Raw genomic sequence first — 283527 nt, forward strand, 5'->3', positions numbered from 1 at the left:
GGATCTTGATGGAGAGACCTGAGTAGTAGCGCTCACCAGTAGCCCTCCTCTTACTGATGAGCTCTGGCTTTTACTGGACATGAATTGACAAAATGTCCAGCAGAACCGCAATAGAGGCAAAGGCGGTTGGTAATCCTCCGTTCCCTCTCCTTAGTCGAGATGCGAATACCTCCCAGCTGCATGGGCTCAGTCTCAGAGCCGGAGGGAGGAGATGGTTGCGATTTCGGAGAGGGGGATCACCGTTAACGCAAGCTCTCTTCCACGAGCTCGGTGACGAAGATCTACCCGTCGTTCTATGCGGATGGCGAGTGCAATCAAAGAGTCCACACTGGAAGGAACCTCCCGGGAGAGAATCTCATCCTTAACCTCAGCGTGGAGTCCCTCCAGAAAACGAGCGAGCAGCGCCGGCTCGTTCCAGTCACTAGAGGCAGCAAGAGTGCGAAACTCTATAGAGTAATCTGTTATGGATCGATCACCTTGACATAGGGAAGCCAGGGCCCTAGAAGCCTCCCTACCAAAAACTGAACGATCAAAAACCCGTATCATCTCCTCTTTAAAGTTCAGGTAATTGTTAGAACACTCAGCCCTTGCCTCCCAGATAGCTGTGCCCCACTCTCGAGCCCGACCAGTAAGGAGTGAAATGACGTAAGCAATCCGAGCTCTCTCTTGAGTATGTGTTGGGTTGGAGAGAGAACACAATATCACACTGGGTGAGAAAGGAGCGGCACTCAGTGGGCTGCCCAGCGTAACATGGTGGGTTATTAACCCTAGGTTCCGGAGACTCGGAAGACCAGGAAGTAGCTGGTGGCACGAGACGAAGACTCTGAAACTGTCCTGAGAGGTCGGAAACCTGAGCGGCCAGGGTCTCAACGGCATGACGAGCAGCAGACAATTCCTGCTCGTGTCTGCCGAGCATTGCTCCCTGGATCTCGACGGCAGTGTTACAAGAATCCGTAGTCGCTGGATCCATTCTTGGTCGGATCCTTCTGTTATGCTGGTGAATGAGGACCCAAAAGCGACTTAACGAAAACAGAGTCTTTATTCCAGTATATGACAAAAGTAATAATCCTGGAAAAATCAAGAAGAAAACAAAACAGGAAAAAACTTAAATCCACTCGTAGTAACGAGGACAGACTGGAGACTCGACCATTGACTGCAGGTTGCTTCGGGAAAGCACCGACCGTAGCAGACTAAGACACCTGCTCACACGCAGCATCTGAAGGAGACAAAACACGACAGGGCGAGACAAGGACACAGAACAGCGAACATCATACAAGGATCCGACAAGGACAGAAGCGGAAAACAAGGGGAGAAATAGGGCTCTAATCAGAGGGCAAAATAGGGGACAGGTGTGAAAAGAGTAAATGAGTGAGTTAGGAGAATGAGGAACAGCTGGGAGCAGGAACGGAACGATGGAGAGAAGAGAGAGAGGGAGGGGGAGAGAGAGGGATAGAAAAAGGGAACGAACCTAATAAGACCAGCAGGGGGAAACGAACAGAAGGGAAAGCACAAGGACAAGACAATATATGACAAAACATGACAAATATAGATAGAGCAGGATAGATAGCAAGGGAGAGGAAGAAATCAAAGAGCTTGTAGACAAGGGGCCCGTCAGCGATATGGGCATGGGACCCGTCAAAGATGTGGACATAAGAGAGAGGGAACTGTTGTGTCTAATGAATTCCGGGCCATCGTTGTTGACCATGTGGTAAAAAGAGGCCTTACCATGGCAGAGGCTGACAGATTAGTTCACCTCAGTCTGACAAGATCAACTGTCAATTCGATCGTGGAAACATTTCACCAAGAAAACAAAACGTCTGCAGAAGATATACTATGCTTCACCATTACATTTACACTAAATGACATTAGAAAGCGTGTAAATTCACGGAACATGTTACAGTATTCTTACAGTATGATTTATTGACTGTATACTCGTTCCTACCCTCAGAAGTAATAGAGGCCCCTATGGTGGTGGCCGTGTGCTGACCGTCCAGCAGTGGTTGAAACGGTGAGGGCCAGGAATGACATACGGCTGTCCAAAATAAAGCAGGCCATTGAGGAGAACGATGACATCTTTGCCAATGTGGCATCCATCAGCCTACCAACAATCATCCCGCCTTTTGAGGCGGCACCAGGTATCTTTGAAACACATTTACCTGGTACCTTTTGAGAGAAACAACGACCTGGTGAAACAATTGCTGGCCAAGTATGTTCAGGTACAGCACTATATACTGTATTACAGTTACTATGATGCACATGTTACTTCACAATAACATATTGGATCTATATTGTAAAAATTAACTAATCATAATATATTTTTAGAGGGTGATGGTGCTTGATGCTGCTGTGAACCATCACAAGTTGTTGATGAAGCAGGCTTCAAAATGACCAAAACTTTACCTCATTTAACGGGCGACAGTCCTTCTCCATGTGCACAGCCATCACTGACGATGGTATCGTAGCACGTAGGCCATTACGTGGATCCTGTAATGCTGTGCACCCCATTCTGTTTCTCAATTAAATTGAGCAGGCCTGTCAAGGTGAAGGGGTCACCTATGTCATTGTGTGGGACAATGTCAGGTTCCACCATGCAGAGGTTTTTCAGGAATGGTTTTGGGCCCTTCCCCAATTCTTGACCCTATACCTGCCCCCATACATTCCTTTCCTCAACCCTATTTTTTTCAGCACAGAGATGGAATGTGTTTACGATCACCATGAGCGTGCCACCCTACCTCTGGCCATGGATGAAGCACACAACCTCAAACTTGGATTCGCCATGCCAAAAGGTTTTTCCCGCGGTGCATAAACAATGACATTCACTGTGACATTCATTTAATTAGTTGTGACATTCGTTTCATTTAATTTCTTACATTTGATTACAGGCAGTACACCTATATGTTGCAAAAGTTTTTTTTTGCATGAGTGATTGTAGAGGATGTCTTCATTGAAATCACCTTCGATTACACATTGCATAGATATTATGGAAATTATAGATTTTCTGTACATTTTGTTTGGTAATGTAAGTGTATTGCCTAAAGTGAAAACTGTCATTTATAGTACTGTAGCATATTACTTTCAGCACTTCTAAGAGCGATTTCAAACGTGTATCTTGCATTGTTTGCTATTGGATTAACTGGAAGTTAAAACTACTTCAAAAAAATATATAATTATTTTGTGTTTCGGTGATTAAACCAATGTTCTCATTACATTTCACAACTTATATTTTCAATCCATGGTCGTTTGGTGAGAGATGTTTACAATCCATATGAATGCACAATGACAGGTTTTTAATGAAAGCTTGGCTGCCTTACGTGTGACCAGTTTGGAGTATTGTACTAAGAGTTATGAAAATGTACCACATACAGTGAGTTCGGAAAGTAAATCATACTCCTAGACATTTTCCACATTTTGTTACGTTACAGCCTTATTCTAAAATCAATTAAATTATTTCCCCCCTCAAATATACACACAAAACCCCATAATGTCAAAGAAAAAATAGGTTTTTAGACATCTTTGCAAATGTATTTAAAAACATTTAAAAAACTGAAATACCTTATTTGCATAAGTATTCAGACCCTTTGCTATGAAACTCGAAATTTAAGCTCAGCTGCACTCTGTTAACATTGATCATCCTTGAGATGTTTCTACAACTTGATTGGAGTCCAACTGTGGTAAATTAAATTGATTGTACATGATTTGGGAAGGCACACATCTGTCTAAATCCAAATCAAATCAAATTTGATTTGTCACATACACATGGTTAGCAGATGTTAATGCGAGTGTAGCGAAATGCTTGTGCTTCTAGTTCCGACAATGCAGTGATAACCAACAAGTAATCTAACTAACAATTCCAAAAAAAACTACTGTCTTATACACAGTGTAAGGGGATAAGGAACATGTACATAAGGATATATGAATGAGTGATGGTACAGAGCAGCATACAGTAGATGGTATCGAGTACAGTATATACATATGAGATGAGTGTGTAGACAAAGTAAACAAAGTGGCATAGTTAAAGTGGCTAGTGATACATGTGTTACATAAGGATGCAGTCGATGTTGTAGAGTACAGTATATACATATGCATATGAGATGAATAATGTAGGGTAAGTAACATTATATAAGGTAGCATTGTTTAAAGTGGCTAGTGATATATTTACATCATTTCCATCAATTCCCATTATTAAAATGGCTGGAGTTGGGTCAGTGTCAATGACAGTGTGTTGGCAGCAGCCACTCAATGTTAGTGGTGGCTATTTAACAGTCTGATGGCCTTGAGATAGAAGCTGTTTTTCAGTCTCTCGGTCCCAGCTTTGATGCACCTGTACTGACCTCGCCTTCTGGATGATAGCGGGGTGAACAGGCAGTGGTTCGGGTGGTTGATGTCCTTGATGATCTTTATGGCCTTCCTGTAACAACGGGTGGTGTAGGTGTCCTGGAGGGCAGGTAGTTTGCCCCCGGTGATGCGTTGTGCAGTCCTCACTACCCTCTGGAGTGCCTTACGGTTGAGGGCGGAGCAGTTGCCGTACCAGGCGGTGATACAGCCCGCCAGGATGCTCTCGATTGTGCATCTGTAGAAGTTTGTGAGTGCTTTTGGTGACAAGCCGAATTTTTCAGCCTCCTGAGGTTGAATAGGCGCTGCTGCGCCTTCTTCACGACGCTGTCAGTGTGAGTGGACCAATTCAGTTTGTCTGTGATGTGTATGCCGAGGAACTTAAAACTAGCTACCCTCTCCACTACTGTTCCATCGATGTGGATAGGGGGGTGTTCCCTCTGCTGTTTCCTGAAGTCCACAATCATCTCCTTAGTTTTGTTGACGTTGAGTGTGAGGTTATTTTCCTGACACCACACTCCAAGGGCCCTCACCTCCTCCCTGTAGGCCGTCTCGTCGTTGTTGGTAATCAAGCCTACCACTGTTGTGTCGTCCGCAAACTTGATGATTGAGTTGGAGCGTGCGTGGCCACGCAGTCGTGGGTGAACAGGGAGTACAGGAGAGGGCTCAGAACGCACCCTTGTGGGGCCCCCGTGTTGAGGATCAGCGGGGAGGAGATGTTGTTGCCTACCCTCACCACCTGGGGGCGGCCCGTCAGGAAGTCCAGTACCCAGTTGCACAGGGCGGGGTCGAGACCCAGGGTCTCGAGCTTGATGACGAGCTTGGAGGGTACTATGGTGTTGAATGCCGAGCTGTAGTCGATGAACAGCATTCTCACATAGGTATTCCTCTTGTCCAGGTGGGTTAGGGCAGTGTGCAGTGTGGTTGAGATTGCATCGTCTGTGGACCTATTTGGGCGGTAAGAAAATTATAGGTCCCACAGTTAACAGTGCATGTCAGAGCAAAAACCAAGCCATTAGTTCAAAGGAATTGTCCGTAGAGCACCGAGACAGGGTTGTGTCGAGGCACAGATCTGTGGAAGGGTACCAAAATAATTATGCAGCATTGATGGTCCCCAAGAACACAGTGGCCTTAAATGGAAGACATTTGGAACCACCAAGACTCTTCCTGGTGCAGGCCGGCCGGCCAAACTGAGCAATCAGGGGGGAAGGGCCTTGGTCACGGCACACTGCCAAGACAACGCAGAAGTGGCTTCGGGACAAATCTCTGAATGTCCTTGAGTGGCCCAGCCAGAGCCCAGACATGAATCCAATCAAACATCTCTGGAGAGACCTGAAAATAGCTGTGGAGCGACACTCCCATTCAATCTGACAGAGCTTGAGAGGATCTGCAGAGAAGAATGGGAGAAACTCCCAAAATACAGGAGTGCCAAGATTGTAGCGTCATATCCAAGAAGACTCGAGGCTGTAATCGTTGCAAAAGGTTCTTCAACAAAGTACTGAATAAATGGTCTGAGTACTTATGTAAGGGAACACCCCCCTGAAATGGACAAAAATGAATAGGAACATATTGGCACCATACGAAACATATACACGATGTCCAATACCACTCAATTGGACGTCTTTCATTCAAAGTTGATTGCAAATGCCATATGGCAAATACCAAGTGTAACACTGCAAAATGCCAATAGATGCGCTCCACCGTAATTTTTCATATTGCAAATGTAACACAAGTCAAGACCCAAGAGTAAAATGTTGAAAATTTGAAAAAAAAAATCAAAAAGGTATCACCCCCTTAGAAAAGTGCTTTCTGGACCATTTTTCGAAATTCTTTAGATTTTTTTGTCAATTACACATGTATAAGAACTGTATGAACATACTTTTGTCACATTTTATTATCATAATTTGTAAAAAATACAAATACAAAAAAATACTTGTCCATAAGGCATATGTTTTGTCCATTTGCAATATAATTTCATAGAAAGTCAAAAGTCGAAAATAGCAAAAAATTTGACAAGACTTATCACCCCGGATTTTCAAAATTCTTTCGATTTGTTTTTGTTGTCAATTACACATGTATAAGAACTGTATCAACAAACTTCAGTCATATTGTATTATCATCATCATTTTATATATTTTTTAACTTGTCCATAAGGCATATGCTTTGTCCATTTGCAATATGATTTCATAGAAAGTCAAAAGTCAAAAGTCGAAAATAGCAAAACATTTGACAAAACTTATCACCCCCGTTTTTTGAAATTCTTTCGATGTTGTATAAAAACTGTATCAACATACCTCAGTCATTTTTCTTTAATACACAGCTCAAATAAATAAAGGGAACACTAAAATAACACATCCTAGATCTGAAAGAATGAAATATTTTTATTAAATACTTTTTTCGTTACATAGTTGAATGTGCTGACAACAAAATCACAAAAAAATGATCAATGGAAATCAATTTATCAACCCATGGAGGTCTGGATTTGGATTCACACTCAAAATTAAAGTGGAAAATCACACTACAAGCTGATCCAACTTTGATGTAATGTCCTTATCACCACCTGGTATGGTAACTGCACCGCACACAACCGCAGGGCTCTCCAGAGGGTGGTGCGGTCTGCACAACGCATCACCGGGGGCAAACTACCTGCCCCCCAGGACATCTACAACACCCGATGTCACAGGAAGGGAAAAAAAAGATCATCAAGGACAATAACCACCCAAGCCACTATCTGTTCACCCCGTTTCCATCGGGAAGGCGAGGTCAGTACAAGTGCATAAAAGCTGGGACAGAGAGAATGAAAAACAGCTTCTATCTCAAGGCCATCAGATTGTAAAACAGCCAACACTAGCACAGAGAGGGGGCTGCGTACCTACAGACGTGATATCATTGGCCTCTTTAATAAATGGAACACTAGTCACTTTAATAATGCCACTTTAAGAATTTTTACATATCTTGCATTACTCATCTCACAAACTCAGCCAAAAAAGAAACATCCCTTTTTCAGGACCCTGTCTTTCAAAGAGATTTCGTTAAAATCCTAATAACTTCACAGATCTTCATTGTAAAAGGTTTAAACATTGTTTCCCATGCTTGTTCAATAAACCATAAACAATTAATGAACATGCACCTGTGGAACGGACACTAACAGCTTACAGACGGTAGGCAATTAAGGTCACAGTTATGAAAACTTAGGACACTAAAGAGGCCTTACTACTGACTATGAAAAACACCAAAAGAAAGATGCCCAGCATCCCTGCTCATCTGTGTGAACATGCCTTAGGCATGCTGCAAGGAGGCATGAGGACTGCAGATGTGGTAATAGGCTGAGAGAGGCTGGACTGAGGCCTTGTAAGCCTGTCGTAAGGCAGGTCCTCACCAGACATCAACGACAACAATGTCGCCTATGGGCACAAACCCACCATCGCTGGACCAGACAGGACTGGCAAAAGTGACTGACGAGTCACGGTTTTGTCTCACCAGGGTGATAGTCAGATTCACATTTATCGTTGAAGGAATTAGCGTTACACCGAGGCCTGTACTCTAGAGCGGGATCGATTTGGGGGTGGAGGGTCCCTCATGGTCTGGGGCAGTGTGTCATAGCATCATCGGACTGAGCTTGTTGTCATTGCAGGCAATCTCCACACTGTGCATTACAGGGAAGACATCCTCCTCCCTAATGTGGTACCCTTCCTGCAGGCTCATCCTGATATGACCCTCCAGCATCACAATGCCACCAGCCATACTGCTCATTCTGTGCGTGATTTCCTACAAAACAGGGATGTCAGTGTTCTGCCATGGCCGGCGAAGAGCCCAGATCTCAATCCCATTGAGCACATCTGGGACCTGTTGGATCGGAGGGTGAGGGCTAAGGCAATTCACCCCAGAACTGTCCGGGAACTTGCAGGTGTCTTGGTGGAAGAGTGGGGCAAAATCTCACATCAAGAATTGGCAAATCTGGTGCAGTCCATGAGGAGGAGATGCACTGCAGTACCTAATGCAGTACATTGCAGTACCTAATGCAGTCAGATACTGACTGTTTACTTTTAATTTTGCTCCCCCCTTTGTTCAGGGGCACATTATTCCATTTCTGTTAGTCACATGTCTGTGGAACATGTTCAGTTTAAGTCTCAGTTGTTGAATCGTGTTATGTTCATACAAATATTTACACATTTAAAGTTTGCTGAAAATAAACGTAGTTGACAGTGAGAGAACGCTTCTTTTGTTGCTGAGTCTATCTATTCTTTACTATCTATTGCATCTTAGCCGCTGTGTCACTGCTCATCCATATATTTTATACTTATATATTCTTATCCCATTCCTTTACTAGATTGTGTGTATTGGGTTTTGTTGTGGAATTTGTTAGATATTAGGTTTTGTTGTGGAATTATTAGATATGACCTTTATTAGATATGACCTTTTAGATACTGCTGCACGGGCGGATCTAGAAGCATTAGCATTTCTCTACATCTGCTACTTCTGCTAACCATGTGTATGTGAACAATAACATTAGATTTCATTTGATTTATCGGTCCGCTAATACAGGACTGGTTTAACTAAATGTATTTAGTGTTTACCAGCATTTTTTACTTGAGTATGATAATTATCTGTGCAAAAAGGTTAATCTGATAATGCTTGTAGAATATAAGAATACTTGCCTGATATACACTACCGTTCAAAAGTTTGGGGTCACTTAGAAATGTCCTTGTTTTTGAAAGAAAAGCTGATTTTATGTCCATTAAAATAACATCAAATCAATCAGAAATACATTGTAGACATTGTTAAAGTTGAAAATGACTATTGTCTCTGTAAACGGCAGATGTTTAATGATTTCTAATAAAAAAATCTGTTGTTTCCAGCTACAATAGTCATTTACAACATAAACAATGTCTACACTGTATTTCTGATCAATTTGATGTTATTTTAATGGAAAATCTTTTTATTTTCTTTCAAAAACAAGGACATTTCTAAGTGACCCCAAACTTTTGAACGGAAGTTTATGTTTTTTCTGGAAATACTTTGCAAATGTAACTTATTTCTATGTGAAAACTGAAATGGTCGATTCACTCCTTATCCATTTTAGTAGACACTGTTATCCTGTCATGTATTGTCATATTATGTCTTGTTCCTGTTCTCTCTCTTCACTCCGTCTTCCTCTGCTGGTCGTATTAGGTTACCTTCTCTTTCTCTCCTCCCCCAGCTGTTCCTCATATTCTCTAACTACCTCGTTGACCCTTTTCCCACCTGTTCCCATTTTCCCTCTGATTAGGTCTCTATTTCTCTCTCTGTTCCTGCTTCTTTCTTTGTCAGATTCTCGTTTGAGTTTCTCATGCCAGAACCAAACAATCGTCTCGTTTGCTTCACCCTTGTCCCGTCCTGTCGGAATCTGCCTGTTCATCTGATGCTACGTGTGATCAGGTACCTCTGTTCCCTACGACCTGCGCCTACCCAGAGAGACCAGCAGTCTGTCGCCGCTAACCCAGCAATTCTCCTCTGCTGCTAAGAAGGGGACTCTAACCCAGCTATTCTCCTCTGCTGCTAAGAAGGGGAACTCTTCTGTAATTATCAGAAGGACTTTTTGTTTCATTTGTCGCCCTCTCTGTGGGTTGTCTATTTTGCCATTATATACATCTGAAGAGGATCAATGTCTTCCCTGTGTTTTTACATTAAAGGACTCTGTTTTTGTTAAACCGCTTTTGGGTCCTCACTCAAGTGCATAACATATCCAGAGCAACTTACAGAGTGAGTGCATACATTTTCATACTGGTCCCCCGTGGGAATCAAACCCACAACCCTAGCATTGCAAGTGCCATGCGCTACCAACAGAGCCACATCATCACAAACCACTTGATGTCTCAATGTACTCAATTACTGTACATTGTTTTCTTCACGGTGATGAAAAGTGGACAGGTACAAACCTAGTCACCAGCCTATGTACAATACAATAATGTACATCAATACTGCACAAAAAGTGGTTGTTTTCCATGTTATTTGATCAAGAAAAATATTTAATTTGGATGTTTTGTGTCTTTGCCTAAAACTTTGCACCTTTTGATGTATATATTTGTCACAGTTATGCTAGACGGACCAAGGCGCAGCGTGATTCAAGTTCCACATCTTTATTTAAAGTGAAACTTCAGCAAAACAATAAACAAACGACGAAACGTGACCTACGTGGTGCAACATGCACATACACAAAACAATATCCCACAAATACAGGTGGAAACAGGGACACCTTAAGTATGATCCCCAATTAGAGACAACAATAATCAGCTGCCTCTAATTGGGAACCATACTCAAACCCAAACATGTTTGAGGACAGGATTTTGTTCTTTCTTGATTCCATTAAAAGTACAATCATGGAGAAAGGGACAGGACAACAACTCTTACAAATCCAACTACTGAATCCTGCAAGATGTTCTTAATTATACAACAACCTTTTTGCCAAAGTGGAGATGCTGGCAACATTTGTTACCCTCTCTACAGACATCTAGCTCTACAGACATCTATATAGGTCCACAATACTAGTAAAGGCCCAGTGCACTACTTTTGAAAAAATCATATATATATATATATATATATATATATATATATATATATATATATATATATTTATTGTTTATATGTATATATTTATTTTTCATGGGTTGCTGCAGCACCCTCCGCACCCCTACCTCCCGCGGCTACGTACTACCCTATCCTATCCAATCTTATGATTTAGGGACTGTCTTGATGTACTGGATGTTCAACAATAATTATGTTGACTCACAATACTGGGTTTTACAACTAAACCACAACTCTATATATAGTCTACATTTTGACAATAACATCTGATAGGGAGTCCAGGGTCATATTCATTAGGCACCAAACAGAAGACAACAAACTGAAGAAGGGGGCTATTGTTGAACCTGTCCAATAAGAAACAGTCATTTTCGTTTTCTGTTGCAATTTTTTTTGCTACGGTGTGCCCTAATAAATACAACCCAGTGGTAGTACCACATTGGCTGACTTTAGAGAGAGCACCAAGGAGGTCCAAAAGTCAGCACGTGTCTCACCAGGAGGGGGAATTGGCAAGCCGAGTGCATGGTGCTCTAAGATCTGTGATAAGGATTACACTGGGGTTCTAATGCTGTGAGTTTACCCTGGATTCTACCACAGGTTTGTGCTTCCTGCAACGCCTCTTCCTGATCGGGTAAGAGAGAGCAGGGAACACAGCCTTGCTTACGTAAATAAGGCAGGGGGAGAAAAGCACACAGAGCCAAAGGTGAGGCCCTGTTGCCATATTTCACGAGAGGCACCATTGTTTGTGCTCCAGACTTCTTTCTTACCATGCAAAGTAGTTTCCTTTCCTGGGATCAGGTCGCGCCTATACATTTGTTGTTCTGCAGAAACATATTTTTTTGGTAGCAGCTGAATGAAAAAACTAAACCCAGTGGGGGAGGCCTCTAAGTTGTCTGTCTTTATCGTTCGCTTTGTCTATAGCTATTAGCTCCATTTGCTCAGAACTCTGACACTCTGCCAAAAGCAGCTTTAAAATAAAGGTCACATTAAGGAGAGGTAAGAAGAGGGTAATACAGACATTTCGCAATACAGACATATTTGCTGTGTTAGGAGTGTCATATTTATAAATGATAAATTAAATCACAATTTAAATCAACATTTTTCTACAGCGTAATTATCGAGCTCACATCAGCAAACACGAATCTACGAGCAACTTTTGTCGTTGAGTTCATGAGATTAATGAAGAGGGTCTCAATTTATTGTGACTAGACTGCTATTATTACGACTTGACAGAGAATATCACAATATCAATCTACAGCCACCTAGCATGGCCCATGGACTTCCCCTTATAATCCATAATGAATACACAGCCATTGAGGATGTCCGTTTGTCCACCCTGTTTTCCATTAAAGATCTGACAGCACAATCACTCACTGTCTCGCTCTATTAATAGACCCTTTTTTCCCTGAAGTTGTTTTGGAGGGCTTCCTCTCTCTCTCTCTCTTTCTCCCTCCCTCGCTCCCCTTAGAGCTTAGTGAGAACACGGTTTTCTTATGGTTATTTAGCATACAACCTTCCCACAATGTTCTGGTAATGGTGCAGGATGGTTCATTCTCAGCACATAAGAATATTTTCTTGGTATTTCATTACTTTAACAGAATGTTTCCTAAAAGTTCAAACATGGTTACATTTAATGTTGTCCAACTGGTTTGCCATTGGGAATGATCTCAAATAGTTCAGAGAATGTTAAGAAACAACGTCCTTCTGTGGGAATTTCAGCACTTTAGCATAACGTTTTCAGCAGGTTTCCTCATCAAATAAATTGTATTTGTCACATGCGCAAAATACAGGCAAAAATACAGGTAATACAGGTAAAAACAGGTATTACCTTACAGTGAAATACTTACTTACAAGCCCTTAACTAACAATGCAGTTTTAAGAAAACTAAATGTTGAGTAAAAAATAGATAAAGTAAAAAATAAAAATAAAAAGTAACAAATAATTAGAGCAGCAGGAAAATAAGAGTAGTGGGGCTATATACAGGGGATACGTGCCTGGCCATGCAGTCATAAGTGAACAGGGAGTACAGGAGGGGACTGAGCACACACCCCTGAGGGTGTGGCGGATGTGGCAAATGTGTTGTTACCTTACCACCTGGGGGCGGCCCATCAGGAAGTCCAGGATCTAGTTGCAGAGGAAGGTGTTCAGTCCCAGTGTCTTTAGCTTAGGGATGAGCTTTGAGGGCACTATGGTGTTAAATGCTGACCTGTAGTCAATGAATAGCATTCTCACGTATGTGTTCCTTTTGTCCAGGTGGGTAAGGGCAGTGTGGAGTGTAATAGATATTGCATCATCTGTGGATCTGTTGGGGCGGTATGCAAATTGGAGTGGGTGTCAGGATTTGGCCAGGGTTGTTCCGGTTTTTGGTCACTAGATGCCCCCATTGTGCTTTTTGACCTTTTGTTTTCCCTTGATCCCCATTATTATTTGCACCTGTGCCTCGTTTCCCCTGATTGTATTTAAACCCTTAGTTTTCCTCAGTTCTTTGCTCTGTGTTTGTATGTTAGCACCCAGCCCTAATATTCTGTTAACTCTTGTTGATCCCGGTGGACTCTCTTGTGGAATTCTGTTTTTTGTTCTTGTTTATTTATTTTTGAGTATCTTTTGAGGCTTTTTATGCTATACCTACTACCATGTGGATTTACCTTTTTGTCTTGGAGGATTACCTTTGTTCTTGTGGAATTCCTTTTGAGGTTGTGGAGTTACATGTTTTCCTGAAGGACTTCACTTTTTACTTCATTAAATACACCGTCTCAAGTACTGCTGTGTCTGCCTCATCTTCTGGGTTCTGCCGACTATTCGTGGCTCAGTTGGTTAAGTGACTGTTTCTCACTCCGGAGACCCGGATTCGTAACCGGGTCCTGACAGTGGGTCTAAGGTTTCAGAAATAATGTTGTTGATGTGATTCATGACCAGCCTTTCAAAGCACTTCATGGCTACAGATGTTAGTGCTACGGGTCGGTAATCATTTAACCTGTTGACGGGGTAGGGTTCCCACGTTCAGCTGGAACGGTGGCGCATGGAATGCAAAAATATTCTTAGAAATATTTAACCTCCACACATTAACAAGTCCAATAGCTCAAATGAAAGATAAACACCTTGTTCAACCAGCCAGCAAGTCAGATTTCTAAAATGTTTTACGGCGAAAACATAGCACATATTTATGTCAAACCACCACCAAAGACACAGCTAATTTGAATAGCCAAGTTGAACAAAATTTGCAATCAACAAACGCAGGATTCAAAGAAAAATAATTCACTAACCTTTTGAAAATCTTCATCAGATGACAGTAATAGGACATGTTACACAGTACATTTATGTTTTTTTTTCAATAATATGCTATTTATATCCATAAATCTCTGTTTACAATGACGCAATGTTCAAAAAATGCTACTCAAATGTCCGGAGAAATGATGATAGCTCCGGCAGATAACGTCAGATAACAAGCAATACACATCATAAACTTTGACTAAATATACATGTTCTACATATTGATAGAAAGATACACTTCTTCTTAATGCAACCGCTGTGTTACATTTATTTTTAACGTTACAGAATTCGATCACTAGGCTATAATATGAGACGGCGCTCACACATTAGCATTATGTCTTCTCTATGTTGGAATCCACAGAAACACAAAAATAACCACATAAATATTCCCTTACCTTTGATGTTCTTCGATCATTATCATTAGAAGTAGTCATACTTACCAAAAACTGCGTTTGGTTTTCAAGTCTGTGTCTTTGGGCTATCAAACACGACAAATTCCGTCTGAAATGCAGCCAAAATTCTAGTGGATGCGCATCAAAACTTCAAAATTACATATTATATGTCGACGAAACTGGTCAAACTAAGTGCCGAATCAAGCTTTAGCATGTTCTGAACATGCAAACCAATCCTTAGCTCGAACAGACAAACAGACATCGTTTGGTCAACCCTGGAAGAAAGAGAGCTCTGGACACGACGCGCGCATCAAAGTGCATGTATTTTCACGTGACCTGAAGGTTTCAGCCCGCCAAAAGTGAAGGGAGCGTGCGATTCTCACAATGACAGGCCCCACTGAAAGCAGACATCGCGCTGAATAGATAGAAACTGTTCCCAGATATGTAGCTCGTTGGGAAGGGTGGGGGCGATGACATCAAAGTTGGCCCAACTTTCATGATGACAAGAGAGAGTTTGGGAGAATGGCTGCCCTGAGAGTTATGCTTTACATACAGACATAATTTGAACGGTTTTAGAAGCTTTGGAGTGTTTTCTATTCAATTATAATTATTACATGCATATATTAGCAATTTTGGACAGATTTTTTTTCTGTTTACTACGGGCTCGCAATTCCTCCAAAGGGGGCAGTAGTCAGCCCTATCTTTAGCAGGTTTTAAGCAGGTTACCTTAGTGTTCTTGGGCACAGGCACTATAGTGGTCTGCTTGAAACATGTTGGTATTACAGACTCAGTCAGGGACAGGTTGAAAATGTCAGTGAAGACACTTGCCAGTTGCTCAGCGCAAGCTTGCAGTACACGTCCTGATAATCCATCTTGTGAATGTCGACCTGTTTAAAGGTCTTACTCACATCGACTACGGAGAGCGTGATTACACAGTTGACTGGAACAACTGATGCTCTCATGCATGTTTCATCAAATGTAATTGTATGCTGTAGCGTTAAGATTTGCCAACACTGGAACTAAGGGGCCTAGACCGAATCATGAAAACCAGCCCCAGACCATTGCTTGCCTCGAAGCGAGCATATAAGTAATTTAGCTCGTCTGGTAGGCTTGTGTCACTGGGCATCTCGTGGCAGTGCTTCCCTTTGTAGTCTGTAATAGTTTGCAAGACCTGCCACATCTGACGAGCATCGGAGTATGATTCAATCTTAGTCCTGTATTTGATGCTGTGCCTCTCTGAACATTGGAGGGCATTGCGGGATTTCTTATAAGCTTCCGGGTTAGAGTCGCGCTCCTTAAAAGCGGAAACTCTACCCTTTAGCTCAGTGCGGATGTTGCCGCTAATCCATGGCTTTTGGTTGGGGTATGTACGTACAGTCACTGTGGAGAGGATGTCATCAATGCACTTATTGATGAAGCCAGTGACTGATGTGGTGTACTCCTCAATGCCATCGGAAGAATCCTGGAACATATTCCAGTATGTGCTAGCAAAACAGTCCTGAGTTTAGCATCTGCTTCATCTGACCACTTTCTTACTGACCGAGTCACTGGTGCTTCCTGCTTTAGTTTTTGCTCGTATGCAAGAATTGTCTGATTTGCCAAATGGAGGGCGAGGGAGAGCTTTGTACGCGTCTCTGTGCGTCTTTGTGGAGTAAATGTGGTCTAGAGTTTTTTTCAATCTGGTTGCACATTTAACATGCTGGTAGAAATGAGGTAAAACAGATTTAAGTTTTCCCTGCATTAAGGTCCCCGGCCACTAAGAGCGCCGCCTCTGGATGAGAGTTTTCCTGTTTGCTTATGGCCGTATACAGCTCATTGAGTGCGGTGTTAGTGCCAGCATCGGTTTGTAGTGGTAAATAGACAGCTACGAAGAATATAGATGAAATCTCTCTTGGTAAATAGTGTTGTCTACAGCTTGTCATGAGACACTCTACCTCAGGCAAGCGAAACCTTGAGACTTCATTAGATTTTGTGCACCAGCTGTTGTTAACAAATATGCATAGACCGTCACCCCTTGTCTTACCAGAGGCAGCTGTTCTATCCTGCCGATACGGTGACTCGGTGAAACATAAGATACCATGTTTTTTAATGTCCCGTTGGTAGGATATACATGATCGTCGTTCGTCTATTTTATTATCCAATGATTGTACATTGGCTAATTGGACCGATGGTAAAGGTAGATTACCCTCTCACCGTCAGATCCTTACAAGGCACCCCGACCTACGTCCCCGATATCTCCATCTCTTTCTCCCACGAATGACAGGGATGAGGGCCTTGTCGGGTGTCTGAAGTAAATCCTTCTCGTCCGACTCATTAAAGAAAAAGTCTTCTTCCAGTACGAGATGAGTAATCGCTGTCCTGATACCTTGAAGCTCTTTTTGGTCATAAAATACAGTGGCAGAAACATTATGTTCAAAATATGGTTCTATTTAAAGTTATGTTCTCTGAACATTAAGAAAACTTTCCATAAAAACACGAAGAAAACATTAGTAACATTCAAATAACATTCTAAGGATGTTATTTAAAACATATACATACCGTTCTCAGCGCCAACAAAACTCTCTCTAGCCTCTATCTTGTTAAGTGTTTTTCAGGTGTGTTAGCCACACCCTATAATTGGCCAAACCTGATCTTAACAAGTGCTTGTTTACTTTGAAATGGGGTCTGTTTGAATAGACTAAAAAGAACAGCTTAGTAGACTCATTGATAGAAAAGAGAAGATCATAGGTTTTAATCTCAATGATGCTGTGCCACATTAAAAATAGAAATGTGTTTGCATGATTTATGCCTAAGCAAATTAATTTCCAAGCATCCTATCTGTGCTCGGAGTTCAAAACAGTTAGCAACTAAGCTAGCAGTGTTAGTAAAAACGCTCTACATTTCGTTCAAAACATTCACAACATTTAGAGAATGTACTCAGAACATTATTTAATTACCTCCAAATAACCTATCATTTCCATTCTCAGAACCTTAATTAAAACATCCCTGGAAAATGTTCAGGAAACCATAGTAAAACGTTCTCAGAACCTCTCTGAAACCCAAAAATAACATTCCCAGAACAGGCAAAATGTTCACTTCCATTCTCAGAATGTTAAAAAAAACGTTTTCCCTTTTTACCGGTCAGGAAATGTTTGGCTTCATTCACAGAACCGAGGGGAAACCAAAAAACATATGTTCCCACAACTCCCAAGGAACCAAATATGCTAACTGCGTTTCTAGTTTCTCACTCACACACACACACACACACACACACACACACACACACACACACACACACACACACACACACACACACACACACACACACACACACACACACACACACACACACACACACACACACACACACACACACACACACACACACACACACACACACACACACACACACACACACACACACACACATACAGAGAGAGAGAGAAGGATGAAACAGTGCTAAGGCATGGGCTCTTTCTAACTGTCTAAACATCTGTCCGGGCAGTGATCATCCCTGTCCTACAGAGAGATCGGAAGTTAACTGTATTCCAATTGTGGTTAATTTTTACTGAATTTAATGTGACATTTTAACAACCTTATTGAGGTTGAAATCATGAAAACCAGCCCCAGACCATTATTCCTCCTTCACCAAACTTTACAGTTGGCACTCTGCATTGGGGCAGTTAGCGTTCTCCTGGCATTAGCCAAACCCAGATTAATCCGTTGGACGGCTAGATGGTGAAGCATGATTCATGATTCCAAAGAACGCGTTTCCACTGCTCCAGAGTTCAATAGCGGCAAGCTTTACACCACTCCAGCCGATGCTTGGCATTGCGCATGGTGATCTCAGGCTTGTGTGCGGCTGCTCGGCCATGGAAACCAATTTCATGAAGCTCCCGACTAACAGTTATTGTGCTGACCTCATTAGTGAGTGTTGCAACCCGAAGACAGATGATTTTACGCACTACACGCTTCAGCACTCGGCAGTCATATTCTGTGATTTTGTGTGGCCTACCACTTCGCAGCTGAGTAGTTGTTGCTCCTAGACGTTTCATTTCACAATAACAGCACTTACAGTTGACCTGGGCAGGTCTAGCAGGGCGGAAATTTGACGAACTGACTTGTTGGAAAGGTGGCATCATATGACGGTGCCACGTTGAAAGTCACTGAGCTCTTCAGTAAGGCCATTCTACTGCCAATGTGTGTCTATGGAGATTGCATGGCTGTGTGCTTTATACACCAGGTGTGGCTGAAATAGCCAAATCCACTAACTTGAAGGGGTGTCCTATACTTTTGTATGTATAGTGAACATAAAATGTGTCTATGTGTGATCTATCCTGGTCCCACCATTTCTTTGGTATACTGTATTTCTCCGACGTCTCCTGTCACTGCCCTGTCTGTTCAAATAAAATATAGAAAATATTAAGAGTTGAACACACATAAAGCAATAGACAGTGTTGGCAACTATTGAGTACTTTTTTATTTTTTTAACCTATATTTAACTTAATATAATAATAATATAATAATATAATAATATAATAATAATAATAATAATAATATATAATAATATAATAATATATGCCATTTACGCTTTTACGACTTACAGTCATTTACATTCTACGTATGGGTGGTCCCGGGGATCGAACCCACTACCCTGGCGTTACAAGCGCCATGCTCTACCAACTGAGCTAAGAACAAATTCTTATTTTCAATGACAGCCTAGGAACAGTGGGTTAACTGCAACCTTCCGGTTACTAGTCCAACACTCTAACCATTAGGCTAGCCTGCCGTCCCACTTTGGGCATGGAAATGTATAATTATAGAATAGATTGTACTTTATTTCTATGCATTTGTACCCCTGTTTCCATTATGAAAGTGGGGTAAGGTGTCCTGTCCTGTGTGTGATGAGTGTAGATAGTGCTCCTGTATGGAAGCCAGGTCTCGAAGGGCAGGGGATGTGATCACGTAAATAAAGACAGCTGCATACGCACATATGACGAATAAAGCATCCCCGTTTTTTCTCACTATTATTCAAATGTCAAAACAATTTACACAAAGGAAAAAAAATATCCCAGCCGCTTTGGATGTTTACAGTGTCCGTGACATCATGCGAGTTCAGACCCAACCAAATAGTTACAGTACATTCAGAAAGTATTCACACATTTTTACTTTTTTAATAGCCTTATTCTAAAATATATGACATAGTTTTCCCCCGATCAATCTACACACAATACCCCGTAATGACAAAGCAAAACAGGTTTCTACACATTTTTGCAAATTTAATGTAGAGGTCACCCCCCCCCCCCGGGGGGGGGGATTGTATTATAATTTTTCATACTGTCAATCTCTATCACTTTGTCCGGATTATGAATTGCCCTCAAGACAAAATATTTCTTGTGTGGGCAAAAATGTTAACTCTTTGAGTAAAGCAATTATTTAATTATTACACCCTGAGTTTATTTTCATTTTCCTTCTTCTTCTGTATGTTCTCATATTGGTTTTGATCCGATTTCACGATTAATATTTATTTTTGTGCATTTCATGACACAAACACAGGCATGTTTTTACCTGATTTAGTCTAACAGCGAGCATCTGCATAAGACTTCTATGTCAGAATAGATTTTATCAAGGTTATTTTAGGATGCCCCGTGAACAAAGATGTACATCCACTTCTCTGCTTCTAGTCAAGGGTGATCATTTACAGTGGACACTTACACTAACAGGGTGAGTGGTCCACCAAAGCCATATGGCCCCTGGTCAAACATAGTTCACTATATAGGGTATACCCAGCTAGCACATAACGTTCAGAGAACCATGTGTTTCTTGGAGCTTGGTGAGAGTGTGGTTATTTTTGCATAAAACCTTCCCACAACATTTAGGATATTGATTGAAGACCTGGCATCTGAGAGATGTAGATGTTATCTATGATTGTATTTTTGATGTTTGTGTATTAGCTGTTGTTTGTATTCTATAATATGTGTAAATTGTCAAATGCAGGGCAACCTTGTAAAAGAGACCTTGTTCTCAATTGGACTCCCTGTTGAAATAAAGGTACATTTAAATAAATATGCCAGTTGGCCACCCTTTAAGGTGCATTACATCACCAACTGGACTGGAGTGTGGACATCGTTCATCTTTCAATCACCCATGTGGGTTAGTATGCTCCTAAAAACGAATGAGTAAATGGTAGAGGCGGGACTTGCAGCGCATCAAGAGTCTAAAATAAACTCTGGAAAAAATAAATGTCATCTCACTGGCAACTGCGTTATTTTCAGCAAACTTAACATCTGTAAATATTTGTATGAACATAACAAGATTCAACAACTGAGACATAAACTGAACAAGTTCCACAGACATGTGACTAACAGAATAATGTGTCCCTGAACAAAGGGGGGGTCAAAATCAAAAGTAACAGTCAGTATCTGGTGTGGCCACAATTGAGGTAGTATGTACATGAATGTATAGTTAAAGTGACTATGCATATAAGATAAACAGAGAGTAGCAGCAGCGTAAAAGAGGGGTTGGGGGGGCACACAATGAAAATAGTCCGGGTAACCATTTGGTTACCTGTTCAGGAGTCTTATGGCTTGGGGGTAAAAACTGTTGAGAAGCCTCTTTGTCCTAGACTTGGCACTCCGGTACTGCTTGCCATGCGGTAGTAGAGAGAACAGTCTATGACTGGGGTGGCTGGGTACTTTGACAATTTTTAGGGCCTTCCTCTGACACCGCCTGGTGTCAGGTCCTGGATGGCAGGCCATCCAGAGGTCCTGGATGGCAGGCAGCTTTGCCCCAGTGATGTACTGGGCCGTACGCACTACCCTCTGAAGTGCCTTGCGGTCGGAAGCCGAGCAATTGCCGTACCAGGCAGTGATGCAACTGGTCAGGATTCTCTCAATGTTGCAGCTGTAGAACTTTTGAGGATCTCAGGACCCATGCCAAATCTTTTTAGTTTCCTGAGGGGGAATAGGCTTTGTCGTGCCCTCTTCACGACTGTCTTGGTGTGTTTGGACCATTCTAGTTTGTTGTTGATGTGGACACCAAGGAACATGAAGTTCTCAACCTGCTCCGCTACAGCCCCGTCGATGAGAATGGGGGCGTGCTCGGAGCTCCTTTTCCTGTAGTCCACTTGGTGCTCCTTTTCCTGTAGTCCACTTAGTCTTGGTTACGTTGAGGGATAGGCTGTTATTCTGGCACCACCAGGCCAGGTCTTAGGCGTCTCACAGTACGGACATTGCAATGTATTGCCCTGGCCACATCTGCAGTCGTCATGCCTCCTTGCAGCATGCCTAAGGCACATTCACGCAGATGAGCAGGGACCCGGGCATCTTTCCTTTGGTGTTTTTCAGTCAGTAGAAAGGCCTCTTTGGTGTCCTAAGTTTTCAGAACTGTGATCTTAATTTCCTACTGTCTGTAAGATGTTAGTGTCTTAATGACCGTTCCACAGGTGCATGTTCATGAATTGTTTAGGGTTCATTGAACAAGCATGGGAAACCATGTTTAAACCCTTTGCAATGAAGATCTGTAAAGTTATTTGGATTTTTTCAAAATGATCTTTGACAGACAGGGTCCTGAAAAAAAGGATGTTTCTTTTTTTGCTGAGTTTAGCACCTGGCTAAGCAGTCACACAAGCAGTTTGGATGAAATGATTGAATAACATGTATGTGTACATACAGTACATTTATTTTTGCAACACTCAAACACGTAACGCAGGCGGTTTGTTCTCTGTTCGCTGCTCTGGCTCCCCAATGGTGGAACAAACTCCCTCACGACGCCAGGACAGCGGAGTCAATCACCACCTTCCGGAGACACCTGAAACCCCACCTCTTTAAGGAATACCTAGGATAGGATAAAGTAATCCTTCTCACCCCCCCCCCTTAAAATATTTAGATGCACTATTGTAAAGTGGCTGTTCCACTGGATGTCATAAGGTGAATGCACCAATTTGTAAGTCGCTCTGGATAAGAGCATCTGCTAAATGACTTAAATGTAAATGTAATGTATATGTTAAATGGTTTGGTCAGCATGTAAGATTGTTATTGAAAACCATTTCAATATTATCGCTTGCACAGTGCTCCTTGGGATGTTTAAAGCTTGGGAAATCTTTTTGTATCCAAATCCGGCTTTAAACTTCTTCACAACAGTATCTCGGACCTGCCTGGTGTGTTCCTTGTTCTTCATGATGCTCTCTGCGCTTTTAACGGACCTCTGAGACTATCACAGTGCAGGTGCATTTATATATGGAGACTTGATTACACACAGGTGGATTGTATTTATCATCATTAGTCATTTAGGTCAACATTGGATCATTCAGAGATCCTCACTGAACTTCTGGAGAGAGTTTGCTGCACTGAAAGTAAAGGGGCTGAATCATTTTGCACGCCCAATTTTTCAGTTTTTGATTTGTTAAAAAAGTTTGAAATATCCAATAAATGTCGTTCCACTTCATGATTGTGTCCCACTTGTTGTTGATTCTTCACAAAAAATACAGTTTTATATTTTTATGTTTGAAGCCTGAAATGTGGCTAAAGGTCGCAAAGTTCAAGGGGGCCGAATACTTTCGCAAGGCACTGTACATTCCGTTCTCAGCGTCAACAAAATGCTCTCTATCATCTATCTTGTTAAGTGTGTTCAGGTGCCTTGGCCACACCTGATCTTAATGAGTGCTTGTTTCCTTTGAAATTGGGTCTGTTTTAATAGACGAAAATGAACAGCTTTGTATGTTTAAAAAACACAGCATGCTACTTCCATCCTGCTGGCGCAGTGGACTAATTCCAATGATTTAAAAAAAACTGAAAATTATAGGTTCAAATCTCACTGCTACCTTCGCACAATTAAAACGAAAAATGTTTGCATGATTAATGCCTAAGCAAATTAAATGCCATTTGTTCTATCTGTGCTTAGATTTCAAAACAGCTAACCTAAGCAAGCAGTGTTACTAAGTCTTATTGAAACATTCAGTTATTCAAAAACCTAAAAAATAACCTAGAATCTCTGTTCTCGGAACGTTAATAAAACCTCCCAGGAAAACTTTCAGGGTACCATAGTATAATTTTCTCAGAACCGCCCTGCAAGCAAAAAAATCTATCTTCCCATAACACATGAAATTTTCACTTCCGTTCTTACAACGTTTAAAAAGCTTTCCATTTTACAGATCTGAAAACTTATGGCTTCATTCCCAGAACCAATGGGAAACCAAAAACGTACGTTCCCATAACTACCAAGTAACCAAATGTGCTAGCTGGATAGGGTGCCATTTCAGAAGCACCTTGAGTCTTATTCTTAGTTCACAGGGTGCTGAACCATTACCTCTCTTACGAGGCTTAATAAAGAGTCACCTGATGGATTCACTGTGATAACACATCAGGATATCCCATCAGGTTTGACGAAGTGCCGCATTGTTTTGATTGAAGTGGGTAGACATCCTGACAGACATGGATGAGGCATATACAGTATATGTGGGAGAGGACATGAGGTTATATTGAGTCTTCCTCTCTGTCTGCATGTGCCATGGCGTGTTATTGCGGCCTGCATTGTGATGGGAATTTATAGGGATGTTGTTGTGCAATCTGTAAGCAGTCAATGCCAAGCCCCTGCCCTGCTGGGACGTCACCCACTAGGAGAGAAAAAGAGAGGGGACACAACCCTTAGGCGCATCCAGACCAGAAGCTTGTATTTATAATCAATGTGAATAGAGGGCTGCTGTGCTCCAGACTGGGCCAATCTGGAATGAACCAGACCTGGGAACAACACCTTCTCTCCTCAAAACAGCAAAGGCACTCCAGTGTAAACAAACAAAAACAAAAAACATAGAGGAACCAAACCATTAAAAATATAATCGATTGAGCGGAAAAAGAGAGGGGGAGGCGGTTGAGGATGCCTTGTTCCAAAAACAAACAGTGGATTGTTGGTGATTAACGTCCAATGTGTTTTCCAGTGCTGGCCTGTATTAATTAGGAGGAAGCTGGGTAGTGCTTCCCAGGGACTTCATTGTGATGTTCTGCTGCTGTTCCACCATTAAAGGGCCTGATCAGGGGCAACCTCCATGTACATGAGCTCATTTAGCTTCTGCCCCCACCTGACTGCCTCTGCCAGAACAGTTGGTCCTTGCCTGAAATACACACTGGTGGCATCCGTGTCAGTAGTCTTCTAAGTATATTAAAGGATGTCTGATGATGCCCTTAGATATCCATATGAGTTAGTCAGCCAGCCAAGCTCAACATTTAAAGCAGTGCCAAACTTCAATTGATTTACTTCCTGTCCTTCAATGTGTTCACAAGACTTGCCTAAATGGACAAAACAATGTGCTTTCCTAGGCCAAATAGCCTGGCCTCACAGTGTTCTGTACACTTTAAATGTTTCAACAGGGTTAGCATAGAAGTTCATATGGCTACAGCTAAAATGTTAGCCCCAATCAACATGGACTGGCTAAGTTGAAGCTTTGATGAAAGCTTAAAATCTTTTAATTGTGAGCAAAAGTCTTGTCTATTATTTATCTTAGGTCAATATAGGAGGACATTTCCTGTTTTAAATGTATTCTTGCACTGACGCTGCAATCGCAAGCTCAGTATTAGTAACTTATTTTATGTTATCTTCCGCATCCTGACTATTTAAAATATTTAGGTTACTTTTTGCAATTTTTTGTGTTTACAAGAGGAAAATCCGGTAACCTTCCCAAAATTCCAACATTTTCCAGAATTACTGGTTGGAGGATTCCCTCTTATTCCCTCCTGAGTCCAGGAATCTTCCAGCCAGGATTTTGGTAAAGTTGCCAGAATTGGGTACCCTACCCTAGGAGCTCAGTGGCCTTGTGGTTAGAGTATCCGTGCTGAGCTTGGAAGGTTGGGAGTTCAATCCCTGGCCGAGTAATACCAAAGACTATAAAAATGTAACTTTGCTTGGCACTGTAAGGAGTGAAATATGGGGTAGGGACCTACCCAGAGGGTGTGCCTGTTTATCAAGCTGCTACATAAACAGGCTTGTTTGGACTTATGCTGGTGACCATGCAGGTGAAGTGGCACACTGCACTGTTGGCAAGCATTGAAAAACCCAAATGTTTATGTGAATCATCTTATCTGCATATTATATTGGATGCCATGTGTTGTAATTTCCCCATGGAAAGTTACATGTAGTGAGAAGTAACATGCTTTTTGAGATACAGTCCAATATAGGGAGTGTGTGAAGGGAACACACAGTACAGAACCCATACTGAGGTCTCATTACTTTGTTTTGAACAGCCCATGAGCGTTTATCAAACATAAAGATCCACTGTGGCTGAACCTGTTCTCTGACCAGTGAAAAGGAAGTTCCCTCCTAGTGCGTGGTGTAAACTTGGCTCCAATAAAAGCATCCGTTTGCCACCTTGGTGGTGGACAACAGGAAGCCTTTGTTTACTGCAAAACATCCCTTCAGTCAACTCTGGAGGTACAACCCTTCAGTTTCTCTCTGAAGCTATGTCCCTACAGGAGCTATGTCCATACAGGAGCTATGTCCATACATCAGCTATGTCCATACAGGAGCTATGTCCATACAGGAGCTATGTCCATACAGCAGCTATGTCCATACAGGAGCTATGTCCATACAGCAGCTATGTCCATACAGCAGCTACAATGGAGCCCAATTGGACATGGCTGCCATAACACGCATACAGAGAGACAAACAACAGAGGGGTATATATACTGTAGCTGCTCACATATATATCCTGCGTCAGACACTATATCAGTTTGTCAGACGGCCCTTTGGTTTGTATTGTTCAACGCTGCTGTTTTGAAGATGTTCAGCACTCCTCCGTTGGGCAGGGCACCACCTTTCCGTCATCAAACAGATGCTTCTAAAGCACAGGACATTTTGTATTTTAAAGGGGCAATCTGCAGTTGCTACATACATGTTTGGACTTATATATTACTGATATGTACCCATTGATTCTTGAAGAATATAACTTATGTCTCATTAGCTTAGTTAAACTGTCCTAAGGCATCAGAACCTAAAATATAAGCTTGTTTTACTCCAATGTTTGTATCATGGATGTATCATGGATATATCATGGATATATCATGGATATAATGTTGGTATCATGGATGATCCATCCTTGCATGTTAAGCTCTGTCTATGAATTTGAGAGTGGTTACATTTCTCCAGCCCCACCCCTCAGCATTTCACCGGGGAAATGGCTTTGTTATTGTTTCAACTGCGGATTACACCTTTAAAGTTTGTTTGCTCCCATATGTGGCTAAAAATACAGTAGATACTTCCACTAAATGAGATGTTAGTTCAATCCACAAAATCAATTGGGGATTATTTACTCTGACACCCAATCGATTTACTCTGTGGCAACAGAATATATCATATATCACATGTCCATTCACAGTGAGTGTTCAAAACATTTACAATCCATGTAACCCACACACATTTAAGTACCAGACAAAAATTAGGACACAGCTACACATTCCAGGGTTTTTCTTTATTTTTACTATTTTCTACATTGTAGAATAATAGTGAAGAGATCAATACTTTGAAATAACACATATGGAATCATGTAGTAACCAAAAAAGTGTTAAACAAATGAAAATATATTTTAGATTTTAGGTTCTTCAAAGTTGCCACCCTTTGCCTTGATGACAACTTCGCACACGCTTGGCATTCTCTCAACCAGCTTCATGAGGAATGCTTTTCCAACAGTCTTGAAGGAGTTCCCACATATGCTGAGCATTTTTCCTTCACTCAGCAGTCCAACTCATCCCAAACCATGTCAATTGGTTTGTGGTCGGGTGATTGTGGAGGCCAGGTCATCTGATGCAGCACTCCATCACTCTCCTTCTTGGTCAAATAGCCCTTACACAGCCTGAAAGTGCGTTGGGTCATTGTCCTGTTAAAAAAAAATAGATGGGATGGCGTATCGCTGCAGAATGCTGTGGTAGCCATGTTGGTTAAGTGTGCCTTGAATTCTAAATAAATCACTGACAGTGTCACCAGCAAAGCACCCCCACAGCATCACATCTTCTCCTCCATGCTTCACAGTGGGAAACACACATGCGGAGATCATCTCCGTTCACCTACTCTGGGTCTCACAAAGACATGGCAGTTGGAACCAAAAATCTCAAATTTGACTCATCAGACCAAAGGACAGATTTCCACCAGTCTAATGTCCGTTGCTTATGTTTCTTGGCCCAAGCAAGTCTCTTCTTTTTATTGATGTCCTTTAGTAGTGTTTTCTTTGCAGCAATTCGACCATGAAGGCCTGATTCACAGTCTCTTCTGAACAGTTAATGTTGTCTGTTACTGGAACTCTGTGAAGCATTTATTTGGGCTGCAATTTCTTAGGCTGGTAACTTTAATGTAGGCTATCGTTGTATATAAGAATTTGTTAACTGACTTGCCTAGTTAAATAAACAAATGTAAATTAAATATCCTCTGCAGCAGAGGTAATTCTGGGTCTTCCTTTCCTGTGGCGGTCCTCATGAGAGCTATTTTCATCATAGTGCTTGATGGTTTTTCCGACTGCACTTGAAGAAACTTTCAAAGTATTCCGAATTGACTGACCTTAAAGTAATGATGGACTGTCATTTCTCTTTGCTTATTTGAGCTGTTCTTTCCATAATATGGTCTTGGTCTTTTACCAAATAGGTCTATATTCTGTATACCAACCCTAACTTGACACAACACAACTGATTGGCTCAAATGCATTAAGGAAAGAAATTCCACAAATTCACTTTTAACGAGGCACATTGTTAATTGAAATGCATTCCAGGTGACTATCTCATGAAGCTGGTTGAGAAAATGTCATCAAGGCAAAGAGTGGCTACTTTAGACACTACATGATTCAATATGTGTTATTTCATATTTTGGATATCTTCATTATTATTCTACAATGAAGAAAATAGTACAAATTAAGAAAACCCCTGAGTAGGTGTGTCCAAATAATTTTTATATGGGGGTCTGAATACTTTCCGAAGGCACTGTATATATAGGGGTCGGAAAGTATTCAGACCCCTAAATAAAAAGTATTCAGACCCATATATATATATTTAGAATAAGGCTTAGAATAAGGCTGTAACTTAACAAAATGTGGAAAAAGTCAAAAAGTCAAGGGGTCTGAATACTTTGCATTCGGAAAGTGATCCACACAATAAGCCATCATGAGGAAGCGAAAACAGGTTTTTAGAAATGTTTGCTAATATATTACCAAAAAAAAACATAAATCACTTAGTTACATAAGTATTCAGACCCTTTGCTATGAGACTGCTCAATTCGCTCAGATGCAACCTGTATCTATTGATCATCCTTGAGAAGTTTCTACAACTTGATTGGAGAATGTGGTCATGTGTGGTCAATGTGGTAAATTCAATTGATTGGACATGATTTGGAAAGGCACAGACCTGTCTATATAAGGTCCCACAGTTGACAGTGCATGTCAGAGCAAAAACCAAGCCTTGAGATCAAAGGAATTATCCATAGAACTCCGAGACAGGATTGTGTGAAGGGAACCAAAACATTTATGCAGAATTGAAGGTCCCAAAGAACACAGTGGAATTAAATGGAAGAAGTTTGGAACCACCAAGACTCTTCCTAGAGCTGGCCGCCAGGCCAAGGGCCTTGGTCAGGGAGGTGACCAAGAGCCCGATGGTCACTCTGACAGAGCGTCTGAATACTTATGTAAATGTTATATTTCCTTTTTGTATTTTTAATATATTTGCAAACATGTCTAAAAAACAGTGTTTGCTCTGTCATTATGGGGAATTGTGTGTAGATTGATGAGGGAAAAAACATTTGAATCAATTTTAGAATAAGGCTGTAAAGTAATCAAATGTGGTAAAGACCAGATAAAATTTGTGCAGTATCCAAGACACCTACTAGAACTTCTTTAGGATCGGTGTCCCTTCCACGGGACGGTTGAGCTAACATAGGCTAATGCGATTAACATTTCCCAGGACATAGACATATAAACAAATTAGGCACATTTGGGCGCCTTGATGCAAAATTTTGAACATAAATGCAATGGTTCATTGGGTCAGTCTAAAACATTGCACATACACTGATGCCATCTAGTGGCCATATTGTCTAAATTGCACCTGGGCTGGAATAACACATTATGGCCTTTCTTTTGCATTTCAAATGATGGTACAAAAAAATACACACGAACGGTTGTTTTTTTCTTTGAATTATCTTTCACCAGATCTATTGTGTTATATTCTACTACATTCCTTTTACATTTCCATAAACCTCAAAGTGTTTCCTTTCAAATGGTACCAATAATATGCATATCCTTCCTTCAGGGCCTGAGCTACAGGCAGTTAGATTTGGGTATGTCATTTTAGGCAAAAATTGAAAAAGGGGGCTAATCCTATACCTCCCTGACCAAGGCCCTTCTCCCCCGATTGCTCAGTTGAGGAAGAGTCTTGGTGGGTCCAGACTTCATTTAAGAAGGATGGAGGCCACTGTGTTCTTGGGGACCTTCAATGCTGCAGAAATGTTTTGGTACCCTTCCCCAGATCTGTGCCTCGGAGCTCTACGGACAATTCCTTCGACCTCATGGCTTGATTTTTACTGTGACATCCACTTTCAACTGTGGGACCTTATATAGACAGGCGTGTTACTTTCCAAATCATGTGCAATAATTTAATGTGTCACAGGTGGACGCCAATCAAGTTGTAGAAACATGTCGAGGATGATCAATGGAAACAGGATGTACCTGAGCTCAATTTCGATTTCATAGCAATAGGGTCTGAATACTTATGTAAATTCTAAAAACCTGTTTTTTTAACTTTGTCATTATGGGGGTATTGTGTTATTGCTCAGGAAATTGTTTTATTATATCAGTTTTAGAATAAGGCTGTAACGTAACAAAATGTGGGAAAAGGCAAGGCGTCTGAATACTTTCCGAAGGAACTGTATATGTTTTATAATGCTTTTGAATTACACATACTGTTTTGGCAGGAAATACCAGGTTACCCGGGAGAATAATGATTTATTCTTGAGATGGCACGTTTGTAAAATACCGGGAAAATATTAAACCCTAGTGCTGCAGCACCCTCAGCACCCCTACTTCCCGCGGCTATGATGACATCGCTACTTTGAAAGGGACTGCTGTGCCATTTTCCCTACATGAGCTAGCCCCTAACAATTTGAGTTCTAGACAAATGAGCTTGAGTGACATCTTGAGAGCGAGAGAGAGAGCGAGAGAGAGAGAGTGAGAGAGAGAGAGAGAGACAGAGAGACAGAGAGAGACAGAGAGAGAGAGAGAGAGAGAGAGAGAGAGAGAGAGAGAGAGAGAGAGAGAGAGAGAGAGAGAGAGAGAGAGAGAGAGAGAGAGAGAGAGAGAGAGAGAGCGAGAGAGAGAGCGAGAGAGAGAGCGAGAGAGCGAGAGAAATGACGTAGTGCACATATCTGCACATACTGTATGTGACAGTGTGTAATTTCTGGGGACCACTTTTGGCTCATGAGTTGTCCTTTCAGAACTACTGGCTAAAAGGTATTCTAAAGTACCAGAGAATTTATTTAAATCGGTAACACTTTACATTAAGGTGTACTTAAAATTATTTACTAAAGGTTTATAAGTATTTTATAAACAATTAGTGGTTAGTTAAACAGTTATAACACATTGGCTAAAATTGTGCAGTCATGTAAGCTATCTTTAAGCAGTTTATTAACTACTTATAAATGTATACACTTACACCTTAATGTAAAGTGTTACCCAATGAGGTTTACAAAATGATTCTAAACATGAGCTTGAAGTACAGTAGATGGGCTTGTATCTGTGGTACCTGATGTCAAGTTCTTCTTATCGCTATCCATTCAAATGTCTGTAAATGAGTGGGAAGATCATTTACAGATGAATTAAAAACATTTAATTTCATGTTTCTATGGGGACTTTGCATTTCTTATCAGTAGTAGTAAGTTTCACAGTAGTTTGTGATTCTGCCCCATTGTAGTAGTCGCAGCACATACAGTAATATGACAGAATTTAAGATTGAGTACTCTTTGAAGTGTCGTCATCAACAAACCTCTACCTCTATTTTTTAAAGCAGAAATCCAAACAATTCAATCTTAAAGCTCCATGAGTATTAAGTAGTCATAGAGATGCACACATGGATACAGAATTACAGGTGAGCGAGCCTCTGTTCTACCAAACACTTGATGTGCATCAACTCCATACAATTTCCTTGAAGTCAATCATAATCCATATCCTTGTCCTCTTTCAGTTGTTCCGGTGGCAGCGTGGTTCTGTTCCTGGGGCTTCTCTTACGGTGTCGTCGAAGCCGGGCCTCTGAGAACCAGTTGGCGACGGTCATGGCAACACGGATGAGGCCCAGGTTGATGCAGTGTACCTCAGAGGTGACAGGGATGTCCGAGAAGAGGGCGTGATCCCTGCATGGCAGGGTAGAGCTATTGCTGCTCTCAAAGTCTCGGACCACGTTCAAGATCTCTTGGCGCTCTGCCTGACGTATCATCCCCCGCACATTTAGCAGGGTGGAGATGTGCTTCTTCCTGCGGTAGGATGAAGGGAGGAAGAGAAAAGAAAGATAGGGAAGATGGAGACCGATGTTAGTGTGTTTCGGTGGTTTCAGGTAGCTTCATGATTCAATCATGTTGTAGAGCAAAGGGCCATGACTTATTATGTTCAGTTGATCTATTGATCATTTTTTTCAATTATATTTCACTCCAAATAGACATTTGGGGGAGTCCCAGTGGTAGACGGCAGACTTTGATCTATGAAAATACAGGCGGCTAGTAACAAAACAAAAGAGTGATGCTTGCAGAGACTCCTTGTGCCTGAGTGAGTTAACATGTGTCCAGGTTGCCTTGACCTGCTCCAGCTCCCTCCTTTGATTCCAGAGCGTGGCACCAGACTGTCTCTCACAGGGTGGCAGGAACAGGAAGTACTCTGCAGCAGCTTCCTGTCTGCCTGGCCACAGGTCATGCGTCACACATTGGGTACGATGCCAGCTAGCCAGCCCTTAGCTGACCCCACAAAACACACGAACAACGAGGGGCCTGGGACCTTGTGGGGCCCTCCAGCCTCTGCCACTCAAAACAGCCCCTTGGTCCTCTCCAAGAATAAAGTACACTCAACCTATATGGACTAAATTGAAATGTTTCTTACAGACTACATATGAAACCATGGTAGAAAACCGTTTGGAAATGATGGGGAAATTATTAGGACAAACGTGAGGACGCAACAGTTCACCTGACACAATACTGAATCCAATGATGTTATGTGCATTTTACATTTACTGTACTTTCGTCGCATTTGTTGATAACGAAATCTGACAATACTCTGGATACATTCAGTAATATGATAGGAGTATTCCTGGAAAATGTGGGGTAGGTGCAACATAAGCCAAAACGAATTACAAGGGTTTGAGTGAGAGTGGCCACACACCTCTCCAAAGTTTTCACAGTTCCTAGGTCATTTTAATGCACTTTCATGACTCAAAGTAGAGTCTTCAACTATAAGGTGTTTTTTCAGCTCTCCTAGCTATGCAGTTGAGGAACTACAGAAAGCACACTTAGAGGTTTTTTGTTTGGAACACAACCCTGCATCCCAGCACTCACACAATTACAGTTGTTGTTTATGCAATCCAAGAACAATCCATTATAAATTGCTATCTGGGCCAGGTGGGCATCATTTTTAAGCTTGTTCTATTGCCAACATGACTAGCTAGGTTATAAAATACAATATTACAGCGTTAGGCTTTCACAATGCAATTCAGGGAATCAGATCATGTTAGTGCTTATTCTGTGATAATTTTCTTCACAATAGACAAACATATGTATTCATTCTGTTCAGAACAAACCAGGGTATGAAGCCATGTCATCTTGTAACTGTACATCAAACATAATGATCATAAACATTGACGCTGTATATGACATGAGTTTTATGATATATAAATGTGAAGTGCACATTTGGACTCATGGGTGTTTGGCTTGCTTGTATGAAATCAAAGCGGTATTTATTATAGTCCTCTTAATTTACAGCATTTCCCTCACTCAGACAACAAAACATTTGCAAAAGTTGCCCAATTAGTGGGAGGGATGGGGGCAACTTCTTGTCGCGCAAGGTGATCATGTTCAGAACGGCTATCAGTCAAAACCCATACAGCGTTGTTAAAACTTTGCATGGCTGCAGTGGCACTATTGAGTAGCTTGGATGAAAAGTGCCCAGAGGTGCCCAGAGTAAACGGCCTGCTCCTCAGTCTCAGTTGCTCATATATGCATGGTATTATTAGTATTGGATAGAAAACACTCTGAGTTTTCTAAAACTGTTTGAATGATGTCTGTGAGTAAAACAGAACTCTAATGGCAGGCAAAAACCTGAGAAGAAATCCAAACAGTAAGTGAGGTTGGTGGATTTTCAATCCGGGCCCAATTGAATTCACATTGGGATATGAATGAAGTTGCACTTCCTATGGCTTCCACTAGATGTCAACCGTCTTTAGAAACTTGAATGAGGATTCTACTGTGTTGTGGGACTGAATAAGAGCTGAATGAGTCAGCTTACTGGCAGAGAGTCATTTCCTGGTCACACGCATTCCACATGAAATCGACTTGCATTCCATTCCTCCTCAAGACACAAAGGAATTCTCCGGTTGGAACTTTATTGAATATTTATGATAAAAACATCCTAATGATTGATTCTGTACTTCGTTTGAAATGTTTCTTCGACCTGTAATATAACTTTTTGAAGTTTTTGTCCGAAGAAATGCACGAGTGTTTGGATAGATGTACCAAACGCGCTAACAAAAGTAGCTAATTGGACATAAATAATGGACATTATCGAACAAATCAAGCATTTATTGTGGACCTGGGATTCCTGGGAGTGCATTCTGATGAAGATCATCAAAGGTAAGGGAATATTTAGCATGTCATTTCTGGTTTCTGTTGACCAAAATGGCGGCTAATTGTATTATATTTCTGAGCGCAGTCTCAGATTATTGCATGGTATGCTTTTTCCGTCAAGTTTTTAAAAATCTGACACAGCAGTTGCATTAAGGTGAGGTATATCTATAATTCCATGTGTAACTTGTATTATCATCTACATTTATGATGAGTATTGCTGTTGAATCGATGTGGCTATGCAAAATCATTGGATGTTTTTGAAACTAGTGAACGTAATGCGCCAATGTAAACTCAATATTTTTTTTATATAAATATTAACTTTATCAAACAAAACATACATGCATTGTGTAACATGAAGTCCTGTGAGTGTCATCTGATGAAGATCATCAAAGGTTAGTGATACATTTTATCTCTATTTGTGCTTTTTGTGACTCCTACCTTTGGCTGGAAAAATGGCTGTGTTTATTCTGTGGCTTGGTGGTGAACTAACATATTTGTTCGCGGTGCTTTTGCTGTAAAGCATATTTGAAATCGGACACTGTGGTGGGATTAACAAAAAGCTTACTTTTAAAACGGTATAAAATACATGTATGTTTGAGGAATTTTAATTATGAGATTTCTGTTGTTTTGAATTTGGCGCCCTGCACATTCACTGGCTGTTGTCATATCATCCCGTTAACGGGATTGCAGCCATAAGAACTCAGAGCCAGACCTCTGACGTCATGTATAGCTTGTTATTTTACAGACACTGCGTTCCAATTTAGTCGTTTATCAGTGCCCAAATTTGCCATTTTCAACTTGTATACAGGCAGGAGTGAAAAGGGTTAATAATGGTATGTTCCCATGCTTTTTCCCTTGTTTTGACCTATCGTGTCAACAGAAAGTCTATACGTGGACTTAAATTTCGCTACCTTTGTCCAGATGTCAAAAATAGCACTTTGTGAAACTGCACCGTGGCATGTAGGTTCTGGGTACTGTGGCGTAGCGTATATAGGAAAAGGTGACCAATGAACGACATTTGCCAAATTTGTTCATTGTTTTCCAACTCTGGACTTTCAAAACATTGCGCAATACTGTATTCCCCAAAATGATGAAAACCCTTACCGTATGTCTGGAAACTCTTTCACCAGAACAGCAACCTCCATCTGAATGGACGGAGTGTCCTCCAGGAGAATGATGTCAGCCAGGTGAGTGAGGACACTGTCCAGCCAAGAGGATCCTGACTCCTGAAAGAGGAAATATTATGTAAGATAAGTCATTATAAACATTTGTAAAACAATTGATATGGACGAGTTGCATAAGTACAAAGGTCAATCATCTCATTGTCCATCAGCCATCAACAGATAGGTGCAATCCATCATTTTCTGAAACAAAAGCTCTGTGTGGACGTACCATAGACATTAATACCAACATCATCTATCAGGATTTGTAGTCCCACATTCTTAGAATAAAAGGTGCTATCTTGGACCATAAGCAGTTAATTGGGGTTACAAAACAGTTGTTGGGAGTGTTAAACTAAATCATCTTATCGAGTTCAGATACAGTTGAAGTCGGAAGTTTACATACACGTTAGCTAAATACATTTAAACTCAGTTTTTCACAATTCCTGACATTTAATCCTAGTAAAAATTCCCTGTCTTAGGTCAGTTGGGATCACCACTTTATTTTAAGAATGTGAAATGTCAATATAATAGAAGAGAGAATGATTTATTTCAGCTTTTGTTTATTTAATCACATTCCCAGAGGGTCAGAAGTTTACATACACTCAATTAGTATTTGGTAGCATTACCATTAAATTGTTTAACTTGGGTCAAACGTTTTGGGCAGCCTTCCACAAGCTTCCCACAATAAGTTGGGTGAATTTGGCCAATTCCTCCTGACAGAGCGGGTGTAACTGGATGAGTATGTAGGCCTTCTTGCACGCACATGCTTTTTCAGTGCTGCCCACAAATTTGCTATGGGATTGAGGTCAGGGCTTTGTGATGGCCACTCCAATACCTTGACTTTGTTGTCCTTAAGCAATTTTGCCACAACTTTGGAAGTATGCTTGGGGTCATTGTCCATTTGGAAGACCCATTTACGACCAAGCTTTAACTTCCTGACTGATGTCTTGAGATGTCATTGTCCATTTGGAAGACCCATTTACGACCAAGCTTTAACTTCCTGACTGATGTCTTGAGATCAATATATCCATATCATTTTACTTCCTCATGATGCCATTTATTTTGTGAAGTGCACCACTCCCTCCATCTTGCAGCAAGCACCACCACAACATGATGCTGCCACCCCCGTGCTTCACGGTTGGGATGGTATTCTTCGACTTGCAAGCCTCCCCCTTTTTCCTCCAAATATAACAATGGTCATTATAGTCAAACAGTTCTATTTTTGTTTCATCAGACCAGAGGACATGCTGCTGAGCAGCCTTTCAGGTTATGTCGATATAGGACTCGTTTTACTGTGGATATAGATACTTTTGTACCTGTTTAGTCCCGCATCTTCACAAGGTCCTTTGCTGTTGTTCTGGGATTGATTTGCACTTTTCGCACCAAAGTACATTCATCTCTAGGAGACAGAACGTGTCTCCTTCCTCAGCGGTACGACGGTCACATGTGGTTTATACTTCCGTACTATCGTTTGTACAGATGAACGTGCTCCCTTCAGGCGTTTGGAAATTGCTCCCAAGGATGAACCAAACGTGTGGAGGTCTACAATTTTTTTTATTGAGGTCTTGGCTGATTTCTTTTGATTTTCCCATGATGTCAAGCAAAGAGGCACTGAGTTTGAAGGAAGGACATGAAATACATCTACAGGTACACCTCCAATTGACTCAAATTATGTCAATTAGCCTATCAGAAGCTTCTAAAACCATGACATAATTTTCTGGAATTTTCCAAGCTGTTTAAAGGCACAGTCAACTTAATGTTTGTAAACATCTGACCCACTGTATTTGTGATACAGTGAATTATAAGTGAAATAATATGTCTGTAAACAATTGTTGGGAAAATTACTTGTGTCATGCAAAAAGTAGATGTCCTAACCAACTTGACAAAACTATAGTTTTTTTAACAAGACATTTGTGGAATGGTTGAAAAACAAGTTTTAATGACTGATGGATGACTGACCAGGTCTTTAAAGAGCCCTTTGAGCTGCTTGGCCTCGTCCTGCAGTCGGAATGCCATCCTCTTCCTCATCTTCGATGATGTGCAGATGACCCTTCCTCGCATGATCGCACGCAAATACTCCACCAAAACCCGCCTGTGTATCTCCCCCACCAGTATCTGTCAATCAAACAGTCAACCACTCAACCATTCAGTCCCTCAATCATAACATACAGTGCCTTCAGAAAGTATTCAGACCCTTTGACTTTTTCTACATTTCGTTACGTTACAGCCTTATTCTACAATGGATGAAAAAATGAATAAAGAATCCTCAGCAATCTACACACAATGCCCCATAATGGCAAAGAGAAAACCGGTTTTTTAGACATTTTGGAACCGAAAAAACATATTTACATAAGTACTCAGACCCTTTGCTATGAGTCTAGAAATTGAGCTCAGATGCATCCTGTTCCCATTGATCATCCTTGAGATGTTTCTACAACTTGATTGGAGTTCACCTGTGGTAAATTCAATTGATTGGACATGATTAGGAAAGTCACACGCCTGTCTATATAAGGTTACACAGTTGACATTGCATGTCAGAGCAAAAACCAATCCATGAGATCGAAGGAATTACCCGTAGAGCACCGAGTCAGGATTGTGTCGAGGCACAGATCTGGGGAAGGGTACCAAAACATTTCTGCAGCATTGAAGGTCCCCAAGCCTCAATCATTCTAAAATGGAAGAAGTAGAACCACCAAGACTCTTCCTAGAGCTGGCCGCGCTGCCAAACTGAGCAATAGGGGGAGAATGGCCATGGTCAGAGAGGTGACCAAGAACCGGATGGTCACTCTGACAGAGCTCTAGAGTTCCTCTGTGGAGATGGGAGAACCTTCCAGAAGGACAACCATCTCTGCAGCACTCCACCAATCAGGCCTTTATGGTAGAGTGGCCAAATGGATGCCACTCCTCAGTAAAAGGCACATGACAGCCCGCTTGGAGTTTGACAAAAGGCACCAAAAGACCCGCAGACCATGAGAAACCATATTCTCTGGTCTGATGAAGCCAAGATTGAACTCTTGGCCTGAATGCCAAGCATCATATCTGGAGGAAACCTGGCACCATCCCTACTGTGAATAATGGTGGTGGCATAATTATGCTGTGGGGATGTTTTTCAGCGCTACCCTGCCTCCCTAAATACTGGTGTGCCAAGCTTGATGCGTCATACCCAAGAACACTCGGGGCTGTTATCGCCGCCAGAGTTGCTTCAACATAGTACTGAGTAAAGGTTCTGAATATTTATGTAAATGTGTTATACGTTTTTCATTTGCAATAAATTAGCAAAAATGTCTAAAAACCTGTTTTTGCTTTGTCATTATGGGGTATTGTGTGTAGGTTGACGAGGGGGGAAAAAACTATTGAATCAATTTTAGAATAAGGCTGTAACCTAACAAAATGTGGAAAAAGTCAAAGGGTCTGATTACTTTCCAAAGGCACTGTAACTGTTGATAAACTAAATATATTGGGATAGAAATGGCAAATATTTATTGCATGTATTATGTGCAACATGTTATCATGTGTTAGGTATGTGGTCATTGGTGGAGACCTGATAAGGTGGGCAGTCCATTCTTCTGAACTTCTTGAAGTGTTGTTTGACGCTTGCTTCGATGGCTTCAAAGGCCTCAGTGTTGTTTAGCCACTTCCTTTTCACCAGCTTGTCAAAGAACGGCTGGAACAGAAATACACAGCTTTGACCCACATGAAGTGATGAACATTATGCTCCTATTGCAAAATGCACATCTGTGTAAACGTTAGAGCATGTGTGTTTGTGTTTGATCAGTCATATATGAGTGTGGAATTGGCAAGCTGTGTATTGGGGAAGGGATTTTAAGATAAATGTATGTTTTGTGTCAATAAATTGTAAGGAAAACATTTTCTGCGCCCTACCAATGGAGGACACATTTAAAAAGCACATTGCCTCACCCTGATGTGCTCAAATAGTCTTTCCGTCAGAACCCTCACTGATTGGTTAACAATCCTGTCCAGGGAGGAGTTAGCTCTCTGTGTGGACTCCTCGTTGCTCTGTGGGTCACACTGCCTGCAACGCTGTACAAAGGATCTACACAAAAAGTGGAATGCAAACACTGTTGGTGAGTTCAGGTAGTGTAAGAATGATCTGAAACTCGTATTTCTGACTTGGAAAACCCGTTTGAACCATTTACAACCTTAATAATGTGGATAACATCATTTGACCATGTGATCTATTTGTCCCTTTGTCAACATTTTACATTTACATTTAAGTCATTTAGCAGACGCTCTTATCCAGAGCGACTTAACAACATAGTGCCCTCCAAACTCATCACTAAATTAAGGATCCTGGGATTAATCACCTCACTCTGCAATTGGATACTGGACTTTCTGACGAGGGTAGGCAAAAACACATCTGACCCTCAACACTGGGTCCCCCCGTCCTTACCTCCCACCTGTACTCCCTGTTCACCCACGACTGTGTGGCCGCACACGACTCCTACCCCATCATTAAGTTTGCCGACGACATGACGGTGGAGCGCCAAGTTCCTCTGTGTCCACATCACTACGGACATACCATGGTGCAAACACAACACAGTCGTGAAGAGGACACAACAATGCCTCTTCCCCCTCAGGAGGCTAAAGAGATTTGGCATGGGCCCTCAGATCCTTGAAAAGTTCTGCAGCTGCACCATTGAGAGCATCTTGACTGGCTGCATCACCGCTTGGCATGACAACTGCTCGGCATCCGACCGCAAGGCGCATCAAAGGGTAGTGCGTATGGCGCAGGACATCACTGGGGCTGAGTTCCCTGTCATCCAGGACCTCTATACCAGGCGGTGTCAGAGGAAGGCCCTAAAAATCTTCCGGTACCGGAAAGTCAAGTCTGGGACCAAAAGACTGCTTAACAGCTTCTACCCCAAATCCATAAGACTGCTATACAGTTAATCAACTAACTACCCAGACCTTTTGTATTTCAATCAATCAATCACCTAACAAAACCTACATGTATATATTACCTCAATCAATCACCCCAACTACCTCGTAACCCAGTATACTGACACTGGTACCACTACTCCTTGTATATAGCCTGTATATAGCCTCGTTATTGTTATTTTATTGTGTTAATATTTTCCTTTTTATCTATTTGCTAATTGTCTTACTTTTTAACTACATTGTTGGGAAAGGGCTCATAAGTAAGCTTTTCACGGTAAAGTCTGCACTTGTTGTATTTGGAGCATGTGACAAATACAATTTTACTTGTCAACTTTAACAAGATTGCCAACTAATTGTAAGCAATGTTAGCTAGCTAACTGGAGACGCTCTCGTCCCATTTACCACTTCACCAACTGAAAAATACATGTTTTTGATAAGCATTTGATTGGAGCATCAGTTAACACAGATGCCACAGGAGATGACTTCTCCGTCTGGGTATCTACCTGAGAGGCGGGCAGCAGTTGACCAGAGAGATGGTCCTGGAGACATATCCATCGCCCCGGTCCCCAAACTCAGCCTGGGTCTCATGGAACATCTCCACCTTTCTCTGGAAACTGGACATAGTAACATGATGAAATTAAATCCATATATTGATTGAACTCAATGTCCATGTCTTTATAAACACATCTTCTCCTCACCTATATAGGAAGTCAGACAGTCCATTGAGATTGCAGCGGGCCACCCTGGCCCCCAGAAACGGGCTTACAGCTGTGGATCTGTCCAGGTCTACCTTTAGTCTCTGTAACAACCACACATAGATACTGATCAGAGCAGGAACTTCAAAATCCAACCACCCAAAATAGGTCACTCCAATATTAATGGAAGACTTACAAATGTCTTTGAGTTGTTTACCACAATGTCCAATGGTGACCTACAGATCTACTGTGCAGTAGTGTCTCTGAGTGATAGTGTGACAGACCTGAATGACAGAGCGGGCCAGACTGGACTGGTACTCCTCTATGTGCAGCGTTTGGGCCCACCGCCTCTCCTCCTCATCCAGAACCTGATTGAGCTCTGTGGACACCTTCTCCTGCGATAAACAGAACACACACGACCATAAAGTCCATTGCCTACCCCCCCCCCCCCCCGACAGTGTTCAGTATTAATGGACAATTCCCCCACTTTTCAACCTAATTTTCATTATCGCCATCACAAAAGCAGTCTCTACAGATGTGAAAATGCCACATTTCTATGTTTTGTAGAAAGATATATAAAGTTAAAAGGTTCTACCTGATGATATCATCGAAAGTTAAAACAATGCTTTTCAAACACTACTGTATGTGATTTGCGGTGTCTTGGGGAGCAAGAAAATACCCTCCAAATAAAATGAAATAAAATGTTATTTGTCACACGGGCCAAGTACAACGGGTGTAGACTTGAAATGCTTGCTTACGAGCCCTTCCCAACAAGGCAGAGTTAAAATGTATAATAAAAAGAAAAATAGTAGCACAAGAGGAATAAAATGCACAAGAATGGAGCTATATACAGGGAGTACCAGTACCAGATCAATGTGGAGCTATATACAGGGAGTACCAGTACCAGATCAATGTGGAGCTATATACAGGGAGTACCAGTACCAGATCAATGTGGAGCTATATACAGGGAGTACCAGTACCAGATCAATGTGGAGCTATATACAGGGAGTACCAGTACCAGATCAATGTGGAGCTATATACAGGGAGTACCAGTACCAGATCAATGTGGAGCTATATACAGGGAGTACCAGTACCAGATCAATGTGGAGCTATATACAGGGAGTACCAGTACCAGATCAATATGGAGCTATATACAGGGAGTACCAGTACCAGATCAATGTGGAGCTATATACAGGGAGTACCAGTACCAGATCAATGTGGAGCTATATACAGGGAGTACCAGTACCAGATCAATGTGGAGCTATATACAGGGAGTACCAGTACCAGATCAATATGGAGCTATATACAGGGAGTACCAGTACCAGATCAATGTGGAGCTATATACAGGGAGTACCAGTACCAGATCAATGTGGAGCTATATACAGGGAGTACCAGTACCAGATCAATGTGCAGGGGTATGAGGTATTTGAGGTAGATATGTACATGAATGCAAGGTAAAGTGACGAGAAACAGGTTTTGAAAAGCTAACAGTTTTTCTTACTTTTAATCCTATCCCTGTGATGTAAAAGAGAAGCATTTTTTATGACCTTGTCTTTTTAACCACAGATCATATAAATGCGCCATTTTCACACATGTAGACACTAGTATGGTGCTGGAGATAATGAATATGAGGTTGAATTGCACTTTAAAAGCAATGTGATTTTACCCTGACAGTGTTCAGGCAGTCCTGTTCCAGTTGGTCCACTGTGTCTTGGTGCAGTAGGGGTTCCAGTCGGGAGTAGTTAATTGGGGTTTTCATGCCAACGGTGCCCAGGACATCCCTTAAAAAAGACGAGAGGGAGAGTGAGGAAGAGATACTATGTGTCACTATCCAGTCAAGTCTCACATTTCAGATCTGAACTAATACCTGTAAAGATCTATGTTAATATTCATACATACATACAATGGACTTCCTTGATGTTCTTATCTTACACTCTTATTTAAAAATTATATATTTTTGTCCCCATAGGTGAACCCTTTGGTGGTGAAACAGGTTCTACTAAGAACGTATAACATTGTATTAATGAAAGGGTTCCACTGGAACCAAAAATGGATAATGGGCGCGTTTGAGTTGTAAGGCTAACGTAGCCGACTGTAGACGAATGTCGACAAGAGCAGTCAGGGGAGGTGCATCTGAAACAGCCGAAAATGTCAGACACTGTTGTGGTTTTCCTACAGAAAGGCTTAGATGAACATGGCAGTGTCAACGTAGTTGCCATTGTTTGTGAAAATGTTTCTTTATAACATCAAAATAAGCATGTTTCTAACCCCCAGATCACACAATCACAAACTGAAATCATATCTGTGTACATTGTACAATCAATTGATGAGAGAGAGGTCTCAAATACCACATTCATTTCTGAACTATTGTCCAAAGTACCTGTACATCCATGAATGAGTTTCTATGATTTGTAACTATTTTTGATGTATGTAATGTGATGTATTATTGAGTATTATTCATTCATTATTCTACTATTTCATGTATTTGTATTCATTTATTTTTGTTTATCTCATGATTGATTTTACATATGCTATCAGATTGCCGGATGGGGGGGTGGGAGTTTTTAAATACATGAATAGAAATAATAAAAACTTGATGCGAAAAAATATATATCACTAATTTGTATATATCCAATGTATACCAATGGACTTTCACGCGGGTCAAACAAAAACACCCTAATGATTGGTTGACAATAGCGGCAGGATGAAGTTGATGAAGAGAAACGGCCGGAACTTTCAGTTGACTATAGTCAAAACATCATAACCTTTGATCACGTGGATCATGCAGTTCATGCAGTTCATGCAGTTCATGCAGTTCATGCAGTTCATGCAGTTCATGCAGTCGACATGTAGGCACAAGTCTGAAAATGTTTATCCACATAATGTAACACACTTTGAAAGGCGACTTGACAAAATTGATATGCTCAAACACAACCATTTTCATAGGGTTTTCCTAAGGGGACAATTAAGTAACCCTTTATGGTTCTAGGTAGTACCTTATTTTCGAAGAGTGAATACATTTAATGTTGTTATGTTATGACTTGTGACACTGACCTGTTGTAGATGTTGTAGAACCAGTCCAGCATAGAGTAGACGTCAGTGATCTGAAGCTGGGAGCTGGTAATGATTTTCAGGCGTCTGGCCACCGCCCGGTGGTAGCTCTGTACATACACCTGGAAGGCCTGGAACTCCTCCGGGTAGACCGACACCACGTTCCGCCGTGCCGCGTCCAGGTCGTCCACCATGCGTCCCCTTAACCTCTCCAGGTATGAGGCCAGTTGCCCCGCCTGAGTGTCCACCTGCTGCGGCAGACTCCAGTCTGCCGCCTCCGCCACCGCCTGCCGCCATTTCAGCTTGAGCTGACGGGGCCTCTGGCTATGATGGGGCTGGAGGCACTCCCTTAAGGGCTGGGTCTGGGTCTCTTCTCTCTGGGCCTGGGAAATGTCAGCCTGCTCCTCCTGCTGAATGACCAGCACCACCAGTCCCAGGTTAGGCCCGGCCGTTGGCTGGCGGAGGGACTCCCTCACCACGTCCCACATCTCCTTCTGCAGGGCCTCATACAGCAGCTCCACATCCTTGGCCTTGCGCCTGCTGGCGTCCCGTGAAGCGTTGGGACTGGAGGGGTTGTCGAAGGACCCAGGAGGGGTCACTCCAGGGGGTGTGGATGGAGGCGTGGAGGGATGTGGCAGGAAAGCCAGTAGCTCGCACTCGTGCTCCAGCTCCTGGATGTGTGTGTCGGCCAGGAGGAGATCCCTCTGGTTGACCAGCTGTAGGATCTCCAGCACTGAGGGAAGAGAGGAAAGGACAGATAGAGGAATCCCTTTCAAACTGTTTAGTCTTTTGGTTTGTACAGAGTATTGCCATATGTGTAGGAACGGGTGGGGTAAGTGAGGAGAAAAAGTACATGTTTTCAACATTGACATACTGAAGGGTGCTGATACAGTTAAAGTTGGAAGTTTACATACACATTAGCCAAATACCTTTAACCTTTTTCACAATTGCTGATATTTAATCCTAGTAAATATTTGCTGTCTTAGGTCAGTTAGGATCACCACTTTACTTTAAGAATGTGAAATGTCAGAATAATAGTGGAGAGATGTCACGCCTTGGTCATTGTATTTTGTGTTTTGTTATATGTTTGGGTAGGCCAGGGTGTTATATGTTGTTATTCGTATTGGGGTTTGTAGTATTTGGGATTGCGGCTAATTAGGAGTGTTGTATAGGCTTGGATGCCTGAGGCGATTCTCAATTGGAGTCAGGTGCTTTTCGTTGTCTCTGATTGGGAACCGTATTTAGGTAGCCTGAGTTCGCTTTGGATTTTGTGGGTGTTTGTACCTGTCTCTGTGTAGTAGTCACCAGATAGGCTGTAATTAGTTTTACGTTTCGTTTGTTGTTTTCGTATTTCAGTTATTTCATGTACCGTTTTCATTCATGAGTAACCTACACGCTGCATTTCGGTCTGACTATCTTCTTATAACAGACGAACGTCGTTACAAGATAATTATTTATTTCAGCTTTCATTTCTTTCATCACATTCCCAGTGGGTCAGAAGTTTACATACACTCAATTAGTATTTGATAGCATTGCCTTTAAATTGTTTAACTTGGGTCTAACGTTTCAGGTTGCCTTCCACAAGTTTCCCACAATAAGTTGGGTGAATTTTGGCCCATTCCACCTGACAGAGCTGGTGTAACTGAGTCAGGTTTGTATGCACACACTTTTTCAGTTCTGCCCACAAATGTTCTATAGGATTGAGGTCAGGGCTTTGTGATGGCCAGTCCAATACCTTGACTTTGTTGTCATTAAGCAATTTTGCCACAACATTGGAAGTATGCTTGGGGTCATTGTCCATTTGGAAGACCCATTTGCGACCAAGATTTCACTTCCTGACTGATGTCTTGAGATGTTGCTTCAATATATCCACATCATTTTACTTCCTCAAAATGTAATCTATTTTGTGAAGTGCACCACTCCCTCCCTCCTGCAGCAAAGCACCCTCACAACATGTTGCTGCCACCCCCGTGCTTCACGGTTGGGATGGTGTTCTTCAGGTTGCTAGCCTCCCCCTTTTTACTCCAAACAAATCGATGGTCATTTTTGCCAAACAGTTCTATTTTTGTTTCATCAGACCAGAGGACATTTCTCGGAAGGTATGATCTTTGTCCCCATGTGCAGTTGCAAACCGTAGTCTGCCTTTTTTATGGTGGTTTTGGAGCAGTGGCTTCTTCCTTGCTGATCAGCCTTTCAGGTTATGTCAATATAGGACTCGTTTTTACTGTGGATATAGATACTTTTGTACCCGTTTCCACCAGCATCTTCACAGGGTCCTTTGCTGATGTTCTGGGATTGGTTTGCACTTTTCGCACCAAAGTACGTTCATTTATAGGAGACAGAATGCTTCTCCTTCCTGAGCGGTATGGCGGTTGCGTGGTCCCATGGTGTTTTTACTTGCGCACTATTGATTGTACAGATGAATGTGCATTTGGAAATTGCTCCCAAGGATGACCCAGACTTGTGGAGGTCTGCAATTTGTTTTCTGGGCATGCTATATACCACACTGTCCTTTGACTGTCCCTTGTCTGCTTTGCTCTCTACGGAGCTCTGTGAACAGTAGCTCTGGATTAAGCTTTATCTGAAGGGATCAGCAGTAGGAGGAAGTGCAGTCATTTCCTGCATAGTTTGGTGCTGATTGAACCCGATGACTGAGGGGATCTGGGGACCGCTCACAGCTCATCAGAGACCAGCGTGGAATTGGTGGAGGAAGTACTGCAGGACCTGACCAAGAAGTTCCTGAATTTCCGACTTAATAGACTCAAGTGAGTTTGGACTCGTAATGTGAACACTGAAACGTACAACGCTGACTGACATGCCACAGACAGAGGTAACCTGCATTGATCCTTACATGATTCAGAGGTTTCAGATTATGTGCCCTGTGATTGGCTGGACCAGCAGAACACATACCATATCTCCCCACTTGATTGGTTTGTTTTGGAGCGCCTTGTATACCTGAGAGTGGTTCCCTAGGTTTGACCACTGGCTCTTCCTCCTCCAGCTCCTTCTCGGCCTCCTGGGAGTTGTGGTCCGACAGGGAGTCCCTCTTCAGTTTGCTAAGATTGACCATCCTGAGGAAGGAAGGCCGGCGGCGAGACTCATCCTCGCTGTCAATGCCCAGGTCTCCGCAGGGCAGGCTCTCTCTACGCTGTGTCTGCTTCCGCCGCCCTGCAAATCTAGAAGCAGAAGAGAACCATCAGGAGAGAATAGGAACTATATTATGGCTTGTTACGCTGTCAACCTCACAGTATGGCATTGAAGAGAGAGAAGAGCTATGTGTGGATTCCCAGAGTCAGAGATATTGTGTGGGAATTAAGGTTCCATCTCAAATATAAATGGAACGGGATACATACGTGTTATCAAATACTGTAAGGGTCAATGCTAACAGGTGACTACCATATCCAGACTACCATATGCTATAAATAAGCAGTTATTTAAATGCTTGAGAGGTGCTTGTAGCTCAAAGCCAGGGATGGGCAACTGGGGGCCACAGCCCCCCTTTTGAAGGTCCTCAGTTAAATTTCCAAATTTCCCAGGAACTCAATCAGGGTCTCAACTAAGAATAGTAGAATAGTTAGAATAGTAGAACACACAAGGTGCCATTTCAAAATGTGGTTGTGCATCAGCAGTTTCTCTATGTCAGTCACTGATAGTCAATTGTGGGTTTGATGTGGGTATGGATGTGGGTATGGATGTGGGTATGGATGTGGGTATGGATGTGGGTTGGATGTGGGTATGGATGTGGGTATGGATGTGGGTACACAGACCTGTTAGAAACTGCGGCCCATCATGATGAGTTCTGATTTTTTGTGGCCCCAACCCACATCAAAGTTGCCCATCCCTGCTCTAAGCAATCCAGATTGGAATTTTTGATGGCTGCCTTTCCCTGGCTGCAACAGTCAAAGTGAAAACAATGTCCCGGTTATACGTAGTGCCATTCACTCAATGCTTAGGTACACAAGATAGCATTAGCAAACAAAGGGAGCTCCACACATAAACATGGTGAATTTTTACATTCCATAACCAATTAGGAAATGATTATGCTATATGCTGTGAGCATTTCCGTCATTTTGTTACAGCTATCACAGTGCTACAAAATAGTGTCTAACTTAATCATATTACAGTGCCTACAGAAAGTCTACACCCCCTTCGACTTTTTTTCACATTTTGTGGCCTTAAAATTGTATCTAAAATGTATCTATTGTCATCGGCAGAGACTGGGGAGTTTGTCTGGATCAAAATAAATATGAAAGGAGCAAAGCCCAAGTTAGAAAAAAACCCGCCTCAGTCTTCTGAAAACCTAACCCTAGGATAGGGTTTTATTTTTCAGAGAGACAAATGCACAAATATTTATGCCGAAACACACCAGAATAGCTTTCCAAGAGGTGTTGAGTGTTCCTGAGTGGTTTAATCACAATCTGGACTTAAAATTGCCTGAAAATCAGAGACAACATTTCAATATTGCTGTTCATCAATCATTTCCAACCAAACTAAATGAGCTTGAGCAATTTTGGGAGAAAAAAAACAATTGATATATGCTGACATAAGAGAGTGCAAAATTGGTAGAATCTTATTCCAAATGATTCACAGCTGTAATGGCTACCAAAAGGTGCTTCCACCAAGTATTAACTCTGGGGTGTCAAGACATCTATGTAAAAATAATAATAATAATAATCATTTAGAAAAATGTACTTTCTTTCACTGTGAAAATGTCGACTAGGTTGTGTAGATCTGTAGAAACAAATTAATTGAATCCCTTTTAAGATTACATTTTAAGGCAGCAGAATGTGAAAAAAAGTTAAAGGGGGTGTAGACTTTCTATTGGCACTGTATATATAGAGAGACATTACATTTATGTTCATCTGTGGCTCTGGACCTGTATTTATAAAGCGTCTTAGAGTGGAAATGGTTCTCCCTGTCCATGCAATCTTATTCATTATGATCTAAAAGGCATCTGATCCTAGATCAATACCCTCCATCCCACTTACCGTAGCAGGGTCATGATCTCCTCTGAGCTCCTGCGGATGCCCTTCCTCTTCTCTTTCTCTGGCGGGGGCGAGTGGGGGTCCGTGGGGCTTCGCAGGGACGGGCTGGTCCCCCACACGCTGCACCCCGACATACGCAGCCCCTTACTCAACTTCCCCAGGGTCTTCAGGGGGGAAGAGCCGCACAGTCGCTCCAGAGTCCCCCTCAGGGGTCTTCCTCCTTTAAGGGCCCCAGTGCTGTGCTTCTCCATGTTCACCTCATTCTCCTCCTCTTCCTCATCTCGCGACAACCTGCACTGGTGGGATTTTGCTCCACGGCCCACCAAAATGGGGGGGTCACCCTCATTCCTCTCCTCCTCCAGGTTTACCTCCTCGAAGGGACTCAGGTCCAAGTTTAACCTGGGCAGGATGAGTTCACTGTTCCCATGATTACTCCTGGTCCTCCCTGGAAGGTTTTTAAGGATGGGCATGATGCTTGTGCTCAGGGATCAAATACTGCAAGGACACAAGGCCACTTAGTTAGAACAGATCATAGTTAGGCTAGCAATACCAAGAGCTCAATATGAGTGTGGGCTGGAAAAGGTTGAACAGAACATGCCAGCTAAAGCCAGAATGAATGAGAGAGTAACGTTGTAATTGAGGACCTACAGAATATTCTAATAGCATAAGAACTGTTGCAATGAGACTATTCTGTATAAGCTCTACTCAGCGATTAAATACAAACACAGACGATTACCCAGCAGCGTTCTCAAGTTACCGACAGTAGAACATGTGTATGGGTAACTGGCCCACCCCGGGGGTGCCAGTTACCCCGGGGGAAGATTATGGCATGGGGTTTCACACAAGTGTGTTCAAATCCATTTGATCAGTTTTACTTTGAAATTCTTTAGTAGGTAATACTTAAAAGCTAAGTCTAGTTGTCTTATTTTAATTATTTAAATAAAATATTGGTGAGGAAATTATGTTGCACATAAATTAATATCCACTCTATGAGGAGATTTGATGTAAAGTCCCTCTGTTTAACTCAGGAAATAAAAAGCGGTGTCTATCTGCGGCTGGCTACATTATTTTGTTTCACTAAAGCACTTAAGTATTTAAACAACTTGATATAACATCGGTCTCGATGAAATCACTTAAAATTCCTCCCTAAATTCACAGTGAAAGAATTGATTGGGTCAAGTGGTTTTAGTGCTTGGCTGCCTGGGACACTAGTTTGCTGTATGTAATTACACTAACTACTGTAAACTACTATGTAACAATGTGTCCTCATACACTACTGTATAATGCACAGGTATAGGTATTATAGCCACACTTATTATAAAGTGGAACACAGTAGTTAATCTCTAGAAATAAACATAGTAACTAGTTGTTCTTAAAGTCCTGGTAAATGGAAACATTAAAGGTGTATGAAAATAATTGAATTGCTAGCCCTGTCTAGAAATATATCATATTGATTATAAAACTTGTTTTTCCCTTTTTGTTCCTTGGAAACCTTGTCAGTGTCTGAAAAGGCCTACATTGAAATAGTTAATTATGACCCTGTATGTACCAAATCCTAGTACAAAGTATTACCTTGTTATTTTCAAGTACTTATAGCATAGACCATAGATGATTGTAAACAAACATCTACCAGTTTCTGAAGACCAGCAAAACAATCCACAGTGGCAAACACTTCATTTTTTATTTCCTTGTAACAAGGTAGACTTTATGAGCTATAAATCTAAAGGACTTCCTGAAGATACAATATAATAGTTATGACAGACAGACTACAGCAGGGTATCCTTCTCAATCAAACGTTTTGATATCTCATGAACTCTCAGAGACAATATTTTAGAGCAAACCAGAACACACCATCACAACGGTAATGCAAAGCTATATGCATTATTGTATTGGCTTTAAAGATTTAGAGAAAGGATGGCAAGAGGCACAGCAATCAGAGGTGCACCTTATTAAGATAAATTCTTAATTCCTCTTACCGTGTGCAGTGTCTCAGTGGAATGTCATCCACTGTGTGTGTATCTCCACTGTTGCTCAGGAGAGCACTGTGCTCACCCGGTTTCCTGACTGGTTGTATTGTAGCTGACAATTATGCTTTTTCCTGAGGAAACTGTGTGTGTGTGTGTGTGTGTGTGTGTGTGTGTGTGTGTGTGTGTGTGTGTGTGTGTGTGTGTGTGTGTGTGTGTGTGTGTGTGTGTGTGTGTGTGTGTGTGTGTGTGTGTGTGTGTGCGTGCGTGCGTGCGTGCGTGCGTGCGTGCGTGCGTGCGTGCGTGCGTGCGTGCGTGCGTGCGTGTGTGTGTGGTATTAATGTCTGCGCTTCAGTTGATAAGCGTGTGGTGCTTTTACATTCTGAATTGACCCGAGTAACAGAGAGTATCTTCAATGGCTTCCAAATGTACTCTATGAAGCACTTAAACAATCGCCTGCACTGCTTCGACATGCGGTCAGTCTAACATATACAATATTCTGGAAAATGTCAAAAAAAATTGTAATATAGATGTCGAAGAGATCATGTGAACAGATAATGGGCTGGTGTGTTTGATATCTTCAATAACAAATCCAAAGTATTTTGAGGCCCACAGTGCGTCAGGAGTCAGACATCTAGAACTGATATTTAGCTCATATTCAAAGATATTAGTTACATTTCTTAAGATGGTTGCTTTGCTTAGAAACCTTTACTTACGATTTAAGCATGTCAATACTAATAGATTCCATGCAAACTTCAAAAGCAGTGACTTCAAACTCTTGGACCACCAGGGATCCATTCTGTCCTCCTGTGCCCTCTAGTGGCGGAATTGTGGACCATTTCCTATATAACCAACAGAAAGGGGGATGTAATTGCGACAGGTGATGTCTGTTGTTTGTATTAGTTGAGGATGTTGATATAATCTGGCTATGGTTTTCTTAATTGTCCCTGATTGGGTAAATATAGTTGTATTTAATTGAAGAACACAGCTGTCTCAGACCAGTGTCTAACAATCTTATAAAGACAATATTTGAACTGCCTGTTAAATCAAGGTCCTGGATTTTTAGCGTTAATATCCAAATATATTAAATTGAGGTGTCCGACTTCCATAGAATTCTCATCTGTAGAGTCTCAGTATGCCCTAACCTAAAACACATGTATGTAAAGTGTCCATTGAATGTACTTTGAATTAAGTTGGATTTGATTTGACTCTACAAAAGCCAGCCAGAACACTGATAGGGAACAGTGTTGGTTTCTATTTCACCAGGTAGGCCAGTTGAGAACAAGTTCTCATTTATAACTGCGACCTGGCCAAGATAAAGCAAAGCAGTGCGACAAAAACAACAACACAGAGTTACACATGAACAATAACACAATAGAAAAATCTATGTACAGTGTGTGCAAATGTAGAAGAGTAGGGATTACAATTTAGCATTAACACTGGAGTGATAGTTGTGCAGATGATGTGCAAGTAGAGATACTGGGTTGCAAAAGAGCAAGAGGGTAAATAGTAATATGGGGATGAGGTAGTTGGGTGTGCTATTTACAGATTGTCTGTGCACAGGTACAGTGATCGGTAACCTCTAACCCTATTACAGGGGCTGAGTCACTGGCTTACTGGGGCTCTTTCATACCGTCCCTGGGAGGGGTGCGTCACTTGAGTGGGTTGAGTCACTGATGTGATCTTCCTGTCTGGGTTGGCGCCCCGCCCCCTTGGGTTGTGCCGTGGCGGAGATCTTTGTGGGCTATACTCGGCCTTGTCTCAGGATGGTAAATTGGTGGTTGAAGATATCCCTCTAGTGGTGTGGGGGCTGTGCTTTGGCAAAGTGGGTGGGGTTATATCCTTCCTGTTTGGCCCTGTCCGGGGGTGTCCTCGGATGGGGCCACAGTGTCTCCTGACCCCTCCTGTCTCAGCCTCCAGTATTTATGCTGCAGTAGTTTATGTGTTGGGGGGCTAGGGTCAGTTTGTTATATCTGGAGTACTTCTCCTGTCCTATTCGGTTTCCTGTGTTAATTTAAGTGTGCTCTCTCTAATTCTCTCTTTCTCTCTCTCTCTCGGAGGACCTGAGCCCTAGGACCATGCCTCAGGACTACCTGACATGATGACTCCTTGCTGTCCCCAGTCCACCTGGCCGTGCTGCTGCTTTATTATTATTTGACAATGCTGGTCATTTATGAACATTTGAACATCTTGGTCATGTTCTGTTATAATCTACACCCGGCACAGCCAGAAGAGGACTGGCCACCCCACATAGCCTGGTTCCTCTCTAGGTTTCTTCCTAGGTTTTGGCCTTTCTAGGGAGTTTTTCCTAGCCACCGTGCTTCTACACCTGCATTGCTTGCTCTTTGGGGTTTTAGGCTGGGTTTCTGTACAGCACTTTGAAATATCAGCTGATGTACGAAGGGCTATATAAATCCATTTGATTTGATTTGATTTTAAGCTGCTCTGACAGCTGATGCTTAAAGTTAGAGAGGGAGATATGAGTCTCCAGCTTCAGTGATTTTTGCAATTCGTTCCAGTCACTGGCAGCAGAAAACTGGAAGGAAAGGCGGCAAAAGGAAGAGTTGGCTTTGTGGATGACCAGTGGAATATACCTGCTGGAGTGCATGCTACAGGTGGGTGTTACTATGGTGACCAGTGAGTTGAGATAAGGCGGGGCTTTACCGAGCAAAGATAGATGACCTGGAGCCAGTGGGTTTGGTGACGAATATGAAGCGAGGGCCAGCCAATGAGAGCATACAGGTCACAGTGGTGGGTAGTATATGAGGCTTTGGTGACAAAACGGATGGCATTGTGATAGACTACATCGAGTTTGCTGAGTAAAGTGTTGGAGGATATTTTGTAAATACAGAATGGTGTCGTCTGCGTAGAGGTGGATCAGAGATTCACCAGCAGCAAGAGTGACATCATTGATATATATAGAGAAAAGTGTCGGCCTGAGAATTGAACCCTGTGTCACCCCCATAGAGACTGCCAGAGGTCCGGACAACAGGCCCTCCGATTTGACACACTGAACTCTATTTGAGAAGTAGTTGGTGAACCAGGCGAGGCAGTCATTTGAGAAACCAAGGCTATTGAGTCTGCCAATAAGAATGCGGTGATTGACAGAGTCGAAAGCCTTGGCTTTTATCGATGGCGGTTATGATATCATTTAGGACCTTGAGCATGGCTGAGGTGCAGCCATGACCAGCTCGGAAACCAGATTGCAGAGTGGAGAAGGTACGGTGGTATTCAAAATGGTCGGTGATCTGTTTGTTAACTTGGCTTTTGAAGAATTTAGAAAGGCAAGGCAGGATGGATATAAGTCTAAAGCAGTTTGGGTCTAGCTTTCCAATCTTTGGGGCTCTCAGACGATACGAAAGCGAGGTTGAACAGGCTAGTAATAGGGATTGCAACAATTTTGGCAGATAATTTTAGAAAGAGAGGGTCCAGATTGTCTAGCCCAGCTGATTTGTAGGGATTCAGATTTTGCAGCTCTTTCAGAACATTAGCTGTCTGGATTTGGGTGAAGGAGAAGCGGGGCAAGTTGGGCAAGTTTCTGCAGAGGTTGCTGAGCTGTTGACCGGGGTAGAGGTAGCCAGGTGAAAAGCAAGGCCAGCCATAGAAAAATGCTTATTGAAATTCTAGATTATTGTAGATTTATCGGTGGTGACAGTGATTCCTAGCCTCAGTGCAGTGGCCAGCTGGGAGGAGGTGCTCTTATTCTCCATGGACTTTACAGTGTCCCAGAACGTTGTGGAATTAGTGCTACAGGATGCACATTTCTTTTTGAAAAAGCTAGCCTTAGCTTTCCTAACTGACTGAGTATATTGGTGCTTGACTTGCCTGGAATATCATGGGGGATATTCGATGCTAAAGCAGAATGCCACAGGATGATTTTGTGTTGGTCAATGGCAGTCAAGTCTGGAGTGAACCAAGGGCTATATCTGTTCTTAGTTCTACATTTTTTGAATGTGGCATGCTTATTTAAGATGTCAAGGAAAGCACTTTTAAAGAGCAACCAGGCATTCTCTACTGATGGGATGAGGTCAATATCCTTACAGGATACCCGGGTCAGGTTGATTAGAAAGGCCTGCTCGCTGAAGTGTTTTAGGGAGCGTTTAACAGTGATGAGTGGTGGTCGTTTGACCGCGGACCCATTACACACGCAGGCAATGAGGCAGTGATCGCTGATATCCTGCTTGAAGACAGCAGAGGTGTATTTAGAGGGCAAGTTGGTCAGGATGATATCTAAGAGGGTGCCCATGGTTACAAATTTAGGGTTGTACCTGGTAGGTTTCTCAATCATTTGTGTGAGATTGAGGGAATCTAGCTTAGATTGTAGTACGGCTGGGGTGTTAAGCATATCCCAGTTTAGGTCACCTAACAGTACAAACTCTGAAGATAGATGGGGGGCAATCAATTCACATATGGTGTCCAGGGCACAGCTGGGGGTCTATAACAAGCGGCAACAGTGTGCAACTTGTTTATGTATTTTTAAAAGTAGAAGTTCGAATTGTTTGGGCACAGACCTGGATAGTACAGTTGTGGCTAAAGGTTTTGAGAATGACACAAATATACATTTTCACAAAGTCAGCTGCCTCAGTTTGTATGATGGCAATTTGCATATACTCCAGAATGTTATGAAGAGTGATCAGATGAATTGCAATTATTTGCAAAGTCCTTCTTTGCCATGCAAATTAACCTAATCCCCAAAAAATATTTCCACTGCATTTCAGCCTTGCCTCAAAAGGACCAGCTGACATGTCAGTGATTCTCTCGTTAACACAGGTGTGAGTGCTGACGAGGACAAGGCTGGAGATCACTCTGTCATTCTGATTTAGTTCGAATAACAGACTGGAAGCTTCAAAAGGAGGGTGGTGCTTGGAATCATTGTTCTTCCTCTGTCAACCATGGTTACCTGCAAGGAAACACATGCGTCATCATTGCTTTGCACAAAAATGGCTTGACAGGCAAGGATATTGCTGCCAGTAAATCAACCATTTATCGGATCATCAAGAACTTCAAGGAGAGCGGATCAATTGTTGCGAAGAAGGCTTCAGGGTGCCCAAGAAAGTCCAGCAAGTGCCAGGACCGTTTCCTAAAGTTGATTCAACTGCGGGATCAGGGCACCACCAGTACAGAACTTGCTCAGGAATGGCAGCAGGCAGGTGTGAGTGCATCTGCATGCACAGTGAGGCGACGTCTTTTGGAGGATGGCCTGGTATCAAGAAGGGCAGCAAAGAAGCCACTTCTCTCCAGGAAAAAGATTAGGGACAGACTGATATTCTGCAAAAGTTACAGGGATTGGACTGCTGAGGACTGGGGTAAAGTAATTTTCTCTGATGAATCCCCTTTCCGATTGTTTGGGGCATCCAGAAAAAAGCTTGTCCGGAGAAGACAAGGTGAGCGCTACCATCAGTCCTGTGTCATGCCAACAGTAAAGCATCCTGAGACCATTCATGTGTGGGGTTGCTTCTCAGCCAAGGGAGTGGGCTCACTCACAACTTTGACGAAGAACACAGCCATTAATAAAGAATGGTACCAACGCATCCTCCGAGAGCAACTTCTCTCAACCATCCAGGAACAGTTTGGTGACGAACAATGCCTTTTTCAGCATGATGGAGCACCTTGCCATAAGGCAAAAGTGATAACTAAGTGGCTTGGGGAACAAAACATTGATATTTTGGGTTCATGGCCAGGAAACTCCCATTGAGGTCAATCATCAAGAGGCGGGTGGACAAACAAACAAACACCCACAAATTCTGACAAACTCCAAGCATTGATTATGCAAGAATGGGCTGCCATCAGTCAGGATGTGACCCAGACGTTAATTGACAGCATGCCAGGGTGGATTGCAGAGGTCTTAAAAAAGAAGGGTCAACACTGCAAATATTGACTCTTTGCATCAACTTCATGTAATTGGCAATAAAAGCCTTGAAATGCTTGTAATTATACTTCAGTATTCCATAGTAACATCTGACAAAAATATCTAAAGACACTGAAGCAGGAAACTTTGTGGAAATTCATTTGTGTCATTCTCAAAACTTTTGTGAACCTTTGTGAATAACAACATCAACAACACAGGTCCTATAGCGATTTACATATTTTATTTATTTCTATTTTTTATATATTTTAAAATCACTCAAAAATAAAGTTGGCAGTGCAAACCAAGGACAAACAGTTAAACACTAAATACATTAATGAAGGTATTTGATGACAATTCATCTCACTGTAGTTGACTTGTGTATATTCACTGCATAATATTTAGGCAAAAAACAAGGAACAGGTAAACAAACTCAAAACTGTTATAATTATAGTAGCTAGGTTACAGGAATAATCAGTGTTACTCTGAGAGGGATACCTCAGAGACAGGGCTGGATTAAGAAATCATTGGCCCCGGAGGAGGTAGCTAGTATGTACATATCTGTAGGGGTAAAGTGACTAGGCAACAAGATAGATAATAGACAGTAGCAGCAGCATATGTGGTTTGTGTGCGTCTTATCAGTATGAATGTGTGCTCATGTTATGTGTGTGGGCATATGTAGTGTGTGTTGGGGTGTTAGTGTAAGTATGTATGAGTACAGGAGGGGACAAAGCACACATCCCTGAGGGGCCCCTTTGTTTATGGTCAGCATGGCAGATGTGTTGTTGCCAACCCTCACCGGCTGGGTGTGGCACATCAGGATGTCCAGAATCCAGTTGCAGAGACATTACATTAGTAGAATATTGTTTAATACCACACAAATAACCAAAATGAGTGGCTACTCTGACACTGACAAACTGAGATTAATTAAAATGATCTGGTCTTGAATTCAAACAATAGTCTAGGCCAATGAAGCGACACACAGATTGTAAAATATTAGGAGGATATATAGTGCCTTCGAAAAGTATTCAGACCTTTTCACATTTTGTTACATTACAGCCTTATTCTAAAATTTATTAAATGTTTTTTGTCTCCCTCAGCAATCTACACACAATACCCCATAATGACAGAGAAAACATATTTTTAGAAATGTTGCAATGTATAAAAAACAGAAATACCATGTTTACACAAGTATTCAGATAGTTTGCTATGAGACTAGAAATTGAGCTCAGGTGCATCCTGTTTCCATTGATCATCCTTGAGATGTTTCTACAACTTGATTGGAGTCCACCTGTGGTAAATTCAATTGATTGGACATGATTTGGAAAAGGCAAACACCTGTCAATATAAGGTCCCATTGTTGAAAGTGCATGTCAGAGCAAAAACCAAGCCATGAGGTCAAAGGAATTGTCCGTAGAGCTCAGAGACTGGATTGTGTTGAGGCACAGATCTGGGGAGGGTACCAAAAAAGGTCTGCAGCATTGAAGATCCCCAATAACACAGTGGCCTCCATCATTCTTAAATGGAATAATTTTAGAACCACAAAGAATCTTCCTAGAGCTCGCTGCCTGGCCAAACTGAGCAATAAGGGGAGAAGGGCCTTGGTCAAGGAGGTGACCAAGAACCCGATGGTCAATCTTGACAGAGCTCTAGAGTTACTCTGTGGAAATGGGAGAACCTTCCAGAAGGACAACCATCTCTGCAGCACTCCACCAATCGGGCCTTTATGGTAGAGTGGCCAGAGTCAGACGGAAGCCACTCCTCAGTAAAAGGCACATGACAGCCAGCTTGGAGTTTGACAAAAGGCACCTAAAGACTCTCAGACCATGAGAAACAAGATTCTCTGGTCTGATGAAACCCAGATTGAACTCTTTGGCCTGAATGCCAAGCGTCATGTCTAGAGAAAACCTGGCACCACCCCTTAGGTGAAGCATGGTGGTGGCAGCATCATGCTGTGGGTATGTTTTTCAGTGGCAGGGACTGGGATACTAGTCAGGATCAAGGCAAAGACGAACGGAGCAAAGTACATAGAGATCCTTGATGAAAACCTGCTCCAGAGTGAAGGTTCACTTTCCAACAGGACAATGACCCTAAGCACACAGCCAAGGCAACACAGGAGTGGCTTCGGGACAAGTCTCTGAATGTCCTTGAGTGGGCCAACCATAGCCAGGACTTGAACCCGATCGAACATCTCTGGAAAAACCTGAAAATAGCTGTGCAGCAACGCTCCCCATCCAACCTCACAGAGCATGAGAGGAATGGGATAAACTCCCCAATTACAGGTGTACCAACTTTGTAGCGTCATACCCAAGAATACTCAAGGCTGTTATTGCTGCCAAATGTGCTTCAACAAAGTACTGAGTAAAGGGTCTGAATACTTATGTAAATGTAATTTCTATTTTTTTATTAATACATTTTCAAACATTTCTACACCTGTTTTTGCTTTGTCATTATGAGGTATTGTGTGTAGATTGAGGGGAAAAAACGATGTAATCAATTTTAGAATAGGGCTGCAACATAACACAATTTGTAAAGAGTCAAGGGGTCTGAATACTTTCCAAATGTACTGTATATATACAGTGGGGCAAAAAAATATTTAGTCAGCCACCAATTGTGCAAGTTCTCCCACTTAAAAAGATGAGAGAAGCCTGTCATTTTCATCATAGGTACACTTCAACTATGACAGACCAAATGAGGGAAAGAAATCCAGAAAATCACATTGTAGGATATTTAATGAATTTATTTGCAAATTATGGTGGAAAATAAGTATTTGGTCACCTACAAACAAGCAAGATTTCTGGCTCTCACAGACCTGTAACTTCTTCTTTAAGAGGCTCCTCTGTCCTCCACGTGTTACCTGTATTAATGGCACCTGTTTGAACTTGTTATCAGTATAAAAGACACCTGTCCACAACCTCAAAAAGTCACACTCCAAACTCCACTATGGCCAAGACCAAAGAGTTGTCAAAGGACACCAGAAACAAAATTGTAGACCTGCTCCAGGCTGGGAAGACTGAATCTGCAATAGGTAAGCAGCTTGGTTTGAAGAAATCAACTGTGGGAGTAATTATTAGGAAATGGAAGACATACAAGACCACTGATAATCTCCCTCGATCTGGGGCTCCATGCAAGATCTCACCCCGTGGGGTCAAAATGATCACAAGTGGATTACTCAATGATTTTTTTTCCAGTTTGCCCTCTTTGTCTGACTTTCCTGTGGCTCAGTGTTTTTGTAAATTACTCCTTTACTGAGAGAAACCTGTTCATGTTTTTCCTGTATTTTTTTTATATATATATATATATATATACACACACACACACATACACACACACACAGTACAAGTCAAAAGTTTGGACACACTTGCTCATTCAATTATTTTTCTTTCAAAACAATGAAATAACACATACAGAGTAATTTAGTAACCAAAAAAGTGTTAGACAAATCAAAATATATTCTTAAAAGTAGCCACCCTTTGCCTTGACAGCTTTGCACACTCTTGGCATTCTCTCAACCAGCTTCATGAGGTAGTCACCTGGAATGCATTTCAATTAAGGTGTGCCTCGTTAAAAGTTAATTTGTGGAATTACTTTCCTTCTTAATGCATTTGAGCCAATCAGTTATGTTGTGACAAGGTAGGGGTGGTACACAGAAGATAGCCCTATTTGGTAAAAGACCAAGTCCATATTATGTCAAGAACAGCTCAAATAAGCAAAGAGAAACGACAGTACATCATTACTTTAAAACACCTCTACAGGATCGCTCCCCCCCCCCCCCCCACCCCGCGGTTGAGATCATGTAGGCTAATGTGATTAGCATGAGGTTGTAAGTAACAAGAACATTTCCCAGGACATAGACATATCTGATATGGGCAGAATGCTTCAATTATTGTTAATCGAACTCCACTGTCTAATTTACAGTAGCTATTTCAGTGACGGAATACCATGCTATTGTTTGAGGAGAGTGCACAGTTATTTTTTAAATTATTTTTTAAATATATTTTTTTATTTTACCTTTATTTAACCAGGCAAGTCAGTTAAGAACAAATTCTTATTTTCAATGATGGCCTAGGAACAGTGGGTTAACTGCCTGTTCAGGGGCAGAACGACAGATTTGTACCTTGTCAGCTCGGGGGTTTGAACTAGGCAACCTTCCGGTTACTAGTCCAACGCTCTAACCACTAGGCTACCCTGTCTTCACTATTATTCTACAAATTAGAAAATAGTCAAAATAAATATTAAACCCCTTGAATGAGTAGGTGTGTCCAAACCTTTGACTGGTACTGTGTATGTATATATAAAAACAAATATATTAATATTCGTTTTTAATAGGCTGCAGTAGGTCAGTGTCGGAAAATGTACCCAATTTTAATACTTGAGTAAAAGATACCTTAATAGAAAATGGCTCAAGTAAAAGTGAAAGTCAGTAATACTACTTGAGTAAAAGTTTTAAAGTATTTGGTTATACATATATTTAAGTATCAAAAGTCAATGTAATTGCTAAAATATACTTCAGTATCAAAAGTATATAAAGCAAACCAAATGGCATACTTCCCTTGTTTTTATACATTTGTGGATAGCCTGGGGTACACTCAGACATCATTTATAAACAAAGCATGTTTGTTTAGTGAGTCTTCCGGATCAGAGGAAGACCAGGGATAAGTGCGTGAATAGGACCATTTTCCTGTCTAGCTATAAGCATTCGAAATGTAACGAGTACTTTTAGGTGTCAGGGGAAATTTATGGAGTAAAAAGTACATAATTTTCTTTGGGAATGTAGTAAAGTAAAAGCAGTAAAAAAATATATAAATAGTAAAGTACAGATACCTCCAAAAACGACTTAAGTACTTTACACCACTGCAGTCGGCGACTAAATAAACTTTCCAGTGGTAAAGTGACTCACCCAATGATGAAGATGACTCCACAGGTTACTCACAGGTGATGGCCGATGCACTCATAGGAAGCAATATCTCAAGATGAGCTACTTCAAAAAACAGTGCTGCTGTTCTCTCAAAAAGGGAGTTTAGGGGAAAAAAGTATATTGGTTCCAAAGAATGTGTTCTTTTCAGCAGTCGTTATTTGCTTTCCAAACTATTGCATTTTGAAAAGGTGCATTGAAGCTGTTCTGGCAGCTCGTGGTGGCCCAACAACCTATTAATAAGACACTTCATGTTGATATTTCCTTGTATTCTGGCAGTTACCTATATGTGCTTGTGATATAACTGTTGTTGTTGATTTTTTTAGAGAAACTATTGATCCTTTGTGGCAAAATTATGCTCTCTGGTGTATTTTGAACATTGAGAGCAGCCTCCTGTGGTAAAAAAATTAAGCTGATGAATGTTTTTCTCTGCCTCTCTGGCCCCCTACGGGCTTGGTGGGCCATTAAGCCAGGGCTTCTCAGAGATACAGTTGAAGTCTGAAGTTTACGTACACCTTAGCCAAATACATTTAAACTCAGTTTTCCACAATTCCTGACAGTTAATCCTAGTACAAAAAAAGATGCCATCTATTTTGTGAAGTGCACCAGTCACTCCTGCAGCAAAGCACCCCCACAACATGATATTGCCACCCCCATGCTTCACGGTTGGGATGGTGTCTTCGGCTTGCAAACCTCCCCCTTTTTCCTCCAAACATAACAAAGGTCATTATCGTCAAACAGTTCTATTTTTGTTTCATTAGACCATCAGGACATTTCTCCAAAAAGTACGATCTTAGTCTCCATGTGTAGTTGCAAACTGTAGTCTGCCTTTTTTAAGGCGGTTTTGGAGCAGTGGCTTCTTCCTTGCTGAGCAGCCTTTCAGGTTATGTTAATATAGGACTCGTTTTACTGTGGATATAGATACTTTTGTACCAAGTTTCTTACAGCATCTTCACAAGGTCCTTTGTTGTTGTTCTGGGATTGATTTGCACTTTTCACAACAAAGTACGTTCATCTCTAGGAGACAGAACGCATCTCCTTCCTGAGTGGTATGACGGCTGCGTGGTCAGTGTTTATACTTGCGTACTATTGTTTGCACATCAAAGAGGCAGAGTTTGAAGGTAGACCTTGAAATACATCCACAGGTACACCTCCAATTGACTCAAATTATGTCAATTAGCCTACCAGAAGCTTCTAAAGCCATGACATCATTTTCTGGAATGTTCTAAGCTGTTTAAAGGCACAGTCAACTTAGTGTATGTAAACTTCTGACCCAGTGGAATTGTGATACGGTGAATTTTAAGTGAAATAACACGTCTGTAAACAGTTGTTGGAAAAAATACTTGTGTCTTGCACAACGTAGATGTCCTAACCGACTTGCAAAAACGTTTCTTATAGTTTCTTAACAAGAAATTTGTGGAGTGGTTGAAAAACATGTTTTAATGACTCCAACCTAAATGTATGTAAACTTCTGACTTCAACTGTACATCTCATCCCATCCTCATTTCTTGTGCTGACAACAATAAATAATTAAGTACTCAAGAATGACTTTACTTGGTGGATGCAACTCAGACATACATTACTCAGAAGTGACCTGATCGATATCCCACTGGGCACAAACTGCTTAAATCAACATCGTTTCAATGTAATTTGTTAACGTATTATGAAGTGGAATCTATGTGGAAAAAACATAGCATTTCTTTCGAGGGTAACATTTCAACCACAGGATTTCAACATAGAGAAACCTTGAATAAAATATGTTGAATTTGTACCTTTGAAACAACAACAGATCTTCAATGTAATATCCACTATAAGAAAAAAACAATAGGCTGGACAGCACCTCCTACAGTACTAGAGTTGATCAGTCTACAGCTTTTATGGTTTTTATTCTAGATAACATTTTCTTTGGAAAAATGGACCGAAATTGTCTTTAGTATTTTACAAATAGAAAGATGAAAAAGTTATTTATCTACTCTGGACAAGTCCAGTCCTGGAATGTCTTAAAGTGATACTTTGGGATTTTATCTACAGTACTTACCCAGAGTCAGATGAACTCGTGGCTATCATGAAGGAAGTTGCTAACTACCTTCAAACTGCCTGCAGAGACATAAAAATGGTATCCGCAAGTTCATCTGACTCTGAGGAAGTACTGTAGATAAAAAGGCCTCATTGGCAAAATAAAGTATCTCTTTAACAAAATGAAAATAAATATTTAGGCCTACTTCATCCGGTGTCCAGAAAAATGGATTTGCGCAACATGCAAATATGTAACCATACTTATCAATCATATAACATCAATGAGGCTATTTAGGCCTGTATAGCATTTGGGAAGTGATCAAGAGCTATTGTTTAAATTCAGCCCAGGATTCAACTAAAAATAGACAATCTCGACAATTACTATAATAATCTGCACAGAATCTCAAACGGCATTGATCACTTGCACCATGTACTTTAATGTAATCAACTGGAATTCAGGTAATTTGGTTGTGCTATTAAATGAAGCACAATAACACATTAAGTTGTTTTATAAATAAACTATTTTAGCTTTGTTGTGCTTTTAAATTGTTAAAAGGGAAGGTGACAAATAAACTTAACTAAATACATTTGGTTGTGCTTTTAGATGGGAATTCAAACTTTTGGCTGTCTTTTTCAAAATGGTTTGAAAGCACATTGATACACATATCTAGCAAATACCCAATTCTCCATGTTGAAATGACAAAGTGGGCCCAGTGGGATGTGATCCCAAGTGCCTGGACAACATGGCAACAGATGTTGTTCATGTGACATGTTAAGATAAGTGTGTGAATAGAGTCCGAGGGTGGTCCGAGGGTGTGTTTTGGGGGAGGGGGGAATGGATGAAATGGGGTTGCTGGGAAACAAAATTCCAGAAACGTTCCCCAAATTCCCAGCTTTTTCAGCAATCCCAATTGGAAGATTACCAGGAACAGTTGGAGGATTTCCTCCCTGCTTATTCCCTCCTGATTCCAGAAATATTCCAACAGGAATTTATGGAAAACCAGGTAATTTTGGGAAAGAATTTTACACCCCTAGTCAGAGGTCAGCTGTGTGGTGAGGTCAGAGGGTCTGGTGGGTGTGGGTGTGGGTGCGGGGGCAGTGGGGGTCGTTGAAGTGGTACGGCTCATGGCGGTGCTGGGGGTGGTTGCAAAGGGAGGGGTGTTCGATGCCCTCTGTAGCCAGCTCCTCCTGCTTGTGAAGGCCTTCCAGCTTGACCAACAGCTTACCGATGAAGGTCTGGCAGGGAGGGACACACAGTAGCATCATATAGCTAATGTTTTTGTATTTTTCCCCTTCACATTAGATACTACATAGACAGAAATAAGAGGGGGGAGACTGAAAATGGAGGACTCTGAAGCCTCAACCCCAGTCGCTCTAGGTTTGGTCTCTAGAACACCTGGATTTAAGCCCAGTCCTAGACTAAAATACATGTTCATTGGGACATTTTGGCTTAATCCGTGACTAGGAAACCGGCACTTATGGTTCTTCAATCTTTTGTGATATTGATTTGAAACCAACATGTGTCCAACATGTGTGTGTGTGTCTCAGTGGAGGCTGATGGAAGGAGTTATAGGAGGATATGCTCATTGTAAATGGCATAAAGGAACAGAGTCAATCATGTCGTTTCCATATGTTTGATGTGTTTAATACCATTCCCTCTATTCCATTCCAGGCATTACAATGAGCCCGTCCTCCTATAGCTCCTCCCACCAGCCTCCTCGAGTGTGTGTGTGTCTAAGCAAGCCACTGTGGGCCCTGTTCTTTGTCAAAAGAGGTCCTGTAGCAGGGAACAGAGGGAAAGAGAAGAGAAAGGAGAGGGAGGAGAGAAGAGCGAGAGAAGGCCAGGACAGACGGCCATTGTAGGGCATGTGGTGTGACAATGGAAGGTGTCAGACACCGCTGCCTCCTATTGGAGGCCAATACAGTGTGTGTGTGTGTGTGTGTGTGTGTGTGTGTGTGTGTGTGTGTGTGTGTGTGTGTGTGTGTGTGTGTGTGTGTGTGTGTGTGTGTGTGTGTGTGTGTGTGTGTGTGTGTGTGTGTGTGTGTGTGTGTGTGTGTGTGAACAGAGACTAAATAAAAATGTATGACTTAATATGCATCATTCTTCCATATCATTATAAATGATGGTAAAACATACCTCAGTGTTGTTGCTGCATGTCTGAAGGATCTCCTGATGATGAACAGAGTTTAGAGAAGAGAAATCATTGTTTGAAAATTTTAAATTCTGTGGCAAAGTCGGGTTGGTCTGAGTACATGCTCAGAACAACTTTGGGTGGGCGGGGCCTACCTGTAACTTTTTCACTCGCTCCTCATTGCTAGGTAGATCTATCAGGTCATCAATGTTTACCTCGTCTGGCATGTCTTCCTCCTGCAAAACACAAACACATTAAAAACACACACGTATACTGTATATTATCGGAGTGGAAAACTTGTGCAAATCTCAATACATGACATATGCAAAAGTTTGAGTTATGTCTGTATATATTAAGTTGAGCTTTGAGTCCTACTACATGTCATTTCCAAATGGAACAGTTGACAGGATTCATTCAGAGGGCTTATGGTTGGATAATAACAACACTGGCCATGTATCCAACTGGATCAGTTGCCTGGCAAGTCAGAACCGAGCTACAGACCAATAGAAGATCAGTCTCCTCTCTCTGTCCCCTGAAGAATCACACTGCCTGCCTGGCACACATTCAACTTCTGGGGGGTTGGATTTTGAAGACAGTTCCTAAAATGATCGGACTGGTTCCCCTGTTATTGGTGACGGTTATTGATCTACTGATCAAATGCTCAGCTGAGATCTGGCACAGGCCACCATGGTGCATTTGTCGCCCTATAGGGGTGAGTCTCCTGCTGTACACTGGCACACACACAGTATTGTTACAAAGGGTGTATCCAAAATTCCCTACATAGTGCACTACTTTTGACCATAGGGCTCTGCTCAAAAGTAGTGCACTACATACAGACTAGGGTGTCATTTCAGATGCCGACAAGAACTGGAAGCAGTATGTGTTCCCAAACTTCCCAGTAGAGCAGAACATCTAGCTAGTGACGTCACATAGCCAGCTGCAGTATGTTTATCCCCCTCAGGGAATATTAACCCCATCACCCATTAGCCCCACCCTGGGCCCTGGAGTACTCTCCCATCTATGCACACGTCACCCATTAGCCCCACCCTGGGCCCTGGAGTACTCTCCCATCTGTGCACACGTCACCCATTAGCCCCACCCTGGGCCCTGGAGTACTCTCCCATCTATGCACACGTCACCCATTAGCCCCACCCTGGGCCCTGGAGTACTCTCCCATCTATGCACACGTCACCCATTAGCCCCACCCTGGGCCCTGGAGTACTCTCTCATCTATGCACACGTCACCCATTAGCCCCACCATGGGCCCTGGAGTACTCTCCCATCTATGCACATCTTCCTTCCTGTTTCTCATCCTTCATTTTTGTTCCATTCCCTTTTTCCAAGTGGCCATGTAAGGCAGTGAGTTAGCATTCCCCAGCCACCATGTCTCTGCAGTGGCTGAAGATTTAGGCTACATCCGGAATAGCACGTTATTCCCTAGTGCACTTACCCATAGAGCCCTGGTCAAAAGTAGTGCACTATATAGGGAATAGGGTGTCATTTTCAGATGGAGCCTAAGTCCACAGTGCACCTCTAACCTTCTCCAGTCCTTTAATGGGCACTGTGCACTCTCATATACACTTTTATATAAATCTCATAGCACACGGAAGTCTGTTTAGCCCTGTTAAGGAGGAATACGCAAAAGAGTTGGTTTAGAAATGCCTCTGTAATTTCGACAGAGTGCAAGTTATTGTGTTGATATACACTACAGTATATATTCTACATTGTGTCTCACAGGAGTGTTCATCTGTAATGTTAAGATCCATGTATCATGTACAGTGTCTTAACAGGCCTTTTCTACATGAATATCCAACTCAAAGCTTAAGCCTCTTTTTTTTCTTAAAGTTAAGCCTTTTCCCCAATTCTATTGATTCAGGCAAAGGTGAAAGAGCAAAGTTCTCATTCTTAAAGGAAAGGAAAATTTCAGATAGTATTGCCTGATTAAAAAGTTAAGAACTTGCCATATACCTAAAATCTCTTTACTATCTGAAACCTACTGCCTGAGCACATGCACAACACTTTAGCCTTGTTTACACTTTGCGCTAACATGAGAGTTTTATGATCTGATCGATATGATCCAATTAGTATCTGATCAAGGTATGTCACGTCTACCCATTGTATTAAAAAGTCTCTCTTACCCATCCACATTGTGAACGGATTAGCTAGTGTCTCCCTGTATGCAATTTATTTAACAGATATTCTTTCACAATAATATGAATGTATTTATTTTAGGACAATTACTGATGCCATAATTTAATGGTGCTACCTGAGGCCGTTATGAGTATGAGTAAATGGTTTGACCATCCAGATCTGTTTGATATCCAGATGTGTGCCAAGTACCTCCGGATGTTTTCAGGAAGTTCTAAAAATACTAATAATAATAATTCATTATTAAAAACGTTTATACCGCATTTCATTAGACATAATCTCAAAGCACTTGTTGAGCAAAACTAAAAGTAATTTAAATATAAATTGACCCTACAACAATAGATAGATCAGCTAGATCAAGTATGTTTGAGTGCTTCTTGAAGCATAATCCGATCAGTGTATTTTAATTGTCTAGACCGTTTAATAAAAGTCTGGGCACTATCGGAATACGGAAAAGTACAGGACACAGGTATTTACGGGGCTTTTGTGTGGCCCTTGTAATGGTCCAAGAGGGTACGACGGCATTTACCTTGCCCAAGTACAGCTCGTTCAAACAGTCGTCTATCCATTTCTCCACGTCTAGTCGCCTCTGTAGCTCTTTTCTGTTGTATTTCACAGTAACTCGAGCTTGTCTCTTCTGAAGGTTGCCTCCGTGTTCCGGAGACGTTCCCAAATCTGACGAGTGGACTTCATCTGCGTGCGTCCTTCCGACCCTGTTGGCAGCCATATCTGGTCTGACTGGTTCCCAAGCTAAATGGAGTCCGACTCCCTATTTCAATCCCAGCTCGCTCAGAGCGCCCTCCGTTGTCACGTGTTGCTGACTAAACTCTGAGGGTGACTTCCAGAGATTGTGACTTCCCACCCAACACATGACAATCTGTGTGTCTGTAAACAATCCAATGACCTAAAGTATTGTAACGACCCTGGCGCGATAATCGACTCGTGCCGCACAAGCATGCTTTTTCTGCACAGTCGATAGCGCGCCGGACCTCGGGCTCGAAGGTTCGAGACCTGCTCCCTGCTGTTTCATTACATTGGTTTCAGAAATGATCGGACCTTGCATCCACGACAGTGCGTGTGCTTGGCCGGTGAGCGCGTTCCTGTAAAACGTAGAGTATCAAACTAGCGCGAGGACGCTCTTTGGAGGTAGTAGTGTAACGACCCTGGGTTTTTTGCAGCACAGTTGTTAGCGCTCCGGGGCTCGAAGGTCGAGGGTTCGAGACATTTACATTACATTTACATTTAAGTCATTTAGCAGACGCTCTTATCCAGAGCGACTTCCTGCTCCCTGCTGTTTCATTACAGTATGTTGGACATCATTGAACATCTCATTCCAAAATCATGGGCATTAATATGGAGTTGGTCTAACATTAGATGGTGCGGGTTGTAAACAGCTGCAAAAAAAGTAACGACATAATGTAACACTAACGGTACCTAGCTAGCTAACGTTAGATCTGTCTGCCATTGATATTTAACTGAACTCAAGATAGCTAGCTAAAGTTAATTGTTCATAATCTAACGTTAATTATGGAATCTATAAAACGTTAACTAGTTACTGCTGTAGATACATTTTTTAAAGCTAGTTTGTAGCTAAAGTACGTTAGTTAAAACTGCATCGGCTGTCTATGCATGGTTGTCTTCATAGGTCGGAGGCTCAGAGTTGGCACAGTTTAGACAAGAGAACACGTTAGGGGTTGTTAACTACATACAGATAAATTGTCACTGGACCCATCGGGTCTGCGGTCTATTTTTCAGGCTCGAGACCATGTTGCGGAGCCTTCGGTGGGCAAGCGGATGAAGAGAAGTTCCTACAACAGGCAAATGACATCCAACAACGGGAACCTTAGGAAGATGGCAAGTCGTTACATTTGTATCAATGTTTTTGTACAGCATGTGTGGCAAAGGCTGAGATTGTATCATTTTACTCTTCCTGTGTCAAGTCAATCAATGAAAAAAAAACATTTGGTTGGCCTATACTGCTGTTCCTAAACTCTATATGGTGATTTTAGTCTTAACCTAAAGTTTTTAGGAGTGTATTTTGTAATTATCTATTGTAATTTTTATTTCAGTATCCTAACAAATGCCTTTGGAGGGAAGGCTGTATCACATCACCAAGGAGCAGCTTGAGTTCCTCATAGATTGTCATATGACCATCAGACAAATGGCAGATGTTCTCAATGTGTCGCACTCTGTGGTCAAGCGGCGCATGAGGTAAGTTATCGTAATTGAATAAAGCAATTGCAACACCAGAGGCAGATCTCTAGATTTGATCACATTCCTGATTGATGTATCTTTTTTGTGTTATTTTTGTTTTTAGTCATTTTCAGCTTTTCAGGTCCTACTCACTGTTGTCAGACACTCAGCTGAATGAGAGGATCAGAGAGCTGATAGCAATGAAAACAGAATGGCGTCAATATAAGAAACAAATGTATCTTGTTTTTTAGGTTAAGGATTGTTATCCATGGTGCTGTGGATGATTACAGCAGAATTGTTGTGTTTCTGAAGGCCTCTGACAACAACAGGATTGCCACAGTCATGGAGTCATTTGAAGCAGCAATCACCAGCTACGGAGTACCATCCCGAGTGAGATGTGATCGGGTGGTGAAAACAACCTTATCTGTGCCTTTATGGAGCAGTTCAGGGGTGGTGAGATGGGAAGTGCCCTCAGAGGAAGTAGCACTCACAACCAGAGGGTAGAGTGGCTGTGTGTGGGGGGGGGGCTGGCATGGAGTCTCCAACATTTACCATGACCTGTTCACCTTCTTGGAGACAGAGCAGGTCTTCGACATCAACAATGAGGTGCACCTGTGGGCACTGCACTTTGTGTTCCTGCCACAGGTGAACAGAGATCTTGCTGTGTTTGCCAGTCAGTGGAACCACCATGGGCTGAGGACTGAACAACGGTAGTCACCTCTGCAGATGTTCATCTTGGGTTCCCTGGCAATGCAGATGGCCAATCTGACAGCAGTAAGGGATTTGTTCGCCCCAAATTCAACCACCACCTCAGCTCCCCCAATCACTGGCGCCACAGCTCTTTATTGGTCGGAATGGGTGATTGTGCCACAAATCCAATTCACCATCAGCAACACACAGATGGAACTGTTGTGGACAATAATTCCATTGGAAGGCCCCAGAGGCAGCCTGGGAGTTGACAATCTACAGAGGGTTATGGCAGTTATATCTTCAGCGCCACTCGTTCCTACTCCAACCTGACTTTCTACATACACCCCAGATACTCCCTTACTGGGATGAGGGATTGGACGCTATATCTTCAGCGCCACTCGTTCCTTTGAATCAGTTCATTTTTATAAAAGTATTATAAAATGTATAATAGTAACATTCCCCCTCTTTCACACACTGTATGATTTAGTCTCTAGAAAGGTACGATAGACATCTTCAACTCTAAACGGATGGGGACCAGAGTTTAGACACAGGTGACCTTAACAAAAGTTAAGTACCTCCCCATTCCAGTATGATTCTGTTTGGCCATATTTGGAGAGAGTCAGGTACTGTTAAGATATACGGCCTATGGTTATTGTATTTTGCTCTATGGCGCTTTAGCACAGCATTCCATCTGCTGACACAATATTTGTCTTCCACTCAGTACAACACTACCCAGGAGAAGCCTACTGCAAGCACTGGATTGGAGCCTTCAGAGCGTGCCTGCTGTGGGAGGTCAACAAAACATTCCGAATGGACATTAAAACAACTTACATTTTTGTAATGCCCAAATGGAACTTTTATAAATTGTTAAAATAAATAATTGTGTGGAGAACGCCCTTTAGTTAAAAAAACAAATGATGAAGATAGTGGTTCGCCCCGTTACATTTTATATAATTGTGATTAACAGCAACCTATTACAGTTAGTAACATAACATTGTTGACACATTGTGACAGCTCAAATTATGTGGTTGAAGATGGACTAGTGCAGGGCTCCTAACCTTGTTCCTGGAGAGCTACTGTCTTGTAGGTTCACTCCGACACTAATCTAGTGCACCTGATTTTAATAATTACCTGCTTAATAAGTTAATGAGGTTAGTTTGAAAACCTACAGGAGGGTATCTCTCCAGGTACAGGGTTGGATTGAAAACCTACAGGAGGGTATCTCTCCAGGTACAGGGTTGGATTGAAAACCTACAGGAGGGTATCTCTCCAGGTACAGGGTTGGATTGAAAACCTACAGGAGGGTATCTCTCCAGGTACAGGGTTGGATTGAAAACCTACAGGAGGGTATCTCTCCAGGTACAGGGTTGGTTTGAAAACCTACAGGAGGGTATCTCTCCAGGTACAGGGTTGGATTGAAAACCTACAGGAGGGTATCTCTCCAGGTACAGGGTTGGATTGAAAACCTACAGGAGGGTATCTCTCCAGGTACAGGGTTGGAGAGCCTAGGACTAATGGATCAAGTTCTTGGATCAATGCATTTGAAATTCGATAAGTCACTACGAAGGTGCAGAAGTGGGGCTGTCACTTAATGCACTTAATGCAGTGGATGGGAAGCCTTATTTCATTTAGTTCTAATTAGATGATAATGGCTGAAGTTAATTTGTTCTTAATGTAGGACATCAAATGATCAGATTTGGATGAGTTGGCTGCAATATGACAGCAGTACTTCAGTCAACATCAGCAAAGGATATTGGTTATTATTGAAGTGTCAGTAAAGTGTTTCTAAAAAAACGAAACCTTTTTGAAGAAGGCTGTAATGTAATAAAATGTGGAAAAAGTCAAGGGGTCTGAATACATTCCGAATGCACTGTACAAACAAAACAGATGTAAGTAGATAAATGCTTAAAATGTTGATGTGCAGTTACATTTTCCAACACTCAATTGCTACTGTAATTTAGTGCTACTAAATACAATTATGTATTGTAAAAATGTTTTTATGCAACACCGAAATGTGGGTAATTCACAATACCAGAGGTCATGAATTCCCTAAAGGCATTGAAGGTGCTATGAAGAGGGAGCCTTAGTGTCACAGCACACGTGTTTGCCTCTGGGAGGCTTCTGCTGCCCAGCGAGATGCCCTCGCGCTGTGTGGAGGAATTCGATGGTCAGGGTGTCCTCAAACCCCAGGGGTGGCACCACCATTGCCCCAGTAGAAAACTCCAACACCATCGCCACTGTTAGAGGAGGACATTCTCTGAGGAGAACACAGTAAAACATTTAAAATACATATTTAAATCTCAATTGACTATTTTACCTTGCATCTCAGCCAGCCAGTTGAACCAGTGGCAGATGGTGTCGTTCTCCAAACACCACCGGTTGCCGCCAGGTATGGAATAGGTTACTTTAAACAGGTCCTGCAGGTCCCTGGCAGTGGGAGGCTTTATGGAGTCCACAAAAAGTGCTCAGAAGCTGTCCGGGTGGTTCCCCAATGCTTCGAGTAGCCCAAGAGAGTTGAGACAATATTTAAACATGTTATGGTTTAGAGACAGTATGTATATTTAAAATATGTGTTAAGGACAATATAGTGATGTGTATTGACTTAGAGGGGGGGGGGGGGACTGATTAAAAATACTTATGTTAGAGGAGGTAATGACAAGTACTTCAGAGTTGACTTACTGCTCCAAGGCCACCTGCATGCTCAACATTCCCCCAGATTGTTGCCAAGACAATGGATGACAGAGTTGGTGTGGTTGAATTAGTATACTGATACTTTGATTTACCTCAATGGATACTCTAAAGATACTGAGATATGGAAACATGATTTAAATGTAATAAAAACGTATCCAAATATAAAACAGGGAAATAATCCATGATCTTTAAATCAGTAAAATAACCTACAATAAGTCTATGTTTAATCACAAGATAGATTCACACCTAGCTTACTTACAAAGCTCGCACTGTGCATCGCACTCACACTGTGTCCTCATGTACTACATGGATATAGGGAAAATGTACATATCCTGTTCAGCTGCCGGATGGTAGGGTCAGCGATCAGGCATACCCTCAGTTATCAGCTTGCTTCTCCCGGTTTGCACGCCTTTGGACACCAGCATTATTCAGTCTCCTGAACGATTGAAATTTGACATGTGAAAACGTTATACAAGTTACAATAATGACACTCAGCATAATCGATGCCGCCCATACTCACGCACCCCACGGTAGCTGTTGCAATCATTAGCACGCTAACGTTACTAGGTAGTTGTACCGGTTAAATGTTGACTTTTGCCAGGTATTACCTAACCTACCAGAATTAATCCTACCTTTACAACCACCCGAGGAAGATCGGGTGGTTCAAAGGTGGTTGCACTTGGCTGGCTAAATTTAAAAAGCAGTCTCATGTTTTCAAGGTTCGACATGACGTAGTCGTTTGTTGGTGATGATGAATGTTTTTCATATAGTGATTGGCAAATATTTGCCTATAGTTTACATAGTGTTATTTGACATGTCAAATAGTGTTATTTAACGTGTATCTTTTTGACACGCAAAGACCCAAACGGCATTCCATATCCACTAGATGTTGGAACATTGCTCTGGGGACTTGCTTCCATTCAGCCATGAGCATTAGTGAGCAATGATTTTTGACGATTAGGCCTGGTTTGCAATCAGCGTTCCAATTCATCCCAAAGGTGTTCGATGGGGTTGTTCGATTGTGCAAGCCAGTTATGTTCTTCCACACCAATCTCAACAAACAAGTGCTGTATGGAGCTCGCTTTGTGCACAGGGGCATTGTCATGCTGAAACAGAAAAGGGCCTTCCCCAAACTGTTGCCACAAAGTTGGAAGTACAGAATTGTCCAAAATGTCATTGTAGGCTGTAGCGTTAAGATTTCCTCGGGCCAAGCCCGAGCCATGAAAAACAGCCCCACCAAACTTTTTAGTTAACACTATGCATTGGGACAGGTAGCAATTTCCTGGCATCTACCAAACCCAGATTTGTCCACCGCACTGCCAGATGGTGAAGCTTGATTTGTATTTATTATGGATCCCCATTAGCTGCTGACAAAGCAGCAGCTACTCTTCTTGTGGTCCAGCAAAATTAAGGCAGTTTCTATCATTTTTAAAACATTACCATACATTCACAACACACTGTGTGTCCTCAGGCCCCGACTCCACCACTACCACATATATACAGTACTAAATCCATGTGTATGTTATCGTGTGTTTTCGAATGTTTGTGTTGCTTCACAGTCCCCGCTGTTCTATAAGGTTTTTTTATCTGTTTTTTTAAATAAAATTTTACTGCTTGCGTCAGTTACTTGATGTGGAATAGAATCCCATGTAGTCATGGCTCTATGTAGTACTGTGTGCCTCCCATAGTCGGTTCTGGACTTGGGGACTGTGAAGGGGCCTCTTGTGGCATGTCTTGTGGGGTATGTATGTGTGTCCGAGCTGTGTGCCAGTAATTTAGACAGACAGCTCGGTGCATTCAACATGTCAATACCTCTCATAAATAAAATAAGTGATGAAGTAAATCTCTCCTCCACTTTCAGCCATGCACATTATTAATATTAGCTCTCTGTGTACATCCAAGGACCAGCTGTGCTACCCTGTTCTGAGTCAATTGCAATTTTCCTAAGTCCTTTATTGTGGCACCTGACCACACGACTGAACAGTAGTCAAGGTGCGACAAAACTAGGGCCTGTAGGACCTGCCTTGTTGATAGTGTTGTTAAGAAGGCAGAGCATCGCTTTATTATAGACAGACTTCTCCCCATCTTAGCTACTATTTTATCAATATGTTTTGACCATGACAGTTTACAATCTAGGGTTTCTCCAAGCAGTTTGAGTCATCTCAACTTGCTCAATTTCCACATGATTTATTACAGGATTTAGTTGAGGTTTAGGGTTTAGTGAGTGTTTTGTTCCAAATACAATTATTTTAGTTAAAACAAATATTTAGGGATAACTTATTCCTTGCCACCCATTCTGCTGGCACTCCCACTCCAGTACTCTGCTGCCTGTGACTGGAACGAATTGCAAAAATCGCTGAAGTTGGAGACTTTTATCTCCCTCACAAACTTCAAACATCAGCTATCTAAGCAGCTAACCGATCGCTGCAGCTGTACATAATCTATTGGTAAATAGCCCACCCATTTTCACCTACCTCATCCCCACAGTTTTTATTTATTTACTTTTCTGCTCTTTTGCACACCAATGTCTCTACCTGTACATGATCATCTGATCATTTATCACTCCAGTGTTAATCTGCAATATTGTAATTATTCGCCTACCTCCTCATGCCTTTTGCACACATTGTATATAGACTCCCCTTTTTTTCTCTACTGTGTTATTGACTTGTTAATTGTTTACTCCATGTGTAACTCTGTGTTGTCTGTTCACACTGCTATGTTTTATTTTGGCCAGGTCGCAGTTGCAAATGAGAACTTGTTCTCAACTAGCCTACCTGGTTAAATAAAGGTGAAATAAAAAAATAAAACTCAAACTGCAGCTCTTTGTTGAGTTTTGCAGTCATTTCTGTCGCTGTAGTAGCTGACGTGTATAGTGTTGAGTCATCCGCATACATTGACACTCTGGCTTTACTCAAAGTCAGTGGCATATTTAGTAAAAATTGAAAAATACAAGGGACCTAAACAGCTACCCTGGGGAAATCCTGATTCTAACTGGATTATATTTGATAGGCTTCAATTAAAGAACACCCCCTTTGTTATGTTAGACAAGTAACTCTTTATCCACATTATAGCAGGGGGTGTAAAGTCATGACACACAAGTTTTTCCAGCAGCAGACTATGATCAATAATGTCAAAAGCTGCACTGAAGTCTAACAAAACAGACCCCACAATCTTTTTATCATAAATTTCTCTCAGCCAATCATCAGTCATTTGTGCAAGTACTGTGCTTGTTGAGTGTCCATGCTGAAATTCTGTTGTCAATTTGTTTACTGTGGAATAGCATTGTATCTGGTCAAACACCATTTCTTCCAGAAGTTTACTAAGGGTTGGTAACAGGCTGGTTGGTCGGCTATTTTAGCCAGTAAAGGGGGCTTTATTATTCTTGGGTAGCGGAATGACTTCCCTCCTGACCTGAGGTCACACGCTCTCAAGTAGGCTTAAATTGAAGATGTGGCAAATAGGAGTGGCAACATCATCTGATAATATCCTCAGTAATTTTCCATTCAGATTGTCCGACCCCGATGGCTTGTCATTGTTGATAGACAACAATAATTCTCACCTCCTCCACACTGACTTTACGGAATTCAAAAGTACAATTCATGTCTTCCATAATTTAGTCCGATATACTTGGATGTGTAGTGTCAGCGTTTGTTGCTGGCATGTCATCCCTAAGATTGCTTATCTTGCCAATGAAAAGTCATCAAAGTGGTTTGCAATATCAGTGGGCTTTGTGATTAATGACCCATCTGATTCAATGAATGAAGGAGCCGAGTTGGCTTTTTTTCACTAAATTTCATTTAAGGTGTCGCAAAGCTTTTTACTAACATTCTTTATATAATTGATCTTTGTTTCATATTGTAGTTTCTTTTTCTTTTCATTTCGTTTAGTCACATGACTTCTTAATTTGCAGTATGTTTGCCAGACTTAATTGCCATACCTTTTTCCTCACTCCTCTCAACCATAAAATTTTCAATTCCTCATCAATCCAAGGGGATTTAACAGTTTTTACAGTCATTCTTAATGGGTGCATGCTTATTAGTAACTGAAATAAGTAGTTTCATAAAGGGATCAAGTGCAGCGTCTGGTTGCTCCTGATTACACACCACAGACCAGCAAATATTCTTTACATCATCAACATATGAATCACAACAAAACTTCTTGTATGACCTCTTATACACTATATTAGGCCCAGCCTTTGGAACTTTGGTTTTCCTAGATATGGCTATTATATTGTGATCACTACATCCTATGGATTTGGACACTGCTTTAAAGCAAATATCTGCAGCGTTCGTAAAGATGTGATCAATGCATGTTGATGATTTAATTCCTGTGCTGTTTGAACTACCCTGGTAGGTTAACTGAGTGTTTTCCTGAGTGGGCAGCTTGATGATAGCAAGTCAATATTTAAATCACCCAGAAAATATACTTCTCTGTTGATATCACAAGCATTATCATGCATTTCACACATATATTACCCAGATACTGACTGTTAGCACTTGGTCTATAGCAGCTTCCCACAAGAATGGGCTTTAGGTGAGGCAGATGAACCTGTAGCCATATTACTTCAACAGTATTTAACATTAGATCGAATCTAAGCTTTACAGGAATATGGTTCTGAATATAGACCGCAACACCGCCTCCGTTGGCATTTCGGTCTTTTCTTTAAATAACCATGTATTGCTACCACTGTATCATCAAATGTATTATCCAAGTGAGTTTCAGAGATAGAATATGAATGTCATCAGTTACAAGCAAGTTATTGACTTCATGGACCTTGTTTCTTTGGCTACATATGTTAATATGGGCTATTTTTAGCACTTTTCTGGGTCGCTTGATTGTTTTAAAGCTTCTGGGAAGCTTATCAGAGGTAGACTTTCTCATGTTATTTACATTGGAGCTGATTATGCAGCTCACCCTGCACTAAGTGGTCTTCCAACTATTGCACATTGCCTCAGTGCTAACAGTGCAACTCCGGTTTATAGGCTCATGATAACTGCTTACAATAGCTGTGGGATAAACAGATCTATTCGGTGCAATTAGGGGTACATTACTTACATTGTGTTTACCAATGATCATGTACATTTGATGGAGCATTATGAAGACTCATTGTCACAATGGTACTGGACCTGAAATTATTGGCTGTTTTTTGGAGTCTTTTAATGCTAAAATCAGTTCTTTAAAATCCCATTTCAAATGTTCCGAGCTAGCCCTCCTGATGTTGTTTGACCCCAAATGGACTACGACAGTGTCAGCTCCCGGCATCTGTGGTAGAACACTTGGAAGCAGCCTTGTTAAGTCCTGAACTCGTGCTCCTGGGTAGCACAGGGTTTTTGCCTTGGTGACCAAGATGTTTCTCACCATAGAGCTGCCTATAATGACAGCTGGTGATGTTGAATAGGCTGGTCTCTCAGGCAGCCTCACGGTCTGGTGAGGCTGGGAGCTTCGAGGATCTGAACCCGAGGTAGAAGCCACCGGAGAGGGAGACCGAGCCGAGGACGAAGACGCAGGTACCTCCGGATCCAATCTTGATTGGGAAGCCACAAAGGACAAAGGCGCCGGAACCTCTGGATCCAGGGCGGCAAAGCTGTTTCTGGTCTGTGTCAGTTCCGGGCTCAACATCTCCATGGAGACCCCGTTGCCAGAGGGCGACTTCCTTGACTTCCACGGCAGGTGACATTCCTCCATGGCTGGTTGGTTGGGTCAAGATCAGCTCTGTTCTCCAGGGAAGTGGGAGACCCCGTCGGGGTAGGAACCCTGCCTAGCACCGGCCAGTCGGCTGTGGGGAGCCGACATAGCGGTTCAACTTCCACCAGACCAGAGCGGCGTCCGGCTACTGGGGTGGAAGAAAAATGAAAAGTAGGTGGGCATGGGTTCCCCAGTAGCTTATGTAGGTTTGCTACTTGCTTGCTAAGAGTAGCTACTTCGCTCCTGTAGTCCTCTGCAAGCAAGCAGTTGCTACATTGAAAGTCAATGTGGTCCACATTGTCCCAGAACAAAGCAAAGTAAACACAGCTCCTGCAACGCTGGAAACGTTCAATAGCGGCCTCCATTTGAGACAGCCGAGCCAGCTAGGCTAGCTGGGCTTTCGCATCTCTTCCCCTGTACGGAATCTGGCAGGATCCCAGGACAGATAGCAGCGCTCACAGCAATTTAGCCCAACAGAGCCGTAGGATTCATAATGAAATAAAAGTATATAAAAACTCAGCTTTTAAACTGAGGTCTTTAGTTCAGGTTTCAGCTTTCGACAGGTTTCAGTGTTCAACAGCTTTCAACAACAACAAACATACGTCACGCTCTGATTCATCACTCCAGACGGAGCCTTTCCACTGCTCCAGAGTCCAATTGCGGCGAGCATTACACCACTGTGTGCGGCTGCTTGGCCATGGAAACCATTTCATGAAGCTCCCGAACAGTTCTTGTGCTGAGGTTGCTTCCAGAGTCAGTTTGGAACACGGTTTTTACGCACTTCTGCACTGGGTGGTCCCGTTCTGTGAGCTTGTGTGGCCTACCCCTTCGCGACTGAGCTGTTGTTGCTCCTAGATGTTTCCACTTCACAATAGCAGCACTTACAGTTGACCGGGGCAGCTCTAGCAGGGCAGAAATTTAACCAACTGACTTGTTGGAAAGGTGGCATCCTATGACGGTGCCACATTGAAAGTCACTGAGCTCTTCAGTAAGGCAATTATACTGCCAATGTTTGTCTGTGGAGATTGCATGGCTGTGTGTTCGATTTTATACACTTGTCAGCAACGGGTGTGACTGGAATAGCCAAATCCACTAATTTGAAGGAGTGTCCACATACTTTTGTATATATAGTGCATACAAAAATATATATATATTTGTTGCCTCAGGGCAACGTTGTGCAATTAGGTTACTTTACAGGGCAATATCCTGCTAAATGGAAGACATGATGGCCTTGGTCAATGTTTTTGCCAACATATCCACTAACATTCACAGGCAAATGGACACAGGGACATTCTATGGGTGAAAGTAGCCTAATAAAGCAGTTAGGATCATACCCTCTGATAGTGAGGACAGCAAGGAAGAATGGGGCCACAGATTCAGGTTTGAGAGTCGGTGAAATACTAGTTAATGCCCAAATTGTATTTTCTTATGAAAATATTGCTTGTTTCTACTACATTGTCTTACGTAAACCCCTATGAAAACAACCATTTTAACTGAATAACATTTAATCCTATATCTTATGGCCAATGTACTGTATGTTGATAATCCATAGGCTAGAAAAGCTGATGATTTTATAATCTTTATTCAACACATTACAAACACAACAACAAAACATTTTTTTGAGAGCAAATGCCAGACTAAACACAAACTTTGGCATGAACATAAAATTACACTGGCTGTTCTTCAGAAACATAAATACTTATGTCAAGATCTGTGTATCAAAGTTACATGTTCATTGATTTCAGGTCATAAATCAATTTTGTGTTTCTTCCTGGAGTATTCATGGGCTATTTAGAATACACAGCAACACACAAAGATGCAGAACATCCATTACAGGTTGTTCATTTAGGATCACATAAATATATCTCTGGATTTGTGGCAAAAAATGTGAAGATTTGACAAACATTTTACAAAATAAATAAATAACAAATAAAATGATGGTATACCGACTGATGTATGTATGTTAGAAGAAATGACAAAAATATGTTTTATCTTTTGGAATTGCTCAAATAAGAGTTCTGGTGAAATGTGCAAACAAACAAAAACACAGTGAAGTCAATCCAGAAAATATATCCTCGCCTTGAAGGTCATTGATAAGTTATTATTGTGCGCTGGTGTTCCAAAAACATACAGGTCAGAGAATTAGGTCTTCCTGTATTTGGTTTAAATGGTTCCTCAAGTCATTTGGTGAATATGACTGTGTTGCAGCAAGGGCAATGATAGAGAGGTCAGTGTCCAACGTAAGTGGTCATGTGGTATTGGCAGTCATCTCTTTGGGTTATTTGACGTGGAAGACCTTTCTCTGAGGAGATTTCCTAAAGTTCTCGAACTTCAAGAGGTCACTTACTGTTGTTCTTCATGACGAGAGGTTGTTTCCAACATGTTTTTTTCTTTGTTTGTTTAAATTTGCAACGTAAAAATGATGACAGGAATCCAACCATTCGTAGCATTTGTCCTTTTCTTCATTCACTTATCATTTCATAAAAAGAGAAAAAAGAAGTGCTGACGATCCCCTGTTCTTCCTCCCCATTTCTGTCCCGCCCTCCCTTCCCAGGTGCGTGGCTGTCCTGTATCCTCTTTCTGTCCTTCTTGAGTCCAGACCAGTGGCTCATCTTAGCCCAGCCCCACTCTCCCCCCTCCAGAGGTAGTCCTGTCCAGGGGAGAGAGAACGGTGCTCACCCCCAAGTCCCCGGCCTGTCCTGTCGTCTGGGGGGCTCAGCGATACAAGCGATGCCAAGCTGAGGCGCGGGTCGCTATTGCTGATCTTGAACAGACCACTGGGCCCCAGGAAAGCCTCTCTCTCACTAGGGAAATGGTTGATCACGGTCTCCAGGTCGTTAAACACTGCTGTGTCACTCAGTTGCTTCCTAGTACGCAGCCGGTGCCGCCGCAGCACCACGATGCCCGCCGCTAGGCCCAGGGCAAGCAACGCCAGGATGCAAGAGGCAGTGAGGGTGGCGGAAGAAGGCTTATTTGTCATTTGGGAAGCGGGCTGGAAGCTGAGCTGCAGCGTGAACTCACAGCTAGGTCCCATGAAACCTGTCGGACACTGACACACAGGACCCGTGAAGTGGGTGAAGCAGGTGCCGCCATTCTGGCAGGGCTGGGCGCTGGCACCGCGGCCACAGGCGTCCGAACGCACACTGCAGTTCTTGCCGGCGTAGCCCAACGTGCACGAGCATGTGTAGTCGTCCACGTTGTCCTGGCAGGTGCCAGCATTCTGGCAGGGTACTGAGGCACAGTCATCGATGTTGATCTGGCAGTTGGCACCGGTAAACCCGGAGCGGCAGCGGCATAGCACACTCTGACCCAGGTCTATACACTCACCACCTAAAAGACAACATATGACACGGCTCCACTTAGTACACTGCAGCCTGCCACATTCTGAAGTAGTACAAGATGGGGTACATGGGATATCACACTGTTGCCACTTCTTAAGTCTTGTTTGGGATGCAATGACTAACAAGGAACTTTTGTTGCCATGTCACTAATCATTTGGACAAATCACAATTTCGCAGGTGCTCGCATCTTTCGAATTTCAGTATTACCAGCAGGTGCATACTTTAACCAATAGAGGTCATCAGAACCAAGACAAGCTCATCTCCATCCACTTTCACCTGCTTCCACATTTTTTGGGAGCAGGTGAACTGTTTTAAGTTCCTGGGCCTAACCATCTCGTCCGATCTGACATGGTCAGCCAACACAAATGGCTCTAATTCCTGAGGCGACTGAGGAAGTTTGGCATGAGCACAGGCACTCTAGTCAACTTCTACAGAGTCAGGGTAGAGAGCCTCCTGGCTGGATCCATCACTGTGTGGTATGGTAAAACCAACACACAAGACCACAAAAGGCATCAGAGGGTAGTGTTCAATGCAGAGAAAATCATTGGCACTGCTCTCCCCTCCATCGAGGCCATCTATGCTGACAGATTCCACACTAGAGGCCAAAAGACAGTACGGTACCCCAGCCACGCAGCCAGTGCACTGTTCTCCCAGCTACCATCTATTCTAGGCAGAGATAGAGGAGCATCAAGACATCCACTACCAGGTTCAAAAATAGATTTTATCCCGGTGCAATCCGCCTGTTAAAACAAGGAACCTGCCTGCTGTTTTTATCCTACTTTTGGCACTTGAGCACATATGACTGAACTGTTTATGATCTTACCACGTTTAAAAAAAAATGTGTGACGTTTTGTTTTATGTAAACAAAGTCAGATCCGCTGCGTTGATAGGCAGGTCAGTCTCACCTTCTGTGTTCTGCTGTAGAATTGAATAGAGCGCACTCAACGCTGCTTTGAATCCTTTGTTTGTGGTCAAGAGAACATTGTCGTAATCAAAACCCAACCTTCAAGTGAGTCATGACGAACTCACTTACAAAACTCTGTTTTAGACAAGACTGACTTCATGAACAAAATTATACTATTTACACTTTGTAGTCAATTTTGACACTGGAATAAATGTTTCTGAATAACATCGATGCCACTGGCTTTTTTTTTCAAATAATCTGTTTATTGCCTTCAGTTGCACTTTAATACTTGCAAATGTAAAAAAAAAAGTTTAACTACTTGAACTTGATATACTACAGTCAGACTCACCATTCAGACATGGGCTGTTGCTGCAGCGGTCTAGTTTCTTCTCGCAGTTGGAGCCGGTGTATGTGGGAGGGCAACGGCAGGTATAGCCCCCCGTTGGCGTCTCCATGCAGGTGCCCCCGTTGAAGCAAGGCCCGTCGGCACACGTCATGGCAATGATCTCACAGTTCTTCCCATAGAAGCCCTGGGGGCAGGTGCACGAGTAGTCGTTCTCCAGGTCCTAAAGAGAGAGAGTATTGTCATTAGAGTATTTTTGAGTACTGTCGAGAGTATGGTTGTTAGAGACACCTAGACTGGGCTTTGGCTGATCATGTTTCTGACATTGTCTTATTTGAACATATTTATTACTAGAATGTATTTGTTACACTGTATTAGTGTCAAGGATACATTTCCATTTTACCCTCAAATGGACAATTAAGTTAAAAAATTAAACATGGCTTTCCAAGTTAATTAAAATAAAACAACCCCTATTTCCTGCAAGCAGAAATATTACTCACATTGCAGCTGCCGCCATTCTTGCAGGGGTTGCTGTCACACTCGTTGGTCTCCAGCTCACAGTTGGTGCCGCTGTAGCCCGGGCGGCAGGTACAGGTGTAGCTGCCCTGGCCTGTGTTGGTGCAGGTGGCATCGTTGGCACATGGCCGGTGGTTGGTGCAGTAGTTGAGGTCTTGGTCACAGAAGAGGCCGCCCCAACCCTCCTTGCAGTCACACTGCCATGGCTGACCGCAGGTGCCATGGAGGCAGCCTGGGTAACGCACACACTCATTGCATGAGGGCCCCTGCCAGCCCATCCTGCACTTGCAGTCCCCAGGGGCCTCGCAGTAGCCGTGCCTCTCGCTGCAATCCGCCGAGCAGATGGCTGGAGGGAGGAGGGGAGAGATGGGAGGGTGATTACAATGAATGGGCAGATTGGGCACCCCTCCCTGCGCTTTATATCACAGAACATGCACATACTCAGACACCCAACACCGTCTCACCCCCCTCCCCAGCCCCGTCTCAGACTTCAACTGTTTAAGTATTAAACCAAGCAGCTGGTGAGCACACAACCGCAGGAACAGAAGCCAGTTCTTTCTTTTCTCCCTCTGCCTCACGCACACCCGCAACACACAGACACACAGCATCTCCAACATGTGTCCCTGGCAGTCACGGTTCTTTCTCCCTTTGTTACAGGGGAACAAAAGGCAGATTGAACTCCACATGCATTCAAACTCCACAAGCAATCAGCAGTTAAAACAATAACAAAGCTACTCCCTGCCACTGTTTCACCAAAATGGAGCACTCTCAAATCCATAGACTAAGCTATAAAAGCAAGGACTGACCATCCATTTTTTTTAGGCTATACAGTGTTTGTTTACATTTACTTTGTTTGCAAACATTGGAGTAAAACAAAGGGGATATTTTGGTTTCTGATGGGATACGACAGTTGATCTAAGCTCATGGGGCATTTATAAGTTATATTCTTCAAGAATCAATAGGTACAAAATGGATGTAGTTACTGCAGTTTGCCCCTTTAAGACTCCTGCAATTATGCCTGTCTAAAATAGTAGAACGGCTGGTTAAAGGATTCAAGTGAAATCCTTTAGGGAGACCTAATCTTCATTTAGAAATAACTTCCAACAAACATTTTCATAAAACAAGGTTGAGTTAAAGTGTTGCACATGCTTCATTGTTGGTGTGATTGTGTAGACCTATGTGTAATAATTATTGTGATTAGGCCTGTCGGTAATAATTATTGTCACCAATCATTCAGGCCTAAATGCTGCCTATATGCTGTCCCTGTGAAACCTTTAAAAAGTATTAATTGTGTTTCACCAATGAGAATGCCAACTATAACATTAGCCTCATTGATCAATTCATAATTGCGTGCACTGTGCAGTCCATCCGCAATAGGCCTATACAATGCAGTCCGTCCAAACTGGTTGACAGCATCTGAGTCTGGACAGCAACGTAGTCATTGACGTTAACTCGATTGTACTTACGATCAGAACAGTAGTTGCCCTTCCAGCCCTCCAGACAGTGTTTGTTCCCCTCCTCGTCACAGGTGTAGTGGCCCAAAGTGTCGTCGCGGGGTCTGCAGTACTCCGCGCAGCTATCGCCAAAGTAGTACTCGTCACAGAATACGTGGTAGGAGTAGCGCAGCTCGCTCTGCTCTCCGAAGTGGACGTCTTGAGACCAGTCCTCGCCGATGGCCAGTCTTCTTCTGGTTGCCAAGCGGCTGACAAGGTTGTTTTGGTTGTCTGAAATATACAATAACGTGTGTATTTTAGTAGCCTATTGACATACCGAATGTTTGAATTTAGGTAGGCTGTTAAAGAAAGGCTATATGTCTACTGCAACAACACCGTACCTGTGTATTCTGTAGGGGTTTCTGCGTTCCATGCTTCAATTATTAGTGAAAATGTTCCCTGGAATATAGGTAAATCCTGGGTTAAAGTTTACGCAATAATGATATACAGTAACATCATTTATATTTGCATGTCTAACATTTCATATTTATGTATAAACGGTTATTTACCGGCCACTTGAAATGGAACGGTATTCTAATTGGAGCGCTGCTGGAAATCGAGGTCTGATCTGCGCGGATGACGTTGGTATGTCCGGTTCCAAACGTGCATGGTGGCTCCGCATGGATAACGTCCTCCGAGTGTTTTAGACAAATTCGGAAAAATATGTGGCAGTCTCTATGCCTTCTGCATATGCGGTGGGCAGTGTTGAACGAATGGACTTTCAGCTCGAACACTCCAGAGGACGATACCTGCCAAGAGAAGAACGAATTGGACATTAGAAATCAATCATATTTAAGCTGTGTGTAAAAAAAGGCAATATTGAGTGGTTCCTTATTGTTACGTGTCGTACTTACCACTTGCATTACAACCAAAGCCAAGACACATCTAAAGGGTAGTGAGGCCATTTATGTCAGTTGTTTGGTTGGTAGCTATACAACAATCCGCAGGTGTATGCATTCGTTGTGTCCAATAGAAGTGACACGCGCTTATTCCCAAAAAATCAAATAGCTAAAGCTGTAGAAAAATATCCTTGCAGTCACACCATAAAATAAGTGTGAAAAGGCATCAAAAGTTATCGCTTTTCCCTGGTCGTGGTCTTCACTTGTTTTGGTTCTGGTGCTGAATTAGATTGATTTGGGTTTTATACCCCTGATGCGCCCCCTTCGCGCGTTAGGAGGCGGGACAGGGAAAGACCCAAGGGACAACCAGTAGATGTGGGATGCGTGTGTATTTGGTGCTGATTAAATTTGAAGGCACAAGACCTATACTTCGACCATAATCATATTTTAAATTGTGATTGGATCAAGATTAATTTTATACAGTAATACGAATAGCCAAATGTCAACTAATTTGGAGTTGTGGGCTAGCTAGCCTATGGAAATAGAATGACACCTGCATCTAAAACGGCATGTTTAGACCTGCATATTTAATTATTCAACTTCTATCAGACATAAAAAAATACAAAATTGGAAACATGTAAAGAGAAAGTTGTTAATGTAAGAACTTTAGCCTACCGGTATTAAATAAATGGTTTATTAATTGATAGACAGTATCATCTGACGGACTAGGCTACATTTGTGGTTATAGGTGGTTATAACCTATTATTTGATATATATACTTAGGCTTATAATTTATATTCCAAATAACTTTTTCACAAAACGTTGGCATAATAATTCATTGCCCTTATTGTTTTTTTGGTAGGCTAAATATCGATCTGAAGGCTGTATGGAAGGGCTGTATGGAAGAATTGCATGGTCTGCCCTTTCTTCAGTCCCAAAATAATTGCTCAGACGCGTGCTAGCCGACAAAAGCAGACAGGTTACGGATAAGACCTTTCATTGTGCGCCTCGGGGATATTCGGGGGTCTATTGTTAACTGGTTGAATTGGGGAGGGCACTCGCACTAGAGTTTTGGATATCATGGCAGTTGCCTTTGTGTGAACTTCATGCGAACAGCTGTATGGTAATCAATGGCACATGGTCTACGGTGCGGTGTCCCCACACACTATTGTTTTCTCGAACCATCCTTCCCAACTGCGCACTACTTTCTTAATGCATATTGATTTAGGGGGTACCAACGGTGGTATTTCCAGCATCTGTCGTGCATGGGCCTTTTGCCAGTATAGCCTATAGGCCTACATCATTATTTCATAAACTGTATTAGGGGGATTAATGATTAAAATGCATACCACAGGCTATCAATACTGATCATCTGCCCAATAGCGTCTATTAACATTGGACATTTGCAAAATATTGAGTGGCAGTAGCAGGTTGAATCAATGTAATTTCAACAAAACAATTAAATGTGATGCCGTTCAATCAACGTGGAAAACTGAGTTATTAAAAAGTCATTTCGTATTTTTGTCATGCAACTTTTAACCTAAATCCAATGACAGGGTGACATTTTTGGTTGATTTCACGTTGTTTGACAACTCAACCAAATAAAACAAAAACTGACGTCTGTGCCCAGTGGGCTAGTTTAGCTATACGTTACTTTAGACCATGCACCTCAATAACCTTAATATTGAAACAGTTACTATGGGATGTTGGACTATATAGTCAATTTAACTATTAGCCTACTATATAATCTCCTACCAATAATATGTGTAGCCGAGTGCGTTTTATACAGAGAATAGACTCATTTGTTCTTAGAAATTGCGCAGAGATGTTGAAGTAACCAGTTTATTGAGAACAAACCCTTTCAAGCAGAGTCATAAAAATGGCTTCACTCTAAAGTGTGTGATTTAGAGGGGGAAGGGCCACTGCTGTTCGCTCGTACCTTCATATTCTAACGAGCGAGGGGCGCGTGGCGTCAATGAACCGCACATTATCCCTGGCACACTTCTATGCTACAACACTAATTCACGTCAACCCGTGAAGTTGGGCACAGATCAGTCAACAGATGTAGCATACTGAAAGGAGTCCTCAACGGCATAGAAATATAAAGAAATGTTCATCAGAAATAAATATTAAAAGCTTAAAAATGTCCTTAGTCGCTCAGTTGTTGCAAGTGCCATGCTCTACCGCCAGGATAATGGGTTCGATTCCCGGGCAGTAAATTGTATGCATGCATGACTAAGTCACTTTGCATAAAAGTGTCTCCTAATGGTATACACTGAGTGTACAAAACATTAGGATGACCCTGGGTTAAATGCGGAAGACATTTCAGTTACATTTACATTTACATTTAAGTCATTTAGCAGACGCTCTTATCCAGAGCGACTTACAAATTGGTGCATTCACCTTATGACATCCAGTGGAACAGCCACTTTACAATAGTGAATCTAAATATTTTAAGGGGGGGAAGGGGGGTGAGAAGGATTACTTTATCCTATCCTAAGTATTCCTTAATGAGGTGGGGTTTCAGGTGTCTCCGGAAGGTGGTGATTGACTCCGCTGTCCTGGCGTCGTGAGGGAGTTTGTTCCACCATTGGGGAGCCAGAGCAGCGAACAGTTTTGACTGGGCTGAGCGGGAACTGTACGTCCTCAGTGGTAGGGAGACGAGCAGGCCAGAGGTGGATGAACGCAGTGCCCTTATTTGGGTGTAGGGCCTGATCAGAGCCTGGAGGTACTGAGGTGCCGTTCCCCTCACAGCTCCGTAGGCAAGCACTATGGTCTTGTAGCGGATGCGAGCTTCAACTGGAAGCCAGTGGAGAGAGCGGAGGAGCGGGGTGACGTGAGAGAACTTGGGAAGGTTGAACACTAGACGGGCTGTTTTGGCGTTCTGGATGAGTTGTAGGGGTTTAATGGCACAGGCAGGGAGCCCAGCCAACAGCGAGTTGCAATAATCCAGACGGGAGATGAAAAGTGCCTGGATTAGGACCTGCGCCGCTTCCTGTGTGAGGCAGGGTCGTAATCTGCGGATGTTGTAGAGCATGAACCTACAGGAACGGGCCACCGCCTTGATGTTAGTTGAGAACGACAGGGTGTTGTCCAGGATCACGCCAAGGTTCTTAGCGCTCTGGGAGGAGGACACAATGGAGTTGTCAACCGTGATGGCGAGATCATGGAACGGGCAGTCCTTCCCCGGGAGGAAGAGCAGCTCCGTCTTGCCGAAGTTCAGCTTGAGGTGGTGATCAGTCATCCACACTGATATGTCTGCCAGACATGCAGAGATGCGATTCGCCACCTGGTCATCAGAAGGGGGAAAGGAGAAGATTAATTGTGTGTCGTCTGCATAGCAATGATAGGAGAGACCATGTGAGGTTATGACAGAGCCAAGTGACTTGGTGTATAGCGAGAATAGGAGAGGGCCTAGAACAGAGCCCTGGGGGACACCAGTGGTGAGAGCGCGTGGTGAGGAGACAGATTCTCGCCACGCCACCTGGTAGGAGCGACCTGTCAGGTAGGACGCAATCCAAGCGTGGGCCGCGCCAGAGATGCCCAACTCGGAGAGAGTGGAGAGGAGGATCTGATGGTTCACAGTATCGAAGGCAGCAGATAGGTCTAGAAGGATGAGCGCAGAGGAGAGAGAGTTAGCTTTAGCGGTGCGGAGCGCCTCCGTGATACAGAGAAGAGCAGTCTCAGTTGAATGACTAGTCTTGAAACCTGACTGATTTGGATCAAGAAGGTCATTCTGAGAGATAGCGGGAGAGCTGACCAAGGACGGCACGTTCAAGAGTTTTGGAGAGAAAAGAAAGAAGGGATACTGGTCTGTAGTTGTTAACATCGGAGGGATCGAGTGTAGGTTTTTTCAGAAGGGGTGCAACTCTCGCTCTTGAAGACGGAAGGGACGTAGCCAGCGGTCAGGGATAAGTTGATGAGCGAGGTGAGGTAAGGGAGAAGGTCTCCGGAAATGGTCTGGAGAAGAGAGGAGGGGATAGGGTCGAGCGGGCAGGTTGTTGGGCGGCCGGCCGTCACAAGACGCGAGATTTCATCTGGAGAGAGAGGGGAGAAAGAGGTCAGAGCACAGGGTAGGGCAGTGTGAGCAGAACCAGCAGTGTCGTTTGACTTAGCAAACGAGGATCGGATGTCGTCGACCTTCTTTTCAAAATGGTTGACGAAGTCATCTGCAGAGAGGGAGGAGGGGGGAGGGGGAGGAGGATTCAGGAGGGAGGAGAAGGTGGCAAAGAGCTTCCTAGGGTTAGAGGCAGATGCTTGAAATTTAGAGTGGTAGAAAGTGGTTTTAGCAGCAGAGACAGAGGAGGAAAATGTAGAGAGGAGGGAGCAAAGGATGCCAGGTCCGCAGGGAGGTGAGTTTTCCTCCATTTCCGCTCAGCTGCCCGGAGCCCTGTTCTGTGAGCTCGCAATGAGTCCTTCGAGCCACGGAGCGGGAGGGGAGGACCGAGCCGGCCTGGAAGATAGGGGACATAGAGAGTCAAAGGATGCAGAAAGGGAGGAGAGGAGGGTTGAGGAGGCAGAATCAGGAGATAGGTTGGAGAAGGTTTGAGCAGAGGGAAGAGATGATAGGATGGAAGAGGAGAGAGTAGCGGGGGGAGAGAGAGCGAAGGTTGGGACGGCGCGATACCATCCGAGTAGGGGCAGTGTGGGAAGTGTTGGATGAGAGCGAGAGGGAAAAGGATACAAGGTAGTGGTCGGAGACTTGGAGGGGAGTTGCAATGAGGTTAGTGGAAGAACAGCATCTAGTAAAGATGAGGTCGAGCGTATTGCCTGCCTTGTGAGTAGGGGGAAGGTGAGAGGGTGAGGTCAAAAGAGGAGAGGAGTGGAAAGAAGGAGGCAGAGAGGAATGAGTCAAAGGTAGACGTGGGGAGGTTAAAGTCACCCAGAACTGTGAGAGGTGAGCCGTCCTCAGGAAAGGAGCTTATCAATGCATCAAGCTCATTGAAACTCTCCGAGGGGACCTGGAGGGCGATAAATGATAAGGATGTTAAGCTTGAAAGGGCTGGTAACTGTGACAGCATGAAATTCAAAGGAGGCGATAGACAGATGGGTAAGGGGAGAAAGAGAGAATGACCACTTGGGAGAGATAAGGATCCCGATGCCACCACCCCGCTGACCAGAAGCTCTCGGGTGTGCGAGAACACGTGGGCGGACGAAGAGAGAGCAGTAGGAGTAGCAGTGTTATCTGTGGTGATCCATGTTTCTGTCAGTGCCAAGAAGTCGAGGGACTGGAGGGAGGCATAGGCTGAGATGAACTCTGCCTTGTTGGACGCAGATCGGCAGTTCCAGAGGCTACCGGAGACCTGAACTCCACGTGGGTCGTGCGCGCTGGGACCACCAGATTATACGTTACTTTAGCCGCCACGCGGTGTGGAGCGTTTGTATGGCCTGTGCAGAGAGGAGAGAACGGGGATAGACAGACACATAGTTGACAGGCTACAGAAGAGGCTACGCTAATGCAAGGAGATTGGAATGACAAGTGGACTACACGTCTCGAATGTTCAGAAAGTTAAGCTTACGTAGCAAGAATCTTATTGACTAAAATGATACAGTACTGCTGAAGTAGGCTAGCTGGCAGTGGCTGCGTTGTTGACTTTGTAGGCTAGCTGGCAGTGGCTGCGTTGTTGACACTACACTAATCAAGTCGTTCGTTGAGTGTAATAGTTTCTACAGTGCTGCTATTCGGGGCTAGCTGGCTAGCTAGCAGTGTTGATTACGTTACGTTGCGTTAAAAGAACGACAATAGCTGGCTAGCTAACCTAGAAAATCGCTCTAGACTACACAATTATCTTTGATACACAGACGGCTATGTAGCTAGCTATGTAGCTAGCTACGATCAAACAAATCAAACCGTTGTGCTGTAAAGAAATGAAATGAAAAATGTGATACTACCTGTGGAGCGAAGCGGAATGCGACCGGGTTGTTGAGTGCGGAAGTTCTATTCAGTAGACGTTGGCTAGCTGTTGGCTAGCTAGCAGAGTCTCCTACGTTAAGGACGACAAATAGCTGGCTAGCTAACCTCGGTAAATTAAGATAATCACTCTAAGACTACACGCTCTAAACTACACAATTATCTTGGATACGAAGACAGCAAAGACAACTATGTAGCTAGCTAACACTACACTAATCAAGTCGTTCAGTTGAGTGTAATAGTTTCTACAGTGCTGCTATTCGGTAGACGGTGGACGTTTGCTAGCTGGCTAGCTGCTGGGCAGATAGCAGTGTAGACTACGTTAGGACGACGAAATACGAAGTTGCAATAGAAGTGCTGACTGTTTCACTTTGTTGTCCTCTTTCTTTTCCTTTTTCTTCTGTCCTTCTTTTATCCTTATTTTGTCTTCCTTTCTTCTGTTAACTAGATATTTTTTGTTGTTATTCTTTGTAAGCTAGCTAGCTTCTTACAGGAGAGTCCCTAGCAACTGCTTAGCAACAAGTAAACAATTCTGCTAGCAATTCAACTAGCTAAGATAACTGTACAATTTTATGAAAAATAGTTCATTTTTCAAAAGCCCGTCTTTTTTGGTTTGTTCCTGGTTTGTTGAAGTTGAAGGTGTTCAGTTGTACAACTGACTAGGTACCCTCCTTTCAAATCAATCAAATCAAAATGTATTAATCACATAGACATGGTTAGCAGATGTTATTGTGAGTGTAGTGAAAAGCTTATGCTTCTAGATCTGACGGTGCAGCAGTATCTAATAGGTAATATCTAACAACTCCACAACAAAACTTAATACACACAATCTAGTAAAGGAATGGGATAAGAATATATAAAATATATGGATGAGCAGTGACAGAGCGGCTCAGATGCAATAGATAGTGTAGGATAAAGTATATACATGAGATACGTAATGTGAGATATGTGCACATTCTTGAAGTGGCATTATTAAAGTGACTAGTGTTCCATTTATTAAAGTGGCCAATGATATCAAGTCTGTAGATAGGCAGCCGCCTCTCTGTGCTAGTGATGGCTGTTCATGCAATCTGATGACCTTGAGATAGAAGCTGTTTTTCAATCTCTCTGTCCCAGCTTTGATGCACCTGTACTGACCTCGCCTTTTGGATGGAAGCGGGGTGAACAGATAGAGGCTTGGGTGGTTATTGTCCTTGATGATCTTTTTTTGCCTTCCTGTGACATCGAGTGTTGTAGATGTCCTGGATGGCAGAGGTAGTTCGCCCCCGGTGATGCGTTGTGCAGACCACCCTCTGGGTTGTGCAGACCACACCTGACACCAGCCCCTCCTGCAGCAAAGCACCCCCACAACATGATTCTGCCACCCCGGTGCTTCATGGTTGGGATGGTAATTCTTCGGCTTGCAAGCCTCCCCCTTTTCCCTCCAAACATAACGATGGCAATTATGGCCAAACAGTTTTACTTTTGTTTCATCAGACCAGAGAATATTTCTCAGAAAATTACGATCTTTGTCCCCATGTGCAGTTGCAAACCGTAGTCTGGCTTTTTTATGGCAGTTTTGGAGCAGTGGCTTCATCCTTGCTGAGCAGCCTATCAGGTTATGTCGATATAGGACTTGTTTTACTGTGGATATAGATACTTTTGTACCTGTTTCCTCCAGTGTCTTCACAGGGTCCTTTGCTGTTGTTCTGGGATTGATTTGCACTTTTCACACCAAAATACGTTAATCTCTAGGAGACAGAATGCGTCTCCTTCCTGAGTAGTATGACGGCTGCGTGGTCCCATGGTGTTTATACTTACGTACTATTGTTTGTACAGATGAACGTGGTACCTTCAGGTGTTTGGAAATTGCTCCCAATGATGAACCAGACTTGTGGAGGTCTACAATTGTTTTTCTGAAGTCTTGGCTGATTTCTTTTGACTTTCCCAGTGATGTCAAGCAAAGAGGCACTGAGTTTGAAGGTAGGCCTTGAAATACAGGTACACCTCCAATTGACTCAAATGATGTCAATTAGCCTGTCAAGAAGCTTCTCAAGCAATGACATAATTTTCTGGAATTTTCCAAGCTGTTTAAAGGCACAGTCAACTTAGTGTATGTAAACTTCTGACACACTGGAATTGTGATACAGTGAATTATAAGTGAAAAAATCTGTCTGTAAACAATTGTTGGAAAAAATACTTGTGTCATGCACAAAGTAGATGTCCTAACCAACTTGCCAAAACTATAGTTTGTGAACAAGAAATTTGTGGAGTGGTTGAAAAACTAGTTTTAATGACTCCAACCTAAGTGTATGTAAACTTCCAACTTCAACTGTACATACCCCAACCAGAAGCCATGGATTACAGGCAACATCCGCTAAAGGGTAGAGCTGCCACTTTCAAGGAGCAGGACTCTAACCCGGAAGCTTATAAGAAACCCCGCTATGCCCTCCGATGAACCATCAAAGAGGCAAAGCATCAATACAGGGCTAAGATCTAATTGTAATACACCAGCACCAACGCTCGTCGGATGTGGCAGGGCTTGCAAACTATTACTGACTACTAAGGGCAGCTCTTGGCTGTGCTTCCCTTAGTAGTCAGTAATAGTTAAGAACAAAATCTTATTTTCAATGATGGCCTAGGAACAGTGAGTTAACTGCCTTGTTAAGGGGCAGAAGATTATTACCTTCAGCATTAACCAGGTCAACATTCACAAGGTCGCATGGTCAGACGGATTACCAGGACGTATACTCAGAGCATGCGCTGATCAACTGGCAAGTGTCTTCACTAACAATTTTCAACCTTTCCTTATCGGAGTGTAATACCAACATGTTTCAAGCAGACCACCATAGTCCCTGTGCCCAAGAAGACTAAGGTATCCTGCCTAAATGACTACCGACCCATAACACTCACATCTGTAGCCATGAAAGTCTTTGAAAGGCTGCTCATGGCTCACATCAACACAATTATCCCAGAAACCGTAGACCCAGTCCAATTTGCATACTGCCCCAACAGATCCACAGATGATGCAATCTCTATTGCACCCCACACTGCCCTTTCACACCTGAAAAAAAGGACTACCTATGTGAGAATGCTATTCATTGAGTACAGCTCAAGCTCAACACCATAGTGTCCTCAAAGCTCATCACTAAGTGAAGGACCCTGGGACTAAACGCCTCTCTCTGCAACTGGATCCTGGACTTTCTGACGGGCTACCCCCCAGGTGGTAAGGGTAGGTAACAACACATCCTCCACGCTGATCCTCAACACGAGGGCCCCTCAGGGGTGCGTGCTCAATTCTCTCCTGTACTCCCGGTTCACTCCTGACTGCACGACCAGGCACGACTCCAACACCATCATTAAGTTTGCCGATGACACAACAGTGGTAGGCCTGGTCCCCGACAACAACGAGACAGCCTATTTGAAGGAGGTCACAGACCTGACCGTGTGGTGCAAGAACAACAACCTCTCCCTCAAAGTGATTAAGACAAAAGGAGATAATTGTGAACTACAGGAAAAGGAGGACCGAGCACACCCCCATTCTTGGCATCCACATAACCAACAAACTATCATGGTCCAAGCACACCAAGATAGTCGTGAAGAGGGCACGACAAAACCTATTCCTAACCTAGACTGAAAAGATTTGGCATGGGTCCTCAAATCCTCAAAAGGTTGTACAGCTGCACCATCGAGAGCATCCTGATGGGTTGCATCACTGCCTGGTATGGCACCGACTCAGCCTCCGACCGCAAGGCACTACAGAGGGTAGTTGCATACGGCCCAGTAAATCACTGGGGCCAAGTTTCCTGCCATCCAGGATCTCTATACCAGGCGGTGTCAGAGGAAGGCCCTAAATTGTCAAAAAGACTCCAGCCACCCTAGTCATAGACTGTTCTCTCTGCTACCGCACAGCAAACAGTACCCGGAGCGCCAAGTCTTGGTCCAAGTGGCTTCTACCCCCAAGCCATAAGACTCCTGAACATCTAATGAAATGGCTACCCAGACTATTTGTATTGCCCCCCCCTCTTTTACACTGCTGATACTCTCTTATCTATGTATAGTCACTTTAATACCTTTACCTTAATGTACATATTACCTCGACTAACCGGTGCCCTCGCACATTGACTCTATACCGGTATCCCCTGTATATAGCCTCGCAATTTTTATTTTGCTGCTGCTCTTGAATTATTTCTTACTTTTATTTATTTATTTGATTTTTTAGGCATTTTCTCAAAACTGCATTGTTGGTTAAGGGCTTGTAAGTAAGCATTTCACTCTAAGGTCTACCTGTTGTATTCGACGCATGTGACAAATAAAATTTGATTTGATTTACACAAACTGTAGTGTATTTAACAATGACATCAATAAGGGATCATAGCTTTCACCTGGTTTAACCTGGTCAGTCTATGACATGGAAGGAGCAGGTGTTGCTAATGTTTTGTACAGTAAGTGTATGTAAAATCTTATGGTTATTTAATAAAGATTAGCTGCCAATGCCTTCAAACATAGCAACTACCTCCTAAAAAAGCCCCAAAACTAGTGCTGGATATTAACCAGATAAGATTAGCCTACTTTGATCTATGCTATAGATATCTGAACATCATTGATACTGAACATTGCCAATCAGGTGCATCCCTTCATGGCAGTAGTATATCCATCTGCAAATTGATTTCTTCAGCAGGATAATGCCCAATGCCACAAGGATAGGATTGTCCAGGAATGGATACACTTACATGACAGTAAATTCAACTTACTGCAGTGGCCTGCCCAGTCACCAGAGCTCAAGCCAACTGAACATCTGTGGGATGAGATGGAACAAGCTATTCGTAGAGATAGTAGTAGAGATCCACTACCAGCCAACTTGACATAACTGGGGGAAGCATTATAGTCAACATGGGCCAGCATCTCTGTGGAACGCTTTTAACACCTTGCAGGGTCCATTCCCCAATGAATTGAAGCTGTTCTGAGGGCAAACAAAGGAAGGTGTTCCTGGTGTTTTGTAGTTCAAGGAATACAAGTTAGGCTTCCAGTTGTGTCTTTAACTCCAGCTTTTAATACATTACCATAACCATTTCTATATTGTTTTCCTGGTTATCATTTCTCTGGTTATTACATAGTCCTATTGTCTTCACATACAGTAATGATGGTTCTATTTCACTCTCTCATACCCTGTTTTATAGCTACATTTTCATCATATACAGTAGTAGTAGGTCAAAGATTCTTATTTCAATATCACACTGTTCCCCAGTAAGTTAGCATACCTGTTGTCTTTATATGCGGACCAATGCTGTGCATATCTATAGGTATATCTGAGAGGTCTTTGTGTCAAGGAGCAGATGGACTGTGTGCCTGGTCTCGCTCCCTCTCTGGTGCTGTTTCATTTGTATCCCCTCGAGGGGTGTGACACAAGCCTGCCATGGGGCATGGGAACCTGGGAAGAGGATTCACAGAGTTACTCCTGCCCTCCCATCAAAAGGACAAGCATCTGCCTGGTTCACAATACAGCTGCCCAGAGACCCTTTCCCTAAAGGGAGAGCGGGAGAGTTGGGGGAGAATCAGGCCAAGTTCCCCAGACCCTCAGGGGAAAAGCCAGGCTGTTCTGGCCACTACTCCTACCTCCCTACCCCCAGACTGCAGTCTGACTGTGGGACGGGACAAAAGGAGGGGTGGGGGTTGTGCTGGAGCATGTGGCTGGGTGTGGTAAGTTGTGCTCATTGATATGCTGCTCATGTGCAAGCATGTGGGTTAAGTGTATGTAGGGTAAGTATGTGTGTGTCTATGTGATGTTATAGCTATTTTTCATGTGTGTGTAAGGACATGTCTTATGATACTGTAATACAAGGTCCGTTGCGGGCCACAAACTCTTATTGCTTGGCCCAAAGACGAACACCCCAACCACAATCCCAATAAGAATATCTCAATTGTCAGATATTGTAAGGCATGTATCAATAAGGGTAATTTGTGTGTTTGAGGCATGGATGTGCAAGTCTCTAGTCTTTTCATTTTGCATCTGCCATGTCCAAGAAAACAATGGCTAAATACATTGATATCCCTCCCTGTCTTTAAACTATTTTTATCCTAAACTATCCGTTTCCAAAAAGTCTAAACTTCCACAGACAAATCACTTCCTGTATATAATTGTTATCATAAACAAATGCGGTGAAATACATAACATTAAATGGTTTATCAGCTTGAGGAACAGAAATCAATTTTACAATGTGACTCACAATCCTCTTTGTTTCATGTGGTAGAATGATGATAATTTAATACAGGATAAGACTATAGCGAGATCTGCCAGTCTTCACTTCTACCTCTCCTCCTATCCCTCGCTCCCCATATCCCTCCCTCTATCCTGCTTTCCCTCGCTCCTCATATCCCTCTCTCCCCATTTCCCTCCCTCACTCTCCATATTCCTCTCTCTCCCCCCATATCCCTCCCTTGCTCCCCATATCCCTGCCTCGATCCTCCAGTCCCTCGCTCCCCCTATCCCTACCTCTATCCTCCTATCTCTCGCTCCCCATATCCCTGCCTCTGTCCTCCTGTCCCTCGCTCCTCATATTTCTCCCTCTCTCCTCATATCCATCCCTCTCCTCCTGCCCCTCATATCCCTCTCTCTCTCCTGTTCCTCACTCCCCATATCCCTCACTCTCCTCCTGGAGCTACTCTGGCAGATGGGAGATGAAAGGCGGGGCAGGAGGGACGAGGGAACAGGAACAGGTGGGGGTGAAATGAGAAGAAAGAAAAGGGCAGAGGTCAACAGGGGCTAAAAGAAACGGGGGAGGGTACATGCGGAGGAGGAGAAATCAATCGGTCAATTTTAGTTTGCTTTTGGCCTCTCTAAATCCACAACTCTTCACCAGATGTCAGTTAACTCTATAGCCCAGTGGCGACCTTCTTTTGAGAGGTCAACTGGAAATCTACGAGCACACACACACACACAACGTTGTCTTGGAATGGTAAAGTTAATGAAACATATCTTAGGTTCAGTTTGCAATGGTCCTCACCAATGTTTTTTGATTCTTCCTGTGACTATAAAGGTTGTACATTTGTTATGCCAGTGCAGACATTACCTCCTGCTGCATGTTTGACTTGGCTGAATAGGGACATCATTTAATCCCTTCATTGAATGAGGCCGGGCCCCATAATGCTATCAGCAAAACCAGAGTAGTGCATTTTTTTCAGGGAAATTGGAAGGAATTTAACATTTAGTATCATTTCTTGGCAGGAAGAAAGCCTCCATTTGGAACCCATAACATGTTCAAAGTAAATAAGTATTGAAAATATTTTCTCAATCCAGATTAGGAGAACAAGTCATGAATCTCTGTCTCACTACTCTGATCGGAGATGTAAAAAGGCTAGAATATCGATGCCAGTGTTGACAAGCCGTATTTCATCCGTGTATTGCTTTATAAACATGCCATCCAGGGACAGACATGTTTACACTCTGGCTAGAGTTATCTTACTAAAATTAAAGGAGAAGGGATCCAACAACAGTGATGAATACAGCTGCACATTGAGGCCCCTGTCAGCCCCCCATTAGACTCTCCCTCCCCTCAGCTATTAGGAATAGAAACCCCCACCACCACATCCTCCAGACCGCACCATCCATGCTATACTACTCCTCCCTCCCCCCCATAAGCCAGCCCCGGCTGCTGTTTACTAGCCCACTGAGACAGACAAGAGCTGTAAAACAAGGCAAGGCTGTGTTAACTGCCGCTGTGTAATAGTTAAGACTAATTGACTGACTTGAAGTTGATAATTAACTTAAGGAACAAATTACAAAAAACGATTTCCAGGAATTTAGCATGAGGCCTGGTTGTTCGCCACAAAGGCAAACTGTGAGCTAGAGTTAGATATAACAGTGAACCTGTTTTTGTAGGTTGCTTTTAATTGGGGCCAATGTGTGTTAAAATGCTTGTGTAGAGGCTGCAACATTCAGCCGCTAATTTACGTAGCTACTTTGCTGCCCTCTAGTGTGCAGACGATGTTATGTCATCTTCACCTCTGCCTTGACAGGCAGTATATGGCATGGGCCACAAAATCACATGCAACCTATAAACAAACAATGTATCTACTGCTTAAATACAAATCTTATAACACATTCTAGAGGTCAACCGATTAAATCGGAATGGCAGATTAATTAGGGCAGATTTCAAGTTTTAATAACAAATCGTAAATCGGTATTCTTTTTTTACACCTTTATTTAATCTTTATTTAACTAGGCAAGTCAGTTAAGAACACATTCTTATTTTCAATGCCTGCCTAGGAACGGTGGGTTAACTGCCTCGTTCAGGGGCAGAACGACAGATTGTTACCTTGTCAGCTCGGGGGATTCAATCTTGCAACCTTACAGTTAACTAGTCCAATGCTCTAACCACCTGCCTCCATTGCACTCCACGGGGAGACTGCTCCAATGTGTACCTAACCATGAACATCAATGCCTTTCTTAAAATCAATACACAGAAGTATATATTTTTAAACTTGCATATTTTGCTAAAAGAAATCCAGGTTAGCAGGCAATATTAACCAGGTGAAATTGTGTCATTTCTCTTGCATTCATTGCACGCAGAATCAGTGTATATGGAACAGTTTGGACCGCGTAATTTGCCAGAATTTTACGTAATTATGACATAACATTGAAGGTTGTGCAATGTAACACAAATATTTAGACTAATGGATGCCACCCCTTAGATAAAATACTGAACGGTTCCTATTTCACTGAAAGAATAAACGTCTTGTTTTTGAGATGATAGTTTCCGGATTCGACCATATTAATGACCCAAGGCTCGTATTTCTGTGTGTTATTATGTTATAACTAAGTCTATTATTTGATAGAGCAGTCTGACTGAGTGGTGGTAGGCACCAGCAGGCTCGTAAACATTCATTCAAACAGCACTTTTGCGTTTTGCCAGCAGCTCTTTGTTGTGCGTCAAGCATTGCACTGTTTATGAGTTCAAGCCTATCAACTCCCGATATTAGGCTTGTGTAACCGATGTGAAATGGCTAACTAGTCAGCGGGGTGCACGCTAATAGCGTTTCAATCGTCACTCACTCTGAGACTTGGCGTGGTTGTTCCCCTTGCTCTGCATGGGTTACGCTGCTTCGAGGGTGGCTGTTGTCGATGTGTCCCTGGTTCGAGCCCAGGGAGGAGTGAGGAGAGGGATGGAAACTATACTGTTACACTGGCAATACTAAAGTGTCTATAACAACATCCAATTGTCAAAGGTTAATGAAATACAAATGGTATAGAGAGAAATAGTCCTATAATTCCTATAATAACTACAACCTAAAACTTCTTACCTGGGAACATTGAAGACTCATGTTAAAAGGAACCATCAGCTTTCATATGTTCCCATGTTCTGAGCGAGGAACTTAAACGTTAGCTTTCTTACATGGCACATATTGCACTTTTACTTTCTTCGCCAACACTGTATTTTTTAATTATTTAAACCAAATTGAACATGTTTCATTATTTATTTTAGGCTAAATAGATTTTATTGAAGTATTATATTAAGTTAAAATAAGTGTTGATTCAGTATTGTTGTAATTGTCATTATTACAAATACATTTGATTTTTTAATCGTCCGATTAAATCGGTATCGGCTTTTTTGGTCTTCCAATAATCGGTATCGGCGTTGAAAAATCATATTCGGTCGACCTCTAACACATTCACAACGTAGAATAAGAGGTTAACTTTCTGGGTGATTTAAATAATCGACCGGCATTCATCAGACTGCCCACTCAAGATAAAGCTTCAAACTGTAACTAGTGCCTGCAACCTGGTTCCGGTTATCAATCAACCTACCAGGGTAGTTACAAACAGTACAGGAATGAAATCATCAACATGTATTGATCATATCTTTACTAATGCTGCAGAGATTTGTTTGAAAGCAGTATCCAAATCCATCGGATGTTGTTGATATAAAGAATATTTGTTGGTCCGTAGTGTGTAAAGAGGAGCAAACAGACGCTGCACTTGACACATTTATGAAATTGCTTATTCCAGTTACTAATAAGCATGCACACATTAAGAAAATTACTTAAAAAACTTAAATCCCCATGGATTTATGAAGAATTTAAAAAATGTATGGTTGAGAGGGATGAGGCAAAAGGAATGGCAAATAAGTCTTGCTGCACAACCGATTGGCAAACATACTGCAAATTGAGAAATCATGTGACTAAACTGAATAAAAACAAGAAAATACACTATGAAACAAAGACAAATGACAAAGAATGATAGTAAAATGCTTGAGCACCTTAAATGAAATTTTGGGAAAAAAGGCAAACTCATTGAATCATCACAGAACCAACTGATATTGCAAACTACTTTAATGATTTTTTCATTGGCAAGATTAGCAAACTGAGCCATGCCATTCCAGCAACAAATGCTGAATTTTTTTCCAAACCAGCTGCAACACTGGGGAGGGGGAGGATTGTGGGGGTAGACCCAGGGTGCAGGGCACCCCGGAGCCAAACACTATTCCTGCATCCTGGGAGGATGTGATGGAGGAAGAGGGGGGGATGTTGGAATTACGGATGGTGTTCTCACCGGTAGATATGGAGCAGGGGAGCATCGGGTGAGTCTCCTGTTTATGTTTTTTTTCTGTCTGGGTTTAGAATGAGTGTATTACATGTTTTTATTTTTTTCATGGAGTCTAATTGTACTTTTGTTAGTTTAAATGTAAGGGGTTTAAGGGATTTTGTTAAGAGGAGGGCGGTTTTTAGTTATTTGGAGGGTGTGGGGTTTGATTTTTGTTTTTTACAGGAGGTTCACCTGAGGGATGGAGGGGATGTTATTAGATTTAAGAGGGAGTGGGACAAGGGGGAGTCGGTTTGGGGTGTTGGGGGGGTGCACTCATCGGGGGTAGGGATTTTGTGTGGGCACAGGGAGGTAAAAGTGGAGGATTCTTTTGTGGTAATGCAGGGGAGGGTTATAGGGGTGGATGTCACGATAAGGGATTGTAAATTTAGATTAGTGGTGGTGTATGGGCCACAGGTGGTGGCAGACAGGAGGGAGATGGTGGACTGTCTGACGCCCCTGTGTGTCACAAATAGGAAATTAGTGATAGGAGGAGATTTTAATACAGACTTAGGAAGAGGGGGGATAGCAGTGCGGGCGCCATTGCCAGGCTAATGGCTTGCCATGGTCTGGTAGATGGTGGTCTGCACACTACTCCGAAAATGGACGGTCCTACATGGCGCAACTCCAGGGGGGTTGAGCGGAGGCTCGACTATATTTTTGTACCCAGGTCTTTGGGTAAGTTGTCTGGGAGGCTGTTGCCTGTTTTCTTTTCGGATCACGACGGGGTGCTCCTGCAGGTGGGGTCGCCAGTCTGCCTCTTTGGTAGGGGGTACTGGATGCTAGATCGGGATGTGCTGGAGGAGCAGGCTTTTGTTGACGGGTTTTATGGTTTCTTTTGGAGGCTTGAGGGCCTCCGGTCCATGTGCGAGGGGGTGTTAGAGTGGTGGGAATTAGTTAAGGTGAGGATTAGGGCTTTTATAATAGGGTATTGCAAGAGGGAAAAAAGGGAGGAGAGGAGGGAGGTGGATCGTATCCAGAGGTTAATTGAACTCGAATACGAGGCAGGCAACCTCGGCGGGTCGTTTGACTGGGAGAGATCCGCAACCCTAAAGGCGCAGCTCAGGGAGTTGCAGGAGCGGAAGGCTCGAGCTTTCCTTGAGCGTGCGCATAGTGGCTTTCTAGAACATAATGAGACTTGTTCTACCATGTTCTTTAAGTTGGTTAGGGCAAGACAGAGTAGGAAGGTAATGCATGGTGTTAGGGAAGAAAATGGTAGTATAGTTAGAGAACCAGAGGATATGGTCAGGGTGACAACTGATCATTTCCAAGGTTTATTTAAGGAAAGGGAAATAGATGTAGAGCAGGTAAATGTGTTTTTAGAACACTTGTCCAGGCGGTTGCCAGAGGACATTAGAGAAGTGATGGAGGCCCAGATCTCACTAGAAGAGGTTGAGAGCGCTCTTAGGAGGATGGGAAAAGGGAAAGTGCCTGGGATAGATGGGCTGCCGGCTGAGTTTTATCTCAAGTTTTGGGGTATACTTGGACCAGTGATCCTCGAAGTCTTGAAGGCCATCCTTGAGACGGGGGTCCCGGGGGGGATCAATGGCTGTTGGTGTGCTGTCACTTTTATATAAGAAGGGGGAAGTAACAGACCTTGGCAACTGGCGGCCGTTGACCATGCTGTGTGTAGATTACAAGCTACTTGCAAAGGTTTTAGCAGACCGGTTGTAATCCCTCTCACCCCACCCCCTAAGTTTTTAGATGCACAGCCCTTCCCTACATCGTTCATGAGGATCAGATGTGCGGGGTAGAGGGCCGCTCTATTAGATGGAACCTACAGTTAATCAGGGACTCCATCGCTTGGGTTGAAGATAGAGGTCTGCCTTTAATGGTAGCAGCGCTAGATCAGGCGAAAGCCTTCGATCGCGTGAATAGATCCTTTTTATTCAGAGTGTTAAGTCGATTAGGATTTGGGGAGAAGTTTATAGGATGGATTCGTACTTTATATGTCGGAGCGGGGTGCCGAGTTAGTGTAAAGGGTTGAAGTTGAAGTTGCCCGAGTAGGTTTAGATCACAGGCACCTGTACGAGGAGGTCAGAAAGGCATGGAGTCCGGCGCCTGTAGTGGGCATCTCGGGAAGTGGTCTGGGAGGGAGTGCAGGCGCGGGGTCTGGATAACAGGCTCAAGGACCTGAATTGGTTGAGCCTTCATAAGTGTTTGCCGGTACGTTGCATCTTGTACCGGTATAATTTGGTGCAATCCCCCACCTGTCTAAGATCCTCTTGTGGCAGGGAGGAGACTGTGCGCCATGTCTTTTGGGACTGTGCCTTTGCCGGAGTAGTATGGGCTAGGGCACGGGTGTTGTTAGGTTTGGTAAAGGGGGATTTTGTATTGACGTGGGCCAGGTTAGAGAGGGGTGTAGGGAGAGCGAGAGGGACGGATAGGGACAGGTTTCTGCTCTGGCTTCTCATGAGTCTCTTTAAACGGGGGCTGTGGGAAGCAAGGCAGAACATGGTGAACACAGGGAGAGATTGGGGGTGGAAGGGATAGTGAGGAGGGTGGAAGGAGATTTGAGGGGAGGATGAAGAGGGAGGAGAGGAAGTGGGGGCAGCATGCTGCTCGGGAGAGGTGGAAGGGGGGTTTAGGGCTGGGTGTCATTTAGATTTGTAAGAGGATAGATTAGGGACGGGGAGATAGGGAGAGGTATTTTGTAGGGTGACGGTGAGGGAAGATGCTCCCCTGAGGTTTTGTTTGGGGTTTATGTTTAGTTTAATTAGTTTATTTAAAATACCATAATTTGTGTATGTATGTAAATTATGAGTTGTAGAGAATGAATGGTATTGAAGATAAAAAAAAAATCATTAAAAATAAAAAAAACAGACAGGCTGTATTAGGTTCACATTCCGTTTGTTGTTTTGTATTATTTATAGTTATTTTCATGTATCGCTATTCTTTATTAAAGACATGAGTAACCACCACGCTGCATTTCGGTCCGACTCTCTTTCGACAAACGAACGACGTTACAGTCCCCAAGTCCAGAGAAGACTATGGGAGGCGCACAGTACTACATAGAGCCATGACGACATGGAACTCTATTCCACATCAAGTAACTGATGCAAGCAGTAAAATTAGATTTTAAAAAAACATAAAAATACACCTTATGAAACAGCAGGGACTATGAAGCAACACAAACATAGGCACAGACACATGCATACACACACGATAACATGCACGCTATACACACATACATACACATGGATTTAAGTACTGTAGATATGTGCTCGTGATGGAGTAGGGGCCTGAAGGCACAAGTGTGTTGTGAAATCTGTGAATGTATTGTGACGTGCCTTAATTTTGCTGGACCCCAGGAAGAGTAGCTGCTGAATGGGGATCCATAATAAATACAAATATAACCATAATCAATAAATTAACCAATCAATGTATTTGCACCAGCATGCATTTAGATTTTGTACACCACTTGCCTGCAAATTCAAACATGCCAGAGATGCCATTCCATACAGGCCAGCCTAAATGATTGGCATGGGATACATCTTATGTCAGAATTCACAACAAGTAGCAGGTTAGGAGGATTAACGTAATAGGTGAGGAGAATTGGGTTAATGTTAGGAAAATAGTTAAGGTTTGTTAAATTGCAAAACAATTCTACTTGACAAGATGAATGCCATCTAGCAATTACCCAGTTCCACCGCATGCAGGAGCCTACATTTCTAGACAAACAAACACAAAACGAGAAGGAAAAAAAGTAATTGTATTGAACATAGAAACACGTAATTTTCATATGTTGATGGGGTGGAGATGAATATGAAGTAGAATATGACATTTCCCTTTCAACGACGACTCACCATCAAGATTGTAGATGTGGTGTAACGTTAGCTAATCAGGAACACTATTGTTTTATCCCAAACACGTCAGAAGCTTCTGCTCGTGTCCAAATCCATCGAGGGAACGTCAACCTTCAATTGACATTTCGGGGTGACGGTAACAATTAAAGTTTTATGTTCACAACTAGAACCTTTTAATATGAAAGTAACGCTATGTCACTAATTAATTGAAAGATTCACGGTTGCTATGCATTAGGAAGCAAAACAAGGCTTGTTACAACTTGTCATTACAGAACTCTTGTGCATATCACGAAAGTGAGTTTATCCTGCTGGATAAGGTCAGGTGAATCGTTTGGCTTGCAAATTCAGTAGAGAGAACATTTCGACCTATCTTGCTTCACTAACTTAACTCCGTTAACGTTGCTAGTTCGTTTTTTTGATGTGGTTCCTGTAATGTCCAAGGACGATTAATAACAGTTCCGACCTAGCTCACTTTCGTTATATGGGCATTCATCGTGCATTGATCATATATAGGGCTGTAGTCAGAGAAATCCTGTCCTAACTTGGCTGATGTGTTAAGTATTTTTGGCGTTACCTTTCAGTCTACAGCAGGTCTCATACAATGGTGGACCATAACGTTGTGAACAAGCGGCTGCCGAGAATGGCGGCCTCTCTGCTGAAGCGTTTTCCCTCAGAGGGCGAGCCCGGTATGGGGATGCACCACCGGATCAGCAGCAGTGGTGGGGCCATGGGGCGAGATTTCGACTGTGATGTCGATGACCCTCTGGGCTTCGACAAAACCCTATGTATCGATGGTGGTGGTTCCAGGACTCCAAACCTGCTGGGGCCGTTGCTGACAGAAGACTGCATGCCTGTCGAGAGGTCATCTTCCCCCAGGCTCCCTCTGCAGGGCCACAGGTTGATGCCAGCTGACCTGGAGGATTTTAGCGACGACTGTGACGGGTACTCTCTCCCGGGCACACCGCCCCGGTCCGAGGGGGACATCAGCTTCCTCAAACAAGGGGTCCTGGACCAGTTGGACAACCTGGAGAGCAGCCCCAAGAGAGGCAAGCGGGTTGGAGGTGGGTGAGGGGCCAAGTGTCCCTTGTAAAAGAGGTCTTCTGACCTCAATGGGACTTCCTGGATAAATAAAATTGAGGGAACAGGCTACTTTCTCTGTAAAGGCACACATAGTTAAAGAGATACTTCAGGATTTTGGCAATGGGGCCCTTTATCTACTTCCCCATAATCAGATGATAATGATAATTGTGGATACCATTTTTATGTATCAGTGTCCAGTATGAAGGATGTTAGAGGTAGTTGCGCTAACACTGGAAGTCTATGGGTATCTGTATGCTATCAGATACTCTTAGACTTCCAGCGATTGCGCTAACGCCAGTTAGCATTGGCTCGCGAAATCTCTAACTTCCTTCATACTGGACACAGAGACATAAAAATTTTATCCACGAGTTCATCTGACTGTAGTTAAGTAGCTAGATAAAGGAGCCTCGTTGCTAAAAAATCTTTAGAAAGAATTTAATGAACATCTCCTCTAGCTGTGTTTCCAGTGGGTTACACAGACTGGCATAAACATCGAATGGCAGCAGTGTGCAGCGAAAGGTTTGAGCGCCTCCTGAGGGAGTGTCCAGAGTTCCATAGCTGCAAAAGCCACCTGGCTGCCTTTGTCCTAGAGAGAGGTGAGTTCTCCCATACTGCTCACTATAGGTTTAATTCCAGACCCAAAATAAGAATACGCCCCAAAATATGACCCGCTGCATTTTTCACATTGGGTAAAAGTATACTCAGTGTGAAACACTGTTCAGCCTAATCTTACATCAACAGTGTGTGTTTATGGGGTGTATTGTTGGTGTATCCTCAGAGATGATTGACACCGGGGGCCAGTCCTGTGAGCGCTATGAGGTGGTGGCATTGGGCACAGGCCAGTCGAGCTACAGCGGCTGGCTTTGCTTCAGTGGCACCGTGGTGCATGACTGTCATGCCATCGTCATCGCCAGACGGGCTCTCCAAAGGTAGACTACATCCTGGTCATGTTCATTAGGCACCAAATGGAATAAACAAACTAAAACAGGGAGGGATTACCTGGACTTGTCCAATTTGAAACGCTCATTTTTATTTTCCGTTTCCCATTGTGCCCTAATGAACACAACCCTAATAGGATCCCTCTGATAATCCATTGTCTTCTCTTTTTGAGTTCAGCGTTGCCATTATTACTGGATATCAGGAAATAATGTTAATATTCCTTTTTTTATGTACAGGTATTTGTTCAAGCAGCTGCTGCTATTCTTCAGCCACGACCCCAAGCACAAGGAACGCTCCATCTACCAGAGCACTACCGACAGCCACCTGCTCCAGCTCAAGCCCCAGATTTACCTGCACCTCTACGCCAACCAGACCCCGAAAGGCGCCGCTCAGTGCATCCTCATGTAAGTGTGTTGTTCAAGTCAAAGTGTGTGTGTGTATACATTTTTGGGTACTGTATATGTGGGTCTTTCTATAAGCTAGTGTACCAGTGACCATTTCCTACACAGTACAACTTGATACAGCTGCTGATAAAGTCATTTATAATAATCTGCCTTTTTTCAGGTCATTACATTAAGATATGAAGGGGATCATAACTATATTCAATCAAATTCACGAGTTTAACCTGTTATCATGGTTGGTGTCTTGAAAGATTTGTTAAACATTGTGACATAAAACATAACTTTTCTGTCCTTGTGTTTATGGCAGTGTAAGTTGTCCTTATCATATTAGGCATTAATCAGCTAAATTAGACATTGAACTTGAACCTTGTAAGAATCCTGGATCTAGCTGTCAGTTTCTTTTGTATGGAGATCTCAGAAATGCAGTGTAACTACCTAACATGGGGGTAGGCAACCCTGGTCCTGATGTTTTTGGTTTAACAGACCTGGAAGACCAGGTGTATTGAACTTAGGCAATCACTGAACTGATCAATTATCTCAGTCGGTCTGGTGTGGTACCTAGTTGGAACAAAATCCTGTGGCTGTTCAGGAACAGGGTTTCCTTCCCACTGACCTAACATTTTGCGTCTACTTATGTTACGGGGTGAAAACAGTTTTCATGGGCACACAAATACAAAATCGAATGCTTCTAACTGAAAAAGTTACCTTACCTTGATACTTAAATTGATACTGTCATTAACGTGGTTCTTAAATAATTATGCATAATACTTGTTGGATGTGCAGGCACTTGATTCCAGCTGGTTAGTTACGCCTTGATATTTTCACACATCATCTGCTCCAGGAAGGAATTTTCTTAATGACAGTCAAGTGACAAACAGCTGTTGTGATAGCGCATGCGATGCAACAACAGCCTAAGTGCTGGAAAAAAGGTATTCACGAGTAAATGTCCAGAATGTGTATCATGCGTTACTCCGGTGAAGACAGTAGTGATTGGATCCACGTTGATCTATATCCCTAGTGAATTGATGTTGATCATCTGTAGTCTGCTTGATTTACAGCAGGATCTCATTAGATTTAACAGGAAAGCATTAAGGTAACAAATTCATATTTTCATATGTATTTGTGCCTCGGATTGGACAGTCTGCAGTGCTTAATTTTGTAGGATAGGCTATTGCGCAACACCCAATGCGATTCCTATACATTCTTCAGGATATAATGACAACAAATTACATGGCCTAGTGGGCTTATTCACAATATGATCTGGTAATGAAATAACATGACTAATACATGTCTTCCACGTTAGACCTGCAATTTTAAACAATACAAGGGCCTTAAAGTAGCCTACTTGAAAATCAAGTACTGGAATAGGCTGACCCTGAAAATCAGACATTTCCTCAACTTGGTGCGTGAAAAGTCCTTGTTGTTATTGTAGCCAATTTATAAGTTCTCCTGCTCCCTTAATTTTCTATCAGATTTTGTGAGAGATGTGGCTCCTTCACTTCAATTGAAGGGTGGTGCGGTTATTTTGAGGATGACAACTTCTAATGTTGGCGTCAACTTGGCTTTCCAATACAAATCCTTCTATTAAAAAATTAACCTGGGTTTTGGTCACCTTCCCAATATAAAAACAACGATGGTGAGATTAATGCTACTGCTATTCTTGGCTTTATTACTTGTGCCTGCGTTGGCCACATAGGCTAGAGAAAAATCTATTTAGTCAGGCAATGTCCACATTATTCTCATATTTTAGAATGTAATAATAAATTGAATATCAATGTCCTGGCAAAAAAAGTGGTAATGGCCTACTTTTTTTTTTACACTTTGGGGGCGGGGGGGTTCTATATTAGGCCCTATATGTAGAATTTTATATAAATGACACAATTGTATATATTGAGGTCCTTGATAATTAAAATGAAGTTCTTGAAAAAGTCCCTGGAAGTCCTTGCTTCAGAAAGTATTCATATCCATTGACATATTCCCCATGTTGTTACAGCCTGAACTCGATGTATTAAATAAGTTTTTTTTCTCACCCATCTACACACAATACTCCATAATGACAAAGTGAAAACATGTTTTTAGACATTTTTTCAAATGTATTGAAGTGAAATACAGAAATGTATAATTTACATAAATATTCCCACCCATGATTCAATACATGTTACAATCGCCTTTGGCAGCGATTACAGCTGTGAGTCTTTCTGGGTAAGTCTCTTAGAGCTCTGTACACCTGGATTGTACAATATTCATACATTATTCTTTTAAAAGATTGTTCAAGCTCTGTCAATTTGGTTGTTAATCATTGCTAGACAGCCATTTTCAAGACTTGCCATTGATTTTTCAATCTGATTTAATTCAAAACTTTAACTAGGCCACTCAAAAACATTCTATGTTGGTAAGCAACTCCAGTGTATATTTGGCCTGGTGTCAATGTCTGCTTTTTATTTTTACCCATCTACCAATAGGTGATCTTTGCGTGAGATTGGGAAGCATTTGTTTGAATCTGTGTTTGAAATTCACTGCTTGATGGAGGAACTGCACAAATAATTGTATGTGTGGGGTACAGAGATGAGGTAGTCATTCAAAAATCATGTTAAACACTATTATTGCACACAGAGTGAGTCCATGCAACTTATGTTACTTGTTAAGCAAAGTTTTACTCCTGAACTTATTTAGGCTTGCCATAACAGGGGTTGAATACTTATTGACTCAAGATATTTCAGCTTTTCATTTTTAATTACTTTGTAGACATTTCTAAAAACATATTTCCTCTATGACATTAGGGATATTGTTTGTAGGCCAGTGACACACAATGTAAATTTTAATCCATTTTAAATTCAAGCGGTAACACAACAAAATGTGGAAAAAGTCAAGGGGTGTGAATACTTTCTGAAGGCTCTGTTATAGTCCTTGGCCTATATTGTTGGATAGGTGGAGTCATGGGTCAATTTGCATATATTCACTTTTACTTCTCTAAGTATACATGTGGAACTGCATGAAAATAATTTTTTGTTTCAAACCATTTAGAATTTTAAATCCAAATGTCACACGTCGGCCCCATTTATTTATAGGAAGACCTAAGTTGATCGGTACTTGGAGTAATATTATTTGACAATATATCAATTCTCTCTTGATACTCTAATGTATCGATTCCCCCCACCCCCATCTCTTTTAACTATGTCCTGTACATACTCTTATCTGTCTCCCCACAGGAAGTCTCTAAGCAGCAGCTACTCCTCTCTGAAGCTGCAGTGTCACGCCAAGGGCTCCCTGATTCCTGTGGCCTTCCTCCACCCCAGTGTGTGGGGCGCCCGCGTCTGCTGCATGTCTGACAGCGACAAGCTGTGCCGCTGGACTGTCACTGGGATTCAGGGCGCGCTGCTGAGCCACTTCGTCCAACCACTGTACATCACCAGTGTGGTGCTGGGTAAACATTTTGCAACTGAAAAAAGACAATGGCTTTAAAATGTAAAAAAAGACACACAGAAATGAAAAACGTAGATATACTGGTCTCTATTATTCAGGTGACTCCAGCCAGTACTCAGAGAAGGTGTCGGAGACGATCAACAAGCGCCTGGGCGAGGGGGGCTGGGAGGAGCTGCTGGCCCCGCCATTCAGCAGGAAGCGGATTTTCTTCATCAGCAGTGAGGGGGTGGGGCCTCCAATCAGCCCTGCCCACTGCACAGACCTCAGCATCAACTGGTGCCTCGGGGACGCCAGCATCGAGGTCCTAGACAGCACCAATGGCTTCACTGTGGACGGGTATGTCAGAGCAGAGCAGGTCCTGGGATGTTGGTTATATCAGGGCAAAGGACACAGAACTGAGGCCTGTTCAGTAGGGTGCAATCTTACAGAATACATCCCCTTGGCTTGTATATTTACATTCTACTACTTACTAGATATAGATTAGTACTTTAGACATCTGCATTGTGGTGAGTTTTATTTGGTACCTCAGGGATGGTAATGTTTTTAGTCTTCTCTCTGTCCCTCAGTTCCCCGTTTGTGAGTGGCTCTGGCTTCTCCAGCAGGCTGTGCAAGAGGGCCCTCTACAGTAACTTCCGTAAAATTGCAACTCTGGGAGGATACCGCTGCCTACAGGATCTCCCCACGTACCACAGTGCCAAAGTATGTGTGTGTGTGTTAATTGCTAATCATTGAAAATGTAACCTGAATTGTATAAGCTACTCTCAGTTTGAATGAACATATTTATAATTGGCAGGGATGTGTCATTTATCATGTAATGCTGGATTATTTGACTTTTTTTGAAGGTATGAATGTGAGCCATTGATATATGTAGTCTGTGGTGAATGATTTGTGTAACCTTGTTGTTGCAGGTGGAGGCTCACTCCTACCAGAATGCCAAGACCATGGTCAACCAGCAGTTCCTGTCCAACAACGCAGGTCCATGGAACTCTAAACACCTGGTGGACAGCTTCAGTCCCTGAACCCCTCAGAGTGGAGGGTGGCACGGGAGACCATTAGTAAGGGTTTCTTTTAAAGGACAGAAGGGGTTGGAGTCTGTTACTTTCTGCATTAAAGGTATTCCCCCTGAGTTTTCCTATGTTCAAATAAGCAGTATTGCACACTCTGTGTGCCAAGTTTGACAGGTATGTCTCCCCATTCTGTTTTCATCAAGTATTCAATAATGTGCAAAATAAAGAGAACTCTGAAGTTAATCAGATTTAAATCTTGAATTAAAGGTGTTGGCAAAAAGTTGCATTTTTAGGGCTATAACCTAGATGGCTCATATTGTCAGGCTGGTGTGCTATTTTAGCAATGAGCATAATCCTGTAGCCTAATGGATGTAGTAGCATAGTGGCTAGGCTATAGATGGCTGAAGCATGGGGTTGCCCATCTTTATTTGTTTAGGCTACCCCAATGGGCTGATCATTAGCTAGATCAAAATCAAGTGTTCAGAATTTTGGCTTCGATACCAATACCAGCTTAGTGTAATGATACTCCATACCATATCAGTACCACTGTCGGAAAAATGCCTTAGTAAAATATACAGCAGTGTTCCTGTATAAAACATGTGGTCAACTCTATTTGGAGAGCTAGGCCACTGGGTAATGCAGCCTTTTGATCCAGCACTACTCAAACACATCGGAGTACGCTTAACAAGGTTCTGTTGAGTTGTAGAATCTGGTGTGTTGGCGTAGGGCTGGAACAAAAGTCTGCACACCCAGTAACTCTCCTTGGAGGTATTATGCTGTAACATTAGCATACGACAAAAAAGTCTAATAAAATTAATCCCTCTTTCAATGAATAAGGTATAAAATGGCTATACTTCAAAGCAAGGTAGCTAAACAGGAGGACTTGACTGACTTTATCCAGTCCAAAGTAAGACATTAAAATACACAAAACAAAAATAAAAACGCAATATGTAAAGTGTTAGTTTCATGAGCTGAAATAAAATGTCCCATAAATGTTCCATATGCACAAAAAGCTTATTTGTCAAATTCTGTGCACAAATATGTTTACATCCCTGTTGGTGAGAATTTCTCATTTGCCAAGATAATCCATCCACCTAACAGGTGTGCCATATCAAGAAGCTGATTAAATAGCATGATCATTACACTGGTGCACATTGTGCTGGGTAAATTAAAATGTCACGCAATGCCACAAAATTACTTCGGTAAGAGGATGGCAAAGTCACTGTCCGTAATTTTCTGTTTATCGACTCAGCTCTAGTTAGTGTTGTCGTCGATCAAAATGTATAGGCAGGGTTGGGTATGTTTCTTTCTAAATGTAATCCGTTAGTTACCTGTCCGAAATTGTAATCAGTAATGTAACTTTTGGATGACCCAAACTCATTAACGTAATCGGATTACATTCCATTACTTTTAGATTACTTTCCCCTTAAGGGTTATTAGAAGAAGACAAAACTGTATGCTATCAATTGAATGACATCTATTACAGGATAAATCAATGGTGAAATTTACATAGCTGGCCATACACTACCATTCAGAAGTTTGTGGTCACTTAGAAATGTCCTTGTTTTTTAAATGAAAGCACTTTTTTGTCCATTTAAAATAACATCAAATTGATCAGAAATATAGTGTAGACATTGTTAATGTTGTAAATGACTATTGTAGCTGGAAACGGCAGATTATTTTTGTGATTAAAAAAAGAAAATGGAATATCTACCTAGGCGTACAGAGGCCCATTAACAGCAACCATCACTCCTGTGTTCCAATGGCACGTTGTGTTAGCTAATCCAAGTTTATCATTTTAAAAAGCTAATTGATCATTAGAAAACCCTTTTGCAATTATGTTAGAGCTGAAAACTGAAAACTGTTTTCCTGATTTAACGAAGCAATAAAACTGGCCTTTAGACTAGTTGAGTATCTGGAGCATCAGCATTTGTGGGTTTGATTACAGGCTCAAAATGGCCAGAAACTAAGAACTTCGTTTCTGGCAAAATAGCTAGAAACTAAGTGACCCCAAACTTTTGAACAGTAGTGTTTATGGATGTAAAATATTACTTCATGGGTTGGTTTTTATTTATTTAAACTTTTATTTAACTGGGCAAGTCAGTTAATAACAAATTCCTATTTTCAATGACAGCCTACCAAAAGGCAAAAGACCTGCGGGGATGGGATACATTTTAAAATATTTTTTATAAAACACATCACAACAAGAGAGACCAAGCATGGCAACAACACATGACAACACAGCATTGTAGCAACACAACATGACAGCAGCACAAAACATGGTACAAACATTATTGTGCACAGACAACAGCAAAAAGGTAGAGACAACAATGCATCATGCAAAGCAGCCACAACTGTCAGTAAGAGTGTCAATGATTGAGTCTTTGAATTAAGAGATTGAGATAAAACTGTCCAGTGTTTGTTGCAGCTCATTCCAGTCGCTAGCTGCAGCGAACTGAAAAGACGAGCCACCCAGGGATGTGTGTGCTTTGGGGACCTTTAACAGAATGTGACTTGCTGAACGGGTGTTGTATGTGGAGGATGAGGGCTGCAGTTGATATCTCAGATCGGGGGGAGTGGGTCTTGCGACGGGTATACAGAGATGGCCAGTTTACAGAGGAGTATAGCGTGCAGTGATGTCCTATAAGGAGTATTGGTGGCAAATCTGATGGCCAAAAATGGTAGAGAACATCTAGCTGCTCGAGAGCATACCTGCCAATCTATTAATTATGTCTCTGTAATTTAGCATGGGTAGGATGGTCATCTGAATCAGCTTTGATATGTGCTGAGAGAAGGACACTGTACCGTCTAGCAATACTCCTATGTACTTGTATGAGGTGACTACCTCAAGCTCTAAACCCTCAGAGGTAGTAATCACACCTGTGGGGAGAGTGAGTAATGTTTGGTCTGATGCTATGGTCTGATGCTCAGAATTCTAATCATTCCAATAAATGTTATACCCCTTGATCTTCAAGAATAGGACTTGGAAAGATGGAAGTATAGATTAGCCAAATTGTTTTACCTGAGCATGACCCCAAAACTAAGGATTTATTAGCCAGCCCTACACTGTTGTTTATGATTTTGGAGGACTGATTGGGCTCATTGATTCGAGTTGAAAAATAAATAATGCGCTCATGGAATGGCATGCTTTGAGCACTACTGAAAAGTGCTATTTACATGTGAAAAATGAATGCCATATGCTGCATTTGCTATAGGCCTATTATTGACCTTTTTTGTTGGTGACACTTTGATAACTTGACAATATGCAGCTGTTTTAAAGAGCACATTTACAGATGAAACAAAACGGTTGCCCCGCCTCTGTTTTGGTAAAAAGCTGTGGGATGTAACCACTCTCAGATGAATAGACAGAGCCAAGGATGCAAGGACTGACCATCCATGATATTAACATTATTGTTTGAACCATGTTATGAGGCTATACAGTGTTTGTTTACATGTACAATGTTTATAAACATTGAAGAAAAACACACTTATATTTTGGGTTCTCATGGTATGTGACTGACAGTTGAACTAAGCTCATGAGGCATTTAAGTTATATTCTTCAAGAATCAATGGAGATATGTCCAATGGATGTAGCAACTACAGATTGCCCCTTTTTAATTCTATAAAAAGTGTGCAAGTTTGAGCATGTATCCATTAGGCCTATGGATAAATAAATAAATTATCAGCATGAATTAGATTGAGCAATTAAAGCCCCACTTTTATTCCATAGGCTTGGATCCGCACTATGCAGCTGTTGCAAGAGCGCCTTTTTCACTGGCTGTCAGTGAAAAAAACAATGATTGATAGGCAGCTTAAACTTCTTGAATTCAACGATTATTGTTTTGAAATACACATTTAGTTTTGTGAACAGCCATCCACAATCCGTAAAGAGCAAATAGCAAAATGAGAGTAGCAGTGTGATTCACATCAATGCGCATTGTAGAAATAAATCAATTATAAGTGATATCCGTATCGCCGTAGACTACAGGACTACTGTCATTTTTACCAAGCGTTTATTCAAATTGGATCATCTTTGGATGCTGACAGCAATAGCACAATTGGAAGACATAGCTTGGACTAGTCTAAAAAAGTATATTCCTGCTCTCCATCAAACACGTGGTGTATCATCATAGTGGTCCCTGATTTGTGGTCAGACTCGCTCAGGTGGAACAAACTTAAATTTGCTCCTTTTTTCAATGCTGATTTGAATGTCATTCAGAACAGTGTCAAATCGTTGTTTTTTCGCAAACATCCTTTCTGAATTTAAAAGTAATCATCCAGTTTTTCAAAAGTATCTGTAATCTGATTACAAGATTTTTGCTGGTAATGGATTACAGTTACCGTTGTTTTTGTAATCCCTTAAAAGTTTCAGAATGCATGTAATCCTTCCCTCCCCAGCCCTGTATATACAGTGGGGCAAAAAAAGTATTTAGTCAGCCACCAATTGTGCAAGTTCTCCCACTTAAAAAGATGAGAGGCCTGTAATTTTCATCATAGGTACACTTCAACTATGACAGACAAAATGAGGGGAAAAAATCCAGAAAATCACATTGTAGGATTTTTAATTAATTTATTTTCAAATTATGGTGGAAAATAAGTATTTGGTCAATAACAAAAGTTTATCTCAATACTTTGTTATATACCCTTTGTTGGCAATGGGGTTGAGATCTGGAGACTGGCTAGGCCACTCCAGGACCTTGAAATGCTTCTAACGAAGCCACTACTTCATTGCCCGGGCGGTGTGTTTGGGATCATTGTCATGCTGAAAGACCCAGCCACGTTTCATCTTTAATGCCCTTGCTGATGGAAGGCGGTTTTCACTCAAAATCTCACGATACACGGCCCCATTCATTCTTTCCTTTACACGGATTGGTTGTCCTGGTCCCTTTGCAGAAAAACAGCCCCAAAGCATGATGTTTCCACCCCCATGCTTCACAGTAGGTATGGTGTTCTTTGGATGCAACTCAGCATTCTTTGTCCTCCAAACACGACGAGTTGAGTTTTTACCAAAAAGTTATATTTTGGTTTCATCTGACCATATGACATTCTCCCAATATTCTTCTGGATCATCCAAATGCTCTCTAGCAAACTTCAGACGGGCCTGGACATGTACTGGCTTAAGCAGGGGGGCACGTCTGGCACTGCAGGATTTGAGTCCCTGGCGGCGTAGTGTGTTACTGATGGTAGGCTTTGTTACTTTGGTCCCAGCTCTCTGCAGGTCATTCACTAGGTCCCCCCCCCGTGTGGTTCTGGGATTTTTGTGATCATTTTGACCCCACGGGGTGAGATCTTGCGTGGAGCCCCAGATTGAGGGAGATTATCAGTGGTCTTGTATGTCTTCCATTTCCTAATAATTGCTCCCACAGTTGATTTCTTCAAACCAAGCTGCTTACCTATTGCAGATTCAGTCTTCCCAGCCTGGTGCAGGTCTACAATTTTGTTTCTGGTGTCCTTTGACAGCCCTTTGGTCTTGGCCATAGTGGAGTTTGGAGTGTGACTGTTTGAGGTTGTGGACAGGTGTCTTTTATACTGATAACAAGTCCAAACAGGTGCCATTAATACAGGTAATGAGTGGAGGACAGAGGAGCCTCTTAAAGAAGAAGTTACAGGTCTGTGAGAGCCAGAAATCTTGCTTGTTTGTAGGTGACCAAATACTTATTTTCCACCATAATTTGCAAATTAATTCATAAAAAATTCTACAATGTGATTTTCTATATATTTTTTCACATTTTTTCTGTCATAGTTGAAGTGTACCTATGATGAAGATTACAGGCCTCTCATCTTTTTAAGTGGGAGAACTTGCACAATTGGTGGCTGACTAAATACTTTTTTGCCCCACTGTAGGCTACTTTGCCCTCTCCTCTCTCCCAGTGTTGCCAACTCCTCAGTAAGGAAAGTAGCTATTGCCTGTCCTAAAAGTCACTAGAAGTTGTTAAATGACGCCATCACCTAATTTGCATAAATGTCCACGTACATGTAATTGTGATGGACACTGTAGGAGAGAGGAATGGCGTCGTGGGAGAGACAAAAAGTGGGGGAAAACACCCTAAATATGTTTAGAACTACAAATGAGCTTTCTTTTGTCGATTCTTCTTGTTTTTTTTAATGTCACAATTCCAACCCTCCTCATTTATCCAAACTTTGGGACTAGCAAAAGTGACCCAAAAGAGAGACTCTGGCGGACTTACTTTGTTTTTTATTTAATTTATTTGTTTCATTTGGTTTTTAACCTTATGACCACTTAGGAGCCTACAACAAGTCAGAGTAAACAGTAAAACATTTTTAACCATAACTTTAAAACATTTTTTTGTATACAATCTAAATGGACCAAAAAGAAACAATAGAAAAAACTGTCAATGGCAATGTGAGAAAATTATGGTAACTAGTCTGCCCCCCCCCTACACACACACAGGCTGTGCTGGCTCACAGAAAGAGTGGGTCATCGTAATTTTGGTCAAGGCTCTCTATGGCAGGTTCAGCAACTGAGGGAGCTGACTTAAATGAGTAAGCAGCTGATGTGCCAAAAAGCTGCAAAACATTATCAGGCAGCTGGTGCTCATAGCAAGCCTCACCAGACATCTTCAGTCCATATTGAATGTACAGGATGGAGTTAAGAGTCTGCAAGGACATCCGATTTCTAAGTTTGCTTTTTACCACACTCATCTGGCTGAGGACTCTCGACTTCAGCATTTGAGTGTGGCAAGGACAACACAAACACAGCAGCCATGGCAAGTTCTTGAAATGGGTTGATATCAGCATTTACTAAGATGGATGGCAAGCCATTGCTGGACAATCTTGTCTATCTCTGCAGGGGAGTAGCCAAGGAGCTTGGCTATTTTTTATATTTCTCCAGGGCTCTTATTGTGCTTTAGAGTTTCCTCCACATTGAAAACTGACATATACTGCAATGCTTTGATGTTGTCCGGCAGTCTCACTCTCAACTCATTTGTGAAGGAGATGGTGAAGGCTACACACCGCTTTCGTACATTGTTTTCATCCTCAGGCGCAAGGAGCTCAGCTGCCTTTGACTCAAAAAGGTAACCACGGTACAGTTTGGGACTGATGTGTCCATCTATTGGCCCTTTGAGTACATCAACATTTGCCAGTGGATTCAGCACCCTGCTGCTCACAGACTTGATCAGGCTAACCAAGCTGTCAAGTATCTTAAGAGGATCTACTTGCTCTCCCTCAAAAGCCTTGATGGCCAACTGTACCTCACCCAGCACTGACTTCAAAAAAGTCAGATACAATATGTTTTGAGGATTACTGTACATGGAGTATAAATCCTCAGCCATGTAGCAGTGTTCACTGGACTTGGTGACTGTGAAATGCAGCCTCCCACTGGTCCAAAATGCATGAATCACCGGTTCGATGGAGAGCCAACGTGTGGCACACACCTTGGTTCCCTGTAAAGGCTTCTCCCCAAAGTTGATGGTCTCATATATGGCCTTGTAGGCTCCCCTGCGCTTTGGAGACACTGAACCAGTTATAAGTGAATGAATGTAAGCCAGGGCGGGATCGGCCAGCTGCGGCTTCCCACATGTGCGATTCATTTGCAGTCTAGATGCGGAGGGGTTAACATCTCCTGCTCTGACTGCAGCGCGAGGACTGGGCTGCCTGTGAGTGCTTTGGGACGGGGGTGGGGCCCACGGCAGCACTCGCTGCTTGTTGAGAAGAGTAAGAACGATATGTTCTTTCACGTCAGTCTCCAATAACACCAGAAAAAGTCGCTAGAATTGTCGCCAGTCAATTTTTTTGATAATGTGTAGCAAGGGGGGTCTGAATACTTGCTAAATATTGCAACAAAGTCAAAGTTGGCAACACTGCTCTCTCCCTTGGTAACAGTCGCACCCGCACATGACTTGTACACACAGAGGAGCACGTGGTTGGATTTTATGTACAGTAGAATGTCAAAGATACAAACCTAAGAGTTAGACTGACCGGAGTTACGGACTGACCGTTGGAACAGGCAATAACAAAGTAAAGGACTTTTGCCTTTTAAACATGTGCTTAAGACCAGTGTCTGGCTTAAGGATAAAAAAACAAATATGCAATCGAAATTGTCCATATGGATTTTATGTGAATGGCAAATGTGCATAAAGATACTTTTGTATATATAGTTTGTGGACACCCCTTCTTGGTTCGGGCAAGACCAGACCCCTTAGTTCCAGTGAAGGGAAATGTTAACACTACAGCATACGATGACATTCTAGACAATTCTGTGCTTCCAACTTAGTGGCACCAGTTTGGGGAAGGCTCTTTCCTGTTTTAGCATGTTAATGCCCTGTGCACAAAGCAAGGTCCATACAGAAATGGTTTGTCGGGATCGGTGTGAAAACTTGACTGGCCTGCACAGAGCCCTGACCTCAACCCCATCGAACACCTTTGGGATTAATTGGAACGCCGACTGTGAGCCAGGCCTAATCTCCCAACAGTATTCCCTGACCTCACTAATGCTCGTGGCTGAATGAAAGCAAGTCCCCACAGCAATGTTCCAACATCTATTGGAAAGCTTTCCCAGAAGAGTGGAGACTTATAGCAACAAAGGGGGACCAACTCCATATTAATGCCCATGATTTTGGAATGATATGTTCAGGTGTCCACATCATTTTGGTCATGTAGTGTATGTCTCAATATGTCATGGTTTTACTACTATCCATCGAGTTTACAGCGTGCAACATGGTTCAATGTGCCAATAGATGGACACCATTTACTTTTTCCAATTGCCTAAAATTGGCATCATGTATACTGTGCTAATGACTTCACAAAATGTGTAACAGAGTAATGTACAATACAGAAATTTGGGTAAACGAGGCATTTGCCGGCACCTTTATGAACCTACGCTATTGGAAAGTTAGACATTTAAGGGTTCTGAATGACTTGCATTCCCAATGTGTTTGTATCTCCAAGGTCCTACTGTATAATAAGAGCAATTTAAAGTCAGTTTACAGCAGTTATTAATCATATTTATTTACATGTTCTACAATATCTCCGTACAATAGTACATAAGGAGACTACATCAACATAGTAGACAAAAGGAGAATTTGTTTGAAACTGTCTCACATAAAAAAGGAACATACAGAAATCAGTCCATAATCTCAATAAGTATGCACACCTTTACAAATGACGGGGCCTTATCGCTCTAACATGTTTAACAGATAGGACCTGTTTTCAACATGATACAACAGGACACTTTAGGAAACATTACACATTATTACCGCACTCTAAAATTAGGCAAGTTTTAGAATCTCTCTGAGCCTTAAACTAGACTCCATTTTAATGATCTGAAAAATGGGGGAAGAAACAAATAGGCTCTTAATTTGTGCAAGAAACCCCTAATTCTGCTTTGAGTTTCTGTATTTCCCTTGGCGGGATAACACACAGTTCATAATTTAAACATTTACGCAGACAGTAGGGTTACTCCTATAAAATACAGTAACTCGGAACACAACCCACTAAAAATGTCTGGAGTAAATGACTCAATGAAAGAAATGGAACAACCTTGTACCCAGTGTAAAGGAACACACCCGTCCAGCTCCACAGGAGGGGGAAGATAGTGCAGCAACGTCTGGGCTATAGGGCCGGGCGTCCATTGAGCTTGTCATGCATGAGGGCCAGGGCGCCACTGGTGAAGTCTCGGAGTATGTGCATCGTCTCCCTCTGCAGCTGCAGTGACTCGCGCACAAACTCCTGCTGCGTCTCGGCCAGCTGCTGCACCGACTCGGACAGCAGTTCCAAGGAGCGCGACACCGTCTCTAGCGCGGTGTTGGTGGCATGCTGCTCCTGAATGCTCAGCGAGGCACTCTGCAACATGCTCTCCCTGGCGTTCCGAGGTGGCTGGCCTGCTGTAGGTGGTGCGGCAGAGAACGATGAGGGCGAGGGCTGGGTGCCTGTGGAGGGGTGTGGCCCGCCGCCGCTCCCCTGGTTGTCCTCTGTGAGGCTGGACGTCTGTGAGGTAGAAGGGGGCAGCTCGTCCTGACGCTCGTCGTCTGTCTGCCCAAACTGGTTCTCAGTGTCTAGGGAAAGGCAAGAGGTGACACTGAACTTGTGTGCGTGTTTGAGGTTACACATACCACACAGTGATGGGGGGGGGGGGGGGAATCGATAGTTACACATCAGGATATACATTTTTACAATATCGTATTGACACTATCGCAATATTTTTGCTTTATTCATAGCTTGTTCTCCATCTTTTAAAATAGGTTTTCAGAGCTTATTTCCATGACTGATAAACTTAGTTTTCTCATGGCTCTTGTCCCTCTGCAGCAGACATATAATACAGTGCCTTCAGAAAATATTCATGTCCCTCTACTTATTCCACCTGATTATAGCCTGAATTCAAAATGGATAAAATTGTTGTTTTTGTCCTCATCCATCTATACACAATACCCCATGACAAAGCGAGAAAAAAAATATTTTTTTTGCAAATGTATTAAATTAAATACAGAAATAACTCTTAAAAGTATTCACACCCAGACTCAATACGTTAAAGCTGAGTCTTTCTGAGTAAGTAACGGAGCTTTACACACCTGAATTGTACAATATTTGCAAATTATTTTTTTTAATTATTCAAGCTCTGTCAAGGTGGATGTTGATCCTTGCTACAAAGCCATTTAAGTATTGCCATAGATTTAAGCCGATTTAAGTAAACTGTAACTAGGCCTCTCAGGAAGATTCAATGTCATCTTGGTAAGCAACTCCAGTGTATATTTGGCCTTGTGTTTTAGGTTGTCCTGTTGAAAGGTGAATTTGTCTCCCAGTGTCTGTTGGGAAGCAGACAAACAGGTTTTCCTCTAGGATTTTGCCTGTGCTTAGCTCTTCCCTTTTTTTTGTGTTATCCAAAATGATATATATTTTTTTTAAATCCTTAGTCCTTGCCAATGTCAAGCATACCCATAATATGATGCAGCCACCACCATGCTTTAAAATATGAAGTGGTACTCAGTGATGTGTTGTGCCTCAATTGAATCCAATTAAAAATGCAGGCTGTAAATACAATGTGGAAAAAGTCAAGGGGGCCTGAATACTTTCTGAAAGCACTGTATGGTGAGCAGTATGTTTGGAACATCGAATCGTAATACATATCGTATCAGCACCTAAGTATCGTGATATCGTACCGTGAGGTCCCTGGCAATTCCCAGCCCGTATACCACACATCCGGCAGTATTTCACAAGCGTATTTCTAGTACTGCAATACCAGACAAATCGGACCCTATAGACAAATAAACAGAGTTGAATGTTGGGTCAACGCAGTTACCTTCTCCAGTGGGTATCTCGTACTGCATTTCATAAGAGGGATGTGAAGAATCTCCTGCAACAGAAAATCTAATATGTGAATATGCACCCTCGATAAACCCTCACCTTGAAAGTTGTGTGTGTGGTGTATAAATTGAACAACTCAGACCCTTCCAGTTTCAAATTAGATAACTCACTGGACGAGCCACTGTAGGTTGGCATAGAATGGTCATCTTTGGGTTGAACCGGGGGTATGGGTGTGTGGCCAGGGCCTGGCATGGGCATCCCCATGGAAAAGGACATGGGCATTGCCGAGGAAAGTGTGGAGGGTGGTGGCATCGAGACGTCTATTCCTTCATTGGGGTAACTGTGTATCCCCGCCATGTCCTCTTCCTCGTCCTCCTCCTCTGGTCCTTCATCATCATCTCCCTCCTTGAAAGCCCCATAATGGAGACCTGGCACCCGGCTTCGCTTTCCATCCAGCTCCAAAATCTGATGCACAATGTTCTCTGTGGGGCTGAGGTCACGGGACAGCCGCGAGTTGATCCCCTTGAAGTTGGCCCCCGACCGCATGGCGGCCACCTTACGCTTGGTGTCGCACTTGAGGTCGGACCACTTCTTGATGATCTCGATGACCTCACGCTGGCTCTCCCCGATCTCATTCACACTGGCTGTGATCTCTGCCCACACGCGCTTCTTCACATCCGTTGGTACACCGCGGTTAAACTTCCCTGTAAGAGTCAGAGGGACAATTAATAAGAAAAGAGGAGCCGGTACTTGAGCATAAGACAAGAGTTACTGTGCATCTGCAAAATTAAAGCATGACCACGTGTCTATATTCTGAATATAAACACAGGCATGTGCCTGGGTTGACACCCAAATTGGGATAAAGTTTTAAACAAAAAAATGTTTTTTTTATCATCACATCAACATGAAGTGCTGCAGGGTACAGAGGTACATACCGACAACGATGTGCCGATTCTTCTTCACTTCATCTAGGAGGATGTGGACCTCACTGAAGGTAAAGCGAGCTTTTCTCTTTTTGAACCGCGTGACACTGTCCTCATTGAAGAAGTGCGAGGCAGACATCTTCCACAATACCTCTTATCTCTCTGGTCTGCTTCTTTCTCGCTGGTCTCTGCCTTCAGTCCTCCTAGTAGGGATACTACTAGCTCTTCTGGAGCCAAAAATGTAACTCATAATAATACATCACTGGACCTCTATCAAATACCCAACAGTGTACAACTAAAAGTAAACATTTGATACTGAAATCAAATATCAGATTACAAAATAACAATTTGAGTAATTGTTGATTGATAATATAATAAGGTGGATAAGATAAAGAAAATCAGCAAGTGCATCTAAATTCAGCTACAGTAAAGAGTGCCTGCAAATGAGCGTCTGTACTCATTAGCCAGTTAATTGAATTCAATTTGGTTCCCCCAATCACAACATTGCATGACAGAATCATGAATACAAACCTTGCACCCTATAAATTACTTGCACAGCTGTCAAAGTCTAGCGCAATCCCTTTGTTGACCAGTCATCAGCCTGTCTTGCCAAGAAGACAGACGTAACCCGAGTATCATCATCATCATCGTCGTCAGACAGCAGTCAGTGCTCTCTTGATTTAGCTCGGTTTACGGGCTAGACTGCTAGCTAGCTACATTAGTTCACGTTAACTTACCCATACCCCAAAAATGTACTTGTTAGTTAACTAGGATGTTATCTATGCGATAGCGGCGAAACCGGTTAGTAACTGCGATATGGTAACATATTTGCACTTTTTAAAAACACAATGCCTTCATCATCGAAATTGCCGTTACTGCTCATTGTTCACATTTTGGGCGTTTTTTTTCGTGAACAAGTAAGCTAGCTAGCTAATGTTAGCTAGTCACGTCTTAACAAGATTGTAGCTAGCAAACGTTTGCGCACGCAATGTCGCCTCTTCATTCATTTTACGAGACTGAAAAATAACACCAAAATAGGCTAGATATTTGTAATATTGTTTTGCATTACAGTTTTACCTTTGAGGGAAAGAAAGGTTGTGATTTCTGCGATTAGTCCGAAAACTTCGTAGTTAGCTAGCCACAGTCCGATGTCTCGCGCTAGTTTGTACGCAAGCTCAGTACGTGTTTTTTTCTGGAATGAGAAGTCCTGCGACTGACCACAATGCGTGAGCTATGGCGCTGTTGAAATCATACGTTGAAAGGACAAAAGCACGGAATCACTTAATTAACTTTCCCAAGCACCTAAAAAAACGTAATATAGAAGTAGCTAATAAGCTTTATCATAATGAAGAAACAGTGGTCAAGTTAACCACGACGGGTGATACATGTATTAATTCAGCCATCAGCTAAACACATCAACCTTTATTCCCAGAACATGAGTGAAACAAATTGATGAAATGTTAGCCATCCAGGACATCTAACATTACTCAAACGAAAGCCCGCAGCATCATCAAGGACCCCACACACCACAGCCATGAACTGTTCACTCCCTTACTGCCGGGCATATGGTATCGGAGCATGAAGTCCGATATAGACTGCCGAACACTTGAACTGGGCTGACCACCTGCACTTCAGAACGCACATACATTCACGCTATCAGATATGTTATTGCTAAATACCGCACAATTTTTAAACACTTGTAAATATTGGACTCTAAATTGTGCCTTCCTGTATTATGCTAAAATTATTATTCTATTGAGCCATTTACTTTATGTTGTTGTTTTTTTTTTATCGTTGAAGGAACCTGTAAGTAAGCATTTATTTGGACAGGGTATACCATGTTTATCCTGTACATATGACTGATACAACTTTGTAGATGAGTACGCTTGAGGTGTTGAAATAACACAAGCACGGCATTGTTAGGATTACTTTAATTCCATACAAAATTACACAGGTCATTTCAAAGACAGTAACAGTTCAGTGACTTATGACAACAGTTACCAAATCCTTAAATGGCATCTGTTGGTTTCATGAAGCAATGGCAAAAACTAACATTGTGCTGGCATTATGTGTAGCGACACCATGTATGTGTCACAGTTATAGACTATTTCAGAACTGGCTTAAAAATGATTGGTAAATGATTACCTTTTGAGAGCTATTGGAAAGAACCTCTACAAAGGCGAATGCTGTCTTTTCTTCAATTCAAAAGGAAAACAAGCAGACACTCTTGGTTGAATGCAAGACCAGCATCGAGTGGCCCAGAGGTTCTCAGTGTCAGCCCATAGAACCACTGCGTGTGCAGGTTTTAATTCCCACGTTAGTCTACAACTCCCCTTTTGTTGTATGAAAAAGCTGTATTCACATTGTGTAGGTTGCAAATAATGTATGGAAACCTGCATACACTGGGGGAATGGCACAGGGGGTCCATGGAGTGGTCTAAAGCACAGCATCAGGTAGATATAAATGGAGTGGTTTTGTAAACACCTGTAGGCATGTCCTAAGCTCAGGAATACATGGTCAACTGGAGCCACTGCAAAGAAACAAATTAAAACAATTGTTTGACATCAACCCTGTACAATGGTGGGTTTTGACCTCTTGTGTGATAGGAACACATTGTACAGTGATGCCAAAAACCAAAGTAGCTTTGCTAGGCTAATTACATTCAGAATACCATCTCATTGGTACAGCTTGTAAGTGTGACATGCTTACCTCTTGAACGTTGACCTTGATGGTTCCATTGTTATCCTTGTCTAAGGTGTTGAAGGCACCTGAAATCAGGAAAATACAACAGATGGTACTCCTTTGAAAATAATGGGGTACATAATCATTGGAATATTTTATTGGTAAAGTTGTTCTCTGTTCAAAAGGCAGCTCTAATGAAGGCCTTGAGGTCAACAAGGCTCTATCAAGAGCAGTGTGCAGGTTTCTTTTCTTATCAACTGTTACCATGCACCTGCAAAAAAAGATAGCTCAGATGTGCAACTGACTTTTGAATAGAGAAAACTGCCAATAAAATATTCCAATGATTATGTACCCCATTATTTTCAAACGGAGTACCATTAGTTGTGCTGACACATGTACCAAAAGGTTAATGCATATGGTTTCTATATTTAAACCCTATACAGAGCTAAAAGAACCCCTACCATGACGACGATATGGAAAAGAGCAGAGAATCAGACTTACGACACATAGCATCCAGTCTCACAAGACAGCCAATGTAGTTGTCAAAGTCCAGGTCCCCATTCTCTTCGCTGTATCTGCGGATGATCATCTGGAACAACTGGTCGTTGAGGGGGAAGCCTGGGTCCAAACCATAGACATACATATTTAGGTTTTATGAATATCCTTGGTCAAAACTGAAAAGCTGATATCTAAACATTTAACTATGAAGCTGGAAACAGAGGATTACAATATCAAACACCACTTTAAAAGTTTTAACATTCAAAATGTATTCATATCACAGTGCAATGTTATAAGAACATGAGCTGTAACAATTGTCTGCCAAACAGTGATATAAATCTTTCTGTGCTGTATGATATCTCTAACCTGCAACCCTGAAAGCGCTGGGAAGCTCATCTGCACCAATAACCCCAGAGCCATCAGTGTCATAAGTCTTATACACACCCTGAAAACAAAACAAAAACCTTTATTTTGAAATACATTTATGTAGTATAATACTTCTTTGATTCAATTTCCATGGTTACACATTATCATACTTTCTAATAGTGGTAATACTCTCAAACTACTTCATTATTCAAATCAAGAAATAATGAGACAAATCGTTTTTACCAAGCTGGTGGAAATTAAATACTCACCTGCCATTTCTTGATATTGTTCCAAAGGTGTTTGAACTCATGAAATCCAAGCTTTCCAGTGCTGTCACTCTGCAACAGAGTTAAGGTTAACAAAAACCTGACGCTTACAGTGCTTTCGGAAAGTATTCATACACCTTCACTTTTTCCACATTTTGTTAAGTCACAGCCTGGACCCTGACCCCCACCACAAACAGGTCATGACAGGAAGGATACATCCATGACTGCCACCATGCTCCTGCAGGACTCTATGCTAAACCCGTCTGTCTTCAAGTCACCATCTGAAATTAAAAAGCAGCCAGATCACTCAGCGTATCATCCCCTTACTCATTCGCAAATACATATCAGCCTCACTGAGAAATTCATCAAGAATATTACATCTCAAACATGGCTTTCTAGGATAGAAAAGGATCGTCAATAAACAGGCATATGGAGAGACTTGCTTAAAGCACGCAAGCGTGTACATACAGGCAGCGCCACACAAATAGACAGAATAGAACCCTGACTTACGTTTGGAAATAATTCTATTCAGGATGTTCATCAGTTCGATGGGACTCACCTCCATGTCCTGAAGGAAAAGTTATTCATTTGAATTATTCCCAACATTGAAGCATAGCATGCATCGTGCATCTATTCACAGTATTCAGTAGTGAATTTGAGCCATTAAATGAAGATCATCCTGCACCAAAGGCATTTCAGCAAGTCACAGTCCCTTTTTAATGGCAAGATGTATGGTTGCCACAAGGTGTTTACTTTTACAGAGGTACTATGAAGTTAAACCAAAATAGGAATATGGTGAGGGAGTAGTAGCAAGGAAATATCGTACTCACATCTCCAGCCAACTGCTGGAAGACTTTGCGAAACTGTCTTTCCTCGTCACTCTCACTCTGCTCTGCATACGCAAGTGGCCTTCGTGGTGCAGGCTGCAGGATAACAACGTTAGTAAATTAGGAATTTATTGTTCAGGTTACTATTATCCATAACAACTGTGTATTCTGGTGATAAATTATGAAATAGCAATGCCACTCACTGGGTCAGAGGGCACAAAAGCAGCTGGATCAATATTGCTGAAGGGGACACAGGGGAGATGAATAGGTTAGTCACTGGGTAGCCTTCCTAAGAGTGATAGCTATGCAGAGATATAGAGGCATTGATTGACTTGGTCAGTGGTAATAGCTGCAGTGACTACTAGCTGAAGAATCATGCTCCTGTCCAACTTAGCTTAAACAATTAACACCTTGTATTCTCTCTTGATTCCAAACTGATTAAAACAGCACTGTGAGAATATATTATCCATACCTGAAAGTCTATGCAATGACAGAACCAATTTAAGCAGTGCCAAAGTTCTAAGATTAGACAACTTTCATTCCACTTGTACCCACACAACCAAAAAAGCCCAGAAAACACTACTAACTACATTATGTATAAACATTGTTTATACATAATAAGTGCAAATGATTTAGAAGAGGTCCTTAGTACTATAGCCAGATCCATACCTTACAACATCAAGAATGCCACCAATGAGTCTTTTGGCCAGAAACATCTTTAATCAATTTAATTGAATTTGTCAACCTGTAGAAGGGGGAAAAAATAGATTAAAAACGTATTCGTTTCTAAAGTAGTTTGAAATAGCCCTAATTATTCATTAATAGAGTCATATATACCCATAATGGAAAGCATATGGCAATCTCAAGAATAACGGAAACCTAACAGTGTAGGCTAATGACTCAGTGTTGACACATGAGGACACACCCACTGCAAATATTTCACCCAATGACGCCTTGCCAATAAAATGCCCTCCAGACAATTTTTACGTTTCCAAATTGGCTGGTCTGCTTTAAAAAAGTACAATTATCCTAAATTAGATACCCCAGCGAATGATACTTTTTTTAAATGTTAAACCCACGACAGCTGGTTAGATGGCTAATTGGCCGACCATTATAATGTAGCCAGCTAAATTAACGTTAGCTTACAAAGTATGACAGCTAATGTAGGTCGGACAAATGCCTGGTAGCCACACAACATCAATGCTATGAATATATTTTGTAGGATGGATGTCGGTTTAAAGAAATGTATGTCCTTTTTTGCAAGTCTACAAACCAGCTAGCTTGCCTGAACAGGAAGCAGCTAAGGTTAACTAGCAGTGCGCTAATCTACTGTTAGTAGGCAAATCTTATATTAGCAAACGAGGCTACACTAACACTATAATAACACCGAAGTAATTAACATGTTAGGGGTATTTACTTACCAAGACTTGGTGCCAGTGAGTGAACTTGTAAATAGAAAGAAGGATGTTACCCAAATTAACCAAGTTAGTAAACGCCCACTGACGCTGTCAATCAATCTCGCTACACGTGTCCCCCCCGACCCTGAGTGGATAATGAAAAGAAAAGGGATGTCTTTACCGCCAAGCATAACTTGACCACATGAAGAAAATCTTTGCCACAAGCCTGATAAAACCACAAATTAAATACTATAATCTCTAACATATGTGTATGGTTATCTGTACAAAAACATTTCTCTTGAAACATGTCAAATACTTATCTGCACAACATGTGAGCAAGTTTCTAGCAAAACCTGAAATGATGATTTGACGTGGGAAATTGTCAGCAACATTTCACACAATGTTGACAATGTGAGAGCTGGTGATTGATTATAACTGTGCAGTGTGGACCAAAACGTCACTATATTGACAGGTTGGCTAGATTAGTACATTCAACAGCATCCCTTGCTCAATAAGACGTATTCCTCATGTGAAGGTGAGGAATTATATATTTTTTAAGACAAAGAGAGCTAAAAGTGCAGAAAATGTGGGCTTGCCGGATGAAGCCTTGGATAACACCTCACCTGATCAAACATACTGTACTGTACATACAGTAGGTTACCATGAATCAAGGTATCCACGGTTAATCAGATCTTAGGGATTTGTATTTTGTAGTGCCTTTTGGCATTATAATTCATACATTTTATAAAGGATCCAGGCAATGAATGATGTAATCAAATCAGTGAAATCAGTCTGTATCATGGTGTACATGTTTTCCCAAGTCCTCAAATGTTACTTCCTTAGGTTGGCCCTCATGACTTTGGTGAAGGTCAACCTGGTGCTTAGGGTTAGTGTGGCCACTGTCAGGGCCCCAGCAGCGAGCAGTTTGGCCATCCTGCCAGTGAGGGAGTCGTGGTGCGTCCCCTGGATGCAGTGGAGGAAGAGCTTGTACATGTTTTCTGGAGGATGAGAAGGCTCTACACCAGCAGAGACAGGAGGCAGCGGCTCTCCTCAGTCTGTGGAACCTCCGGCGTGGGACACAGTGAGTGACAAGACTTTAGTAATACTAACCTCTTGTAAGTCTGCATGTCATCTACAGTGTCTGTATACAGTACAGTGCCTTCAGAAAGTATTCACATCCCTTGACTTTTTCCACATTTTGTTGTGTTACAGGCTGAATTTAAAATGTATTAAATTGAGATTTGTCACTGACCTACACACAGTACCCCATAATATCAAAGTGGGGTTATGTTTTTAGAAATGTTTACAAATTAATACGAAATGAAAGTTGAAATGTCTTGAGTCAATAACTATTCAACCCCTTTGTTATGGCAAGCCTAATTAAGTTAAGGCAAAAATAAATAAAAAAGTAACATAATAAGTTGCATGGACTCACTCTGTGTGCAATAATAGTGCTTAACATGAATTCCTCATCTCTGTACCCCACACATACAATTATCTGTAAGGTCCCTCAGTCGAGCAGTGACTTTCAAACACAGTTTCAACCACAAAGACCAGGGGGTGTTTCACAAAGAAGGGCACCTATTGGTAAATGGGTAAAAATGTAAAAAGCAGACATTGAATATCCCTTCAATACACCCAGTCGCTACAAAGATAATTGCGTCCTTCCTCACTCAGTTGCCGGAGAGGAAGGAAACCACTCAGAGATTTCACCATGAGACCAATGGTGACTTTAATACAGTTACAGAGTTTAATGTCTGTGATAGGAGAAAACTGAGGATGGATCAACAACATCCTGTTTGCAACAAGGCATGAAAGTAATACTGCAAATAAATTGGCAAAGCAATACACTTTTTGTCCAGAATACAAAGTGTTATTGGATTTGCTCCAAACATACAACACATTATTGAGTACACTCTCCATATTTTCAAGCATAGTGGTGGCTGCATCATGTCAAATCAAATTGAATTGGTCACATACACGTGTTTAGCAGATGCAATTGTGGGTGTAGCGAAATGCTTATAGAGTTAGAAGCACGGCAGCCCTCTGTCGGCGCCATTTTTCACACATGTTATGGGTATGCTTGTAATTGTTAAGGAATGGGGAGTTTTTCAGGATAAAAAAGAGACAATTGAGCTAAGCACAGGCAAAATCCTAGAGGAAAACCTGGTTCAGTCTGCTTTCCACCAGACACTGGGAGATGAAATCCCCTTTCAGAAGGACAATAACCTGTTGTGGAGCTCACCTCCTGGGAGCTGATGGGCCTGTAGAAGTCCAGAAATGTGTGGGAGCAAGCCCAGGTTGATCGTCGTAACTGTGGGGTGGTACAGAGGCCAGTCCTCATGGGGCTGTGACACAGTAACCTGTAACCAGTAACCAAATCACTACCTCCTACCAGGTGTTGGTCACATACAACATTAGCACAATGACACAAAAGCAGAGCAGTACCGCACCCGATGGAATGTCTTGAACACTTATTTTCACACACAAAGTAGCACAATAATAGCAGAGTGATTACCACACAGTGCTAATGGCTTAACATGATGTTGAGGACCGTACTATTATCCACTCCCCTGGCTTGTATTCGTTCCCCAGCATATGAATGGCAGTCTTCCCAGCAAATGCACCAAGAGCAGTGATTCTCTCATAGTACTTCAACAGCAAATGAGGAAGCTTCTCTCCAGGCATCCCTTTCAGACAAGGCAGCCTACCTGTAAACAAGTAAAGGCGTAGATCCAGCTGTCATATAATTTCAAATCAAGTTAAATTGTATTTGTCACATGCACCGAATACAACAGGTGAAATGAAGCAGGTGAAAAACAGTGAAATGCTTGGGATTTGATCTAGCAACCTTTCGGTTACTGGCCCAACACTCTAACCACTAGGCTACCTGCCGCCCTGTCTATGACTAGGGTGGCTGCAGTCTTTTTGACAATTTTTAGGGCCTTTCTCAGGACCTGGTATAGAGTTCCTGGATGGCAGGAAGCTTGGCCCCGGTAATGTACTGGGCCGTATTCACAAATTTACAAATGCACATTCAATTTTAATTACTGACATACCCCAGTCCTAGAGACTTCTGTTGGATAACTGTATCCATTTAGTTTTTGGTGTCTTATACACCTGGAACAGCATTAGAATAAATGCATTTCATGATGTCATACCTGGTGTTATACCTATACATCAGAGGTCGTTTTGGCCCCCCAAAGTTGATTTATTTATTATTTTTTGAACAAAAGAATGTGATTCTAGTTTTTAGAAGAAAAAAATAGACTAAAATCACCAGGAATTTAGCAACAAAAAAATTGTATTTGGGTAAATCTGTTCCCAAGTATACCCACAAATAAAAATAGACATCCCACCGGGCATACACTGGATGAATCAATGTTGTTTTCACGTAATTTCAATGTAATTACGTTGAAATAACGTAGAATAGACGTTGAATTCAAGTCTGTGCCCAGTGGGATATGTGATCATGTCTCAATGTAATCAAGGCATGAAATTATAATTACAATCTTTTATTGGGCTAAATTGGGGTAAATTTGTTATGGACCGGCCCAGTAACGATCCGCTTTAACAAAAATCGTCCCACAGCTGAATCTTTTTGCCTATCCCTGCTATACAGTGCATTTGAAAAGTATTCAGACACCTTGACTTTTTCCACATTTTGTTACATTACAGCCTTATTCTAAAATGGATTAAATCGTTTTTTTCCCCTCATCAATCTACACACAATGCCCCATAATGACAAAGTGAAAACAGTTTTGATTTTTTTGCAAAAAATAAACAAATTAACAAATGAAATATCACATTAACATAAGTATTCAGACCGTTTACTCAGTACTTTGTTGAAGCACCTTTGGTAGCGATTACAGTCTCGAGTCTTCATGTGTATGATGCTACAAGCTTGGCACACCTGTATTTAGGGAGTTTCTCCCATTCTTCTCTGCAGATCCTCTCAAGTTCTGTTGGTTTGGATGGGGAGCATCGCTGCACAGCTATTTTCAGGTCTCCCCAGAGATGTTAGATCGGGTTCAAGTACGGGCTCTGGCTGGGCCACTCAAGGACATTCAGAGACTTGTCCCGAAGCCACTCCTGCATTGTCTTGGCAGTGTACTTAGGGTCATTGTCCTGTTGGAAGGTGAACTTTCACCCCAGTCTGAGGTCCTGAGCTCTCTGGAACAAGTTTTCATCAAGTATCTGGCTTAACTTTGCTCCGTTCATCTTTCCCTCAATCCTGACTAGTCTCACAGTCCCTGCCCCTGAAAAACATCCCACAGCATGATGCTGCCACCACCATGCTTCACCATAGGGATGGTGCCAGGTTTCCTCCAGACGAAACACTTGGCATTCAGGCTAAAGAGTTCAATCTTGGTTTCATCAGACCAGAGAATATTGTTTCTCATGGTCTGAGAGTCCTTAAGGTGCCTTTTGGCGAACTCCAAGCGCGCTATCATGTGCCTTTTATTTCTGTCTGGCCACTCTACCATAAAGGCCTTATTGGTGGAGTGCTGCAGAGATGGTTGTTCTTATGGAAGGTTCTCCCATCTCCACAGAGGAAATCTGGAGCTCTGTTAGAGTAACCAACAAGTTTTTGATCACCTCCCTGACCAAGGCCTTTCTCCCCTGATTGCTCAATTTGGCCGGGCGGCCAGCTCTAGGAAGAGTCTTGGTGGTTGCAAACTTCTTCCAATTAAGAAGGATGGAGGACACTGTGTTCTTGGGAACCTTCAATGTTGCAGAAATGTTTTGGTTCCCTTCCCCAGATCTGTGCCTCGACACAATCTTGTCTCGGAGCTCTACGGACAATTCTTTCGACCTCATGGCTAGGTTTTTACTCTGGTGTGCACTGTCAACTGTGGGACTTTATGTAGACAGGTGTGTGCCTTTCCAAATCATGTCCAATCAATAGAATTTACCACAGGTGGACTCCAATCAAGTTGTAGAAACATCTCAAGGATGATCAATGGAAACAGGATACACCGGAACTCAATTTCGAGTCTCATAGCAAAGGGTCTGAATACTTATGTAAATAAGGTATTTCTGTTCGATTTTACAAAAATGTATAAAAGCCTGTTTTCACTTTGTTATTATGGGATATTGTGTGTAGATTGATGAGAAACACATTTAATTTAATCAATTTTAGAATAAGGCTGCATATGATACTGTACGTCATGACTGAGCCTATATATCTGAGTGTCTCTAGCCTCTCTTTGCACCTGGCATCCACCAAATCCTGCACTGTGTTCTCCCCCACAATTACAGCACATAACCTTCACATTGCTTCCACATTCACCGTTATCATGTTCCCCTCCACACATTGCACATCTTTCCTTTCCTTCAGACTGAGCAGCCACATGTGCCATCCTGAAAATCAACATGGAATGTTGCGATTGTCTAAAGGAAGTAGCTAATGTTAGCTAGTAACCAAACTGGAACCTGTACTAGTCATAATCTCAGAATAAATAAGAATGAACTGTAGCGACTATGAACATAAAGCAGTCATGTTATATAAAGACTATTTGTTAGCGTTTAAGCATTTTTTCTGATATCAGAATCTTCTTCTGAAGATTGAACATCTGACTTGAATCCATATGTAGTGAAATAGTGCTCCCAATGGCACTGGAGTATATTGCAAAGGAGACAGGCTCATGCGCTTGACAGTCAGTTGTTCAATCAGAGATGGGGTCATTCCTATTTTTTGCTATGAAGTCTACATTTTTATTTGCTCAAGCTCAGTGGTTCAGTGCAGTATGTCTAGCGTGTGTTAGGCTATCTGTTACCTCCTAGAACTAGGCTGTTGTTTTTTAAAATCTCATATTGATTTGCCTGAAAGTTACCATACTATTATTATGCGCAACACACATGTATCATATATTTAGCATCATACATTGCTCATATTATACAATCAAAATGATATAAATTCAGGACAAGTTTGGATGTATAAAGACAATTAGGGATGATGATATAATACTGTATCTTGGACAGAAGCTCAAGTTTGAATAATTTTAATAAGTATTGTGAAGAACCATGTAAAATATAATGTATTACAATGGCTCTGCAGAGATATCTACCCTTTCAATCGCACTCCAGCAAAGAATCACTCTAACCATGAAATAAAGGTTTCCATGGTTACATCAGGAGCCATGTTAAGGGGTGCCTCTTGATTCTGCAGTAGTTTCTCCACCTTTATTTTCCTTTCACCAAGACAGTACCATCTTAAGAATCTGGCTGTGTGCTGCAGTGATAGGATTTGAAATGACACAAATGGGGGCACCAATAATTCTTTGCAATAGCTTTGACCCGAGTCACCTTGCCGTGGGTTTTGAACATTTTGATTGATTTAAATAGAAAATATCACCACAGCTTGCACTTACCTGGTCGCCCTGATGGTGGTGCATTGCAGATCTTGAGTTGTTTAGGAGTTGCCAGGTCTACAAGTTAAATCCTTGCAAGGGCATCCCCAGTGTGACATTCTAAAGTACTCTGTACCACCCGTTACCTTGACAACATGATTTTATCATTCTAGCCCACCACTACCTTCTCCCACAGAGGGAATCAAATGCTTCTACAGAGCCAGATAAGACTGTAATTAAATATATGGTACCACACTTGCTTCCTTTAACTTTATGGGGTGTAGGTGGGGAGTTGGGGAGACCTTCTCCTTGATATTATGCCCTAAACACATGAGATCGGTTTGCACATATACAGTGGACTAATGGTGAAATCCCTAAGTGAAATCCTTCCTCTCCGGCAACTGAGTTAGGAAGGACGCCTGTATCTTTGTAGTGACTAGGTGTATTGACACCAACTAAAATGTAATTAATAACTGCACCATGCTCAAAGGGATATTCAATGTTTGCTTTTTTAGTTTTTACCCATCTACCAATAGGTGCACTTCCCTGGTCTTTGTGGTTGAATCTGTGTTTGTAATTCCTGCTAGACTGAGGGATCTTACAGATAATGTATGTGTGGGGTACAGAGATGAAGTAGTCATTCAAAAATCATGTTTAACACTATTATTGCAAACAGAGTGAGTCCATGCAACTCATTTTGTGAGTTGTTAAGCACATTTTTACTCCTGAACTTGCCACAAGAAGAGGGGTTGAATACGTATAGACTCAAATAGATTATATTTTCATTTTTAATTCATATGTAAACAAAAAAATAATAATCTAAGAACATAATTCCACTTTACCATTATGGGGTAGGCAAGTGAAACAAAATCTCAATTTAATCATCCATTTTAAATTGTGGCTGTGGAAAAAGCCAAGGGGTGTGAATACTTTCTGAAGGCCTAGATTAAATGATTGTTGAATGTATCCCCTCAGCCAGATATTGCTGTACTGCTTTTGACAGCTATTTTCTCGTCTTCATACATGTTGAAAACATCTGTCGGTGTGTCTGTTTCAGTGTTTTCTGTTATTACGACCAGGCCATGTTACTGAATGACTTTCCAATAACACCTTCATCAAATGCTTAATTTACTAAAGGAAGTTCATTTCAGCTTTTCGTATAACTTTAGAGATTGGATAAGACATAAAAGTTACAAAGTAACCAGAACAGCCAATATCTTTCATTCATGGAAGTTGCTCAGCCACCTGACCAGACACACTCAGTGGGGCCATACTCTCAAACTTTTGCTTAGACCGAGGTTTAGACCTGCGGTCTAAAATGGCTAGCTGCAAGCTTTTCTCATAGCATATTGGCTAATTGAGCCAGGTTGGCCTAAGTATGACTAGCCCAGCACATATTTCTAACCGGTAAAAATCATCAACTTTGCAGACGACAACAGTAGTAGGCCTGATTACCAACAATAACGAGACAGCCTAAAGGGAGGAGGTGAGGGCCCTGGCAGAGTGGTGCCAGGAAAATATCCTCTACCTCAACGTCAACAAAACTGATGTAGAATCCTCCATGTTTTCTTCTCTGTAAAAGCACATGGATGCATGTGAAATGGTAAGCAACAACTTTGAATTTGGTCATATATGCAAAACGTGCTTTTTGAAATTTTAGTAAGTAGCCCATAAAGAAGCATCATGCCATTTTTATTATCACACTCCACTTTTTAGACTAAGGCAAGGGTTTCAAACACTTACCTTGAAGTTGGAGGTTTTATTATAACCCTCTGGTGGACAAGTTCACCTGTTTAACAAATGTGATTGGATGGTGGCTCTACCATGTAAGGTCACTGCTCCGTTGTTTCGTTATTTTGTTACCGGATATAATTATGTTCTCAGCTGGTCATCCTCAGCATAGTGGCCTATTGTGCCAGGTTGACCTATGAGAAAAGCTAGCAACTAGCCATTTTAGACCACATATCCTCGCATCTGGAATGTGCTTCCCCCCGCCCACCTCAAGGGAACTTGGCTCTTTCAAATCTGACCTCAAAATGCACCTATACAGGATTTGCCTTCCGAGTAGACCAAGGAGACCCAACCTTGTTCTGTGTTGTCTTATAAAATCTTCAAGCGCCAGTAACAATTAGCACTTTCAGATGTAATGAAAACCGCTTTATAAATCAATTACTGTTATACTCTGGTTTTAGAAGTTATTGTTAATGGAGGATGTCCCATGGTGCAGGAGGAATGATGTTGGAGGGACAATTGTCTTTCCGCGAATCCTCTTTGTATCCTATCTCCTTACCTCCTTTATTTTTTATTTAACCTATTATTTAACAACTCAAGTTAGTTCAAAACAAATTCTTATTTACAATGACGGCCTACCCCAGCCAAACCCTAACCCGGACGACCCTGGGCCAATTGTGCACCGCTCTACGGGACTCCCAATCACAGCCGGATGTGATACAGCCTGGAATCAAACCAGGGTCTGTAGTGATGCCTCTAGCACTGAGATGCAGTGCCTTTGACCGCTGCCCCACTCAGGAGCTTCTCAACTATTTTGGAGAAGGTCCCGGTCCCGGTCCCCCTTCTGACCTTCTCCAATGGGTTTTGAGAAGGAGGCAAGAAGAGAGGATGCAAAAAAAATCAAGGAAAGATTCATTGAACTTCCCAAACTGGTTCTGGCCTGTGAAGAACTTCACAGCTTCACAAAACCGATAACACTACAACATTCTGCCCACACGCCACTGTACTAGAACTACAAATTAGCTTAGATGCTCGCTTTGGCTTTTACTCAAGACTTTGAACAACAACTAGAACAGCAGTCAGACAGAACATCCACAATAAAACCGGTCATGATTTGGAGAGTATTGTCATATTAATTGTTAATGGACTACCTCATAAGCTAAGATTCAGCACCCCATTTAGAAAATGAACTTTTCCGTGAGCATATTGCATGCACTTTAATCAACTCAAGACCTTTCACTCCAATGAAACAGAGAGTAGAGGTGGAGGAGAATAAAGGAACAGAAGACAAGTGATGCTAAAATGAACATTTATAATGACTCTTTGTTGCTGTTGCTGTCGCAAAAATAATCTTTAAAAAACAATTCAATATATTAACACTGAAATGCTGACTTCACTGGTAGTCCACGAGTCATCAAACACAACTCACCGATTTCTTTTTTTTTTTACAAACACAATACTACAGTTACATTAAATAGTCATTACCCTTAAATCTATTAATGAATGATGCTCAGATAAACTGATAATAAAAATACACTTTCATTCCCTTTTGATATTTGTTGTTGTCATTGATCAACAGTGTAATGTTGTAAAATGAACTGCTTCTGAGATGTTTCACTGAGGAAAGCAGGAAATTGACTGGCAGCATAGAATATAGTGACATGTCAAGTCAAATGTCAAACAATTAAGTGTTTTGGGGGGGATATGGGATTGGGAAGTGAACTATCCCATTGCTACCACAGCTTCAGTGTGTAGGCTGACTGGCTTTTGGCTCAGTGCCGATTTCATTTGGCACCCGTGTTGGCAAATATCTCAATAAAAGGCTCTCACCCGTACTTCACTGACATGGCACAAGGAAATACAATATTGCCCTTGTATCTTTAAGATTGAGACTGTATCTTTAAGATTGAGACTGTGTCTGTGTAAAGGCATCGAAGCAAATGCTTCAGTCAAAGGACAAGTGAGGCCTGGACTTTGAAATGGTATCTTCTCTGTCTCAATATAGACACCGGAGTCATTCCAATTGACCCAACTCTTAAGTTTAGGACAACATATTACATATGCTGACAGTCCATTTCTTAAGATGGAAAAACATTTTTTTTACAAAATGAAAAACTAACCCAAAATAATATTTACAATGGAGCCGAAGAGGTGTGCAGGGCATTGTCATGCTTTTTTTCAGACAAGATTTGTTAGCTTCAACCCTGCAGAATTGTCCGGATGATAAGAAAACAATTAAAACCAAATGAAAATTCATACAGTTGTAGTCTCAGCAAATTTTGGCAATAAATCTGGGGTCAAAATAATCCAAACACGCAGATGAGCACGCAAAGGGTGGATAAGGTCAACTTAGTTCATGGGAGGGTCAAAGATAAGAGATGGCGTCGTGGCTGGTTGGTAAAAATCCTGTCTTTCTCCCACTATTCAGAGGAATGGGCTCAGAATAATTTTCCATTTAATGGGTGAATACAATGACAGGTGCCAGACACAACGGCACACATAATCATAATGTCATGTAGGCTGAAAAGATGATGGAGAGAGTTGAGGAGAAGAGGGGGCAAGCAGCCTTAACCGGCTTAGTCCTGTCTGATTCGATAGAATCCCCCTTAGGAAGATCCTGGAGGGTCAGATGCATGTCCAGACTACATCATATTTAAAACAACTGAAGGTTTGGAATGGTGTTGACTTAGTTTGGCACTCAGTAGTGGAGGGGTTAGAAGGGTGGTGGGGGTTAGTAGCAGTGCATGGCAGAAGGAGACAGAAAGTCATAGCATGCAGTGGTAAAGTAGTTTTAGGTTACACAGGGTTCTTACGGGTTGAGTTGTCCAATCCACCAACACTGACAGCGGTATGACCGAGGCAATCGAATTTTGCTGGTGCTGTATTTGTCTCCCATCTAAAATTATATCAGCAAGACCTTGGGATTGCATTCTGTAACGTAACAAACATGTACTCTCTGATAACACCACATAGAGACATTGTATGAGGTTTACCGTGCTTTCAATGCCAATTTGTTCATAAAAATACTTCCGCCCTCTAGACTTCAAGGCAGCAGAATGCAACATGACAAGATGGAACAGCTCCACTCTAAACTCCCTCTCCCTCTTTTAAAGAAGATTCGCTCATTGTGATTTACACAAATATTTTCAAAAGGAAATGGATAAACCATATTATGACTCGGGTGCCACCTTTTCAGAGAAGTCTGATACACAGAGACCCAAAAATATATTTTTTTAAACCTCCACAAACAATATCAGAGCAACAGCAAAGAATGACAAAAACGGCTGAACGTTACCATGGTTTGCTTTGTTTCACATCCAATAACAGGAGATGGAATTCTGTAAAAAGGTATGACCCATTGATCAGTAAAGTGCATTTATGCAACACCAAACAAACAGGACAATGTTGACAGTGAATCGGAAGTGTTGTTAAAACATATCTGGGTTATGACTATGGCCTACCTGACTATAGCTGAAATTGGTTCTTGACATAATATCTTAACTCTACATGTAGTTGAAATTCCAGCCCTGAATTCACATTGAAAGACTGATAAACATTCAACTGAAAAAAATGAGCAAATGGGATTACATTCATAGATTAGATTTGGGCATTCAAACTGTGGTACAAAAAATCTTTAAAAAATATTACACAGGTTTTGTGAGGTTTAACCCGATTTAAAAAATGCCTGGTATTCTAGAAAGCAAAACTCAAGAATAACACTGAATAACATTTTCGCGTTTGCTTGTTTCACATTTGTAATACTCCTTATGGTACCTTAAGAAAATAAAACCTGGTCTGTTACAATAAAAAGAGATGGACTGTATGAGAATTTGATCTGAAATGTGTTGTATTTGGGCCAACATGACAATAATGGGCTCCCTCCCAACTTACGACATGAAACATTTTAAATATGAGGTGATTTTAACTTAAGTGTTCTACAACTGACTGCATGCAACTTTATGTCTTTGAATGTGGTGAGAAAACCTCCATTTTTTTCCATTTAGTTTTCTCCCTCAATTTTTCACTTTGATACCATGCAATAGAAGACGTGCAAAAAGATAACACCTAACTCCACGAAACACATTTTGTCTGATTGTTAATGACTATGTTATGAATGCTTATAACATGTTATGCTTAGTCCATGCTGGCCTATAGAGACATTTGTGAAAAACAGCAGTGCTTAAGCCACAGGTCAAACGAACACACAGGGGATGCATGGAGTGTAAAACAACATGGATCCATAAAAATCACAATCTTTATCTCTTACTCTATGTAGCTATGGGGTAAAACAATGCACAAAACAGTTATTTGTCCATCGTTTTCTGAAGTAATGTATACGATTATCTTTTCTTAACTGAAAAACATTGTTTGATTGGCACTTGATCAGCACTTCTAAACAAGTTATTGATATCTAACATTTGATCGCACATCTACAATTTCAAAAGCTGCAGAGGTCTAGTTTGGCACAGGTACAATTATTACTGTTACTATCTTACCAATACTGTATAGTATTCTATACACCTCGTTTTACGCCCCTGTCTTTTAGAGCATGTTTCTTATCAACAGACCAGACATATTTTCAACTAAAATATTTTTTATATTTTACTTATCAAATAGCAGCATTTTCATAACTTACAAAAAGTACATGTAAACCTATTCATTCAAAATCTTAGTAATTTCAAAGGTTCATACAATAGACATAATAAAAACACAAAACAGGACAACATGCTACTATATTGCTTCCAATATTCTTTAAATTTTTCTTACGGTCAAACTAAATCATCAATAACAGAAATATGAACGCCACCTGTCGATGATGAGTCATCGTAATGCACAAACAAATCGCAAAGCTAATCTTAATCAGGGTTAGTTGGCACTCTTCATCATCCACACAAAGATAACATAGAGTTTCACATTGTATTGACGACGCTGGACTGCATTTGGACTACAAACTAGAATAGCTACAATTAAGTACATATAGATCATGTTGACATGACATATTCCACAGAAATGAATTTCTAGTCATTTTTCAGATAAGAGGATATGCATAAAGGATGTCACTGTTTCAGCATGAGGTCACGAACGAGTTCCCACCTCTCTCTCATTTACTTTTTTTAAATAAACTCCTGCTTTCTTTTGTTATGAGGCTGAAATAGAAGCTCTGTTTGGTCAACCAACAGACATTTTCTCATTCAACCAAGATTCGCCTTCCTATTTTGCTTTCCCTTCCCCTAGAAGGTCATAGATCACGGTGTAAGCCTGTCTAAATCCTACTTGTTCTTCTTTTAGTGGGGAATTTGATACCGAAGTTTGAACCAATGTTGCTGGTTGGTCTTGTGGGTTGTCACAGTTTGGAGGCAGGTGATATCTGTGCATTTTTGACTGGTGAACTCTATGGGCTGTGAAAATATTTGCATACCCTTATGACCTATAGTGCATAACTCCTATCAATCACTTCGGCACTCCCTGCAACTCCCAGACGTCAGTGCCTATGAGTAGACAAGACAGAAAGAAGGAGAGAGAGGGGAGCAGTGCAGAGGAGAGAGAAAAGGTCATCTCTATATAGGAGGACCAAAAAGAGCATATGTAGGGTAGGGAAATGTCTAAAGAAAGAGGAGGAAAAGTAATGAATGGAGAGAGAGAGAGGAGTTGGTACAGTGTACAGATCAGACAGCTCTGGAGTAGTCTCTCTCTAAACCAAGCGTAGTTGCATTGCTTCTATTATTAAATCCACCTTGATTTGTGCTTGTATTTTAAATCAGCATTCAAATGTGAGGTTAGGGCTAAAATATGAAGGTTTTGAACCCCACAGGTGAAAGAAGTTACAGATATTTTAACTGGAGTGCCATTTCATTTCATGTAACTAGTGTGCCGTTGACTAGTATTAAAAGTCACAGCACATCCCGTCAGAAATACAATGAAACGTGTATTCAGTGAGTCAAGGTAATGGGGCGCTCAAACATAGAGTTGTTAGTAAGGTGGGGTAAAGGTCTATTCTTTCTCAAGAAGGAGCCTCGTCATTTCACTAAAAAGGGAGTGCTGCTGTTTCTTTCTCTGACACTATCGTTCCCGGTCCTGTATTATTGGAAGCCGATCCCAGAGCTCTGGTTACATAAGTCTATGGATACATTTGTGAAATGGAAAAGAGGGTCAGAATAGGATACAGGGACTGCAATGCAGAAAAATAAATGTCATAGGAGTCATTTGGGTTAATAAAAGGGTCAATGCTATCCAGGATCCTTGGAATGTCCCTACCCTAACCCCTACACTTACCTTAACCCTTACCTTAACCCATACCTTAACCATTTTTCATTTCAACTTCAATGGGTTAGGGACATGCCAAGGATCCCGGATAGCACAGACCTTAATAAAAGACACTATGGTTGACTGATGACTCTGGACTGATCAGTAGAAAAAAACATCCAGTAGCAGCTCTCTGTTGTGCAATATTATTGGTAAACCAAAATATCTCCAAGACCTCACATTATGGATGTCCTTGTGGAACTGTTCCTTATCTCGCTGCTCAGCTGGTTTTGCTCTAGAACAGGGATGGGCAACTCCAGTCCTCTGGGGCCTGACTGGTGTCACACTTCTGTCCCAGCTAACACACCTGACTCCAATAATCAACTAATCATGATCTTCAGTTTACAACGTAATTAGATTTATCAGCTGTGTTTGCTAGGGATGGGGAAGAAGCCCCCGAGGACTGGAGTGGCCCATCCCTGCTCTAGAACATGCGATGTAAGTGCACCAGCTGTAGGCCTATATCCTGGATATGTACTTCAAGAAGGGCTCAAGAAGGGACAGACACACTTTGCGTTGTGTCTTTGTTGTGTCTCACAGTGCAGTCATAAGAGACCCAGTGTACTCGGATGAAAACCAATGGATAGCAGCGCAGATGCAAGCAAGGTTAATCTTTGTGTTTGAGAATATTCTAGAAGACAATTACCCTCCCTGTGTTTTTGCCAAACAATTATCCTTACAGAATGTCAGATAAATGTTTGGGCAACGCATTATGCACTACTGCCAATGTAAGCTAGCGTCAATGTCTGCTTCAGGCAAGATAACAGGTTGGACTAACCACCTGCATAAACTGCTTGACTCCATATTGGTATTGACTCTGGTTGAGAAAAATGGTTCACAGAAAACACCAAATGTTTCATGGTGAGTCAATTTCTTTCTCATTAGTGTCTCTCTTGACTACCAGCCATTCTGATATAAAGCAATCATCTCCTCGCTCACAGATAACGTTCAATACTGCTTTGTAGTGCTTTGTTCCCTTCGGGACTCTTCCGGGTTAGATTCTTCAATTGAAAAGGTAAGATACCAAGCTGTAAGATACCAAGCTGTGTATAGTGCTGTCTTCCCTCTCGGGTATGATGCTCCGTCCCATGGGGGGTATTCAAATTTCTACATAGGAGCATGTCCCAAGGCGCAATATCGGCTGGCGAACTCAAAGTACCGGGCTAATTCATGACAATAGGATAAAAATAATTTTTAATCAGTAACTACGTTATCTAAACTGTCCACGGTGGTACAAGATACAGTTTGCCATGGCAGCTGAAGGAGAACTAGCGAGGTCAAATATTAAGACTGACCTTCAACATAGCATGAAATCCAGTCTTCGCTTACATAAAGGCAGAACTAGATCCCGTAAACTACAGATAAGTGAACAATGCTTGGCATCTTACAATCAAGGAGAGGGAGAGCAATCTCCAAAGGGATTTTCAATTTAGGTGATACAGGTAATATAGGCCTAGAGATCTGTAGTTATGTTTTCGTAGCACCAAAAGTGGTGTGTATGTGGGTGGCGGTAAACATGTATGAATGTGTGTCTGTTCCTGTGTATGTGTACATTCCTGCGTGTCTCTATCCTCTCACATTGAACATTTGACCCCTGATCTACACTAGTCCTGTGCAGTTCTGGGTGAAAACTATACATATCTGTCACTGCAACTCAAAATTTGATCCTCATTAATAACAAAATAACAATAATAATGTCTTTACATTCATATCAACCTGAATTCACAGGTTTAAATAATCTATATGTGTTTGAATGAGACCATATTTCAATAAATAATTGAGGAAAATAAAAAGGATAACAACCGAATTGTAAAAACCTCAATTTTGATATGAACCATACAGTGGCCTGTCATTAATATTCTGATATCCATTAAGAATTTAGATTAAAATGGTTGCCAAATGGTATTGGATGACCTCTGGTGCTCGTCATTTTACCTCTCTCATGTAAACAAGGCCTTTTGCTTTGTTCACATGGAGCGATGTTAACATCAAAGCAAAAAGGCCTGAGCAAAACGCTATCTCTGCTCTTTAAGCCTGTCCGGAACCTCAACTCACCGGGAGCGGAGATCTACAACTGAAGCTGAAAAATCAACACAGCCAAAGAAAAGAAAATCGGAAGAGAACGAAATCCAAAACAAACCCAGCTGTGAGGTTTTTGAAGGGGGTGAAATCGTGTGGACTCACCCCTGACTCTGCTGCTTGGCAGTGGACCAGTTCAGCTTTACTCGTCATCAAAAGGACTTGACACCACTTTTAAAAAACATCACAACCTCAGTCCTAAAAACACAATCACATATCACACACACGTATCCCGGTTTTCTCTCTGCCTCACCTCCTTCTTTGTCACCTTCTCTTTTTAATACTGAAATATTGAATGGATATTTGGACGTTTTTCCCCTCTCCGTGACCCTTGATTCCCTTTCTTTTTTCTGTCTCCATCTTTCCTTTATTACATCCTTTTCCCCCCATTTAGCCCACCTTCTGTGGGTTGGTGGCACGCACACCCTGCTCATACGTGATCCTCTGGCTGATCAGATACTGGGCGGCTTGCGTTGCCGCAGGTGACCCTGTTATGGTAACTTTACGGTTCCGCGTGCCAGGTATGAACTCTCCCTTTTTGGAGATCTGGATGCGAGCTCCCGTCAGCTCCTGGTACTCAACCAGCGTTTTCCCGCCTTTCCCCAGGATGGCGCCCACCAGATTCTCGGGCACAGCAATCTCCACCACGTCCTTGGCCCCTTCTCCCAGCTTCTCTGCGGCCAGCAGGGAGGAAGCCATCAGTGGGGACGAGGCATTCAGGTAGCCGTTGGAGGCCCCCGTGGCGGCGGCCAGCGAGCCCAGGGAGAAGCCCCCCAGGCCAACAGCAGGATGGCCGGAGCCAGAGGCATCGCTGGCATAGGAGGCCAGGAGGTTAGCGGCAGCAGCAGCAGCTGGGTTAGCACTAGCAGCCACGGCGGCCAGGACCCCGGAGGCAGCGGCGGGGTTGAGGCCCAGGCCCAGGGTGTTGGTGTTGTAGCCATAGCTGGCCAGTGTGTTGAGGGCCGAGGTGATGGCCAGCAGGTCATTGCCAGAGAAGCTGGACATGGTTCCCGGAAAGCCGCCCATTCCTGCCAGGCCGGCCTGGCCTAGAAGGCTGGAGGCAGTGGCAGCAGCCGCAGCGGCGTTGGGAAGGACCTCAGCCGAGTTGGCGTAGGGGGAACCGGTAGGGTTGGAGTTGGCCACAGGGCCTGAGATGTTGGAGTAGCTGATGTTGAGGCAGCTGCTGCTCTGAGGGTCCTCCTGGATCTTCTGCACAATGATCTCCACGGCTTTACGGTTCTGCTCGGGCTCCCCGCTGATCGTGACCACGCGCTCCTGCAGGTTGATGCCTTCAGGCTTCTGGGACAGCTGGACCCAGGCACCCGACTGCTCCATCACCGCCTTGACTGTGGCCCCGCCCTTACCGATGATCAGCCCAGCCGTGCTGTTGGGCACTATTAACTTAGCCTGCAAAGGAATAGTGGGAGCCAGAGAGAAGGAGGGAGGGAGGGAGGGAGAGAGGCAGAAAGAGAGATTGAAAAGTAGGAAAGAGAGAGAGAGAACGAGAGAAAGATATCGCTCACTGAGTCATTCTACTATCCCAGCCCTCTGCTTTACTCAGCGATGTGTTAATCCCAGGGGTTAAGGCTGCAGCTGCCATCCAGCTCTATGGCACTGTTGAGGACCTAGCGGGCAGGCGGCCGGTAAAAATAACCCCATGCTCTCACATTTTCCTGACCCTGCCAGGGCTCAGGTTGTGGGGCAGATGCCCCTATGAGACAAAGTGTGACTGTGTTCTTGCCATGTGCTCACCACGTGCCCTTATGACTCTGCATGTCTACACTATTGACATGTCAGACAGATCATCGTAGGTAGGGAGGTAACATGCTTTGATCGGTCGTGTTCTATATCTGATAGGTCATTGTCCATGCTATGGTTATGTTAAGTATGGTGGTCGGTCATACCCTGACTACACCCCTCGTGTCGCGTGCCCGAGCATTGCAAAATACATTTTGAAATCTAGATTATTGCGCGCGCACACACTGCTCGCACGAGTCAACGAGCGTCTGCGTTGCCAAGGGCTAAAATAGAAGTCAGTTCAGCAAGCTAGCTAAATAGGACAAATTAGCTAGCAAGTGCAAGCTAGATAGCTAAATTGCCATAAATGTTTAATGCTTTTTGACCTGTCCACAAACGAATGTAATTGGTTCAGAGTTTGTTTTGATATTTTAACCTTCGTGTCGTGATCGCGTTTGGTGTGGGGGGAGAAAATAAATGTATGCACGATGTCTCGCGTGCGCAGCCGGTTTGGGTTCCATGTCAGGGTTGGCTGACTGTAATGGTCCTGTCTCTCACCTGTTTGACGCGATCGGGGTTGACAGTGGTCTGTGGTTGCAGTATGCTGACTGGCTCTGTTTTCTGGGCGCTCTGGGGCATCTCGCGGACTTTCTCCGCGATGAAGCTGTGGACACCATTTAGCGCTTCGACCGTACCCTGTATCAGACACACCCGCTCTGTGGTTCCTGTGGGGATAGAACAAAAAAGAAACATCACAGTGTATCAGTACTACCCACATGACTAAATACTACAGTTTAGTATAGTATACTACAGTACTAAATCATTCTATAGTAAACTCTAGTATACTGTAGAAATCATATACTACACACTGTAGTATACCTCAATAATGTGTATTCTTTTATTTTTTCCTAGTTTTATTAGTCGTATGTATGGGATACGCATGGTATAAATCATCCAAGGAAATGCTTACTAACACTTTCTATAGAATGTTATAGTATACTGTAGAATGCTACTGTAAATACTACAGTATACAACAGACCACAAAAACATTACAGTAAATACCTCATTTGCATTTACCCTGCCCATTCTCCTCCCATATATCCCAATTTGTGCCACCCATAAGTGAGAAACTGACATGCCAAGTATAGACCATATATTGTGTTCCCTACAAGTTATAGAAAAGAGTAAAAGCTCTAAACTGTCCGATCTGACTCCAGTCTTACCAACCTACAGTTTATGGAAAATGTGGTTTCCTCAAAGACAAAGCCCTCATTGCTATGTCAAATATAATACATTTTTAAAAAGCACTATAGTAACGTCACAAAAACCCTAGAGTAAATACTACAGTATATGACAGTATGCAAAAACACTACAATAAATATGACATTATTACTCTGCGTTGCGTCGTGCCAAAGAACAGCCCTTAGCCATTGTATATTGGCCATATACCACATCCCCTCAGGCCATACTGCTTAAATATACCACAGTTATGATGACAAACTACTTGTTTACTGTTGTAATTATGTTGGTAACCAGTTTATAATAGCACCTCGGGGGTTTGTGGTATATGGCCAATATACCACGGCTAAGGTCTGTATCCAGGCATTCCGCATAGCATATAAGAACAGCCTTTAGCCGTGGTATATTGGCCATATACCACACCTCCTAGGGCCTTATTGCTTAAGTATACTATAGTCTGCAAAAACACTAGAGTAATTACTAGTATATAGTACATTTTTTTTCTTACAACAGTATTTATACTTTAGTAAGCTGTAAATACTACAGGGTACTACAGTCATGTCCACAAAACTACAGTAAATACAGTAAAGTCTGTAAAAACACTACAGTGAAAACTATAGTATATAACTATAGTATACTATCGTCTTTTTTTTAAGGGTTGGTAGTTTCTAGCCTAGCGGTTAAGAGCGTTGGGCCTGTTACGTTCCCCAGTTTCAGTGTTGTAGTTTGTATTTGAGTGTGTTTTCAGGAGATGGCTTCCTGAATTCTCCCCAAGCAGCTGATTGGTCGACTCCGTGGCTAATTGGAGAGCTGACCCCGCCCACTCGGCAGGACGCAGCTGTCACCAATTACCCATTTCTTCTGAAGCTATATAAAATCCAGGGTTCTGTTCAGGAGAGAGATCATTGCTGGAAGGTCATTGCAGAGAGATTGATTGTATATCCTGAGATGATTGCTGAGAGAGGAGGCTGATAGCTGAGGGTTATATAGTGTTGGTTGTTTCTCAGAAAGCGATTGGGTATATACTATGTTAGTTGTTGCTGAGGGAGCTGATTGGTTATGTCTGTTATGTGTTATAGGATGCACTGTTTTGATTGTTGAAATTGTTTGTTATTCTGTTTAATTTGTTCCCATGGGGGAAGTGGAAGGCAGCTAGGGAGTGCTCAGGCAAGAGGCCCGTGGGCATACATATATATACCCGTAGTATATTCACTGTCTAGGCAGGTAAGACCTGGGCGGACCAGCCCCTGTATTTTGGTTAGGGCACCAGGTGATGCTAAATCAGGTAAGTAGTGGGTAGGCAGATAGGAGAAGGGGCTTTAATAATTACTTTGTTTTGGTTCCGTCCAGCCCCTTTTCCCCATATTACCGTGTGAAGGAATAAATTCCTAGTAAATTGTAAATTCTCTGCCTTTTGTCATCCTTACTCGCACCTACAGTCCATACCTCTTTCACTTCACGGAGAGTTGAGTTGTAGCAGGGTGTTGCGTTCCCTCTTCATAGAGGCGTAATATAATGGGGTCTCATCCGGGATTCCATTAAACCCACCGGACCCTTCTGCTCTCTGTGATTGATGATTGAGGTGTGATGGTAGGTTGTGAATTTGGATGACTTGTTTAGTTAGTGTGTTCAGTAGACTGCATTGTACAAGATGGCTGCCTCAGCAAAAAGAAAGTAGACCTTTTCGCTGTAGCTGACCATTATGGCCTCTTCGTCCCTGAGAAAGCCCAAAAGGCTGAGCTTTTGGTGCTAGTCAGGGAGTGATTAGTGAGAAAACAAATTCTCTCATTGAAAGATGATGAGAGGGAGGCTTCAGGAGAGGAGATGGGTAGACCTTCCGATGCCAAGTCGGAGGATAGGGCGGCGGAAGGGCTTGCTCGTACCCCCTTTACATTGCCCCGATTTTACCCTTTATCTTATGCTTCGGGTCGTTCAGACGGGACCGCTAGGCTGAAGGTGAGGCTGGCCCGTTTAGAAATGCAGCAAAAAGATAGAGACAGATGAATTTTGAATTTGAAATTAGGAAAATAGAAGCCGACAAAGGAGGTGAGGATCCGACGGCTGGAGCTAGACGCTGGCTCCAGTGCGACTCCACAAACTGCTTATCATCAAGTCCACTTCGATGCGAGTACAAATATTGCTTTAGTCCCTCCATTTCGAGAGTCGGAAGTTGATTCTTATTTCTCTGCGTTTGAGCGTGTGGCCGCTGCGCTGCATTGGCCACTCGAGGTTTGGCCGCTCCTGTTACAATGTAAATTGTCTGGGAAAGCCCAGGAAGTAGTAGCTGCTCTCTCCCTGGAAGACTGTTTACAATACGATACGGTTAAAACCACCGCGTTGCGGGCTTATGAGTTGGTGCCTGGAGCTTATAGGCAGCGCTTCAGGGACCACAAGAAAACATCTCACCATAAGTTTGTTGAGTTTGCTAGGGATAAAGAGTCTCTGTTTAATCGCTGGTGTTCAGCCAGCAAAGCTAACACCTTTGCTGATATTCAGGAGTTGATGCTGGTGGAGGACTTTAAAAGCAACCTCCCAGATAGAATTGTAGTTGATTTAAATGTATCTTCTGCTTCGGGTCGTTCAAATGTGCGAGTAAGGATGACAAGAGGCAGAGAATTGACCATTTACTAGGAATTTATTCCTTCACACGGTAATATGGGGAAAAGTGGCTGGATGGAACCAAAGCAAAGAAAGTAAATGTCAAAGCCCCCCTCTCCTATCTAACCTGCCTAGCCACTACCTATCTAACCTGCCTAGCCACTACCTATCTAACCTGCCTAGCCACTACCTATCTAACCTGCCTAGCCACTACCTATCTAACCTGCCTAGCCACTACCTATCTAACCTGCCTAGCCACTACCTATCTAACCTGCCTAGCCACTACCTATCTAACCTGCCTAGCCACTACCTATCTAACCTGCCTAGCCACTACCTATCTAACCTGCCTAGCCACTACCTATCTAACCTGCCTAGCCACTACCTATCTAACCTGCCTAGCCACTACCTATCTAACCTGCCTAGCCACTACCTATCTAACCTGCCTAGCCACTACCTATCTAACCTGCCTAGCCACTACCTATCTAACCTGCCTAGCCACTACCTATCTAACCTGCCTAGCCACTACCTATCTAACCTGCCTAGCCACTACCTATCTAACCTGCCTAGCCACTACCTATCTAACCTGCCTAGCCACTACCTATCTAACCTGCCTAGCCACTACCTATCTAACCTGCCTATCCACTACCTATCTAACCTGCCTATCCACTACCTATCTAACCTGCCTAGCCACTACCTATCTAACCTGCCTAGCCACTACCTATCTAACCTGCCTAGCCACTACCTATCTAACCTGCCTAGCCACTACCTATCTAACCTGCCTAGCCACTACCTATCTAACCTGCCTAGCCACTACCTATCTAACTTAGCACCACCTGGTGCGCTAACCAAAATACAAGGGGGTGGTCCACCCAGGTCTAGTGTGCATAGACAGTGAATATACTACGGGTAGCCTAGTGGTTAGAGCGTTGGACTAGTAACCGGAAGGTTGCAAGTTCAAACCCCCGAGCTGACAAGGTACAAATCTGTCGTTCTGCCCCAGGCAGTTAACCCACTGTTCCTAGGCCGTCATTGAAAATAAGAATTTGTTCTTAACTGACTTGCCTAGTTAAATAAAATAAAAATAAATAAATAAATAAAATATGTATGCCCACCGGCCTCTTGCTTAAGCACTCCCTAGGTGCCTTCGCCTTCCCCCCTGGGAACCGAAGGGTCGCTGGTTCGAATCTCTGAGCCGGCAAGGTGGAAAAATCAGCCGTTCTGCCCTTGAGCAAGGCAGTTAATCCCCAACAGCAACTGCTCCCTGGGTGCCGTGGACGTCGATTAAGGCAGCCACCACACCTCTCAGATTCAGAGGGGTTGGGCTAAATGTGGAAGACACATTTGGGTTGAATGCATTCAGTTGTGCAACTGACTAAGTTTTCCCTTATTACGGCATCACAGTCTTGTGGGAACGTAGATGATTGTGCCTTGGGGTCAGTGTCTGCTGTGGTTGTAGCATATCACTTACAAGAGGCTTCCTTGTTCAATTTAACAAACAGGATTTATTGAATGAAACATGTTTTTGCCAAGGATCTATTTGAGAAAAAAGTATTGTTGCAAAGCAACCCCATTTATAACTGAATAGCTACTTATGCAGTGACTATTTGCAGAAAAAAAATAATGCTTGAGTTTTGATAAGCTTCTTTACACAGTGGTGCTAACAGCCAACCTATCCAATAATACCCCCCCCCCCATATAGGAGCTCAAAAACAGAGCAGCTGAATGAGAAGCTCGGGTAACAAACCACTGGGGGGACAAAGGATTCCTCTTAGATGATGTAACTCTCCCAGGGCCCTGAAATTCTGGGCTTGTCCTCGCCCCCCTACCTCCTCCATAGACTCCACACATCTCTCCCTCGTTGAGGCATCTTTCTACACCCCCCTTTGTCGGCCCTACCGGAATTCTGTTGCCATGGTTAAGGAGCTGCGCCGTAGGAACAGGTGATGCAATCGCATGTCCTTTCTACAGCCTGCATCTTCTCTTCCTTTGACTGTTTATCTTTCTCTCTCTTACTCCCCTTGCACTCTTTCGTTCATTCCTTTGCACATTTAAATACATCTATACCCACATTATTCATTCAATCTCACACCACCAGCCTTACAATATTGTGTTATGTCTATCAAAACACAAATACAAATGAATTAATCAAATCGTGAAATGACAGTAATCTGATCAAATCCAACAATCCAATAAGTGAAACATTTCTTCAATGCTAGTGACAACTAAGAGTCATCCAAACTCAGGGGAGTACCCTCCTATAAGGAAGACCTGCTGATTGAGACTGGCCTGTTAATTTTGTGGGTAACACTACTCCACTCAAGCCAGCCAGGGCTTTTGTGTTCCCTTCCTTTTAATGTGATTCCATCTCCCCTTACAGGATTGGGTGATACACATCTGCCCCTAGAAGCACCTGTTGACATTCAGGAAATATCCATCAGGAGTTATCAAAACACACAGCCCACAAAGTCTGGGGACGGTCCAGGATCTCACTCGAACTCAATCCAACTCCGAACCCTGACTGGTCGCCACTGTTCCCATTTTAGAGTCCAGAGCAAAGACATTCAACGTTATTGGCTTTCACTAGTTATGTTATGTAGTATGGACAGAGTATAGTCCGTATGGAGCTATTGTGCGTTTATGTATACCTGTGCCTCAAAGTGCTGTCATGCATTCAAGACTGAGACTGATTAAGAACTACAATTGTTTCTTTCCAGGCAATTTGGGTGGGATTGAGGTTCTCTGTAAGCATGGTTTACTTGACAGCGTTATTAGGAGCAGCTATAATGCAGGTTCCGATGTATGTAATACAAATTTTAATAACAGTGTGTTTAATCTTAGAGGGATTTCTGGCACACAGGGCAGCAGTTCCTGAGGCAAAATTAAGGAGCTTGAATCTGTAGTCCAGTTGCATGAGTCCAAAGCCTTACCCTGCAGATCTTTAACTACAGAGGGCTATAAAGTGGTAACAACCATCTTTATTTCACTCTGAATACTAAAAGGCTGTCTTCAAAGCATTTCAATGAGGTTACTTAATTTTGTAACCTGCTTTTTATTATGGACAAAATGGACTGACTTGGTGTAGTTTTTCAAGGTGAGGTCAGTCTGTTTTTCAGCTAATTGAAAACATCAGCACCATATTCCTATGGTATATTACATCATATCAATTTATCTGTTCATGCAGCACAGTGTGTAACTTTATATGCTAGCTTGGCTGATGGCCAGCTGCACAAAGCAGGGAGTCTGGATTTTTGGTTGTAAGATCTTTGCACCCTTACCAGGGACTCTCAGCGTCCTTTGCAGCTGCTGTGTACAGTATGAGTGAACAGTATGTTGTTTACATATGGGTGAAGGGTAATTTTGTCATGTAAGGTATCAGTAAGGATGTGATCGGATCACAAAAAGGGGTCTGGGGCTATTCTTTACTATGCAAACAAAACTCTGTAGAGACAGCACAATGCCATCTAATCTGGATCAAACTTTTAAGAACAAATGCTATGAGAAAAACCGGCTCGGGAGAGAGGGGAGGAGGAAACTTGGCGTAGTGTGAGAGCATCTTGAGGGGCAGGGTCACTTTCAGTGCGAGCGAGAGATTGTAAAAGGTTATTTCTGGGCCTCCCCTCTTGTCCCCTCCCCTCACACACAATCATGCATCATCCACACCCTTCACTATCTCCAGTCATCTATCTCAGGCCACCACAGCAGGGCCTAGTCGTACAGATCCCATTCCCATCGAGGCCTTCTCCCATTCATGATTTCATGTCTTACACTGGCAGATGGGAGACGGGAGCTGCTGGGATTGTTCTAACCGTGGCTATCACTATTGAGCGGATTGCTAGGGGAAATAGCTCTGTCTGTCTGTCTCCTTGTTGTGCTGTAGGAAGGGCAAGCCAGGGCAGCTGCAGTGTTACAGGTTAAGAGGTGATCTGTGCGTATTGGTATTAACATGACATGTCAGCACAGTCCTCTCATAGCTGAACACAGAATGGAGATTGAAGGGAAACTCATTGCAATGGTATAGCCTACCCTTTTCATTAAAAACACATGTTAGATCAAATATTGTGGCCTAATTTACGATGTGTTTACACTTAGTTCAGTAGGGAATAAATCAAAAGGTAGAACAAAAATGAAGGTTATAGACTTGTGGTAACAAAAAATGTTGTAAAAATTACATTCAATTGATTAGCTTTGTTTGTTGTCTTTTAATTCCTTAGGCAAATAACAGGTGTAAACTTTGTACAGGTGCAAATGCCTCGTATATTGAAGTTTCTGGAAGAAAAATTCTGGCCCATTGTGTGAGATGGTGTAGTAGTTTAATTTACTTTGGGGGGCCCTAGCAGCACCCAATCAAATCAATGCCAGTACCATCTCCCTGAACTCCTCACTCATCGCAATAATGAGGAGGGGGAGGGGCAGAGCAGGTGGTGCCCCAACAACCCATCCACCAGCCAGAGCGAGGAGGAGGATACAAAAGCACAACTGCTTCAATGTGTGTTTTCTAGGTAGACAAAGAAAGTAGTGCTGATACATTATATGCAACAGTAAGCCATAACTAGAGTTCATTTTCAGCGTGTCATGGTTCCCATCGATGAATCCAGTTTTTCAGATATTGCAGAAGTGGGGAGGGCAAGGGACAGGAGATTGTCTAAGAAATGGACACCCAAAAAATGTATTTTTTTGTACTTCTATTCTTTGACAAGGTTCATTCATCTTTGCCAATGTTTAGTCAAGGTGCAGTATATCACACCTTCCGTTTAGCAGAAAATAGGCCATATTTGAGACATATTGCCCTTTTGTTTTCTGCAGGAAGTTTAATCCTTATTTTCTACATGTAGCTCATCTATAATTGGTTGCTTGAGGCAATCACAGAATTGACTAAAAGCCATATATTGTAAAAAGGAACAAAAGCCAGTACATTAATTCCTTTCCATTTATGCATTTGTATGGTACAGAAATGCATTCAGTTTAACAATACCACAGTCCATTGCCTATGTGTTGAAAATAGGCGATCAGTACAAAATAAATAACATCATTTGGTTCAATTAGTTATAACAAAAGAGATCTGGACTTAATCAAAAGTGAGCCGCTGAACACCTGTTATTTTTCAGCAGGTTGAAGCTTCCTTAGCCATGAAGGACAAACGCAGATACTTTTCTGTGGCTCGGGCATTTCTCTTCCGAGGACAAGATGCTTCAGCACCAAGCAGAGAGTGCAGTGACCTCCATCAGTGTGGGGTCATTGGGGAAAACATTAGCATTTTTTCCCATGTTGACATGGTTTTTAACAAGGCCCTATTGGGTGACTAGTGCTTTCAGTGTACCTTACATGTCCTTGACATTAGACAATGTGCTCCCTCCATCTTGGAGTAAAATGGCAGCCAGGCAGCTAAGAGGGAAATTGATTAAATGTGGTCTTTACATTGTAGCAGAATGAAGAATGATAGTACTTCTGGGGAATACAGACTTTACACAGAAATGGGATCAGCTCCCTGCTAAGAGCGCAGCCAAACTGAAAGAGAAATGGCTTGCATCTTTAAACGACACTCCTGTGTCAATAGCAGCTGTATCATCTGCATGGGTCTTTTGTCTGGGCACAAATACTGTGCATTTGGAAGGTTACATCAAACTGGTTTGATTCCCCAGTTCGAATTCAAACTGCAGCATAACCAATGAAAAACAGTCTTCTACTGAACTTGGATTCAGAGAGTGCCATGGGTTTGGTGCTCTTACTTGTGTGTAAGCCTTTTAGGGCTGTCCCCAACAACAACAAAAATTGTGGCTAAACCGAGAGTTGTGTTTCGACCAATATATTGTTCAAAATGTTAAAACATGTATTTTTCCCATATAAAAGACCCTGTGTATTTTAATAAAATAAACTATACGCACTGAGCTTGTCTGATGCTTTAAGCTCACTGTTTGATGAAATAATTTAGACACACTTATGACTCTAAAGGGATCCGACCGCAATTGAATTTATTGCGCTGGGCCAGGTTCAGACAGCGAGTGACTGTGTGACTAGCACCAGTTGTCTCGCTCTCCTCCTGCTGCAGCGACCACCACAGAACATCAACAGTGTGTACAGTGTTGTCTCTCTCTCCTCCCTGCTGCAGCGACCACCACAGAACATCAACAGTGTGTATAGTGTTGTCTCTCTCTGCTCCCTGCTGCAGCGACCACCACAGAACATCAACAGTGTGTATAGTGTTGTCTCTCTCTGCTCCCTGCTGCAGCGACCACCACAGAACATCAACAGTGTGTATAGTGTTGTCTCTCTCTGCTCCCTGCTGCAGCGACCACCACAGAACATCAACAGTGTGTATAGTGTTGTCTCTATCTGCTCCCAGCTGCAGCGACCACCACAGAACATCAACAGTGTGTATAGTGTTGTCTCTCTCTCCTCCCAGCTGCAGCGACCACCACAGAACATCAACCGTGTGTATAGTGTTGTCTCTCTCTGCTCCCAGCTGCAGCGACCACCACAGAACATCAACAGTGTGTATAGTGTTGTCTCTCTCTCCTCCCAGCTGCAGCGACCACCACAGAACATCAACAGTGTGTATAGTGTTGTCTCTCTCTCCTCCCAGCTGCAGCGACCACCACAGAACATCAACAGTGTGTATAGTGTTGTCTCTCTCTCCTCCCAGCTGCAGCGACCACCACAGAACATGAAGTGTTTATCTCGCTGTCCGTGATGCTGAAGCTGCAACATAATTACAGCCATTTCTGACTGAAAAGTTCTGCTACCGAAATCCTTACTTTGTTTAGGAAAAACATTCCCTAATCCCTCAACCCTTGCTCTCTTTACTTGACACATGTATGCATCACATGCACGTGACCAATGGGGCCTGACCTATAGCATATCATAATCACATCAATAAAGATCAAATAAAATTACGTAGCACATGACAGCAAAATGGATGCAGAGGACGTGAAAATGAAACTCAAAACAGAGGAATGTTTTACTGTTTGCTCAGGAAGTTGTGTGGGGGACATTTGACTTAGTTGTGGAAACTACTAGAGATCAAGAAAAATAAGGAAGGTAGGGAGCAAGTTCTGCGTGCATATTATGTGTGCCAAACAGGTGCTGTTATATTACAATATTATTTTTTTCAGACTATTTGGAAAAGTTTAAACAACACTAAATACATTATAAGCTTACCTTTTTTGTAAAGACCTTATTACAGCAAGACTAAAAACAGTCCCATGCATTTGTGAATGCAATTGCCAACGTGGAACGGTTTATTTAAAGTTTAGGCTAATTATTCAATGCTCCCTTTGTTATTTCATTTTAAAACTAAAATGCTTGATTGCATTTCAAATCATGAATGACTCATATGCTGTGTGATGACATGAACTAATTAATGATTGGTTGATACAGTAGCCTATATATATGTGTATAGATGTATGTGTGTACTGGTATATAGTTTATATATATATATATATATATATATATATATATATATATATATGGAAGTTACGGTATTTAGACAGCTAAACAGGATGTGCTCTCAGGCCTACAGCTCCATGGTTGTTATACTAAGCCTACTAATGATAATGACATTACTAATTATTATAATGATGATAACAATTGTAATAATAACAATAAGGAGGGTATAGGAGCGAGAGGCTGTTCTAACAAAAAAATAGTGTAAACCCTTTATTACAGCATAGCAAAGATTAAAAACAGACAAATTTGTGAAATTGCTTTATCCGACATGTTGTGGTTGAATGAGGCTTGTAAGCTCACAGAATCAGTACGCTATTAAACAAACACTCAAATAGGCAACAGAAGCAGAATCTGTCTTATTTCTGTAGAAAAATATGGATGATTTATAGTCAGGCACATTCAACAGTGAGGCTATTGATTATAGACCTAATTAAGATGGGGTTTCCTCTCCTTAATTTTCTTAGACAATTAAGTCAAGGGCTGTTTCCTCATCTCCTGACTCCACTGGTGCTTCCGCCACATTGTTCTCAACACCAATATACTGGATAACTTTGCTATTATGCACATAGCAACATGGTCGAAGAAAAGGTGCCAATTCAACAGCAGACTGATGTTTAAGAACCACAGACCGCAACGCGGGAGAAAGCGCATGTTATACAATTTTAATATTTTTCTTAGTGTTGCACCATTGTTCTTACATAATATAGCCATATACAATTTCAGTAGCATGTCTTACAGTGATGGACTGTTCCATCCCCACAGCCTCCGCAATGGATTAGTCCACTCAGACAGGTGTCTTGTGCACCATGAAAAGAACAAAGATTTGCGACTGACTGTTCGACTTAAGAAATCTCAGTCGACCAAACAATCGGCCAGTCAACTAAATGGGGTCAGCCCCAAAGCCTTTACATTTGGACAAAGTGAGGTCCACTTACCTGGGTAGAAGTCTTTGGATTTGGACAGCTTGATGGTGGCGCCCGTCTCTTTCTGCAGCTGTACGATGGTCTGGCCACCCTTGCCAATTATAGAGCCGGCTGCATAGCTGGGGATCAGCACCTTCAGGAAGTACTCACCCTCCTCTGTAGGGACAGAGACAAACAGACAGGAGGTCAGAGCTAGTAAAGAGGCTCTAGTCTACACACATTATATACACCATACTGAAAGTAACCCATTCACCTCAGCCGATACACGCCTGCAGCACGGAGTAGACTACAATTCACATTCACAATGTATCGCTTCTGGGTTCATTCAATCATTCACAATAGGAACATGTACATGTCAGATGCATACACTTGAATAGGTAGCTAGCCACATATCTTCTTTTCAGACTGGCTTTGGTAGGTAGGAATCTAGAGAGGGTTTTCATTTCGGAGTGTGATTCTTTTGTATCCTCTAGTCTCACATTTCATCAGAGTTTGGTGACACGTTCTGTATTCTGTCCCAGATTTCCTGTTGAGTAAATGCTGACCTCCTTTCCAGTTTGCAGAGGTCTAATTTTAACTGTTTTCAAGGAGTTTTAGTATCCTTTATCAGAATCTTCGGACAAGATATCCAATTTGCGGTCCAATTCAAGCCAAATCCTACATAATGTTATCAATCCAAGAGACAAAGGAGAACATAAAGAACATCAGAATAATGTGAAAATTATAGAATGTAATAACATTACTATGAATTTTACTCACACAGGACTATGTCAAACACTTAGATCATATGCTTGCAGTGCATGAAATCCAACCCAGTGATCCTGAGTAACGAATGTTAGGGATGCAAGCTTAAGGGACTGAAATCCCTCAGAGTTGATCAAACTGGATACTTCCAAGAAGACAAACTCAATATCCTCCCATTTAAAAGTGGGTTCAGTGGCTTACAACACTGTCTTGTGTCAGTCAGAGACTGATATCGTGTCAGCCCAAAGAATTGACCGACCAAACCTTTTGTTCTTCAACCTTTTAATTCAGAATGTTCCCCTCCATAGACGTAATGGCAAATCAAAAAGACTTACTGTAACCATCACTCAGGTGAGCACTAGCAGTGTGTGTCAATCCAAACACATCCAGATTGGGTAGGCTAAATTCAGACAAGAGCAATCAACCTAATGTTGGGATTGGACACAGTGCCAATTACTGTGAATACCAACCCAAAGATGGTGTATAAATGAAGATGTCCCACTCAGGCAGTTTACAATTGAAAAAAATGGTCACAGTACCGGTCTGCTTAAGGGGTAAATCTCCCATAGACACCAATGTGATAGCAGCTGGGTCTGGTCTGTTTTGTTCATTGACTGTAGGTCTATATTAACCAGAATAAATGAGCAACTGGGATGACTCACATCCTCTTCCATCTCTGTACCAACCAACACCTGGTTGTGCTGTTCCAGACATAAGTAATCAACAGGGGAGACCTACATGTGACCTATGTATGAACCTGTATGCACAATAAGTACCCAATATCACCCCTGAAATCAATTAGATATTTGTAGCCTACATCATTCTTCACATATCTGTGCTTGTATGACCCAAAAATGATCTAATGTTTTTTCAGACATCATCTATTATTTTTAACATACGTTTTTCAATGAATGACGTCACTTTGGGACCTCTTCAATGCCTCAACCAGCAACAAGGGTGACGTCACTCTGTCAAGAAGGCACGTTCAAAGAACTGTTCATATATGCATACAGACGTGTTTCCAATACAGACCAGCACAACAATATATTGACGATATCACGACATTGTTGTTAGTTTTAGGGGTGATTTTGGGTGCCAACACCAAGATGCGTGTTTGCCTCTGTCGTCATTGTGTAGCTTCATGCAGGGGGATGGATCTGCAGGCTTGTCCAGCGAAGATGGATGGATAGAGCTCTGCACACATCGATGTCACTGTTCTAAGACTGACCTTCTGTTTGCCTCCAAAATGGGATCATTAGATCCTGATCACAATGAACGTGTCACTGTGACATCTAGGGATTTTACAGTCCCTCTACGTGTCAGCTCTCTACTGATTCTTTTCAAATGCCCCTCGTGTTCCATTTGGGTCTCTCAATACAGTCATGACATGTTGATTTCTCAAATCCAAAGTCAATTAGATTTCATTCTGTTACCTCGGACACACTACTAAAACTACTAGAACCAACATTTACATTCAACATGTCTAGTCCGTCAACACATCTATATTGTAAATCACACTGATTTATGATTTAGCCTTTCTGAGAACATCTGTCATTCCTTTATCAATCAGAGAGAAACCATTATGACGGCATTACACTTTTGACACAAACCATATCATTAGCCAAGGCCCTTTTCTGCTTGGATTTCTGCGTTCTACTCTGCTCATCTTCCCCTTTCAGAGAAACATAATGATAGATGACCTTGATGAAAAAGTAAAGACCATTGCTCAGACATTGACATTGTCTTCATGGAGCTACAGGCTCTTTTCTACTGTCAGTCAGGGGACAAATGTTACTACATCTCTCCACACAGGGCAAACTGAACAATAGGAATGGAACAGTGGAAATGCCCTCTATTAGACCTGTGTTGGCAGGAGTGTACAAGTTCCCGTTTCTATGTGTCTTAAAACCAGGGTGAAACCAGCATGGGAGAGCATACCATTGAGAATCGCTCCATTGCCCTCACAGCAGCGTTTTGTCATTAGTCAATAATTAATTCCATCCTAGTGTCTGAAAAATCACAGTAACAGGTTTCAATGGTGTCATGTGGTAGAGTAAACATGGCAATCTGTTGCTGCAATCCGCCAGGGGAATGGGAGCAGTATGGGGCATGTTGGGGAGCTAACGTTAAGCCAGTCGAGGGTGTTGAGTTCAAACCCATGCATCTAATACTGGGGGGACAGCTTGGAGACAGACAACGAGCCAAACGTGTTTAGTGAAGTCACTCAACGGGGGTGGGCCCCCACCCCCCCACTACCCCTCCAAATACCCACTCTGCATGTCAATGGACCAACCTGCCGCTGACAGGCAGCAAGGACGATGGAACAAAACGGGCAATAATGAGCAGATGAGATTTCAGGTAATCAAATATAAAAGAGTTGAGTGTGATAAATTAATTCAACAAGTCATAACAAAAACAGTTTGGCTCTTACCCATTCTGAGATCTGCTGGTAAAATCCTCTGTCAGATCGCCATCAAATGCCGGGGTACAATCTCTTAAGGGTACCTTAACGTTAGGCTAGTCATAGGTGAAATGGTGGCGTTGAGGAATGCGGCCAGTCAACCTTTTTCACCGAGGTCTAATACATCAGTGGGTTAAAAAAAAGAAGATTTCACCGCAACATCCAAGTCATGCCTGCAGCTGGTCAGAGCTTCAATTGTCTAAGAAAATGCTAATGCAGGCTCTCAGTGTTTTCAGTGAAAGACGCCACGCATTGTTCAAGCCTGCACCGGTTTGAAGGGGGGGGTCTTCCCTGCCGCATCACCCTTTTCACTGCTCTCATCCATATTCATCGAGTGGCCCGTCCGTCTGCAGCAGCGTGGACGACTGACAACTCGTCTGGCCAATGGGCAGCCTCCTCCACCAGCACGTCATGCGCCCACCCCCCAATGCCTGTCCCCCAAAAATTAGATTTTCTCCCCCAGTCCGCCTCTTTTGACGCAGCACTATAAAGCGTAGCGGCCCATTCAATTTCTTTTTCCGTTGAAAATTACAAAAGTGAAACAGGTAGTGGGGTTGGTTTGTGCGTTTCATGGGAGAGAGCGTGGGGTTACCTTGAGTGATGATTGAAAAGGTGTGTGGATGTAGTGAGTGGATGATGGTGGAGGAGGAGAGGAGTGATCTGAGTGTGTGCTCCGTACCACCCCTCTCCAAATCTCTCCCACCCCTCTTCCCTCAGACGGCCATGTTTGAGCGGGAGGGGGGGCTCATCAACCACTGCAAATGGCAGTGCCGCAGAATGGTGTAGGTGGGGGGAGGAGGGTGACGAAGCCAATCACTACGTCTATAAATCGTATAGACTATAGAGAGCAGTATCCTGTGTGGGTGGGGGGGTTGGCTCTGCTCAGTAGTCATTTCCAGGGAACCTCTAGAAATACTAGTACCATTTGTCTTGCCGCTTTGTTCCTTTTCTAGATACATTTCCAATGTCTTTAAATCATAGAGCAAACTGGGGTAATAACTGAGGAAAATAAACATCTTTGCGACCGTCTTCCAGTAAATTATACCAATAAACCATTAATTGTGTCACCAGGACTCACTGGTGTGGCTACATAAGCATTGTCTCTCTGTAGGCTCCCCCATCTCTCCCTCTGCCACCTGGCAAATTCATAGTCCGCTCACGTCACATTGCTCTGCAAGGGCACCTGTGTCCTCCCCCCCCCCAAGAACCCAGCTCACATTCCTCTGCCAACCTTTCCATTAGCAACATTACCATATCATACCTAATCCAGGACATGGGTAATTACAGGCTAAATTAGCATGAGCAATGAATGAAAAATGTTAGTTTTGAGGAGAGGGGTGTTGATGATTTTTTTTAAGGAAAAAGAAATAGGCTACCTCCTCCTCCTCCTCGAGTTGGGCAGTAATTCTCCAGCAATCCTAAATGCACAATAAGCACACAGCAGTGAAACCTCCAGCAGCTTACTCCTTTTTTATGGTAACTGGCAGTCATGTTAATGATCAACAGGAATGATGTGATACATATCAGACACAATGTGTAATGTAATGACCAAGATGGCTGAGAATCATCAAGAAAAAAAACCTATTACGTATATGTATCATCATTTATCTATTAAATAGCCTCAATGACATGAAATCTGATGATAATACAATTATAATACAACCAAGATCACATCAACCTTAAAACTCGATATACATTCTGACTGTTCTATGGATAATGGAAAAATGCAATGTGGACATTTTGTGTTTGAAATTATTGCAGTGAAGAAAATCACAGATCGTCTAATTATCTCGTGGAGGAAAATATATTTTATCAATTCTAATTCAACTTAATCCCTCAAATACATTTTATTTTTACAGATTGACATTATTTGTTGTTAGATATTACATTCTTGGTGCCTTACACGGTAACATCCAAAGATAGACACAGCCAATTGGTAGGCTACACCACCTGGTAAAAAGTAAATAGCCTATTCTCTGCAGACATACTGTACTATTACCATATTATACCAACTAATGGAATAAGTGGTCCCTGTGTGCTGGTCTAGAATAACCCTTTCTATGGGCTACCTCATACATTTATTATTAAAAAATTGGTGGTGGGGGGGGGGGGGGGGGGACTTGCCTAAACAAGGAGTAATGCTTTTGCCATCACCAACAGCACCATCCTCAATGATATTACTGAAATGTCACTAGCGTTTTAGAGAGTCATATTGCAAACGTGTGAGCAACACATTGCAGGTTATCTATTTCGGGTTTGCTATTTGTTTTACCCCTGAACAAAGTTTCAAATTAATGCTTTAAATGCTGTATCAACATGCTGCAATCACATAATTTTGTGATTTCACAAGAAAACACAAAAGTGCGTTTGAATTGTTGTCAATCAGTTCTGTTTGTTTTTCCATCCTCTATGTGGTTGTCTACCAGTTTACGACTACGTAGGTAACCTATTTTAGCGTGTAGCCGATAAGTGAATTACATTGGGTGCTCTGGGGTGTAAAGATTTCATTGTGTGCTATGGAGTGGTTGGTAAATTGTGTTAGTTTTATTGAGACTATTTCTGCAGAAGCAAACCGTGGCTTTCTAAGTAAATGGCTATGACAGGTACATAATGTATTAGAAGTTGTTGTTCTCTGATAGTCAATTGGTGACAGTTTTAAATTATGGATGTTCACAGATCACATTTCTAAAGAAAAACATTTCAATGATTTTCCTTAGTGGTATTTTCTGAAGTGAACTATCAGTGACCATCTCATTTACTATGTTTCTGAGGTCCCATGAGTCTGCAACATAAATGTTCCACTCATCTGATTGACATACTAGAAAATAGTTGCCATAGATAAGTTCTCTGTCAAATGTAATGGGCTGATGACATGTTACATTTACTGAGGGCCTTAGAAACTGCTGATCTATGGCAACTATTTTCTACTATGTCAATCAGATGTCATACCATGTATTTATAGGATCCCAATGTTTGCGACTGGTAGCCTAGCGGTTAAGAGCGCTGGGCCAATAACTGAAATGTCGCTGGTTCAAATCCCCAAGCCAACTAGGTGAAAAATATGTCGATGTGCCCTTGAGCAAGGCACTTAACCCTAATTGATCTTGCACGTTACTTTGGATAAGAGCGTCTGTGATCAAGCAGTAACTAAAACATTAGTTACTGCTTGATCACGCGGAATACAATGTAGCCTCCGGTGGGTGTGCAATGTCTTACCTCCCGTGTTTGTGCGCTTGGTACAACAGTCCTCCTCCGTCGGAGTTAGTGGTCGTTTACGAGAGTCGGGGGGATCTGACTCCATGTAGGACTGTTGATTGTGATGAAGAGGATTCAAGAATATCCCGTTTTGTTCAACTGCTCCACCGGCCATCATTTTCCGACCAGTTTGTATAGGCCTATTTGCGTTATTCCACAACGCCCTCACCACATTACATGTATGCGAGTTCTCACAAAATGATCCAAGTTTTTCCTTCTAGACTTAAAATGTCTCCGATTTCCTCTTTGAGAACACCAAAATGACAGGCAACACAGCGCATTCGGTCCTGCTTGTTCTTCTCGACTCTGCTTGCAGTTGGCTGATAGAGCGTCACAGAAAGCTAAATATAAAAATCCATTGAGTGAAATACATTCATTAGCCTGTCACTTCATAAGCTTTGTGTTCAGTAGTGGTGTTCTCTTGCCTGTGATTCATACGCAGTAGTCCACCAAGGTGCATTAAAATAATGCCGTAAGTCAGTAGTGACACTGATGAACTAACCTATCAAAAAGATAAACATTTTAAAGATTTGCGAATAATAGCCCGGGAAAAATATATATATATATATTTAAGTCATCTTCACGCCATCTTCTGGGATAAACATGTACAGTAAAGTCCATGGCAGTTCAGCTGTTGTTATTGTCTTTGAAGTACATGAGGGAAATATTCTTTGAAAGCTGTGAAGTAGACCACACTGCCGCTGACCGGTGAGAGATGAAGCAAACGAGACACCAGGTCATCTTCTTCGACCGAAAGGTTGTCACAAGAACAAGCTGACGTCACGTGGTTCAGCATCCACTTTTTTAGTCCTATGGCCTTTCTGGTCCGAAAAGGCAAGAAGCTTGCAAAATTTGCACATTCAAACAAAATGAAAATATCAGCCAAATTATGCTGCTTTTAATTGATTACGTTTTTTTTAAATGAGACATTGTAAATAGGCCCTAAAGCTACTTATGAATTAGGTTAACTGATAGTGTGATCCTTCTGATAGCCAACTCGTGCATAGGATAAATAAAGCTCATTATGACCTGAAACATGAAAAGTTCACATGAACACGTTTGACTACTTTCTAATCGGAGTGGAGCAAACACACACTTTTACCAGCAAAATAGCAAATAAAATGGAAGTATGCTTTTGTTCAGCCCAGAAATGGACCAAACAACTTTAAATGAGTTATAAAAATAATACCAAAATGACAGGTGTGAACATTAGTTTGGTATAAGTCAATACAGGATTTAATTAATTTAGGACTAATAGTGATTTTCCTTAAACATTTTTTTACAAGTTGACCCATATCAGGTGGGTGCATGAAATTCTAGGCCAAGTCATTAAAATGATCTGCTTCAATGTGCTGTATGACACCATAAAATTACTAAATACTTCATGAACAAAATAAGACCTTGTCAGTGAATTTGTTGTTTTAGCTATTTTCAGTCCTGTCAGGTCTTGACAACATTACAGATACCTAAATGCAAGATTCTTGACAATATTGCAAAAAACATATATAGTTAATTTATTGTGTACATATGGACAATATTACATGTTAGGCAACATCAAAAACATTTTTTTATCATGATGTTGTAAGTGTAGATAATTCATGGTAAAACTGTCATTATTGGCACAGGTAACCCAGGTGGCACAGCACCTCAGTGCAAGAGGCGTCACCCCAGTCCCTGGTTCGAATCCAGGCTGTATCACATCCGACCGTGATTGAGAGTCCCATAGGGCGGCGCACAATTAGCCCAGTGTCCTCCGAGTTTGGCCGTCATTGTAAATAAGAATTTGTTCTTAAGAACTTGCCTTGTTAAATAGAGGTTAAAATTGAAAAAAATAGAAAAAAAGAAAAACAGCTGGCTCTCACTTTGATGGGGCACTCTGCTCCTCATTGGTCACAGCATCCCTCTCTTCGGTGTTCCATTCTGGGATTGGCTGAACTTCCGAGCCAGGGGCCAGCTTTGACCCCCTGTCGGCCAGTCGCTGAAGGACCAAGTCAGCAGTGCTGGTCAGACTGTGCTGGAGAGAGGACGAGAGGGGAAAAGATGGAAAGAAGAGAAAGTGGGAGAGAGAAAGAGATTATACAGTCAGTGGCGACTCGTCATTCAGGGCAGGTGGTGCAAAACCCCACCTGTTCTGAGCCCCACCTGTTTATATATTTTTTTAGCATGTTACTTTGGCATTAATACGTGTCACATATCAGTTTGCAAACAATGTAAAACCATTTCTTTTAAATAATAATTGACTTAATAAAGTCACATTAAACTGATTTCTTGAGTAAGGCAGCTCCAAAATGCACGCGTTTCAAACTTGCTCAGTGCCTTCTGTGGTAGTGGGGCAACCAGCGGAAAATACGGAGCGTAGGGGTTGGTAATGTTCTCTAATTGCGCCGTGGTTGGCTCAGTGTTCTGTCACTCATGGCGACACCACAAAGTCTACGGGTAGAGCTGAAAAATTCAAGCCACTTAGGTACTGCCATAGAGTTGCATTAGAAGGCTCAAGGTCATTGGCCACAGATAAAATGACATCAAATCATGTTATAGCTACAGTAGCTTTGATAGGACCGATAATGTCAACAACATACTTTCAAAATCTTAGCTAGCAAGCTAGCAGTCATCATCATTAATCAAGTTGACAATCTACTGGCAAATCCTTTTCAATCCTTGTCATTTGAAGAGAAATAATGCAGAGAAATTATAGATAAAACGTATCGGTGCTTACGCCATAAACATTACACAAGTTGGAAATCGCAATTTCAACAATGAGTGGTTTGGAAGGAATCAGTGGCTAACTGCAAGCATTGCAAAGCAGTCACTAGCCTGATATTCCGTGGAGTGGGTGTGTGGTCCAAGTCTGGGTTTAAGGGCCTCTTTTCCGAACTTAAAAGGATACACATTCAACACTGGCCATGATTTCAATCCAGCATGACTTCTGCCGCGCTCAAAACAACTGGAAACTCAGAAATCTCAGACTTCAGTGAGTTCAAGACAACTGGGAACTCGGGGAGGGGGGCGAGCACTGACTGAGAAAATATGTCATCCGAATTGCAAGTTTGGGCAATTTTCCACTCCTAATTTAGCCGACTGTTCTGACTTGGTGGTGCACATGTAGCCTATAGCCTTTTTTAGAGAAATGTAATTATCAAATATTGTAAGAGCTTTCATTGTCTGCTTATATGCCCCCTTTATTTATCATACAGTTCTGACTTGGTGTACAGGGAGAATACTGTAAGAACGGATGTCCTGAATTCTGTCGCAAGATATTTTTTTTTAAGTGCTGAACAAATAGTTATCCATTCTAGGGCAGGCGTTCTGCTAGCGGAACCCCTCGACACATTCCGCTGTAAAGGCAGTGCGCAAAATTCAAAAATATTTTTTGGAAAAGTGTAACATTAACAAGTCCAATACAGCAAATGAAAGATAAACTTCTTGTTAATCTACCCATCGTGTCCGAATTCAAAAAGGTTTTACAGCGAAAGCACAACATATGATTATGTTAGGTCAGAGCCAAGTAAAAAAAAACACATTTTACCAGCCAAAGATAGGAGTTACAAAAAGCAGAAATATAGATACAATTATTCACTAACCTTTGATGATCTTCATCAGATGACACTCATAGGACATCATGTTACACAATACATGTATGTTTTGTTCGATAATGTGCATATTTATATCCAAAAATCTCAGTTTACATTGGTGCGTTATGTGCAGTAATGTTTTGATTCCATTGGCTATCTGCAAAAAAACAGGTGTTTTGCAGGTACTATTTAATGAAGCTGCCAGTTGAGGACTTTGTTGCGGCATCTGTTTCTCAAACTAGACACTAATGTACTTGTCCTCTTGCTGAGTTGTGCACTCCCACTCTTTCTATTCTGGTTAGAACCAGTTTAAGCTGTTCTTTGAAGGTCTTTCGTACACAGCGATGTACGAGATCTTCAATTTCTTGGCAATTTCTCACATAGAATAGCCTTCATTTCTCAGAACAAGAAAATACTGACGAGATTCAGAAGAAAGTTATTTGTTTCTGGCCATTTTGAGCCTGTAATCAAACCCACAAATGCTGATGCTCCAGATACTCAACTAGTCTAAAGAAGGCCAGTTTTATTGCTTCTTTAATCAGAACAATAGTTTTCAGCTGTGCTAACATAATTGCAAAAGGGTTTTCTAATGATCAATTAGCCTTTTTAAAACAATAAACTTGGATTAGCTAACACAACGTGCCATTGGAACACAGGAGTGATGGTTGTTGATAATGGGCCTCTGTACACTATATGTTGTTGATAATGGGCCACCTATGTTGATATTCCATTAAGAATCGGCCGTTTCCAGCTACAATAGTAATTTACAATATTAACAATGTCTACACTGTAGTTCTGATCAATTTGAGGTTATTTTTAATGGACAAAAAAAAGAGCTTTTCTTTTAAAAACAAGGACATTTCTAGGTAACCCCAAACTTTTGAACGGTAGTGTAAAATGTAAACGTAAAATGTATTATAGGGACTACACTCCATGCTATGGCACTCCATGATAATGCACCTGTAGTATGTGTAGCCCCTTGAGTGTTAGAATCGCCAGCTCTCTCAGCCCATCTCCAGTCAAATCCAAGTAAATGATGGACAGCAAAGGGCTCTTGAAGCTCCGCCTCCACAGCAGTTGGAACTGTTCCTCTGTTCCTCTCATTGGTTGCTGGAACTTGTAGCAAAGCAGCTCCTGAGGTATAGGAGCAGAAGCATAAGAAACCCTCAGCACATCGGCTAATCGGTGCCCCCACACATTGACTGTAATTGTACTGTTGGTTTTTAACTACTTGTTATTTTTATTTCTTATTTCGCATTTTTTAAACTGCATTGTTGGTTAGGGGCTTGTAAGTAAGCATTTCACTGTAAGTTCTACACCTGTTGTATTTGGCGCATGTGACTAATAGAATTTGATTTGAATCATGATTTGGATGAGAAGTTTTAAAAACACACTGACTAACATCCAAGAGTGGAGCAAAAACAAAAATATAAAAATTGACAAATGGAGTAAATCAATGGAGTAATCAGTCATTTGTTATCGGTTACGATCAGGTTAGATTTTTGTAGTAATCTCATCAAGGGGTATGTACATTGCAATCGGAAAGTATTCAGACCTAGACTTCTTCCACATTTTGTTACGTTACATCTTTATTCTAAAAAAAAACATTTTTTTAATTGTCCTCATTGATCTACACAATACCCCATAATTGTATTTTCTTTTATTGAACTAGGCAAGTCAGTTAACAACAAATTCTTATTTACAATAATGATGGCCTACCCCTACCAAACCCTAATGACGCTGGGCCAATTGTGCACCGCCCTATGGGACTTCGAATCACAGCCGGTTGTGATACAGCCTGGAATCGAACCAGGATCTGTAGTGACGCCTCTAGCACGGAGATGCAGTGCCTTAGATCTCTGTGCCACACGGGAGCCAAATGACAAAGCAAAAACAGGTTTAGAATTTTTGCACATTTCTAAAAATAGAAAAAAGTGAAATATCCCATTTACATAAGTATTCAGACCCTTTACTTAGTAATTTGTTGAAGCACCTTTGGCCGCCATTACAGCCTCGAGTCTTCCTGGGTATGATGCTATAAGCTTGGCACACCTGTATTTGGAGAGTTTCTACCATTCTTCTCTGTAGATCCTCTCAAGCTCTGTCAAGTTGGATGGAGAGCGCCGCTGCATAGCTATTTTCAGGTCTCTCCAGAGATGTTAGATCGGGTTCAAGTCCGGGCTCTGGCTGGGCCACTCAAGAACATTGAGACTTGTCCCGAAGCCACTACTGCATTGTCTTGGCTGTGTGCTTAGAGTCTTTGTCCTGTTGGAAGATAAACCTTCGCCCCAGTCTGAGGCCCTGAGTGCTCTGGAACAGATTTTCATCAAGGATCCCTCTGTAGTTTGCTCCGTTCATCTTTGCCTCTAACATAAAGGCCTGATTTGTGGAGTGCTGCAGAGATGGTTGTCCTTCTGGAAGGTTCTCCCATCTCCACAGAGGAACTCTGAGAGTGACCATCCGGTTCTTGGTCACCTCTCTGACCAAGGCCCTTTTCCCCCGATTGCACAGTTTGGCAGCACGGCCAGCTCAAGGGAGAGTCTTGGTGGTTCCAAACATCTTCTATTTAAGAATGATGGAGGCCACTGTGTTGTTGGGGACCTTCGATGCTGGAGAAATGTTCTGATACCCTTCCCCAGATCTGTGCCATGACATAATCTTGTCTCGGAGATTTACAGACAATTTCTTCGACATCATGGCTTGGTTTTTGCTCTGATGTGCATTGTCAACTGTGGGACCTTATATAGACAGGTGTGTGCCTTTCCAAATCATGTCCAATCAATTGAATTTACCACAGATGGACTCCAAGTTGTAGAAACATCAAGGATGATCACAGAAACAAGATGCACCTGAGCTAAATTTTGAGTCTCATAGCAAAGGGTCTGAATACTTATGTAAATAAATTATTTTTGTTTTTAATTTTTCTAAAAACCTTTGGGTTAGTCATTACAGGGTATTGTGTGTAGATTTAAAAAAAATACATTTTAGAATAAGGTTGTAACATTACAAAATGTGGAAAAAGGGAAGGGGTCTGAATACTTTCCAAATGCACTGTATTTTATTAGTTTAAATACGTTTTTTTTTGTTGCTCATAGCCCTTCTTCCCCTTATGAGAAGCCCACAAACTCACCTGTCCATAAGTTCCCAGTAACAGCTCCTTCTGTCCATCAAAGTCCAGGTCTGTGACCAGCGCACAGAGCACTGCGTCACACTGGTCACTCTCCGAGAGGCACGCATGGCAACTCACACCATACTCCTGGACATCCCTGAGAGCACAATGTACTGACCATTCTGACCATAGAAACCTAACTGACCACACATTGACCGAAGACTAGAAAGAGCACGGACCACACAGTGAACACAAAACACTGACCAGGACAAAATAAAATATCCTTACTGACCACGACAGAGTATGAACAAGCTTTTTTAAACAAATGACTGGCATTCTACCACTGCAATAAGATTTTTAAGGTAATGTTCCTTTAGTAAGCACCTCTCGCGAATGGCTTGCATTCTTTATTCATGTATTCTTAGTCTCTAATAGGCCTGTGATACTGACCTGTACACGACGGCCATCTCTATACTGCTGGTCACCAGGAGGTTGTAACCAACGATCTCAATGTCTGAGAAAAGGTGTGGAGACAAATTTTTTATGGCTGTGGCGGTCATGAAATGTTGTCAGAGGGTAATTCTATTACAAATGGAGCAAATGTTTTGCATCTACGGAACAGCTACATTTAAAAAGTTGAACAAAATCTAATAATATAGCCTACACCATCACAATAAAATCCATTGTTGATTTACTTGTGTTAGGCCTATATAAAACTGGGAATGTTTTAGAAATCAAAAACATAAGGGCTGCATGATGTGACTCTATATTGATGATTTGGAAAAAGTTGCAAAAAAGGTAAGTGCTCTGATCCTTGCACTTGATGCGGAGAGAGAAAGACAATTGCACAGCTGCTCTGCTTGTGTGGCAAGCAAGTTAGGGGATATCTAATCAATGGAAGCTGGAATTAAAATGACAGAATGAAAAGTGAAATGATAAAGAAAGGCTACAATGACCAAAAGCCAACAGGTAGGCTGCTAGTTAGGGTATAATCTTAATGGATTTGTTGTTATGTGTAGGGTAACTGTAGGACGGTGCAACATCTGCATAGAATTTGCAAGATACCAATAGCTCCACCTAGTCCACTGGTAGGCTAGGGAATGGTTCTGACCAAATGCTCTCTCCTTCTATCTAATAATTTTGTCACACAGAGCATAAACACAGATCTACAAATCTAATTGCATACAAAATAACTGTTTGTTATTATATGTAGATCAGTCAGTCTGCTCAGTCAGTCGGTGATCAGCGACTGAGCAGAATGATGCTCTTGAACACATCCAGACTTTTGGAAGGAAAGTACAGCCGCAAATCATAGGTTATGTCGCAAATGGCACCCTATTCCCTATATAGTGTACTACTTTTGACCAAAGCCCTATGGGCACTGGAGCAAATTATAACACTACATAGGGAATGTACTGCCATTTGGGCACAACAATATCCAGAGGTCAAATCGGTGCTGCTCATCCATACCGTCCCCTCCCGTCTCTCCTGTCCTTTCAGGGTCCGCCGGCTCTGCCCGGGAATACAGGGGGAAGAGCAGCACGGTGGAGATGGGACTGTCCTGCTGCACCCGCCAACTCTGCACAATCTCTAATCCACACAGGCGCATGTGAAAACACAGAAAGGAAAGTACATTAGCAAATCATAGGTTGTGTCGCAAATTGCACCCTATTTCCCATATAAACCCTATTCCCTATGTACCCTATTTCCTATATATAGTGCACTACTATTAACCAAAGCCCTACGGGCTGTGGTCGAATGTAGGGCACTAAAATATGGAATTCAGTGCCATTTGGGGCGCAATCCTATAGTGATTTAGTGTATAGGCCGTCCTCACCAGGTCCAGTCTGGTCCACCAGAGCCAGCCCAACACAGCCATTCTGACAGCCAAAGGCTGAGAGACGACGACCGCCGGGGATACTCAGCACATCAAGCCACAACACACTGCAAAGAGAGGGAACAGTGGTTACACACACACACACGCACAACTGAGAGAACAGCAGACAGAGGATACACAAACTAACTTGCTGGGCAGCTCTTGTAGCTCAGGGAAGAGTCTCTCGACTGGCTGCTCTTCAAATTGGTGAAGGGAGGCGTTCTATTGCAGAGAAGATACATTTACTAGACTCCCACACACAAATCTCACTGCACACACACACAGGTACATAGGCTTACCTCCTTGTAAAGATGAATCCTCTGATCATGACCACTGAGCAGAAACACTGTCTCACTGCATCCATTTTCACACTGCACTCTGGAACAGTTACATACTGTTGTTATTTATGTCATTAACAATGTAAGGAAGTGATAAACACCATCGTCATGCCAGGCTTTTTTATACATTCAATTGTAAAATCTTGACTCATACATTGGGTCATTCATGCACACACATTTATACTGACTCCACACACACGCACCACACACAATCATCATATCCGCTGCTGCTAGTCTGTTTATCATATATCCTGATGCCTAATCACCTTACTCATGTACATGTCTACCTCTATCACTCCAGTATCCCTGCACATTGTATGGTACTGGAACTGACCCTGTATATAGCTTATTTACTGCTCGTATTCTTCTTATTTCTGTCTTAGTTTTGTTCTACTTTGTTGTTTTTAGTACTGCATTGATATTGATTACTACATTGTTGGGGTTAGAGCTGGCAAGAAAGGCATTTCACTGTACTTGTGTGCATGACATTAAAACTTGAAACTTAAAAGTGCATTGTGCACCTAAAATGTGTGGTAGGCCTTGAAAGGAGTCAAAGAAGTATAAACTATGTCAAAAGTTAGATAGGGGTTAGATAGGGGCCCACTATAGTGTGTACAGTACTTACTCGGTGTGGTAAAGCTGGAAGGGGGTGAACTGCAGCTCCAGGTTCAGACAGCTCTCTAAGAAGAGGATAAATAAACAAGCTCTAATCAGGGTCATGTTCACTAGGCATGAAACAGAAGAAACTGATTCATAACAGGGTGAAATTGGGAGGTATTATCTGAACTATTTTGTTTTCCATCGTACAACATTTTGAAACACTTTACTATGTGGTCCTAATGAACACTACCCTGTAAAACCATGTGAATGTGTGTTCTATGTGACTCTACTGCAGCAGGTGATGCGATGTCTCACGTGCAATGGACTCCAGGTTGAATTCTGACCCTGGCTCGTAGTCACAGTAGATGTTGAGGAATGGAGTGGCTTTGTCACCAGAGTCCTGGAGGGAGGAGTGAAGACAAGTGTTATGGAAACAGTGATGTGTGAACACACGTTCATCTACCAAAGAGAGAGAGAGAGAGAAAATAGTCTTATCATTCAGCAGACACGAAACATAAGAAAACATCCCAAAATAGAGAGGTACTATATGAACTTGCCCATGAGAAAAACGAATTTTCAATTATTTTACTGTGTGGCCTAATGCACACATCCGGAGTCTGGCTGGACCACTCAAGGACATTCAGAGACTTGTCCCAAAGCCACTACTGCATTGTCTTGGCTGTGTGCTTAGGGTCCTTGTCCTGTTGGAAGGTGAACTTTCTGCCCAGTCTGAGGTCCTGAGCTCTCTGGAACAGGTTTTCATCAAGGATCTCTCTGTACTTTGTTCTGTTCATCTTTGCCTCAATCCTGACTCGTCTCCCAGTCCCTGCCACTGAAAAACATCCCCATGGCATGATGCTGCCACCACCATGCTTCACCCCCATGGTAGGGATGCTGTCAGGTTTCCGCTAGACATGACATTTGGCATTCGGGCCAAATAGTTCAATCTTGGTTTCATTAGAACAGAGAGTCTTGTTTCTAATGGTCAGAGTCCTTTAGGTACCTTTTGGCAAACTCCAAGCGGGCTGTCATGTGCCTTTTACTGAGGAGTGGCTGGCCACTCTACCATAAAGTCCTGATTGGTGGAGTGCTGCAGAGATGGTTGTCCTTCTGGAAGGTTCTCCCATCTCCACAGAGGAACTCTGTCAGAGTGATCATCGGGTTCTTGGTCACCTCCCTTCTTCCACGATTGCTCAGCTTGGCCGGGCGGCCAGCTCTAGGAAGAGTCTTGGTGGTTCCAAACTTCTTCCATTTAAGAATGATGGGGGCCACTATATTCTTGGGGACCTTCAATGCTGCAGAATTTTTTTTTGTACCCTTCTCTAGACCTGTGGCTCAAAACAATCCTGTCTCGGAGCTCTACGGACAATTGCTTCAACCTCATGGCTTGGTTTTTGCTCTGACATGCACGGTCAACTGTGGTACCTTATATAGACAGTTGTGTCTTTCCAAATCATGTCCAATCAATATCATTTATTAGAGCTGGATTCCAATTAAGTTGTAGAAACAGCTCAAAGATGATCAATGGAAACAGGAAGCACCTGAGCTAAATTTCAAGTCTCATAGCAAAAGGTCTGAATACTTATGTAAATAAGGTATTTATGTTTTTATTTGTAATATATTTGCAGAAATGTCTAAAAACCTGTTTTCACTTTGTCATTATGGGGTATTGCGTGTAGATTTGATTAAATATGTGGGTTTTTCCAGCAATGTAACAACATTTGGAAAAAGTCAAGGGGTCTGAATACTTTCCGGAGGCACTGTATGTGTACAGATGTGTTCACTAGGAGAAAGGTAGAGGATATAAGCAAACCTTGATGAACGTTATTCCCACGACCAGCCCCCTGTTCGGTGAAGATTTGTTGAAAGCGTCAATTGATACAATCTCTGCATCAACTAAGGAGACAGAAAACGACAGACACACATTAGCAAATTCACTAGCAACACATTTTGTATACACATACACAACACATGAATCGATGCAATGCATGCAGCCATAGCAAGAATGCAACAATAGCAGGATACATTCTGTAGCTAGCTATCTTAATCCTCACCTGGTATGTAGGTGAACTGTACCTCTTTAGCAACAGGTCTGATTTTCTGTTGGAGGTCTTGGTACCTGAAACAGACCACTTTTCCTTTCAGAGTAGCGGCGAGTAACTCTTGCTCTCCAGCCTGACAGAGTCCGTACATGTTACTCTGGGACAGAAAGCGGCTGAAACTGTCCTCCACGAATGGACACGCTTCTTTCCCCTCTCGCAGCATCCTCGTGACGTAGGGAAATACAGTTAATTTAATCCGAATGTGCCTAAATTTGTGCAAAACACCAGCCTATGCCAAACATACAAAATTTCCCATCACCATTCGAGCAGCCCAAAAAACACAACATCCGGGTGTGGGAGGAACTACGAGTAAAAGTATCCAATAGGAAAAAAATGTCACGATTTCTAGCAAATCAGCGTGGATGTCTTCAACCAATCACTTCACTTCGCAGTTCAGTCGCTGCAGTGCAGTACGTAAACGTCAACCACTAAGTGTCAGCAACAACTCTATAAACAAATCCATGATGTTCCTGTCTGCGCCTATAAATATGAACATCCATAAGCAAAACAATGGCATGCATGTCTCTTGGCTTGGAATATAAAAGTAATCTGTTTGTGTGTTCAGTTTATATATTGACTTATTGGATTTAGTGTCCTCAAATACTTTTCACTTGTGTGGAGACTTACTGGTGTTGTCTGTGCCCAATAATGTTTTTTGTGCTGCTACCATGTTGTGCTGCTGCCATGCTATGTTGTTGTCTTAGCTGTCTTTATGTAGTGTTGTTGTGTCTATCTTGTCTTGATGTGTGTTTTGTTTTATATATATATATTTTTTAATCCCCATCCCCTCAGGAGGACTTTTGCCTTTTGCTAGGTCATCATTGTAAATAAGAATTTGTACTCAACTGACTTGCCTAGCTAAATAAAGTTTAAATAAAATAATAATAATAATATTGTCCGCTGTGGGTCATCTTCTGAGCAGGCATTTAAAAAAAAATGTTTTTATCTCACTGGCTTTGTTAAAAAGAGCATAACTCACAGGTCACATCTAATCTACACATTGTTTGGTTATTCAGTAGTATCTCATGCATTCACCTTGGATGCAGTTGTTAAAACCTGAGACAAATTTGAAACAATATTTCATGATCAATAGTATTGAAAGCTCTTGTATCTTTTATCTACTACAAAATATACATTTTATCTACTACACAACCCTCTGTGTGTATATGTCTCTTTAGGAGAGATTGGGAAAAAGCAGGAAAAAGATGTTGGACATTGGACAATTCCTGCTGAGAAAATGTGTCATGTGTGTCATTGGGTCTTGTAGGTATATTGTACGTACAGACAGTGATATCACATGTGGTAGTATATTCTCCCAGTTCAGGAATAGCTTGTGCCAAACTCCCAGTTCTTCTGGCAGGATTACAGTCCACAGTAATCAGTCAACCACATTGTCACCTCAGACAGCAACCTCTGACTCATCACACACACACACACACACACACACACACACACACACACACACACACACACACACACACACACACACACACACACACACACACACACACACACACACACACACACACACACACACACACACACACACACACACACACACAATGTCACTTTTTATTTAAGGGTATTTTCATACATATCTGTTTCACTGTTGAAAAATTAAAACACTATGTATCTATTCCCGCCATTTGAAGGTATCATCAGTATTTGGACAAATTCACTTATAGCGTGTTAAATTTAGTCAAAAAGATGAGTATGTGGTCCCATATTCCTAGTACGCAACTTCTACATCAAGCTTGTGACTCTACAAACTTGTTGGATGCATTTGCAGTTTGTTTTGGTTACGTTTCGGATTATGTTGTGCCCAATATAAAATAATGGTCAATCATTTATTGTGTCATTTTGGAGTAACTTTTATTGTAAATAAGAGTCAAATATGTTCCGTAGCACATCTACATTAATGTGGATACTACCATGATTACATATCATGAATAAATCGTGAATAGTTGTTATTGTTATTGTGCATCTGTAACTTTCTCACTCATCATTATTCGCGATTCATTCATGAGTATCCCTAATCATGGTAGCATCCACATTAACGTAGAATTGTTCAGAAACACATTCTATTATTATTTACAATAAAAAATTACTCCAACATGATTGACACACATTAACATGCGTGGGGTAACTGGGGTTCAAATGTAGGGGGGTGTAGGGGCAATTCCACAATAATAGAGTGACGCTGAGACTCACTTTTTCACTTTAAAATGTTTATGCCAAGCAAATAACATTGATTTCAAACCACACATCTACACTACATGAACAAAAGTACGCAGACACCTGCTCATCGAACATCTCATTCCAAAATGATGGACATTAATATGGAATTGGTCCCCCCTTTGCTGCTATAACAGCCTCCACTCTTCTGGGAAGGATTTCCACTTAATGTTGGAGCATTGCAGCTGGGACTTGTTTCCAATCAGCCACAAGAGCATTAGGGGGGTTGGGCACTGATGTTGGGAAATTAGGCCTGACTCACAGTAGACGTTCCAATTCATCCGAATGGTGTTCAATGGGGTTGAGTTCAGGCCAATCAAGTTCTTCCATACTGATCTCGAGACAAACCATTTCTGTATGCACCTCGCTGTGTGCACAGGGGCATTGTCATGCTGAAACAGGAAAGGGCCTTCCCCAAACTGTTGCCACAAAGTTAGAAGCACAGAATTGTCTAGATTACCATTTTATGTTGTAGTGTCAAGATTTCCCTATACTGGAACTAAGGGGTGTCGTGTAACCGGTGTGAAATGGCTAGCTAGTTAGCGGGGTGTGCGCTAATAGCATTTCAATCGCTGACGTAACTCGCTCTGAGACCTTGAAGTAGTTTTTTCCCTTGCTCTGCAAGGGCCGTGGCTTTTGTGGAGTGATAGGTAATGATATTTAAGGGTGTCAGTTTTTGATGTGTGCAGAGGGTCCCTGGTTCGAGCCCAGGTAGGGACGAGGAGAGGGATGGAAGCAAAACTGTTACATTGGCCCAAACCATGAAAAACAGCCGCAGACTATTATTCCTCCTCCACCAAAGTTTACAGTTGTCACTATGCATTCAGGCAGGTAGTGTTCTCCGTTGGACTGCCAGAGGGTGAAGTGTGATTCATCACTCCAGAGAAGGTGTTTCCACTGCTCCAGAGTCCAATGGCGGCAAGCTTTACACCACTCCGGCCGACACTTAGCATTGCGCATGATGATCTTAGGCTTGTGTGTGGCTGCTTAGCCATGGAAACCCATTTCATGAAGCTCCTGACAAACAGGTATTGTGCTGACGTTGCTTCCAGATGCAGTTCAGAACTCAGTAGTGAGTATTGCAACTGAGGACAGATCATTTATTTAACTTTTTTCAGCACCCTGTGGTCCCATTCTGTGAACTTATCCTCTCTCTCTCCCTCTATCACTTCACAGCTGAGCCATTGTTGCTCCTAGAAGTTTCCACTTCACAATAACTGCATTTACAGTTTGTTATATTTAACTAGGCAAGTCAGTTTAGAAGCTATTTTTATTTTCACTGACAGCAGGTTAACTGCCTTGTTCAGGGGCATAACAACAGATTTTTAGTTTGTCAGCTCGGGGATTTGATCTTGCAACCTTTTGGTTACTAGTCCAACACTCTAACCACTAGGATACCTGCCACCCCAGGGGCAGCTCTAGCAGGGCAGAAATTTGAGGAACTGAGTTGTTGCAAAGGTGGCATCCTATGACGGTGCCACGTTGAAAGTCACTGAGCTCTTCAATAAGGCCCTTCTACTGCCAATGTTTGTCTATGGAAATTACATTACTATTTTATACACCTGTCAGCAACGGGTGTGGCTAAAATTGCTGAATCCACTAATTTGAAGGGATGTCCACATACTTGTGTATATATTGTCTATATGAAGAAGTCTACTTCGAACAATTGACACTGGACATTTGACTTCAACACATTCACTTGAGGAATAGTGCAGATGGAAAGTTTGGTAAGAGAAACTGTAAAATCTCCCTCAGTTTTTTTATTTAATGACGTTTCCCAAAAACGGTTAAATATTAACTCAGAATTAAGATTCAAAGATGTCTGCAGAAATAATGGGGTGCCAGGCCAGCTAAGATATGACACCTTGAGTTGTTTAAAAATCTATCAATCAAAAAGAATGACTGTAACAGAATGATATCATGGGTCCTTGATCTGTACTATACAGAGACGCATAATTATCAATGTCACTCTCTTCATGGTGATGTATCCTAAATAAAGGTAGAAACATTTAATATCTTCCTTTGCATGTTTGGGTATTATTCAACATACTGGCTATTATTCAAATGAGCCCCACCCCCAAACAAGAGCAGATTTCGTTGGTCCAGACCGGACCAAATCTGTACCAATGATAGATGTCCATGTTTCACAAGTTTGGACATCACAGTACAACACAGTACAGTAAAAAAAGTAGAGTGTAGTATAATATGCTATAGTTCAGTACAGTACATTAGTGTACTCTACTCGTGTGCTCCACTGTCCTCTACTGTAGGGAACTATATTCTACTCTATTTTTCTTTACTGTACTGTACTCTACTATGCTCTACTGTACTGTGCTGTACTGTGCTCTACTGCAACTGTGGTTTGTGACTACTATAATTTCCCATTGAGGTCAATTCAATTGAAGTCTTTTTTCGCTCTGTTAACATTTATAAAACTAAATATAAATGTTGATATTAATTCATATTGGCAGGGGCCTTTACTTCAACACATTTTTATGTTTCATGTATTTCTAATACCTTTTAAGACATTTTCTATACATGTTTTTTCACACCCCTTTTTCCATCTGTGTGACGAGATATCAAAGCATTTGCCTATTCCTAAATAATGAAGGCATAGAAAAACGTAACTATGCCTTCATTTCTTTAAAAAATAGACACTAAGCTTTCATTTGACACCAAATTTGATATGCTCCTGTAAAATTCACATGTTGGTGCTCATGGGTCCTTTTACATGGAAATGACCAGGGACAGAGGCTCTGACATGTTGCCATGTTCCAGTGTTTCTAGAAGAGTCTGTAGGGCTCCTGGGTTGGTGCCAGCTGGTACAGTATATCTCCTGGGTGCAAGGGTAATAGGGGGTTGTTGTGCTGGGCTGCTGGTATCTGAGCACCAGGTCTTCACATAGGAGATGTGTGTGTGTGTGTGTGTGTGTGTGTGTGTGTGTGTGTGTGTGTGTGTGTGTGTGTGTGTGTGTGTGTGTGTGTGTGTGTGTGTGTGTGTGTGTGTGTGTGTGTGTGTGTGTGTGTGTGTGTGTGTGTGTGTGTGTGTGTGTGTGTGAGATTGGGGCTGACAGCAGTCTCTGTATTACTGGTTTAGCCAACCCGTTTTAGACAGTGTAATCTGGATTAACCACTGTAGTGTGTCAGTGGGGACATGGCCCGCACCCTCCTCCACCATCTCTACCCCTTCACCTTCTTCCCTCTCTCCATCCCTACCTCCATCCCCCCTCCTCACCCCATCTCTTTCCTAGCCCTCTTCCCTCTGTCGCCTTGTTCTTCCTCCCTCCAACTCTCCATCTCTCAGTGTTCGCCTGTTTTTTTCCTCCCCTCCTCTCTCTTGTTCTCTTTCTCGATCGCTTTACCTGATTCTCTTTTGTCTACCTGTCCCCCTCCCTCTCTCTATATCACCTCATTCCCTCTGTCCTCAATCTGTTTCCATCTCCCTCTCTCTCTAACTGCACCATCTTTTCTATTTAATGCAATTCTTCAACAATTCCATCCCAAAGCTCTCCCGTAGTGTAGTTTGGCATGTGTGTGTGTGTTCATGTGTGTGTGTGTGTGTGGGGGGGGGGGTGGCACATGACAGCATGTGGCCGAGGATTACAGGGGCTCAGTCCTCAATTCCCTAATTGCTCTTGAAGCTGCAGAACTATCTGTTCCACAATCTAACATGGCTGACTGTCTGCATCATCTGTATGGCTACAATATAGACACTGAATACTGTAAATGCTGATTGTCAATAAGAAAATAAATGTCAAAGTTTAAAACAGAAGTGGTTTACTATTGGATTTGATCAAATCTTAATGTAGCAAAAACAAAATATCCTGCCTTAAAATGATTGTTTTGTCCAAATATTTGTTCACCATGATCTCCAAAAAGACAAAACCCACAACCACGTAGTTAATTTTGTCTTGGACTCAACTGTTGACAAACCCCATGACACACACACACACACACACACACACACACACACACACACACACACACACACACACACACACACACACACACACACACACACACACACACACACACACACACACACACACACACACACACACACACACACAAGGCTCCCAAGTGGCGCAGTGGTCTACGTCACTGCATCTCAGTGCTAGAGGTGTCATTACAGACTCTGGTTCAATCCTGGGCTGTATCACAACCGTGAGTCCAATAGGGCGGCGCACAATTGGCCCAGTGTCGTCCAAGTTAGGGGAGGGTTTGGCTGGTGTAGGCTGTCATTGTAAAATAAGAATTTGTTCTTAATTGGCTTGCCTAGTTAAATAAAGGTTACAAAATAGCAAACTAAATCTCTCCACCGACACTTAACTAAGTTCTCCCAGTTCCAAAAGTCAAAGATGTTAGTCCACAAAAACATAGTGGTTGTTCCGTTTTACTCGTTCCATGAGATAGGTGATTGGTCTTGTCTGTCTCTGTTAAATATTTTCTTGATGTAACTTTTCTTGTTCTGAGTTGCAGGTGCAAAATATATATATTTCCTTAATTTCAGTCTGTCTGTCTGGATGGCTGTCTGTCTGTACATCTTAACACCTGTCTGTCTGTTTGTCTTTATACTTACATACCATTATGTCTCTTTGTCTCCCTGTCCAAGTTGTCTGTAGAATACTTCTCTTTTTGCTGATAGCTCATTCTCTCTATCCTCTCTCTCTCTGCCACTGAATGGATTGCTCTCTCTTTCCTGCCTTTATCTGGAGATAAGATACTTTCCAGATAAAGCATATTATGATAGCTAAATCAAATGAGCTTCATGGGTGTTTGGGAATCTGTGTGTGTGTGTGTGTGTATGTGTGTGTGTGTGTGTAGGTGTGTGTAGGTGTGTGTAGGTGTGTGTGTAGGTGTGTGTGTAGGTGTGTGTATAGGTGTGGGTGTAGGTGTAGGTGTAGGTGTAGGTGTTAGTTTTTAAGCTGGTTTATTACATTTACATTTACATTTAAGTCATTTAGCAGACGCTCTTATCCAGAGCGACTTACAAATTGGTGCATTCACCTTATGACATCCAGTGGGACAGTCACTTAACAATAGTGCATCTAAAACTTAGGGGGGGTGGGGTGAGAGGGATTACTTAACCTATCCTAGGTATTCCTTAAAGAGGTGGGGTTTCAGGTGTCTCCGGAAGGTGGTGATTGACTCCGCTGTCCTGGCGTCGTGAGGGAGTTTGTTCCACCATTGGGGGCCAGGGCAGCGAACAGTTTTGACTGGGCTGAGCGGGAGCTGTACTTCCTCAGTGGTAGGGAGGCGAGCAGGCCAGAGGTGGATGAACGCAGTGCCCTTGTTTGGGTGTAGGGCCTGATCAGAGCCTGGAGGTACTGAGGTGCCGTTCCCCTCACAGCTCCGTAGGCAAGCACCATGGTCTTGTAGCGGATGCGAGCTTCAACTGGAAGCCAGTGGAGAGAACGGAGGAGCGGGGTGACGTGAGAGAACTTGGGAAGGTTGAACACCAGACGGGCTGCGGCGTTCTGGATGAGTTGAAGGGGTTTAATGGCACAGGCGGGGAGCCCAGCCAACAGCGAGTTGCAGTAATCCAGACGGGAGATGACAAGTGCCTGGATTAGGACCTGCGCCGCTTCCTGTGTGAGGCAGGGTCGTACTCTGCGGATGTTGTAGAGCATGAACCTACAGGAACGGGCCACCGCCTTGATGTTAGTTGAGAACGACAGGGTGTTGTCAGGATCACGCCAAGGTTCTTGGCGCTCTGGGAGGAGGACACAATGGAGTTGTCAACCGTGATGGCGAGATCATGTAACGGGCAGTCCTTCCCCGGGAGGAAGAGCAGCTCCGTCTTGCCGAGGTTCAGCTTGAGGTGGTGATCCGTCATCCACACTGATATGTCTGCCAGACATGCAGAGATGCGATTCGCCACCTGGTCATCAGAAGGGGGAAAGGAGAAGATTAATTGTGTGTCGTCTGCATAGCAATGATAAGAGAGACCATGTGAGGTTATGACAGAGCCAAGTGACTTGGTGTATAGCGAGAATAGGAGAGGGCCAAGAACAGAGCCCTGGGGGACACCAGTGGTGAGAGCGCGTGGTGAGGAGACAGATTCTCGCCACGCCACCTGGTAGGAGCGACCTGTCAGGTAGGACGCAATCCAAGCGTGGGCCGCGCCGGAGATGCCCAACTCGGAGAGGGTGGAGAGGAGGATCTGATGGTTCACAGTATCGAAGGCAGCCGATAGATCTAGAAGGATGAGAGCAGAGGAGAGAGAATTAGCTTTAGCAGTGCGGAGCGCCTCCGTGATACAGAGGAGAGCAGTCTCAGTTGAATGACTAGTCTTGAAACCTGACTGATTTGGATCAAGAAGGTCATTCAGAGAGAGATAGCGGGAGAGCTGGCCAAGGACGGCACGTTCAAGAGTTTTGGAGAGAAAAGAAAGAAGGGATACTGGTCTGTAATTGTTGACATCGGAGGGATCGAGTGTAGGTTTTTCAGAAGGGGTGCAACTCTCGCTCTCTTGAAGACGGAAGGGACGTAGCCAACGGTCAGGGATGAGTTGATGAGCGAGGTGAGGTAAGGGAGAAGGTCTCCGGAAATGGTCTGGAGAAGAGAGGAGGGGATAGGGTCAAGCGGGCAGGTTGTTGGGCGGCCGGCCGTCACAAGACGCGAGATTTCATCTGAGAGAGAGGGGAGAAAGAGGTCAGAGCACAGGGTAGGGCAGTGTGAGCAGAACCAGCGGTGTCGTTTGACTTAGCAAACGAGGATCGGATGTCGTCGACCTTCTTTTCAAAATGGTTGACGAAGTCATCTGCAGAGAGGGAGGAGGGGGGGGAGGGGGCGGAGGATTCAGGAGGGAGGAGAAGGTGGCAAAGAGCTTCCTAGGGTTAGAGGCAGATGCTTGGAATTTAGCGTGGTAGAAAGTGGCTTTAGCAGCAGAGACAGAGGAGGAAAATGTAGAGAGGAGGGAGTGAAAGGATGCCAGGTCCGCAGGGAGGCGAGTTTTCCTCCATTTCCGCTCGGCTGCCCGGAGCCCTGTTCTGTGAGCTCGCAATGAGTCATCGAGCCACGGAGCGGGAGGGGAGGACCGAGCCGGCCTGGAGGATAGGGGACATAGAGAGTCAAGGGATGCAGAGAGGGAGGAGAGGAGGGTTGAGGAGGCAGAATCAGGAGATAGGTGGGAGAAGGTTTGAGCGGAGGGAAGAGATGATAGGATGGAAGAGGAGAGAGTAGCGGGGGAGAGAGAGCGAAGGTTGGGACGGCGCGATACCATCCGAGTAGGGGCAGTGTGGGAGGTGTTGGATGAGAGCGAGAGGGAAAAGGATACAAGGCAGTGGTCGGAGACTTGGAGGGGAGTTGCAATGAGGTTATTGGAAGAACAGCATCTAGTAAAGATGAGGTCGAGCGTATTGCCTGCCTTGTGAGTAGGGGGAAGGTGAGAGGGTGAGGTCAAAAGAGGAGAGGAGTGGAAAGAAGGAGGCAGAGAGGAAAGAGTCAAAGGTAGACGTGGGGAGGTTAAAGTCGCCCAGAACTGTGAGAGGTGAGCCGTCCTCAGGAAAGGAGCTTATCAAGGCATCAAGCTCATTGATGAACTCTCCGAGGGAACCTGGAGGGCGATAAATGATAAGGATGTTAAGCTTGAAAGGGCTAGTAACTGTGACAGCATGGAATTCAAAGGAGGCGATAGACAGATGGGTAGGGGGAGAAAGAGAGAATGACCACTTGGGAGAGATGAGGATCCCGGTGCCACCACCCCGCTGACCAGACGCTCTCGGGGTGTGCGAGAACACGTGGGCGGACGAAGAGAGAGCAGTAGGAGTAGCAGTGTTGTCTGTGGTGATCCATGTTTCCGTCAGTGCCAAGAAGTCGAGGGACTGGAGGGAGGCATAGGCTGAGATGAACTCTGCCTTGTTGACCGCAGATTGGCAGTTCCAGAGGCTACCGGAGACCTGGAACTCCACGTGGGTCGTGCGCGCTGGGACCACCAGAGTAGGGTGGCCGCGGCCACGCGGTGAGGAGCGTTTGTATGGTCTGTGCAGAGAGGAGAGAACAGGGATAAACAGACACATAGTTGACAGGCTACAGAAGAGGCTACGCTAATGCAAAGGAGATTGGAATGACAAGTGGACTACACGTCTCGAATGTTCAGAAAGTTAAGCTACGTAGCAAGAATCTTATTGACTAAAATGATTAAAATGATACAGTACTGCTGAAGTAGGCCAGCTGGCAGTGGGTGCGTTGTTGACACTACACTAATCAAGTCGTTCCGTTGAGTGTAATAGTTTCTGCAGTGTTGCTATTCGGGGGCTAGCAGGCTAGCTAGCAGTGTTGTTTACGTTACGTTGCGTTAAAAGAACGACAATAGATGGCTAGCGAACCTAGAAAATCGCTCTAGACTACACAATTATCTTTGATACAAAGACGGCTATGTAGCTAGCTAAGTAGCTAGCTACGATCAAACAAATCAAACCGTTGTACTGTAATGAAATGAAGTGAAAATGTGATACTACCTGTGAATGCGACCGGGTAGTTGAGTTCTATACAGAAGACGTTGGCTAGCGTTGGCTAGCTGTTGGCTAGCTAGCAGAGTCACCTACGTTAAGGACGACAAATAGCTGGCTAGCTAACCTCGGTAAATTAAGATAATCACTCTAAGACTACACACTCTAAACCTAAACAACACAATTATCTTGGATACGATGATACGATGATACGAAGACAGCAAAGACAGCTATGTAGCTAGCTAACACTAAACTAATCAAGTCGTTCAGTTGAGTGTAATAGTTTCTCCAGTGCAGCTAATCAGTGGACGTTAGCTAGCTGGCTAGTGAAGACTACGTTAGGACGGCGAAATACGATAATTTCGCAATTATCGTTGATACAAAGACGGCTATGTAGCTAGCTGAGAAGAAATTGCTAAGATAAGACAAATCAAACCGTTGTGATATAATGAAATATAATGAAAAAGTTATACTACCCGTTGGAGCGACGTGCAGATGCGACCACTCGCTCCAACCGGAACCGGAAGCACCATGGTAATGTTTTGATGATGGGTCAATGAATATGTAAAATGATTGATTTTATAAATAGCAATTCATTGTTTGATGCACCTGTTCAATAACTGATTGAAAACCTTGAGATTCAATTTAGAATCAAAGTTGAAGCCACAATCCTGAGTTTCAGCCAGGCTATAAACCAAAAAATATACTTTGAATGTACTTTGGGTGACAAGTTGTAATATGCTCATGAAGCATAAGTTATATTCTTTGAGAATGGGTATATAATTGAAATGACAATTTAACAGAATAAAATATTGCATATTGTGCCACAATCACCTTCTTTTTAAATCAGGGACTCAGAACATTTTTATATGAATTACATTTACATTGAACCTTGTGTCACATGAAGGTATATGTTTGGTTGTGGCTTAATTTGTTTAATTGGTCAAATTATTGTATAAATGTTAATTGTCAACAATATTGTAAATAAAAATGCAGTTTAGGGAGGCCCACATAACTCTACTAAAATATATATCTTCCTTGAAAACCTCGCAAAAATAGGTGTTTGTGACAGAACAAACTAAATGAATATGAAATAATTTAGCAAAATATATATATTTATTAACTAAACAATTCCAATGGTGTGTGTAATCAGTAATCAGTAGTGTAAAATGCATGAATGTGATAATGCAGGGTGTTGAAAGTCAAAAGAACTCCATGAATATTTAAATATTGGTTCTAACAACTCCGCCCACCGGCATCCTAATAAGTCAAAAGAAACAAGAACAAAGACAGAATACGGCAGACAGAGTGGGAGGGTCGTCACAAATAATTTAACAATTTTGGCACATAACAAAAAACGAAAGTCAAAAGAACTGATCAATAAAATATTGGTTCTGAGTATAATTATTACATCAACGTTGTAATTGGAGGCTAAAGTAATAGAAATATGTGTATAAACTTGAACTCATTTCTCATTGATTTTCAAATTTTAATTAGAAATTGAAAGGTTCAATTTTAAGATGAATTTCTGTCTTCTGAAACCGCTTTCGACATTTATCCAACATATTAGCCCAGCAGATACATTTCTGAAATCTTCAAGATGTTTCCTAATCACACAAAAAATGAATGATAATATCATATTTGCAGGAGTCATGACACATCCATTTGTGTACACTGATTTAAAACCATATTTTCCGTTCGCATTTGGTAGACTGGGACAACAGGTTAGATAACTGAGCCATTATTAAAGCCCTAAATGTACACCAATGAATGACAATGCAAGTCAATTTATGTGATTAGGAAACATCTGAGGATTTCAGGAATGTATCATGTGTTGGGCTAACATGTTGGATAGATGTCTGACAAGGTTACAGAAGACAGAAATGCAAAAAGTGGCCCACTTTTTCTGAATTCACTATAACATGTCACAGGCCAGCTCATAGCCTGTGGCAAAAATGAGGGGATGCTAACAACAGGTATAGGCCAATTAAAAAATGACCTTTATTGTAAACAAAACAATTAACTTTAAACTAAGAAAAAGGAATGAGGTGTGGAAGTATCATAATGTAAGGTGTATGTAAAGTGCATGGATGCGTGAATCTGTGTGTGTGAATAACTGAGTGAAAACTATGCAAAACTACAAAAGAACAAACAAAACAGGTTCATACCTGGAGGAGCGGAGAGAGAGAGAGAGAGAGAGAGAGAGAGAGAGAGAGAGAGAGAGAGAGAGAGAGAGAGAGAGAGAGAGAGAGAGAGAGAGAGAGAGAGGTGATTAGTGACAGTTTAAATACTCTGATCCCAGGTAACTCCAATCACTGACGACCCTCCTCTGCCTGCAGGAGGAACCGTCCCTGCAATGCAGAGGAGAAGCCGTGACAAATAACAGTACAAATAACAGTAGTCAATGCTTGACTTGGACTGAAATAGAATCTGGTACTCATTTTGGGTGCAGGTACTGTTTATATTTAAGTGCAGGAGCTCCATAATACTTTTGACCTATGAAGAGGAACTGGAGTTCAAGCAGTAGAACATTTGAGGTGCCGGTACTCAGCACTGGTGAGTTCCTGCCAAAATCAAGCACTGACAGTACTACAAGAAAAAATGAACAGGTTATAGTACTACAAGAACCAGAGCTGGGGGTCCCAAATGTAAACTGGATCTCTTTCCTCCATTGGAAAAGCATATAAGTCTGTTCCAATTTAGCTACTCCATGCTGTCCTACTTTAGCTACTCCATGCTGTCCTACTTTAGCTACTCCATGCCTTCCTACTTTAGCTACTCCATGCTGTCCTACATTAGCTACTCCATGCTGTCCTACTTTAGCTGCTCCATGCTTTCCTACTTTAGCTACTCCATGCTGTCCTACTTTAGCTACTCCATGCTGTACTACATTAGCTACTCCATGCTGTCCTACTTTAGCTAGCTATGGTTAGTAAAGCGGGGCAACTAAAAAATGACAGAATTTACAAAATGTAAACATAATATTGGTCATTTTTGTATTTTGATGCACCAGTATAAGTATACACATTTACATCACAATTTGGCACAGTGCATTATTTATGCTTATTATGCTTCAGGGGCGAGCTTCCTGTTTTAAGCTTACTCTGTCCCTCTCTATGGTGTCACGCCAATAAAGTGAGGCGATTTTGATCATGTGGTTTCTCTGCAAGGGCTTAGTAATAATGTTTTTGATTTTCTCTTGTCAGACCAAGAAATAAACATGCCAGGATTAAGCTGTCACAGTTCATATGATGTCCCCCTCTTCCTGAATTGACCCTATCTTAGAATTTAATGGGAATATTATTTTTGATTCATGCAATATATTAAACATGGACTCAATTCAGTCATTTTTATTTCAATATTATAGGCCTATAGGCCAAATATACTACATGACCAAAAGTATGTGGACACTTGCTTGTCGAACATCTCATTCCAAAATAATGGACATTAATATGGAGTTGGTCTCCCCTTTGCTGCTATAACAGCCTGCACTCTTCTGGGAAGGCTTTCCACTAGATTATGGAAAATTCCTACGGGACTTGTTTCCATTCAGCCACAAAAGCATTAGTTAGGTCGGACACTGATGTTGGCCAATTAGGCCTGGCTCGCAGTCTGTGTTCCAATTCACCCCAAAAGTGTTCGTCGGGGTTGAGGTCAGGGTTCTGTGCCGGCCAGTCAAGTTCTTCCACACCAGTCTCGACAAAACCATTTCTGTATGGAACTCGCTTTGAGCACGGGGGAATTGTCATGCTGAAACAGGAATGGGCCTTCCCCAAACTGTTGCCACAAAGTTGGAAGCACAGAAACGTCTAGAATGTCATTGTATGATGGAGTGTTAAGACTTCCCTTCACTGGAACTAAGGGGCCTAGCCCGAACCAAGAAAAACAGCCCCAGACCATTATTCCTCCTCCACCAAATGTTACAGTTGGCACTATGCATTGGAGCAGGTAACATTCTCCTGGGATCTGCCAAACCTAGATTCGTCATTCGGACTGCCAGACAGTATGGCGTGATTCATCACTCCAGAGAATGCGTTTCCACTGCTTCAGAGTCCAATGGCGGTGAGCTTTACACCTCTCCAGCCGATGCTTGGCATTGCGCATGGTGAGCTAAGGCTCATGTGTGGCTGCTCGGCCACGGAAACCCATTTCAAGAAGCTCATGATGAACAGTTATTGAGCTGACATTGAACAGTTATTGTGCTGACATTGCTTCCAGAGGCAGTTTGAACTCGGTAGGGAGTGTTGCAACCGAGGTCATACGATTTTTCCGTTCCATTCTGTGAGCTTGTGTGGCCTACCACTTTGTTGCTGCACCATTGTTGCTCATAGACTTTTCCACTTCACAACAACAACACTTACAGTTGATCGGCAGCTCTAGCAGGGCAGAAATTTGAAGAACTGACTTGTTAGAAAGGTGGCATCATGTGATGGTGCCACGTTAAAAGTCACTGAGCTATTTAGTAAGTCGCTCTGGATAAGAGCGTCTGCTAAATGACTTAAATGTAATGTAAATGTGGTAAGGCCATTCTACTGCCAATGTTTTTCTATTGAGATTGCATGGCTGTGCGCAACTGGTGTGTCTGAAATAGCCGAATGCACTAATTTGAAGGTGTTTCCACATACTATTATATATACTGTATAATGTATGTCTGAGACTATAATGTATAATCTTATGCCTTGATTTCAAACGTTAAAGAAGGAATGTGTATCGATTGTTGATAAATCGACAGCATTTAAAAAATACACGGCTAAATATCATTTTTCGCTACAGCACTGAAAATGAATAGTTTGAAAAAAATTGACGGGTTGGGTAAGAAAAATATTTTTCTTTAACCAACCCTTCAACGATTACATTAACTGTAGCCTATACATATAATGTTTATATTGTTTGATGAAAATGTGATAAACGCTGTTAACATGTGATGCCTCTACATGGTCAATTGAAAAAGTAGACGTAACTGCAAAATTGTTTCTAAATGTCTCTCGGAATAAAAGGAACATGTGTGATGGGGTGGGCAGAGACGAGCGAGATAGCGGGAGGAGGGAAATAGATATGGAGCGAAAGAGAGAGGGGGAGAGAGAGAGGAAGGAGGGGTTCTGTGAGTCCACGTCGTCCCTCTAATTAGCTCACAGTGTCTGTAAAATAAATCAGTGTAGTGGCTTCACCCCCGCTCAACTGCAGCACGCGCCCCTTAACCTGCTCCTAGCGTGCCAAAACAGAAGGGTCCGCGCGATCTACCTTGACATAAACTGAGGCGCGCAATTGTCACGAGGAGCGCACTAGAAATGTTTGGTGTTTTCGACAAGTCAGTAAAGTGAGAAAGAGTAAGAGTAAAAAGAAAGAAAGACAAAGAACTTTCCGATATCAATATATCCTTGTCACTTTTACGCACTTGGCGAGGTTGACCTGAAGCGAGACCTACACTTACCGACCAAGAGGGACTGGTGGGAAATAGCAAAGTCTCCCAAGAACGTCCGGTCGTGTGTGTCAATTCAGAGAGACGACCAAGTGAGCGAGAAGGCATAAAATCTCGGCGCGAGGATGATGTCCTACATTAATAAGCAACCCCATTACGCCATGAACGGGTTAAACATGCCTGGGATGGACCTGCTACACACCACGGCTGGATACCCATGTGAGTATAGCAATACTACCACTTTTTTTCTCATTACCAATGTTTTTTTTATATATATTTTTTTTTATAACCTACATTGGCCAAAGATGAACGCGGCTCATGCGTAAAACAGTGGGCAATGTATGCTTAAAGTCCATGCACCAATAATTTTTCAACCCCGTTAATAATGTATTACAACATAACATAGTTTACTAATAACAATAACTACAACAACAACAACAACAACAACAAGAATAATATCAACAATATCAATAATAATAGATTATTCTGTGACTGGTTCCATGACAATAACCTATTCAACAAAGGGTAGGCTAGTGTCAGATAACAGCGATTCCTAATCAAAAAGAAAATATGAAATAATTGTGAGCATTGAAAAGAATAGAGAATTAAACGAAAACCATATCTATAGACAATGATGACAGTTTGGCGTAAACCTAGTCCAAATTGGCTAAATGTGAGAGTAGCCTGGTCCTTTACAATCGGCTATGCATTTCTCGGTCAAAATGTTTATTTTTGCATCTGCCATTACCATCATCACCAGTTGTATCACCTGTTCAACTTGCAGACAGACAATCACCATTTAGCCTAACACACATCTTCCCATATATGGGCACAGTTTTTAAGTCAGGAAATGATGAATTTTCACATAGACCTGAATTTTCCTATAGTTTTCTTTCTTTTTTTCTTTGGCCTTTTTTCTATTACTAGGCTAATACCTGCTATGACTATTTTATGACTATGAATATCTCAAAATACCATAATGATCATAGAAACTATATGACTGCACAATTACTTATTGTCTTATAGAGAGGTGTCATGGCGGGGTATGAAATTAATACCACTGTTATCAACACATATACAAACCCTTTCCAATGAACTGTAGGCCTAATGATATGCAATGTGAATGTCAATCACTTTGAGCACTGAGGAGTGCTGCTGTCCATTAATGCCATTCCATCATTACCATTATTATCACACAGTCTCTGTGTCTCTGGATTTCTCAGCCACCCCACGAAAGCAGCGTCGCGAGCGCACCACCTTCACACGCACTCAGCTGGATATCCTGGAGGCCTTGTTCTCCAAGACCCGCTACCCCGACATCTTCATGAGGGAGGAGGTGGCCCTCAAGATCAACCTCCCCGAGTCACGAGTACAGGTACGGTGTAATGTGAATATATATAAAATATTTAGTCAGACATGGCTCTATCTATAAGTGGTTCTAGTCTCATCTTCTCGTCTCAACAACAGGTGTCTATATGACAATGTAATGGATTTAGAAGTACATTGAAAGTAGGCCTATGCAGGTTATGCAGTTAGTGCAATTTACATCTATGCATGTTTTCAATCGGGGCTCCTTTCAAGTTATAACAACATGGACAGTTGAAGAAATACCTACACAATCGAAACAGTGTTACAATATTGTTGTTGTGGTTTAAAAAAAATGGCGTCCACCTTCATAGGTAAGAGAGTGCTCTCAGATGGAAGAATACAATTCACCAGTATTGTGGTAAGGACTGTAGAAGGACATGTATTGAATGCCCTGTACAGATACATCCCCCACCTGTGACAATTTGGCTCACAGTTCTATCTGGTACAAAAACTGGTTTTGACAGTTGCATTATATCACAGAGTATAGGTGCACATTGGCATAGTGACAGATATATCAACAATGATGTAGTAACATAGTGCCATCTTCCCACCAAACAACTTACTATCACCATCACAGTTTTTCCACATATTGTCTGTTTCTATGCTAAGTAGCTGTGTTGTGTGTCTCTGTTTCTGCAGGTGTGGTTCAAAAACCGCCGCGCCAAGTGCCGCCAACAGCAGCAGCAGAGCAGCGGCCAGTCCAAGCCCCGCCCACCCAAAAAGAAGACGTCGCCCGCCCAGGACCAGCCCAGCGCCGGCCCAGACCCCTCAGCCAACAACCCCTCTGGTTCCTACAGCCCCTCCTCAGCCCCATCGGGCCCCTCCCTGCCGCCAAGCGGCAACAACCCTGGCAACGCAGCCGTCTCCATCTGGAGCCCGGCCATCTCACCACTCCCTGACCCTCTGGCCTCTTCGGCGCCCTGCATGCAGCGGCCCTCTGCCTACCCGATGAGCTATGGCCAGCCGCAGGCCTACGCCCAGGGCTATGCCCAGGGCTATGCTGGCACCTCCTCCTACTTCACGGGCCTGGACTGCGGCGCCTACCTGTCACCCATGCATTCGCAGCTGTCGGCTAGCGGTGCCCTCAGCCCCATCACCGTGCCCTCAATGGGGGGTTCGCTGAGCCAGTCACCCGCCTCGCTCTCCTCCCAGGGCTACGGCACGGCCGCCTCGCTGGGCTTCACCTCCGTCGATTGCCTGGACTACAAAGACCAGCAGGCCTGGAAGCTGGGCTTTAGCACCATGGACTGCCTGGACCACAAAGACCAGAATTCCTGGAAGTTCCAGGTGCTGTAGAGAGAGTGAGAAGAAGAGGAAGAAGAAGAAGAGGGAGAAGTTGTGAATGAATAAGGCTCTCGCCAGATATACAGTACAATCAAATACAATCAAATGATTCTGACTGAACACTTATTTTTTTCTCTCTGTTTCTCGTTTGTATGCTTGGTTTTTACAACCCCTGTAGAATGTGTTTTCTATTCAGGGGAGAGAGGAGAAGAGAGACCAGTGGACATTATTGATCCCTCCTGACTGCAGGATATCAGGTCAATTTACTTTCTCATACAGTAGAAGGGAAGGATGCCCCTGAGGATCATACTACTGTATGGGAAAGACTCGCAGCTACAAACTGATTTAAACACACGCCATGGTTCAGATGCATTGATTGGTCTATGATGGAAAGACATCCTCAAGAGAATTCTACGGATACATCCACGCTAAACTCAATCGTTCCTCTGATATTTTTTCTGCTGTTGATGGCTTGAGTTTTGTTTTCAAGAAACATATTTAAGTCACAACAATAGACCAAATTTACAGAGCTTTGATACTCTCTTAGTCTCTCTCTTTTTTTTTGTTCTGATAGACTGTCAGTGTTAATTTGAGTTTAGTCATTGTTATTCTATGTTACAATTTAGATTTTCATTTGGTTACTTTTAGGCTTTTGGAGCTAACGTGTTACTATGGTGTTAGGCTAGCATCATTGCTATTATATTTTGATGGAGAAAAAAAATGGTATGTTTTGTTGTGTGAAATATTAGAGCTAACTTTTAATCTACATGTATGCCCAGCAAACATTATTGTGATTACAAGTTTGAGTGACATTTTGGTTTCACAATTTAAAGGAAGTAATCAGGTTTTTTCAAACGGACTGTACATCATGTATTGGTATTCGGAATCTAAATTAGTTCAGTTCAAGGACATGACTCACCCGAACTTAACAAGTGACCAGTTAACTTCTGACGATACCAGTCACCATGTTGTTAGTTCGTTAGCTATGGTTTCTATTGTGTTTCTTAACAGTTTCCACCTTGGCCCACATGGCTCTCCAGTGCATCTTGCTATCGGTTATTTTGGCTCATCTGATTCTAGAGTGGCTCAATCCTCTTACCCTCCCTTCAGCAATGTCCTAAGTGAATTAGTCAGGATTACCCCTCTGTCTCTCTTTCCTTCTCTCTATCTCCCCATCCTTCTTTCTGTCACCATCTTTCTGTCTTTTTCACATTTCTGTAACTCTTTATTCTCTCTCCCTCTGTCTCTTTCCCCACCTCTGCCTCTCACTTCTCACTTTCCTTCAGTCAGTGAGTGACATATTTACAAGAGGAAAACTGCTGATGCACAACCAAGTTTCAAAATTGCACCTTGAGTATTCTACTATTCTAACTTTCAACAGTAAATTGAGACCCTGATTGAGTTCCAAAAAGGTTTGTTTTTGGGTTTTTTTAAGTACAGAGGTCCGGACCTCAGTGTCCTCATATGTAGCTACGGCCTTGGTCTCTCTCCCTGTTTGTTTGTCTCTTCGTCTACATGTCTCTCAATCTTCTGCACCAATGGTCTCAATCACTTCTCTTCTCTCTGAACAGGCAAAGTATACTATATATTCTATAAAAAGGTTGATGCCCTTGATGATAATGTTATATGGAAAAGACTTAACTAGAAACTAATTTGAAACACTCAGGCCATGGTTAAAACATATTAATTCAAACTCTGCTATCATGGAGGACAATGTAATTACTTCCCCTTTCTTTCCTTCCACTAATGTCTCAATGTCAAAAAAACAATCAAGGCTTGGGGTACAGTACCTTCTTCCTATGTGCAACCCTTCCCCTCCAGCACATCTCTTCTCCCCCATCCCTACCAGTCTCTTACCCCCCTTTTGCCTCTCCACACATCCACTACTCCACCTCACCCTCCTCTTCTGACAACCCAGTAATCCCTTGTTGACCTGGTTACATGCCATGTAATTTGACTTCAAGTGGAAATTTGTGTGAGTGTGTATACTTGTATGTGAGTGTTTGTGAGTACAACATGTGTGTGTGTGTGTATGTCATAACAGAGATGGGCACTGAGTTTACTGAGTTACTCTGCAGCAATGCTCCTATCAATGCTCCTATCGTTGCACATAAAACGTGTGTTGGAATCTAGACTCAGCAAAAGAGATTCCATAACATATTTGACAGTGTCTGGAGATAACTAGATTTATCATGTGGTGACAGGTTAACAATTTGGTACTTTAAATTTGGACAAATCGGGACTCTAAAAATTAATACATAACCTATTCATTTATAGAATAACTTTATTTTTCAGAGAGCAGCAAACTTCAATGTATCTAACAATGTTGGGAATGAATAACATAGGAGTGCATTTGCCATTTACCTTCAACTGATGAATTGTTCATTTGAACACAAGCATTATACAGTATAGTATTTAGACGTAAAAGGGAAACTAGAGAGATTTCCATAGCGCACTGAATACCCACACGACATACCCACTCAACTCGCTGGGTTAATCCCTCTCCGCGCCACGTTAATCCCTCTGCCCTCCCTCTCTGTGGTCTGATTGGTTAATCCCTGCCCTCTCTGTCTCTGTCTGCGTCCTGATTGGTTAATCTCTTTCGGAGGGTGCAGTGCGGTTGTAATCTGCTGGTCGTCAGCACGGATAGTTTCAGATAGACAGACATGTTGCCGGTAATCTCTAAAAGGAGCAGATGTGGTGGGGGAGGGATGGAGCAAGGGAGGGAGGGATGGAGAGCAGCACCCAGCAGACCTTGGGGAAGGTGAACATAGAGACACACAGTGTTCCTTATTATATCCCAATGTCGGTCATTTTAGCTGCCAAAGTGAAGCAAACAGACACAAGGTGAAGAATACCTGAAGAAAAACCAAATCTGTTGCAAAGTGTTTTAAAATGTTTCCCATTTTGTGCCCTGATGAACATGACCCTGGCCAACCAAGACTGTTCCCAACTCTTCTCTCTGAAGTATACTTACAAACTCAAAACCCTAAACCACATAAAACCAAAATGACCAATTCATGACCCCTTAAAGTAATGCATTTCTTTCTCTTTATGGCATAAGGGAACACAAACACTTAGTCACATCAGTTTCATATTTTGAGTCCAAGTTTACATACACCGTTTTTCACAATTCCTGACATTTAATCCAAATAAAAATTCCCTGTCTTAGGTCAGTTAGGATCACCACTTTATTTTAAGAATGTGAAATGTCAGAATAATAGTAGAGAGAATTATTTATTTCAGATTTTATTTCTTTGTAACGCTCGTCGAAATGGGTAGACCAAGGCGCAGCGTGATTTGGGTTCATCATAATTTATTAGAATGAGAACCAGCAACAAAAACAAAAAGAGAAACAAATGAACGTACAGCCTAGTAGGGCTCAAAAGCAACAATACAAAAACAAGATCCCACAAACAACAGGTGGGAAAAGGTGGGGCTACCTAAATATGATCCCCAATCAGAGACAACGATAGACAGCTGCCTCTGATTGGGAACCATACCAGGCCAACATAGAAATACAAAAACTAGACTACACATATAAATAATAAACTAGAACACCCCTCAGTCACGCCCTGACCTACTCCACCATAGAAAATCAAGGCTTTCTCTGGTCAGGACGTGACATTCTTTCATCACATTCCCAGTGGGTCAGAAGTTTACATACACTCAATTAGTATTTGGTAGCATTGCCTTTAAATTGTTTAACTTGGGTCAAATGTTTCGGGAGCTTTCATCAAGCTTCCCACAATAACTTGGGTGAATTTTGGCCCATTCCTCCTGACAGAGCTGGTGTAACTGAGTCAGGTTTGTAGACCTCCTCGCTCGCACACGCTTTTTCAGTTCTGCCCACAAATTTTCTATGGGATTGAGGTCAGGGCTTTGTGATGGCCACTCCAATACCTTGACTTTGTTGTCCTTAAGCCATTTTGCCACAAATTTGGAAGTATGCTTGGGGTCATTATTCATTTGGAAGACCCATTTGCTACCACGCTTTAACTTCCTGACTGATGTCTTGAGATGTTGCTTCAATATATCCACATAATTTTCCTACCTCATGATGTAATCTATTTTGTGAAGTGCACCAGTCTCTCCTGCAACAAAGCACCCTCACAACATGATTCTGCCACCCCCGTGCTTCACGGTTGGGATGGTGTTCTTCGGCTTGCAAGCCTCCCCCTTTTTCCTCCAAACAAAACGATGGTCATTATGGCCAAACAGTTCTATTTTTGTTTCATCAGACCAGAGGACATTTCTCCAAAAAGTATGATCTTTGTCCCCATGTGCAGTTGCAAACCCTAGTCTGGCTTTTTTTATGGCGGTTTTGGAGCAGTGTCTTCTTCCTTGCCGAGCAGCCTTTCAGGTTATGTATATATAGGACTCATTTTACTGTGGATATAGATACGTTTGTACCTGTTTCCTCCAGCATCTTCACAAGGTCCTTTGCTGTTGTTCTGGAATTGATTTGCACTTTTCACACCAAAGTGTGTTCATCTCTAGGAGACAGAACACGTCTTCTTCCTGAGCGGTATGACGGCTGCATGGTCCCATGGTGTTTATACTTGCGTACTATTGTTTGTACAGATGAACTTGGTACCTTCAGGCGTTTGGAAATTGCTCCCAAGAATGAACCAGACTTGTGGAGGTCTACAAATATGTTTCTATGATCTTGGCTGATTTCTTTTGATTTCCCCATGATGTCAAGCAAAGAGGCACTAAGTTTGAAGGTAGGCCTTGAAATACATCCACAGGTACACCTCCAATTGACTAAAATAATTTTCATGAGCCTATCAGAAGGTTCTAAAGCTATGACATCATTTTCTGTAATTTTCCAAGCTGTTTAAAAGCAGAGTCAACTTAGTGTATGTAAACTTCTGACCCACTGGAATTGTGATACAGTGAATTATTAGTGAAATAATCTGTAAACAATTGTTTGAAAAATGACTTGTGTCATGCACAACGTAGATGTCCTAACCTACTTGCCAAAGCTATAGTTTGTTAACAAAAAATTTGTGGGGTGGTTGAAAAACAAGTTTTAATGACTTACGTGTATGTCAATTGTACATAAACCCTTATAAAACTGTTTTTTAAATATGGAAAGCAATGGTCACTGACCATGGTCATTGGAGAGCTAGTGGACGTGGAGGCTTTAGTTCCAGCCCAACACAAGTCTACTTCATTCAGTTTATCGAGACTTTGAGTTTATAAGCTCTATCAGGTATTTTGGTGCTGTGTTGGCTGGAGCAAACCCCTGCATACCACTGTAACTGCAGGACCAAGGTGATATTAATTCGTAACAAATGGTTTTGCAACAGAAAATGAAGCCTTAGTGAATACAATATAATTGCTATACTTTGGTGTAGTCAGTGGTCTTGGCTGATTTCTGTTGATTTCCCCATTACCATTTCAGTTTCCATTTGATACTTTTTAAAACCATGTCTATCTTTATTTCCCAAACACAATTCAATACAATGACAATACTTTTAAGCATCTTTTGACACAGGCTTAACACCTATTATACACTTAGTACTTTTTTTTACACTTTTAACATAAGCCTCATATCCCAGCGATAATGGCTTGCATTACACCTGGGGGGGAAAACACTTATATTTGCTCAAATTGCCATTGGCTCAACCATTGTCTCAACATACCCTCAATTTACCCCAAGGCAAACATTTTGACTATATTAGCCCACACAGCTACAACTGTGCTGAATCTACTGCTGTTCAACTTCTCCACCCTCTGGTTAGGTATTGCAAGAACTAGGAAAGAAAACAAGCCTGTCTACCTGTATGCACACAGATCTCTGATACAGGGCCTTCAGAAAGTATTCACAACCATTGACTTTTCCCAAATTTTGTTGTGTTACGGCCTGAATTTAAAATGGATTAAATTGAGATGTTTTTGTCACTGGCCTACACCACAATACCCCATAATGTCAAATTGGAATTGTGTTTTTAGATTATTATTTTTTTACATTGAATTAAAAATGAAAAGCTGAAATTCTTGAGTCAAGTATTTCATCCCTTTCTTATGGCAAGCCTAAATAAGTTCATAAATTGCATGGACTCACTCTGTGTGGAACAATAGTTTAACATGATTTTTGAATGACTACCTCATCTCTGTACCCCACACATACAATAATCTGTAAGGTCCCTCAGTCGAGCAATAAATCAATACACCAAGTCCCTATAAAGATAGTCGTCCTTCCTAACTCAGTTGCCAGAGGAAGGAAACCGCCCAGGCTTAAAGAAGTGACTTTAAAATAGTTACAGAATTTAATTGCTACGATAGGAGAAAACTGAGGATGGATCAACAACATTGTAGTTACTCCTCAATGCTAACCTAATTGACAGAGTGAAAAGAAGGAAGCTTGTACAGCATAAAAATATCCCAAAACAAGCATCCTGTTTGTAACAAGGCACTAAAGTAATACTGCAAAGAATGTGGCAAAGCAATTCACTTGTTGTCCTGAATACAAAGTGTTATGTTTGGGGAAAATCCAATACAACACATAATTGAACCACTTTCCATATTTCAAGCATAGTGGTGTCTGCATCATGTTATGGGTATGCTTGTAATCATTAAAGACTGGTGAGATTTTCAGGATAAAATATTTACGGAAAGGAGTTAAGCACAGTCAGAATTCTACTGGTTTCACATGCAAACAGCAGTTGGTTTCTATAATGCCATTCCATGAGAGCAACATTACTTTTTAAAAACATGAATTGAAGCTTTGCCATTTGTTTGGCTGCAAAAACACGAGTTCTGGGTCCTTGGTTTTTTGGTTATGATAGGGTAATCTAGTTCTACCTAGAAGTTATATTCTTTCAAATCAAGAGGTAGCCCACCGGAATGTTTCATCAATCAAAATCGTACAACTCTTACAGACTATGCACACAACAAGCAAAGAGTGAAACATTTGTAGAAAAGTAAACTGACAGACAATTATTTTGTGTAACATCTATTTATTACCACCATAATATGAGAAATTTGGAAAATACAAAGATCAGCTTAAACATCTGAAAATCTTGAGTAATAAGAACAAATATAAGAAAACAAACATGTTATATTGCTTATCACAAATTGAGGAAACTGACCGATTGAATAGTCAGATCTATAATGAACAAAAATATAAAGGCAACATGTAGTGTTGGTCCCATGTTTCATGAGCTGAAATAAAAGATCCCAGAAATGTTCATATGCACAAAAAACTTCCCTCAAATTGTATGCACAAATTTGTTTACATCCCTATTAGTGAGCATTTCTCTTTTGCCAAGATAATCCATCCACCTGACAGGCGTGGCATATCAAGAAGCTGATTAAACAGCATGATCATTACACAGGTGCACCTTGTGCTGGAGCAATAAAAGGCCATTCTAAAATGTTTCGTTTTGTCACACAACACAATGCCACAGATGTCTCAAGTTGAGCAATTGGCATTCTGACTTCAGCAATGTCCACAAGAGCTGTTGCCAGAAAATTGAATGCTAGTTTTTCTACTATAAGCCGGATCCAATGTTGTTTTCGAGAATTTGGCAGTACGTCCAAACGTCCTCACAGCCACAGACCTTGTGTAACCACGCCAGCCCAGGACCTCCACATTCAGCTTCTTCACCTGTGGGATCGCCGAGAGCAGCACCCGGACAGCTGATGAGGATGGATCTATGCCCTCAGGGCTGCGCCCCTCCCAGTCAAGTGAAATCCATAGATTAGGGCCTAATGAAATGATTTCAATTGACTGATTTCCTTGTATGAGCTGTAACACTGTAAAATCTTTGAAATTTTTGCATGATAAGTTTATATTTTTGTTCAGTATACAAAGGAAGTGAGAGAAAGTCAGAAAATAACCCAAACTTGAAGAGTAACTCTTGCTACTACAAAGTCAACTCATACTGGTGTAACAATTCTAATGCCGAACACAACTAACCTTAAGAGGAGATAGGGTAAAGAGATTGAGAATAGTATCATGGATAATGACAGATTAATAGTGAGAAAAAGCTAAATAGGAGGGGGGCTGGTATATATCACCCCCATGTGGCTGCCATTGGAACAGTAGCTCTTATGAAACCGAGCTCTTTCTGATTTGTTTAAAAATAATTCTGTAAAAACAGAAGTTTGCCAAACTTCAATCACTTCGTTTTTTTCTTATTATTATTTTGATGTCTCTGGCAGTAGTCAAAAGAAAAGGTGTATATGTATGAATTATATATATATTAAAAAAAATAGACACAATATCCACAATGATAGTAATCATCAATTATTTTTAAGTAACCAAGATGATACTTGTTTGCTGTTGAATACAATTTGCTTAGCTGATCAGAGCTCACACACACACCAACAGCCCTGGGGTTAGTTTTAGTAGCACCCTGCTGTGGAAGTTGCCACTCCCCTTAAGCAGACTAGCCCCCGGACGACACCCTTCTGGTCTGCCCACCTGTGCATGTGAGTGAGTTTTATTTTATGAGAGCTGAGGACGCACAAACCTGTGTGTGTGTGTCTGATCAGCGACACCTACTACATGCACGAAAAAGGTACCCTAAAACATCTGCTGAAGACAAAAACTATGAGAGACGAGACTTTTCAACACGTTTCTCTCATCATAATCACGGTTACTCTAAAGACTACCAAGAAGAAAACAGGCAGAGGGGGCTGGGGGGTGAGATGGAAGGGCGGGGCAAAATGAGGGAGTTAGGACGGTGAGAGATAAAGAAACAAAGAGAATAGAGGTGAAACATTAAAGAGAAAAAGGAAAGGAGGGTGGGCAGGCTAAGCACGCTCCCCACGGATGCGACGTGCCAGCTGGATGTCTTTGGGCATGATGGTGACACGCTTGGCATGGATGGCACACAGGTTGGTGTCCTCAAACAGACCCACCAGGTATGCCTCGCTGGCCTCCTGCAGACAGACAGAAGAAATGTCACACACACACACATATATGCATAAGTCAGCACACAAAAAATTATTTGAGCATGTTGTTTTGTTACCGTGTGTGTAGTAGGCCAATTAGGACAGGATCTGGATTAAGGGGGACAGAGCTTCACATAAACACACAGCCACTGACCTGCAGGGCTCCGATCGCTGCACTCTGGAAGCGCAGGTCGGTTTTGAAGTCCTGAGCGATCTCCCTCACCAGGCGCTGGAAGGGCAGCTTGCGGATCAGCAGCTCAGTGGACTTCTGGTACCGACGGATCTCACGCAGGGCCACGGTGCCGGGCCTGGAACCAACACACAGTCAGTATGACTGGGGGGGGGTAATTATATTCTACGATAGTACTTCATCGATCATTTCCCCATGCTGAATTCTACTGGTCGTGTCTGGCCGTGCTAATTTTAAATATATATATATAATAATTGTACCATTATGTAACTAGGCAGGTCAGCTAAGAACACATTTTTACTTTCAATGACGGCCAAGGAACAGTGGGTTAACTTCCTTGTTCAGGGGCAGAACGACAGATTTTTACCTCGTCAGCTCAGGGATTTGATCTTGCAACCTTTCGTTTACTAGTCCAACACTCTAACCCCTAGGCTACCTGCCGCCCCAAATACTGAGTGGTGACGTTTACCAGCAATCACTGCTTAGTTATAAGGCTTGTGGATCTGCTCATTGAAAACATTAGCTGCGTCTGAAATGGCACCTTATACCCTATGGGTTCAGGTCAAAAGTAGTACACTATATAGGGAATATGGTGCCATTTTGAACACACCAAGTGACCAATTGGAGTGTCAAGTCATTTCCACACCAATATGAATTGGTACCACCTCTGTGGTTTCACACAAGCTTTATATGTCATAATGGGACTGTATTGCTAGCTGACAGTGGTGGAAAAAGTATCGTACTGTCATACTTGAGTAAAAGTAAAGATACCCTAAAAGAAAATTACTCAAGTAAAAGTCATCCAGTAAAATTGTACTTAAGTTTTTTTTAATGAAGTATTTTTACACCACTGCTAGCTGACCTTGACATGTACGATCTATGGTGAACACTAATGTTTATTTCTAGGGGTGAACCGATACTTTACCTGTAACGATGGGGCTTCTTGACCCCACCAGTAGACGGTGCACTCTTGCGGGCAGCCTTGGTGGCCAGCTGCTTACGTGGAGCCTTTCCTCCAGTGGATTTACGGGCGGTCTGCTTGGTACGAGCCATGACGAGTTAGTTATCACCTGAGAGACAGGTAAAAATACATTCAATTGTTTATTTTTATGTATCGACAATGCTCTGTTAGATACAATTCCAACAATTCTGTGAGTTGCAAATATATTGCAATATAATTTTTCCAAGTGTCAAATGTATACTAGTGTGTTGCTATTATTGAGAAATGATGACTGAAACGCTTCCGTCTGGAGTACTACTCTGTTATGATAACTTTCTATTTTGCTGATCAGCTGCATTGCAATCCAGCAACAGCGGGCCACTATCCTATCCGTGAATACTGGGATACTGCCCAACCAATAAAACTAGTATGCAGATCGCCTATCGAAATACCACCAATCCAGTGGGCAATGTCGTCGCTGTCGACCAATCGAGATACACGGTTTACAGCGTATGGGTGGGTCCACAAGCCCTAGTTCCGCCCTCTAACCGCAAGATTATGGCCGCAGATGAAGAAGCAATCGAATGAGCCTACCAATATACAGGCAAAGAGCGGGACAGAAACTTTCAAAAATCTTCGAAAATCTAAACAATGTTCAGAACTACGAACATTAAAACATAAAACTAGACAACTGTAGCTATCCAAAAAGTCGCTCTGAGTTGTAGGTGAACGTTTGTTTACACCGTACAAGCGAAGTAAAAATGCACATGAAACTGGAGCGGAATTTACATCTGCCTCGGCCAGTGAAGTAGAAAGCATTTTTCTCTAGCATCGCGGCAGTCGCTTCTCCATTTCTACACCGTCGGAATAAAATGCTATTTCAAAATAAAATGAAGTTTAACCCACCTGAAACTTATAAAAAACAATGGTTAAGTGTTTTAGACAAAAATATATGCCAAAATGTGCCACTTACCTGACGTGAATATAAACGTTTTTTCGCAAGGAAATAAATGTTATGGTTTTCTAGCAGTGTCAGTATTTACTATCTCTCACACAATGGGAACAGGGCGCCCCGTAGGAAAATGGCTGCCGTGTCAATCATTGTTCTCCCATAATGCAACTGCTTTCATTTTGTAAACACCGTTTCTGATGGTTGGAGTTTTCCCTGAAAGTAACATTTTCATTGCTTTCTAGTGATTTCTTTATCGATTTGAAGTAATCTAGTAGGAAATAACCTAAGGTGCTAAAACAATTACTTGTGAAAGAAATTATATGGTATTAACCACAGTTATATGTAACTGCTTGAATTTGTCTGCCTTTTCAAAAGCGTTTGCTTTGTCAAAGTGGCAGTCTCCTCTCAGTACAACTGCCTACATTTATTTGTAATCGATTTGAACGGTCATCCAACTCCAACACCAGGGCGTAGCTAATAAGTGAAGTTTTAGCATCTTAAAAATACAATATATTATATACAGCTGTCAGCATTCTACAAAGAAGAGACACTTAATCAGTTATATAATTATTAACCAGATTACCCCAAACACCAGATTTACATGAGTGATAACTCAGTTCTAGAATGTTGTCATTGATGAGAATAAATCAAAAAATCTATTGACATTCAGAATTGACATGAGGCAAATCTTCAGCGCACAGTATTTATTTATTCTGATTGGTACCTGCATTCACATAGTTTTGATTTATAGGATCCTTCGAACTATATGATTGATATGTCAGGTGATAAAATCCCAAATTGCAAATGTCCTCATGAAAATGAGTTTATTAAATATGTCATCAATCAAATCAAACTTGATTTATATAGCACATTTCTTGCAATAAATGCTTTTCAAGGTGTTCAAAGTCATGTATTGAAAGGCATATGGCACATCCTTCCTCTTGGCAGGTCTCTATAGGTGACCAGGGGATTCTCTCTACCACATGTGAATGCCTCCATGGAGCTCAAAAGTGTAACCATGCATCTTATTTTGACGGTTCACAATATTGGCCCTATGAAGCCAGCCATGCGCAATCAGGTGCAGTCAGTGGAGGACCTGTAACCGGCCAAAGACTACAGCCCTCTGTCTTGAGAGTCCACACATGAGGATCTTCAGTGGCTAAGGAACCTTCTCCAGGGCAGGTTCAGTGGAATGGCATGTCTCTTTGAACCTGAGCCAGAAAAACCACTACCCTTTCTGTCATCCCTGTATGTACCTGACATTGTTTAAAAAAAACAAGGGCACATGGGGCATGCAGGCATCCTGGCTGGCATGGCGCTGTCGGTGGAGCAGCAGGAGGCTATGGTAGGCAACAGTTGGACAAAATATTTTTTTATAACTAAACCAAGATAGACCCCAGGCTGTCGTTTCCAATGGGAACAGATGAGTCATAGTGGGCAGAACAAGCAAGGAGGTGGGCAGAGCCAAGCACGAGCTAGCGAGATCCTATTGGTCCGTTCTAGCATATATCTGCATATTTCTGTTAGGGAACGCCTAATATGTTAAATGCGCGTGTGCAAGGCTAAAGTCTACAAAACTTAGTCCATTCTGTACATAATACATTCTAGTTTTGGGAACAGAAAACTGTATTAAAAGATAAAATGTTTAATCGATGACAACATTTGCAGAATGTAGGCCAAAATCCATCTCGTTCCATCTTCTCCCATTGCGCGTCAGTGGGCTTTCTCTCACTACCGTAGAAACGCCAAGCGGATGCTTCATATTTATGCATCCAGTGAAATATCTGTCTCATTGTTCTATCTGTGGTTGGATAGCGCGTTTGTGTTGCCAAACTCTGCGCGAATACACTGTGCCAATTGAATCTCAGTTTAGGTTGTAGCCCAGACAGCAGTACATGACGGGCGTTACGTCTCCAGTTTAGCAACACAAATTACGAAAAAGTCGGCGGTTGTATTCGATTAAAGTTTTTATTAAAAGTATGAATTTCACCACCACGCGGAAGCACCGCGGTTGTACAGTACTAGCATAGGTAATTTTAAAGCGTTTTCAGAATTTTAATTTTTACAAGTATTGAGTGATGGTGACACAGTGTTGTAGCTATGAAATCAACCGTTTTTTAAGCTATCAAAACCAATTCCGCCTCCGTGTCGGTGTAAGAGAACAAAGTTGGGGGTATCTCAGCTAGGCAGGCATAGGCCGCGGCTTGTGTATGAAAATATGGCAGTTTGGTGACAATCTTCAAAACAACCAACACCGCATCACACAATCTGGGAAAGTGGTAAAAGAAAGCAAAATAGTTTTTTTTCTTCATATGGCATAACATTACAGCGAGGCTATAGGCTAATGGTTCCCTCTGAGTGTCATTAAGGCCTATAAAGTTATTTCTGGAACATTTCTGTCGATTTGGGACCCCTTTTGGCTCAAGAGCACGCCAGAAGCAAAAGTTCCATATAGCCTCTTTAATTCATGGGTTATTTTCATTAATTTAAACCTTAATAATATTGTAATCCATGTAGAGAAACATCTCAGTATATCCTACCATGGAATCTTTGAAACCATAATTGGATGCCAATTGATCGTCAACAGGGAATATCAACGATTATTTAAGGTGCAAAATCAAGGGTTTTGTTTAGTCATGATTTGAGAGCTTCATTGAAAAAAAGAGACTAAATATGTAATCTTATCATTTAGAGATTAAGTCATTTATAAAGTGCATAATTTCGCTTACTGTAGCCCTACTTTACAACAGCCTTCCCATTATGATTAGTTTGAATAACAGTGTTACTAAGGAGAATGTCTATTCAAACAACAAAAAACAACCCTTGATTTTGTTGGATGGTTTATTTTTTTATAGTGAGAACTGGGAAGGCATGGATGTGGAAGGGTCAGACTCAGATTCTTGGTGTATGAATCAATGCTAAAAACAACATGAACAAGCAGGTTTTTAAAATTATTTTTAATCCCTCTGTGTCAGTGTGAATTCATTTTTAAAGAAATGTTTAGATGTTAAAATGAGTTTAATTTGGGAATTCAGTTCCCAGTCATTACCCATCAATTTCACCCCTGAATATAGGCTAACTGTGAGTTGGTAGGAGATGGGTTAGTTTCATGAGCTCTGTCTCTAATTGTGTGCTTCTCTGAAGTTCACCATCATGTGAATATTGTTTTGGAGAAAAATGACATCAATGTAGATTGTGAGTGACTAGTGTGTAGGCTACTACTGATGGGTAATACATTATACATATTGAATACATATTTGTCTATCTCTTATATTATAGAAAGAAAGTGTGGCTGCTCTAAAGAGACATGTAGGTGAACAGTGGAGACGGATATGAAGGACTGTGGTCTGTCATGGAACACCATCTCCAGACAGAAGCCTTATGTCCTATATAGGAATTAAGCAAGGAAGTATTCTGTCATCGAATATTAATTCTCATATCCATGGCTTTGAAAACTTTTATTAAATTTGACAACAACAGCAGCATTGTACTCAGTGAATTACATTACATACATTCTGTACGGATCAGGACGTTGCTGTTTTTCATACACCCTGTATGTTGCATACCGTATATGTTTCATATGCATTTCTACTAAATAGGTTGAGTTCACACAGCTTATGTTATAAAGGACATATTTATGTTACCATCAACCTGTTCTGTAAACCAATTTGTCAACACACAGGTTCAATCACACATGCATGCACGCTCACACAAACACAATGACCATGATATAGTATGCTTACTTACTTTATCGTGTTCTTATTATTTTTATATCTTCTGTGTTTTTGTTCTACCTTGTTATTTTTACTATTACATCGTTATTGATTACTGCATTGTTGTGGTTAGAGCTTGCAAGAAAGGCATTTCACTGTATGTGTGCATGTGACATTAAAACTTAAAACACACACACACATTCGTGCACTATTATTCTGCAACAGGAAATAAAATGTGTGTGAAATACAATAATAAGACTTGTAGGAATGAGGCCTACAGCAGCCTGGGCATTTCCCAACCGTGCCTCCCTGCTCATGGAGCTAGCGCACTGGGGGAGGGCGCCCAAGCAAGCATCTTGGTCCAGATCAAAGACCTTCTCTATCAGCAGAAGAACAAGGGCATCCAGAGGAAGGAGCGCATGGCAGCGCCCACCGCCATGCCCGCCAGTAGCCCCAGTGCTACCTGCTCTCCTATGCCGTCGTATGGGTCTCTCTGGATCAGAATGTGGTGGGTACCTGAGAGGGAAAGGGAGAGGGAGGGAGAGACAGGCTGCTGAGTATAAGATGTACTACAGTATTTACAGGAGCATAAGTGAATATACGAGTGTTTTATTAGACTTTTCTGATTTGATGTAACCAGGATAGTTATGTCAACAACTGATTTTAGGGAGTTTTGGAAAGGAGTGCTAGAGTCACCCTGTTGACTTGCTGAAATCAGAGTCGTATTCACTACGCACCTAACAGTAGAAATTGGACTTAAACAAGGAGGGATTACCTGAACTTGTCCAATAAGTAACGCTTGTTTTCATTTTTCGTTGCAAAACATTTTGCCACAATGTGCAATAATGAATACGACTCAGCTTGGATGTTGTGTTGTCTTTACCTGATCCAGGGGTGAGGTAGATGGTGTTGCCGTCCATTGGGACGGACTGGTACGAGTCGTCATATGGGTCATATGGGAACTAAGTGGGAAAGACAAGACTATAAGATAAGAATGTCCTCTAAGAATCTGAGTTTGGGAAACCCTGGTTTACCGGTTTACTTACTGGGTTTCGTCTCGCCTCTAGAATTGTCAACTTCCATGCTCTGCAAAAACAGAATGGCAAAAAGAGAAAGAGAGGAAGTGTATTGAGAGAGAGTGTGTGCAATGTAAGAGTGTGTGTGTGTGAGAGAGAAATAATATAGACTCACAGTGCCTCGTCCTCACTGTTTGCACATAGGATCACAGTGGAGCCATCTCTAAGCTGCACCACCACCATGTTCTCACTTGGCTGGTTCTCTGGAGGAGAGATACCTGTACAACAACATAGACAGCTAGGGTTGCACACACAAGTCCACAGCAAAGGCCTAAATCTTTTGGAGGTCAATACAGATATTTGGACTCCTCAGTCCACTTTATTTCTGTAATAAAGCATACAGCATGTCTCATGGGGCTCTGGTTAAACGTAGTGCACTATAGGCCTAGGGGAATAGATTGCCATTTCGGAAGCATCCATTGCCATGTGGAACATCCCCATCTTTCCAGAAACTCCCTCCTCACCTGCACTCTCCAGGCCAGACTTGACGCTCACACAGCTGGTCTTGAGACCCACTCGGTGCTCAAATTCTCGCCTGCTGTCCGTCTTGTAGAAGACCAGGCTCCCATCAATCCACAGGTCACACCAATTCAGCTTCCACCGCTTTAAGATGGATGCTGACGGAAGAAAGGAGGCAGGAAGAGCGTGGGGGGAGATGGAGGGTGAAGTGGAGTAGATTTCGGGTTAGGTTAAGATGTCCACTTTCCTAACGGTCAGTTTGGACTTTTTGTATACTTTTATTTATCCACAATAACTGAAATGCGCTGCCAGCCATATATGATTCTGTCGCAGTTCAGCATATAATAATAGTAGTAATAACAATAATCAATTACATTTATATAGCAATTTTTATTACAAGAAGAATCTCAAAGACAAATTCTAGTCAGTGGGTCTATAATGGGTAAACCTACAGCCATTTTGAGTGTTTTGTATTTATATTGTCAAAGCTGTAAATCTGTATATGTTTTTCCCCAGCAGGTGAATCCCCAGTAGTTGGCTTGTGGCCTTTCTGATTGAGTCACTGATTTGTTAACACAGACAGGAAGCTAATTAGATTATGGCCAGGCTGGACAAACAGAGTAAGGGTTGGAATTTCATAACAGTTGTAACATTCACCTTCTAGAACGATTCTGATCTTAGTTAAAAATCCAATAGTTTTCACAAGCAACCACAACTCAATAAATAGGGCAAAGATGCCCTTTAGTGCAATGGCTTCATCAAAACAATCTAAATGGTAGGTACTGTAGGTTAATCTGTTAGCGATCTTGATGACATCAACAGAGTCCTCCATTTTGTTTTCAGTGGAGTCAGTTTTAAGAACATGGGAGAACTGTTTTTGGAGAGAGTGGCATGGACTGGGGACTTGAGCAAAGATTGCTACAGAACTCACACACCACTTAAGGCCAGGCATAATCATATCTCAATACATTTTTACCAGTTGAATTTAGACATAAATATAATACTTTAAAAAACTAAAAAACAATCTGAAATATTGTATTAAAATATGCTAAATTGTTTGTGACATTCTCTATTACATGGGCTTTTAAATTATGTTTAATACAATGTAGTGAGCTTTGAAATGATGGATGTATGGCCATTTTAAAGTGGTTCAATTCATGACATTTTGATGATAGTATGATAAAATAAAGAAAATCAACATTTTCATTAAGATTTGAGCATGTTTATGTTTAGTTTTTGAAAATATTAATATTAACGGACCAAAATGCAAACAAATCTCAAAATTGATAGGTAGATGCAAACATGTCATTTCAGCCTGTGGTGCCTGGCCTTAACCTGTGTTTCAAAGTGTTCTATACAGTGATGATATTTCTCTCATACTAGTGCCCCACACAACTTCTTATGCTATGTTTAGCTGTTGAAGTCTACACTTGGTAAAGATAGTACCTGCAATGGCTAAGGCTTTATCTGAGACCAAAACAGGTAGACACGAGGTTAGACTACAACATGGCATTATTTGAGAAACATTGAATCTATAGTACTCACTCTGTCTCCAGAGCCAGCCTGCCTTCAGCAGAGCTATGTGTATGGTCGGAGATCTGTCCATGTTACAATTCCTCACCCCAAATAATCCAGAGAGGAAACCCAAAAGCGTGTTTGTGCCAGGGGTGTATGTTTTATGTTTTTCAAGTGTTTGTTCTTGTTTGAGGAGTCGTCTGCAGAGAGACAGAGAGATGCCTTTACGGTGCCTTTATTTTTATTCTGGCCCACACTTCTAATCTGAGAGCGAGAGGCGGAGAATAGGGCTGAATAGATAGATAATTTGGGATTAGTGGGCCTGGATTGGCCACACCTTCTCTCCTGATTCGTCTTCTGCTTCCCTCTCTGGCTGGAATGTTTTCACTTCCTGTCTCCAACTCCTCTTATTCCTCCACTATTTAGTAAATTGTCTCTGCTTTGCACGTGTTGTCACCTGTCTTTAAGAATTGGGCTTCTTGCACTACTGCATGTGTTGATAGCACGTAGTGAAAGAGGCATAACACACTCAAACACCGTAATCCCTGAATTAAAATAACATCATGATAATTAGCTAACTGTTATAGTTTTCTTTGGGCAACTCAGGAGAACCTTCCTGTCAGGGACAGACTGATACCAGAAATCGGTTGGGGCATTTCTAACACACTGCCACATTTTTTTCCTTTAGACACCCATTATTATCCAAATAATGGTAATTCTAGGTCAACATTTTTTTTACCAATCCACTGGGCTAAAGATGGACCATCCCATCTGCCATTTGCCCAAAATGCCATATGGCCTGTCCGTTTCTGATTCCTGTTTTAACTCAGGTGCACCCTTGACCTGAGCATACTGTTACTGTTGTAACATCATTATGAAAGTTGCCCAAGCACTTTTATAAGCACAAATGTGGGTCTGCTGAGAAATAAGTCAATTATTTGAAGTGAACCCAGCAGAAATGTCAAGGTGTATTAGATTGATTCACTAAGGAATCACCCTGGCTCTATTTTAAGCCTTACTAGAAGACTCTGTTCCCTCCAAGTGAGCGAATCCCATGGAGGTATAATGATGACCTCATTTCTGGTGCCTGTATCATGGTCACTGCCTCAGGTCAGTGTATTAAATAGAGAGTTTGAGATGGTTAGAATGATCTGGATATAGCCAGTGAGGATATAATTGTCAGAGGTCAGAGAAACAATATCAGTAACTGTATTTATAGAAGTATATCTATATACCCATTAGCTGTTTATAGATTCATTATTACTAATCACACTGTAATATTTTACAATTAATGCATCTATAATGTGGTCCATCCCTGCCATGGTGGACCCAAGATTCGAACCCACGCCACAACACCACAACACCACAACGTCCTCCAGAAGGACCAGTGATACCACTGACCCAGAAAAGCCAATGCAGTGCTGAGTCTGTGTCTAACAATAGCCCTATTTCAGGTTTCAGGAAGACAGTAGCGATGCTTACTTAGCCACAGGGTTCTTATTATACATTGACTCTTAGGGAGCCTAAAATGTCATGGGGGTGCCTGATGTTGATATCTTTGGCAATTGTGGGGTTGGGCCTCACATTGATATTTACATTTGTTTTTTTTTTTTTTGGGGGGGGGGGGCTTCTGATCTGTTATGGAGGGTCCAGGGGCGTCTGAATTGACTGTAATTTAAATGGAATTGACCCCAACCCTGCTTGGTGATGATCCGTTTCTATTTTCACCATGTGTGCGTCATGAAGCGTATCCTAGTGGGGAAAAACTGCCAGCCAGATGTTCTGATGACATACTGCTGCCTGGGACTGAATGTTGGCCATTGTATTGTGACTGTGGGAACGCTGGATTCCTCTCAGGGTTTGACCTTCAACATAAGGGACTCTATTTATACTCTCTGAACTCTTACACTCCGTTGCCACTAGATGGCCCTATTCCTACCCCTATCAGTACCACACGCTGTGTATTTCTATTGGAGATCATGGTCAGAAAAGTCAGCAGTGACCCACTGCGTTCTATGACATCACATGACAGTCCCTCAACATTCACCATAGCCCAGCAAACCTGAGGACCTCTGAAATCTGAACTTGTAGCCATTCTGAAATACACACATTTCTCTACTAGTGTGCTCTGTAGGATACTGGGACTAGTACTCAATCGGAGGTCAATGGTACTTGGTGGTGACTGACACAGTAGCGCAATGTTTAGAGTGTAAGTGTTTTTAGACTTACTCCACCTTTCCAGAAGAACAGACCTTCTTTAACCCTATCCACTGGCCTGCCCTGCCTGATATCACACTGACTGTTTGAAAAGCTTGGTGGTAGCACTTATTTTGAGTCCTAAGGGGCTACATAACATATATCATATGTTAATAACATTCATGACATCTAGTGTCTCAACAGTTATCTCAACAATCATGATGACGCAAACCAATGTGTGGTTCAGCTAAATTGCTTGGTAAAACACCAGCCAACTTGCAAAATAACTAGATGTGACATTATGCCACATCAGCTCTCATCTGTAAGGACATTATTATGACAGCAAGCAATTATTTGGCTTCTAGGAAAGCGTGCTCAAGTAAAGTAATTCTGTGAACAGCACAGGCCTATCCCTTTACTTATGGTGATACAAGTGGAATTAGACTGCAGGGTCTGCAAATGTCATTAATTTCAGAAGACTGTGGTCTCCACTTACCTGCTGCTAGCTCACCTCACATCACTACCTTACACCAAACCAGCTAAGATAAATCAAAGTTATCCGATTCAGTGCAAACATGCACATCATCAGGCCCAGTAATAGTATATTTCCATAATCTGTAATATGTTGTGAAAGCCTAACAGAGAGTTATAACATGTTATAATATTGTATTAGTATTTCTGTTTGAATATGTTTGTGCTTTGTTGGCACTCAGCATTTGGTTGGCCCTAAGATAATATTTTTTATTTCACCTTTATTTAACCAGGTAAGCCAGTCAGTGGCAGGGTAGCCTAGTGGTTAGAGCATTGGACTAGTAACTGGAAGTTGCAAGTTCAAACCCCCGAGCTGACAAGGTACAAATCTGTCGTTATGCCCCTGAACAGGCAGTTAACCCACTGTTCCTAGGCCGTCATTGAAAATAAGAATTTGTTCTTAACTGACTTGCCTAGTTAAATAAAGGTCAAATAAAAAAATAAAAATAACTGCAACCTGGCCAAGATAAAGCAAAGTAGTGTGACAAAAACAACAACACAGAGTTACACATAAACAATAACACAATAGAAAATAAAAGTACAGTGTGTGCAAATGTAGAAGAGTAGAGAGGTAAGGCAATAAATAGACCATAGAGGCAAAATAATTACAATTTAGCATTAACACTGGAGTGATAGATGTGCAGATGATGATGAACAAGTAGAGATACTGTTGTGCAAAAGAGCAAGAGGCTAAATAACAATATGGGGATGAGGTAGTTGGGTGGGCTGTGTACAGGTACAGTGATCGGTAAGCTGCTCTGACAGCTGGTGCTTAAAGTTAGAGAGGGAAATATTAGACTCCAGCTTCAATGATTTTTGCAATTCGTTCCAGTCATTGGCAGCAGAGAATTGGAAGGAAAGGCGGCCAAAGGAAGTGTTGGCTTTGGGGATGACCAGTGAAATATACCTGCTGGAGCGCGTGCTACAGGTGGGTGTTGCTATGGTGACCAGTAAGTTGAGATAAGGCGGGGCTTTGCTGAGCAAAGACTTATAGATGACCTGAAGCCAGTGGGTTTGGCGACAAATATGTAGTGAGTGCCAGCCAACGAGAACATACAGGTCGCAGTGGTTGGTAATATATTGGGCTTTGGTTACAAGACGGATGGCACTGTGATAGACTACATCCAGTTTGCTGAGTAGAGTGATGGAGGCTATTTTGTAAATGGCAAGGATCGGTAGGATAGTGAGTTTTATGAGGGTATGTTTGGCAGCATGAGAGAAGGAGGCTTTGTTGTGAAATAGGAAGCCAATTCTAGATTTAATTTTGGATTGGAGATTCTTTGTTTGGAGTGTTTTTCTTCAGGACAATTGAGTACAGACTTAACTGAAAGAACAAAGACGGAATGCAATATGACATTTTATTAAATAGTTTGGGGAATGGTCAGATGATGTGACAGAGGGTCTGCTGTCCTTTGGGAAAAGGAATTCCAATGACCGGCCTTAAGGGTATTGTAGTTAGTGGTGGTGGGGAGGTGGATGGTTGTTGAAAACTGTTGCTGAAAAAGAGCAACTGAGAGAACATGGAAGAGTTGACATAAATACATCCCACGATTTACTGCCATTGGTTGAGAGCGAGGAAAGTGATAGTTGCAAGCGTGAGCCCATAGGTTAAACAGCAAGTGTGAGGAATGTGCATTATTATGCCATGCTTATAGGCTATAAGGTACATAGATGTACAACATTACTCACTTGGCTTATAGGAAAGAGGAGAAGAAACAAGACGCCATGCTGATCATATTTTTGTATTCATTCCCACTAAGCACGAAGAATAGGAAACAAAGTGAATGATGGTATGCTTACTGGATGAAGTTAAACGAGTATTCAGGTTAGCCTTCCTGATTGAACTTTTGTAAAATACATTTACCTCTGACTCTTGCCCCTAAATTCTGTTGCATATTTTGTCCCTTTAAAACCTATTGATAACTTTTTGGGGCTGCGGTCAGGTTTTTGGAGCAACATGGTTAAGGCTATCATTGGAATCTTTATTTAGTTGAGATAAGCAAGTACTGTAGCAGAATTTTGTTTAATATTGACTTGCAATGTTAATCTGATTCTATACAACTCCGTCAAACTATCATCTAAAACAAGTTGCTGCTATTTAGTGGCGATTTTAGCATGTAAATCTTGGTGGGGCAACAACAAAAAAACAAGTGGGAATCATGCCTGTGAAGCCACTACACAACACTAAACAATACATTAATTACACTATAACAGTGACAAACTGTGCCCACAAACTGTTAGGGCCTACATAAAGCTCTCTCAACAGTGTCTAGCAGCGAAACAGTTAATTCAGCCTCATTTACTGCCTTTAAAAAAAACATTGCTGATATGGCTGATTTGCTTAAACAAATGTGGTTTCCAATGACAATTGAGATGTACAAACTTTGGAGATGGGGGGACAACAAGCAGTAATTTTGATTAAGACATTAATGGGCGAGCTAGAATGGAAATAGTCCATATAACTATTTGTTTGCACTTTCGAAATGTACAGCGACTGAATTCAGTTCATGGGCTATTCTTACAGTATTCTCCCTGTACACCAAGTCAGAACCATAGGATAAATAAAGGGGGATTATAATTTGTATTTAACCTTTATTTAACTAGGCAAGTCAGTTAAGAACAAATTGTTATTTACAAACCCAGATAACGCTGGGCCAATTGTGTGCCACCCTATAAGACTCCCAATCACAGTGGGATGTGATACAGCGTGGATTGGAACCAGGGACTGTAGTGAAGCATCTTGCACTGAGATGCAGTGCCTTAGACCACTGCGCCATTCGGGAGCCCGAAGATCAATGATGTATGATAGTTTGACTAAGCAGACAATGAAAGCTCTTACAATATTCTATGATTACATTTCTCTAAAATCAAATAAAATGTATTTATATAGCCCTTCGTACATCAGCTGATATCTCAAAGTGCTGTACAGAAACCCAGTCTAAAATCCCAAACAGCAAGCAATGCAGGTGTAGAAGCACGGTGGCTATGAAAAACTCCCTAGAAAGGCCAAAACCTAGGATGAAACCTAGAGAGGAACCAGGCTATGTGGGGTGGCCAGTCCTCTTCTGGCTGTGCCGGGTAGAGAATATAACAGAACATGGCCAAGATGTTCAAATGTTCATAAATGACCAGCAAGGTCAAATAATAATAACCACAGGCAGAACAGTTGAAACTGGAGCAGCAGCACGGCCAGGTGGACTGGGGACAGCAAGGAGTCATCATGCCAGGTAGTCCTGAGGCATGGTCCTAGGGCTCAGGTCCTCGGAGAGAGAGAAAGAAAGAGAGAAAGAGAGAATTAGAGAGAACATACTTAAATTCACACAGGACACCGGATAGGACAGGAGAACAAACTGACCCTAGCCCCCCAACACATAAACTACTGCAGCATAAATACTGGAGGCTGAGACAGGAGGGGTCAGGAGACACTGTGGCCCCATCCAATGACACCCCCGGACAGGGACAAACAGGAAGGATATAACCCCACCCACTTTGCCAAAGCACAGCCCCCACACCACTAAAGGGATATCTTCAACCACCAACTTACCATCCTGAGACAAGACTGAGTATAGCCCACAAACATCTCCGCCACGGCACAGCCCAAGGGGGGGAGGGGGCGCCAACCCAGACAGGAAGATCACATCAGTGACTCAACCCACTCAAGTGACGCACCCCTCCTAGGGACGGCATGAAATAGCACCAGTAAGCCAGTGACTCCGCCCCTGTAATACGGTTAGAGGCAGAGAATCCCAGTGGAAAGAGGGGAACCGGCCAGGCAGAGACAGCAAGGGCGGTTCGTTGCTCCAGAGCCTTTCCGTTCACCTTCACACTCCTGGGCCAGACTACACTCAATCATATGACCCACTGAAGAGATGAGTCTTCAGTAAAGAGTTAAAGGTTGAGACCGAGTTTGCGTCTCTCACATGGGTAGGCAGACCATTCCATAAAAATGGAGCTCTATAGGAGAAAGCCCTGCCTCCAGCTGTTTGCTTAGAAATTCTAGGGACAATTAGGAGGCCTGCATCTTGTGACCATAGCGTACATGTAGGTATGTACGGCAGGACCAAATCAGAGAGATAGGTAGGAGCAAGCCCGTGTAATGCTTGTAGGTTAGCAGTAAAACCTTGAAATCAGCCCTTGCCTTGACAGGAAGCCAGTGTAGGGAAGCTAGCACTGGAGTAATATGATCAAATCTTTTGGATCTTGTCAGGATTCTAGCAGCCGTATTTAGCACTATTTGAAGTTTATTTAGTCCTTTATCCGGGTAGCCGGAAAGTAGAGCATTGCAGTAGTCTAACCTAGAAGTAACAAAAGCATGGATTAATTTTTCTGCATCATTTTTGGACAGAAAGTTTCTGATTTTTGCAATGTTACGTAGATGGAAAAAAGCTGTCCTTGAAACAGTCTTGATATGTTCGTCAAAAGAGAGATCAGGGTCCAGAGTAACGCCGAGGTCCTTCACAGTTTTATTTGAGATGACTGTACAACCATTAAGATTAATTGTCAGATTCAACAGAAGATCTCTTTGTTTCTTGGGACCTAGAACAAGCATCTCTGTTTTGTCCGAGTTTAAAAGTAGAAAGTTTGCAGCCATCCACTTCTTTATATCTGAACCACAGGCTTCTAGCAAGGGAAATTTTGGGGCTTCAACATGTTTCATTGAAATGTACAGCTGTGTCATCCGCATAGCAGTGAAAGTTAACATTATGTTATCGAATGACATCCCCAAGAGGTAAAATATATAGTGAAAACAATAGTGGTCCTAAAACGGAACCTTGAGGAACACCGAAATTTACAGTTGATTTGTCAGAGGACAAACCATTCACGGAGACAAACTGATATCTTTCCGACAGATAAGATCTAAACCAGGCCAGAACTTGTCCCTGTGGCCTATAAAACAGGTTATAGGCTACATGTGCATGACCAAGTCTGAACAGTAGGCAAAATTAAGAGGGGTAAATAGACCAAATTATTAGGGTGAGGCACATGGGCTACTAACATCTTACTACACAGCATACACATATTACTTTCTTAGCTACAGTATACATATCTCCAAGTCAAGTTTTCGCAGTTCTGAGTTAACAGTTGTTTTGAGCGCGACACAAAGCATGCTTCATTGACAGCATGGCCAATGTTGAATGTTTATAATTTTAAACTTGGAAAAGAGCCCCTTAATCCCAGATTTGGGACCACACAGCCGCTCCACTGAACAGCAGGCTAGTTATTGCTTTGCAATGCATGCAGTTAACGTTAGCCACTGTGACTGATTCCTTCTAAACCACTCATTGTTGATTTTGAGATTTCCAACTTGTTGTGTAATGTTTATGTCCAATGGTCGATGAGCACCGATATGTTTTATAATTTATCTTCATTATTTCTCTTCATATGATAAGGATTAAAAAGGATTTGCCAGTAGATTGTCGACTTGAATATTGATGACTGCTAGTGAAGATTTTGAAAGTATGATGTTGACATGATCAGTCCAACCAAAGCTACTGTACATATAACGTGATTTGACATAATTTTATCTGTGGCTAATGACCTTGAGCCTTCTTGGATGCAAACTTCTAATATAACTCTATGGCAGCAACCAAGTGGCTAGAATTTTCTATCTCTACCCTTACACTTGGTGGTGACGTAGTGTCCCCATGAGTGACAGAATACTGAGCCAATCACGGCGCAACACGCTGGCTTGCCTCACCACCACAGAAAGCACTGAGCTAGGCTGAAACACCTGCATTTTGGAGCTGCCAAGAAAACAAAAAAGAGATTGTTTGTATGCGGCTTTATCAACTCAATTATATACTATACCGTTCAAAAGTTTGGGGTGCCTTAGAATTGTCCTTGTTTTTGAAAGAAAAGCTATTTTTTCGAGGGTACTATTTAATGAAGCTGCCAGTTGAGGACTTGTGCGGCGTCTGTTTCTCAAACTAGACACTCTAATGTACTTGTCCTCTTGCTCAGTTGTGTATCGGGGCCTCCTACTCCTCTTTCTATTCTGGTTAGAGACAGTTTGCTGTTCTGTTCGCTGAGTAGTACACAAGAGTTGTATGAGATCTTCAGTTTTTTGGCAATTTCTCAGATTGAATAGCCTTCATTTCTCAGAACAAGAAAAGACTGACGAGATTCAGAAGAAAGTTATTTGTTTCTGGCCATTTTGAGCCTGTAATCAAACCCACAAATGCTGATGCTCCAGATACTCAACTAGTTTAAAGAAGGACAGTTTTATTTCTTCTTCAATCAGTACAACAGTTTTCAGCTGTGCTAACATAATTACAAAAGGGTTTTCTAATGATCAATTAGCCTTTTTAAAACAATAAACTTGGATTAGCTAACAACGTGCCAATGGAACACAGGAGTAATGGTTGCTGATAATGGGCCTCTGTACACCTTTGTAGATATTCCATAAAAATCAGCATTTTAATGGACCAAAATTGTGCTTTCTTTCAAAAACATGGACATTTCTACAGGACCCTGAACTTTTGAAAGGTAGTGTATATATCTTTTTTAACATTGTTTGCAAACTGATGTGACATGTATTAATGCCAAAATAACATGCAAAACAGGCATGCCCCCCCCCAAAAAAAAACAATATTTTTTGTTGCTAAAAAAGCCCCATCTTTCTTGAATGACAGATAATGCTGCTATTATATACATACATCATGATTGACATGGCAATAGCAAAAACACAACAGAAATAAGAAGGCAAGGATGCCTAGTACGTTTTACAAAGCAAAAATATTCCATTCTATTCTGTCATTTGCCATAAATCTCCCATTTGATTTTCATTTTTTCTTATATGAAAACCTCCCTGCTGTCATGATAATTCTATAAGGGATTCAAGGTCCTCTGTAAAAATGTATATTTTCCACTACTGCACACACATTTAAATACGACCAATATACAGAGATGTGAGAACACATAAATCAGAAAGTTTAATCAAGGATCATGTCATCATTTTTCTTAATAAATGTAGCCTATATTTCCAACTCCAGTGCACTTGATGATAGATGGATCGATGTGTGAGGTCGTGAGACTTCTGAATTGGTCCCTGTTTGACAGTCACGCAGGAGAAAAAGGTCCTCCCCTTGTGTTTGCAAGGTTTTACTGCCCCCCTCCGTTACCCCTCGTTCACTCTCGATATTCCCATCCCCCCACTTTGTGTGGATGTCGATGTTACCAACGCCGCTTATGAGAAACCACCGAAGCAAACCTTGGAGAAAACCGCCAGCATTGAACAAGGGAAATCAGTGACTCCGGACTCAGCATATAATTAAAGACGAGGTGCTCCACGATAATAAATTCCCTTGGACGTTTGGTGAGTCTGATAACGTGTTCATAGTCTTGGAGACAGACGTGTCCTGCCTGATAATGTAAATATATATATATTTGCTATGCATACATAAAAAAATGTAATGGACATGAATGTTGTAAAATGTTACAAATGGGTAAGACTAGGCTACACGTTCCAAGCCATAGGTCGCTGTGGTCCATTGGCAAATAAAACCAGACATAAGTGTGTAACAATGTAATCGCTGGAGCAACGGCCTTGGATCTCAAGGATGCATTATAAAATGTGACATGGGCTGAGAGCGAGTGTACAGGAAACGCAGCCGACCCCTTGTCCTGGCTATACATTTTTTTCTACTCATGTAGCAGCAGATCAGATTTTGGTAAAGATATGTGCGGCTCAAAATGGTGTCGGGAGTTTGACTGTGTGACCATTTTAAAAGGCCAAGTGAATTTCTGAGCGCAGCAATTATTTCAGGAGTCCACACGATAGAGAGGGCACATAGGGAAAACTATACATTTTTACTTTTTCATATCAGCTGGACGCAAGTATTTTTTCAGTGTGATATAGAACAAGACCTGACAGTATTGCATGCGTACAATAGCTGCTGGGAAATGTTTTTGTTATGACTCACAATTGGCGGTGGTTATGATGCGTTTGGGAAGTAGGCTGATACGATGGCAAAATAGCCAGAAGCTATGAAGTTACAATAGGAGGTGGACTAATTGCGCAAGGTAACAAATATGGTCACATCTAAGCTGTTTAATAATATAAGCATGCACAATACAAATTATACTGTAAACACTACAATATAACAAATAATAAGAATGCTTCATTATGAAAATATTGTACATGTTTTTCATTTAATTTTGAAGGAACCGATCACTAGCCAATCGCCTATTGCATGTCCAAACATTTTACATCTTGGAAAATGTAGTTGACAATTGCTGCTGCTTTAGAAAGTATGGACGTTCAATAGGCAAAACGTTGTGGAACCTTGCAGATAGAAATGTCATGAATATATAAAGCTGACATGATTCCAGGTAAACACTGGACTGTGATGTCGGGGCGCCGAATCTGCTGCTCACCATCTGTGTGAGTGTGAGTGCCGCTATGTGCTCTGCTGGGCTCCAGGGGGCAGTGAGACAAAACACAGCCCAGAAGATGTGGAGGCGCTCCATTATCTGTGGAGATGCACTTGTTCCAGTGTTAATGTTTTAATGTGTCTAAATGGCTAATTTCTTTGTTATTGATACATTGTTTCTCATGGGGCGGCAGGTAGCCTAGTGGTTAGAGCGTTGGGCCAGTAACAGAAATGTTACTAGATCGAATCCCCAAGCTGACAAGGTAAAAAAATGTCTTCTTGCCCCCACTGTTCCTAGGTCGTCATTGTAAATAATAATTTGTTCTTAACTGACTTGCTTAGTTAAATGATTTAATGATTAGCTAGGCCGTGTTTAAACTCAGAATGTGGTTTCTTTATCGGATGTTGTTTCTTTATTCTTTATCACCAGTGGTGGTCAGTGCAGTTTAACATCAATAGGTTTAGGCTACTACATGATACAAAAATGTTCCCTATACCCATCATGAGGTTGCTACAACCTAGCCTATGAATTCAACGTAAGTGCACACAGGTCGAGAATAATTTTAGGTCACAGACAGTGACATTTCGACAGACAGTGACACATTCAATATCGCCTTGCACACTCCTGCCTGCATCTAGCTGACCTAGGGTGTAATCATTAGTCCAACAGTTGCAAACAACTGTTTCTTTTCGACAAATTCAGATATGTTTATCCCCGTTTCGTTCAGCTTGCTTCCGTTTAAGAAACGTTTTTCAACAGAATCGGCAGAATGAATGCACCTCTGATGACACGCAAACAGTTAAATTTCATAGCCACATACAAACAGCTTGTTGTATTCCTTCTCGCATCTACGCACCCTCTTCTCACCTTTCCCTTTGTTTGTGGACATCAATGTACAACACCAGCTGTCTGTGACCAGGCAGAAAAACCTTTCCAAGCCAAACCTTCATATCATCCCCACAGCTAGCTCACCATATCAGCGAAAGTAAAGTCAACGTCACCTGCTACAATCATGCAGTACAGTGTAGTAAGCAGTTTAGCAGTTACACCGACAGTTCCCAGTGGCAATAAATTAGTAAAACCAAAAGCTTACCTTGACTCGGAAGAGTTCCAGTGTTGGATAGTCATAGCCAGCTAGCTAATATAGCATCCTTCTGTTTACATTTAACATTTACATTTAAGTCATTTAGCAGACGCTCTTATCCAGAGCGACTTACAAATTGGTGCATTCACCTTATGACATCCAGTGGACCAGTCACTTTACAATAGTGCATCTAAATCTTAAAGGGGGGGGGGGGTGAGAGGGATTACTTATCCTATCCTAGGTATTCCTTAAAGAGGTGGGGTTTCAGCTGTCTCCGGAAGGTGGTGATTGACTCCGATGTCCTGGCGTCGTGAGGGAGTTTGTTCCACCATTGGGGGGGCCAGAGCAGCGAACAGTTTTGACTGGGCTGAGCGGGAGCTGTACTTCCTCAGTGGTAGGGAGGCGAGCAGGCCAGAGGTGGATGAACGCAGTGCCCTTGTTTGGGTGTAGGGCCTGATCAGAGCCTGGAGGTACTGAGGTGCCATTCCCCTCACAGCTCCGTAGGCAAGCACCATGGTCTTGTAGCGGATGCGAGCTTCAACTGGAATCCAGTGGAGAGAACGGAGGAGCGGGGTGACGTGAGAGAACTTGGGAAGGTTGAACACCAGACGGGCTGCGGCGTTCTGGATGAGTTGAAGGGGTTTAATGGCACAGGCAGGGAGCCCAGCCAACAGCGAGTTGCAGTAATCCAGACGGGAGATGACAAGTGCCTGGATTAGGACCTGCGCCGCTTCCTGTGTGAGGCAGGGTCGTACTCTGCGGATGTTGTAGAGCATGAACCTACAGGAACGGGCCACCGCCTTGATGTTGGTTGAGAACGACAGGGTGATGTCCAGGATCACGCCAAGGTTCTTAGCACTCTGGGAGGAGGACACAATGGAGTTGTCAACCGTGATGGCGAGATCATGGAACGGGCAGTCCTTCCCCGGGAGGAAGAGCAGCTCCGTCTTGCCGAGGTTCAGCTTGAGGTGGTGATCCGTCATCCACACTGATATGTCTGCCAGACATGCAGAGATGCGATTCGCCACCTGGTCATCAGAAGGGGGAAAGGAGAAGATTAGTTGTGTGTCGTCTGCATAGCAATGATAGGAGAGACCATGTGAGGTTATGACAGAGCCAAGTGACTTGGTGTATAGCGAGAATAGGAGAGGGCCTAGAACAGAGCCCTGGGGGACACCAGTGGTGAGAGCGCGTGGTGAGGAGACAGATTCTCGCCACGCCACCTGGTAGGAGCGACCTGTCAGGTAGGACGCTATCCAAGCGTGGGCCGCGCCGGAGATGCCCAACTCGGAGAGGGTGGAGAGGAGGATCTGATGGTTCACAGTATCGAAGGCAGCCGATAGATCTAGAAGGATGAGAGCAGAGGAGAGAGAGTTAGCTTTAGCAGTGCGGAGCGCCTCCGTGATACAGAGGAGAGCAGTCTCAGTTGAATGACTAGTCTTGAAACCTGACTGATTTGGATCAAGAAGGTCATTCAGAGAGAGATAGCGGGAGAGCTGGCCAAGGACGGCACGTTCAAGAGTTTTGGAGAGAAAAGAAAGAAGGGATACTGGTCTGTAATTGTTGACATCGGAGGGATCGAGTGTAGGTTTTTTCAGAAGGGGTGCAACTCTCGCTCTCTTGAAGACGGAAGGGACGTAGCCAGCGGTCAGGGATGAGTTGATGAGCGAGGTGAGGTAAGGGAGAAGGTCTCCGGAAATGGTCTGGAGAAGAGAGGAGGGGATAGGGTCAAGCGGGCAGGTTGTTGGGCGGCCGGCCGTCACAAGACGCGAGATTTCATCTGGAGAGAGAGGGGAGAAAGAGGTCAGAGCACAGGGTAGGGCAGTGTGAGCAGAACCAGCGGTGTCGTTTGACTTAGCAAACGAGGATCGGATGTCGTCAACCTTCTTTTCAAAATGGTTGACGAAGTCATCTGCTGAGAGGGAGGAAGGGGGGAGGAGGATTCAGGAGGGAGGAGAAGGTGGCAAAGAGCTTCCTAGGGTTAGAGGCAGATGCTTGGAATTTAGCGTGGTAGAAAGTGGCTTTAGCAGCAGAGACAGAGGAGGAAAATGTAGAGAGGAGGGAGTGAAAGGATGCCAGGTCCGCAGGGAGGCGAGTTTTCCTCCATTTCCGCTCGGCTGCCCGGAGCCCTGTTCTGTGAGCTCGCAATGAGTCATCGGGAGGGGAGGACCGAGCCGGCCTGGAGGATAGGGGACATAGAGAGTCAAAGGATGCATAGAGGGAGGAGAGGAGGGTTGAGGAGGCAGAATCAGGAGATAGGTTGGAGAAGGTTTGAGCGGAGGGAAGAGATGATAGGATGGAAGAGGAGAGAGTAGCGGGGGAGAGAGAGCGAAGGTTGGGACGGCGCGATACCATCCGAGTAGGGGCAGTGTGGGAGGTGTTGGATGAGAGCGAGAGGGAAAAGGATACAAGGTAGTGCAATGAGGTTAGTGGAAGAACAGCATCTAGTAAAGATGAGGTCGAGCGTATTGCCTGCCTTGTGAGTAGGGGGGGGGAAGGTGAGAGGGTGAGGTCAAAAGAGGAGAGGAGTGGAAAGAAGGAGGCAGAGAGGAATGAGTCAAAGGTAGACGTGGGGAGGTTAAAGTCGCCCAGAACTAAGAGAGGTGAGCCGTCCTCAGGAAAGGAGCTTATCAAGGCATCAAGCTCATTGATGAACTCTCCGAGGGAACCTGGAGGGCGATAAATGATAAGGATGTTAAGCTTGAAAGGGCTGGTAACTGTGACAGCATGGAATTCAAAGGAGGCGATAGACAGATGGGTAAGGGGAGAAAGAGAGAATGACCACTTGGGAGAGATGAGGATCCCGGTGCCACCACCCCGCTGACCAGAAGCTCTCGGGGTGTGCGAGAACACGTGGGCGGACGAAGAGAGAGCAGTAGGAGTAGCAGTGTTGTCTGTGGTGATCCATGTTTCCGTCAGTGCCAAGAAGTCAAGGGACTGGAGGGAGGCATAGGCTGAGATGAACTCTGCCTTGTTGACCGCAGATTGGCAGTTCCAGAGGCTATCGGAGACCTGGAACTCCACGTGGGTCGTGCGCGCTGGGACCACCAGATTAGGGTGGCCGCGGCCACGCGGTGTGGAGCGTTTGTATGGTCTGTGCAGAGAGGAGAGAACAGGGATAAACAGACACATAGTTGACAGGCTACAGAAGAGGCTACGCTAATGCAAAGGAGATTGGAATGACAAGTGGACTACACGTCTCGAATGTTCAGAAAGTTAAGCTACGTAGCAAGAATCTTATTGACTAAAATTATTAAAATGATACAGTACTGCTGAAGTAGGCTAGCTGGCAGTGGGTGCGTTGTTGACACTACACTAATCAAGTCGTTCCGTTGAGTGTAATAGTTTCTGCAGTGCTGCTATTCGGGGGCTAGCTGGCTGTTTGAGCAGGCTAAACTAGCTAGCTGCATTTGCTAGCTAAGTAAGTGAAAGTGAAAAATGTTTACAAAATCTCTCTCGCTCTCTCTGTTTTAGTACTCTATTTAAGAAATTAATTTGTTCATTTGTTAATTTGTTAAACTGTTCAACTATTGTTTCTCTCTGAGTCAACTACTCACCACATTTTATGCACTGCAGTGTTTGCTAGTTGTAGCTTATGCTTTCAGTAATAGATTCAATCTGATCCTTTGATACATGTCAGTTCATGCTGCAAGAGCTCTGATATGTTGGAGGATGTCCTCCGGAAGTTGTCATGATTGCTGTGTAAGTCTATGGAAGGGGTGAGAACCATGAGTTTCCTAGATCTTGTATTGAAGTCAATGTACCTAGAGGAAGAAAGAAGTTAGCTGTCCTCCGGCGACACAATGGTGCTACCCTACAGATTGCTGTCGAGGCTACTGTAGACCTTGATTGCAAAAAAAGTGATTTTTAATCAATTGTTTGAGGTGAATATATTCTGTATAATTTTATCTAAAAAGTAGAACTTTTTTACATGTTTTACTATTTTTATTTTTATGAAATTCACTGAGGAGGATGGTCCTCCCCTTCCTTCTCTGAGGTGCCTCCACTGATACGTACAAAGTATAGTGTAATCAATGTGTTTTTTGCCAGTTGCCAGGCTGTTTGTAGTAGGGATGGACAATTTTGCAATCTTTTTAAACTGACAGTTGTTGTTTTTCTGTTAAAACGATTCACAATGCAGAATAATGGTCCTGTTATGTATGTATGACTGCTAGGGCCTGGCAATGAAATTAGTGGCTTGCGAAAGTATTCACCCCCTTGGCATTTTTCCTATTTTGTTTCCTTACAACCTGGAATTAAAATAGATTTTTTTGGGGGGTTGTATCATTTCATTTACACAATATGCCTACTGCTTTGAAGATGCAAAATATTGTTTGTGAAACAAACAAGAAATAAGCCCAAAAAAACAGAACTTGAGCATGCATAACTATTCACCCCCCAAAGTCAATACTTTGTAGAGCCACCTTTTTGCAGCAATTACAGCTGCAAGTCTCTCGGGGTACGTCTCTATAAGCTTGGTGTAACAGTATAATTTTAAACCGTCCCCTCGCCCATACCCGGGCGCGAACCAGGGACCTTCTGCACACATCAACAACAGTCACCCACGAAGCATCGTTACCCATCGCTCCACAAAAGCCGCGGCCCTTGCAGAGCAAGGGGAACTACTACTTCAAGGTCTCAGAGCAAGTGACGTAACCGATTGAAACGCTATTTAGCACACACCGCTAACTAAGCTAGCCGTTTCACATCCGTTACATTGGCACATCTAGCCACTGGGAATTTTGCCCATTCTTCAAGGCAAAACTATTCCAGCTCCTTCAAGTTGGATGGGTTCCTGCTGGTGTACAGCAATATTTAAGTTATACCGCAGATTCTCAATTGGATTGAGGTCTGGGCTTTGACTAGGCCATTCCAAGACATGTAAATGTTTCCCCTTAAACCGCTCAAGTTGCTTTAGCAGTATGTGTAAAGCTCATTCAGGGTTATCTTTGGTCTCTGTTGCCTCTGATTAATGCCCTCTTTGCCTGGCCTGTGAGTTTTGGTGTGTGGCCCTCTCTTGTCAGGTTTGTTGTGGTGCCATATTCTTTCCATTTTCTAATAATGGATTTAAATGGTGCTCTGTGGGATGTTCAAGTTTCAGATATTTTTTTATAACCCAACTCTGTGTACTTCTCCACAATTTTGTCGTTGACCTGTTTGGAGAGCTCCTTGGTCTTCATGGTGCCCCTTGATTAGTGGTGTTGCAGACTCTGGGGTCTTTCAGAACAGGTGTATATATACTGAGATCACTTGACTGATCATGCGACACTTAGATTGCACACAGGTGGACTTTATTTAACTAATTATGTGACTTATGAAGGTAGTTGGTTGCACCAGATCTTATTGAGGGAATTCATAGCAAAGGGGGTGAATACATGCACGTACCACTTTTCCTTTTTTATTGTTGTTGACATTTTTGAAACAAGTTATTTTTTAAAATTTCACTTAACCAATTTGGACTATTTTGTGTATGTCCATTACAAGAAATCCAAATAAAAATCAATTTAAATGACAGGTTGAAATGCATTAAAATAGGAAAACCGCCAAGGGGGGTGAATACAAGGCACTCTATATCTACCGCAGTCATATACCCTTGAAAGCGCCTCAGCTATGGCATGTTTGTTGCTGACACAAAGCCTTGTCTGGAGATAGTTTCGAAGCGCAACAAATGGATATTTGACTTGTCTGTAAAGGAATGCTGCTTCTGAAGCTGGACTAACGTCCATCACTAGGTGACCAGAACTGTCAATCAAATAATACCGAGCTGCTGTGCGCAGCCTCCCTGTTCGCAGACCACTCTGCAAAAAAGTACACTAAAGTTAAATACTGTGACTTACCAGGACATTTAGTAGAAGGAAAATACATCTTCCACTACGAATCGACTTCTACGATTCACCATTTTTTAACAGATGAAACTGATGTGTCCATACTTCCGTAAACACAACCACTTGCATATGTCATAGCGAACGAGGGACGAAGAGGAGAACAGTATAGGCAGGTCAACAACCTGGTAGACGGAGTCAGAACCGTGCACGAGGCCATCTATCGGCAATCAAAAGCTGAATGTAAATGCTGTATTTCACATACTGAAGACTGAACACACACTCGCATCATTAGCGAAGAGAAAAAGCAGCTGAGACAGCTGCACTGTGATTTTAGTTTTGTGGGAAAAACAAACAAACGCTTTTTCCGTTAGGGATTTTTCTTAACGTTAAGGATCCCAATTTCGTTTAAACGTTCCTCGCCTATAGTTTGTAGTGAAAGCCGCAGTGCTGTGAAGTTGTATCCACTAATGATTAAGGTCAGTATTGGGAGAGGAGAAGCTGATCCTAGATCTGTAACTAGGGGAAACTTGTGTGAGGGGGAGGGGTCAGGTCAGTGGGAGGATCGGACCAAGAAGTAGGAAGCTGATTGGCGCGTTGCTCTGTCCTTAGGGGCAGTCATGTCTGATGGAATCTGAACTGGCCCTGGACCGCCCTCATTCTCTCTGTCAGAGGCAGGCGACTCTAAAACAAATCTCTACACACATACTGGTGAACACGCACATCCCAAACACACTTGCAGTAACAACTCATTCCCTCTGACACACTTTCTCTCTTACACACACACATAACAGGGTTTCTGTTACAAAACTGTGGCGTCGGACATTTGACCGGTAGCATTTTAAATTGACCTGACATTTGAGAAATTTACCGGACGCATTGGTTGTGTAAGTGTGTCCACTCACAGTGCTCAGAATGACAGACATTACATTTAGATTATGGTCATTCATTTTAACAGAACATGCAACGGGGTGCGTCCTTTCCGAATTCCGATGCACACTTTGAAGATGTTAGAATAACTGTCCACATTTGCTTTTCCTCAGCCAACAAAGCGAGTAACGGACAGAAAAATCACTAGTCTATGTCAATCTATTTGACCCCATAATAGTCAAGTTGACCTATACTATTGGTCAGCGTGTCATTCTGTGCAAAAAAATAAATAGCCTATTCCAAACTAACTTTTGGAGAGTTGTGGGATGATAGATCCCAAATTCATACAACCAGTACATTAAAATAACTTTAAAAGACATTGAGGTTGATGCAACAGATCAAATTTTTTATCTTAAAATATTGATAAACTATTGTTTCTTCACATTATAAGGGCAGCAATGCACACACGATAGTAGGCTACGCGCGAATGTTTGTGGGAAAATACCTTTGTCAAATGTGCACTGTACATTCGGATGAAAATATCAGTTAGAAATGTTTAACAACTAGCATGGGTTGCTAATATGACTAGGATTGTGCCTTTGGCTACTGGACAATGAAAGAAAGTTAATTTGAAAACCAATAGAACATGAGAGAAATGGGCTACTTGTTTCAATGGCATATAGAAGTCTTTATAAAATATTTGCCTCCATGTTTATAGAAACTGATTTTGGCTCGGCTACTTTGAAGCAAGGTAAAATGTTCAGGTTTCACACAATTAAGTTTATGTTTTCAAAATGCATACTAACTCCAATTCACATTGCAAAGTGGTTTGTCACTCTGAAGCCTGCCTACCATTGCTTAAGCACTTGAATGGCGAATGGGAAGCACGCTTCAATTACCAGTTGAAAAATACAAATAGTAGCTCTTTAATCATGACCATCAAAACGGTTTTTAACACACGATTGCATTTAGAATTGTTGTACAATGATTGAGCTTTGAAAAGCGCATGTTTGACTCCACTCAAATTAGGCTCTGTATCTGTAAGAATAATTATGCAAATTAACCTATAGACCAATAAGCATGACCTGTGAAATGTATTTGCATTTGCTGATATTTCCATCAATGAATAGGCAAAAAAGCATTATTTTGCAATGGGATTTTTTTCTTCTCCTGGACAATTGGCCGGTGAAAATTGTATTTACCGACTTAAAAATGAAATGCATCCAAAAGCCGGCTATTACCTAACAAAAACCCTGACACACACACACACACACACACACACACACACACACACACACACACACACACACACACACACACACACACACACACACACACACACACACACACACACACACACACACACACACACACACACACACACACACACACACACACACACACACCCAGTGAGGCATGCAGGCTCACAGTGAAAATAGTGGTAATTTAATCTCTTGGCTGACTGCTGGCTGACAAATAATGTTCTATCTCAGGGAGGAGAGGAGTGCGATCTTGAAATGGTTTCTGTTCTCAAAATTGAGGAGAGAGAGAGAGAAAAGTCCTTGGCGGGCTCTATGCAAGCTCTAGTCAAAAGTAGTGCACTATGTAGTCTAAAGTAGTGCACTATATAGTCAAAGGTAGTGCACTAAATAGGGAATAGGATGCCATTTTGGATGCATCCCATCTCATTCTCCAGTCCTGCAGCTTCTGTAACTGCTCTGTTTTGCTGTAGTAAAGGAGGCACAAAACTCATCCCTTCTTTCTCTACCTCCTCTGACGTCATAGGTTCATTCCTTTCCTCTCTTCCTCTAACCTCCATATGTTCTCTTGAGCCCTTCCCTCCCCTTCATTTGTGGGATTTGATGAAGAGCTGAGTAGCTGACAGACACAGGGTTTTTCTATGGGTTAGCTCAGGGCTGGAATGTGTGTACAAAATGATCTTCTGCCATTCCATAGGCCTCCTCTATGTACTGTGGAATGATGGAATGTCGGAGTTGTTTTTTTTTCGAACGTTGTAACTCTGAACCCTCCCCAGGAGGCTGCCAAAGGTGGTGTGTTTGAGTCTACAGTGACTCGTAACAACCTTAGGATGCCTATCGGCTCTTAACCTGTAGGGTCATAGCTTTGTCTCACTTTATCTCAATAGGTACAGCCGGGTATGTAAAAAAAAATACAACAAATCTCCACTCCAGTCCTTTCTCATCGCTTATAGATGAGGATTCAGCACTGGACTTGAAAAAGGAGATCTATGGAATAAGCTTCAAAGATGTTGTTTGCTTTGACTCGATCCTAAGTCACTCTCTCTCGTGCTGCCATTTTGTTTACCTTGATCCGAGTGTCTGCGTCTGAGAAGACTATAATAGCCGCCGTGTCATGCCGCCCATGGGTGGCAAGAATGTAAACACTTGTTTGCCGTCTGGGAGCATGCAAAAATCTCCTTCTTGGGGACACTCGGTTCTCGATATACGGGGCCTGGCATCAGACAGCCCTCCACAATCAGGAGTGGAGTAGTCCTGGCTGCAATGCATTCCAATGATGCGTGGCTAAGCCACAACGCTCCTGCAAAGCTCGTGAAAAGTTCTGGAGCTTGGCGAGCCAAAGCGTTGTACTATCTAGTCAACTCTCCTCTCCATCTATCAGAGTAGCCTGCAGTGGTGTGTGCTACTATATAGCTCTTTAACTCTGTATCAGCCGGTTTTTCATTTGAAAAAGGAAGGATAAAATAGGAAGGAAGAGAAAATAGAAAATAGGTGATTAAAGGCAATAGATGGTGCTGGGTGATAGGATAAGGAATTAGTGATTCTGGGAAGTTATTTTGAAGGTAGCCTATCAGAGGTGTGCAAGTCAACACATTGACCTTCTAACCTGGCTGTGCTAAATATCAAGGCAATATCATGGATCAGATCTACAGATGTCAGATCTTAACTTGCAGAGAATTTTCCTGATGCATCAGGAAAATGAACCTTGTGATTGGCTAAAAATGAGCCGTTCTCTTTCTTTCCACTCGGGGGCAGTTGAGTCATTGGGATCAGGACTCAGTATCTTAAAATAATGTTCTCTCTATAGGCTTAGGTCCTATTACTGCAACATTGAAATTTACACATACACATCAATAATCGTTGTTTATATAGCTTAATAACACAAGATAGTTATTGGTCTCCACTAGGCTATGACATACAAGTGTCTAGTGTGGGGCCTCCCGAGTGTGCAGCGGTCTAAGGCTTGAGGTGTCACTACAGGCCCGGGTTCCATCCCAGACTGTGCCACAGCCAGCCTTGACCGGGAGACCCATGAGACGGCGCACACTTGACCCAGTGTCGTCCGGGTTAGGGGAAGATTTGGCCGGCTGGGATGTCCTTGTCCCATCACACTCATACTGTCTTCAGTTGCCAGCTGAATGGTGTTCCCTCCAACACATTAGCGTGGCTGGCTTCTGGGTTAAATGAGCAGTGTGTCAAGAAGCAGTGCGGCTTGGTAGGGTTGTGGTTCAGAGGACACATGGCTCTCGACAGAGTCTGGACGGGAGTTTCAGTGATGGGACAAGACTGTAACTACCAATTGGGGAAAAAAAGGGGTGAAGATGAAACAATATATATATTTTTTATAATAAGAAGAATCTAGTTTATCTGAAGGTTACGAATGAGCTGTCAAAATTGAGTTAAATCGTGGCCTGGGGTGGGGTAGCAGTTAGAGCCACTGCCTTCAGCATATGTATAGGCCTACCGTGTTGGTGTGGGTTTGATTCTGCCCCAAGCTCTTCTGATACAAATAATGCAATCTACTGATTGACTTGATGTAGTTAGACATTTCAAATATGAACAGTCCAGGGGCATACCTTCTTTTTCCTGGTAAGAAATGACCATACCAGACACATTTGGATAACATAAATGGTAAGCAAATAAAATAACAGTACACCAACATTAATTTCCATTCATAAAAAGTGTTGGGTAAATTGCCACAGTCGATTGCCATGGAAAATTAGGAAATACTTTATTTCTAATGTACAGAATGCTTGTCAAACAGATAAATCGACCTTATTCTGCTCAAAAAGGACTAGATTGTTCCGATGACAATACCAACCAGAGGGCAAACATATCTTTGGTAATTTTTGCACCTTATGGTAAACTGTGACAACAAACCAAAAAGACAACAATTGATTTGACATTAATTTATTGTTAAAGCCTGTCAGCACCATCTTGCAAATGTCCACCAGCACAGGTATTCTTCAAAGAAGAAACTAAAAAAATTACAAAAACTATTTACACCAAGTGTGATGTTTAATTTTTCACTCAGAATGAGCAGGTAAGTGTTACAATGGTTAAACAATCAATACCGAAATGTCAATATGAATCATGTTACTAGTATGCAAATCAGATACATTTCAACATGGAATTAAATTGACGTAAAAAGATTTTTGTTGTTGCATTTTAGCTAACCCTATCCCTTTTCCTAACCTTAACCTACTCCTAGCCTGCTATGAAAAGTACATTTTTGACAAACGCTGTAACCCTTCTAGACAAAATCGGATTTACACTACATCCTCTTCCGAACCTCTCCTTTCCACATTAGAGGGTATTTTCTTTTTTGGCTGGTCCACCCCCCCCCCCAGTTGTGCTGCTACAAGCGGTAAATAAAATGACACACACAACAATCTTGATTTATATATGGCACAAAAATCTTACTGGGATGATACACTGACTGTATTACAGAGGTGCTTATAGGCCTTGTCGTAAAAACAGAATGACATTTAGACATACACACAGAGAGAGCAATGTGTGGGAGGATGCTGTGGGGAACTGACCTGTAGATCTAGCTAATGTTAGTGAGCTACATGGTTGACACTGCAGCTAGCTAGCTAGCTTAGACAGTTTATCTAGTTGTAACCTAATGTGATAGCTAGTTAGCTATTGCCACACACATCTGATTCATCTAGTCACTCTTTATACCAATGACAAGTAGACTAGTTAGGCAACCAAAAAGAGATCATATGGGGAGCTAAAAACAGGAGATTAAACTTTTTCTGTCAGATTCTGGGATAGCCAAAGCTAGCTAACTAGATAGCTAGTTAGCTAGCTACACCACATATACAAAAGTATGTCGACATCCCTTCAAATTAGTGGATTTGGCTATTTCAGCCACACTCGTTGCTGACAGGTGTATAAAATCGAGCACACAGCCATGTAATCTCCATAGACAAACAGTGGCAGTAGAATGGCATTACTGAAGAGCTCATTGACTTTTAACATGGCACCGTCATAGGATGCCATCTTTCCAACAAGTCAGTTTTCTGCCCCGCTAGAGCTGCCCCGGTCAACTCTAAGTGGTGTTATTGTTAAGTGGAAACGTCTAGGAGCAACAATGGCTCAGTCCCGTAGCTGTAGGCCACACAAGCTCACAGAACGGGACCACAGAGTGCTGAAGCATATAGCGTGTAAAAATGGTCTGTCCTTGGTTGCAACACTCACTACCGAGTGCCAAACTGCCTCTGGAAGCAATATCAGCACGAGAACTGTTCATCAGGAGCTTCATGAAATGGGTTTCCATGACCGAGCAGCTACACAACAAGCCTAAGATCACCATGTGCAATGCCAATCGTTGGCTGAAGTGGTGTAAAGCCCCCATTGGAATCTGGAGCAGCGGAAACATGTTCTCTGGAGTAATGATTCACACATCACCATCTGGTAGTCTAACGAACAAATCTGGGTTTGGAGGATGCCAGGAGAACGGTACCTGCCCGAATGCATAGGGAACACTGTAAAGTTTGGTGGAGGAGGAATAATGGTCTGGGTCTGTTTTTCATGGGTCGTGCTTGTCGTGGGTCGTGCTAGATTTCCCATAGTTCCAGTGAAGGAGAAGGCCCTTTCCTGTTTCAGCATGACAATGCCCCCATGTACAAAGCGAGGTCCATACAGAAATGCTTTGTCGAGAACTGATTGGCTCAAAAATTAAGAATTAAAGAAATTCCACAAATTCACTTTTAACAAGGCACACCTGTTAATTGAAATGCATTCCAGGTGACTACCTCATGAATCTGGTTGAGAGAATGCCAAGAGTGTGCAAAGCTCTCATCAAGGCATAGGGTGGCTACTATGAATCTCAAAAATAATCTAAAAAATAAAATAAAATATATTTTGATGTGTTTAACACTTTTTGGGTTACTAAATGATCCCATATGGGTTATTTCATAGTTTTGATGTCTTTGTTATTATTCTACAATGTAGAAAATAGTACAAAAATAAAGAAAAACCCTGGAATGAGTAGGGTCCAAACGTTTGACTGGTACTGTATATCTTAGAAATACTTATCTTACTCCAGAAATATATCATATTCCAAAGGCAGAAGGTAATTAAAGTGCAACTTACCTCTTACCGCATCTGGCTAAGAACCCAAGAACAAAAATAAGAAGTGCGCTTCACTGCAAGTGCCGTGGTGGAGATAATACTGGGTTTGACGGACAACTTTGAGAGCCAATCAACTTAACCCTTTGACACTTATGAACATACGGGTGTTGTCATTCTACAGCGGACCCTGCAGCGTGCACTCAAACCCGTGTGATAAGAACACTTATTTAGAACGTCAAGTTACGATTGACGCAACAATCAGCATTTGAGCTGGCCACAGTTTTTTCACAAACATTTTGCACAAACACAGTTTTATCATGCCAACCTAAGATAAGATGTTACAAGATGAGTTGGGTCTGTTTGCAGTATGCATGTTGAAGGGGGTGTGTCGTCTACCATCATTCACTTCTGGAAGTACTGGAAAGACGAGTGAACCATCCCTTCACCTCATTTTGTTATATCATCTTTGGTCTGACAGACGTTTACGTTACAACCAGAATGCATTGTATGATGTCAACAAACATGGTGCCACATATAGCTGATAATTAGCTTAGCATTGTACTGATTATGAGGAGCTAATCTTCAAAAAAGTATTTTACAGACATCAAATACGTCCATTACATTCTATGAAAGAATCGGGAATGTGTGATTTGTCATTATTTTACATGAAAAAGCATGACCCTCCTCAATTTTCCTCCTGGTAACAATTGTATACATTTTGACCACTCCCTAACAGAACACTGAGATAGAAATAGATTGTGTAGAATAGGGAATCGTGTCGGTGGTATCCATTACATTTATATTTGCAACATTCTGAAATTTTTCACCTCACTGAATAGGCTACACAGGTGTGAGGTTGAGGTTCATGTTTTGCCAACCTCTAAATATGTCACCAAATGAATATGTTTGAATGTGATGAATGCAACATTATGCAAAGTGGATACCACACCGTAAGGCCTTACCAGTATTTATATATTATAGTGTACTAGCTTGATATATTTCAACATTTTACCTTTTTTCTCTGCAGTATATGCAAAAAGCAGTTGGTACCAAGAACTGGATAAATTGTTGTTTTATTTCTGCACTTTCCATGTCACATGTTTGGGTGGAATGCGGAGGTCTTGACTTGTTCTCTATTTGTGTACTTTTTCCCTATGATATTATTGTCTTTCCCAATCTTTATGCACAATATATTGCTTTATGTGTTGTCTCCACTCTACTATACTATTACTATATTACAGTGAATGCTTGCTTCGTAAACATTTGTATGGTTGAATGAGAGGTTTGTGTTGGTGCCTCAGACTGGCCGTGTTAATACCTACTGAAGGATCCATGATTAGCCAGACAGTGACAGGAGTGCTTGAATCTATCCACTAAAGCACAGAAAGGGAGAGGAGGATTTGCTTACTCACTGTCCTCCTACTCCACTCTCTCCTCTGCATTTTCCGTGTCTACCAGTCCGTGGTTTACAATCCCCTCCCATATCTGCTGCTCAGTGACAGTCATATCAGAGTATAGGCCTTGTGTTAAAGGCTAAATTATAAAACCCTACTTGGACATATCAAACATGTGTTTTGGGTGAAAACATATGATTGATTTCAAGTGTACACTCTCCTCTATATCTCTAACTGCTACTCAGTGACAGAGTATAGGCCTTATGTTATACAGTGAATTATTATACTAAATATGTAGGAAGCATACAGGGTTGAGGAGATTACATGGAATATGAGTTTTTTTTAAACTAACTGTAATCAGTTACGTTACCAACTACAATATTGTAATCAGATTACAGATACTTTTGAAAAAATAGGTGATTGCTTTTGGATTACTTTTAAATTCAGAAAGGATGTTTGCAAAAAAGTTCAGTGACACCTTTCTGTTTTTTCAATGACATTCAATTCATCACTTAAAAAAGGGCACAAGTTTAAGTTTGTTCCACCTGAGTGAGTCTGACCACATATCAGAGACCACTATTACGTTACTGATTTACAATTTTGGACAGGCAACTAGTAACTAACTGATTACAGTTAGTCGCTTTGTATAAAGCGTCTGCTAAATGGCATATATTATTATTATTATTATTATATTATTTAGAATGTAACCTACCCAACCCTGAAAGCATACATGTTTTGCATGAAAACATACAAGTGATTTCAAGTGTCTCAGTGCTATTTTTTGTGTGTATATTTAGACAGCCCTTCGCTGGCATTCTGCTGTCATGAATCCTCTGAGCCCACAGAGTCTTGATGCTTTTTTTGTAGCAGAGCAGCAGGTTTTTCTCCCAACAACCCACCAGTTTATTTTGGGAAGGCTGAGGTAGGTAGGTAGGTAGGTCTTACTGCAGTGAGTGGGTAGCAGCTCGGAAACCCTGCAGTCCTGTACTTACTTGGGTAGCGCTGTATGCTATATGTACAGTATAAGGACAATTTATGTGTAGTACACAATATAGCCAATATATGTGTGGTATATGGCCAATATATTTGTAATTGGCCAATATATATGTGCAGTATTGTATATGGCCAATGTAGTATATACACATTAAGAACATGATTTGACAGACTGACCAGGTGAAAGCTATGATCCCTTATTGATGTCACTTAAATCAGTATAGATGAAGGGGAGGAGACTAGTAAACAAATATTTTTAAGCCTTGAGATAATTGAGACATGAATTGTGTATGTGTGCCACAAAATATGTAAGTGCCTTTGAACGGGGTATGGTGGTAGGTGCTAAAAGCACTGGTGTTTCCCGTGTGTGTCAAGAATGGTCAACCACCCAATGGACATCTCTTTTATTTAACTAGGCAAGTCATTTAAGAAAAATTCTTATTTACAATGATGGCCAAACCCAAACAACTCAACATTAGGAAGGTGTTTTTAATGTTTTGTACACTCAGTGTAGATATGTCTGCTTTCATAAACACTCTTTATTATACTGCTCCATCAGTTCCTCATCCCTTCTTCTCACCACCTCCGTGCATCCCATCTAATCTATCCATTGTCGCCTCTCTTCCTACACCGTCTGTCCGTGTAACCTTCATTTAACTAGGCAAGTCAGTTAAGAACAAATTCTTATTTACAATGATGGCCTGCCAGGGAACAGTGGGTTAACTGCCATGTTCAGGGGCAGAACAACATATTTTTACCTTGTCAGCTCAGGGAATTGATCCACAACCTTTCGGTTACTGGTCCAACGCTCTAACCACGAGGCTACCTGACGCCATCATGTGATCATGTCTTTTTATTCTGTCGTTTGTCAGTCATCTTCTTGTATCTGACGCTCTCTTCGTTTATTTTTTATCATTCTTATACTCCTCTCACACACACACACACACACACACACACACACACACACACACACACACACACACACACACACACACACACACACACACACACACACACACACACACACACACACACAAAACCCATCCATCTGTCCATTCCTTTTACTCTTCTTTTCTTTAAGCTCTATCTCTCCATCTGCAGCTGTTTCTTGGCTATTCCAGTTTTCCCTCAATCACATTTCTGGAGTCTAATATATCTACAGCAGAACAACAATTATCAAATGCCTTAATGCACTCGCCATACTTCTGATCACTTTCTTGCCTCATCAGTCAATACAAAATTCACTGTGAACTGTTTTGTTCCCAGAATATTAAAACATTGTTTTCATCAGAAGAGAAATGTGTACAAATGTGTGTACTATCTCCAGCAATCAATAAATAAATGCATATAGTAATATATAATAAATAAATAAGTAAATACAAGTGCACAAAATTCAAAATCACTCCATCACCGCAAATTCATGTACAATATAAGGAAAGGTCTAGGCGATGGGGACTGTCTAATTTTTATGATTTCTGACAGCATTGCATGCACAGATGCAGACAATGAAGTTGGGTTACTTCTAAGTATGTTCAGGTTACTCCTAAGTTGTCATCTCCAACATTGTGACCTTCCATTTTAGAGGTTTGCTTTGGTGTGGATTCAGGCCTATCCATTCTACACACCTGTCAGCAAACCAGCCTATGTAATAAACTCAGCAAAAAAAAGAAACGTCTCTCACTGTCAACTGCGTTTAATTTCAGCAAATTTAACATGTGTAAATATTTGTATGAACATAAGATTCAACAACTGAGACATAAACTGAACAAGTTCCACAGACATGTGACTAACAGAAATGGAAGAATGTGTCCCTGAACAAAGGGGGGTCAAAATCAAAAGTCAGTATCTGGTGTGACCACCACCTACATTAAGTACTGCAGTGCATCTCCTCCTCATGGACTGAACCATATTTGCCAGTTCTTGCTGTGAGATGTTACCCCACTCTTCCACCAAGGCACCTGCAAGTTCCCGGACATTTCTAGGGGGAATGGCCCTAGCCCTCACCCTCCGATCAAACAGGTCCCAGACGTGAGATCCGGGCCCTTCGCTGGCTATGGCAGAACACTGACATTCCTGTCTTGCAAGAAATCATGCACAGAATGAGTGGCATTGTGATGCTGGAGGGTCATGTCAGAATGAGCCAACAGGAAGTTTACCACATAAGAGAGGAGGATTTGGTATCCATGTTTTGGTACCCTTCCCCAGATCTGTGCCTCGACACAATCCTGTCTCTGAGCTCTACAGAGAATACTTTTAACCTCAGGCTTGGTTTTTGCTCTCCATTCTCAAGTGTGGGACCGTTATATAGCTAGGTGTGTGCCTTTTAGCTGTAGGGGCACTATTGAGTAGCTTGAATGAAGGGTGCCCAGAGTAAATGGCCTGCTCCTCAGTCTCATTTGCTAATATATGCATATCAGTATTAGTATTGGATAGAAAACACTCTGAAGTTTCTGAAACTGTTTGAATTATGTCTGTGAGTATAACATAACTCATATGGCAGGCAAGAACCTGAGAAGAAATCCAAACAGCAAGTGAGAAATCTGAGGTTGGTATATTTTCAAACCATTCCCTATTGAAATCCCATTGCGATATGAATGAAGATTCACTTCCTACTGCTTCCACTAGATGTCAACCGTCTATAAAAGGCAACTACGTTAAAAAAATGCATTTACTTTTTTGCAAAAGGTCTCAGTCCTGTGTCTTGTGTGTACTGTTTTGAAAATCGACAACATTGTTTGAATATGTTTTGTATGTCATAAACTGTAATACACCCTGCTGATATGTCCTCCGGTTGGCTACTCCTCCTTCTCCTCTCTTTTTTTTCAATTCAAAACCTCTGTGTTTCAATGTATCATTTTGACCACTGAGCTGAAAGGACTGGATAGGCGGGCAACATGGCGGGAAACCCCTGTGTGTATTCTTCCTTTTATCATAATGCTTTCAACTAGTTTAGTTTATTATTATATCCCCTTTTTCCCCCCAATTTTGTGATATCCATGGTAGTTACGATCTTGTCTCATCGCTGCAACTCCCTATGGGGCCCCCCGGTCACCGCTGGTTGGATCAAACCCCAGACTTTAGTGGCACCGTGATGCAGTGTCTAAGACCGCTGTGCCACTCGGGAGGCCACTTTCATCTAGTTTGACTGATCAATGGTCACACAGCTGATGAGGAAACCAGGAACGTGTTATGGGGCATTAGGGAAAATAGACTGAAACAGGGGAGGGCCTGCCTGATCTTGTCCAATATGAAACTTGCATTTTTGTGAAAGAGATTGGTGGTGGAAACAGTTTGATATAAAGGTAGAGGTGGAGAGAAGTTGTGGATAGGAGAAAAAAGGATGGACAACAAAAGTGCTCAGGTCGAATTTCCTTGTATGTCACGTTTGTACTTTGTGTGTTCTTACTGTTTACCCATGTTCCAAACAGTCAAAACTACCATAATGCTCATCATACCATAAACCTTTTCTTTTCTGATTTTTGGGAGTAAACATTTGTATTGTGTGCTTGGCATTTTCTCACGGATTACTTTTAACCAGTGAAAATAAATTGCTGCCTTCTCACTGACATTGGAAAAAACGTATTACAAGATTATACCTGCTACAATGTTATGAGTTACTGTAGTTTTTGTGGAGTACAGTTTAGTTTTGCAGACGTCAAATGTCTTCAAGCTGGCTCTGGAACACATTCAAGATGGGGACCTCTGAGCTAATGCATATCCTCAATTAATAACTATTGAAAGCTATGTTGTTCATTTCACTTTGTGTTCATGTCTCTCTCTCTTTTGCTCTCTCTCTCTCTCAATTATTTTCAATTCAATTTGCTTTATTGGCATGACGTAACTGGTCTGTGAACTCAGCCCTATGACCATCTGGGTGAGGGACTCTTTTCTTTGCTCAGTTCTTGGCATTGCAGGGCTTGGTAATGATATGAGAGGGGGTCACTGTATTGTAGATGTTTCCCAAACTTAATTGCGAATACATTTTTATTTTTGTCTCTCTGTCTCTTTCTCTCTGTATGTCTGTTCTCACTGCAGTAAGAGTAGACTGTCTTCCGACATGAATCCTGTGTATAGTCCTGTCCAGCCCGGGACACCGTACGGGAACCCCAAGAACATGGCATACGCAGGTGAGTGCCAAGGCAACAACAACAAAAGCAACCAGCAATACAGTGGTCAGGTACTCCCTTAACATTTCTTGGCCCATTCGGCAAGGCCTATGTATAGCTTTAGATGCATTCTATCATGTTCTTACACTGATTAGTTACGTCATAGAGATATGTAATTTACTAGCGGGGATGATGCTCTATTTAATTATATGCGTTAGATCACCTACATATTTCCTCCACATCCTTTCTCTGCTCTCCTTGTCTCACATCTGCAATAAACTGAAATTACTTGGCAATAAACGGAAATTACTTGGCAATAACTAAAATTACTTTGATTCTCTTTTGTGCTTTAGTTCATTTCAGTTGCTTTGCAGTTTCATTTCTGACTGTGTTTATGATGGAGATTAATATTTTGTTTTGTTTTACAAGGGCAGTGCAGTATTTGAGGTGTCCCCGCTGAAATAAACCATTTTTTTCACAAAAGTAGTGCACTGGGCCTTAACTAGTATTAGCGGACAATATAAAAGCTGGTCGTCTAGGTTTGTATCTGTAGAAAACCATTCAAAATACAGTAAGTGAGTACATTGAGACTAAAGGTTGATCGATTAATCGGAATGGCCGATTAATTAGGGCCGATTTCAAGTTTTCATAACAATCGGAAATATGTATTTTTGGACACCGATTTGGCCTATATATATATATATATATATATTTATACCTTTATTTAACTAGGCAAGTCAGTTAAAGAACACATTCTTATTTTCAATGACGGCCTACGAACAGTTGGTTAACTTAACTGCCTTGTTCAGGGGCAGAACGACAGATTTTTACCTTGTCAGCTCGGGGATTCAATCTTGCAACCGTATAGTTAACTAGTCCAACGCTCTAACCACCTGCCTTTCATTGCACTCCACGAGGAGCCTGCCTGTTACGCGAATGTGGTAAGAAGCCACGGTAAGTTGCTAGCTAGCTTTAAACTTATCTTATAAAAAACAATCAATCAATCAATGAATCATAATCACTAGTTAACTACACATGGTTGATGATATTATTTGTTTATCTAGCGTGTCCTGCGTTGCATAATCGATGTGGTGCGCATTTGCAAAAAAGGACTGTCGTTGCTCCAACGTGAACCTAAACGTAAACATCAATGTCTTTCTTAAACTCAATACACAAGTATATCTTTTTAAACCTGCATACTTAGTTAATATTGCCTGCTAACATGAATTTCTTTAACTAGGTAAGTTGTGTCACTTCTCTTGCAACAGCGTCAGGGTATATGCAGCAGTTTGGGCCGCCTGGCTCGTTGCGAACTGTGTGAAGACTCTTTCTTCCTAACAAAGACAGCCAACTTCACCAAACGGGGGATGATTTAACAAAAGCGCATTAGCGAAAAAAGCACAATTGTTGCACGACTACCTAACCATAAACACCAATGCCTTTCTTAAAATCAATACACAGAAGTATATATTTTTAAACCTGCACAGTTAGCTAAAAGAAATCCAGGTTAGCAGGCAATATTAACCAGGTGAAATTGTGTCACTTCTCTTGCGTTCATTGCATGCATGCAGAGTCAGGGTATATGCCACATTTTTTGGGTCACCTGGCTCGTTGCGAACTAATTTGCCAGCATTTTATGTAATTATGACATAACATTGAAGGTTGTACAATGTAACAGCAATATTTAGACTTAGGGATGCCACCCGTTAGATAAAATACGTAAGGGTTCCGTATTTCACTGAAATAATAAACGTTTTGTTTTTGAAATTATAGTTTCCGGATTCGACCATATTAATGACCAAAGGCTCGTATTTCTGTATGTTATTATGTTATAATGAAGTCTATTATTTGATGTTGTCGATGTGTTCCTGGTTCGAGCCCAGGTAGGGGCGAGGAGAGGGACAGAAGCTATACTGTTACACTGGCAATACTAAAGTGCCTATAAGAACATCCAATTGTCAAAGGTATATGAAATACAAATGGTATAGAGAGAAATAGTCCTATAAATACTACAACCTAAAACCGCTTACCTTGGAATATTGAAGTCTCATGTTAAAAGGAACCACCAGCTTTCATATGTTCTCATGTTCTGAGCAAGGAACTTAAATGTTAGCTTTTTTACATGGCACACATTGCACTTTTACTTTCTTCTCCAACACTTTGTTTTTGCATTATTTAAACCAAATTGAACATGTTTCATTATTTTTTGAGGCTAAATGGATTTTTATCGATGTATTATATTAAGTTAAAATAAGTGTTCATTCAGTATTGTTGTAATTGTCATTATTACAAAAAATCTATATATATTGTCCGATTTAATCGGTATCGGCTTTTTTGGCCATCCAATAATCGGTATCGGCGTTGAAAAAACATAATCGGCCGACCTCTAATTGAGATGTCGAGTGGTTTGTGCTGATGTGGTGTGATGATGTGGTTCAGTTGGTGGAGCATGGCACATGTAATGCTAGGGTTGTGGGTTTGATTCCCACAGGGGACAAGTATGAAAATGTATACACTCACTACAGTAAGATGCTCTGGATAAAATGGAAAAGAAATGAATAGATGATTTCAGCTTTCACATAGAAATAGGTTGCATTTGCCAAGTATTTCAAGAAACCGGAAAACATATTGTATACCAAGCAAGTATTTTTATATTCCACAAGTATTATCATATTAACTGTTGTACAGATAATTATCAGACTCAAATGCTGGTAAACACTCCATTTTTTTCCCAAAAGTAGTGCACTGGGCCTTTACTCGTCCTGTATTAGGGGACCAATATAGATGATACACCCCCACCCCCAACCTACTTCCCGCAGCTATGAGTGCAGTCATCGCTGGATGAGTCTATGCATTGAATGATCTGTCTGTGAAAATGGAGTATTCACATGGCGTGTACAAAGACAGGCGGAAAAAAAAGGAATGTAGGAAGACAAGAAAAGGGAAGAGTGTGGAAATAGAAATGTGATTACACTGGTGGCGCTTTCCTCCACTGGCTCGAGGGGGCAGGGCCCGTTACTGCCACTCGGCTAGTGATTCATTGGCCAAGCTGTTACAACAGCGCTGGCTTTGATAACAGGGAGTTTATTTTAAAGGTGCTCTCAGCTCTCAATGGTCTCTCTCTTTCTCTCTTGTCGCTTCTTTGTACCCATAATGCATTGCTGTTCAACCTTAGGCTGCAGCTGATCAGCGAGTTAAGAGAAAGGACAGACACCTGCAGTGGTTGCAGTAGCCTTTTGTGATGGAGTCTGTGTGGCGGGAGGCCGGGGGATACACACGCAGGAGCATACACACACAAACACACACACATCCTGGGGACAGCTGACCAAGGGAGTGCGGTTGGGGCCCCCTCCATGTCATCTCAGATACTGATAATTAAAAGAGGACTATCGCGCTCTCCCAAAATGTTGTTTGTGGCGTAAAACCTATAAATTCAAATAAGCAAAAAAGTGGGATGGGTCCGCACTCCACAAGATGTTGCATAAAGCTTTATTTAATTTAAAAATATTTTTTCACTGCATCAGGGATGGCTTACACAGATGTTTCGGCTTTGCAGCTTTCTTCAGTGTGTTGGTACAAATATTTTTAATTCTAAACAGCATTTCTAGGGAACACAGGTGAGCTACCGGTGAGCAGCAGGTGCATCTCAGATACTGCTGACAGCAGGAATCTCTCCACTCCCTCTCTCTGTTCCTCCTTCCCTCCTGTCCTCCCTCCGTCTGTTCCTCCCTCCATCTCTCCCTCCATTCCTCTGTCCCTCCCTCCATCCTCTGTCCACTCTGTTCCTCCCCTCCCTCTGTTCTTCACTATGTTATACCCTCCTTTCCTCCATCCCTCCATTCCTCCCTCCGTTCCTCCTTCCCTCCATTCCTCTTTCCCTCTATTCCTCCCTCCCTTCGTCCCTCCCTTCCTCTGTCCCTCCCTCCATCCTCTGTCCACTCTGTTCCTCCCCTCCCTCTGTTCTTCACTATGTTATACCCTCCTTTCCTCCATCCCTCCATTCCTCCCTCCGTTCCTCCTTCCCTCCATTCCTCTTTCCCTCTATTCCTCCCTCCCTTCGTCCCTCCCTTCCTCTGTCCCTCCCTCCATCCTCTGTCCACTCTGTTCCTCCCCTCCCTCTGTTCTTCACTATGTTATACCCTCCTTTCCTCCATCCCTCCATTCCTCCCTCCGTTCCTCCTTCCCTCCATTCCTCTTTCCCTCTATTCCTCCCTCCCTTCGTCCCTCCCTTCCTCTGTCCCTCCCTCCATCCTCTGTCCACTCTGTTCCTCCCCTCCCTCTGTTCTTCACTATGTTATACCCTCCTTTCCTCCATCCCTCCATTCCTCCCTCCGTTCCTCCTTCCCTCCATTCCTCTTTCCCTCTATTCCTCCCTCCCTTCGTCCCTCCCTTCCTCTGTCCCTCCCTCCATCCTCTGTCCACTCTGTTCCTCCCCTCTCTCTGTTCTTCCCTCTGTTATACCCTCCTTTCCTCCATCCCTCCATTCCTCCCTCCGTTCCTCCTTCCCTCCATTCCTCTTTCCCTCCATTCCTCCCTTCCTCTGTCCCTCCCTCTATCCTTTGTCCGCTCTGTTCCTCCCCTCCCTCTGTTCTTCCCTCTGTTATACCCTCCTTTCCTTCGTTCCTCCTTCCCTCTTTCCCTCTATTCCTCCCTCCCTTCGTCCCTCCCTTCCTCTGTTCCTCCCTCCATCCCTCCCTCCCTCCATTCTTCCCTCTGTTCCTCTGTTTTTCCCTCCCTCGTCTCTCTCCCTAATTGTCTCAGGCTGCTTCTCTTTTGCTCACATTTAGTCCATAGTCACACTGTTCCATAAATACAGAGGCTAATTAGTAAGGTGTGTGTGTGTGTGTGTGTGTGTGTGTGTGTGTGTGTGTGTGTGTGTGTGTGTGTGTGTGTGTGTGTGTGTGTGTGTGTGTGGTGTGTGTGTGTGTGTGTGTGTGTGTGTGTGTGTGTGTGTGTGTGTGTGTGTGTGTGTGTGTGTGTGTGTGTGTGTGTGTGTGTGTGTGGTTGGTCGGTCAGATCTGGCTGTGTGGGTGGTGTGTAGCCTCAGGAAGGAGACACACACACACACAATGGCTGCTCCTGCGTGCTTTGTTATTTCCAATAATAGGCTACTTTGTTTTAGTGTGATCAGTACAATTCATAGTCATACCAATTATGTAATTAATATTTTTGGAATGGAATACCAATACCACCTGACATTAGAGCATAGATAACGCATACATTTATAATATATACAGTAGGCCTATCCTAACTGTCACGTTCTGACCTTAGTTCCTTTTTTTATGTCTTTAGTTTGGTCAGGGCATGAGTTCGGGTGGGTAGTCTATGTTGTGTTTTGCGTTTGGCCTGGTATGGTTCTCAATCAGAGGTAGGTGTTGTTCATTGTCTCTGATTGAGAATCATACTTAGGTAGCCTTTTCCCACCTGTGTTTTGTGGGTGATTATTTTTCCGTGTCAGTGTTTGTTCCACACGGGACTGTGTCGATTTTCATTTATTTCTCTTGTTCCTTTTGTTTTCTGTGTCCAGTGATATTTCATTAAAATATATCATGAACACATACGACACTGCGCTTTGGTCCTCCTCTCCTTCCACCTACGAAACCCGTTACACTAACCTTCAGTAAATATTTTCTCATTCGCTACATCTTCCCAACCCCTTATTTTCCATTTAGGCTGCCTAACATAAAGTAAATGTTTCTCTTCTATATTATTTTAAGGTGCAATATAAAGAAATCGCTTAGCCATTTCCTGGAAATGCAAAAAAAAAGTCCTCAATGTCAACTGCTTTCACAGTGGGGCAAAAAAGTATTTAGTCAGCCCCCAATTGGGCAAGTTCTCCCACTTAAAAAGATGAGAGGCCTGTAATTTTCATCATAGGTACACTTCAACAATGACAGATAAAATGAGAAAATATCCAGAATCCAGAAAATCACATTGTAGGATTTTTAATTAATCTATTTGCAAATTATGGTGGAAAACTCTTGTTATTGACCAAATACTTATTTATGTCAATACTTTGTTATATACCCTTTGTTGGCAATGACAGAGGTCAAACATTTTCTGTAAGTCTTCACAAGGTTTTCACACACTGTTGCTGGTATTTTGGCTCATCCCTCCATGCAGATCCATTTCCTAATAATTGCTCCCACAGTTGATTTCTTCAAACCAAGCTGCTTACCTATTGCAGATGCAGTCTTACCAGCCTGGTGCAGGTCTACAATTTTGTTCCTGGTGTCCTTTGACAGCTCTTTGGTCTTGGCCATAGTGGAGTTTGGAGTGTGACTGTTTGAGGTTGTGGACAGGTGTCTTTTATACTAATAACAAGTTTAAGCAAGTGCCATTAATACAGGTAACGAGTGGAGGACAGAGGAGCCTCTTAAAGAAGTTACAGGTCTGTGCCCGAAATCTTGCTTGTTTGTAGGTGACCAAATACTTATTTTCCACCATAATTTGCAAAAAAAATCATTAAAAATCCTACAATGTGATCTTTGTGGATTTTTTTCTCATTTTGTCTGTCATAGTTGAAGTGTACCTATGATTAAGATTACAGGCCATCTTTTTAAGTGGGAGAACTTGCACAATTGTTGGCTGACTAAATACTTTTTTGCCCCACTGTATATTTGAAAGACAGTGTCCTGAAAAGGAGTTTAGTTGACCTAATTTTAGTTTGTGACAAAATAAGCAGTCATTGTGTAGAGAATCATTGTCCATCTAAACCCCTGTGAAATATATTTTCCATAAGCAAAAATATTGTCTTTTCAATATTTTGTAGCTGCTGTAAACACATTGAAAGTACATGTTTCAGAAACTCAACCTAACAAAGGGAAGCATAGAAATAGTGCACATAGAACAGATATACTGCTTCTTAGACTAGCTTTAAGCTTTGTACTCTATTCTCTGTATCTTCCCCAACCGCTTATTTTCAATTTCCAGGAAAATACTGTGTGCTTTTAAGTTTCCATCTGATTTCCACCCTATGGGCCCTGGTCAATATAAGTTCACTACTGTTTATGGGGATAGGGTACCATTTGTGACTCAGTCTTTCTCTAGGGTGACAAGTGGTCATGAATACTTGTTCTATGCCCATTAAGTATGATTGAGAACATTCCCTTTAGGTGGATCTGATCACTCTGTGTGACCTAACTGAGACATACAGTGCCTTCAGAAAGTGACTCTATTGGTTACACAGACTGTTGGCCTACCATCCTATTCTAACCACCTCTCACCGGCTTTGTATTCATGTTACCTGATGAAATTGCTCTACAGTAGGATCTTGTTGCCATCTAATGCACATTCAAATGTCATAAATCAGCACTGCAGAGCTCTCCCTGTCCTCTGCCATGCCCTGATTGTATTACTGCTGATGATATCTGGAAACGTGCATGTACACCCTGATGGCTACTGTTGCTAGCCCCAATTCTGACTTGTGCTCTGATATGTGCTTCACTGATTTCTGCTCTCGTAAAAGCCTGGGTTTTCTGCACATTAATATCTAGAAGTTTATTACCTAAAATGGATCAATTCAAAGTGTAGATTCACAGCTCCAATCCAGATGTGTTGGTCATTACTGAGACGTAGTTAAGGAAGAGTGTTTTTTTTCGGCAAGACAGTTCTTTCAAAGGTGCGGGAGTGGCTATCTTTACCAAGGATCACCTTCAGTGCGCGGTTGTCTCCAGCGAGTTTGTCCCTAAACAACTTGATTTGCTGGTTTTATGCACTAAACTTTCAAATAGCTCTTTGTTGACTGTTGCTGTGTGCTATCGTCCTACATCAGCACCGGCCTGTACCCTACCTGCCCTAAGCTTTCTCCTGGCCCCTTACACTAAGTCTGAATTTGTCCTGCTAGTTGGCCTAAACGGGGACGTACTTAAACCACCTGACCAAGTCCAGAAGCAATGGGACTCCCTAAATCTTTCTCAGATTATTACCAATCCCACAAGGTATGACTCCAAACATCCAGAAAGGGCTACTCTCCTCTGTTATCCTCAGAAATAATCCTGATGGGTATCAGTCTGGTGTTTTCTGTAATGACCTTTGTGATCACTGTTTCACAGCCTGTGTTCGTAATGGCTGATCAGTGAAACGACCTGTCCTGATTTGTCATAGACGCTTGCAAGAAACTTCAATGATCAAGACTTCCTTCATGAACTGGCCTCTGTAAAGTGGTATAGAATCAGCTTGAGCCCCTCTGTTGAAGCTTGGACCTTCTTTTTTATATTTTAAATGGTATTGTTAACAAACACGCCCCCATAAAGAAATGTTGAATTAAAAACATGTTCAGCCCCTGGTTCGCCCGTGATCATGCAGAGTTACTACACCTCAAGAATTTAATTTGGCGAAAGGCTCAGCACACTCATACTCAGGCTGACTGGGTCTCGTTCAGGCAAATGAGAAATAAGTGTGCTAAGGCTATCCGGAAGGCCAAAGTTAGTTACTTTAAGGAGCAGTTCTCTCTCTGTGGGTCAAACCCCAAGAAGTTCTGGAAAACGGTTAAAAGATCTGGAGAATAAACCCTCCTCACAGCTGCCTATGTCCCTTAATGCTGATGATGTGGTTGTTACTGACAAGAAGCACATGGCTAAGCTCTTTAGTCACCACTTCATGAAGTCAGGATTCCTATTTGACTCAGCCATGCCTCCTTGCCCATCCAATATTTCCTCATCTCCTACCGCTTCTAATGTGACTATCCCCGATGCTCCTCCCTTTTTTTCTCTGCCACGCTACAAAGTTTCTCCCTGCAGGTGGTCACTGAATCCGAGGTGCTAAAGGAGCTCCTGAAACTTGACCCCAAAAAAACATCTGGGTCATATGGTTTAGACCCTTTCTTCTTCAAGGTTGTTTCCCCTATCGTCGCCAAGCCTATCTCTGACCTTTTTTAACCTGTCTCTCCTTTCTGGGGAGGTTCCCATTGCTTGGAAGGCAGCCACGGTTCATCCTTTAATTAAAGGGGAGATCAAGCTGATCCCGTTATAGGCCTACTTCTATTTTGCCCTGTTTATCAAAAGTGTTGGAAAATAATGTAAATAATCAACTGACTGGCTTTCTTGATGTCTACAGTATTCTCTCTGGTATGGAATCTGGTTTCCGCTCAGGTTATGGATGTGTCACTGCGACCTTAAAGGTCCTCAATGATGTCCCCATTGCCCTTGATTCTAAGTAATGTTGTGCATCTATTTTTATTGACTTGGCCAAAGCTTTTGATATGGTAGACTATTCCATTCTTGTGGGCCAGCTAAGGAGTATTGGTGTCTCTAAGGGGTCTTTGGCCTTGTTTGCTAACTACCTCTCTCAAAGAGTGCAGTGTTTAAAGTCAGAACATCTGCTGTCTCAGCCACTGCCTGTCACCAATGGAGTACCCCAAGGCTTGATCCTAGGCCCCACGCTCTTTTCAATTTATATCAACAACATAGCTCAGGCAGTAGGAAGTTCTCTCATCCATTTATATGCAGATGATAGCTTTATACTCAGCTGGCCCCTCCTCAGATTTTGTGTTAAACACAAAGCTTTCTTAGTGTCCAACAAGATTTCTCTACCCTTTAACCTTGTTCTGAACACCTCCAAAACAAAGGTCATGTGGTTTGGTAAGAATAATGCCCCTCTCCCCGCAGGTGTGATTACTACCTCTGAGGGTTTAGAGTTTGAGGTAGTCACCTCATGCAAGTATTTGGGAGTATGGTTAGACGGTACACTGTCCTTCTCAGCACATATCAAAACTGCAGGCTAAAGTTAAATCTAGACTTGGTTTCCTCTATTGTAATCACTCCTCTTTTACCCCAGCTGCCAAACTAACCCTGATTCAGATGACCATCCTACCCATGCTAGATTATGGAGACATAATTTATAGATCGGCAGGTAAGGGTGCTCTCAAGTGGCTCGACGTTATTTACCATTCGGCCATCAGATTTGCCACCAATGCTCCTTATAGGACACATCACTGTACTCTATACTTATCTGTAAACTGGTCATCTTTGTATACCAGTCGCAAGACCCACTGGTTGATGCTTATTTATAAAACCCTCTTAGGCCTCACTCCCCCCTATCTGAGATATCTACTGCAGCCCTCATCCTCCACATACAACACCCGTTCTGCTAGTCACATTCTGTTAAAGGTTCCAAAGTGCACACATCACTGGGTCGCTCGTCTTTTCAGTTCGCTGCAGCTAGCAACTGGAACGAGCTGCAGCAAACACTCAAAGTGGACAGTTTTATCTCAATCTCTTCATAACACCTGTATTATTCAGAGATAATAGCTTAAAAGATTATAGTTACCGTTCCTGGATGGCACGTTTCCTCTTCTAAAGCACTTCCTTCCTATTTCCTTTTGATATAAGATCACCTATGAGTCACCAAGTATCTCAATACGTCCCATTGAAACTGAACCAGTGTCATATTCATTAAGACAAAACTAAATGTTTTGCAACGTAAAACGAAAGCAAGCATTTCTTATATTGAACAAGTTCAGGTAGTTGCTCCCTGTTTCAGTCTGTTTTCTTTCAGTCGGTACCCTAATGAATACAACCCAGGAGACTTCAACCTTATCTTATCTGAACTGTCAGCAACTCCACGCAATCACTGACATCCAACCTATATGGATGGGCTGCATCCACTGCAGTGTCCTGGCCAATTGTTTTATGAACCAGGTGAAGGAGGGTGGGCTGCGCTGTAAATCACTGTGACGGGGATGTGGAGAGATGGAGGCTCCATAGAGTAATAACATGTGATTATCCCATCCACACAGGCACTCTGGACCAACACTGTCTCTGTGCTGTCCTACCTTTGACCTTTCATCTTACAACACATACACATCCACTCATATGTTAACTTGCATGTACTTACATACACACACACACACACACACACACACACACACACACACACACACACACACACACACACACACACACACACACACACACACACACACACACACAGCCATGCTGCACACACACACACACACACACACACACACACACACACACACACACACACACACACACACACACACACACACACACACACACACACACACACACACACACACACACACACACACACACACACACACACCCCCAGGCAATGATGTTCTGAAAGGCCTCTGTTCTCTGTCCTCAGGCTATCCTGCAGGTTATGCTCAGACTCCTACCTATACACCCAACCTCTACCAGACTGGCAGTCCAGGCTATCCGCCAGGTAAGAACACACACAAGCAAAAATGCATGCACGCACAAACAAGCACACACAAACTTGCACGCATGCACACACAAATATGCCACGCAATCACACAGACATGCACACAAGCGCACACGCATTTTGATCAAACCAGCAGTCCACTCTATCCCCCAAGGTAAGAATATATACACGTGATACAACACACACTATATGAATCAGATTGGCGGTGCAATCTACTCAAAGGTAAAAAATACCCAAGCGCGCACACACACACACACACACACACACACACACACACACACACACACACACACACACACACACACACACACACACACACACACACACACACACACACACACACACACACACACTCAAACATATTCTCTCTCTGTGTCTTATCCACATGTATGTCATGAGAAGTTTCCCCTAGACTCTGGGTCAGTTTAACATTTTCACCAGTCAAGGTTAAGATTGGGGGAGGGAAAGCTGATCCAAGATCTGTACCTACAGGAAACTTCACCCCAGAGCCTTCACAGTGCCTTGAGAACTTTTATGTAGAGCTGCAAGAGAGGCTTTGTTCATATTGTATCCACACAGTGCTCTAGAACGTTCTGTATAGAAACGTGTCTGTGTGTAATGTTGTGTTTTGGTGTGAACTTGAGAATGACTTTAGAATTACTGTTAATAAGATGATTCCTAATTTATTTTCTGATTTATTGTGATAAACAATTATTCGTATGGCTGTGGTTACATTGCCCTTTGTTGTTAGAGGATGGCTTGAGATGTCTGTCAGTTAGTGAAAGTGATATAACCTGGGGTTGTTTGGCATTTTATTACCGTAAATACGGTAATACTGTTTGTCGTTGAGATGGCTAGAAGAAGTGTTGGTCTCTCTAGCATCTCCTTGTGCTAGCTAGAATTAAATAATGTAGTTTCAATAGAATGCATCTCTCCACCTCTGTGCACGGAGAGGCAAAGGTTGGGTAGGTACTAGGGTTGGGTCGATTCCTTTTCAATTCAGGAAGTATTCAATTCAAATGTTCCTCAATGATTCTCTGTGAGAGAAGCTGGAATTACAGTTTACTTCCTGAATTGACTGAGCTGAAATGGAATTGACCCTAGCTCTGGTAGCTAGTAGTTTGTGTTGTGGTTCGTGGTGATCCATATTTCTTATGCGCAGTCTGGTTTTACTGCATTTCTCCTGGAGCTCCAGACGGTTTGATCATTAGAGAGTGGAGTGAAGTAGGTCAGTAAGAGCTGTGTCATGTTGTCGCTCTACAGTGCACTACCGTTACTGGGCTGGGTCATGTTGTCGCTCTACAGTGCCCTGCAGCACTACCGTTACTGGGCTGGGTCATGTTGTCGCTCTGCAGTGCCCTGCAGCACTAGTGGGCTGGGTCATGTTGTCGCTCACAGTGCCCACTACCGTTACTGGGCTGGGTCATGTTGTCGCTCTACAGTGCCCTGCAGCACTACCGTTACTGGGCTGGGTCATGTTGTCGCTCTACAGTGCCCTGGGCAGCACTACCGTTACTGGGCTGGGTCATGTTGTCGCTCTACAGTGCACCCTGGGCTGGGTCATGTTGTCGCTCTACAGTGCACTACCGTTACTGGGCTGGGTCATGTTGTCGCTCTACAGTGCCCTGCAGCACTACCGTTACTGGGCTGGGTCATGTTGTCGCTCTACAGTGCCCTGCAGCACTGCCGTTACTGGGCTGGGTCATGTTGTCGCTCTACAGTGCCCTGCAGCGCTCTACAGTGCCCTGCAGCAGTGCCGTTACTGGGCTGGGTCATGTTGTCGCTCTACAGTGCACTGCCGTTACTGGGCTGGGTCATGTTGTCGCTCTACAGTGCCCTGCAGCAGTGCCGTTACTGGGCTGGGTCATGTTGTCGCTCTACAGTGCCCTGCAGCACTGCCGCACTGGGCTGGGTCATGTTGTCGCTCTACAGTGCCCTGCAGCACTGGGCTGGGTCATGTTGTCGCTCTACAGTGCCCTGCAGCACTACCGTTACTGGGCTGGGTCATGTTGTCGCTCTACAGTGCCCTGCAGCACTACCGTTACTGGGCTGGGTCATGTTGTCGCTCTACAGTGCCCTGCAGCACTACCGTTACTGGGCTGGGTCATGTTGTCGCTCTACAGTGCCCTGCAGCACTGCCGTTACTGGGCTGGGTCATGTTGTCGCTCTACAGTGCCCTGCAGCACTGCCGTTACTGGGCTGGGTCATGTTGTCAGTGCCCTGCAGCTCTACAGTGCCCTGCAGCACTGCCGTTACTGGGCTGGGTCATGTTGTCGCTCTACAGTGCCCTGCAGCACTGCCGTTACTGGGCTGGGTCATGTTGTCGCTCTACAGTGCCCTGCAGCACTACCGTTACGGCTGGGTCATGTTGTCGCTCTACAGTGCCCTGCAGCACTGCCGTTACTGGGCTGGGTCATGTTGTCGCTCTGCAGTGCCCTGCAGCAGTGTCAGCTCTGTCTGGGTCATGTTGTCGCTCTACAGTGCCCTGCAGCACTGCCGTTACTGGGCTGGGTCATGTTGTCGCTCTACAGTGCCCTGCAGCAGCAGCACTGCCGTTACTGGGCTGGGTCATGTTGTCACTCTACAGTGCCCTGCAGCAGTGCCCTGTCAGCACTACCAGTGCCCTGCAGCACTGGGCTGGGTCATGTTGTCGCTCTACAGTGCCCTGCAGCACTGCCGTTACTGGGCTGGGTCATGTTGTCGCTCTACAGTGCCCTGCAGCACTGCAGCACCGTTACTGGGCTGGGTCATGTTGTCGCTCTACAGTGCCCTGCAGCACTGCCGTTACTGGGCTGGGTCATGTTGTCGCTCTACAGTGCCCTGCAGCACTGCCGTTACTGGGCTGGGTCATGTTGTCGCTCTACAGTGCCCTGCAGCACTGCCGTTACTGGGCTGGGTCATGTTGTCGCTCTACAGTGCCCTGCAGCACTGCCGTTACTGGGTCATGTTGTCGCTCTACAGTGCCCTGCAGCACTGTTACTGGGCTGGGTCATGTTGTCGCTCTACAGTGCCCTGCAGCACTGCCAGCACTACCAGTGCCCTGCAGCACTACCGTTACTGGGCTGGGTCATGTTGTCGCTCTACAGTGCCCTGCAGCACTGCCGTTACTGGGCTGGGTCATGTTGTCGCTCTACAGTGCCCTGCAGCACTACCGTTACTGGGCTGGGTCATGTTGTCGCTCTACAGTGCCCTGCAGCACTACCGTTACTGGGCTGGGTCATGTTGTCGCTCTACAGTGCCCTGCAGCACTACCGTTACTGGGCTGGGTCATGTTGTCGCTCTACAGTGCCCTGCAGCACTACCGTTACTGGGCTGGGTCATGTTGTCGCTCTACAGTGCCCTGCCCTGGGCAGCACTGTCGCTCTACAGTGCCCTGCAGCACTGCCGTTACTAGGCTGGGTCATGTTGTCGCTCTGCAGTGCCCTGTAGCAGTGCCGTTACTGGGCTGGGTCATGTTGTCGCTCTACAGTGCCCTGCAGCACTGCCGTTACTAGGCTGGGTCATGTTGTCGCTCTGCAATGCCCTGTAGCACTGCCGTTACTGGGCTGGGTCATGTTGTCGCTCTACAGTGCCCTGCAGCACTACCGTTACTGGGCTGGGTCATGTTGTCGCTCTACAGTGCCCTGCAGCACTGCCGTTACTGGGCTGGGTCATGTTGTCGCTCTGCAGTGCCCTGCAGCACTGCCGTTACTGGGCTGGGTCATGTTGTCGCTCTACAGTGCCCTGCAGCACTGCCGTTACTGGGCTGGGTCATGTTGTCGCTCTACAGTGCCCTGCAGCAGTGCCGTTACTGGGCTGGGTCATGTGGTCGCCCTACAGTGCCCTGCAGCACTGCCGTTACTAGGCTGGGTCATGTTCACTAGGCATGAAACATAAGATAATGCGTCCGAAATTAAGCCCAAGTTCGACAATGGAATGGATGGAAGGTGTGTGTGTGTTTATGCTTGTATGTCAGTGTGTTGAATGTGTGAAATGTTATGTATTGTGTGTGTGTTTGTGTGCACTCTGTTTTTGCGTACAGTACCAGTCAAAAGTTTGGACACACCTACTCATTCCAGGGTTTTTCTTTATTTGGCCTATTTTCTATATTGTAGATCATGTAGTAACCAAAAAGGTATTAAACAAATCACAACATATTTGAGATTCTTCAGAGTAGCAACCCTTTGTCTTGATGACAGCTTTGTACACTCTTGGCATTCTCTCAACCAGCGTCATGAGGTAGTCACCTGGAATGCAGTTCAATTAACAGGTGTGTCTTGTTAAAAGTTAATTTGTGGAATTTCTTTCCTTAATGTGTTTGAGCCCATCAGTTGTGTTGTGACAAGGTAATGGTGGTATACAGAAGATAGCCCTATTTGGTAAAAGACCAAGTCCATATTATGGCAAGAACAGCTCCAATAAGCAAATACAAATGACAGTCCATCATTACTTTAAGACATGAAGGTCAGTCAATCCGGAACATTTCAAGAACTTTGAAAGTTTCTTCGAGTGTAGTCGCAAAAACCATCAAGCACTATGATGAAACTGGCTCTCATGAAGGGAAGACCCAGAGTTATCTCTGCTGTAGAGGATAAGTTCATTGGAGTTACCAGCCTCTGATGAGGAGACTGCATGAATCAGGCCTTCATGGTCAAATTGCTGCAAAGAAACCACTACTAAAAGACACCGATAAGAAGAAGAGACTTGCTTGGGCCAACCAGTAATGGACATTAGACCGGTGGGAGTCCAAATTTGAGATTTTTGGTTCCAACCGCCGTGTCTTTGTGAGACACAGAGTAGGTGAACGGATGATCTCTGCATGTGTGGTTCTCACCATGAAGCATGGAAGAGGAAGTGGGATGGTGTGGGGGTCCTTTGCTGGTGACAATGTCTGTGATTTATTTAGAATTCAAGGCACACTTAACCAGCATGGCTACCACAGCATTCTGCAGCGATACACCATCCCATCTGGTTTGTGCTTAGTGGGACTATCATTTGTTTTTCAACAGGACAATGACCCAAAACAAACCTCCAGGCTGTGTAAGGGCTATTTGAACAAGGAGAGTGATGGAGTATTGCATCAGATGACCTGGCCTCCACAATCACCCGACCTCGACCCAATTAAGATTGTTTGGAATGAGTTAGACCGCAGAGTGAAGGAAAAGCAGCCATCAAGTGCTCAGTATATGTGGAAACTCCTTCAAGACTGTTGGAAAAGCATTCCAGGTGACTATCTCATGAAGCTGGTTGAGAGAATGTCACCAAGGCAAAGGGTGGATACTTTGAAGAATCAAAAATCTCAAATATGTTTTATTTGTTTAATACTTTTTTGGTTAATACATGATTTCATATGTGTTATTTCATAGTTCAGATGTCTAAACTATTTTCTACAATGGAGAAAATAGTTTTAAAAAAACAAAAAATTAAATTTAAAAAACTTGAATGAGCAGGTGTGCCCAAACTTTTGACTGATACTGTATGTACTCTATTTCTGTTCTCTGTTTGTGCGTATGTATACAGTGTCTGGTGAAAGTCTACCAACCCCTTGCCCAGCATTCACATTTTGCTGCCTTTAAATTAAATACAAAAAATGTATAACATTTTATGTACACCACCAACACCATTTTCAAAGTAATTTTTTTTCCAAATGAATAACAAAAATTTAAATGTCTTGATTGCGTATGACTTCACCCCCCAGAGTTAATAATTGGTGGACCTTTTGGCAGCCATTACGGATGTGAATCATTTGGAACAAGATTCTACCAACTTTGTACAACTCTTAGTGCAACATATATCCACTGTCTTTGTCAAAATTGCTCAAGTTAAGCACATTTGGTTGGGAATCATTGATGGACAGCAATATTCATACCTTGTCTCTGATTTTCAAGCACATTTAAGACAGGACTTAGAATTGACCACTTAGGAACACCAATTGGAAAGACATTCTGGTGTGTCTTTGGCATTAACATTTTTAATTGTTCTGCTGAAAAATAAAAGGTTTTCAGAAGACTGAGGCAGGGTTTCCTCCCATTTAAATCTGGTCTTTGCTCCCTTCATATTTCTTTTGATCGTGACCAACTCCCAGTCTCTGCCGGTGATAAGTATACCCATAACATGATGCTACCACAACAATAAGAGAACATTTTATATAGTTTTCTTTCACATTGAACATGTGGAGGAGGTTAAGTAGATCGGTAGAAAAAAACTCTTAAGTTATTCCCTTTTTAGATTTAATTTTAAGGCAACAAAATATAAAGACTGTGCAAGAGGTGTGTAGACTTTCACTAGCAACCAGGTGTGTACTGTAAACTCTGTCTACTCTGTGTGTATTCTCTATGTGCGTGCTTGCGTGAGTTCATTTGCATGCTGTGTGTATTTTATTACTATCTATCCATGTCTATCTTCTATATCTGTCTCTGTGTTCTACGTGTGTGTGTGTGTGTGTGTGTGTGTGTGTGTGTGTGTGTGTGTGTGTGTGTGTGTGTGTGTGTGTGTGTGTGTGTGTGTGTGTGTGTGTGTGTGTGTGTGTGTGTGTGTGTGTGTGTGTGTGTGTGTGTGTGTGTGTGTGTGTGTGTGTGTGTGTGTGTGTGTAATCTCTCTGTGTTTGTGTCTGGGACAGTGCTGCTGGTGAAGCAGGGCTGGCCCCAGGCCTCCGGTGCTGCAGTGGGCCCAGAGGGCTCCTATGACCTGGCCATGGACGCAGGCTCAGAGGGCCGCCAGTACCAGGCCTCAGCCGCAGCTTTCAGTAAATATGACCCTATGTACTTTACACACACAGATATGTATTTACACAGACATACTCACACACACGTTTGCACTCATGCACTCTCACACATACATACACAGTATGCACAAAAAATGCCACGCTGATAAATAAAATTGTTGCCGACCAAATTGTCCAGGAAAGAAAAAAATCCATTGCAAAATTATGCATTTTATTAATTGAAGGAAATACCGGTCGATGTTCTCCAATTTCAAAGGCAAATATACTTCATATGCTAATAAAACCATTAAGCTGCTTGGAAATTAGTGTCGGGTATTTTTAGTCACACAAAAGACGCAAGGTCCTCAAAAGAGTCTTCAGCTAAGTGTACTCTGACTAGGTCCTCATTAGAGACTTCAGCTAAGTGTACCCGACTAGGTCCTCATTAGAGACTTCAGCTAAGTGTACCCGACTAGGTCCTCATTAGAGACTTCAGCTAAGTGTACTCTGACTAGGTCCTCAAAAGAGACTTCAGCTAAGTGTACCCGACTAGGTCCTCATAAGAGACTTCGGCTAAGTGTACCCCGACTAGGTCCTCATAAGAGACTTTGGCTAAGTGTACCCCGACTAGGTCCTCATAAGAGATTTCGGCTAAGTGTACCCCGACTAGGTCCTCATAAGAGACTTCGGCTAAGTGTACCCCGACTAGGTCCTCATAAGAGACTTCAGCTAAGTGTACCCCGACTAGGTCCTCATAAGAGACTTCAGCTAAGTGTACCCCGACTGTACATAATTGGCGAAGATTGTCGTGATTTTCCCCATTTTCAGTGTGCCTGCCGAGAGGGGATACTTTCTCCACAACAGAGTAAAGACTGCCTCAATATCACTCCTTCTTTAGGACAAAGTAACAAGGTTGATGCACATCAAACTGCTCCAAGGAGATGGACAGTTTTGACTTCCCAACAGCAGCGGGTCACTTCAGGTCAAGGTCCGCCGCAAACACAAGTAAATTAAAGGCAATGATTGTGTTGGTCAGGCCCGGTCCTAGCAGTTCTGCTACCGCCCTGGGCCAGATCAGCATATCCCACTCCTGTGTTATGTACAGTACAAAGATTTGGAATGGATTAATAAATGATGTGTATCATGCGCAATTAGTGCATTTCAGTTAAGCTTATTCAGTAGCACTTGAAAACAAAACATTGTTGCCAGCTATACACATCAGAGAGGTACAATGTTGCCATCACTCGTCAGCCAAACAGAGTTGTTATCAATAAGCCATGTACGTATGTCACACATGACACGAGTCAAGACTCCACGATAGTTCAAATTACAATAGGCATAACATTTATTAACATCATCTAATAGAACTGTGAAAAGAGATATCATTTGAGCTTTGGAAATAAGTGCATTCATGAATGCATGGTGCAGGCCTCATTTCAAGGGAGCATTGCAAAATAAGCTTTCAATGAACCAGCCTTATTTTTGTTTATCTACATATTGAATTTGATTGTCCAACATAAGTTTTATAATTTCTTCATTTTGTGGCCACCTAGAGTGTACTCTTTCTACTGTTGTGATGCTGAATCGCAGCGGGAGTGGGGTGAGCTGGCTTGGTCAAATGAACGTCAACATTTTTAGCTAACCCTAACCATTTTCCTAACCTTAACCTAATTCTCCTAACCTGCCACGTTAATTCTCCAAGCCTGCTGGGTAAGTTCTCCTAACCTGCTACAAAAAGTTAAGTCTGATGTTAGTTGGGAAAAAGCTAGATCCCTTCTAGGGATGACAGGCCAGCCCTGGTGTTAGTAGACAACTATGTTCTGTTATTTATTAGGCCTAATTAAAATGTTCATGCCCAGGCTAAATTAAATTATAGAGGCCTAGATTGTATTTGAAAACAGCTGTGTTTTGTTATTTATTCATTAATGTAAATCTTTTGTTTTTGGCCATTTTGAGGCTGTAATCGAACCCACAAATGCTGATGCTCCAGATACTCAACTAGTCTAAAGAAGGACAGTTTTATTGCTTTTCTAGTGAGCACAACCGTTTTCAGCTGTGCAAACATAATTGCAAAAGGATTTTCTAATGATCATTTAGCCTTTTAAAATGATAAACTTGGATTAGCTAACACAACGTGCCATTGGAACACAGGAGTGATGGTTGCTGATAATGGGCCTCTGTACGCCTATGTAGATATTCCATAACAAATCTGCCGTTTTCAGCTACAATAGTCATTTACAACATTAACATTGTCTACACTGTATTTCTGATCAATTTAATGTTATTTTAATGGACCAAAAATGTGCTTTTCTTTCAAAAACAAGGACATTTCAAAGTGACCCCAAACTTTCGAACGGTAGTATACATACACACACACACATACACGTTGGCATGGCTGGGGAAACATTCAGAGCTGGGCTGGGTTTCGAGCTCTTTGGGAAAAAGGTGTTAGGAAAAGGTTTGTAGTAAGACAGGCCGATGCGGGATGCGAGGTAGTGAGTGACATCACAGGGGGAAGTGATATAAGGGGAGGGGCTGTGGGATGGCACCTTGCTTGGCTTAGTGCTGTGCTGTGTCATATAACATGTTTGCTGGCTGCTGCAGCATACATTCTTTTCATATAGTGTAACTACATTTCAGTTGGATAGATAATGTGTGTTTGAGTCATGGAAGTGATTTGGTGATTTCCTAACATGAATGTAATGATCAGTGTCCTCTAAAACCCACCAGAACGTACACTTCTCTCTGTGTGTGCCTGCGTGTGTGTGCTTGAGAGTTTGAGTAAAAAATCAATAATAATAATGTTCACATTCTGTGTGTTGTTAGTCAGGGCTAAGTTGTCTGACACAGGGCATGTTCACGATTACAGCCGACTGTCGACTGACTGATCAACAAATGACCTTGCATCATAAATATCTACTTATTATTTCTCCCCAGACTTGACTGCCCTTAACCAACACAAAAACATCCTATGGCGTTCTGCATTAGCATCGAACAGCCTCCGTGATATGCAGCTGTTCAGGGAAGCTGGAAACCATTATACACAGGTAGTTAGAAAAGCCAAGGCTAGCTTTTTCAAGCAGAAATTCGCTTCCTGCAACACTAACTAAAAAAAGTTCTGGGACACTGTAAAGTCCATGGAGAATAAGAACACCTCCTCCCAGCTGCCCACTGCACTGAAGATAGGAAACACTGTCACCACTGATAAATCCACCATAATTGAGAATTTCAATAAGCATTTTTCTACGGCTAGCCATGCTTTCCACCTGGCTACTCCTACCCCGGTCAACAGCACTGCACCCCCAACAGCAACTCGCCCAAGCCTTCCCCATTTCTCCTTCTCCCAAATCCGTTCAGCTGATGTTCTGAAAGAGCTGCAAAATCTGGACCCCTACAAATCAGCCGGGATAGACAATCTGGACCCTTTCTTTCTAAAATTATCTGCCGAAATTGTTGCCACCCCTATTACTAGCCTGTTCAACCTCTCTTTCGTGTCGTCTGAGATTCCCAAAGATTGGAAAGCAGCTGCGGTCATTCCCCTCTTCAAAGGGGGGACAACACTCTTGACCCAAACTGCTACAGACCTATATCTATCCTACCATGACTTTCTAAGGTCTTCGAAAGCCAAGTCAACAAACAGATTACCGACCATTTTGAATCTCACCACACCTTCTCTGCTATGCAATCTGGTTTCAGAGCTGGTCATGGGTGCACCTCAGCCACGCTCAAGGTCCTAAACGATATCTTAACCGCCATCGATAAGAAACATTACTGTGCAGCCGTATTCATTGATCTGGCCAAGGCTTTCGACTCTGTCAATCACCACATCCTCATCGGCAGACTCGACAGCCTTGGTTTCTCAAATGATTGCCTCGCCTGGTTCACCAACTACTTCTCTGATAGAGTTATGTGTGTCAAATTGGAGGGTCTGCTGTCCGGACCTCTGGCAGTCTCTATGGGGGTGCCACAGGGTTCAATTCTTGGACCGACTCTCTTCTCTGTATACATCAATGAGGTCGCTCTTGCTGCTGGTGAGTCTCTGATCCACCTCTACGCAGACGACACCATTCTGTATACTTATGGCCCTTCCTTGGACACTGTGTTAACAACCCTCCAGGCAAGCATCAATGCCATACAACTCTCCTTCCGTGGCCTCCAATAGCTCTTAAATACAAGTAAAACTAAATGCATGCTCTTCAACCGATCGCTACCTGCACCTACCCGCCTGTCCAACATCACTACTCTGGACGGCTCTGACTTAGAATACGTGGACAACTACAAATACTTAGGTGTCTGGTTAGACTGTAAACTCTCCTTCCACACCCATATCAAACATCTCCAATCCAAAGTAAAATCTAGAATTGGCTTCCTATTTCGCAACAAAGCATCCTTCACTCATTACATTTACATTACATTTAAGTCATTTAGCAGACGCTCTTATCCAGAGCGACTTACAAATTGGTGCATTCACCTCATGACATCGAGTGGAACAGTCACTTTACAATAGTGCATCTAAATCTTAAAGGGGGGGTGAGAGGGATTACTTATCCTATCCTAGGTATTCCTTAAAGAGGTGGGGTTTCAGGTGTCTCCGGAAGGTGGTGATTGACTCCGCTGTCCTGGCGTCGTGAGGGAGTTTGTTCCACCATTGGGGGGCCAGAGCAGCGAACAGTTTTGACTGGGCTGAGCGGGAGCTGTACTTCCTCAGTGGTAGGGATGCGAGCAGGCCAGAGGTGGATGAACGCAGTGCCCTTGTTTGGGTGTAGGGCCTGATCAGAGCCTGGAGGTACTGAGGTGCCGTTCCCCTCACAGCTCCGTAGGCAAGCACCATGGTCTTGTAGCGGATGCGAGCTTCAACTGGAAGCCAGTGGAGAGAACCGAGGAGCGGGGTGACGTGAGAGAACTTGGGAAGGTTGAACACCAGACGGGCTGCGGCGTTCTGGATGAGTTGAAGGGGTTTAATGGCACAGGCAGGGAGCCCAGCCAACAGCGAGTTGCAGTAATCCAGACGGGAGATGACAAGTGCCTGGATTAGGACCTGCGCCGCTTCCTGTGTGAGGCAGGGTCGTACTCTGCGGATGTTGTAGAGCATGAACTCATGATGCTAAACTGTAAAACTGACCATCCTACCAATCCTCGACTTTGGCGATGTCATTTACAAAATAGCCTCCAACACCCTACTCAACAAATTGGATGCAGTTTATCACAGTGCAATCCGTTTTGGCACCAAAGCCCCATATACTACCCACCATTGCGACCTGTATGCTCTCGTTGGCTGGCCCTCGCTTCATACTCGTCGCCAAACCCACTGGCTCCATGTCATCTACAAGACCCTGCTAGGTAAAGTCCCCCTTATCTCAGCTCGCTGGTCACCATAGCATTTCCCACCTGTAGCACACGCTCCAGCAGGTATATCTCTCTGGTCACCCCCAAAACCAATTCTTTCTTTGGCCGCCTCTCCTTCCAGTTCTCTGCTGCCAATGACTGGAACGAACTACAAAAATCTCTGAAACTGGAAACACTTTTCTCCCTCACTAGCTTTAAGCACCAATTGTCAGAGCAGCTCACAGATTACTGCACCTGTACTTAGCCCACCTATAATTTAGCCCAAACAACTACCTCTTTCCCTACTGTATTTAATTAATGAATTAATTTTGCTCCTTTGCACCCCATTATTTTTATTTCTACTTTGCACATTCTTCCATTGCAAAACTACCATTCCAGTGTTTTACTTGCTATATTGTATTTACTTCGCCACCATGGCCTTTTTTGCCTTTACCTCCCTTCTCACCTCATTTGCTCACATTGTATATAGACTTGTTTATACTGTATTATTGACTGTATGTTTGTTTTACTCATTGTGTAACTCTGTGTCGTTGTATCTGTCGAACTGCTTTGCTTTATCTTGGCCAGGTCACAATTGTAAATGAGAACTTGTTCTCAACTTGCCTACCTGGTTAAATAAAGGTGAAATAAAAAATATATATATATATTTGTAGATCAGTCACAATTGACCCAAAGTGCATCACGTCGGCTGCAATGTGAAACAAGACCATGGCCTCTCTTTGGGCATTCATAATACAGCTGGTTCTGCTTCATATATGTCCAAAGCTCTGTGGAAATTATATACAGTTGAAGTTTGGAAGTTTACATACACTTAGGTTGGAGTCATTAAAACAATTTTTTTCAACCACTCCACAAATGTCTTGTAAACAAACTATAGTTTTGGCAAGTCGGTTAGGACATCTACTTTGTGCATGACATAAGTCATTTTTTACAGACAGATTATTTCACTTATGGTTGAGGTCATTGTCAATTTGGAAGACTCATTTGCGACCAAGCTTTTACCACCCCCGTGCTTCACAGTTGGGATGGAGTTCTTCGGCTTGCAAGCCTCCAACTTTTTCCTCCAAACATAACGATGGTCATTATGGTCAAACAGTTCTATTTTTGTTTCATCAGACCAGAGGACATTTCTCCAACAAGTACGATCTTCGTCCCCATGTGCAGTTGCAAACCGTAGTCTGTCTTTTTTATGGCAGTTTTGGAGCAGTGGCTTCTTCCTTACTGAGCGGCCTTTCAGGTTATGTCGATATAGGACTCGTTTTACTGTGGATATAGATACTTTTGTACCTGTTTCCTCCAGCATCTTCCCAATGTCCTTTGCTGTTGTTCTGGGACTGATTTCCACTTTTTGCACCAAAATACGTTAATCTCTAGGAGACAGAACTCGTCTCCTTCCTGAGTGGTATGACTGTTTCCTGGTCCCATGGTGTTTATACTTGCGTACTATTGTTTGTACAGATGAACGTGGTATTTTCATGCGTTTGGAAATTGCTCCCAAGGATGAACCATACTTGTGGAGGTCTGCAATTATTTTTCTGAGGTCTTGGCTGATTTCTTTTGATTTTCCCATGATGTCAAGCAAAGAGGCACTGCGTTTGAAGGTAGGACTTGAAATACATCCACAGGCACACCTCCCATTGACTCAAATGATGTCAATTATCCAATCAGAAGCTTCTGAAACCATGACATCATTTTCTGTAATTTTCCAAGCTGTTTCATGGCACAGTCAACTTAGTGTATGTAATCTTCTGACCCACTGGAATTGTGATACACTGAATTATAAGTGAAATAATCTGTCTGTAAACAATTGTTGGAAAAATGACATGTCATGCACAAAGTAGATGTCCTAAGCAACTTGCCAAAACTATAGTTTGTTAACAAGAAATTTGTGGAGTGGTTGAAAAATGAGTTTTAATGACTCCAACCTAAGTGTATATAAACTTCAGACTTCAACTGTATATACAGTGGCGCAAAAAAGTATTTAGTCAGCCACCAATTGTGCTAGTTCTCCCACTTAAAAAGATGAGAGAGGCCTGTAATTTTCATCATAGGTACACTTCAACTATGACGGACAAAAAGAGGGAAAAAAATCCCGAAAATCACATTGTAGGATTTTTAATGAATTTATTTGCAAATTATGGTGGAAAATAAGTATTTGGTCAATAACAAAAGTTTATCTCAATACTTTGTTATATACCCTTTGTTGGCAATGACAGAGGTCAAACGTTTTCTGTAAGTCTTCACAAGTTTTTCACACACTGTTGCTGGTATTTTGGCCCATTCCTCCATGCAGATCTCCTCTAGAGCAGTGATGTTTTGGGGCTGTTGCTGGGCAACACGGACTTTCAACTCCCTCCAAAGATTTTCTATGGGGTTGATATCTGGAGACTGGCTAGGCCACTCCAGGACCTTGAAATGCTTCTTACGAAGCCACTCCTTTGTTGCCCGTGCGGTGTGTCTGGGATCATTGTCATGCAGAAAGACCCAGCCACGTTTCATCTTCAATGCCCTTGCTGATGGAAGGAGGTTTTCACTCAAAATCTCACGATACATGGCCCCATTCATTCTTTCCTTTACACGGATCAGTCGTCCTGGTCCCTTTGCAGAAAAACAGCCCCAAAGCATGATGTTTCCACCCCTATGCTTCACAGTAGGTATGGTGTTCTTTGGATGCAACTCAGCATTCTTTGTCCTCCAAACACAATGAGTTGAGTTTTTACCAAAAAGTTATATTTTGGTTTCATCTGACCATATGACATTCTCCCAATCTTCTTCTGGATCATCCAAATGCTCTCTAGCAAACTTCAGACAGGCCTGGACATGTACTGGCTTAAGCAGGTGGACACGTCTGGCACTGCAGGATTTGAGTCCCTGGCGGCGTAATGTGTTACTGATGGTAGGCTTTGTTACTTTCGTCCCAGCTCTCTGCAGGTCATTCACTAGGTCCCCCCATGTGGTTCTGAGATTTTTGCTCACTGTTCTTGTGATCATTTTGACCCCACGAGGTGAGATCTTGCGTGGAGTCCCAGATCGAGGGAGATTATCAATGGTCTTGTATGTCTTCCATTTCCTAATAATTGCTCCCACAGTTGATTTCTTCAAACCAAACTGCTTACCTATTGCAGATTCAGTCTTCCCAGCCTGGTGCAGGTCTACAATTTTGTTTCTGGTGTCCTTTGACAGCTCTTTGGTCTTGGCCATAGTGGAGTTTGGAGTGTGACTGTTTGAGGTTGTGGACAGGTGTCTTTTATACTGATAACAAGTTCAAACAGGTGCCATTAACTTCTTGTGTCGCGCAATCCCGTATCTGGGAGCGTAATCATAGCCTCAAGCTCATTAGCATAACGCAACGTTAACTATTCATGAAAATCGCAAATGAAATGAAATAAATATATTGGCTCACAAGCTTAGCCTTTTGTTAACAACACTGTCATCTCCGATTTTCAAAATATGCTTTTCAACCATAGCTACACAAGCATTTGTGTAAGAGTACTGATAGCTAGCATAGCATTAAGCCTAGCATTCAGCAGGCAACATTTTCACAAAAACAAGAAAAGCATTCAAATAAAATAATTTACCTTTGAAGAACTTCGGATGTTTTCAATGAGGAGACTCTCAGTTAGATAGCAAATGTTCAGTTTTTCCAAAAATATTATTTGTGTAGGAGAAATCGCTGCATTTTGTTCATCACATTTGGCTAAGAAAAAACCCCGAAAATTCAGTCATTACAACACCAAACTTTTTTCCAAATTAACTCCATAATATTGACAGAAACATGGCAAACGTTGTTTAGAATCAATCCTCAAGGTGTTTTTCACATATCTATTCGATGATAAGTCATTCGTGGCAGTTGGGTTTCTCCTCTGAAGCAAATGGAAAAATGCACGCAGCTGGAGATTACGCAATAATTGCAACGGAGGACACCAAGCGAGCACCTGGTAGATGTAGTGTAAAATGATCCAATGATATGCCTACAAATACGTCACAATGCTGCAGACACCTTGGGGAAACGACAGAAAGTGTAGGCTCATTCCTTGCGCATTCACAGCCATATAAGGAGACATTGGAACACAGCGCCTTCAAAATCTGGGGCATTTCCTGTTTGAAATTTCATCTTGGTTTCGCCTGTAGCATCAGTTCTGTGGCACTCACGTTTTGGAAACGTCAGTGTTTTCTTTCCAAAGCTCTTAATTATATGCATAGTCGAGCATCTTTTCGTGACAAAATATTTTGTTTAAAACGGGAATGTTTTTTTATCCAAAAATTAAAAGAGCGTCCCTTATATCGAAGAAGTTAATACAGGTAACGAGTGGAGGACAGAGGAGCCTCTTATAGAAGAAGTTACAGGTCTGTGAGAGCCAGATAACTTGCTTGTTAGTAGGTGACCAAATACTTATTTTCCACCATAATTTGCAAATAAATTCATTAAAAATCCTACAATGTGATTTTCTGGATTTTTTTTCTCATTTTGTCTGTCATAGTTGAAGTGTACCTATGATGAAAATTACAGGCCTCTATCATCTTTTTAAGTGGGAGAACTTGCACAAGTGGTGGCTGACTAAATACTTTTTTGCCCCACTATCTTGGAGGCTACATGTATTTTGTAAAGGAGCACTGTCAGGCCTAACTGTTCTCCTCCGCCAATGAGACACTCTGAATGTCAAGACAACTGAAAATGATCTGGAAACTGAAACTAGGTCCCGCTCACCACATGTTCTCTTTCTGTCTCCCTCTCTTTTGCTTTCTCCATCTTTCCCTCTGCCGGCTTGATCTCTCTCTTACTCTCTCTCTTGCTTTTTTCTCCATGACTTTCCCTCTCTTGCTTTCTCTCTTTCTCTCCCTCTCTCTTGCTTTCTCTCTTTCCATCCTTCCCTTTCCCTATCTCTCTTATCTTATCCAGGATACACTGCTGGGACGCCCTACAAGGTCCCCCCTGGTCAGTCCAATGGGGCGCCCCCTCCCTATTCCCCGTCCCCTAACCCCTACCAGACGGCCATGTACCCCATCAGAAGTACCTATCCCCAACAGAACCTCTATGCTCAGGTAAGGACCTGCTTTCTACTCACTGGGGTTGGCTGTCTGTTTGACAATATCACCTACTGTACCTGCTTATAAGATGATTGATGACCATTTTCTACTTTTTGGGGGATTATTAGACAGCTAGCTTGCTGTGTAAAATTAGCTGTGCTACAAAAGTAAGAGAAGCCAAATTCTACATTTTTCCATATTTAATATTGCCAAAGCATTCCAAAAAACATTCCTCTTTTCTTCTCTTTCTCTCAGGGTGCGTACTACACACAGCCGATGTATGCGGCTCAGCCTCACGTCATCCACCACACCACGGTGGTGCAGCCCAACAGCCTCCCCAACGCCCTCTACCCTGCCCCTGTCCAACAGCCCCGCTCCAACGGCCATATGGCCATGGGCATGGTGGCCGGCACAACCATGGCCATGTCTGCTGGTAAGAAGTCAACACTCAACTACTAGGGTTGCAAAATTCCCAGGTTTTCCAGAAATGTAATAATTTTAATTTTACATTTATTTAACTGGGAAAGTCAGTTAAGAACAAATTCTTATTTTCAATGACTGCCTAGGAATAGTGGGTTAACTGCCTGTTCAGGGGCAAAACGTCAGATTTGTACCTTGTCAGCTCGGGATTTGAACTTGCAACCTTTCGGTAACTAGTCCAACTCTCTAACCACGAGGCTACCCTGCCGCCCCACACATCGGCTGTGTGTAGTACGCACCCTGAGAGAAAGAGAAGAAAAGAGAGAATACTGGTTAGAAGATTTGTGGAATCAGGAGAGAATTACCAGGAAATCTGGGAATCCTACAACCAAGATTTCTGGAAAAACTTTACCAAAATGCTCAGATAAGGGAATTTTGTGACCCTATCAACAACTCAAACAAATAGTTCACACAACTATTACTTACAGTAATGTTTCTGTTTGGAGTAAAGGCTTTATTTATAACACGTTTATAACAGTAATCGATCGATTATTTCTCAAGAAGTTTGGCCACTGACATGTTTCCATGGTGATGACAACTCTGTCTGATTGACCCTCTTTGTCCAGGTACTCTGCTGACCACGCCTCAGCACGCCACTCAGCACATTGGTGGACATCCGGTCACCGTGCCAACCTACCGGCCCCAGGGGACACCTGGGTACAGCTATGTGCCTCCTCACTGGTAGACCCTCCTCACTGGGCCCCACTCATGTAAGTTACTGGTCCTAGATCAGTTTTAACCTAACACAATGTTATTCCAGTCTATGGTTAGGAGAGTTAAGGTCTGATCTATTGACAGTGCTTTGATACATAAGTGCTTAGATTTGTTATTATTATAAAACAATATATGTGACTAACTGTAATTCTGAGTTATTGTCACGTAGAAAATGAATTGATAGTACAAATGTGATATTTTCTTTGTAAATTACATATATAATACATATTTCTTCTCCCTCCCCTCTCCATCTCTCTACTCCCCCTCTCTCTCTCACTCTTTCTCAGGAGTCAAACATTGCTCACAACTCAAGTCTTACATTGGTGCAGGAGGTCTGGCATACAAGCACCAAGTCTGTCAGCAAGAAAAAAACTAAAGTGCAAGGGTCACTATGCATTATTTTGTGATTTGGAAAAGCTGCTTTTTCATGTTTTTATTATTTTTTACCAGCCTCAGATTTTTTTTATTTGTTTTTTATTTTTATTTTGACTCTCTTATAATCCAGACACACACTGACCAGCAGTATAGTACATTTATAGTACATTTGTGCTAAACAATTGTGTGTGTGTGTGTGTGTGTGTGTGTGTGTGTGTGTGTGTGTGTGTGTGTGTGTGTGTGTGTGTGTGTGTGTGTGTGTGTGTGTGTGTGTGTGTGTGTGTGTGTGTGTGTGTGTGTGTGTGTGTGTGTGTGTGTGTGTGTGTGTGTGTGTGTGTGTGTGTGTGTGTGTGTGTGTGTGTGTGTATTTTTCTGTTCTGAACACTGGTTACGATGCAAAGCCAGTCCCTTCAGCCGTGAGAATGTACACCTCTTTGTATGCTGCCAAATGCTCTCATGTTTCAAAAAACATTGGGGGGAAAGCGCCGTACGAGTGTCGCGCCTTGTTTCTTTTGTGTTGCGCCTCGATTATTTTTCACTTTTCTTGATTTGCATTCCCATTTCGGTTTACGTTCAAACACAACCATCTTCCAGCACAAGATAACAAGGGTCGTCTTCCAGCTTGTAGCAACAGTGCATTAACTTGGCTTCGTAAGATTATTCCCACTGTATATCAGTCATGTGGTAGAAGAAAGACTAATACCGGAAGTACCGTAATAGTTACACACCATGTAGAGTACATTTTCAGTAAGTTCAGTGGACATAATTAGCTTTTACGTCTACTAGAGTATTGTAAGCAATTGAAATATCTATACATGAATATATATTATATATAGGAATACTGACGTGTGAGCAAGCGCCTGTATGCGTTTGTGGTTCTTTTGGACAAGTAAAAGCTCTGCAAACTTAAACACACTCACATTTAGGTTTTTCAGTTGGTGTGAGTAGTGGCACATGTACACAATACATATACAGATTTATAGGACATCACACACAGACGCAAAAGTGTAGACATCATAGGACGCGATGGATAGATTGCTGGATAGGGTCTCCCTATTGCAGACTATGTTGTGAATTGAATCAAACTCTAATCTAGTGTCAACTGAAGTGCATGGAGTTTGAAGGGTGAGGCAAATTGTCAGTTGGACCAGGGATAACTAAGTTGAAGGATTCAAGGGATTTACGGTCAATAGAAGAGAGGGGGAGAAAGGAATACAAGGGGAGTAGTGAGTGGAAAAAGGAAGAAAAGCATCTAAATTGTGGTGTGGTCAAGCATCTATGCCCATAGCCTTGTGCTGCATGCCTCCCATTGATCTCACAGGCTGGAGATAAGTGTTATTCACAATAAAGATCCCATGTGATGTCATGTTTACATGTTTAATAGATCTAATCTAGGCCCTAAACTGCACCATTTACCTGGGTCGTGTTCAGCAAGGCACGCCAGAGCAAAACGTTTTGCATTGGAAAACGAAAATTGGTGTTCTTATTGGACAGATTCAGGTAGTACCGCCCTGTTTTAGTCCTTTTCAAAACGTTTTCTCGGGAACTTGGCCCTTGGCCCTGAACTTGGCCCTGAACATGGCCCTGATCAGTGTCACTCGTTTTTCAGGTGACCAGTAGAGGGCAGTAGTGAGGGGTGCAGGGCAGACAGCAGAGTTAAGGCTTCTTCCGCACGCTTCAGTTTGGGAAGCCGAACTGAACGAGTGGGCTCGCATACCTTACCTTCGCTTGAAAAAAGAGAAAAAAATACGCAATAGTAATGTTTGTCCGTTTTGGGACTACGTAGCCAAAATAGTCCAAATTAATCTAGAAATCTGTGATTCATTTTGATGTTTTTGCAAAGGACATCTTAGTTGTGCAATTTTACATCTAACTATGATGTTTGGTGGAGTATTTCTCAATTGAAAACATTTGCATGAAAATGAGTCGTCGATCATTGAATGACAGCAAACACTTCATTGAGGAATTCCTACTGTTGACCAATCGCCGATGAAAGGGTGTTAACTTCGGTTTGCCTAGCAATAAAAACAATTGTGTGCAACGAACAGTCGAAAAAACCCTTGCCGAAGACCAAAACTAATAAAAACTCCACCAAATGTAGTCATAATATATACACATACTGTTCCAAACCGCTTGGTTGGCTCAGGGTTTTAGACGGGCCCCCTATTCCCTTCCTATTTAGGGCTCTGGTCAAAAGTAGGGCTCTATATAGGGAATTGAGTGCTATTTGGAACAGAAACAAGGTTTTAGAAGCCAGACTGACCTCAACAGAGATGTGTTTCAGTTCAGAGAATTGTGTCATCTGGTCTCAATGTGTATATTACTCCGTAGTCCATGCAATTGATACTAGTTCACCTGTCTTGTGAAATCTTCTAAACAATGGCAGGTGTAAAAATGCTCTAAAACACATTATTTTGGACTTACATTAGTGAAAGGAAACGTTTAGTCGTCAGGTTGGCCAACCTGTTAGGGCCTCCCTCCTAGGCCCTCCCTCCCTTCAGAGTAGCCAATAGAACAGGTTCAAGACATTGTTTCCAGGGCATCCAATAGCAGACACAATGGAAGGGAGTTAGGATCGTGAAGGGAATCATGTGTATGAGAGGAAGAATTTGTGTTCTAACAGGAAACTGGGAACATTTAAAAAAAGGTTTCAATCATGTCCCTTTAGTCAGGGCCAAAAACCCTATGACAGGGGCACTGAGTTGGGAGAGGTCTGTGTGCGGCATGTGTTGACTCCAAATCAACCCCTAACCTAGCCCTAGCCTCTACTCCTCTCAGGTCTTCTGAGAGGATTGGGATAGGTGGAATCAATATGGCTGACATTTCCACCCAGCCAATCAGAATGCAAGATTTTACCATAATGCTTAGTGTATTGATCCAGTCTGCCTACATCCACAGGAGTGACTAGGGTGTAGGGGCTAGGGATCCATTTGGAAATCAGAAATAGAGTTGGCAAGGAAGCAGGGTTCAGCTTGGGTAGAGTTTAAAGGTTGTGAGGAGGAGTTCCATACTAGGTTATTATGGTTCAGTACTAGGTTATTATGGTTCCATACTAGGTTATTATGGTTCAGTACTAGGTTACCGTATCATGACCACATATCAGAGTTATCATGTGAGTGTGTCAAAATTGTATTGCACAAACATCTAAAAGTAATAATCTATACTAAATACCAGGTACTTAGCTCATATTTTAAGAGATTTCTTAAGAGTTCATTTAGTTCCGTGCATTTGACTCTTTGGTCTCAATAAACAACTGTAAATTTAAGAGAATATCTGTTGTGAATAATTGCTACTGCTTTTTTCAATCTGTTACAATCAGTTAACTACTATGTAAAATGCTAAATGCCATTTTTTTTCCACAGTGTTACATCGCCAATGGAAATAAAACATTTATTTAAAGGAGAGGCATCCTACACCCAACATATGACAATTGATACAGTAGCATTCGCTAGTGAACGAGGTATAGATGTGTAGATGAGTGAGGCATGTATACAGTCCTGTGTGAGTTTTTTTCCCAACATGGCACTGGTCAAACTGTGTAAAGCTAACGTTATCCAACCGCTACTCTCCCCTGTCAGTAGCCTATCACAGAGCCAAAACAGAACAAGAACATTGAAAACAAGTCTCAAAAGTAAATGTATTGTGCCACATTTTTTGGGAATATTAGAGGGAAGACCATCAAATAAAATATAGTTTTGTAGTGCTATTCACTAGAACATGTAATGTGATGCAAGAGCTGAACAATGCATATGACTAGTTGCACAGGCCCAAGTCTGTGAATGCTATGTTGAGTGCTAAATCTTTGGCGGTTCAAAACCTCAATAATAATTCAACCATGTGTACTATGAGTATAACTGCAGTGTTTTAAAAAAAGGCTAAAAAAATGATAAACTTTTAATTTCTTGTATGTAATTTAAGCACTTTTTACCATAAGTGTTATTTAAGGTTTTGTTTATTGATTGATGTTTATTATTCTTAAGATTGACAATAAAAGATCTATCTCAAGTGGGTTGCCTTTTGGTGCTTCAGAGGGCATTTCAGAACACAAGTCTGTAGGATGAGTGGAGCAGATGTGCGGAGGGACACAATCTGGCAACCCGGTCAGAAGCGACTGGCATACAGGTCCCTCCTACTCGCTGGCCTTTTCCCCTCAAAGACCCAAGGAATTGAAACACGAGAGGAATGTTCCGAGAACCAAACTGACACCATAAACAGACGTTCCCAGAACATCCAGGGAACCTAATGTGCGAACTGGGCATTATATGAAAGTTACCCCAGAGTCAAGTCCTTACACTACAATTTATGTTTATTGAAACATGCTAAAGTGTATGGGTCCACAGTTTGCGGACTGAAGCATGAGAGCTGTAGCCTGGGATTGAAACTTATTTTGTTACGTTTCACCATTGTTTCACTTCATGTTATGTAACAACCATGCAATGTAGCAAATTCAGTTTGAATTCTAGGCTATGGGAACTGCTCCTGAGTGTCTCAATGCCTGGGGTTTGAGAAGCAAGCAGCTCCACCAAGGTTGAACACACAATCTCTTTGGTTTGTCTGTTTTCTTTGGTCACAATGAACTTTGGCCTTGTCAAACCTTTGATTTGAACACTAATTTAGAGAGAGTGAAGTATACCCTTGTGTCTTCCCCCAAAAATAATCAAAGAAATTGCTTAAAAGAGTCAGCACCTTGAGATTAAAATGATTTCCCAACGAATGGCCCCCGGGGCTCTTGCAACGTTCTGTCACATGGTTGCAGCAACACTGGCGGAATGTTTTTGTAATATAAGATTGGGACGTTCGTAAAG

At 42.4% G+C, this 283527-nt stretch overlaps 12 protein-coding genes across 23 annotated transcripts in view; 3 read left to right on the forward strand and 9 right to left on the reverse strand.

The window, feature by feature from the left end:
* Positions 1-30900: 30900 nt before the first annotated feature.
* Positions 30901-51222, reverse strand: LOC123994772 (exocyst complex component 3-like protein 2). 2 transcript variants are annotated; one of them, XM_046297764.1, is made up of 13 exons: positions 51137-51222; positions 49164-49655; positions 47131-47351; positions 44179-44908; positions 42791-42905; positions 41409-41519; positions 41128-41228; positions 40933-41043; positions 39449-39584; positions 39072-39194; positions 37490-37645; positions 35472-35593; positions 30901-32015 (listed from the first exon to the last, which is right to left on the reverse strand). In XM_046297764.1, the coding sequence occupies exons 2-13, from the start codon at positions 49628-49630 to the stop codon at positions 31697-31699; spliced, it is 2712 nt and encodes a 903-aa protein (XP_046153720.1). In that variant the 5' UTR covers positions 49631-49655; positions 51137-51222; the 3' UTR covers positions 30901-31696. The 2 variants fall into 2 exon arrangements, with proteins under 2 accessions (XP_046153720.1, XP_046153727.1); XM_046297771.1 differs by lacking the exon at positions 51137-51222 and adding an exon at positions 47943-48065 and having other exon boundaries at positions 49164-49298.
* A 12197-nt stretch (positions 51223-63419) lies between these two features.
* LOC124012509 (protein phosphatase 1 regulatory subunit 14A-like) lies at positions 63420-69232 on the reverse strand. Its single transcript, XM_046326189.1, has 4 exons — positions 68710-69232; positions 66188-66268; positions 66038-66070; positions 63420-65136 (listed from the first exon to the last, which is right to left on the reverse strand). The coding sequence occupies exons 1-4, from the start codon at positions 68905-68907 to the stop codon at positions 64960-64962; spliced, it is 489 nt and encodes a 162-aa protein (XP_046182145.1). The 5' UTR covers positions 68908-69232; the 3' UTR covers positions 63420-64959.
* An 11779-nt stretch (positions 69233-81011) lies between these two features.
* On the reverse strand, positions 81012-108206 carry LOC124012510 (delta-like protein B). 2 transcript variants are annotated; one of them, XM_046326216.1, is made up of 7 exons: positions 107151-108206; positions 86546-86785; positions 86378-86435; positions 86010-86267; positions 84528-84889; positions 84034-84250; positions 81012-82769 (listed from the first exon to the last, which is right to left on the reverse strand). In XM_046326216.1, the coding sequence occupies exons 1-7, from the start codon at positions 107151-107153 to the stop codon at positions 82048-82050; spliced, it is 1860 nt and encodes a 619-aa protein (XP_046182172.1). In that variant the 5' UTR covers positions 107154-108206; the 3' UTR covers positions 81012-82047. The 2 variants fall into 2 exon arrangements, with proteins under 2 accessions (XP_046182172.1, XP_046182161.1); XM_046326205.1 differs by lacking the exon at positions 107151-108206 and adding an exon at positions 86891-87161.
* Positions 106836-114243, forward strand: adad2 (adenosine deaminase domain containing 2). Of its 4 annotated transcripts, XM_046326238.1 has the most exons (10): positions 106836-106889; positions 107221-107286; positions 107732-108211; positions 108686-108826; positions 109009-109159; positions 109406-109573; positions 112780-112994; positions 113092-113329; positions 113560-113692; positions 113902-114243. In XM_046326238.1, exons 3-10 carry the CDS (start codon positions 107752-107754, stop codon positions 114010-114012), a joined length of 1617 nt encoding a protein of 538 aa, XP_046182194.1. In that variant the 5' UTR covers positions 106836-106889; positions 107221-107286; positions 107732-107751; the 3' UTR covers positions 114013-114243. The 4 variants fall into 4 exon arrangements, with proteins under 4 accessions (XP_046182194.1, XP_046182212.1, XP_046182204.1 ...); XM_046326256.1 differs by lacking the exon at positions 106836-106889 and having other exon boundaries at positions 106981-107286; positions 108698-108826; XM_046326248.1 differs by lacking the exon at positions 106836-106889 and having other exon boundaries at positions 106983-107280.
* Positions 114244-122944: 8701 nt separating this feature from the next.
* On the reverse strand, positions 122945-127412 carry zgc:153990 (uncharacterized protein LOC768125 homolog). 3 transcript variants are annotated; one of them, XM_046297781.1, is made up of 5 exons: positions 127263-127412; positions 126198-126412; positions 125433-125966; positions 125258-125311; positions 122945-124016 (listed from the first exon to the last, which is right to left on the reverse strand). In XM_046297781.1, the coding sequence occupies exons 2-5, from the start codon at positions 126322-126324 to the stop codon at positions 123574-123576; spliced, it is 1158 nt and encodes a 385-aa protein (XP_046153737.1). In that variant the 5' UTR covers positions 126325-126412; positions 127263-127412; the 3' UTR covers positions 122945-123573. The 3 variants fall into 3 exon arrangements, with proteins under 3 accessions (XP_046153737.1, XP_046153744.1, XP_046153741.1); XM_046297788.1 differs by having other exon boundaries at positions 126198-126409; positions 127263-127389; XM_046297785.1 differs by having other exon boundaries at positions 126717-127369.
* Positions 127413-128099: 687 nt separating this feature from the next.
* LOC123994801 (calpain small subunit 1-like) lies at positions 128100-132365 on the reverse strand. Its single transcript, XM_046297802.1, has 11 exons — positions 132246-132365; positions 131494-131569; positions 131028-131064; positions 130828-130920; positions 130508-130565; positions 130214-130278; positions 130001-130069; positions 129732-129810; positions 129369-129485; positions 128895-128953; positions 128100-128715 (listed from the first exon to the last, which is right to left on the reverse strand). Exons 2-11 carry the CDS (start codon positions 131538-131540, stop codon positions 128689-128691), a joined length of 651 nt encoding a protein of 216 aa, XP_046153758.1. The 5' UTR covers positions 131541-131569; positions 132246-132365; the 3' UTR covers positions 128100-128688.
* Positions 132366-141597: 9232 nt separating this feature from the next.
* On the reverse strand, positions 141598-169799 carry LOC124012533 (RNA-binding protein Nova-1-like). Of its 2 annotated transcripts, none has more exons than XM_046326269.1 (4): positions 169049-169799; positions 162640-162783; positions 150983-151149; positions 141598-150094 (listed from the first exon to the last, which is right to left on the reverse strand). In XM_046326269.1, exons 1-4 carry the CDS (start codon positions 169203-169205, stop codon positions 149078-149080), a joined length of 1485 nt encoding a protein of 494 aa, XP_046182225.1. In that variant the 5' UTR covers positions 169206-169799; the 3' UTR covers positions 141598-149077. The 2 variants fall into 2 exon arrangements, with proteins under 2 accessions (XP_046182225.1, XP_046182234.1); XM_046326278.1 differs by lacking the exon at positions 169049-169799 and adding an exon at positions 165803-166112.
* A 788-nt stretch (positions 169800-170587) lies between these two features.
* Positions 170588-180965, reverse strand: kptn (kaptin (actin binding protein)). Of its 2 annotated transcripts, none has more exons than XM_046326291.1 (12): positions 180637-180965; positions 180396-180478; positions 178898-178982; positions 178608-178662; positions 177944-178022; positions 177793-177866; positions 177606-177712; positions 177239-177358; positions 176219-176282; positions 175790-175925; positions 173620-173793; positions 170588-171101 (listed from the first exon to the last, which is right to left on the reverse strand). In XM_046326291.1, exons 1-12 carry the CDS (start codon positions 180845-180847, stop codon positions 170946-170948), a joined length of 1344 nt encoding a protein of 447 aa, XP_046182247.1. In that variant the 5' UTR covers positions 180848-180965; the 3' UTR covers positions 170588-170945. The 2 variants fall into 2 exon arrangements, with proteins under 2 accessions (XP_046182247.1, XP_046182256.1); XM_046326300.1 differs by having other exon boundaries at positions 170926-171096.
* A 15416-nt stretch (positions 180966-196381) lies between these two features.
* LOC124012553 (homeobox protein otx5-like) lies at positions 196382-202953 on the forward strand. 2 transcript variants are annotated; one of them, XM_046326313.1, is made up of 3 exons: positions 196382-197009; positions 197990-198165; positions 198798-202953. In XM_046326313.1, exons 1-3 carry the CDS (start codon positions 196916-196918, stop codon positions 199452-199454), a joined length of 927 nt encoding a protein of 308 aa, XP_046182269.1. In that variant the 5' UTR covers positions 196382-196915; the 3' UTR covers positions 199455-202953. The 2 variants fall into 2 exon arrangements, with proteins under 2 accessions (XP_046182269.1, XP_046182279.1); XM_046326323.1 differs by having other exon boundaries at positions 198014-198165.
* A 4733-nt stretch (positions 202954-207686) lies between these two features.
* Positions 207687-210609, reverse strand: LOC124012560 (histone H3.3A). The gene is made up of 4 exons (XM_046326336.1): positions 210456-210609; positions 209468-209612; positions 208507-208660; positions 207687-208340 (listed from the first exon to the last, which is right to left on the reverse strand). The coding sequence occupies exons 2-4, from the start codon at positions 209593-209595 to the stop codon at positions 208212-208214; spliced, it is 411 nt and encodes a 136-aa protein (XP_046182292.1). The 5' UTR covers positions 209596-209612; positions 210456-210609; the 3' UTR covers positions 207687-208211.
* Positions 210610-213875: 3266 nt separating this feature from the next.
* LOC123994809 (pleckstrin homology domain-containing family B member 1-like) lies at positions 213876-217465 on the reverse strand. Its single transcript, XM_046297814.1, has 6 exons — positions 217228-217465; positions 215688-215840; positions 215339-215441; positions 215194-215233; positions 215031-215109; positions 213876-214663 (listed from the first exon to the last, which is right to left on the reverse strand). Exons 1-6 carry the CDS (start codon positions 217286-217288, stop codon positions 214530-214532), a joined length of 570 nt encoding a protein of 189 aa, XP_046153770.1. The 5' UTR covers positions 217289-217465; the 3' UTR covers positions 213876-214529.
* A 9588-nt stretch (positions 217466-227053) lies between these two features.
* LOC124012570 (protein FAM168A-like) overlaps positions 227054-283527 on the forward strand; it is a 56649-nt gene continuing 175 nt past the window's right edge. The window contains exons 1-8 of one of the 2 annotated variants that reach the window (XM_046326346.1): positions 227054-227239; positions 248837-248928; positions 260020-260097; positions 266696-266821; positions 277026-277168; positions 277409-277586; positions 278200-278343; positions 278635-283527. The exon at positions 278635-283527 is cut by the window's right edge and continues 175 nt beyond it. In XM_046326346.1, the coding sequence (XP_046182302.1) occupies positions 248859-248928; positions 260020-260097; positions 266696-266821; positions 277026-277168; positions 277409-277586; positions 278200-278318 (714 nt within the window). In that variant the 5' untranslated portion in view covers positions 227054-227239; positions 248837-248858 and the 3' untranslated portion in view covers positions 278319-278343; positions 278635-283527. The remainder of the gene's footprint in view (positions 227240-248836; positions 248929-260019; positions 260098-266695; positions 266822-277025; positions 277169-277408; positions 277587-278199; positions 278344-278634) is intronic. The other variant, XM_046326353.1, reaches the window with a different exon arrangement.

The sequence above is a fragment of the Oncorhynchus gorbuscha genome, linkage group LG02 (genome assembly GCF_021184085.1).
Source record: "Oncorhynchus gorbuscha isolate QuinsamMale2020 ecotype Even-year linkage group LG02, OgorEven_v1.0, whole genome shotgun sequence".
NCBI lineage: Eukaryota > Metazoa > Chordata > Actinopteri > Salmoniformes > Salmonidae > Oncorhynchus > Oncorhynchus gorbuscha.

Bases quoted from the DNA above. Each gene is read 5' to 3' on its own strand.
- LOC123994772 (XM_046297764.1), bottom strand. From the start codon at position 49,630: ATGCCCATCCTTAAAAACCTTCCAGGGAGGACCAGGAGTAATCATGGG. The intron at 42,906-44,178 runs GTCAGTGTCACA...GTCTTTTTTAAG, and splicing joins TTCTACAACATCTACAACAG to GGATGTCCTGGGCACCGTTG. The intron at 41,520-42,790 runs GTAAAATCACAT...TGTTTATCGCAG, and splicing joins ACTGCCTGAACACTGTCAGG to GAGAAGGTGTCCACAGAGCT.
- LOC124012509 (XM_046326189.1), bottom strand. From the start codon at position 68,907: ATGGCTGCCAACAGGGTCGGAAGGACGCACGCAGATGAAGTCCACTCG. The intron at 66,269-68,709 runs GTAAATGCCGTC...TGTGTTTTGCAG, and splicing joins ACGAGCTGTACTTGGGCAAG to GAGGAAGACATGCCAGACGA. The intron at 65,137-66,037 runs GTATGTTTTACC...CCTCCCTGCCAG, and splicing joins CATGCAGCAACAACACTGAG to ACCTTCATCGGTAAGCTGTT.
- LOC124012510 (XM_046326205.1), bottom strand. From the start codon at position 86,941: ATGGCCTCACTACCCTTTAGATGTGTCTTGGCTTTGGTTGTAATGCAA. The intron at 86,786-86,890 runs GTAAGTACGACA...TTCTCTTGGCAG, and splicing joins CTTTGGTTGTAATGCAAGTG to GTATCGTCCTCTGGAGTGTT. The intron at 84,251-84,527 runs GTGAGTAATATT...CTCTCTCTTTAG, and splicing joins AGAATGGCGGCAGCTGCAAT to GACCTGGAGAACGACTACTC.
- adad2 (XM_046326238.1), top strand. From the start codon at position 107,752: ATGGTGGACCATAACGTTGTGAACAAGCGGCTGCCGAGAATGGCGGCC. The intron at 109,574-112,779 runs GTAAGTGTGTTG...GTCTCCCCACAG, and splicing joins GCCGCTCAGTGCATCCTCAT to GAAGTCTCTAAGCAGCAGCT. The intron at 112,995-113,091 runs GTAAACATTTTG...TCTATTATTCAG, and splicing joins CATCACCAGTGTGGTGCTGG to GTGACTCCAGCCAGTACTCA.
- zgc:153990 (XM_046297781.1), bottom strand. From the start codon at position 126,324: ATGTCTGCCTCGCACTTCTTCAATGAGGACAGTGTCACGCGGTTCAAA. The intron at 125,967-126,197 runs GTATGTACCTCT...TGACTCTTACAG, and splicing joins GAATCGGCACATCGTTGTCG to GGAAGTTTAACCGCGGTGTA. The intron at 124,017-125,257 runs GTAACTGCGTTG...GCCTTTCCCTAG, and splicing joins CGAGATACCCACTGGAGAAG to ACACTGAGAACCAGTTTGGG.
- LOC123994801 (XM_046297802.1), bottom strand. From the start codon at position 131,540: ATGTTTCTGGCCAAAAGACTCATTGGTGGCATTCTTGATGTTGTAAG. The intron at 131,065-131,493 runs GTATGGATCTGG...TGTCCCCTTCAG, and splicing joins GGCATTCTTGATGTTGTAAG to CAATATTGATCCAGCTGCTT. The intron at 130,070-130,213 runs GTATCCTTCCTG...ACTCTGTTGCAG, and splicing joins GCATGGTGGCAGTCATGGAT to AGTGACAGCACTGGAAAGCT.
- LOC124012533 (XM_046326269.1), bottom strand. From the start codon at position 169,205: ATGATGGCCGGTGGAGCAGTTGAACAAAACGGGATATTCTTGAATCCT. The intron at 151,150-162,639 runs GTAAGTGGACCT...CTATCCCCACAG, and splicing joins ATCCAAAGACTTCTACCCAG to GAACCACAGAGCGGGTGTGT. The intron at 150,095-150,982 runs GTGAGAGACAGG...ATTCCTTTGCAG, and splicing joins ACCCCGATCGCGTCAAACAG to GCTAAGTTAATAGTGCCCAA.
- kptn (XM_046326291.1), bottom strand. From the start codon at position 180,847: ATGCTGCGAGAGGGGAAAGAAGCGTGTCCATTCGTGGAGGACAGTTTC. The intron at 180,479-180,636 runs GTGAGGATTAAG...CTGTCTCCTTAG, and splicing joins ACAGTTCACCTACATACCAG to TTGATGCAGAGATTGTATCA. The intron at 178,023-178,607 runs GTAAGTACTGTA...TAACTGTTCCAG, and splicing joins TTCCAGCTTTACCACACCGA to AGTGCAGTGTGAAAATGGAT.
- LOC124012553 (XM_046326313.1), top strand. From the start codon at position 196,916: ATGATGTCCTACATTAATAAGCAACCCCATTACGCCATGAACGGGTTA. The intron at 197,010-197,989 runs GTGAGTATAGCA...ATTATCACACAG, and splicing joins CACCACGGCTGGATACCCAT to TCTCTGTGTCTCTGGATTTC. The intron at 198,166-198,797 runs GTACGGTGTAAT...CTGTTTCTGCAG, and splicing joins TCCCCGAGTCACGAGTACAG to GTGTGGTTCAAAAACCGCCG.
- LOC124012560 (XM_046326336.1), bottom strand. From the start codon at position 209,595: ATGGCTCGTACCAAGCAGACCGCCCGTAAATCCACTGGAGGAAAGGCT. The intron at 208,661-209,467 runs GTAAAGTATCGG...TGTTGGTTCCAG, and splicing joins AAGAAGCCCCATCGTTACAG to GCCCGGCACCGTGGCCCTGC. The intron at 208,341-208,506 runs GTCAGTGGCTGT...GTCTGTCTGCAG, and splicing joins CAGCGATCGGAGCCCTGCAG to GAGGCCAGCGAGGCATACCT.
- LOC123994809 (XM_046297814.1), bottom strand. From the start codon at position 217,288: ATGGACAGATCTCCGACCATACACATAGCTCTGCTGAAGGCAGGCTGG. The intron at 215,234-215,338 runs GTGAGTCTATAT...CTGTTTTTGCAG, and splicing joins AACAGTGAGGACGAGGCACT to AGCATGGAAGTTGACAATTC. The intron at 214,664-215,030 runs GTAAAGACAACA...TTTCCCTCTCAG, and splicing joins CTACCTCACCCCTGGATCAG to GTACCCACCACATTCTGATC.